General features: G+C 37.7%; 6 protein-coding genes across 12 annotated transcripts; 3 read left to right on the top strand and 3 right to left on the bottom strand.

Moving 5' to 3' along the window:
* The first annotated feature begins 3,638 nt into the window (after positions 1 to 3,638).
* On the top strand, positions 3,639 to 14,072 carry LOC100888664 (zinc finger protein 585A). Its single transcript, XM_030977493.1, has 5 exons — positions 3,639 to 3,732; positions 7,878 to 8,180; positions 9,663 to 10,159; positions 10,808 to 11,057; positions 11,848 to 14,072. The coding sequence occupies exons 2-5, from the start codon at positions 7,910 to 7,912 to the stop codon at positions 14,031 to 14,033; spliced, it is 3,204 nt and encodes a 1,067-aa protein (XP_030833353.1). The 5' UTR covers positions 3,639 to 3,732; positions 7,878 to 7,909; the 3' UTR covers positions 14,034 to 14,072.
* A 2,349-nt stretch (positions 14,073 to 16,421) lies between these two features.
* LOC100888724 (zinc finger protein 888) lies at positions 16,422 to 32,160 on the bottom strand. Its single transcript, XM_003728271.3, has 6 exons — positions 32,095 to 32,160; positions 28,782 to 28,968; positions 28,200 to 28,405; positions 26,390 to 27,021; positions 25,345 to 25,594; positions 16,422 to 20,801 (listed from the first exon to the last, which is right to left on the bottom strand). The coding sequence occupies exons 2-6, from the start codon at positions 28,931 to 28,933 to the stop codon at positions 19,336 to 19,338; spliced, it is 2,706 nt and encodes a 901-aa protein (XP_003728319.1). The 5' UTR covers positions 28,934 to 28,968; positions 32,095 to 32,160; the 3' UTR covers positions 16,422 to 19,335.
* A 7,374-nt stretch (positions 32,161 to 39,534) lies between these two features.
* LOC100888800 lies at positions 39,535 to 49,112 on the bottom strand. The gene is made up of 8 exons (XM_030977492.1): positions 49,093 to 49,112; positions 47,701 to 47,780; positions 46,682 to 46,796; positions 45,893 to 46,263; positions 44,686 to 44,964; positions 43,337 to 43,562; positions 42,168 to 42,276; positions 39,535 to 40,544 (listed from the first exon to the last, which is right to left on the bottom strand). Exons 2-8 carry the CDS (start codon positions 47,704 to 47,706, stop codon positions 40,499 to 40,501), a joined length of 1,152 nt encoding a protein of 383 aa, XP_030833352.1. The 5' UTR covers positions 47,707 to 47,780; positions 49,093 to 49,112; the 3' UTR covers positions 39,535 to 40,498.
* A 13,668-nt stretch (positions 49,113 to 62,780) lies between these two features.
* On the top strand, positions 62,781 to 147,603 carry LOC755739 (phospholipid transfer protein C2CD2L). Of its 7 annotated transcripts, none has more exons than XM_030977485.1 (21): positions 62,781 to 63,520; positions 83,376 to 83,471; positions 90,936 to 91,055; positions 104,946 to 105,056; positions 106,699 to 106,863; positions 107,846 to 107,963; positions 110,310 to 110,339; positions 113,883 to 114,030; positions 115,335 to 115,393; positions 116,194 to 116,321; positions 117,359 to 117,533; positions 118,544 to 118,696; positions 119,161 to 119,196; positions 122,450 to 122,601; positions 124,975 to 125,007; positions 127,486 to 127,546; positions 128,218 to 128,439; positions 129,262 to 129,444; positions 137,386 to 137,415; positions 140,878 to 141,045; positions 141,451 to 147,603. In XM_030977485.1, the coding sequence occupies exons 1-20, from the start codon at positions 63,017 to 63,019 to the stop codon at positions 140,994 to 140,996; spliced, it is 2,643 nt and encodes an 880-aa protein (XP_030833345.1). In that variant the 5' UTR covers positions 62,781 to 63,016; the 3' UTR covers positions 140,997 to 141,045; positions 141,451 to 147,603. The 7 variants fall into 7 exon arrangements, with proteins under 7 accessions (XP_030833345.1, XP_030833344.1, XP_030833347.1 ...); XM_030977484.1 differs by having other exon boundaries at positions 62,784 to 63,520; positions 106,696 to 106,863; XM_030977487.1 differs by lacking the exon at positions 137,386 to 137,415 and having other exon boundaries at positions 62,784 to 63,520; positions 106,696 to 106,863.
* Positions 147,604 to 150,913: 3,310 nt separating this feature from the next.
* LOC100891889 (nephrin) lies at positions 150,914 to 166,452 on the top strand. Its single transcript, XM_011678157.2, has 17 exons — positions 150,914 to 151,020; positions 152,635 to 152,724; positions 152,933 to 153,289; positions 153,955 to 154,130; positions 155,044 to 155,203; positions 156,602 to 156,949; positions 157,591 to 157,905; positions 159,042 to 159,353; positions 160,071 to 160,391; positions 160,764 to 161,072; positions 161,420 to 161,710; positions 162,325 to 162,345; positions 163,098 to 163,364; positions 164,400 to 164,534; positions 165,026 to 165,178; positions 165,556 to 165,593; positions 166,197 to 166,452. The coding sequence occupies exons 2-17, from the start codon at positions 152,661 to 152,663 to the stop codon at positions 166,392 to 166,394; spliced, it is 3,465 nt and encodes a 1,154-aa protein (XP_011676459.2). The 5' UTR covers positions 150,914 to 151,020; positions 152,635 to 152,660; the 3' UTR covers positions 166,395 to 166,452.
* A 1,887-nt stretch (positions 166,453 to 168,339) lies between these two features.
* Positions 168,340 to 169,967, bottom strand: LOC115920899 (apelin receptor-like). Its single transcript, XM_030977646.1, has 2 exons — positions 169,410 to 169,967; positions 168,340 to 168,423 (listed from the first exon to the last, which is right to left on the bottom strand). Exons 1-2 carry the CDS (start codon positions 169,965 to 169,967, stop codon positions 168,340 to 168,342), a joined length of 642 nt encoding a protein of 213 aa, XP_030833506.1.
* Positions 169,968 to 211,555: the final 41,588 nt, after the last annotated feature.

Here is a 211,555-nt window from a genome sequence, read left to right as displayed (position 1 = left end):
TGGGGGGGGGGGGGAACGTGCCCCCTGTGCCCACCCCCTGAATCCGCCACTGGTTTAATGGTTATTTTTCAGGAAATTATGGGTCAAAATCGACATCCATGTTGAAAATCTTAGTTTAATTTTCAAAGAAAACGCTCTCAATTAGAATCTCAGAGCTAATCATGGTACATGTACCACCATTATCAATACAGAATACACTTTATATATTGTGAGTCTTACTAACATGAAATAACGTCACAATTGTAGGAAAATGGACAACAACTGTAAACAATCGCAGGGTTTGGGTCAAGAAATTGTCTCCAGGCCAGTATTATAAAGAGCTCATTGAAACTGGCGACCATTTGGCGACCAATAAGGAGGAGGCTAGCCACCAATAATGCAAATTATAGTGTCTCCAAATCGTACAATCGAAAAGGGAAAAAAAAATCAGCACATCGCGGCCGACGGAGGTTTAAACAAAACAAATTGATAGCAAAAGAAGAATTGAGGGGCGAAAGAAAAATTAAGAGTCGGGAACGTACGAATAGTCTACACCAATTTAAAGCCGAGATCTTACTCTTTACTCTCATATTACATTACAGGAGCAGATCACATGCCGAAACTTTCGTCTGAGTCTTATCGTTTCAGATTGAATATAGACATAGGCGCCGGAAGTGGGGGTGGGGGGGGGGGGGGGAGCGCTCGCTTCCCCAACCAAAAAAAGTGGGGTGGGCAAAACGCATTTTCTCCCCCCCCCCAAAAAAAAAAACACCCCCCCCCCCCCTCAAAAAAAAAAAAACAGTAGGGCCTACAGGAGTAAAGACAGGTTGTACTTTTTAACCCAAAAGAACATAAAACATAAAACAACCTGAATTGAATCACATATATACTATATTCCATTCAAAGAAAGTAACAGGAATTTATTAACCTATACATTCCGCATGCCTTTATATTCATCAATGGAGGTTTATAGAATAGCGTTACGCGCATTTCGTGGAAATATTGTGAGAGGATGGGAAATCATTTTTTTTTAAATTTTTATTATAGGGGTGAGAAGACATGAGCCCCCTGAATACTGGTGTAGCCTACTGATTGGGGGGGGGGGGGTATTTCTAATTCGATATCAGTGATTTGCAAATGCTGCTAAGATGAGATGATTTTCCGGTATTTTTATAGCTTTAAATCATAGCTTTTTATGCGTTTGTTGGAAAATTACAAATTCCCGAATTTACAGTCGGGAGAAAAAATGTGCTTATTTAGAAGCCTTCATGTCAGGGCCTGCAGAACGTCGGGGCTTGGGGGCTTGAGCCCCCCTCACTTTTTTGAAAAAGTATGTTAAAGGGAAAAAGAATTAAGAGAGAGAGAGAGAAAAAAAAAATGAGTGACCTGCCAATTAAAGGGATCCGGTAACTTTGTCTCAGATTCTGAAAACATATTCTGGATTTAGCTCATGATGCAATGATAATTATAAACCTTTAGGTCAGTCAGGAACCCCGTGACTTTTACAAGCCGATCGCCTGTCTGATTATCAAGATATTTATGATTGGAATTACAAATTTTGAAAACCGTTCGCCTGACGGTTTTCATAACACTACAGTCTATTGGGGAAAACGAGTATGGTAAAACCGGTCACTCAAAGATTTTTACTTTTTTGAGGCACTTCTTGATCATTTTGAAGCGCAAGTTTTTTAGGGCTTCAATATTACATCATATCACAGACACTGATAACACGGTACGTAGGGCCGTTTATCTCAGATTTAACATTGTTAAACGATCCCTTTAATGAGGTAGCAAAATATGCTCATCTGATCGTAATTAATGCCTAAAACCCCTAAGCTTACGGGGGCTCCGCACCCTGGACCCCATCAACGGCCCTAAATTAGGCCCCTGGATGCTATTCTGACCGTAATTAAATACCTAAAACCTCTGGATCCCCGTTAAGAGCCCTCTTTCTGGATGCTCATCTCACCGTAATTAAATACCTAGAACCCCTGGGCGTCCGGGGGATCAGCCCCTTGGCCCCAGCCGGGGCAAAGCCCCTAGACCGGGCCCACGCCAACTTACGCTCCACTCGCTTCGCTCTCTACGCTCTATCTGATCGTTAATACTCCACTTTGAAGAAACGTTTTGAGGCCGGAGCCTGCATGTAACATGTGAGAGTGGTGGTGAAACAGATTTTTCTTCTGCCCCCCCCCCCTGCTCATTATGCCACTGCCCCTGGAAGATGAGCCCCCTGGAATGTTTGCCCCCCCCCCATCCACATCTGCTTCCGGTGCGAGGGCTCAAACTTGCAAACCAGAAGGCTTATCCGCACTATACAGAAAATAATTGCCAAAATGCGTTTTACCTTTGAAGGCTATTAAAACTCTATCGTATGACATTTTAAGTAAATCATGACCGACACGGATGTAAAGCTGAGATCTTACTCTATACCAGGGGCGGCGATTTCGTTTCATGACCGGGGGTGGGGGGGGGGGGGAATGCGAGGAACGAGAGAGGAGTGACGTAATGAGCAAAAACGTTTATAGGGGGGGGGGGAGAAAAAATCTGCATCATTACCTCTCTTACATGTCACATGGAGGCCCCGCGGAACGTTTTTCAAAGTGGGAGGGGCTAAAGTATTTGCGACCAGATTGAGCAAAGCAATTAAGTGGGGTGTAAATTTGGCGTGGGTCATATAAGGGCGGAGAGAGTTTTTAGGCATTTAATAAGGGTCAGATGAGCATATTTTGAAACCTTATTTGTGACACTTGCATGCAGGTCACTAATCGAGGTGGGGTCCAGGGGGCGAAGCCCCCAGAAGCTCAGCGGTTTTAGGCATTAAATTACGATCAGATGAGCACCCAGGGGCCGCCTTAGGGCCCTTGGTGGGGTCTAGCAGGCGGAGCCTCCGTAAGCTCAGGGTTTTATGCCTTTGGGGGAAGAGAATATGGTCAGATGAGCATCCATTGGCCCGCTTAGGTCCCAGGTCCGGAGCCCCCGGAAGCTCAGGGAAAATCATGCCATTTCAGTAACATTTGTAAATTAGTCACTGGTATAGAATTAGAAATAAACCACGTTTGAATTTTATCTGGTGGGGGGATGGGGGGGGGGGGGAACTACCCCAAGCACGAGTGAGTGAGCATAGTGAACGAGAGGGGTGAAGGTGACGAAAGTGACTATGCCCTCACAGGTTTTGAAGTTTTGTTGTATGACAAAATTATATTCCTTAATTAGCAAAACTATAGTATGAAAACAAACAATATACTTTTCTCACTTCTCTTTTTTTACAATATTTACTTGTACATTTTGAAGGATATTATGCGAGGGAGCATATAGCTCCCGAGCCAGAAGATTTTTTTTGCATTTTTATTTGTCTAAACGCTGCACTCTTGGGCCCTCCAAAGCCTAATAGTGTGTTGCAGTCAGTATTTGCTGTACATTTTTTTTTTGCAACTCAGCATGTGACCTATGATAGAGAAAAGAGTAAGATCTCAGCTTTAAATTGATGTAGGCCATTATTTGATTAAATGTTATCAATTTGTGTTGTTAAAAAATCCAAATATATTATTTTACTCAAGTTGTGGCCGTTACCGTCAGCTGCGATGTGCAATTTTTTTTCTTCCTTTCCGATTGTACGATTTGGAGACACTATAGCCTCCTCATTATTGGTCGCCAGTTTCAATGAGCGCCACTAATCTGGAGATTCCTTGACCTGGAGATAATTTCTTGACCAAAACCCTGCGATTGTTTACATTTGTGACGCTACTTCATGTGAGTAAGACTCAAAATATATAAAGTGTATTCTGTATTGATTATGTTACATGTCGCTATGATTAGCTTTGAGATTCTGTTTGAGCGTTTTCTTTGAAAACGAAACCCACTTTGTCCGTACAATAATCAGCATGATCAGCGCTGTGCCCTGTACTTAGCCACACATCATGACATAGACTCTACATGTACAGTGTAGCTGCTATCCTAGCCTGGCTAGCTGTGTATAAATAAAATTGAAACTGTTGAGACGACCTAGACCCAGGGGCGTCTCCAAAGGAGGGGGGGGGGGGCGGTGGGGAGGGGGATGCGACACCCCACCCCCCCCCCTCCTGTTAGGAGATCGTCAGTAAAATTATGCTGCCGTCGGGGAAAAAGAGAAAAGGGGAGAGGGGAAAAAAGAAAAGAGGGATATTATGGGAAGAAAAGAAAAGAGAAAAGGAAGAGGAAAAAGAGAAGAGAAGAAAGAAAGAAATAAAAAGAAAAGGAAGGAGGAGAGGAAAGAAAGGAAAAGAAAGAAAATGAGAAAAGAGAAAAGGGAAAACACAAAAACGGGGGATGAAAGAGAAGAGCCTGAGAGAGGAAGGTGGGAATAAAAGAGAGAGGAGGGTTGTTGGGTGGAGTCGTCTCGTCGAGGGAGCAAGAAAGACACGCATATATGTTGCTGTGTCGGTATTCTTGCTCAATCCTCGTGTACTAGATCTAGAGTAGAGTCTCCGGTTTGCGGCATAGCCCGGTTTGCGGCCAGGGGTATCGGTCTTCAAAATAAAATAAATAGAGTAAAGGAGCCCGTTTTCGGCCACTTAAGACAAAATCCTATTTTTAGGACTCTTTACTTCCTATTTATTATCATTTCTTGTTCAAATCATGAAGCAAATATTATTATTATTTAAACAAAAAAAGAATCCCAGAAAAAAATCACGAATTGCCATGACAATATTCATTTCAATTTTCACTGTTTTGGAGCCAGTTATCGGCCGAGCGTTTCAGTTTACGGCCGCATGTACAAAGTCAATAGGAAGCGCTCGCGCGCGCCGTGCGTTTCCGCGCTGATGTACAGCACAAGCGTGCGGAGCAGGTATCCCACGCCAGAGCTACCTGGTGCTCGCCTGGTCGAAGACAGGCACAGCGGTGATCGGAAGTTGGAATCTGAATTAGACAGAGATATCGTGTGTGCGTCGCGGTGTGCGGCTGCATTGATTTAATACATGCGATGAGATACTTTTGAGCTTGCGACTAGCACAAAATCGGGCTCTAAATCTGAAAAATACTTGAAATAAAGCTCATTTTATGGTACCCATATTTCTTACAGACACGCGTAAGATACTCGATTTTTCAGATTTGGGTAGCGGGACCGGCGATTACATCGCTAAAATGTGATATTTTAGGATATATTTTCCATTGCAAATGTGGTTCTTCAGTGACACTGGCATGGTATGGTATGTGTGGGATATGTGTTATGGTATTATGCGATGTATTTTAGAGTGATTTTACCTTGCATCCAACCAATCGGCCGAAAACTGGAGCTGGCCGATTACCGGCTCCTTTACTCTATGACTCAATAATAATTGAAACCTACGTACTGTGGGTTCTGCTTTGCCAAAAACGTCTGTAGCAGATGCTCCTGTTGGTAGAGTATCCGTCGGCGATGTCGGAAATCTACGGCACTAGTCGCCGATGAAAATTCCAGCAGGTGCTAACTTTTAAGTTAAGAGATCGAGGCATGACTAGATCAATATTGTAGCTCTATTTGTCCGATATTTGTCCGATATTTGTCCGATTGGAGGTGAAATTTGATGTTTTTGTGGAAGTATGATGGCTGTGGTCTGTCTCCTATCGCAGATATTTTGATTGTGCCACCGCATGGCCAGTTGCATGGGGTGGCCAGAAACCGGCATGTAATTGCGTGTTTTTCTGGTTTGCGGCCAGGGGTGTCCATACACACATAACATGCGGGATCGTGTATGATGGTATGTGTGCTGATGTGTGTACCCGCTATGACCCGATAGTTTCTAGTAGTACGTACCCCCGTATGGGATGATCCATTCGAGGAAAAGGTGAAATTGTTTAAAACTTGACAAATTTACTGTAGCAACAGATAAACATGAGAATTTGGGTTACCTGTAGTAATTTGGTATATGCTTTGATCGTGACGTAGCGCATAAAGCTTTGTGACGTACGCGTGCCGCAAACCGGGTAATGCGTGCCCGCAAACCGGGGAACACGAAGCATTTCGAAACGTGGTCAATGCAGACCACGCTGTGGGTCAGTTAGGTTATTTGTTACTTCTATTTAATAAGTAAGTATATGGACTCTATATTGAGGGTATTGAAGTATTCTGTGAGTATTTGCATAAAAATAGAATCGGCAGTTCCCGCCGATCGGCCGCACACCGGAGCCACTACCCTAGTTACTACTATATCAATGCAGAAGTTTGAAGTCAGTGAGATGTTAAATGTCGGTCGGCTGACAAGTATTTTTCCCCTATGAACTGTGCCTTTTATCCGCTGTGACGACTTCTAAGAGAGAGACTAATACTTGTATTTTCTCGAAGTTTCACTTTTCTATAATATCAGCTAAAGAAATCGGAGGTTAACATTTTTTCGGGTAACTACATGTAAATTCAAACAAGGATTAAAGATAAAGGTGAGTTCTGGTCCTCCGATTGCATTGTGAAAGAAAGGGTGTGGAATCGACCAGAAACGGTGGATTATACATGTAAGTATTGGTGTGTCAATGTACACAGAAAGATGGGACTACACGAACACGTGGCGTAAAAATCCGTCCTGATTTTTATGATGTTACATGACATATTTAGAATATGAAGGCATTTGAAGAGCCATGCTTTTCAGGGAACATGTTTTATCTGATGTTCTTCCACACTTGCATTTTAACAATGATAATGCTCACAAATTATTTTTCACCTCTTCCCAGAACTCAACCTTCTCTTTAAGAGTCAAGAACGGTACAACAAATCTTCTTCTTTCTATAATAATTCAATGAAGCGCCAAATTTTCTGATCAGCCACTTCGTTTTCATTGTGTGCATTTTTTTTTTGGCACCGCACACACGCTAAATCTCCATGTAAAATCAAAAACACATATTCAATCGTAACGAGACATGACGGAGGAAAATCAGCGGCGGTTTCTGTAGTTTTTCTCCCCCCCCCCCCCCCCCCCCCCCCGTCCACTCCGTGAATGGAGGGATACCATGCATGTTCCCAAAATGTCCGGTAAAGGGGTACTTTTCACCTATCAGAGTCCGGCCCATAGTACATGTACACAAAAATCCAGCCCGTGTTGACTTTACACAACAGAATTAGGGGGGTGTTTTCAAAAGGAGGGAACATGCATATATGCGTACCCTAAATAACACTGAGTGGGGGGCCTGGGTTTTTCTACATGATCAATAGAGGTCGTCTAGACTAAACAGTTTTTAATACACAAAAAGTATTAAACGGTGCGAACGAGCTTTGCGCACAGTCCCATTACGTGGCGTCATTTCCCTGACCTTTTTTCTGATAACTTATTTTGTATGTCCGCGGCATGGCAGGCACAAGAGAGATCAGACTCGACTCCACACCCCTCTCAGTCTCACATTGAGATGATCGTCTCACTGTCAAGTCAAGTGGTCATTGTTTTTGTTGATGTTGGTTTAATGGCCATTGATGATTGACATTGTCCATTGCCATGATCGCGACATCAGGGATTCTTCCACATCAGTCGTAAAAAACTAGTTTTTTAAAAATTTTAATCTGTTTCTATTTTGATTATTTGAATTTAAACAACTTAAATTTCTATTCCTTTAATTGTATTATAAATGACTGATGTGGAAGACTAGTCAACGCACCCTTTCGGCTTTTGACGGATGGTCGCGTTAAAGTTAACGTGACGCGACGCTACCCACCCTTTCGGCAAAACGGAGATATAATGTTGTACAAATAAATTACTTTAAAGAAATACTGTAAATGTAGATTTGTAGCTAACAGCTACTACTACTAGCTAGTTTTCAATGAAGCCAACACAAATAGTTTGCCTTATAAATACATTCATTTATTTAATAAGTGATTAAAAACTGTGGGAAAATGTTTTCAGTACAGAATTTTGTCATTCTCCTTCAACTGCTTTTCATTTCTTTTCTTACCTTAGCTATTGGGAGTTGATGTCATGCCAGGAGAGTCATGGACTACAACTACATGAACCAGCCAGGCAACCCAAGCCAGCACCAGCACCCAGTCACTGAGTACATGCACCCTACCACAGCACACTCACAGCATGGCGTATACCAGCAATCCATACCACTGCACCAGCCATCCCAGATACCCTACACCGCAGGTATGCTGCCCCCTGAGTTCAGGGTCGGGATTGGCAGTGGGCATGCACCCGTTGATTCGTCACAACTTGGGGAGGTGGCCAGGAATGAAAACGTTGTTACCATGGTGACTGTATCAGGTGAGTAGTCAACCGGCCATTGCCAAAGTGGAGGTGTTATGGTGACTTTTTATCAATGGGTTGAGGGTTCAAATCCCACCCCGGCACTCATGTTCTTTGTCAAGTCATTAATCCACATCTGCCACTCTCTACCTTGGTGTAAATGGGTACATATAGTACCTGATATGCTAGAACCCCAAATGTTTGGCAATAATGCAATTTGTTGTAAAAGTCCTGTGTATTCTGCTCTGGATTCAGCCTTTAAAAATGAATGGCAGCATAAACAATTTTTAATATACTGCATCCAAGTATTTTATCTGTTGATTTCTTTATGCAGTGCCTCCAAGTACAACAGCATTTTTCATGGTGAAGGAATTCCTTATAAACCCTCCTAAAACAAGATGAAATGAATAGATGAGTAAATATATGAACCTTGCCTATTAGTTTGCATCATATGTATAATAACGTTGAGCGAATGGCAGCCAGCGATAGCCAATCAGAAAGACCTTTTTTTTACTGCAGCGTAGGCAAATAAGGCTGAGACTGGGAGCGGATGTAAGCTTAAGTTTTATGTGCCAAATTCATGTTCAGGAGGATATCTAGATATTATAATTTGAGTAAGGAAATCCATTGAAATCTAAAAACTTTTAGGATGCTGCACGCCTCCAGCTGAAAAAATGCCACGTGTCATTCGTTATGACTGCAGATTGTTCTCAAGGCTTGGATTTTTTAAATAAGTTGTTTGAAATTTCTAAATGAAATATAAAAACTCAAAATAGTTCATGAAAGAGGATGGCAACGGATAACGGTACTTGTACTGTACAGTGAATGTACACACTTCAAATTGAAATTGAGGATAATAAAATTAGAGATACCTTCAGCATGTATAAAGAAATGGTTCCGCGGAAGAAAATTTCTGAACTATTTCTGTAATAGTGAGAGATTTCGTCTCTGTAACTTTTTCACCAATAACTGAATTAAGCAACAAGTACCGTTGCGTTTGCTGGTGCCTTCATCTATGTGAAAAGCGATTTAACTCTTAAGCTGCCACCCATACAATGCACCCAGTGCCACAGTGCTAATCCCTATTGTGCCAGCCAGAAATCTCCTGTGTGCCAAGTTAATATAAGGGTTGGTTCAAGTGCGTGTTATTTAAATCTTTTCAAAAAACAAATCGCTAAATTACTCGAGAAAATCCAATCTGACTGTTGTATACAAAGACGCGTAATCCAAAGCCGATAATCTGATGTACGCGATGGTACTTTCAATAGCGCTGCAAAAGCAATCAGCACGGTGCAATGGGCATGAAGAACAATGACTGTTATTACATATGCTTGCTAGCATGCACAAAGCAGAGTAGCGGTGGCTCGCTAGCATGAACGTGGCAGTCAATCGATAGCGCTTGCGTGCACAGAGCACTATAACAATAGCGCGCTAGCAGTCTCATGGCAGGATATGAGTTAATAAGATTAATTAATTTTGTTGTTTGATTTCCATGCTCAGATCAGGACGTTCATACAACACTTCTCCAGATGCAGAATGATTTAGCACGCAATCACCCTGTAAGGTACACAACACCAACCAATGCTGGGCATATTCAAACATCAGGGGCACGACCAGGCAGTCACCAAACACCACTAACAACGAGCATGGTGCATATCAGACCCAGGCAGGATACAACTGCGCCAAGCACCGTCACCCATCAACCACACATGGTACCAGCAGGAGAGCAATCAGGACCACTACAAACTAGCTCAGCACCTAGCCTTGCACCATCTGAACAAGCAGAGGCACCGGTAGAAGCTGCTGATACCACCAGTGAACCGGAGGAAGCCCCTCTGGGTGGCCCTCTACCAGAAGGGCTGGCATACAGGAAGCTCGGGCAGAAAACTGTCTGCGTGGTTGCAGATCGGACACTCCCTGCAGGGGTGCGCTTTGGTCCTTTCAAGGGAGCATTTGGCAAGGGCCCTATTCACTTCAATAACGTCTTGTCTTGGGAGGTAGGTCTTGGTTACCACAAGGGATCTGGGAAGTGCATGCACAGAAGATACTTCATGGTAGTAGTAGTGGTAGTGGTAGTTGTAGGGGTAGTAGTAGTAGTAGTGGTAGAAGTAGTGGTAATGGTAGTACACTGTAGTAGTAGTAGTAGTGGTATTAAAGATAAGGACCAGTTATGGTCATGCGATTGCATTGTGAAAGAAACGTTGTGGAATCGATCAGAAAAGGTTGATCATCTAGCATATAAGTATTGGTGTGTACTGCAAAGTTCTGGAATCATCAAAATGAAAAGAAATTTAGCCCAGTCTTCGTAAAGTTACAAGCACTGTACACAGAAAGATGTATATGGGACTACACACAAGTGCTCAACACGTGCGTTTATCTCTCATAGTCCAATAGATAAACTAATTTACCAAATATATCAATTAGTAGGCGGTTTCCCGGCAAATTTGTTATCATCATGTATTAGTCAAAACATATTTTCACATGATTGGTAATAAGAGCTTCCATTTCATTTTTTGAAATTGGGGCGTTTCCAATACTGGTCTTTACCTTTAATAAAATTGACAGTCATTACATGAAATATCTAACAATTTCTTTTGACCGTTGCCAGACCTCATCTTTCTCTTTATCTCTTGCCTTTCCTTCAGCTGACTCTAGAGGGCAGGGTAGTTGGTTTCCTGAGCCCCGTGAAGGGTGAGAAAGCCTGGACCACCATGGTAAGATCTGCACAGCATCTGAGTGAACTGACTGCCGAGGCTGACCAGTACAACGGCCGTATCTACTTCACTACCATCAAGGAGATTCAACCTGGTCAAGAGTTCAAAGTGTTCTACAGTGAGGAGTACAGGGAGGGCTGTGGCTTCAAGAGTGGTCTGGACAATCTCAAGTATAACCCAGGTAAAAGATAAATATTAACCATCTTTTTTGGGTTATCTAATCCTTTATTGCTGGATGGGTTAAACTGGGCATTGTGGCTCGCACCTGTAATCCAGCTAGCAAGGCAGTTACAAACTGATTCAGCCAAGGACGCAGGTTCGAAACTGAGTCACATCTTTTGGTTGGTGATGTTTAAAGGTCAACCCCAGACATAAATAATCATATCTGATTGATACACATCTGTAAAAACCCAATACACACACACACACACACACACGCCTGTCATGAACAAAAGGCTCTAATGTACAGTAAGTGAACATATACACCATGACAACAAACAAAATACCACTCAAAATTACAAGAAGTTTACTTTTCATGTGATGTCTATTGTCCACTACTTGAAACTGATAACCAATTCAGCAATTCACTAGATTCATTAATATGTAACTTCATAACATTGCATAAGTAGGGCATGATTTTCTCCTCAAACTTCAAGATGTATACATTTTTATAGGACTTGGAAGAATGAAATTGAAGTAGAATGATTTCTTTCTAGTGCCATTTCCATCCCCCAATTTGCCACAGAGTTTTATTTTCTTCTTAGTTTTTTTTGTTTTCTTGGTTCGCTTGCATCAGGCCTTAGCTTCTCTTGGAAACTGTTCAGTTTATCATGATGATGATGCTGATTTTCAGTTTGCTTTCTGTGTGTTACCTATGAAAAAGACAAGTTTTGCAAATGCTTTATTCTTTTCATACATATATATATATATATATATCTTTGTTTTTTGTCCTCTGCTTTTTCTGCATACAGAATCCAAAGGTTTTGAGTGCAGCTTCTGCCCATGCCATTGCAGCAACTCCAAGAGTCTCCTGCGTCACATCAAGCTATTCCACCACAAAGAGAAGCGATCCGACATTGATGTAGAGATACAACAGATCAGAGATGACAAAGAGCCTTCTCAAGAGAGAGATGAAAGAGTTACTTCAGTCTATGAGGGAGAGGGAGATGCCAGAGAAGTCTCTGAGGGTGGAAGATTCACCTGCGGCACTTGTGGAAAGCAGTTCCAGAGCCAAGGACCTCTGATCATGCATGAGAAGTTCCACCAGAATCTGGCCCTCGGAGAAGATGCAGGAGAAGAGGAGGACGATGACCAATCGGATTACTTCCCTTGCCAGAATTGCGGCTTCGTTTGCCCCAACAAGTCGTCCCTAGCGAATCACATACTGGGTCACAAGAAAGCACCCTTTGGATGTAATGAATGTGGGCAGGTCTGCAATTCGCGGAAGGCTTTGACCGGGCACAAGAAGGCGGAGCATGCAGTGGACTCGAAAGGTGCTGGTGGTGAAAAACGGTTGAAGATTAAGTTGCGGGTACGGAGGCACGCTTCTGGTAAGAATTTTTGCAAGACTTGTGGCTACTCCTGTGCAGGTCCGAAGGAGTTTCAGAGCCATATGAAAGGACACAAGCTGTATCCCTTTGGGTGCCCTGAGTGTGGATGTCTTTATGAACAAAAGAACGCTCTTTTGCTTCATCTTAAGGAACGGCACAGTACCTCCAATGGAAAAGGACAACCCGGTCAGACAAAAAGTGACAAACACAAGTGCACCAAGTGTGGGTTTAATTGCTCTGACGAAAACTCTCTCAAAACACATGTCAAGAATCACGATAAAGCTCCATATGGATGTGATGTGTGTGGGCTGATGTACACACAGAAACAATTTGTAATGCGACATAAACGTGTGAAACATGGTGCTGCCTCCCCCGACAAGCCAAGCGCCCTCAACTCTACGCTTTCCCCTTGGACGTGTACAGATTGTAACAAGACTTACGTCAATGAGAAGAGCTTGACGAGACACCAGAAGGAGAAACATGGGAAAGTGTTTGAAGCTCAGTACCAGCTCAGTGGTGCCAAAGGACAAGGGCCTGGTGATTTTGAATGTGATCTTTGTGTACAGAGTTTCACAACACCAACAGCCTTTAATGCACATCTTCAAGAAGTACATGGCATTGAACCACATCCCAGTGACTTGAAGAAGGGAGGAACCAAAAGAAAGGTTGCTGTTCTTCCAACAGGAACCAATGTGGCATCAAAGGATGCACAGAGCAACGTTCTAGGGTCGACTCGATGCTATATCTGCGGTAAGACATTCATCAGATACAGCTTCTTGCATGATCATCTGAGGCAGCATCATGGTATTGAGCCATTGACAAGAGGAGGTACCCAGATACAGGAGACATCGCAGGTAAGCCAGATTGAACAGAATGGAACCAACCCAGCAGAGGACCAGGACAAGGTCGAACAGATCGACATGCTCGGGAAACCCATGGACTATTACAATCGTCCCCGCCCTTTCAAGTGCAAGCTTTGTCCTCGAAGGTTCGTCTATCGCCACGTTCTCAAGCGCCACGAGTACAAGGTCCACCTCGGCGGCAGCAAATTCACCTGCAGCTTCTGTCAGAAAGGCTTTGACATGGAAAGCCAGCTGTTGGTTCATGTCCAGAAGCATACCAAGAACCGACCTTTCAAGTGCGCCCTTTGCACCCGATCCTTTGCCTCTGAAAGCGCACTTGATAACCACCAGAAGGAACACACCGGTGAGAAACCTCACAAGTGTGATGTCTGCGAGCGTGGGTTTGGCACACGTAAGCTCATGAACAAACACAAGTCACGTGTCCACAGCAACAGGGAGAAGAAGTTCATCTGCTCCTTCTGTGGCAAGAAGTTTCTGGCCGGTAAAGATCACAAGGTTCATGAGAGGCGGCACAAGGGTATCCGACCCTTTGTGTGTCTGTCCTGTGGGAAGGCTTTTAAGGACAAACACGCTAGAGATGTTCATATGCGTATCCATACTGGTGAGAAGCCGTACGTTTGTCGACAATGCGGCAAAGCATTTCCCCTACCTCACAGACTCACCGATCATATCGTCATGCACACGAAGGAGAATATGGAACAGGCAGCAGCAATCTCGGCCATTGCAACCAACACACAAACATGAAACAAAGCCATCTGCATGATTTAAGACTTGAACCACAAACCATGTGATCCACATTCCAAAGTCCAGTGATGAATCCACTAGACCACTTCACCTCTTGAAATATCTACAAATACAAAATTTGTTATTGTGGTTTATAATAATATATATTCAGTTCTTGTATAGCGCATAATACGTTATGAAATAACATATCTATGCGCTTCCAAAGGGCTTTGGAAATTATTACCCTAGCTTTAGCTCCGGCAGCCGTAATTGGCGCACAGTGCATTTTAAGGAATAATCCTACCAGGTCCCCATTTACCTCACCTGGGTTGAGTGTGGCAAATGTAGATCAATGTCTTGCCAATTAAAGACATTAGTATTTTTTCTTATGTATGTATTGCCAGTATACATGTAATGGAATTTTGTACATGCGTACATAAAAATACATAAGAACAGTAAGATCATGAGGCGTATAGGAAATACGAGTGGGGAAGATAAATGAGGCATTAAAATTGTTTTTTTTCTCCAGAAAAATATATTTAAATCATGGCAACGTAAAGCTGCCTTTGGAACCGAAGGGGTTTTTAGAAGAAGAAAAAAAAGGTGATAAAACAGTCTCTAAGTCTATTAAAGCCCCACTGTCCTACTTGTAGCTACGTGCTCCCTCTATATAGAAATCTTCCCAATCGGTACCTGTTGGTGCCCCATGATCCTCTTTTTCTTATGTTAGTTGAGAGCTGAGTTAATGAGATAACCACCTGTCAGTGACCTCGCTGTGTGGTCTAATCCCTTCTGGCACAGTAGTATTAAATTGATTTGTGTGTACATACATGTATAAACGTGAAAGTAATGGTTGTAATGCCAATGATTTTGTACATGTTAAATACTCAGTTTATACCAGCCTGTGAATCAATTATCATAATGATAACGATAATAGTGATAGTAGTAATAATAATAGGATAAGGAAAGGAGAAAAAGAAGCCAAAGTGAAAGAAGAAGAAGAAGAAGAAATAGAAAAAGAAAAAGAAGAAATATGAAGCAGGAGGAAGTGGGGGAGGAAGAGGAGAGGAAGGAGGGGGAGGAAAAGGAAGAAGTGGGAGGAGGACAATAAGAGGGAGGAGAAGAAGAGAGGAAGAAGAATTGGATTTACACATGTATAGCACCTTTTCTAGAGGATACCTTATACATTGTATTACATGTAGTTTTAAAAGGAGTAGTACTTGTTATAGTTACCGGTATACATCATTTGATGTGGCTTTTTTTTCTTCATTTCATTACTATACGGCTCGATACTGTTCTGCATTCTACTTTGCCAATACATGTATGTTTCCTACAAATATTTGTGGATATGATAATTATAATGATAGTGGGTTCTTGTATAGCGCTCATGTCTCTTAAACTTGGCGCTCCACCATTATTACTCTGGCTGTAGCATGGCTGACATTATGGCAATCTAGCATTTCGTGGGTCGAGTGTGGCAAATGTAGATTGCTGTCTCGCCATAATACATTGGTGCCGATGCGGGACTCGAAGTGCGAATCATTTGATCAACAGTCCGGTGATATATCCACTAGACTAAAACTTGTCCATGATGATACAAACCGTATGTCCAAACTAAGTAACAACTCATCTCCCGAATGGTTACGACTGTAATAGAAATATTCAATATTCAAAATACATGTATGTTGTCTGTGAGCAGAAATATGTGTTGCCAACACAATGTACAGTGGAAACTCATCATAACGAGGTCCTTAGGACACCGGCATTTACCTTGTTATATCAGGGTAAAACACAAAAGAATATAAAGAGCTTAGACCAGCAAAATCACCTTGTTATAACAGATACCTTGTTATATCGGAGCTCTTTATAATGAGGTTCCACTGTACTTGTACTCGGTCTTATAATTGAACTTCACACCTTTGTTAGCCTCTATCTGAATGAAGAATTTTGTTAATTTTCTAAAGACAGCTCATGATTTGTAGTTTGCTTCAAGTTACTTTGTTTTTCTTTTTATGCTTACATTGCACTGTACTAGAAATAAAAATACATGTATTGATGAAATTACATGTATAATAACAAGAAAGTTTGAACCATGTACGTTTGTTTTGTTTACCTTTCATTAGGACTTGATCAATAAATATAATTCTCGAGGACAAACATCTAAGTATAAATTCTGTAGAAGATTGTAGAACTTTTGTAACAAAGCCCTTGTGAGTAAATGGGGCTGTAGTAAAGATGGAAGAACTGCACACAGCAACTGTGTGGAGCTCAGATGGCAAAGAGTGTCTACATGTGGGTGTGTTGCATCAGTGCTCAGGGAACTAAATACCAGCATTAGTTTGCTTAAATAAGTTAAAATTTGAGAGGATCAAGACAGAAACAATCAAGACACTCTTCATACAGTTGTAATAATCTATACGATGGCTTCTTTATTACATGAATACAATCAACGTATGTAACTGTACATGTCCAAAAAAACTCATTTGGCATTTGGCCTACATGTAATGGGCTATTTAAAATTCCATTATAGCATTACATGTATTAAATATAAATGAAAGATACAAAGAACTAACACATTTTCACTAGTCTTTGTACAATATCAATGCAGTCGAGGGGGCATCTAATAATGTATCTAAGGATTGGTGTTATAAGAAAGAAATGTGAAACGTATTTAATACACTTTACATAGTCGTCAAAAAAACCTCTGCTGCTTTCACACATATCTGAACTAGCTTTTAGCCTGGGTTGCAATTAAATTTAAGGGTAAGTTTAGTGTTGGGGCTAAGGATAGAGATCAATCCAACCCTTTTAATAAGTTCATTTGTATGAAAGCAGATAAACAAGATGAACAGAATGGCAAAAGTTTGAAATAAATCGGACCAATAATATGAGAGTTATGAATGTTTCAAATAGGAGATCACCAAGTCTATGTAAATCTCGGGTTGGCAGTTTGGTCAGTGGATCGTGAGTACATATTTGCAGATAAATCCTGTTTGTTTTGTAAAATAATCTCATTGATATCTGTTTTTCTCCTCTGTTTTCTCCTTTGGGGCCCTACACATTATATTATTATGGATAGCATATTATTAAAGGGCCTCTAAAGAGAATAGATCATATTGATTCATAACTTTTTTGAAAAATTGAAATTTAGTCATTTTGTGCACATGAACAAATGGGAAAGTTGTCCGCCACTACATAACAGAGACATTAACTATTCAACTAATTCGAAGAGCCCATACCTATAGTGATTTCACCTTTTCAAAATGTATAACTTTCTCAATTTGTTTCTCTGATGTTTCTGCATTCCTCTTGACTAGTTTACTCATACATTTGGATTTCCCTTTACTATATATGCTGTTTGGTCCAGGGTGAACGTTGAGAATATGATTAGTGCAGTAGATATTGGAGCTTATGTCATGCGATCATTTACATAATAAAATGGCAGGAAGAAGGCAATGTATAGAGATGTATATGAGATACATTGTCATCAAGAGTTGGTATAAAGAAAACAAAATGTCCATGTTTACAATCCTAGCAAGCATTCAAATGGTTCTATCCAAACTGAATCGTGAATGGAGTAAAAAAACAAACGGGAGTTATTTAACTGAACATAATGCCAAGATTACAAAGTGAATTCAAAAGTCAAGTTCTGCTATATTGGAGAAACAAGTTTTATGATATGATACAAGTACCAGGAGGTGTTTCACAAAACTTGTCATCGGTGACAAATGACAATTTTTGTTATAAGCTAGTGAATCCTTGCTTCTGATTGGTTATCAGCAGATTTGTCACTGATTTTGTTGTCATTTGTCATTGAAAAAAGCTTTGTAAAACAACCCCCAGGAGATTCTAAATTCTATACATTTTCATAAAACAACAAATAGAATAAATGTAAATACAGAGGAAATGGGGCTTCTAGAGGCAGTCAATATAAGAAAACCTTTTATAAAGTCATTAAAAATCTAAACAAAAAATACAAATATTTCATGATTGGTCAATAAATAAATACATGTAGATGGCACAGAAGTTCATATAGAACTACATGCACTTCACTGTGGGGTGGATGTCGCCATCACACTTATTTATAATGTACACTGTAGTTTGTTGGCAAGGGAGAAAAGGTTATCAAGTTTTGAAAAATGCAGAAAATGGCATTTTGGGGTGTCACGGTCACCCCCAAAAGGTGGCCAAACATTTTGCTCTTGCACCGGTTGCTCTGGACTTTATTTTCATCAGAGATATAGGCCCGAATTCACAAAGGAGGTTTGTCGACAAACCTTGGTTTTTGTACGTCATATGACACGTTTTTTACAAACCTCATTTGTAAAGAACAAAAGGAGGTGAATTCGGGCCATAAGGTTAGGTTAAGGGTTAATAGAATACCTTCTATCATTTATCCTCTAATGAGCTAATCAAATAGTTAACAACTGGAGATGACATGGTAATTCTGACAATATCCATACTTATTGGGGACTTGATCCCCTATAATATATAATAGCAGTCACTGGGAAGTGTCGATTACAAGAATAACTCTTGAGATAATAATTAAAACAATTCCTTTTTTATCAAACAATGGCAAGAAGGGCAAATTGGCATGAAATGAAGAGATATGAACCAACAATACTGGAGAAAAGGATGGACTTTAAAAATACACACATTATATGCTTTGGTCATATGATTCGCTGGCAAGCTAAAAACATCTAAGGAGCTAGGTCAGATCGATGCTTGTATCTATGAGACGCTTGTTTTTATTATACATACTAAACTAATGTGGCATTAAGCAAAAAAAACTTGTTGGCAAATGATCAAAAGCTTTATTATTTCATATATGAACCATAGCTATTCAAAACCGACATATTTTTTTAAATAAGACACCAGTTATCGGTCCTCAACAGAAGGAAATGTTACACTTTAATTTGAATTTTCAAGCATATATTAATGATGATCTACTAGGTGGTTTCTGGGTGTACAGTAAATAGCATGCGACTGCTAATGGCCAAGGTTTACATAAAAAGACACAGGAAAACCAGACACATCCAACCTATTTGACAAAAATAAGCAACCGTCATCTTAAAATTAACAGTCATTTTTGAGAATACACTTTATATCAGGCAGAAATTTTGACAATAAGATATAATGAGGATTAACTCCATTGTTTACATGATATGAAGAAATCAATTCTTAACATTTCTGTGTGCTTTTAAGAGTAAGACATGAAATTGTTCACTTTGACAGTTGCTTACTTTTGCCACAGTAGGGGCAGGCTCACTTTGGCTTGCCCGGTAGACAGATGTTGTAGAAACCTTACTAATCTCAGGCATAATCATTTTTCATCGGTAACCGTAGCAGGTTCGATGCATGGCTCCACCTCCACCTGTTCTTCTTCTGAAGGGCCACCTGCTGCTGCCTTGGAGTTGCGTAAGTCATGACGTATCATATGGGTAGACAGATGGTGACTCAGGGCAAAGGTCTGCTTACACACTCTGCATTCAAACGGCCTCTCCCCAGTATGTACGTGCATGTGAGACTGCAGGGAGTACTTGGTCCCAAAGGCACGTCCGCAGGTCAGGCACACATGGGGCCGGATCCCCTTGTGGCACTTCTCGTGTCGCGACAGTGCCGTCTTGTGCTTAAACGTCTTGTCACAGAAGCTGCAGTTCAGGAATACAGTCGGTGCCATGTGCATGCGTCGTTTGTGGGTCGTCATGTACTTTCGTGTTCGGAATCCCTTGCCGCAGAAGTCGCACTGGTAGGGCCGTTCACCCCGGTGTTCTGGAAGGTGGTTCTTGAGCGCATTCTCCGAAGAGAAGGAGCGTGGGCACTCCTCGCACTTGAAGGGCCGTTCCAACGTGTGTTTCCGCCTGTGCACGATAAACCTGGTCTTTTCATTGAATGTCAGTGGACAGAACTCACATTTGTATCGACCACTATTCGTATGCACAGTCATTTCGTGCTTGTACACTTGGTTGTGAGCGGAGAACTTCTTTGGGCAGTACTTACATTTGAAGACCTTTGGTTTCTTGCTGGTGATAAGTATTCGCTTTCCAAGCATGTCCTTTGGTAATTCAGGATGGAAGGGTTCAGGTTTATCAGGTTCTGCTTCAGGTCCGACGTACCTCGTCATCTGATCCTCAATGCTACCTCTCATCCAACGTGTCCCAACAAAGATCTTATGATCGTGCCGTAGGTGGAACACGAAGCACCCCTTCCGCTTGAAGAACTTGCTGCACTTAGGGCACTGGAATGAAGAGGAATCGTGAGAGAGCATGTGTTGCTTGAGCGCCCTACGATGCTTACATTCTAAACCACAAACCTCACAGATGGGTTTGATGTCTTTGGTCTCTTGGTGGAATGCAGAATGTTCCCTGAGGCGTCCTTCTGAAGGGAACAGCTTCCTGCATTTCTTACAGGAAAATCTCTTCACAGTATCTCTCTTTTTACTCTGATTGGCCGGATTTTTACTAGCAATGGCTCGTTTCCCTGCTTTCTTCAATGGGACAAGTTTCACTTCCAAGAACTTCTTGCTCTTCTCTTCTTTAACCTTTTTCTTTTGTGTGTCCACCTCAGCAACAGGTTTCTCTTTCGGTACCTTCTGAGCTGTTGTCCTCTTCTTGCGGAATGAACTGATCTGCTCCAGCCTTGGCGAGGTGAAAATTTGTGATTGAACATCAAGCTTGGAGTCAGGATTGCGTTGGTTCTCCTTGTCATGTTCAAACTTGAGATGTCTTAAGAGGCTCTTGGCGTTGGTGTAACGGCACTTACAGTCCTGACACTCAAACCGCTGGGTATCTGTGGGCACAGAAGGTAGGAATGGTAGGGTAAGAAAATGCAGTCAAATGGAATGAGGACAGTAGCAAGAAATAATTAGATAGCTGAAGTAGGGAAATATAGTGGCTCATGAAGCTGAAGATATTCAGCAAAAGACTGCATGTGTCCTATTAACACTTCTCTTCCGCTATCTCAAACCTCTCTTTAATATCAGGAAAGGCATGTTTCTAGTTGGAATCATGACTCCTTGCAAGTGCCAGGGGTGATAGTGAGCACTAATAAAAAAGTTTTTCTTTTTCCCCCGACCACCGTCCCCTTGTGTAAAAAAAAAAAAAATGGCATCTAAGAACATTCCCCCCTTTTGAGTCAGAAAATTGGGAAAAAATTGGGAAAATAGGGGTAAACTCAGTGAGAAAAAAATTAATTGGGAAACCGATTTAAATTGGGTAATTATCAGGACTTAAGTGCCCACACTGGCCTGGTCAATCCTAGACAGATAAAAGATGATTGTAAATTGGCTAGATGTCAGCATTTTCAAGCAGCCTTGAGGTGTTCCTCTTCTTGTTTTTTGTTAATTGAATTAATTTTGCATATCAACATTAGATTTTTTAAATGAATGAATTGAATTGAATTGAATTGAATTTATTTATTCACCACCATTGAAAACATTGAAACAAAAGATAAATGTACAATGACAATGTCAATATAACATAAATGCATGACATGAATTATAAAAAAATACATGTTCTACAGCAATATACATGTACATTATGACAAAGATAAAGTAAACTTTGCTTCAAGAGTAAAACAATAAATGACTATTTACAATGAGTTTGTGATCGATGGTAAAATAGAGTCAAAAATAGCACATGTGCTAGTCGAGTCTGACTCTCGTTATCTAAAGCCTAAAATAAAGTTAATTAAAAAATATATGATGGGTTTCCAAATCTTATAAATAATTTTGTGTATAATATTAAAATGAGGTTACTATATACAACTATATAGTTACGAGGTTATTATTCGTGGTTTTCACTTAAGAGTAATTTTGTAAGTTTTTTACGAAAAGAGGTTCTTGATCTCTCAATTCTTAGATCAGTAGGAAGCATATTCCAAAAATTACTTCCAACAAACGAAACAGAAAACTTTCCTTGGTCTGTTTTGAATAAAGGAAGACGTAATTGTCGACCCGTTTTTTGTCTTGTGGAATATTCATGTTGTATCATACTGCAATAATGTTTTAAGGAATGAGGTAATCGTTCATTTATCAAATCAAACACAAAAGTACAAATAGATAATTTATGCAATTTAAAAACATTCAACAATTTGAGGTCATGAAAGAGTGCATTAGTATGAGAACGATGTGGCTTGAAAGTTATAGCACGTACAGCCATCTTTTGAGTATAAAATATACAATTCAAGTGTGATTTATAAGTACTACCCCAAACCTCGATGCCATATGTAATATGTGGCTGTATAAGAGCTTTATACAACAGTATCAATATATGTTTAGGGACAAAGTGCCGTAATTTAAAGAGGATGCCGACCTTTCTCCGTATACAGTCATTAACAGATTTTATATGTGAATTCCATGTAAAATGTCTGTCAATGGTAATGCCAACAAATGTCGCTTCCTCCACTTCTCTTAATTCTGCCCCAGATATTTTTAATCTCCCTTTAAGCACAGCCTTTCTTCTACGACTACTGAAGAACATGAAATTGGTTTTTGACGCATTGATAGTAAGCTTATTTGCAGTGCACCAATTCTGTATGGATTTTAAATTTTCATTTACTTCACACTCATCTATTTGATCTACACCTTTGGGAAAAGTATGAAAAATATTAGAATCATCTGCAAATAGTCTGAAATTGAAATAATTTGTCACAGTTGGCAAGTCATTTATATAGATTAAAAACAGAGTTGGTCCTAAGACAGAACCTTGTGGTACACCGCATTTGATATATCTACTTTCTGATGATGACTCTTTGTATTTCACAAACTGCATTCTGTCACTAAGATAGCTTTCGAGCCATTTCAGTGCATGTCCTCGGATGCCATAATGTGATAGCTTTTTAAATAATATGTTATGGTTTATTGTGTCAAAAGCCTTTTGAAAGTCAAGAAACACACCAAGCGTAAAACATCCTTCGTCTATACTTTTCAATACCGTATTCATAAGATTAATTAATGATAATTTAGTACTATACTTTTTCCTAAATCCGTACTGATGGTGATATAAAATGTCATGCGTTTCTAGAAAACTGGTCAATCGAGCATTAACTATTTTTTCTAATACTTTACCCAAAATTGGTAAGACAGAAATGGGTCTATAATTCCCCGTTTCATGTTTATTACCTTTCTTAAACAGTGGACTGACTTTAGCAATTTTCATTTGATCAGGGAAATTTCCTGTTTCCAATGAAAGATTGAAGATATGTCTTAATGGTTCAGCCAAAATAGATGCACCATCCTTAATCAGGCGTACTGGAATGTTGTCGTAACCACAAGCTTTCTTCTCGTCTAGAGCCAACATGTGGTCATGAACTTCCTTCATTGTGACCGGTTTCCAAAAAAGGGATTGCTCAACACTATTACTCAAATAATCTTCAAATAATGTGGGTACATTTGGTATTGCTGATGCTAGATTTGGACCGATGTTTACAAAGAAATCATTAAATTCATTGGCAATTTCAGATTCGGTTGTTAGAACTTTATCATTTCCATTAATACGCCTTATAAGTTTTTCTACCTTAGTACCTTTGTTACCTTTATTTCTCCCTGATATTAATTCATTTATGATGTTCCACGTTTTACTAGTGTTATTGCTGTTCTCAGCTAGCAAACTACTGTAATAATTTCTCTTGGCATTGCGAAGAACAGTCGTTAATACATTTCTGTAGTTCCGAAATTTTTGTACATCACTTACATCAAAATTAGATTTCCTTACTTTTAAAAACAATTTATATTTTTTTCGAACAGACTTCATTATTGATTTGGTTATCCAAGGTTTCTTATAAGCGCGTCCTTTGCAGCTTCTTTTCTCTTTGATTGGTGCATGTTTATTACAAACATTATTAAACAAATTAAGAAAAATGGAATATGCCATGTTAACATCTTCACAGCTATTGATATGTTGCCATTCTTGCCCAGCAAGGTCATCTTTAAAGTTTTGTACATCATAGTTTTTATAACATCTGTAAGTTACAGTTTGTGGATAATGCAGCTGCTTCAAATTACATGGATTTTCTAAAATCATGAACACAGGGTAGTGATCAGAAATATCACATTCTATAACACCCGAGTGATTATCATACTTGTTCATATTAGTGTATATATGGTCTAATAAGGTTACAGACTCACTGGTTACTCTTGTTGGATATTTTATTTTCTGCTCCATTCCTACGCATTTCATCGCTGTTGAAAACCCTTCTGTTGTTCCGTCTGAACTTAATGAATTTATATTAAAATCTCCTATTATAATGGTATTGCGTCTGTCGACTTTTATGTCTTCTAAAACTGTGAGAAGACTTTCTTGAAACTCTTTAACATCTGTATTTGGTTTCCTATATAAAACACCTACCATCACCTTTTGAAATTCTCCATTGTTTATTTCAAACCAGATTGATTCTGTATGCTTCACTGTATAATCTTTCACGACATATTTCAAATTAGAACGAATATAAGCTCCTACCCCTCCTCCTCTTTCTCTACCATCCCGGCACTTTACCTCCAATAAATAACCTTCCATTTCCAAGGTCGATTTTTCTAAAACTCTCCATACTTCTGATAATGCAATTACATCGAATCTGAACTTAACGCAATCTTCATATAACAACTTTAAGGAATCAACATTTTTGTTTAGCGAACGTACATTTACATGGGAGATACTAATTGATTTTTTACCGTCAAGTGGCAATGTACTATCAAATGAATTTGGACATAACTTGTAAGAATGTGATACAGTGTTATCAAACATATTATTAGAATATTTGTATCATGAAAGAACCACTATATGGCACTTAGGTGTACCTCATTCAACAAAATACAAAAAACAAAGGGTACTTTCTGTATTTTTGTTTACTAAAAATCTTCAGGCAGTGCAGAATTATTTCGTTTTAGTTGTTATTGTTATGTACATTTGGGTATGTAGTCATTTCACGAAGACATCTTCAGAAATTATGATTGTCATTGATTATTAAAGCACAAATAATTGTTGCAATGTCCACACAACAGCTATTACCTTATACAGTATGCTTGCGGTTGCACCATGTAAGAGAGAGGGGAGGATTAGGGAGTCCTGAAAAGGACTCTCTGTAATCTTTCTTTCTTGAATGCGTGTAGTCCTGAAAAGGACTGTCGGTTATCTTTCTTAGCTTATAGTTTTAAGGAGAACTATAGCGCCGGTTGGAGAGGATGGGTGATAGGAGTGGCGCAACGTTTCGAACAGTTTGACTATCCGTCAGGACTCCCAAATCCTCCCCCTCTCTCAGATGGTGAAACCGCAAGCATACTGTATATCTACATCACCACGCAAGCCGATACTTATAAGCAGCATCTAGCTATTACCTTGATGCACATGGAGTTCATCCAGACTGGCTTTGAATCCAACCCTCATCCTGTACTCTTGACTGTAGAAGACTCTCAGCTCTGCTCCTGGCTTGACGGGTTTGGTGATGCGGAAGTAGATATCCCCATAGAACTGGAAAGCCTCCATGTTCTGTTCCTGGATGTTCCTGGCATACTGGACATGGTGCATCCAGTTATTAGGGTCCGTGGAACCATCAAGGTAGAACCATGTCCTGCCTCGAACACAGACCTGTAGGGTGGAGGAACAAAGGATAATCCTTCATTGAAGTACAGTGAACTTGCCTTTTGACATTCAATTCAAGTTCAATTTATTTTCCATCTTTAAAAAACAACAAATATAACTTAATATTAACACATTGCATTAAAAACATATTTATACATAAAAATGGAGGGTTATCCTTAATAAGCAAGCTGCCTGTAGGCAGGGCCCTGGTATACAATATAAAATGTACAACTTTGTTAGAGAAATTCCTTAACATTTGAGAGAATTATAAAACAAGGAAGGAACAACTCAGTCAGGATGATGTGTTTCATAATATGCTGCTTTTAATGTATTTGTTAAACACTAGAGACCAATCTTGCTGGATGTTTTTGTGATAGACATGGCACTTCCTTAAATATTATGATTCTAAAAAACTACATAACATTTTTTTAGTAAAGCCAGCAGTTTGCCCTTCAGAATTGTTGGTATAGAAGTCTTCATGTGGCCTGGTGAGATCTAAATCCATTATAAACCACAGAGTATGGCCGTCTTCACCAGCCCTATTCACTCCCCCCACCCCCTCCCTCCTGCATGCTTCGTCCCATTTCATATACAGTCAAACCTGCTTTAGTGACCACCTGTCTACAAAGACCACATTTTTTGTTTCCCTTGAAAATGGTTTCTAATTGAAACATGTACTAAAGAAACCTGTCTACAAAGACCACTTTTTGTGTTTCCCTTGGGCGGTCGCTGTAGACGGGTTTAACTGTAGTACTGCAACAAGTGGATGGAGCAGAAGATACTACTGAATCCAAGACTTACCTCCCATGTTGATGGGTTGTAACATCCCAATCCTTCTCTCACAAACTCTCCCGTGTATGGCCCAAACTCTCCTCCTTCTTCCAAGTCCTCTGTAGAGATCACGCCGCAGATCTTACTGTCCTCGTCCGACGTCTCGATAAACGCCAAACCCGAAGGAAGACTGGATGGCTCTGCCCTTGTGGAATCCGGCTTCCAGGTCTCGTCAAACAAAGGTTCCGTCTGGCAGCACTTGGTGAATGTTGGGGCGTATTCCTTTGGTCTTTGGTATTGGACCTGGGGTTCAACTATCTGAACCATTGGCTGTGGATGAGTGTCCCTCTTTACCCTGGTTCGAGGAGGACCCTTCTTCTTGCTGCTAACGCTCGTTAGTTGCACAGAGTTCATGTTGCTTGTGGCAGGGTTGCGGTGAGGCGGTGTTGCACGGATGGTGCTCTGGGTTGTAGCAATACTGTTGTGTGTTGAGTTGGAGAGGTCTTCAATGTGGTAGCTAGGGTCTGGTGTAGAGTTAAGAGTTGAGAGTTGTTGTAGAGGTGGTGGAGTTGCTATGGTGGTGGAGAGTGATGTTGGAACCTGTTGGAGTTGTACAGCGTTGTTGGATAATTCTGCTCTATAGTGAAGCGGTGTGGTGTTCACTGGAAGCGTAAACAAAAGAATGAATTACTACATGTACCTCTACATCCTACAATAAAAAAAATTAAAGAAACTGGTCGAAATCTTACAATTTGGATAAAAGTTGTATGCCTTTATCAGGTAAAATTGTAATACATCCAGAGTCAAGACTTTCATTGATAGAATGCCCGTTTCAAGGACAAAGCATTAGATGTATTAATGGCAACCCCCATCTGGAAACTGCATGTCAAAACAGAAAAAACATGAAATTCTTCATAAGCCTAATGTTAGGTGTGCTTCATGCATTGAGTAACACAGCCTCAAAGTAATCATATAACAGCGCAATATCAAAAGGAGAAACAAGTTATTCTCTTTAATAACCAAATATCACAATAGAACTTCTATTTAGATTACTTTTATTCCTTATGTTTATCAAACAAACACCAATTATATTGTATCTGTGCTGAGATATGTTGCTTGTTGAAAACATCTCTAGTACATGAATAAATACTAAGCTAAGACTGAATCCATGGCCATGTAATTAAGTAACTCTTTCACAGCTTTCTTCGACTAATAGAACGCAAACAGTGGGCTACCACAGTAGACTTTTGTCACACATACAGCGTACATGCCCCATATAATCCTATGGAAAAAAGTGATATCGGGTTTGACCCAATGCAAAAGACAGATGCCTGTATTTGTTGTTTGTTTGTTGTTGTTTGTTTGATTGTTTAACCTGTCTGCTAAGAAAGCATGGTACCGATGACTTTAAGTCCTTTCCGAGGGACTTGGTAGTGAAGATTTATGCCTTATCAAAGGGCGCTAGCGTATTGACATCGAGCTGGGACCTCCCGGGTATGAGACCACTGCTCTACCACTGAGCCATCAGGGGGGTGTTTCACAAAGACTAAGATCGACTTTAAGATGGACTTAACTATGGCAAGCCATTCATGCCACTGGTTGCTCTCACCATTGGTCTCTCAATCATGATCTTTAGATCTTTTTCCTTTAACAATGAACTGTCAAAAAAGGTAAATTCGTTTGTGACCACAATTTGTAAATCACTTGAGAAACCAATGCCAGGAATTGTTAGAGGAACTAATGGCATGAACGGCCTGCCATAGTTAAGTCTAACTTAAACTCAATCTTAGTCTTTATGAAACACCCCCCTGGCCTCCTTGCTATTTCCTAAAATAATTACCTTGCATAGCTGCTGTTGGGGCATGTTCAAACTCATACCCTCTCTGCCCAGGACTCTCCCTGCTCGTGATGCTCGGAGACCCTGAGGTGAGGGGTGGCCTGGCAGGGTGCAGCCCATCCGGACCTGGTCCCGGACCCGGTCCCTGACCTGGGATGGTGCCTGCTACAGAACCAGGAGCTTGCAGGGGGTTGAGGTATGGAGCAAACCTATACACAAAAGAGAGATGGAAAGAGAGAGAGAAATAAAATTAAATAATGTCATAATCTGGTATTCTGGAATGAATTTGGCATCACTGCAAATATCATAATTTCAGCTGTGTGACCAATGAGCAATTTGATGCTAGAATCCATTCAAAAGTTTCCAGGGGTACCTTGTTTGTGCTGAAGGGTACTACTCACTGGTGCTGGTGCAGTGAAACCTCAGTATAAAGAGCTCCAATATGACAAGGTATCTGTTGTAACAAGGTGATTTTGCTGACCCCAGCCCTTTATATTCTTTGTTTTTTTACCCTGATATAACAAGGTTATTTCCATGGTCCTAAGGACCTTGTTATAACAAGTTTCCACTGTAATGTATACTAACCTGAGTCCCGGGTACCCTGCCTGTATAGCATGGTGTGTTGGAGGGTACTGCTGGTGCTGATAATGTAAAGGATGTTGGTTCTGAGGGTGTCCTTGGCCAGGTTCTGGGTTTGAGCGTGTCTCTTGCCGGTCATGAAGATAATTGTACTCCATGGTCCCAATTCAGTTCCTCGATTTTCTGTACATTTCTGAAAAGAAAGAAGACAAAAATATCAATATCAATGATGATGATGATGATGATGATGATGATGATGCTAATAATAATAATGCTTATATGATATTGGGATGCCAAGGATGGTATTGCAGTATATATTTCATAATTAACATAGAGAGTAGTACAACATTTATAGGTCTTTTATCAAGATATAATTAGAAATGAGTAGCATTACAAATTACAAGCTATGGAAAGGAGTGAAAAATTGGAAAAGATTTTACCACAAATTGTTTCTATTCAAAGTATTTCTTTGGCATGTTGAATTTTTGAAGTTTGAAGTTTTATTTATTCCACATTTTACATAGAAAAACAGTTTATATTATTTTCTTTTTTATACAGGCGCATATTATTATAAGAATAGATTTCACACAAGAAAAAAAAATTAAAGATTTCAAATCAAATATAATGTACGGAAAATAAGTACTAAATTTTGAAATATGTATATATAACAGGCTCGGTAGAACAATGTAAAATGTGGGGAGCCTAAATACAAAGCATAGCTTGTATGTGAATAGGCTCCCGAAGTGAGCAACACAATATAGTAGGTCTGGATTTAAAAGGTATTATAGGAGGCAAAAACGGAGTAGTATAGTATGAGATTCTAGAGATGTACAAGGAGAGTGAATTTGAGAAGAAAAGAAAAATAGAAATAAAAAGAGAATAATATAATAGTTATAAGTAAGAAAAGGTGAAGAAGGGAAGAAAGAGGAAGAAGACGAAGACGAAAAAGAAGTGGAAGAAGAAGAGGCAGAACTTAAAAAGAGAAAGCAAATTGATGAATCTCGTCAGCATCTAAAATTCTAAAGGCCTTGTTCCAACATGAAACATGCTGTTAATGTTATTTATCCTAAAAGATCATTGCTGTGGCAAATGAAATAGCATAGTAGTAGTAGCATACATGCCAACATTTGAAAATCAGAAATCCGTACAAATTATGCTATTTAAAAAAAAAGAGGAACAATCCTAACTCTCCTATTCAATACTACAGACAAATTTGTACAGGAAGAGGAACACCTGCATTAAAATGATAATTACATGTATCTTCTCCCAAAAAGAGGAATGTTCCTCTTTAATCTGAACAGTTGGCATGTATGGTAGTAGTAGACTTTATTGGATAACTTGTTTAGCACAGGGCTAATCTGCCACAAGGTCTATAAACATAAACATAGTGCATCTCACATTACATGTACATGTGTAAGGGTTACACTCTGGTATTAGTTACAATTACTATTTGTTTCTCTGATCTCTTCTCTCTATACATATTCATTTCACATCATTTGCTTATATCACTTACATACATGTATATATTCATTTACTCAATTACTCAACTTAATGCCTTCCTCCATTCATCTCCTCTACATACCAAGTCTTCCATCTCACCTGGTATGTTTCTTTGTTCTCTTCTCATTCTTTATTCATGAATCTTGTGTGAATGCTTTAGGTTTTCCACTTCTTACTCATCATTACAGGTTACCTTCTCCTTTTCCGTTTTGAATATTCAGTCTAACTCCCAAATCCTATTTAGCTATTGGTGTATGATGTACACGTATTTCATTTGAATACGTTGCTTAAAACATACAGCATGAGGCTGCATAGGAGGCTATAATAAAAGACAGACAGACCTGCACTGGACATGATCTGAGTCAGTCGTATTGATTTAGGGCTCTCTACTTTTATGTTGGAGATTTTTAGGAGAAAGGGTAAAGTGAGTTTGGCAGTGGTTTTTGGATGATTGGTGTTAGAGATATATTGAGGAGAGGTTTATTTTATTAGTTTACTCATGCATTGATCATCAAATCTGATTATAAACATATAATTCAAAATTTTATTTGAACATGGTTGCCTCTTTAGTTAACAAACTGCCATCAATATCCCTGAGGGCCCTGCATGATAAAAAAGGTACAGTGTAGGTCTATAAAAAATAGCCCACTACTCGATTATCGCCAAGTAAAACATTTAACACATAAATAACATAAGATGATACATTTAAAGTGTTGGTAGTGAGTAGATCTACATGTAGATTCTTTTCTAATATAATGAGAGCATTTGGCTTTCTTATATATGAGCAGATGCTTAAACTTCCTCTGAAAATGCTGAATATGCACAAGGTTGTGAAGGGCCAAGGGACCTTCGAGTCATGCATATTCAGCATTTTCAAGCAATCGGTGCTCTATTGCATGAATATTCATATATTTGCTGCACCGCTACTGCGCGTGCATACTTTCTCTTCGCCATGTTGATGATACATACGGATGGCTTGGTTTAGGATGAGGAATCACCCCTTTTCCCATCGAAGACTTCTTCAAAATCAAATTATAATTTCAAGTGTGGTGCGACATGCCCAGAGGAGTCAAAAACACTTAAGCCAGCATTTGTAATTACTATCGTTACTTACACACTTCGGTAAAAATGTCGCCACAACCGCTGTTTGATTTTTGTTTCAGATGTCACACTGAAGCTCCGACGGCGACGCCTTTGCCTTTGGTGTTGGCGTCGCGTCGGAGCTTCCGGAGTTAGATCCGAGCTAACTCGGACCCGGGAACAACTCGGGCCACTGCAAAAACTGTCATGTTTTAGTAATTTGACCCTAACCCTTACCCTAAGGCAATAAACCTGCAAAAAATTACCATTTTGCAGCGGGGCCCCCGAGTTGTACCCGGGTCAGATCTTAGCCCGACTGCAGCACAGACAAGGCTGCGAAGGCAGGGACACTTCAGACCAGTAAACATGCAGAGTTGACACTGTCACCACAGGCGATGGGCATCATTTTAACAGGAGCTTAGGCTATCCCATGGGCTGAATATGCCAAAATGGTCTCGCCAGCGCCAAAACGAAATCGGGACAATGTCAATGACCGTCGATATATCGTGCTTACCTATGGGCTAGGCCTGGCTGGCTAGCTGCACTACCACGGCCACGACAACGACGTCAACAAGACAGTCATTGTCCCGATTTCGTTTTGGCGAGACCGACACGATTTGAGCCTTACAAAATAACAAACAATGACAAATAATAATACCTCAACCTATACTTGTTCTGAAAACATTTTAAATTTCATACGAATTCATATTGAACAGTTTAAAAACAGTTTATCACTCACATTCAGCTTCACTTCGCGGCTTAGCCCCCGGATTGTAACAGCGAAAATCGTCTGTGCTGTTGAAAATCATGCCAATTTTGCTTGTAGTGAAATTGCGTCCGGTTTCGAATCTGGCTCCGCGCTAAAAAAACTCTGGTGTAAAATGAATAGATGAAGGTCATTCTCTTGCTCATTATCTGTTCATGGAACTTGGCCTTTTCTTTCCTACAAATACTTGTTTTTAGGCGACTGCTGTGTTTGTCTTGCATAGTTACATACAGAAAAACAAATTTTTGTCATTGTTTAAATCGTTTTAAATATCTTGATTTAGCAGAGTTTGTCACTTGCAATTAAGACGTTGTCTGAATCACACCGACCAGGTATTAGATTTCCTTTCCATTCTCAAAACAAATTCTCACCCCTCCTCCTTCTACTTTTTGGGGCACCTACTTTTTGGCACCCTCCTTTTTCCAATTCATTGTTAATTTATTTTTATTTTGTTTCTCTTTATAGGGGGGGGGGGGGGGGGGGCTTCTAGCCTGTTTTGATTGCGTAATTTGTAGCCTACAGTGTATATACACAATTTTAATGAGAACCAATTATTTGGGCCTCAAGTGCACATTCTAATGAAATTAGATCAAGAAAGTTTGTAATGACACAATGACATCACATTTTATGTTGACAAGAAATGAAATGAAAGATAACAGGCTGCTTACATATATATATGTTTAATTTGTATGGGATCGAATTCCCCCTCCATCCCCCCCCCCCCCCCCACCTAATTATTCCACTCTCTCCCTTTCTCTTCTTCCTCTCTCCTCTCTCCCTTCCTCTCTCAATCTGTCTTTCTCTAAGTAAGTCTCTCTGCCTCTCAATCTAAACTTTCCCTCTTAAATGGTACCAATCATTAAAACATGTTTTCAACTTTTGCTCTTGATGATGTGGCTGTACTGTGGTACTGTATTAACCATGAGCTTTAAATATTACCTCTCAAAGAGATATTGCAATTGAAAAAGTGATCAATCTTATAGTGAACAGTAACACATCTTATTGATAAGACAATTACCTCTACTCATATGCATGTATAAGGCTCACACAAAACTTAAGTCACACATTGGTACACTTAATAAACCTCACCCCAAAAATTCACAGCTCACCAAAATAATAAAATGATCGCATTATTTAAGTGAGCTGTGCCTTTTAGGGAGGGGGAGGGGGAGGGGGCGGGGGGCGGGGCTTGAATCAAGATAACTTTTTGAAAAATGACTAGACCAGCAAGACAAAGGGTTTCTTGTGACTGTTCCACAGACAAATGCTATTACATGATTTTATTTTGAACAAATAAATTGCAAAAAAAGAAGAAAGAATTACAAGACTTAACACAAAAGGGAACTAGGCAAGCTAAACTTATTCAGGCAAGGTCATTAGTCTTTGTCCAAGGTGACTATAAAAAATAATATTACAAATATTTTCTTTCAATAATTACACACAAAATCCTACAAAACATTAAATTGCATGATACATGGAAGCAACATAGAAAATGGAAGTCCTATCACTAACATACAATAATGTTTAGACATACATGTTTTTGTTTTGTTTGCTAATAAGGAAGAAAATGACGAAGGTTTTGGTGCCTTAATTGTGACAGTATATGTGTTTTACTGAACTCACATTAATCTGTCTGGACTTAAATATACACAAGCACAAGTTATTTACAAATATTAAAATAATACATTTATTTCCTGCTAATGGCTAGTTAAATGTTGACTCGTAACCTTGAAAGCAGAGACAGAGTTGGGCTTTTCTGGCTCTGACGGAGCAGCCAGGAATATCTAGGAGTAGGTATGAGCTTTCACAGTTTTAAACACCAATATTGAATACTATCTGTTATTTTATTATTTCCAAGACATGGCAATTACTTTGTCCAGTAAACATTGCACGTTGGAATGATTATGAAAATTTTGATAGAAAATATTCATTACAATAGCCCCTTTACACCCCCCCCCCCTCCCCTCTTTGTTTTAAAATCACCATAATAAACATTTTTAGGAGTATCTCATTACATATATGGCATCTTGTAAAATACAATTTTTTTAAACACAAAAACTGCATCAAATAAAATCATCTTCTTTTGTTGCAAGAAACTTACCATTGTTGGTAAACTTGCCATTAATGGTAACTTCCATGGAAACCTTGATTTGATTGGCTGTTGAGTGATGTTGCCATGGTAGTTAATATTGATGGTAAGGTTATTTACCATCAATGGTAAGTTTTATGAAACTGGGCCCTGAAAGATAGTTTTGCCTAAAAAAGTGCTGTACAGGTATATTGCTTCATCAAAGTTAATCATTACCGTAAAATAAAATCAGAAACGTTTTTTTTTTAACCAAGAAAATAAAATTCTCCAATGTACTGACACTGTCTCATCTGTTCACAATAAGGAATTACTTTACATATGAAGACTGAGATTAATGTCGTCTGGATTAAATGGAAGGTCAAGTTGTGGTCAATATTTTTAAGAGTATCGCCAAAGCAGAATCACCCCCTCAAAAAAATTACTCTCCAAATGCCCACATATTTGACCTATGGAAAATAGTTATGACCAAACGTGTGTGTATCCCCATATCGTCCCTATTTTCACGAAGTGACGGTAGTGAATGAAAATCGCATACACTTTGCGTTGCAATTTTCCTCACTACCGTCACTTCGTGAAAATAGGGACGATATGTGCCAATATCTGTCTGCAGTGCAGTGGACTTTCAGCAAGCTGGACTAAATTTCTTCTAATTTTGATGATTTAAAAAACCCTCACAATATACATAAATTCCTATGTAAACCAACATCTCTGATTTACTTCCAAATGGTTTCTTTCACAGAGTCATCACTTGCAAAGTACCCAACTTTATGTTTGAAAAACAGTTACCTACTGTTAGACTGAATGAAATAAATTTGGAATTGTGCTTACATCGAGTCTATAAAAATGTAACTTTACATCCTAAAAAACGTAACTTGACATCCTAAGAAACACAATCTCCTCCTTCAAACATTAAACTTTTTAAGACTAGACTGGGAGAGTAAGAAAGCATCTAGGTTTGCATAGAACTATGGGGGAACTGGGGGGTGTTTCACAAAGATTCTAAGTTGAACTTAACTCTAAGTTGAGACTTCAAAAATTATGGAGAGCCATTTGTAGCCTTAAAATAAAATATATTCAAAAGCGAAAAATTAAAGTATTTAAGACTTTTCATAAATTCTTATTCAAGAACATGAAATCTTTCATGATAATAGAACATATGAATGATTTGAATCAATATTTTATGCCTTTTAAAATAACTTTTCAAATATATTTTCAAGGATGCTAACGGCTTTCCATAATTGTTTAGTCCAATTTAGAGAAAAGTTCAACTTAGGATCTTTGTGAAACACCCCCCAGGACACCTCTTCGGGGAACTGGCCTGGTTAAAGTAATGAAAACACTTCCTATATGTACACAATATACAAACAATCAATTAAACATCAAATATACTACACATTATCACAAAATATGCATAAACAGGAACATTGCATTTCACATACGAAACATGAATTGTTTTTCGTGTTTCTAAACATCGCTTTTTTTATCCTACTTATTTCTAGCCTCCTTAACAAATCAATTCTACTTTTCAGCAATATAACGGTCAAAGCCCACCACACACTATACGATTCAACTGCGATCGGGTCTTGGAAACATTTGCAATAGCATTCGATGCGAAATTTCAACAGAAACGATCTTCCTGAATAGTCATCATTATATGAAAAACAAAACAAAAATTCCTGTTGGACCAAATAGACCAACGGTCCGCAAGACCGACAATATCGGTCCCACAAAAATTGTGACAAGGCTCATAAGACCAATTTGTTAGTCTTCATAAGACGGTCTTGTGGACCCAAGCCTTGGAATTTGGGAGATTGCAATCTTCTATGGAGAAAGAAAAGCAAAGTCAACTCTGTATTGATTTGAAGTGTAGGCAGACCAGTCATGTGACCAGTCATGTGACCAGTCATGTGACTTACGACTGTGTATGGAGGAAGTCATGTGACTTACGACTGTGTATGGAGGAAGCCTGGTTGGCCGTATTTCACTAGAAGGCTGCAATTTTTTTTTAGAAATCATATCCACACTCAGAATTTTAGTCAGGAAAATGTCTAATGTTTAAAGATAAAGTTGAGTTCTGGTCATGTGATTGCATTGTGGAAGAAACGTTATGGAATCGATCAGAAAGGTTTATCATCTAGCATATAAGTATTGGTGTATACTGCAAGGTTCTGGAATCATCAAAATGATAAGAAATTTGGCCGACTTTTGGTAAAGTTACAAGCACTGTACACAGAAAGATGTATATGGGACTACACAGACATACAAATCTGTCCCGATTTTTATGATGTTACATGCCATATTTAGATTATTAAGGCATTTGAAGAGCCATGCTTTTCAGAGAACATTTTTTATCTGATGTTCTTCCACCCTTGCATAATAACAATGACAATGCTCACAAATTATTTTTCACCTCTTCCCAGAACTCAACTTTCTCTTTAATACTGCCCTATCTATGAAGGACGGATCGGAATCGGATCGCAGTCAGATCGCATACAGTGCTGTGGGCTTGTAAACAGGAGAATGCATGAATGGTACACAAGCGGCACTAGGTATATCACTCACTATCTTTGGTTAATGCTATCAACAGGACAAGAATACTATATCCAGAGATATATTTCATAAAAACATGTTACAAAGTAAATATCTACCTTAACAAACAATCTGTAGACAATGGGCTAAATGGAATGGGAATGCTTGTACATTGTAAATTTCAATTTTATCAAACCTGTATAAGTCACACAGTCCCTCTTCAGGGATGGCTGAAAGGTTGATAAAGTCAAACCTGTCTACAGCGACTGCCCAAGGGAAACACAAAAAGTGGTCTTTGTAGACAGGTGGTAACTAAAGCAGGTTTGACTGTATAAAATTATGTTGTATCACAATCAAATGATTCCATCAACAAAACACATCATGGTATTAGAACTAGATGGGCAAAAAATATGTCCAAGCTTCTTATGATTGAGTTGTACAAGTAATTGGAAGGAATACAAAATTATTAAAAAAAACATTGTCTTACATAAGTGACAGATGCAAAAAATGTGTCTTTATAACATTCACTGGTTCTCTTAGGTTTCTATACTGTTTGGTTGGCATGCAGATGAGAGATTCAAACAAATCAACTCATCCTGAAATATAGTTCCAAACAAAAAGAAAAATGGCAGGCATACATTTGTTACTTCCTTTAAGAAAAATCTAACAAAACTTTGTTTTGAAATCTAATTCTTTGGGCAGTGAATAAATAAAACCACTTATTCAGTATAATTTAAACATCTTAATAAACAAAACTCTACAACATATTCTTAATTACGGAAACCAACCCTTTGGTTTCTTTTAAATTTGGCATATCAAATACATACACAATAGGAGTTGGCACATGTATACCAAAGCAAATAATATGGCAACATATCCTCACACCTTCTGCTAAATTTGCAAAACATTAGAATAATTCTACAACTTTACTAGATTTACATCATGAAACATGTTGTGTCAATGACAACTACGGTAGGCGTTGTGGCGTGCGCCTGTAATCCAGCTAACAATGGATGTTACAAACTGATTCAGCCGAGGACGCAGGTTCGAAACTGAGTCACGCCTTTCGGATGGTGACGTTAAAAGTCCGTCCCTAGACGTTAATAGTCATATCTGATTGATACACGTCTGTAAAAACCCAATTACACACACACACACAGAGGTTACAATAGCTGGTATACAGGGTAGCCCAAATAAAACGAACTAGCAGACTTTCAATAATATGAGTTGAATTTCCAAAGTACCAGAAGATGGGGAGTCTTTTTACAAGGATAACAATACCAAATTTGTAGAGTATTTTTTTATTCTGTACGCATTCTTGCAAGACAATGTTTTAGACATTCACTAGCTATCAGTGCTCCTATCCAAAAACTGTATCTTGCGTAGTTTCAAAAATGGTATTTAGCCCGAGCTTTGTGGAAGCTGCAAAAAAATGTAATGTATTAATTGACGTCAGATTGAACTCCTTGCATCACAAAATGCTCCCTAAAAATTAAAAAAACCCTCTGCCAAATTTGTCAATCTTGGTAACATTTTTAATGTGAAAACATTAACCCCACATTATTGGAAGTATGCTAGTCTGTTTATGTTGGGCCACCCTGTATAAGCTCCCGTAATTACTGCATTTGAATGCTGTGAGCCAAATCGTTAAAGAACTTGTGACAGGTTTCATGAAACAGGGCCTAGGTCTTTAATAATAGTCACATTTGTAAAGCATTTAATAAAATATTTTTAAGCGCTTTGAATTGTAATTACTATTACCTCATTAATTGGATTCAATTGCTCATCAGCGCATGATAGCGCACATGCTCCGCTCCCTGGGGAGTATGAATACATGATAGTAAAAAATAACACGATATATGTTTGTACCAAAATACAAAACATTAAAGAGATTATTGGTACTACAACATTTTTGTTGCTATTTTTCGAATAAACATTACAAACAAGATTAGCTAACTGTTTCTGTATGAATACACAAGATTTTTTTTTTTAAGAGAGTAGGCTAGGGTTTAGGGTCAAATTGACAAGCTCAAAATTCAATCAAATAAAACTGGTCAAGTTTGTTTACTACTCACTCCAAAAATATCTTATTGTTTTGATCTTCAATAATATTAACACTTTTGCAATATAAATATTTTATAAACGTACTAAATGTATAAAAACTGAAAAATTCAAAAGATATTGAATAATTAAGACAGATTTTTAAAATATACTTAAAATGTGAATAAAAATGGATACCATATAAAATGTGAATAAAACTGTTATTACTTGATGAGCGGCATAACGCGAAAATAAAACAAAATAAAAGAATTTACCGGTACCTGATTCTGTGAATTGTAAATAATAACAGATGCTGAGATGTTTTGTGACGTGTCATTTCAGTAAAGATAGATCTGAAGAGAGAGAGAAACAAATTTACACCCCCCCCCCCCCCCCCCCCCACTTTCTCCTCCCCTGACATTAACTCTTGGTGAAAGTATCAACAATAAATATATAAATAAATAAAATTTGGCTTTTAGAGTAAATTGCAAAAGATCCTACTGCAGCAAAGTTAAGTTAGTGTACATGCATTTGCATAATCATTAGGTTTCTAATACCCTCTAATCCCCTTAACAAAATATGACACAAGTTCCTAATTTCAGCTTTAATTTTTGATGGAAAATACAGTTACTAAGCATAAAGGCTTTCTAGACGTTGGAGCATTGACGCTAGTCCCATACATAACAAGACATGTTTATAACCATGAGAGACTTAATGGCCCAAGGTGTAACTATCACAGTCATATACAAAATAAAAAATGTTTTTAGTCTCGAAGGGCTTTGCAGGCCAAGGATTAAGGAGCCAAGTTATAAATGTACATAATAAAAAGGTTTAAAATGATTAAGGACCTTTGGGACTAGAAGTTTAGACCCATAGTCCTGATAAAAAACAGAAATATTGCAATTGATAAAGGGCAGTGGTGACTATGCAGAGTAGACCCTCATCCCATACATTAAAAAGAATGTTAAAATTATCAAAGGGCCTTCTAAAACATGGACTCTAGTCCCATACACAGCAAAAAATGTTTGCTTCTAGACTTTAAACCCAGCCCCATATGCAACAAAACATGTTTGTAATTTAGACAGGGCATCACCTTTTTCAAGGGCCTTCTAGAACATGGACTCAGGTCCCATACACAGCAAAAAATGTTTGCTTCTAGACTCTGGACCCAGTCCCATAGGTAACAAAACATGTTTGTAATTTAGACAGGGCATCACCTTTTTCAAGGGCCTTCTAGAACATGGACTCAGGTCCCATACACAGTAAAATATGTTTCCTTCTAGACTCAGAAACCCAGTCCCATAGGATACAAAATATGTTTGTAATTTAGACAGGGCATCACCTTATTCAAGGGCCTTCTAAAACATGGAGTCTGGTCCCATACACAGCAAAAAATGTTTGCTTCTAGATTCTGGACCCAGTCCCATACGTAACAAAACATGTTTGTAATTTAGACAGGGCATCACCTTATTCAAGGGCCTTCTAAAACATGGAGTCTGGTCCCATACACAGTAAAAAATGTTTCCTTCTAGACTCTGGACCCAGTCCCATACGTAACAGAAAATGTTTCCTTTAAGACTCTGGACCCAGTCCCATACCTAGCAAAAAATGTTTGCTTCTAAGCTCTGGACCCAGTCCCATATGTAACAAAACATGTTTGTGATTTAGACAGGGCTTCACCTCTTTCTCTCTCTCGGGGCAGGGCAGGGGGGATTGTCCTCATGTGGGGCCTCCTGGGGTGGTGCTGGATGGGTAATGTATTGATCTGATAGAAAGCCAACAAATAAATACAAAATAAAAACAAATGTGCATGAAACAAAAGCAGGTCTTTCATAAATAAACAAATTAAATAATAACAAATGTTTTTTGTTTGTTTTAAAGGTTAGTAATTTAAAATGAAAAGCTATTGTGATTTTCTTTTTTTCTCTCCAAGCAACTTAAAAACTATGAGAGAAATGAAATGTCTTATTGCCTGTGGAGACAAGGTTCAGTTTCCCTTATGTAGCCCCCCCCCCCCCCACCCCCAAAGTAGACACAGATACTAGAACTTTACCCCAGCCTCCCCCCCCCCCCCCCCCCCCCCCCCCGCCTATTATTGTCTAGTATGGTGTAAAAACGGATCCATGTCCAATGTCACGTTTGCAAAATGGTGCAAAAAGGATGCACCCTTTAAATCAAGAATCCTTATAAAAAATAAACATGTATCAAAGCATTATATTACGGTACCATATACATAACATGACGTATACGTTTATAAATTTATAACCGACTCTAAAGCGTGGGTAAGCTTTGTTACCATGGGTTATTTGGTACGTTTTGTTAATAGCCAAACATCAAACAGTTGACAAAAAAAACTCACATTATGACACATCTATACACAAGTTTGTCCACATTCTAAATACACACACTACGTTTTTCATCATACTCCCGGCAAGACATTTATGCATTTTAAAAATTTACAAAAATAAGGTGAGGATTTTCATGACGTAGGAAAGTGCTTATTTCCATGATATTTGAATCCCTTACAAAAAGAATACTGTTAGCAGAATCTACATATACACAGGTGATGATTTAATGGTAATCATCATTTCAAAACGAATATCTACATTTCTTTAAAGGAAAAGCTATTTCACAGAGATGGTCTATCATCAGTGAATCGATGATGTATGTACATGAATTGTATAAACTACTTTTAATTGTTTCAATGTATCTCTACATTATATCTATATACATTACTCTTAATTCCCATACGCAATCAAGAAATTAGAGGCAATTATAGGCAGCCCTGTTTCATAAAACTTTTGATCAATAACAAGTGCCACAGATTTATGACAAATCTGTTCATAGCCAATCAACTGCAAGGATTTCAGAAGCTTATATCATTATCGCATCTTGTTCCTGATAACAAGTTTCATGAAACAGAGTCCAGGATATAAAATATGTTGACTTCCCGGAGAACATAGAGGACTCCCAATATGAATTCCATTCACTTCATATACAATACATAATGCCTAGGTTTAATATACCAATTGACTGTATGTTTTAAACTCATGATTTGCTACGGATCAGAACACTATACTACCATGCGGTTTGGAGTATACTGAACATGTACACTGCATGTGTGACGATAGTCCACTGTGGCAATCCACTACTTGTTCTATTGGTTACCCAAAGTGGACAAAGAGTTAAGCCAGGGCTCTGCATGGACTCTTTTGGAAGGGAGTCCGGACTGAACGTTTTAGAGTCTGTATGCACAAGCTCTACCTAAGATTTTCGAATTTGGAGGGTCCAGACTTGGATTTTGGGCGGCCATGTCTCGCGGGCACCTGATGGCGTTGAGCCCCGGTCACCCATGAACCTCGAAAATGTTGAAGACATTACTTTCTACCTTTTGAATATGAGTTGTCTGTGCATTCTCTTAGCTTCATTGTTGAGTTTTGTCCTTATGGCATCTTTGACCGCTCTGGCCGGAACACCGGTAACTCGCTGGACGTAATCTGTGATAGAAATGGAATTGCATTTATTCACCACTTTTGAAAAAATCAAAACATGTTGAGTCAAAGAATACAATGAAAGATTTCTTAAAAATATGGATTAGATAATTAAATGGAAACACACTAAAGGAAATTAGGAAGTGAATGAGTCACCAAAAGTTACAGAAACTTAAAAGTTAATGATCCTACACTACATACAAAAAGTAACACAAAAAAGAGACAAAAAAATAATACAATGGTAATTACAAACATAAAAAGGGTAGTTGTCAGCTTCAAAGCTTCTGCATCAGCTGCAGTTTTAGATTATGCTTAAAACTGCTTTGATGATGAAAATCAAAGAGATAAATGTAAATAAAACAATCAAAATTTTGGAGGTGTTGTGGTGAAGAGATTCATTTAGTGGACCTTTTATCACAAGGTTTCAATCTTAGCCTGGCATTAAAAGGCAATCCAACCTTTCTACCTAAACAGAAATTAGAGACACAGGTCACTGAATGTTGAAACAAAACAAAAGAGGCAAATCCTAACAAGGTTATGATGTTTGAAGTCAGGATCACTATATAAACAGGGTCTCTAGCATTTCAGGATTTTTCCCTAAAGAAGATTCAAATTTCCAGGATCATTACTCTAACCTATTTCCAGTTTGAAATATCTTCAAAGGGTCTTTGAAACGTCTTCAAAATGTTTTCTTGTCACAGCTTAGAGACAAAATGAATATCGTACACTATTTTTTTTAGCAGATGCAATACCAAGAGGGTGAATAGTGATAACACCAGCAGTAATTTCTGGTATGTCTTTGGTTGTAGTTTGTATCATTATGTTTCTATACAAAAACCTCTACCATTTTGTACTCATGTTCAATTGTGTGTAGTATTTATTCCTGATTTTGTATATATTGATAGTACATGTATGTTAATTGATGTTATATAAATTGAAGAAACAGTGGGGAAACGATTTGTATGCCATGTTCTTTTGTGCACGATCAATAAATAAAAACTTGAACTTGAACTTGAACTTGAATTATGTTTTTATGAAACGCACCTGAAACCTGTCAAGGACTTACCAAGTATTGCTTCAACTTTTTCTGGGTCTAATCTGGTCTTGTTGGTTGGTAGCCCTGTGGTCCTGGAGATAGTGTTACTGGTCCCACCCAGAGTGGATCTACTCAGGATCTTCCGCGGGAAGAGACACATCAAGAGGTCAGAGGTCAGCTTGCGGAAGTTTGTATGGTTGCACCGGTCTAGGAGTCTCTTGTCAACCTTCACGTTGTTACTTAGGCTGATCTCAACCTGAGAGTCAAAGAAAAAAGACAGTCAGTCAGTGGGGTCTAGGAACCAATGATTCTACATTAGGTTGGAGGTGAGTTGGCTCAGTCGGTATTAAAAGCGTCCGCCTGTCGAACCAAAGATCCCGGGTTCGAGTCCCACCCGGGCGGATGACTGAAGCCTGCATTGTGTGTTAACGTGCCCTTCCCTTGTTCATAGATGCAGGTTAATGGTTATGTCAAGTGGAAAACATTCCGTCCCTCGGATAGGACGTTAAATGGAGGCCCCGTGTAGAAAAGAGTCACTATCTTTGCACGTTAAGAACCCACTGCACTATTCGTATAAGAGTAGAGGGAAACCCCGGTGTAGTGGTCCACCTGCACACCCCAGTGTAGTACGATAATACTCTGTAAAGAGGTCTGTACTCAAAAAGGAAGAAGAAGAAGAAGAAGAAGAAGAAGGAGTCTCTTGTCAACCTTTACCTTGTTACTTAGGCTGATCTCAACCTGAGAGTGTCAAAGAAACACAACAAGCCTATTAAAGATGCATAGTAGTGGGTTCATAGGCAGGGAATTTGACACTATTTGGGTGTTTACCCATAACAGGTGTTGTCAATCACCAGGATTGAGGTTTATGACAAACCAGCTTAATGTAATGCTCTTTTAATCTATCCCCCCATATCATACACCCTAAGAATCTCCAAGACACTAGGGGTATTTCTTGACTGGACTACGGTTTGCAGACTTGTACACATACATTCATGATATTTCCACAAAGTCTGGTGTCAGCGGATTATAACCTTCAGCACATGGAAACTGACGACCCGCTTCCTATAAATAAATACATCCCTGTATTTACAAGTTTGCCAGAAGCTTGTCCGACATTTACAGCTGATGCATGCAAGCTGAATTTTAATGCACATAAATGTGATCCCATATAGTAGGTTAAACTGATAGCTTGTCGTATATGTTTCTTGAAAACAACATACCTAAATGTTTAACATTTCCATCATTATGTTTATTGGCCTTTTCATTGAATACAGTCTCTGATTTCACAGGCAGGGATGCCAGTTAGAATTGATCAGAGGGCCTGAAAAGCACCTACAATGAGCTATTTTGTGCACAAAAAGCCTAAACTAAAGCCTTACCGAATCTTCTGTCTGCTTGCCCCCCGGTCGTACGATGAGCTTGCCCCTATCCCGTATCCTGACCGGTGCCACGCTACCACCCGTCATGTGGGAGACGTGCTGGAGCACCGTCTGAGCAGCGGACTGGGGCACCGGATTGGACAGACTCTGCTGCATCATGGCGAGCTGAGAGGGTGCACCGGGCGGTACCATCGGTGGGACCATCGGCGGCTGACCCATTAAACCCATTTGAATACCGGATGCCAGGACGGGAAGGACAGGTGCTCGTGGAATATGCACCTGTAAGGAGAATGACAACTTCCATTGAGAGGTGACCGACAAAGATTTCTAGGTTTAATGGCTGTCTGTATTAGTTTGGCCAGGAGGGATTAGACCACCCAGGGTGATCACTGACAGTGGGCTATCTCATCAACTAAGCTCTCAAATAACAAGTAAAAGAGGATCATGAGGGACCAATGGTCACCGATTAGGCATTGTTTTCTATATACCGTAGAGGGAGCAAGTAGCTACAAGTAGTACAGTGGGGCTTTAACTTTGAATCACAAATACCAGTATATTTCCTCAACTACAAGTAAAACTGTTTTTAAATCCATTTGCACAGTAGGGTATATTGTACAGTCAAACCTGTCTACAGTGACCGCCCAAGGGAACACAAAAAGTGGTCTTTGTAGACAGTTGGTCTTTGTAGACAGGTTCCTTGAGTACATGTTTCAATGAGAAACCATTTTCAAGGGAAACAAAAATTGTGCTTGTTGTAGACAGGTGGTCACTAAAGCAGGTTTGACTGTACTTATAATAATGGAGTTGGTGACCAACACATTTGCTTTGGCCACCATCACTCCAGGCTTTACATTCTTAAAGATATACACCAAGGGTTAGGGTTGCTATTCAGCTGAAATCTGAGTCGACGGTGTTAGTTAGCCCTAAGTATAGGGTTAGGGTTAGAAACAGTCAATCCTGCTTTAGTGACTACCTGTTTACAAAGAACACATTTTTCGTTTCCCTTGAAAATGGTTTCTCATTGAAACATGTACTAAAGGAACCTGTCTGCAAAGACCAGTTTTTATGTTTCCCTTGGGCGGTCGCTATAGACAGGTTTGACTGTATATTGTTTGGTCCAGGATTGAAGAAGGAAATTCTGTTAACTAAAGGAATTGCCTACAGACCACTTGTTGCTGCATCAAGCGTTGTAGAACCTGAGAGTTACCTGTTGTTGTAAGTGATGTGGCAGCATATCATGATCCATTGCTGCAGCAAGTTGTGGCAAGGAAACCTGCGAGAGTGGTATATGTGGTAGCGATACCGATTGAGATGACACGGTAGTCACCACCTGTCCTCCGACCACACCCATGCCCGATACCGGTATTACGGCATCATGAGTGGAAGTGGGTGGGCCGGATGAAAGGTCGTCGTTGGCAAGGCTTTGGCAGCGTGAGATGGTGATGGCCTGCGGGGAAGCGGAGGTGGACGGTACTGCATCCTCTTCTGGTGGGGTGTGGTCAGGGGAGGGGCTGAGATGTTGGGAGGCATCACTGCTGGCGGGTGCACCTCGTAGAGTTGCGAGTAAATTAGGAAGAGCTGCAGATAAGAATGTTTTAACACACCATTCAATAATGCTTAACCTTCTCTTAATATCCAATCAACAGCAGAAGAGTTCAAATGCAAGAACCGATATATGCCATTTTCAGGAAAATGAAACTAAACATAGTGTGATTATGCTTGCAGTTAGAGATATTTGATGCCAAAAACTTGCATGATTCAACACACTACCTCACTAGAGTAATTTAACACAAACAAAACGCCACTCAGGAGTTTCAGCATATACCAAAATATGGAAATGAACTAAGCAGCACATGAATTTGATATCAAATGATGTAACGGGGCGACACCTAAATTAATGACCGTCGCTTTACATTGCCCCATGCTTATGTTTTTGTGTAGTATACATGAAAATAGTTTGCCTCAGTTTATGAAATTATCTTTACTTTTTACTCACCGTCATTGAGTGCGATGGTTTCCACTAGTCTATCAACCTTCTTACGTAATTCACTGTTTTCTTTTCTAAGAGCGTCGTTCTCTTCTCTTAGCACTGTCAGCTCATCATCAGGAAACTACAATATCAAAGATACATAACACAGGAGAGTATTACTGTAGGTACAGTAGTAGGACACTTTCTCTGCTGGCCAACTCATCATCAAGAAAATACACTATCAAAGAGACGTTACAAGGAAGAGTACCAGTATTACTGTAGGTTCAGTAGTAAGACACTTTCTCTGGCCAACTCATCATCAGGAAAATACAATATCAAAGAAGCAATGTACAGGTGTCGTGGTCGAGTGGTTACGTCGCCGGACTGTCGATCACAAGGTCTGCGGTTCGAGTCCCGCAGTGGCAAGACATTGATCTACATTTGCCACACTCAACCCAGGTCCAGGGGATGTAAATAGGTACCTGGCAGGAATTAATTCCGCTAAATGCTAGAGCGCCGTAATGGCAGCACAGCTAAAGTCGGGGTAATAATCTCCAAGTTTGGAAGTGCTTAGAGACTTAATCGTAATTTGCGCTATATAAAAGCTGAGTATTATCATTATTAATGTAGATAAAAATGCTTTGCTCAAGGACATAAAAACCGAGGTAAAACCTTTACATTCCCAGTCATGTGATAAAACCACTCGACTTGTATCCGGACACCTACCCCCCGGACAAATACCCCCTAGGATAGTTGTCCCAGAGGATAGTTGTCGTAGAGGGTAGTTGTCCGGGGGGTAGTTGTCCTAGGGGGTAGTTGTCCTAGAGGGTAGTTGTCCGGGGGTAGTTGTCAGGTGGGGGTAGTTGTCCCAGGGGTAGTCGTCCTAGAGAGTGGTTGCCCTAGGGGGTAGTTGTCCTAGGGGTAGTTGACTTAGGGATGGCTATACGGGAGGTGGATGTCCAGGGGGTAGGTGTCCTAGAACCCCACTTGACTATGACACCTCTACACTCTACCCCTCACTCTAACGCTCTTGAAAGCAAGCTTACCTGCATGCTAGCATCTTTCTTGCCTGAACTGGAAGTCGTCCTACAAACAAAAGGTTCCACAGCTCTCTGCGTCTCCTCACCTACAAAAAGCACAGACAAAGAACACCATGGGCATGTTAATCACAAAGCATGCAGGCATAAACATGGGTAACTTTTACAGATTACACACTGCAAATTAGATATGATCACAAGGAGGGGGGGGGGGGGGGGGGGGGGGGGGGGGGGGGGGGGGGGGGGGGGGGGGGGGGGGGGGGGGGGGGGGGGGGGGGAGGGAGGTTACGACCACCATCTAACTCTTTGATTGCGTAATAACTCATTCTCTCATCGTCATTATTGGACGCACTGGTCATACATACTTGGTAGATGAAATTAATTCACAAGGCCATCTATACCAGTGAGGGTGTTGTATACATTTTCGTTTCATTCTTTTCTCCAGTACTAGTTTGGTAGGACGGATTAGACTACCCAGGGTGGTCACTAACAGGTGGCTATCTCATCAACTCAGCTCTCAATTAAAGGTACTATGTCCCTTTTGCAACCACCTCAAATTCTGTAGAACTTTGCAGGAATTATGAATATGTCATGTATGTCCTATCTGTGAAATTTAAACGTTAGCAGTGTCCTCATATTCAAATTATGCAAGGAAACCCGTTTACTTGCTAGACTTTACTGTCAGACACTATTGAGTGACTGACTGTTTTTTTTTCTTCTTTGGTTAACATACATGAAAGAGTTGTAAAGGGTACATGAGCATTTGTCTACATCAATAACCCACTTCTTGTGATGGCCAAGATTAAACTGATTGAATCTTTGCGCAGCATAAAACGTATTACCATTCAGTACAATTGTCTGAAAATCAAGACTATTACTTTTGGGCTCTATAGCCCTAAAGTCGATTTGACAACCAATAGTCGTTATTTTCCAACTTGAAGACATTTTCAAGCCCCAACTTTTTAGGAAAGTTCTAAATTAGTATTATCTTTCAAATGCAGTTGGAATTTAACTTTTTCATTTTTTTGGCCTGCAAATGGGACATAGTACCTTTAACATAAGAAAAAGACGATCATGGGGGACCAAAGGTCACTGATTAGGCATTGTTTCTATATAGAGGGAGCAAGAAGCTACAAGTAGTACAGTGGGGCTTTAAACCTTTCCTTTTCCCCTCCCCCCCCCCCCCCCCCCCCCCCCCCCACCGTCCTTTTGGTTCCTTGTCACAGATTCTTTCTACTTGAGCTCTCTCTGCCCCATCCACAGGTCGGGTATCTGCCCTGCATGGGCACTATCACTTCAGCACTTCTTTTCTTTTTTAATACCATTTAACCCCTCCCCCCCCCCCCCCCCCCCCCCCCCCCCCCCCCCCCGCGTTCTTGTAGCTACGCCACTACTACTTACCTGGCTATTATCAGTATCTGCATTGTAGGCCTGATCACCGTCATAACTTACACCCATGAACTGACGAGGTCTGTTGAAGCTACCCCCGATCTGCTTCCTTCGCTTGAGAGATCGGCTGCCGTGAAGGATGGAATGAGCTGCAATAGACAAAAAAGCATACAGTAAACATCTTTCATATCAGAGGGTACATGTATTCATGCAAATCATTGGCTACACTTGACTAAACATTATGGGTTGTATTCTCGAAAGCGGACTAACTTTAGTCCATGGTTTAATCCACCGAGTAAGTATGGAATGCCAGGTGTCCATATGATTATACTTTTGAATAATTTGATATGTCCCAAAATAACCATGATAACATAATTATATCATAGTTTTATTGTTGTGTATTAATTATGTTATTACATTTTATTTTAATTTAGTGACAGGTTAAATTATTCAAAAACAATCATATGGACACTTTCGAGAATACCACCCCATAAGTACAAGTTCACTGACATCCCATCGAAACACCTGTTAATGATATGTTGGTGAACTTATACTCATGACAGTTTTGTAGACATTATGAATAACATGCTTCTGTGCATTGAGATAAGCTGCCATGAAGGATGGAATGGGTTTAGGCATAAAAACCGAAAAACAGAACATCTACATGTACATGCCTGGAAGTAAAAAAAACTTGGTCACTGTCACGATTGACTCCTGTATGAATTGTATTGAATCAATTGGAATTAGGTTGAATTGCGTTGGATTGACTGTGGATGAGCTGAATTGAACTGAACTGAATTAAACTGAACTGAACTGAATTGAAATGAACTGAACTGAATTTAATTGAATGGAGTTGACTTGAATTTAACTGAACTAAAAACTGATAAGTGAATTGAACCGATCCAAACTGAAGTGAGCTGACCTAAACTGAGCTGAACTAAATTCAACTGAAGTGAAAAGAACTAAACTGAACTGAATTCAACTGAAGTGAAAAGAATCAAATTGAAGTGAATTAGAGAATTATAGAGGTGTTGTGGTCGAGTGGATACGTCGCCGGACTGTCGATCACAAGGTCCGCGGTTCGAGTCCCGCCGCCGCACTAATGTCCTTTGGCAAGACATTGATCTACATTTGCCACACTCCACCCAGGTGAAGTAAATGGGTACCTGGTAGGAATGTATTCCTTGAAATGCTAGAGCGCCGTATGGCAACCGTGCTAAAGCCAGGGTAATAATCGGGAGCGCCAGGAGGGTCAATTCTGACTGACATGAGCGCTATACAAGAACCCACTATTATTATTATTATTAATTAACTGAATTCAACTGAACTGAACTGGACTGAACTAAACTGAACTGAATTGAACTGAACTGAACTGGATTGGACTGGACTGAACTTAACTGGACTGAACTGGACTGAATTGATATTTCTTTACCTGCCCTTCTGCCTTGAATCTCATTCTCTAAGCTCTCCTCCATCGTCGTCCCTTGTAGCTCCATATCACTCGTCAAGACAACCACGTTGTCGTTCACTTCACCGGTACTGAACACAAAGCCCCTCCCACCATCCTCCGTCTCCTCCTCCCCCTCATCCCTGGCTCCGCCCCCTGGTTGCTCAGTCTGATACCATTCCTTTGAGTCTAAGACACCATCACCACCGTCATCGTCCGGGATGTCGATGATGTCGCTTTCTGCTCCGAAGAAAAAAGTGCACAAATGTAAACAATTATTGGGTATACTTTGTTGTAAAGACTGGAAGCTTAGCTTATCTGTCCCTCTTTACATCTTGTCTCAAGTATGGTTCAAACTTAATTGGATTGTTTCTCCAATACCTTTCTAGGGATGACTTGATTGAATTGGTTAATGGTGGCAGCCTTGACTACTTCCTTACAATGATTTAATTGATTTGACTCTCGGTTGATAATAGGAGAGTACATGAAGCCTAATATGATCCCTAATGTTCTAAAGTCCACCACTTAGTCATTGTACATGTTTCCATATGAATTTGTAATTTGTCATTGTACACTTGCTACTGTATATTACCTAATTGTGTATATTATTTTCTATTGTATATTGTTCATGTGCCTATGTAATGCCAACAAATGAATTTCCAAATGGACCAATAAAATTAATCTGAATCTGAATGAATCTGAATCTGAATCTCAAGATAATTTTACTCTGGGTCCATACAAGATAAAAACATGTTTTTACATAGTTCTTCAATAAACAAGTAATATGACGATAATAAAGACTTTAGAAAAATCAACTGCCTTGTCCATTACCTTTTGAAAGTGCAAAATTTACAAAATATATTACAAAGTCTGCACAATGTTTCTATATACTGAGGGTACTGAAATTGTCAATGAATTTTGTTTTTTTCTCAAATTTGTTGAATACCGTATTTAATGTTTTCCTTACAATCTCTTGTTGCTTCTGAAGAGGCTAGGAACCGATCTTCAGAATCTACAGCACGCTCACCACTATCATCACCTTTTCTGTATGTACCCTCCCTCCCTCCGAAAAAAAGAAAAAAGAAAGAGATCCTGATCCATTGGTTTATCATTTTAGTTGCTTTTTTTTGCCTCTTTGCTCGGTCGCTCATTTGCCACACATGAATTTTTGCCAAAAAACAATATTCACCAAATGAGGGAAGGAATGCTTTGTGCAACACAATGGCTTTGCAAAATTAACAATTTCAGGGACCCGTTTCACAAAGACTAGTTTTCAATGACAAATGACAAAAATCAGTGACATATCTGCTGATAACCAATCAGAAGCAAGGATTTCACTAGCTTATAACTAAAACTGTACTTTGTCACTGATGACAAGTTTTGTGAAATGGGGCCTTGATCTTCATTACATGAAGCTCCATACATTGTGTGCGGGCAAGCCAGAATCCGATGACCGGGGTAATAATGTAAAGCGCTTAGAAACTCGTACATTCCCGACGTATTAAGCGCTATATAAGCAATAGTATTATATTATTATCCCTCCATAATGGTATCGGAATAAATTAATATTTTACTTGAAATTATTAAATAATCTTGAAGCCTCTGTATATCCATCTCATAGCGTAAAAAGAGATAGGTGTGACAAGGGCATGTACAGGGGTATGCAAGCTCATTCATAGGTTACAACATTGAGCTCTAAATATTTCTCTCCCACATGCAATCTCTATGGGAGGGAACTATTCAAAGTTCCATAAAGCAACTGACCAATCAGAAGCGACCTCCATTGTCACCACTCTTTGCAAATAAGCTCTGATCTACCCAATTAGACACACAGTGTGTCACAGGGTATTTAGTATTTACCATTGAATTCTTGGTTGTGTTGGTCTTCCTCTCCTGTCTCTGTCGTCTGTAAGACACGGCTTGGGTTGTTACTCTTCCTTCTTGAAGAATCCTCCGCCATCATTCAACTGAAAAAGAGGAGAGAAGTAAAATTCAAAAATAATAAGTGTGCAGCCATCAAGGTCTAGACTAGTAAATCATGATTGATATTTCAGTCAAACCCTCTAGACCTATTTGTTATGATTTCACTTAAGTTTAAGTCTTACTCTTAGACAAGATCTAGGGTGTCTGGACGATTTTTCAATCTTCAATTTGGGATCATTTTTCACCATTTTTTATAATTATGTGAATAAAAAATGTATAATAATAATAATATATTTCAAATTTCAAGACTAAGCGATGTTTCTATCAAAACATACAGCCCCTCCAAAACTCTGCAATATTCATATCATTTTGGTCGGACTCGACGAAAAAGACGTAAACGCAGAGTTAATGTTGTTCATATGCTAAATTTAGCCAAACAGCTAGCAGATGCTCAATCGCGCAATGTGCATTCGTATGCATGGCGTACGATGTTGCTAAGCTAAATGCGCTAAACCCGATCACGTTGTCTCCGCGATATCGCCATTGACTTATAACGTGTACTCACTTCCGGGTTGGAAACGTACGCAGTCCGAATGCATATTTAAGTGCGCGATGTAACCATGGTTTGGACTGAGCGGAGCTTACGTCTCCCTAATTAGCCGATTCAAAAAATGTGGGAAGGGTATTTTCAAACTGTTGCGGCGAATGATCCCTTGGGGCTAGCGGGAAAAAAAGCACCTGGGTATTATCCTTACGTCTAGCCCTACTTAAGCCGCAGGGGCGCGGCTTAGGAAAATGAGTCGTCTCGGAGCTAGGATGCAAACAACATATCAATTGCTGATTTGACCAAGATATTTTTAGAATTCTGGGGGTGGCTTCCTATGGGGAATATGGAGAAAAACCTGCTCTTTCATATGACACCACATTTATTGAGTTTCACCTTCAGGATCACGAGTAATAAGCAAGAAAATTGACATGAAACAGGTAATAAACATAACAAATTTTAACTCATGATCTTTATTTGGACATTTAATGAAAATTTACTTCATTATGGGTATGTTATGTGTAGGGTGTGTCCACGCCGGAGTTACGGGTCAAATTTTGGATACGTTTCTGAACAAGCGCCCAGAGTTCTTTGTGCCTGGCTTGAGAGGCTTGACCATGTTGACTTGAGGTTGAGCCTGAGGCTTTGTTTACATGGGTGCCACTTAAGGCTAGGTGATATCTATATCAGGCCTATTACCTAGCCGTTCACTTGAGGCTAACCCCACAATCACTGACAATGACAATCATACCCTCGCTTGCCTTTTCCCCATTCCCCTAGCCTGTTCTCCTAGCCGAGCCGCTCCGCCATCTCCCGGCTCCCCTTCCCTGCCTGCTAGCTGCTTGACCTCGGCTCGCGCTCGGCGAGCCTCAAATGGATCAAAAATGCTGTAAATTTGACAAGATTTTCAGGCATAACTTTACAGAATCATGACATATTAAGTCTTTAAATTCATAAAAACAAATACATGCTCATGCAAAGTACTGGAATCGCAAAACCAAGGAAATAATTACCCGAGTTCTCAGCTGTGTAGTTAACGAATCATAATTTCCGAATTAGAGTCTACGGCCATTTCAGATTCAGTTTTCAACAATGATTGGAGAAGAGTCGAGAGGGCGCTCTATACAAAAACAGAATGATGATGAAGAGCGGCCAGGAGGAGGAGGTATAGTCCGAGTGATGATGATGGTGAAGATGATGGTCATGATGATGATGATGTTGATCGATGTGATGCCTCGATGGTGATGATAATGCTGATGGTGCATATACCGTGCATGATGATGCCGTGCTGATGAAGATTATGTTCGTAACTGAAAATGTTTGTGTGGGTAGTTTACACCTGTGGCGGATCCAGGATTACCACCAAAAAAAAAGGGGGGGGGGGGGAGGGTGCGTGCAGGCGCGGATCCAGGATTTCTTAGGGGGGGAGGGGGAGGCCCAAATCTGAAATCAATTTGAAATCTAGTTTGTTCTTCTATTTTGACCCCGGAATGTGAAAATCGCGCCACCCGATATTTCGCTCAGTGGGCGGGGGGGGGGGGGGGGGGGGTTATTTTCTCCTGCGGCACAGATTGGGGCTTTTATTTTTTTTAAAGAGGTCTTGATTTAACCCTTAACTTTCCCATAGGCTCAACACGCACCTAACCCCAATCTGTGCCGCCGAAAAAAAAAACGCGGGCGGGGGGGGGGGGGATGGCAAAGTGAGCGCTTTGTTTTTACTCCAAAAAAAGGGTAACATTTTTAAAAAAAACTTTTTTGGCCGGGATCCACCTGGATCCGCGCCTCGGTACGTGAAATGTACGAAATTGTAAACGTGAAGCCATTACGGTTAGGGGTCCGGAATATAATATCTGATCGAGGCATTGCTGAATGCGTAAACGTTATTTAGGTGAATTTTGCTTAGCTGTTTGTTTAGATGGAGAAAAAAGGGGGGCGTTTGCCCCAACACCCCCTTGTACCCAGTGGCGGATCTAGGGAAAACAAGGTTTTGGGGAGATCATGGGCACCCTCCCCTGGCGCTCGAGGGGGGGGGGGTGCGATTTTTCAAATTTTCTAGCCCCCCCCCCCCCCCCACACAAAAAAAATGGTACTCACTACCCCTGGTAATCAACGATGCCCTGTACATGTAATATTGTGTTGTTTATGTGAAATGAAAATAAATTCAATATAATTCAATTAAAGTTATGAGTGACCGTGAAGAGTTCGTATGTTGCTCCACGAGTAACTCCATGATTGCTCGTATTCCTAAACTTCCGTCCTAAATGTTGTGCTTTGGGCAGTAATAGCTATTTATCATGATCACAATGTGTTATGGTGGACTCCAAACAGATTCAGGTTTGCCGTCTAATAGATAATTAAATAGCCAATATACCATTGACATTGTTGCAAAGAATTATATTCAATACTTTCGAATCGATAGGCCAGAATGTAAATTATATACCAGTTGTAAGTAGCTAAAATAAATGATTATCTAGTTACGATCCGTGTCGCTCAAAATGCAAACACATGATCCAATTGTGTCGGAATTGACCAATATTATAAGTAGGGGCGGCGATCCGGGGGGGGGGGACACGTCCTCCTCAATTTTTTTAGGGGGGGGGATCGCCCCCCCCCCTTAAATTTGAAAAAGTGAAGAAGAAAAAAAATGTATAGCAAATACTGACTAAAGACTGCGACACATTTTTTGGCTCTGGAGAGCCCAAGAGTGCAGCGTTTAGAAAAATAAAAATGCAAAAATCTTCTCACTCGGAAGCTATGCTCCCTCGCATAATATCTTTCAAAATGTATAAGTAAATACCGAGAAAATTTAAGTGTGAAAGTATAATTATTGCTTGTTTTTATACAATGTAATTTTTTAATACTACAACACTTCAAAAACCTGTGAGGGGGTAGTCACTTCCGTCACCTTCATCCCTCGCAATCACTATAGTCCCTCGCACTTGAGTACTAATGGGGGGGGGGGGGGCTTTGGGGGCAGTTCCTCCTAATGAAATTCAAACATGGTTTATTTCTAATTCGATACCGAGGATTTACAGATGTTGTTGAAATAGCATGATTTTTCCCTGAGCTTCTTGGGGCTCTGCCCCCTGGACCCAACCAAAGGCCCTAAGGTGGGCCCCTGGTTGCTCATCTGACCGTAATTAAATGCCTAAAACACTTAAGCTTCCAGGGGCTCTGCCAAGTGACCTGCATACCAGTGTCACAAAATAATAAGGTATCAAAATTTGCTCTTCTGACCGTAACATTGAATTCCTAAAATCCCTGCTCACCCCTAAGCTTCATGAGGCTCCGCCCTTTGACACCCGTCTGGGCTTTGCTTGCTCATTTTTGCTTTGTTTTGCTCATTATATACGCCACTGCTCCCTCGTCCCTCGCATTTCGCCCCCCCCCCCCGGTCATGAAAAGAAATCGCCGCCCCTGATTAGAGTGAATATTTTTCAATCATATTTGTACTAGAATTACAAAAAGAAAATAACCTATATGAGTATATAGTCCCGCCTGGATAATTACCTCAGGACAATTATCCCCTGCATATGCAATGTTCCCCGAGGACACTGCCTGCAGGAGTGAGAGAGAGAGGGAGCGAGTGGAAGGACAATCATCCCCTGCATGCAATGTTCCTCGAGGACACTGCCTGCAGGAGTGAGAGAGGGGGCGAGTGGAAGGACAATCATCCCCTGCAATGTTCCCCGAGGACACTGCCTGCAGGAGTGAGAGAGGGAGCGAGTGGAAGGACAATCATCCCCTGCCATGTTCCCCGAGGACAGTGCTTGCAGGAGTGAGAGGGGGAGCGAGTGGAAGGATGTGGAGGGGGTATAGGGGTTTTTCCCATTCCAATGGCCTTTTAAAATATATTACTTTACAATGTTGAAATATGAATAAAATGTCATTGTTTTCAACGATTAGGCCGATTCAAACGGCGGGGTGACGGAAGGGGCATGCACTTACAAAAAAAAACCCACCAGGTTTTGGTAAAAAATATGGGAACCTGCAGAGGGTGAAAACATGGTAGTAATACCAATTTGAAACATCCGAAGCTAGCTACCCCTTTTACCATGTACTTCAATCTTTGCGGTCCACGATGTGATGCGGCCCGCCAAATTACCAAGTTAAAAAACATTAAGTCCTTTAATGAAAATGAATATCTAGCCGCCTACATCAATGATACTAAGTGAATACAAACCTATCAAAATATTATATGTTACTATATTTTTTCTGCTCCGCATAATTTTCCTGTCAAATGAACCATACCACAATAATTATGATTATAATTATATTTACTGAAGATACAGATCTCTTCTATCGGTATGATCTTACCCTATCTATAACGAGTTGATATTAATCGAAACTTAAAGCGGCGATTGATATAAATCTCAAAGTTATGTAGGCCTACACAAAAATTGGAGATTGCAAACTTGCGCCGATTGATTAGAGGACTTGCGATTGATTTGGATCAATCGCAAATCTTTGTAAGACTGGGCCCATATTAAATTATAATTACCCCACATGATTTAGTTTTAACTCTGATGCCGCGAGCTTTTCTTTTTAGAATTATTTGTCTCACTTTAAGCAGGCCTACATTTTTGTTCATGATTTGTAATTTTATTAAACTTTTGACCTGCGATTTTTTTAAATGTACTATTAAAGCCATGATTGCAACAATTCATTAATGTGAATTGTACATGCAAAATACTGCCATAAGTTTTGATGTTTTAATTTAAATATGACGGGATTGGCTTCTAACTTTATAGTCATTTTCAACTTTGCCAATCAACAGAAATTGAATAAAACTGAATTAAGACTGTTTATTATGTGATAGTCATTTATGACATGTAATTATAAACATGTATATATAAATAATTCATAAAATAAGTTGTGACAAAAATAGTGAACTGTGAATGTTATGCGGGCGGACTCAGTTGCTCGTAAATTGCAGGGTAAAAGTTATTATGAGTTTTGGAAAGAAATTAAATGTGTTAATAATAGTAAAGCGCCTCTTCCAACTAATATTGAAGGTATCTCTGGTGATGAAAAAATAAGTGAATTGTGGTGTAATCATTATAAGGATTTGTTTAATTGTGTACAGAGTACGGTGCAGGATGTTACTAATGTTGACTTTGATGTAAATATGGTTATCTCTCCAGAGGAGGTTAAAGAAGCTATCAGAAAATTAGACAGCAATAAGTCATGTGGTCTTGATACTATTACAGCTGAACATCTAAAGTTTGCAAGCCCGAAACTCATGCCGTTGCTTGCAATGTGCATTTCGGGCTTTTTGATTCATGGTATCTTACCAGATAGTATGATATCCGTTGTTTTGGTGCCAGTCATTAAAAATAAAGCTGGTCGCATTACTAGTAAGGACAACTATAGACCTATAGCATTGGCAAGTGTCCTGTCCAAAGTGCTGGAAAAGATATTGCTTGGTAGGTTAGAGATGTATATTCTTACCAAAGATAACCAGTTCGGTTTTAAAGCCAAACATGGCACTGACATGTGTATATTTGCTCTGAAGGAAATCATTGCGAGTTATCGTAGCAAAAATTCTTCCTTGTTTCTTTGTTTTCTTGATGCTTCAAAAGCTTTTGATCGGATAAATCATGAAAAGCTGTTACGAAAATGGCTGATAGAGGTATTCCTAAGTACCTGATTAGGATACTCGTGTTTTGGTATGCCCATCAAACAATGATGGCTAGATGGGGAAGTAGTGTCTCTGAACCATTCCATGTCAGTAATGGTGTTAGACAAGGTGGTATTCTTTCTCCCTTTCTCTTTAACCTGTACATGGATGGTCTATCTGACAATCTGAATGCTTGTAAAAAAGGCTGTGTAGTTGGTGGTATGGTAGTCAATCATTTAATGTATGCAGATGATCTCGTTATTATTAGCCCGTCAACTGCTGGGTTGCAGAGTCTGCTCAAGATTTGTTCTCATTATGGATATGATAATGATGTGAAATATAATGCAAAAAAGAGTCATGTTATGATAATTAGATGTAATTAAGGAACACCGTAGATTGGTATTCCCGGATTTTTATTTGTGTGGAGCTAAACTCAATGTCTGTACAGAGGCCATGTATCTTGGTCATTTCTTTACTGAGGATCTCAGTGATGATAAAGATATTAGTAGACAGTGTCGTAAATTATATGCTCAAGGTAATATGCTTGTTAGGAAATTTCATATGTGTTCTCCGGATGTGAAGGTGGCTTTATTTAGGGCATACTGTACACCTCTATACACTGCGCATCTGTGGTGTAATTTTAAGAAGAGCAGTTTGTACAGGCTTACTGTTGCCTATAATGATGCCATGAGAATGCTTCTTAGGGTACCTAGATACTTTAGTGCTAGTCAAATGTTTGCTGAGTTGAATGTTCCAGCCTGTTCGGCTGTATTACGAAATCTTATGTATAAGTTCATCCAGAGAGTGGATGTGTCTGAGAATGGTATTTTAAAGATGTTAGTGAACCCCTCGTATAGTTGTCTTAGGTACACATCGGGCCTCTGGAGATTTTGGCTGAATAGCCTGCTGACAGGCGCGGATCCAGGATTTCTTAGGGGGGGGGGGCCCAAATTTGAAATTATGCGAGCCAAATATTGGTACGTAATGGTGACCAACAGTGACGTAATGCGGGGGGGGGGGGGGTCGGTGCAGGGAGGGGCGAGTTTTCCCCACCCTCCTCCACGAAACGCGGAAGCTTTGACGTTTCATTAAATTATTAGAGAAAGAAGACGATTCGTTGTACCGTTCTCGACTCAAAATCTTCGTCTGAATTTAGTTTTGCCCCTCCCGCGCGAAGCGCGAAAATTTTTACGATTTATTAAATTATTAGAGAAAGAAGACGATTCGTTGTAGAGTTCTCGACTCTTAATCCTTGTCTAAATTCAGTCCCCCCCTCCCCCTCCTGCGCGAAGCGCGGAAGCTTTGACGTTTCATTAAACTATTAAAGAATGAAGACGATTCGTTGTACCGTTCTCGACTCTTAATCCTCGTCTGAATTTAGTTTTTCCCCTTCCGCGCGAATTTGACGTTTTATTAAATTATTAGAGAAAGAAGACGATTCATTAGAGAGTTCTCGACTCTTAATCCTTGTCTAAATTCAGCCCCCTTCCCCCTCCTGCGCGTGCGCGGAAGCTTTGTTGTTTCATTAAACTATTAAAAAAAGAAGACGATTCGTTGTACCGTTCTCGACTCTTAATCCTCGTCTGAATTTAGTTTTTACCCCTCCCGCGCGAAGCGCGGAAAATTTTACGTTTTATTAAATTATTAGAGAAAGAAGACGATTCGTTGTAGAGTTCTCGACTCTTAATCCTTGTCTAAATTCAGTCCCCCCCCTCCCCCTCCTGCGCGAAGCGCGGAAGCTTTGACGTTTCATTAAACTATTAAAGAAAGAAGACGATTCGTTGTACCGTTCTCGACTCTTAATCCTCACTGATTTTAGTTTTTCCCCTTCCGCGCGAATTTGACGTTTTATTAAATTATTAGAGAAAGAAGACGATTCATTAGAGAGTTATCGACTCTTAATCCTTGTCTAAATTCAGCCCCCTTCCCCCTCCTGCGCGAAGCGCGGAAGCTTTGTTGTTTCATTAAACTATTAAAGAAAGAAGACGATTCGTTGTACCGTTCTCGACTCTTAATCCTCGTCTAAATTCAGTCCCCCCTCCCCCTCCTGCGCGAAGCGCGGAAGCTTTGACGTTTCATTAAACTATTAAAGAAAGAATACGATTTGTTGTAGAGTTCTCGACTCTTAATCCTCGTATGAATTCAGGTCCCCCCCCCCCTCTCCCGCGCTAAGCGCGGAAGCTTTTCATTAAATCATTACAGAAAGAAGACGATTCGTTGTACCGTTCTCGACTCTTAATCCTCGCCTGAATTCAGGTCCCCCCCCCCCTACCGCGCGAAGCGCGGAAGCTTTACGTTTCATTAAATCATTAGAGAAAGAAGACGATTCGTTGTACCGTTCTCGATTCTTAATCCTTGTCTGAATTCAGCCCCCCCCCCCTCCCCTCCTGCGCGAAGCTTTGACGTTTCATTAAATTATTAGAGAAAGAAGACGATGCGTTGTACCGTTCTCTATACTCTTAATCCTTGTCTGAATTTCAAAGATGTTCTTTGTCTGCTCCTTTTACTTCCTACGTCCTCTTCCGATTTGGGGGGACCGCTCCACCCCCCCCCCTGGCTACGCGCCTGCGGTCAGATAAACACATTTTGATAACTTGTCCCGCCCCGGAAGCTCAGGGGTTTAGGCGTTTAATTAAGGTCAGATGATCATTTTTTTTTAATACCTATTATTTTGTGACACTGGCAGGTCACTTTTTTTTTTGGGGGGGGGGGGGCGGATCCCCCAAAAGAGGGGTTTTAGGCATTAAATTTCCGTCATATGAGCATCTAAGGGCCCGCCGTAGCACCCAAGGTGGAATCCAGGGGGCAGAGCCCCCGGAAGCTTAGGGGTTTTAGGCATTTAATCACGGTCAGATGAGCATATTTTGATGCCTCATTTTTTAACACTGGCAGTTAACTATTCTTTCTTTCTTGCTCTCATTCTATTTTTTTCTCTTTAATATACTTTTTCAAATAAAGTGGGGGGGGGGGGGGGGGGGAGCTCGAGGCTCCCGATCCCTGCCGTACCTCGGGCCCTGACATGTAGGAATCTCAAGAATCATATTTCGTGCCTGACTGTAAATTCAGGAATTTGTCATTTTCCAACAAACACATATACAAACGTATAATTTACTAAAAAATGAGGACAAATCTGGGAAATTATGTCATTTCAGCATTATTTGTAATCCACCGTTGTGGAATTAGAAATAAACCACTTTTGAATTTGATTTCTCCAAAGCCCCTCCCCCTATTAGTACGCCAGTATTTCCTTTTTTCCTTTATTCTTTCCCTTTCCTTCCTTCTCTCCTATTTTTTTAATTGGGGAGGGGGTCAACAGCCGGGGAGGCAAGGCCCTTTCGGCCCCCCCCCCCCCCGATTTCCTTCTTCCCCCTTTTCTTTTCTTCTTCTTCTTCTTCTTTCTTTCCCTTTCTCTCCTCTTTCCCTTTCCCTTCTTTTCCTTTCTTCTCTCTCTTTTTTTGTTTTTGTTTTTTGCGGGGGGGGGGCCAAGGCCCGCTCGGCCCCCCCCCCCCCCTGGATCCGCGCCTGCCTGCTGACACATGGCAATTGACTATTATGTTCCTGTTACCAAGGATTCCAGTATCCTTGTTTGTTTGTTTTTTATAATAGTTATTTATCATAAGTTTATTGTTCTGGTTAGTTGAACAGAGACAGATTGTTACAAGATACAACTTCAATAGATTGTTATTGATTGTTATACATGTACTTATTTTAATCTTACAGTTATAGGTACAGCTTAGAGTTAGTTTATTATGTTTTTTTTTATCAACCTTGCAGGTTACATGTTACTCTTAGAGTTTAGATTGTTTGTACGTATTGTAGACCTAGTATAGTTTAGTTATACTCTTTGTATAGTTTTGTTGTTATTATACTCATCATGTTTATACTCCCTATATATCTATGTAACATATGTTTTATGGACCTCTGCCTTGTGTAGTTGAGTCTGAAATAAAGTTCTGAATTGAATTGAATTGTGACTGATTGCCAAACAAAATCAAACCAAGAAAGAAAGAAAGCAGTGTTATTAATTTACAAGTCCTTTGTTGTCTGTTTGTCTCCCTCTACGACTGTTAATGCCATCGTTGAATGATGTCACTCAACATGATTCTATATTGCAAAGGCACTCAGCATGAAACTACACCCTGCATTGCCGATGTGTGTTACCAGTCTACCCATGGGGGACACGTGTATTATCTCATTTTGTATTGACCTATGTGTTATAGCTGTAAAGTGGGCTTGGTATGTGCGGATCGCAAGGCATCGTCTTTCGGCCGATCGCTTTGGAATGCACTTCAGCTCAGGCAACCCTGTCCCTCTCTGATACATTACAGGTTATCAAGTTGTCACGGACATCGGGGTTCATCCATTTTGATCGCAGCTGGGTGGTATATAACCAAAAAAGACTATGGGTAAAGAGGAAACATCTTTTACCGAGTCGCTGAGCGAAGACCAGTCGACAGCGAGCGCAACTAGTAACATCAACGGACGGGTCGTTGCTGCGTGCGATAGCGTGGTGATGGCGGTTTGGGATTTTAACGAGGCATTACGTACGGGGAAAATTGATATTTTGGATGTTCTGCTCCTTGCATGGCTTGTTTTGGCCACTTGTGTGTTCCTTGGATTTACAATCTACGAGAATACCAAGAGGAAAGAGGAGAAACTTGACAAGAAGGACAAGAAAGGACAAGGAATAAGTGATGGTGTCTATGGAGGTGCCTTCAATTCAGCTGGGAGCTCCTTGACACACAGCGGGCTACTGACGGGAGGGCGAGACAGCACCGATGGTGACCAGTATGGGTGGCTAAACTCAGTGGTTGCTTGGCTTTTCACACAGCATTCTCAGCAGTCTCCTGGTCAACTCGCTTCATCATGGCTCAAAGCTCTCAATGAGGAGTCCAGGAAACATGGAGTAAGTTTAACATCGTGATTAAAATTAAACGAATTGATTCAGCTCATCTCCGCTCCGGTCAAAACAAATTGAGGGACCCCCCCCCCCCCCCCTCCCCAGAATTACACATCATTTATTTTGAAATTTATTTTTGTGTCCAAATCTCCATCAAATGACATGATGACATATCCTTTTTTTTTGGGGGGGGGGGGGGGGGGGGGGGGTGTAGACTTAAGCTCCCTTACATGTAGCCTCATTTATCTCTGTATATAGAGTAAAGTACCCGGTAATCGGTCAGCTCCGGTTTTCGGCCAATTGGTTGGATACATGGTAAAATCACTTTAAAATACATCGCATAATAGCATAACACATATCCCACACATACCATACCATGCCAGTGTCACTGAAGAACCACATTTGCAATGAAAAATATATCCTAAAATATCACATTTTAGCGATGTAATCGGCGGTCCCGCTACCCAAATCTGAAAAATCGAGTTTCTTACGCGTGTATGTAAGAAATATGGGTACCATAAAATGAGCTTTATTTCAAGTATTTTTCAGATATAGAGTCCGATTTTGTGCTGGTCGCAAGCTCAAAAGTATCTCATCGCATGTATTAAATCAATGCAGCCGCACACCGCGACGCACACACGATATGTCCGTCTAATTCAGATTCCAACTTCCGATCACCGCTGTGCCTGTATTCGGTCAGGCGAGCACCCGGGAGCTCCGGCGTGGGATACCTGCTCCGCCCGCGTGTGCTATACATCAGCGCAGAAACGCACGGCGCGCGCGAGCGCTTCCGATTGACTTTGTACATGCGGCCGTAAACTGAAACGCTCGGCCGATAACCGGCTCCAAAACAGTGAAAATTGAAATGAATATTGTCATGGCAATTCGTGATTTTTTTTGGGGATTCTTTTTTTGTTTAAATAATAATAATATTTGCTTCATGATTTGAACAAGAAATGATAATAAATAGGAAGTAAAGAGTCCAATAAATAGGATTTTGTCTTAAGTGGCCGAAAACCGGGTACTTTACTCTAGTCTATCTTACATGTATTATGTAATGTAATTTCTCCTTTGTTCTCTTTCATTTCAATGAATCTGAAGAGGAAATCAATAGTTTGGTATTCTCTTGAAATATCAACAACATAAAACACACAACTTCTTCATTCTATAAAGACAGAAATAACCGTCTGGTATGGGTCATTCTTTAATAAAACTGACATTAGTTGACATTCCCCATACACGGACGGTATCCCAGACGTCTTGAACCGGGGGATAGATTGAGCCGAATCAGAACCTCTTTTGGCTTCGAAATTTTCCCCCAATTTTCTTTATCTAGATCTAATTTTCTGATTTACATGTACATGTATATAGCAGATAAAAAAAAACTATGTATCTTCTCCTATTTTGTATGCAACTTTTTATTACTTATTTCAAAATGCAAAATTTACAGACTAACTTACAGTAGATCTAGGCCTACATGTATATGAGTTATCCAATTTTTATCTCAGAACTGTGAAATGGTACGTTCATCCATTTAATACCCAGCCGATATATTTCCGGGTCAACCTACCTTCTTCTTCTTCTTCTTCTTCCTCCACTCTATCGGAGATCAGCAGCTACCAGGGTACTGCAGTTTGTCATAGCAGGCAGGATTGTCATGTCAGGTAGAAAGTGTATTATCGATTGCATTAGCACGAGCAGAGTGGATATTGTATAAAAATGACAGTGATGCATTAATAAGAAGGTTCTTTTGGTTAGGGCAGACAGTTAGAACATTCGGAAGTAGGACTGTCCGCGTGAAGGTCTCGGGGTCATCTGGATTGAATAGAGCGAGTGTCGACTGCTGTACGCCCCTGTGGTGGAGATTGTCGACCAGCTTCTGGCGATGATTCCTGAGTGGTTTGCACTTGGCTATGAAGTGTGTGATGTCCTCCTCTTCCGCTTTGCACACTTGGCAGAATCGGATTGTACCCTTCTTGATTTTACACAGCTGGGATTGAGTTAGGTACGTCTGAGAGAGAAGTTGTGAGCGTACAATGATGGCTTGACGTAGAAAACTTGGGGAGATGGACTTCGGGTAAAGGTCATGGGGGGAGCTAGTGTTATTCTTGAAGAAGAAACAGAACCAAAACATAGCGAATGGCCAATCAGAGCACTCGTCTAGTATTGGGTTTATGAATATTCATATATTACTGGGTCAAGCCGGGCTGACTCGTACGTTTAATGTAGCTATTGGACGTTCGAAAAGAAAAAAATGCATATTCATCAACTAAAACTAAGATGGCTGACAACGAATCCTTTGACTACGAGACTTTCTCGGATTAATCATCAATTTAGGATCTAAATGAGCAATCCATCGTAAATTAAAGTAGACATTTTTGTGTTATTTTTTATTCTTTAATATAATTATTGTAATATTGCAGCCAAAATGAATTTATGAGGATGTAAAGAGTGAAAATCTTGTTGCATATCTCATTCATTTTTGTGTTATTTTTTATTCTTTAATATAATTATTGTAATATTGCAGCCAAAGTGAATTTATGAGGATGTAAAGAGTGAAAATCTTGTTGCATATCTCATTCATCCTGCCGAACCGAACCATTTGTTCCACTCGGTGCCCATAGGCCGTTCTGTATAGAGGCGGTCAAAGGAGGTTGATATCAGAGACTGAAGCTTTCGGTCTACACTCAATACTGCTGCACTATGTACAATGTACATGTACACTCCACATGTATAGCATTTCATTCTTTTCAACGCAATGGCAGTTATTAAACCCTCAATATCCAATTATTCACTTTAGATTGTGAGGGATCAACTGAATAATCTGCAAGTTACAACTTTTTAAGCTGTCATCTCTAAAGATCAAAATATTTGCTGTTTCAAATCAGCAGGGAAAAAATTATTAAAAAATTGGGGGGGGGGGGGGGCTACTTTTCAAGCTTGCTTTCATGAAAATAACACTCTTTAATTTGTTTTGCATTGAACTCTATGCAAAATGTAGGGGCTCTTTAAAGACTTCCGGGGGCTCTTTTGGGCATTTTGGGGGCTAATTCGCCCTGAGCCCCCGTGTATTTTTTCCCTGTTCAAATGATGTGTTCAGTACTTTATGTGCTGTTTAACTAAAAGTGAAAAAGGTGACAAACTCCAAAAAATATGTACAGTATGGTGATTTTTACTCTACTTGTTGTACGTTATTAGCAATGTTTGATCGGGTTTCTTGTTTTTTTATTGTTTTTGTCGCTTTTTTTTTTTTAGTGTTTTAGTTTAGTTGTTTTGTTAGCTGTCAATGTAAGAAACAAAAACAAATCTTTTTATGCCTCCGTTACGAAGTAGCCGGAGGCATTATGTTTTCGGGTTGTCCGTCCGTCCGTCCGTACGTCCGTACGTCCCGTTCTCGTGATTGTGTTATCTGAAGAACCGATTGATGGATTCCTGCCAAACTTTGGTCATGTATGTATCTTGCAGAGCCTATGAACTGATTAGATTTTGGGGTCACGAGGTCAAAGGTCACAGGGGTCATTATGTAATGCAAAAACAGCTCGTGATCGCATTATCTCAAGAACCGATTGATGGATTCCTGCCAAACTTAGGTCATGTATGTTACTTGCAGAGCCAATGAACTGAGTAGATTTTGGGGTCATGAGGTCAAGGTCAAAGGTCATGCGGCTCATTATGTATGCAAAAATAGCTTGTGATCAGATTATCATTAGAACTGACAGATGGATTACTAATACTAGTTAACTCAGGACATCTGGCAGAGCCAATGAACTGAGTAGATTTTAGGGTCATGAGGTCAAAGATCAAAGGGTCATATGAGAAATTGCTTGTAATTACGATATTCTGAGAACCTGTTAATGGATTACAATGAAACTTGAATTTGAAAAATTTCTTCTATTTTGGTTTGTAAAATTGCTCTATGACGGAGGCATCATTTTCGACCGCGCGCAGTCGAAGTTCCATCTAGTTTGTTGTTAGTTTTTGTTTGTTATTCTTTTGGGTAAATATGCTTGTACAATCTAGTCATTCTGTAAATTTTCAATCTGTTCTTGTACTCGTACTCTCTTTTTATCCTAATTTCAATTTTTCATTTTTGTTTGTAGGTGGCAGCACCAATAAGGCATTTCCTTCCTTTCTAGCTGCCTCCTCATTCACATAAATACTCACTTTTGCTGTGTTTTTGTCTAGATCACCTTATTTTGTACTATTATCTAATATGTAATGTTTGTTTATTTTGACTATATATCTTGTCAAAAAACTGCAGCTTCCTTCAGGCAACACACTTTCTGAGTAACATGAACGTACATTGTACAATCTCATTTTGTGGATCTCTGCAAAATTCTGAACCCTGGTTTTGTGATTTTCAGCGCACGACTGTTTAAATCTCTCGTCTAAATCTAGTGTGGGCTTAGATTAATGAAGAAGAGTATACTGTACCGTACACACAATGTGCATGTACATGTAGCCCTGCACTAGTCATGTATGTTTTTAGCATACAATGGTGTGTTCTATTTTAATGTAATTTGACATGGGTTTGGCAACTTTGGCATAGACATTAGATTCATTATACAGTGCGTCCCAGAAAAAAACGAAACCGAGAAGTATCGATGTTCTATCATAACTTAATCACAACTATAATTAATGAATGATATATTTGGAAAGCTTAGAGTCTCCTCTTTCATGTGATGCTACTCAGATACATGTAATGCATATTTCACGCATGAGTGATTAAAAGCAATTTGAAGGAAGGAAACCAAAAAGTAATTTGGCGGGCGGTATCTGCATTTTTTCTGGGACGCTCTGTATATATTCTTCCAAGTACAAGTACATGTATTCCCCCTGAGGCTGATATCACATACATAATGTATTGTACATGTATGTAATACATCGTGTGTTGCCCTGCATTGAATTGAAATATCTGTCTCATGTCTGTGTACACTGTATGCATGAGCGCTATTTAAAGAGAAGGTTGAGTTCTGGGAAGAGGTGAAAAATAATTTGTGAGCATTACTCATTCTTATTATGCAAATGTGGAAAAACATCAGTTAAGACATGTTCCCTGAAAAGCATGGCTCTTCAAATGCCTTCATATTCTAAATACATGTACATGTATGCATGTAACATCGTAAAAATTGGGGGGGGGGGCGGCTTTTTACGCCACGTGTTCTTGTAGTCCCATATACATCTTTCTGTGCAAGTGTTTGTAACTTTACCAAGACTTGGCCACATTTCTTATCATTTTGATGATTCCAGAACCTTGCAATACACACAAATTCTTATATGCTAGATGATCAACCTTTTCTGGTCGATTCCACACCGTTTCTTTCACAATGCAATCGCATGACCAGAACTCAACTTCATCTTTAACAATTTTTATTTTTAATTTTTATTTGATTTAATTTTTTTTTGGGAGGGTTCTGGACCTACGTATACAAATATTAAGGCGTTTGGGGTGCCTCATATTGTTGAGCTCTGACTTATATACAGTGTACCATAAATCTCTGTGTACATGTATACAGTGTAAGACGCACTGGAAAAATTCAAAAATCGGGGATGATCTTATGCACAGGTACAGTACAGGATATTTTGAGTTCACACAATGCTACTTTTTAGTGGTTTTCCAAAAATCTCTGTGCCTCGACATAAATAACATAATGCGAATAAAGAATAGGATCTAGATTTGAAGTTACCCTATATGTACGTTCCTAATTTGAAGGGGAGAGGGTTTTTTTTTCTTCAAGTTTCAGTCTCAATAAATTCTGCCCCATTTGGCTTGTAATCTCTATTCTTATAATCTCATCCAATCTAATCCACAAAGTCATAGGATTATCAAGCTTTTTTCTTGCAGTTACTAATGCTTCTCAATTCCTCCACAATGTGCATGTACCTGGTTGTACATGTTGTAAAGTATAATGACCAATTAAACAATCATAATTTATGGAATCTAACCTTGGTAGAAAACTGCTCTAGATCGAGGAAAACAATCAGAGAAGCAGACTTTTCTCTTAGGAGGTCTTAATGAATTGGTATCCATTTTGAGTATTGCCCCAAGGGAGAAAGTGTTAACATGTAAGAAGCAGAAAACCGGACAATAGGGATATGTTTGTACACAGCACTCCAAGCTCCACAACTACATTTACAGTACATCACAATCCACTGACCAAACCGCCAATTTGAGAATCGCATCTTAGTGATAACTTTCTTATTGTTTGTCCAATTTATTTCAAACTTGCACCATTCTGTTTATCTGGTTCTCTGGTTTCACACAAATGAATGATTACAAGGGATAGATTGCCCTTAAAAAAAGACCAGATGAGCAAATATAAACAATCTATGCTCACTGAAGAATATATTCTTAAAAGCTGCATTGTACAGTACATGTACATTACATACATGTATCTTCTTATTTGTTCCCTTGCCTTCAATTCATGAATCTACCGGTAGTCTTTTTATTGTCGCTTCTACCATGTGTCTTTAATACATTGTGTAGAAACCAGAATGACTATATTTTTACCCATTTACTAATATGCTGCACTCAAGCTACTCTACATGTACTATACCAAGCTGTACCACTCTATTTATCTCCTCATCTCTATGGCAGCTAGTAGGAATACCATTTCTAAAGAGCCGGTTTCCATGACAACCGCATCTAACCTGTAGCTCTGATCGTGGTGGCTCCAAGCATCGTCGCCTGGCGTGCGTGCTGCGGCGGCGACGGCAGTGTGCATTCTTGAGAAAGTCTCCTGTCGGAGTTTATTGTTCTGTTTGTGCGTGTGTCAGAGGGAGAGGAGACCTTGTAATAGAGTTGAAGAATGGGTGAAGATGTCGACTGCTTTGGAAAATTATGCATGCATCACGTACACTGTAGACTGAGTATGGTATAAACATGGCCTGCAGTTTACAGATTGGATTGGAAAACTATTTCTGATCAGGTGTAATATTCAAACTGATTCATGTAACGTCAGATTTTTCTTCTTTGGATGAGTCAAAGAATAGGGTATATTTTATGATCTTCTTAAACAAAACAAAAAACTAAACCAAACATTACAACAACAACAAAAAAAAACGAAGAAAAAGAAGCAGAATAAAGAGGAGGAGGAGGAGGAGGAGGAGGAGGAGGAGGAAAGAACAATAAAAGAAAAGAAGATGGTAATGAAGGAGGAGAAGGAGAATAATAAAAAAGCCCTACTGAGTTCCCAAAAGAAAAGCAAATTTCATACTGGTTATACTTCAAACATTCTTCCTCAATCAAGTGTAGATATCAACATAGTGTGTGTAATTTGTGTGATAGCGTGAATACTATCTTTTAATAGAATTCTGTTTCATTTTCCGTCGGGGCTTCACAGAATCTAACAAATCAATTTTGAGAGAAATGGATGAAAAAATTTGTAAGGCAAAAATGATGACAAAGAATACCTGCACATTACCTTGCAATATTTTGCTCCCATCTACCGGTATAATAAAAAAAGTAATTTGTAACAAATTTCACATGATGTAAAAGGCGAGCAAAGTGAATGGACCATTTTTTGTAATGTAATCAAATTTTAATAATGCATGTTACAATTATTTCATTCAACCGTTATGAATAATTGTATTTCAATAGTCATGAAGCAAAATGCATCCATTCATTGTTGCTAAGAAGGACAAACGTTAATTGTTGCTCGGTATGACAAACAGTATGGCTTGTTGTACCTAACGACACGTAATTGAAATTGAAATTGCAATTGATGTAATTAGAAAAATGAATGCTTGTGCATTGTCTGTACCGTAATCTGCCCTACTCTATATATTGTACAATGTAGCTAGCATGGTATGGCTTGGTGTTCAACAGAGAGGCTGCTAGCCGATAGGTAATCCAAACCATCTTCTTGTTTACGGCGATCAGTTGTCACACATCATGCTATTATTCCACCCGTCATTAGGCCTGTTTTCATCAGCTCGAGATTGGCAAATATCCCACTATTTGAACTATTCCGATCGCAAATTATCCAGTGAATTTGCGTCTTCATCAGCCCGAAGTTGCAATTAGCGGGATATTTGGTCGAGATAATCATCCGAAGATTAGATATCTTGGGCTAGTTTGCAGAATATCCCGCTATTTGGCAAAATATCCCGCTTACTTGTCCGGTGCGTCTTCACCAGCCAGAAGACTTGCATTATGCACGAATGCTGAGCAAAATATCTTGAGCTTGAGTTTCAAGTTCCGAGGTCAAGTCTCGAACTGATGAAGACGTGATTTGTAACTTCAGGATTATTTCCCAAATCGGAAATAGCAGGCTATTTGGCAATCTCGAGCTGATGAAGACAGGCCTAAGGATAGCGTCATACGGCTGACCCTGTCAGCGATCTAGACGTGGTACCTACGGCTGGAGGGGGGCGGTGGAGGGGGGCGGTGTAGTACCCACGTACCAGGGGTTAACCGATAAAGAATGCCTGGCATCCAATGTGACCCAGTCTGAGTCAGGATACTCTACATGTAGGCTATGCTGTAGGCGCCAAGCTTCGACAGCTTGGTGAAGACAAAAATGAAAGTAATAAATTTACATAAGAAATAGCAGATCAAATGAAGTACATGTACATGTGTGTATTCAACTTCAAGAACAAATCTAAAAAAAGTAGCTGTTTACTTTGGCTGATATTTTTAAATTGTAAATGTTCTTTTTTTCTCTTCATTTTGTGTATCCTTTTGTGGTTCTTTTGTGGGAATTGCAGGCTGTCTATATTGGGAAAACCAAGAAAATCTAGACTAACACAAAGGCTTTCATGATCCGACCAGCTCCCCATCTCTCTCCTGGGTATGAAATGGCAAGTGTAGATTAATGCCTTGCCAGAGGACATTAGTGCCATGTCAGGGATTGAGGCCATGATCTTTGCATTTAAAGTCAATTGCTTAAACCACTCTCTTACGACACCTCATATATTTGAGCCCTTCTGTGGTACAGAGCTACTATATTCCTACAGTATGCACCGTATGATAATAATCAAAAATAAAAATGATAATCATCAAATGATTATTAGACCTTATGAATGGTAGAAAAAATGGGCATTAGACAAACTGGGAATAAGACTAACTGTTCATTAGACTAACTGTTCATTAGACTAACTGTTCATTAGACTAAATGAATAATAGAGCAAATTGGTAGTTACAGTAGTCAGAGATTTGACGATATGGGTATAAATGACAATTAGCTTAAATGGTCATTAGACCAAATGATAAATAGACAAATGATTATAGGACCAACCATGTGGATAGTATTCAATTCAATTCAATTTTATTTCATTCAGTTAAAAGAAAATATTTTATATTTAACAATCAAATATAAACATAAAATACACATTAAGAACATATTTGACGGGGACATAAAATAAACTGAATAGGTTGCCACCTGAAAGGAAATATAATCCTTATACACTGTATAAACGTTGGCCCTTTTTCAATAAAAAAAAAAAAAAAGCATAAATATATTTTTTGCTAAACATTATACAGTACAATACGCAAATCGAGACAACAAACATACAAATACAATAGGTCCTGAATTCAAATGATTATTGCAATTTTAATACCCAAAAGAATGTTCTTAGACAAACTGGTTGTAGACCAAACAGAAATTCACAGATGAGAAAAGCTGAAACCTGGCTTCATAGTATTGTCTGGTGAGAGCCAGGTTGGATTTATCTCTGCATTATTTATGCCCTTCTGGATCCCGACAGATGATTTATTGAAAGAGAATTGCAAATTTTCTTTTAGTATATTTCATACTTTGTTTACTGAGTGAGAAGGATGCTGTGTGAAAGTCAATTTCATTTGTTTGCAATCCCTTCTTGATGAATGGTCACTAATATGTCAAGGGCAATGTTACAGTGCAGTGGAAAATCAGAAAGAGAGAGGGAGAGGGGGAGAGAAAGAGGGAGAGGGGGAGAGAAAGAGAGAGAGAGGGAGGTAAAGAGAGAGAGAGAGAGAGAGGAGAGAGAGAGAGAGAGAGAGAGGGGGGGGGGGGAGAGGGGGGGAGAGGGAGGGAGGGAGGGAGAGAGAGAGAGAGGTAGAGGTAGAGAGAGTGAGGGGGAGAAAAAGAGAGGGAGAGAGAAAGAGAGGGAGAGAGAAAGAGAAAGAGAGAGAGAGAGAGAGAGGGAGAGGGAGGGAGAGAAAGAGGGGGTTAAAGAGAGAGAGAGAAAGAGAAATAGAGATGGAGAGAAGTAGAGAGAGGGAGAAAGAGAGGGGAGAGAGAGAAACATAAAGGAAGAGAGAGAGAGACAGATACAAAGTGAGAGAGAGAGAAAGGTAGAGAGAGAGAGAGAGAGAGAGAAATAGAGATAGTGAGAAGTAGGGAGAGAGGGAGAAAGAGAGAGATAGAGAAGAACAAAACATGGCCGCAACAAAAACATATACTTTTGTCAGTGTTATTATTTTCACAAATATCACCTTGGCCATCAGCGTTGACATAATAAATTATTAACGCCCCTCGAACACCAACACTTGACAGAACCCACAATCATGCTGCCAACACTCATCACACACACTCACGCTCAAAGGCACACCCACATCTATTTCCACACACACACACAACCACCCACATCCATAGACAGTGCATATAAAAAGCAACAGGTATTGATATGAACGAGAAGAAGAAGCTGTATTTGCATGAGCGAGTATACAGTCAATGTACACATGTAAGCTGGTGAATCGCCCATGCATACATACACTCTAATGCACTCTCAGTCCTAAATAGCTGTTGGATGAAATCAAGCTTTTGTTTTAGCATCCCTAGCTGGTGCCTGGCCGCCGCTGGCTGGCTGATGCTAATTAATTCCCATTAGCTCAGGGCTCTTTCAACAAGTGCATTGATGAACCCACGTAAAGAGCACTATGCTAGGCTGGCATTGCTTGCACTAATACTAATGTACATTGTGTACCATGTTCTAATGCCATAGGTAAATAGGAGGCATACATGTCCACTCGCTGAAAGCTTCAGATTTAAAAAGTCATAATAATTATAATAGAGGGTTCTTGTTGTTAGCACTCATGTCTGGCAGGCTTGACACTCCTGGCGCTCCACATTATGGTATAGAACATATCAAGCTAACTAAATTAACGTAGATGATGTACAAGTCCACTCGCTAAAAGCTTAAGATTTAAAAAGTCATTATAATAGTAATATTAATTATAGTGGGTTCTTGTATAGTGCTCATGTCTGTCAAACTTGACACTCCTGGCGCTCCACATTATGGTATAGAAGATATCAAGCTAACTATGTTAACGTAGATGTTGATATATGGTAGATCTAACATACAATATAGATGCTGGGTAAAATATTTCTCTCAGTCTCTATCTACTGAAGATACATGTATTTGTAATCTACACACTGAGTGACTGGGTGAATGAGAGAGTAATGATGTGTAAGACTTGGTGGTGGGGGAAGATACAGTAGGATATTATTATGACCACAAAGAGTGAGGGGGATGAGAGAGAGGGAGTGAAGGAGGGAGAGAGAGAGAGAGAGAGAGAGAAAAAGTGAAGAAAAGAGAAGAAAAGAGAGAGAGATAAAGAGAGAATGAGAATTAAAGAGTGAGGGGGAAGAATGGGAGAGAGAGAAAGAGAAGAGAAGAGAGATATAGAGAGAATGAGAATTAAAGAGTGAGATGGAAGAATGTGAGAGAAAGAAAGAGAAGAGAAGAGATGAGAATGAGAATTAAAGAGTGAGGTGAAGAATGGGAGAGAGAGAGAGAGAGAAAGAGAAGAGAAGAGAAGAGAAGAGAGATAAAGAGAGAATGAGAATTAAAGAGTGAGATGGAAGAATGGGAGAGAGAGAAAGAGAAGAGGAGAGGAGAGAATTAGAATTAAAGAGTTAGAGGAAGGAATGGGAGAGAGAGAGAGAGAGAAAGAGAAGAGAAAGAGAAGAGAAGAGAAGAGAGAGAGAGAGAGAGAGAGAGAGAGAGAGGGGGGGGGGGGGGGGGGGGGGGGGAGGATATTCAAGCTAAAGTTTAAAATTTCAGACAATCAAAGAGAAATTACAAAAATAAGTTCTCCAGAGACATTGATAATGTGACTGCTCAGAAAATTACAACATTTAGGGAGTCCTGAGGAAAAGAAATTGCAGGAGACATTCTTTCCTTTAAATACTACGTTTCGATCTACTTGAGACAGCAGGAAGATACAGTGAGAAATGTTACAGCCTGCGGACAGACAAAGTGTGAACACTTTACACCATGGCACCTGCTTGATACTATTAGAGTTGATCAGAGGATTGTTCACACTACGGCTTATAAAAGCTCTTTTTCAAATTTCAAAAAGACAAAAAACAGAAAATATTAGTCATATTAAAAGATGATATCCTATTTGAAGGAGGAGGGGGAGGAAGAAGGGGAAGGGGGAGGGGAAGGGAAAGGGGGAGTAGGAAGAGGGGTGGGAGGAGAAGAAGAATAAATTAAGGACAATGAGAAGAAGAAGATAAGAAGTTAAGACCATTATATTGACCTAAATGTATTTATTTTTTAATACAGTAGTATGGCAAATTCTTCATTTTATATTATGCTCTCAATAATTTTCTGAAATATGAAATCAAGCACATCTTTTCTTCCAATATTGCTTCACTGTGTCTGTCTGTGAGTCGGTTAGTTATTGGAATGTGCAGAGGGTGATTTACGGGCGTCGTGTTGCTAATTTAATGAGGATTAATGATCAAGTGTCATACCGTTTACGCACGATACACAGAAATGTGTGTTTGTGTCACTCGGATGTGTACATGAGTTTTGATGGAATGTATGTTCAGTATGTGTTCATCTACACTACTGTATGTTTAATTGAGGTGATTGTCTAACTTTAATTTAAAATTATCATAATAGAAATACTGTAGATATATTATGTACTATACTTAAATTATTAGCTTCTTTCAAGGGTTTATTTCAAATTAAAATGGAAATCATACATTCTACACATTTACATGTACATGTATTCAAATTATTGAAAATTAAATTTTTTCAAATCATAAATGTACATAGAAATGTACATTGTACATGTACATAGAAATGTACATTGTACATGTACATAGAAATGTACATTGTACATGTACATTTCCATGTACAGTGTATGTACAATGTAACTTGTTTCTAAAGTTTAAATTGCTCTTCAGGTACCTTTTATACCATTTAAACATTGCATACATGCCAACTGTTCAGATTAAAGAGGAACATTCCTCTTTTTGGAAGAAGATAATTATCATTTTAATGCAGGTGTTCCTCTTCCTGTACAAATTTGTCTGTAGTATTGAATAGGAGAGTTAGGATTGTTCCTCTTTTTTTGAAAATAGCATAATTTGTACAGATTCTTGATTTTCAAATGTTGGCATGTATGACATTGTACTGTGTGTTTGCATTCAGGGGAATGACACAGAGACTAACACCCTTCTGCCAGCCAATTTACATGGTGTTGTAAGGTCAGGCAAGCCATAGTTTTGCCTGACCTAGCAACAAATACTGTATGCAATTTGTATTCTGACTCCGGTATTGATATGTAATAGTAACAGGTGAAATAGCTCATCGCTAGTTAAACATGCATACCGGTACTTGAATGCATTTTGGAAATGGTCTAATAATAACAAGTTGTGTGTCCCTATACCGTCAGACAGACACCCAGTCAGCCATGCACCGCTTCACGCATTTATAGATTTATTGCTGTGTGTTTATCATGGCGTGTGGAATTCTCCATTCATTAGATAATGAACATAATAACCAGGGTCTGGGTGGGTGCTCCACTTAACTGGGATCTAAACTTAGAACTCTCAACGACCGACCGACCAGACCGACCATATAGCGTAGGCGGTAGAAATATAAAAGGGTTTTTGTCCAGGTCAGGTGATTAAAGAGAAGGTCCTGTTTTGGTATAAAAGGTGAACAGCCTCAGAGTTGTTCTCAGGGATAACTAGTTTTTTAATCTATTTTTTTAAAGAATTTATTTTGATACATACAGACTCAAAAAAGTTCAATTTGGTCCCCTTCAAAATAGGTACTGTGTAGCATGCAGGTGTTTCAGAAGGTGATTTTAAGGTAGATTCCATTTTTTTGTTGATTGATTTTTTAAAAATTTGATCTTTTAAACAGATTTACGTTGGATAATGTTTGAGAATTAATGTACAAGGTACTGTTTTTATTTTATGAGGGTCATTAAAGAAGAGAATCATGTGAAATTTTGAAAACAAATAATACTTTTGAATTTTAATGTGTTACAGATTAGATGTTCATGAACTAATATAACGAGCCTTGAATAGCAAAAGGAACACTTTTTGCCATTTCTCTTTTTTAATAAATTTCAGTACTCAAAATATTATTTGTATTTCCTAGGTGAGTTATACGTGTACGTGTGCATGTACACTCCCTGAAATTGATACAGATTCAGCACAGCCCTTTTTGAGCGACTCGTTCAGTTTTTTAGACGCTTGTTGAAATCTTGATAAGATCTCAGGATTATTGGCTAATCCGGAACAGATTTAGCACAACTTATTTTGTAGGCGTGTTGTAACTGAGCCGCTTAAGGGATCGTCTGTCATTCAAAAGTTATGAGATTTCTGCTTGAAATAGAGAGAAGAAATTGAGAAAGATGACATTTCTAGAATCTAGATTGAACATTCAAGAGCTTGGTTGACTTGTCTAAGCCATCCGTGAGAGTTGCCAATTAGAGTTTGTTCAATAAGGTTGTGCATCTGTTTCATAAGTTAATGATTATCTTATTTGTGATCACATTTTCCTAAGATTTTTACTGATCCCTTTCACTCATTTATTTGATGATTATTTTAATTTTGCATTTATTAAAATGATTTGTAAGCAGGGTGGAGATCGCCTTTAAATACAAATCAGAGAGAAAGATTAACCAGTTAATACTTGATAGATAGATATATACATGTAGACACTGAGAGAAAGATAGAAAGAGACAGAGAGAAAGATAGATAGAAAGACACTGAGAATAACATAAATAGAGAGACACCCCTCCTCCCCACCACCTCCCCCTCCTCCCCACCTCCCCACCTCCCCACCACCTCCCCCCTCCCCACAACCCCACCACCTCCCCCCTCCCCACAACCTTCCCCCTCCTCCCCACAACCTTCCCCCTCCTCCCCCCTCCTCCCCACCTCCTCCCTACCCATCCACGCATGTGCTGCAGAGAGCGCAAGAGAGCGATAGATAGATAAAGAGAGAGAGAGAAAGAGATACATGTAGATGGAGAGAGAGAGAGAGAGAGAGAGAGAAAGAGATAGATAGAGAGAGACTGAGACAGAGAGAGAGAGAGAGAGAGAGACTGAGACAGAGAGAGAGAGAGAGAGAGAGAGAGAGAAGGCATGATAACTTTCTTATTTCTTCTCCAGTCTTGTTCACAGTAGTTCACCCTTTCCTTCAGAATAGCTTAACATCAGACTTGAATTTTCCTGTAATACTGTTCCTTTTTTGTTTTAATAGTTGGGACCAAGCTCATGACCAATTCACTTTTCTTTTTCCTAGACTAATGTATAATGAACCAGCCCTGTTGCTTTCAGTAATCAGAACACTTGGCCTTTAAGCTTGTTCATGTTCACTGGTAACATGGCTGCTAATGACATCCGCTAGTCTACAATTAAGACCCTTCCTGGTGACCTATGCATGAGGCTGCGGCCCAGCATACTGAGGCTGCGTTCATATAAGAGTTTATTGAAATACATTTTCTTCAAGAAAATGTTGCATTTGAGTTAGTTTTCTCCGGTTATTCATAGTACAAGATCAGGTAAATCTGGAAACACAATTTGGCTAAAATGATGCTTTCTAAAACATCTGCTGGAGTGCAATGGAAATCTCAAACCTGTTTCAATAACATGAAAGTGCATGTAAAAACAAACCCTACAAAACCTGTACATTGTACATGTACATGTACATGTAAATGGAATATACATAAAGGTGCATTTTCTGAACCCTTACTATCGAAGGCTTACTAAAAAAGATGGCCCCTACATGTACTGTATAAATCATTTCATATTAACTACATGTATATTTATTGTTTATCACAAATTTTATGAACTGGTTACAGCTATTGTCGTGGGAACAAACAGAGCCTGACGAGAGTACATGTATTTTATTTTTAATTTTTAAACCCAATACGTTCAAAGAATGTTTCAAATTTGTGATTTGACCATTTTGTCAAGAACCTGATTCTAGCTAGAAAATGTTTTCTGAACGCAGCCGGAGGGAGCATGCATAGTGAGCTATTTACGTCATACTGATGTTTCAGCATTCTCCGGCAGGCAGTCGTATCATGATGACTGAGCTAGTCAGGCTCTAAAGCTAGCTTGGTCGGTAATCAAACCAAATACCATGTCTAGTCTGCAATTAAGGACAGACCTAGCTTGCGCTCATTGCAGGCTGCATGGCTCAGCTTTGAAAGGGAGCTGGAGAAGCGTTCTTCTTCTACATGTATGTGCCATATCCTGAGACGTTGGCAACCATGGATCGACTGCCACAACTCTCTATCCCATATATTCTATGAAGTAATTCATTCTCCCCGAGATCATTTCCACATTCAGAAATCCCACTCCTTAAGTGTTACGCTGTACATATCTAACATTGCATTCAGCATTTCGATTTAAGCTTTACGAGAATCGATAGCTACATACATACAATTTTACCTTGTTTCTAACCTGAACAATGTGTCATTGAATGTTGTTCAGCTGAACACATGTATCGTAGCTGACCGCATACATGTACATAGCTGAAGGCAGTTCTTTCTTATAGCTGAACGCAGGTAGCCGCATGTTTCCAAATGAAAACTCAATAAAGAATCAGTCTTGTTGTACATGTAGTCTGAACTTGGTATCATACAGATATTAAAAAACCTAAGTGAGGCTCATCATGAACACGCTCTGATGATTGTTCACCTATCATGTCAATTGTTTGCTTCAGAACTGTTTTCTTTTAATATAACGTTTCGATATGCTATATCTAGTCTGTATGCCCTTTTAGCTAAATGAGATTCTTTATATGTTTCTTTATTATAATTTCATATGAGTTTCTGTTAGTCTGAATAGACCAGCTATTTATGAAATGATGAGCAAAGTTTATGTAGAGAGACACCGAAACTGAAACAAGGAGAATGTTGGAAAACAACTGAACAGATAAATAAGCAAATAGGCAGAATACGAGAAAAATTAATTTGGCCTTGTTTTTTCTTACGTTCGCCATACTTGTAACTGCCCGGTACTAATACAATGGCAATTTTTCTTGCACACTTGCTATTGTGAATCTCATGAATGGTTCAGATTTGTGAAAGTTTCATGATCACTAATACTGTATGATACTAAACTACTGACTAGATTTGAGAATTTCTGAGTTAATGACCGTTTTTTTGCAATCTGAAATAAAAATAACCCAAGAGTTTCTACTCTTTGGAATATATTCCAGTCTCATGAGTGCAATTAATTTACAACCAGTAAATTATGGACCCAGTTGTATTTCATCATAATTACTTTTTTATTACCTCATGTGTGAGGCTCTTCCTTTGCTTAATTAAGACCTGTGTTTGCACTGTACATTGCGCTTGCATATACTGTACATGTAATGTTAGCACAAGGGAAATCTTTTTGGGGTGTCTATTAGTAATTCCAAAATGTTCAGGTGGGTGTAGTCTAGATGTTACTTAAGAAACAACATTAAATGGCCTAAGTCCAGACTCTGCAAATATTTGCTGGCTCGCTAGAAATAGATCTGGCTCCGTTTCATCGCAAAACCATGAGCGAACTTCAAGGACCTAAAATATACACCCTGTATCTGAGCTGCAGTATATTGCCCATGAATTTGGATTTATTTTTCCTTACCTCTTTTGATGAAATGATTGTGGGTTTAAGTCGGAATAGTTTTCTGTACCATTTTCAGAAAGTAATGTGAGAAGATGGTTTATTCTTGATAGATAAACTTTATTGGTCAATCTAAACAGTCACAGAGATTGATTAATAAAGTTCTGAGAAGATATATGTACTCTACTTTATCTACATGTATCAAGATCAAGAATAAACCATATTCACACAACACTTTGTGAAAAGTGCTAAAGCAAAGGAGTCCAATATCATGGTTGACAGTGTACATCAAAGCTGCATGCATTTTTTCCAATGATGTCAGTTTGGATAGAAAATACCTTTTCTCCCAAAGAAACACGGTGTTCTGTAAAATGTTTAGAATTCCTATAGCCTAGAGGCCAAAGACAGTGCCCACACTGTGTAAGGTTTAAGAGGCTTTTGAACATGCCCGTGTGAAACTTTAAAGCTATGACACATTTTGGGATTTATTATCAGGTTACAATCTAGATGGATGTAGTTCTATAAAAAGAAGGCTAAAATGAGTATTTCAGTAAAAAACCTTAAAGGCATCATTTAACACTGTTAAATCTGAGATGCACGACCCTAAGTGTTATCAGTGTCTGTAATATGGTGTAATATATTGAAGCCCTAAAAAAATTGCGCTTCAAAATGATCAAGAAGTACCTCAAAAAGTAAAAATCGTTGAGTGACCTCACTGACCTGTTTTACCATACTCTTTTCCCAGTAGACTGTAGTGTTACATGTATGAAAATCGTTTGGCAAACGTAAAATTTGGTTTTGATTTCCAATCATAAATATCTTGATAATCAGACAGGCGATCAGCTTGTAAAAGTAATTGGGTTCCTGACTGACCTAAAGGTTTATAATTATCATTGCAGCATGAGCTAAATCCAGGATTTTGTTTCAGAATCTGAAACAAAGTTACTGGATCCCTTTAACAAACACTAATACTAAAACTGGCCATCTCCTGTAATTACCATGCTGCTTCTCTGAATGATTTCAGGTTCAATCTGCAAACGCGCTGATTTCATTTAAAATTTGTTGTCTGTTTTCATTCATAAACCAAACCTTTTTTCATTAAAATTGTGTTGCAGTCCAAGTTAATTATAGATCTGAAAAGGCAAATCCTTTCAACCCCATGGAAAAGAAGAATGAATACAGCGTTACCATGGCAACGCTGCTCCAAGGACATTGTGGATACCGTCAAAATGAAAGTCAAAATGAAAGACTTTCCAGCATTAGCTTTGATTGAGTTGCAAGACAGAGAGAGAGAGAGTTGTAGAGGCAAAATTCAAGCCCCTTATTCTTTAATCATATTATCATTGGAAAAGATGCTCAAACCTCAGATTTTCATATACTGCATTTTGTTAAAATCATATTAAAACTAAAATGCTAATGGGAGAGGTGCACAAGAGATATATATCACTGATTTGCTAATCTGTGTTTACAATATTACAGAAATTTAAACTTGAATGCTGGATAAATTTCTTGTCTTGTACCAGATCTATCTCAAACTTCACTGATCTGTTTTATCTCCATTTTCTGCTTATATCAATACCAAGTTCAATTGATAATGCACCTCCCTTTTAAGTAGTATCCAGGGCTTAAATTCATCCAAGGCACCAAGGCCATGGCCGCGGATGCCCTTTTGATTGGCCTCAATGCCCCTCTCACTGGCCTTGGAGATTTGTTGTGCCCTTTCCAATTCTTCCTATTTGTTCTGTAATATAGGAATGTACCCTACAGAAAAACGGCCTTGCCCTAAAAATATTGAAATTTAAGGCCTGAGTATCTTTTGACTTGTTGAACATTTATGTAGTTGAGAGCCAGAAGGTCATCAGTAAGATACAATATTCTTTGTTCAGTAGCATCACCTTCCTGATTTGATTTTGTTTTTCTTGTACGAACAATGATTGACTTATTATTATTATTGTTTTAATCGTGGAAGCGTATTGATTTCTCATATGGCTTGACTGAATTGACATTTTGAAAATTTTGAATCTTTATTCTGTTTTTTTCTTTCTTTCTTTTTCTTCCAGAGCTCAGTACAAGTGACCTTTGATCGGATCAAGCCCGGAAGTGCACCCCCAAAGTTCCAGCATGTCCAGGCAGTTGCAGGTCCTAAAGATCACTTGGTACGTAGAAATACACCATTAAAATACTTCAAGCATCAATAATTCATGCAACATTATGGGCTCATATACAAAGTAAACGAACAGACCAATTTGTTTTATCAATAAAATATACATGTACATGTAGCTTGGGAGAAAAGTGAAATATTAGCGATTAATATGAATATATACAGTTGTATGCCAACTTTTCCTAAGGGTCTTTATACCACTACAGTCTATTGGAAAAAATGAGTATGGTAAAACCGGTTACTCAAAGTTTTTTTACTTTTTTGAGGCACTTCATGATCATTTTGAAGCGCAATTTTTTAAGGGCTTCAATATCCCACCATAACATAGACACTGATAACACGTAGGGCCATGCATCTCAAATTTAACATTGTTAAACGATGCCTTTTAATGTACATACATGTACATGTATGTACAGTATGTGTGATCACTGTCTCTCGCAGGCTGCTACAGTATAAATGCAGTGATGCTTCATGTTCCAAGAATGGCTTCATTCTATGAGTGATTATTGCTCACATTACGAGATCCTGACTGTAGACTCTGTTCCCCCAGCCCCTTCCTTCCCCATACCACAATGTTCTTACTTGTCTGCATGGTCCAGTCATATATTAAATTAATAACTTCCCTGCCACTGCCACAGCCACAGCCACAGCCCCAATGCCAAGGGCAACAGTTAGGGGAGGTCTCCCTAGTCAAGCTGACTAGTTTACCGGCATCTTCGTACAGAGAATATGCAACTCAATTGCTAATAAGATTGTTTCGTAGTTATGGCTATATTTATCCTTGGGGCTTTCAGGCTATGATAGTGCAATAGGTACCGTACTATTCTATCGCCTTCCTTCATATTTTTGATTGAAAAAAGAGAGAATATTGATAGAAAATAGACCCCGGGTATTTCACACGAGAGGAAGCGGGTATTCAGCTCAAAACCAAATGAAATTATCTTTTATTTTGTTTTTACTGCTAATACAGTGGGGACAGTTTTAATGAGATTTCCTCTTAATTCTGTTGCCTGCATTTGTAGCTTTGTGGTGGGTATAACATCGGGTTGATGGGGCTAGCCGTTCATAGCCCTTGTCTATTCTTTGCTGCACATAACAATGACCAAATCTTCACCCTTTTCATGTTGTCATTTATTTCAGGCTGTCTTTTGTATTTCAGTGGATACGTTTACTTTCTGTAAATTGTAAATTTAATTACTTTAAGCCATATTTGATACAAAAAAAAACATTTATGAATGTACCAAATTTAAACACAATTAAATAGGTTTGGGTTGGGCATGAAAAGTTTGGGTTTATGACTTTGAGAGTACATGGGTTTAAAGAGAAGGTTGAGTTCTGGGAAGAGGTGAAAAATAATTTGTGAGCATTACCATTGTATTATGCAATTGTGAAAGAACATCAGATAAAAACTGTTCCCTGAAAAGCACGGCTCTTCAAAGGCCTTATTATTCTAAATATGGCACGTTACATCATACAAATCTGAACAGATTTTGTTTATGTACCACATGTTTGTGTAGTCCCATATATACATCTTTCTGTGTACAGTGCTCGTAACTTTACCCGGACTGGGCCAAATGTCTTATAATTTTGATGATTCCAGAACCTTGCAGTACACACCAATACTTAATATGCTAGATGATCAACCTTTTCTGATTGATTTCACAACATTTCTTTCACAATACAATCGCATGACCAGAACTCAACTTTATCTTTAAACGCATATTCACGTTCATAGGTTTAATTTAGTCCAGGGTTGAAAATTCATAAATTCAATTCATTCATTGGGCTATTGTCACCGGAACATGAGCCCCACCCCTCATCACTTGTAGATTTACATGTGTACCTGTTTCGCTGTGTATGCTTCATCTGCTTTTAGAAACGAATGGCTTGTTTTCTTCGCGTTCACCGCCTAACATGTGTACATGCAGTTGGCGTCTAGTGGCAATTTTACCGAACTATAATTCCATTAGCATTGATTATGATTACCGCTGATGGATTATTTTACGAGTAAATGAATAGGTGTGCAAGTCACTGTCCATGACACGCTATATAATGCATGTATCGGTACAGTGGAACTTTGTACAGTAAGCTATCTCCATGAAATGAAAAATATTCCATTTACTTATGATAATGACAAATAATAATGAAAATGATGAAAATGATATGATAATAATAATAACAATAATAATAAAAGTAATAATAATGTGAATCATGGTAATAAAATGATAGTAATGATGATAAAATAAACGTGAATAATAATAATAATGTGAATAAGAAAAATAATAATGATAATAATAATAATAAGAGTAATAGTAATAATAATATTAATGGCAATAATAATAATGATGCTAGATTTACTACAACTAATAATGATAACTCAGGATGATGATGACAACATACATCATATTACACACAAAAATCTATTTGTTACCAATTTTTACGTTGATTAATCACACATACTGCACTTATAGAAGGTACGGGTACCTTGCTAACAGAATAGACTGATTGAACTATGCCATAAAAAGAGGCTTAATTAAGTCAATTTTAATCAATTTATCCTTGTGTTGGGGGTATACAGCTTACAAGTGGCAACCAATTAGTTAATGGAACGTTAAAGGTAAACATCAAGAACTGATTTTAAAAGTATTGTGAAAACATAATTAAAAGGTATTACAGTCAAACCTGCTTTAGTGACTTGTTGTCTACATACATGTACATGTAGACCACTTGTCTACAAGGACCACATTTGTTGTTTCCCTTGAAAATGGTTTCTCATTGAAACATGTACCAAAGGAACCTGTCTACAAAGTACAAAGGCCACTTTTTGTGTTTCCCTTGGGCGGTCGCTATAGACAGGTTTGACTGTATTTATACCAAGGACATCTAGAGAAGAAACTGATAATAACAACAACAACAAAATCTTTGTTTAGTGTCAATTTAGCTTGGGCTGATATCGTCTGTAGGACTTGAGAAAGGAATTCAGTTACAATGTATACTGAGAATATCACTTTAGAATATCACACAATGGCAATTCACAAGGCTCAACACTAACAGGCATCCGGAACACACGGTCACCCAGAATCTCAGTCCAGAACCCCTCCCCCCCCCCCCCCCAAAAAAAAGAAAAAGATTTGATCGTTTGGATTTGTAGGGAACCCCTCATGCTTTCCAAAATAGCAAAATGTCAATACTATGGGGCACATTTCTTTTAAAAATTGTAGACGGCGAGGATGAGCAAATAGAATCAATGTTACTACCGGAAGGCCTAATGACCTGAATGTGCCAGCAAAATACAGTAGATAAATAATGTGGGATCCCTCCTGCTCTTCTTAAAGGGATCCGGTAACATTGCCTCAGATTCTGAAACAAAATCCTGGATTTAGCTCATGCTGCAATCATAATAAACCATAAGGTCAGTCATGAACCCTGTGACTTTTACAATCCGATCGCCTGTCCGATTATTAAGATATTTATGATTGGAAATCGAAATTAAAAATTTGTTTTCCTAACGATTTGTTTAACACTACAGTCTATTGGGGAAATGAGAATGGTAAAACCTGTCACTCAAAGATGTTTACTTTTGGGGGCACCTCTTGATCATTTTGAAGCACAATTTTTTTTTAGGGCTTCAATATTACACCATATCACAGACACAGGTAGCACGTTCATTAAGGGCCATGCATCTCAGATTCAACATTGTTAAACAAATATATTGATCCATAAGAAACTAGAAATCGATCTTACTTGACCCACTGTCGTTGGATGTGCAGGAAACAGCAAGAACGCAAATCAGAGTTCCTCCTCTTCATTTAGAGGAATTTTGTGGTTGAGAAACAAGGAATCAATTTCAGTTGGCCAAATGACCTGTATAATGAGGCGTATGAGGTATCAGATACATGTATGACTAGGCCTAGATGCATGGTGATACATGCCTTGATACTTGGTTGAAAGCCGGGTATGTGACAAACAAGAGCTGCTTAAACCATCAACCTGCTGACCCAGATGCCTAGGCTGAGCAATGGACGTAACTAGTTACCAGTCTCTTACCAGTCTCGTATATTTGTTCAATAAAGGTATGTCTCCATCAGCTCGAGATTGCCAAATAGCCCGCTATTTCTGATTTGGGAAATAATCCCGAAGTTACAAATCGCGTCTTCATCAGCTCGAGACTCGACCTCTAAACTTGCAACTCGAGCTCGATATATTTTGCTCACTGTCACGCATAGTGCGAGTCTGAGGTCTGGTGAATCACCGGACAAATAGCGGGATATTTTGCAAACTAGCTCAAGATATCTTGGGATGATTATCTCCACCAAATATCACGCTAATTGCAACTTCGGGCTGATGAAGACGCGAATTAACTGGATAATTTGCTATTGGGATAGTTCAAATAGCGAGATATTTGGCAATCTCAAGCTGATGAGGACAGGTCTATATATTTGTTCAATAAGATGTCTGTGCAGTCATTCATACGGTCATTAAGGGATGGATTGGCCATCTGGAGAAAGTGTGCCCAGTCCAATGACCTTATATCATAGTTCTTGTTGGGACTAGTACATCTTCTGTTCAGAGTCAGAAGAGTGTTATCTCTGCATCAAACGGCGTGTCCACACACAAAACATTTTATCCCGAAACTCTATAACGAAACGTTGTATAAAGAATCATTGTATAAATTCCAGGGTGTCCACACACACAAGAAAGTAATCACGAAACTCTACAGCGAAAGTCGTATAGGTGCGCAATTTGCTACTGCGATCATGAAATGGAAGCGAAAATGAGAGGTCAGGTCTCCTTTCGCATGAGGTCACATTAAGCCCCGCCCAGTTATACCGCTCTAGTTCGACTAGTTATACTAGTTACGTCCGCACACAACACATTCCATGATTAGGCGTGATTAGGCATGATTAGGCGTGATTAGTTAGTTCGAAATGATGCCCAAACCCGCGTTTCGTTATACGACGTATCGTTAGTAAGCGTCCACACACACAATTTAATCATATATATGTAACTATCCCGAAACAGTATAACTAATCACACCTAATCACGGAAAATGTTGTGTGTGGACACGGGGAAAGTATAGTTAAAGCCCTTCTGGCTCCTAATGGCTTATATCCTCTAGAGTTGCGTGAGCCATGATCTTGGGACAATTGCTCTGTGATTCATTTGGTTACCAACTTCTGTCAAGATCAGTCAGATAAGAAGGCTGCTTGAGACCCAATTCGCTGTATTATCATATACCATTAAAATCATTGGAAGCCTGGTGGACATTGTAACTGGAAACCAAATAATTAATGGTTGATATATATCCTTTTACATTTTAAACCAGATGTAACTTTTACTCTGGACTATACATACTTTAATCTAACCCTCATCGTAAATAAACATCTTCAAAAGCCCAACTGGTACCCTACTCCTAACCCTATTTGACAAAATAAAGCCCACATCCATTGGTGCAGTATCATGTCGCACCATCAGTCATAAAAATGGCATAAACCGCTATTTATGGGACTTTCTGGATTTTACATCTCTAGTAGATCTACATGTACATGAGTGTATCAAACAAAACAGACACCATCTTCATCAGTACCATCTTGGATTTCTAGGTATCCAGAATGATCCTAAAGCACATTCCATCTGGTCTTTCTTAACCTCTGCTCTCTCCTGAAATGAGGATGAAGACATCACACTAACATCTCAAGGGATGGATGTTGACTGATTATGGTGTAAAGCTACATGTATGATGGGGATACTGCTTTCCATCTAGGATAGCATCTTGAAATGAACAACTTTCTAGAAGTCCTATTTTCTTATACATGTGTAGTATGTTGTTCATGATGGCACAATACATGAACTACATTAATATGTATGAAAACATGTTTTTTTAATTGTTTAGGGATTATGGTGACTTAACTAGTAGACTACCGTATTTGCCGGCGATAAGGCCGCACCGCCGCATAGGCCGCACCCCAAACTTTGACATTTCAAAGAGAGAATAAAACAAAACAAAAACAAATACAAAACAAAACAAAAAAAAAGCAAACAAACGGGCAAAACAAAATAATCATAATTTTCTTGAAAAACACAATTTTTTTTCTTCCAAACTGATACCAAATTCATCCATATTCTTATAATTTACCGGAAGTTTAGCTAAAAAAGTGATCGCAGGCAGATTTGGTGTCCGATATACCCCTACCACAATGTATAATGCAAAACTGCATGAAATGGAAAAACAAAATGGCGACTTCAGATGGATGTTCGCGGCAGCTCCGTTAGACTGTCCCTTCCTTTACCTTTGCAATGCATTGGCACGAACTTAGATCAAGATCTATCGGCAAATGTTGTGTAAGGACGTTTATTTTCGTCTTCATGTCAACAATGCAAGATAAAATTGTTGGTAAGATGTTTGGATATGTCCTGTACCATAGTGGTATTGTTATTTTACCGTTTCCAGTCCCATACGTGCAAGTTCGTGTTGGTTTTGACTTTCGTTTTTTTTTTTTTTACTCTTTCATCGTAAAGGCCGCACCCCGACTTTTTGATATTTTCTCTTCCAAAAATACTGCGGCCTTTACGCCGGCAAATACGGTACTGATTTTTGTCATTCTGGTATGATTAATACAGGAGCCACTGGGCTCCCAAAGGCATGGTTAATACTAACAATAATATTGGGCTACAGACAGTTTTCATTTCAATAGCTGGCATTACATCTCCATGTACTATCTTTAAAATTTCCAGCAACCAATCACAACCAGGGGTTTTGTGAGCGCTTTGTTCCCTATAGCTTGGGTTTATATTGTCCAATTTTAGCTTTTTGATTATTCTTGCAATTACTCTAATGAGTGCAAGGTGAAGGGCTTCAGTGTGTCTGTATTAGTTGCTATTCTTTGATGTTTGTATTACCTATCATGTCTATTATTTCTATCATCAAAGATCAACCGCCACTTGCTACCAGGATTGATGAGTACAAGCTACAATATTTTGGTCACGTTAGCGGAAGATGAGGAGACAACCTTGAAAAAAAAAAAATCATCATTCAAGGTACCTTTGAAGGAACGCGTAGCAAAGGAAGACCTAAGCTATGTGTGTGTGTGTGTGTGTGTGTGTGGTAGTGGTGGTTATTTTACCTGACTGCTAAGAAAGTATAAATGCTTGTTGGTGTGCAACCAGAGGACCGACGGCTTAGGTCCTCTCCGAGAGACATGGTAATGAGGATTATGCCTTTAATACCAAAAGGGCACTAGCGCATTGCCTAGGTTTCGAACCCGGGTCGCCTCCTAAGATGGAGTGACGCTCTTAGGGATGTCCCTGGCCACCCTCTCAATACACTCTACTGGATTGCAGGAGACAGATGCCAATGGAAAGGTCTCATCACACTGGTCACAACGGGTCAGCCATGACCTATTATAGACAACGCCGATCATTTCTTTAAACCATGTATTTTGCATTTGTTGTATCACAGATAGTGACTTGTCAGTTGGAGTCTGCAGGGTTTGGTTTCATCGTGTTTGCAACCCAGCAAACAGCTGCCAGTGTGAAGCTATCTACCTGTGATGTCAGTGTTAACAGGCTTTCTGGAAAGGTAATATACTCACCTTAACTTATTATATTCTAATTTTAATAGCCCATTACCACTATTTATCTAACCTCATTGGTCCTATTAATCACTAAATATTGTTTAAAGCCCCTCTAAAGTGTTGGGAGCCCAAATTTGGCATGGAAATGTGATAGTAAAATATCACTGAAATTGTATCATAATATGAAAGAAATTTTGTGATGTCAGTGTTAACAGGCTTTCTGGAAAGGTAATATGCTCACATTAATATATCATATTCTATTACAGTGAAACCTGTCTATAAAGACCACCCAAGGGAGACAACAAAAGTGGTCTTTATGTACTGGTTCCTATAGTACATGTCTCAATTAGAAACCATTTTTTAGGGAAGCAAACAGTTTGTAGACAGGTAGTCGCTGATTCAAATGATTTTTATTTCTCATTCAAAACATAATACAAGAATATTTATATCACAAAAAATATGCAATGGTACAACAAATATAATGGAAAAAGCACGAGAAATGAGGAACTAATTAAATCAGGTTTGACTGTATATTTATGAAAAAAGAAAAATTTAATTGCCCATTAACACTTAACATTAACACTAAAGGTCTATTTAGATAACCTCATTGATCATATTACTCACTAAATTTGTACTACCATACTTGTTCTTTTTTGATATCTCATTTAGATTATAGCCTTTATGTCATTTAAAAAAAACGATGTTAATAGCCCATTACCACTAAGTGTCTATTTATATAATTTTGTTGATCATATTAATAACTAAATGTATACCGGTACCTACATGTACATGTACACATTCTTGTTTACCATCTTATCTAGATTAGAACTTTGACTGTTTAAAAAAAATCCTGGTGCTCGGTCATCGTTGACAGAAAAAATTCGGAGAAGAGTATCATTAGACAGAAATTTACCATGAGAAATATTGCAAGGTCACATTCATTATGACTTTGTCATCATGTGCTGCCAAAGTTCAGTACACTTTTTTTGATAAGCACTGTATATTCAGAAGTCTCACCTTATACTTAGCTAATAATTTCTAACGATTCTACCTGGTGTACAGTGTATGTTAACATTTTCCTGCCAGTCTACATGTTCTTACCCCATACAGATTGTTTGGTTTTCCTTTCCCTTGTTTAAATTAATATTTTTTTATTCATTTGATAGGCCCTTCATGTACCCACTAAATGTAGACCTACCTGTACTACCTTAATATCTAATTTAGATAACCATATGCCCTCATTACTTAAAAATAATGTTTGCCTACTTAATGTATACTGATTTAACATCTTATTTAGATAAGGTTTTGTTTTGATGATTATTTTATTGCAGAGCAGGATATCAATACTCTGGAAGGGATGATCAAAGTTTGTTGTGTGCAAGTTATCAAACATACCTGTTCAATACTGGTAATTCAGGGAGAAATCCTGTTTCATGTCCATTTTTGAGTTAGTTTCCTGAAAATTTGGCCTGATTTTTACAATATATATCACACAAATAAAAATAGAAGATATATGCAACAAACTTTGCATCCTTCTCCAGGGCATAACCCATTTATTTATTATTATTATTTTACTGACACATATTTTTCTTTGACTTCTGTGTAGAATCCTTGATTTACACCCGAACTCCTTGATTAACACCCTAACTCCTTACTAATAATACCATCATTTTCCCTTTACTAATCACCCTGTAATGACAGCTTAACACTAAGGTAGGTGCTAACAACTTGGTGTCTGTCTTCTTCTTGTGAAATGTCTCAATCAGTATTCATTATAAACAAATCATTTTGGTCTTTATGAACTCTTTGAAAAAGAGTCCGTTGGGAACTTCACCATCAATCTGATTTTGTCAATGTCAAATGATTCTTTTTAATGCTTTAAAATTTGTCCTGCACAGCCACTTGTAATATTTGCACTATCACATAATTATTCATGTACTTTTAAACTCGGTATGATATGTACAATCCATCACTTCTCTTAGGCAAATAATTAAGGATCAAATAGAAATGCTCACATATATATTTCTACAAATGAAGAATAGTTGTATTGTTAAAGGTAAAGACCAGTATTGGAAACGCCCCAATTTCAAAAAATGAAATGGAAGCTCTCATTACCAATCATGTGAAAGAATATGTTTTGACTAATACATGATGATAAAAAATTTGCCGGGAAACTGCCTACTAATTCATATATTTGGTAAATTTGTTTCTCTCATGGTCTGTGAGAGATATAGGGTAGTCCCATATACATCTTTCTGTGTATAGTGCTTGTAACTTTACGAAGAATTGGCCAAATTTTTTATCATTTTGATGATTCCAGAACCTTGCAGATGCTATAGATGCTAGATGATCAACCTTTTCTGATCGATTCCACAACGTTTCTTTCACAATGCAATCGCATGACCATAACTGGTCTTTACCTTTAATAGAGAAAATCAAATCTTTCAAATCTATAGTACTTGTTGTTACATGTACATGTATGTGTGATTTTGCCTTGTTTTGTTTTGTTTTGTTTTACAAGTGATCTGTGTTTCAGTTATCCTTTTTTTTCTTCAAAGCAAAGCTTTATATGCAATCCTTCTTGTTTTTTTTTGTGTGGATGGGGGGACATTAAGACACATTAATTTAACAAGATGACAAGTAATCTTTTTATGTTCCCTCCTTCTGCAACTTTACTTCATCTCCTTGGACTGTGCCAGAGTTAGCAAGGCATGCAGAACAAACATTAAATGTTGTACTTGGGCTTAAATTGTGGTGTAAGATGTGCATTATGATTCTTTTGAGATGGTTGATGGGTGACACGACATTTGCTCCTGCGACAATTGCTCCGGGCTTTATTTCGTCTAAGATGTAGGGTTAGGGTTAGGGTTTCAATAGGGTTTTATGTTAGGTTTAGGGTTAGGTTTAGGGTAGGGTATAGTGTTGAATCCAGGGTTGAAGTTAGCCATTCGATTAGTGTATGAAATTTACAGCGGAGCAATTGTCGCCGGAGCAAATGTCATGGAATCGGTTGATGCCCACCACAGTACATGTAGTCCACAAGCAGAAATACAAACATCTGAAGTTGACTCTTGGAAGGAATTTGAAGTCTCTTGTCGGGGTTCATGCTTTTCAGGGAACATTTTTTATCTGATGTTCTTCCACACTTGCAAAATAGAATGATAATGCTCACAAATTATTTTTCACCTCTTCTCAGAACTCATCCTTCTCTTTAACGCCCACTCTATAATAAAGTTAATAACCAACATTGGGATATATCGCTAGAGTCTATTCCCTAGGTGTGAGAAGGTCCCTCTGCATCACTCCTGTGGATCAAAGTCAAGAGCTTGATTTTAGAAACAATAAATCAGGGAGTCTACTCAGGTAGAAGCCATAGAGCCAGCCGTGCAGGCAGCCAGAGAGGCAGCTAGGCAGGCAGGCAGGCTATATTAGACATGCTAATGGGCATAGCGTGATGTGACTAGCTTTCATCAGCTCAAGCAAGCTTTACCAACGCTGCCTAGAAGCTTTAAAGCGAGTAGTCAATGTTTGAAAAAAAGTTGATTAAGTTGATTTCTGGTCATGCCTGTGAAATGCAGAATAAATAAAATGTTTAGAACTAATTTCGATAAGTTCTGTTACAGTATTGCACATAAAATGTGTGTAATTGTGAGGCTGTTAATCATCAACTTTATAACATAAAAACTTAGTTGTGCTGAAAATCACTTACAGGCACAGGCACCGCACATGGAGATGCATAAATGGGACTACATGTACACTTACATGTAGTATGTCCAAATGATATGTGCACTTTACTAAGCTCTTGGGAAGTTCAAAGAGATGTACATGTACATGTGTATAGTATACCAGTCTTCTCAAAAGGTACTGTACTTAATTACCATTTTTATATTGCTTGATGGCACCCCATAGTTTTATTTTAGTCACACCAAAGTAATTTTTGCATATCGGAAGTATTCTTCAAAATATGGTACGGTTGACAATAGTCACAATGGCCTTCTCTGGGAGAATTTTCCCTTGGTATTTTTTTTCTCTGAAGACCTGCCCCCGTTCTTTGTATTTGCACAAATACACCGACATGCAGTCGCCATTAGCATGAGGTACTATGTAATGTTTGCTAAACAAGCATGGAATATTATGACGAAGGCTGATATATTTGTTGAATACCCCCTAAGAGACGGGAATACAAACCATAGGCGGGCTTCGCCTGTGACTTGTCACTCTATCTGTTTAATGATCAGATGAATACAAACCATGGCGAGCTTCGAGCCTGTGACTTGTCACTCTACCTGTTTAACGATCAGACGTAAACAAATGGTGCAGTGTTCGTCATAGTCCAGGCTTCAAGATGGCGACACCAAGCTGTCGCATTCCTGGTGACATTTAGAGACACATTGATTTATCATTCTCTGCTCTATGCAGAGTTCAAGAGCATGAAGCTCTGTTCAGGTATGACGCGATAAACCAAGACAGTAATTTATGATGGCTTAAGTGGGTTTCGCTTCACCTTTCTGTACCTGTACATGTATGTTATAACACAGAGCTCAGTGATTATAAAGGGTAGGACCTTCGTTGAACGCAGTTGCTATTTATTTACACATAGATTTGGCAGGAATTTTTTTTGGCACCCGTTTTATACACCATATCTGAACAAACCGTAGGAGTTTGATGGAGATGTACAATGTAAGATGGAAGGTGCTGACCTTCTATGGAAGTCAGGTTTTATTACTAGTATCAAGCTTAACAGCTTCTTTAAGGGGATGAGCACATTGTCTTTTCCATTCTTAAATGGTCCACAGTTTCACTTTAAAAGTTTGAAGGTTGTTGTGTTGAATAAACTGTGGCGTTTTTTTGGCAGCGGTTTTATACACCATATCTGAACAAACCGTAGGAGTTTGATGTAGGTGTACGATGGAAGACGCTGACCTACTGTGGATGTCAGGTTTTATTTCTGGTATCACGCTTAACAGCTTCTTTAAGGGGATGAGCGCATCACTTTTTCAATCCTTAAATGGTCCACAATTTCACTTCCAAAGTTCAAAGGTTATTGTGTTGAATAAACTGTGGCGGTCTTTTGGCAGCGGTTTATTGCGCCGTAACTGAACAAAGCTTCAGAGTTAGATGCAGGAGTTTTACGGAAGGTGCTGGTCTACTGTGGATATCAGATAGTATAAAGCTTAACAGCTTCTTTATTAAAATGAATGAGCACATTGCCTTTTCCATCCTTAAATGGTTCCACTTTAAAGGATGCTGAGTTACATAAGTTGCAGCGATTAAATGTGCCATAACTGAACATGCTTTAGGAGTTAATAGATGTGGATGTATAAAGGAAAGAGCTGACCTACTGTGCATGTCAGGTTTTATTACTGGTATGAAGCTTGAGAGCTTCTCTAAAGGGATGAGCACAACGCTTGCCCATTCTCAAATAGTTCCATTGTAAAGAATGATACCTGCAGTAAATCAAATCAATTTTTAATGGGCAAAACTTAATTTTGTGTTTGTTTGTAGGATCCCACTTCAAGGAATGTTGTGTTTAATCACTAAGAATAATACATTGAAACAGAAGTCTTTTTTTTTTGCTGTTTGTTAATATTTTATTTAGAAAGGCCATGAATTGGTCCTTAAATTCCTTGAACTTCAAGACTTAGCTCTATGGCATGTAGCCTAGATGATTTACAGTGAGGATTCCTATTTAAGGAATGTTGAGCCAAACAGCAATGGGAATAATGTTTTAAATGGCCAAACTTAGCTTTTCCTTATTTTGATTAAAAAGGCCATGAGTAGTCATGAAATATTTAAAATGAATGAACTTGAGGGTTTCAGCTATATGACAAGCTATGCTGACTCCTCACTAAAATAATCCATAGCATAACCTTCAAGCTTTAACAAAAAGGGTTCTTGGAGAATATTTTTCTTGACTGTGAGGTCAAAAGGCTGGTAAACAGGAGTCTATATCGAGGGTTCAGTGACACAAAGATGTAACTCCATATTTTGCCAAAATGAGTATTTGTTATCAAAATGTTTTAGAAAATGTGGGCTTTCCACAAAAACTTAACTCCACCCAATACCCCATTGAAGTCAATGGCTAGTAAAACATAGAATTTAAACTCCTCAAGGCCCTAGTGCTCAGCGACACATAAACTACTATTTCTCAAAATGGCCAAAATGAAGTTACGTCTTGGTGTCACTGACCCCTTGATATCACTCTGTTTGATTGACAGGTTTATTCAGGATCAGCATTTAATAAACCTTGACCTTTGACCTTGTGAATTATTTCTGACTGGTTGTAAAGCGAACCAGTCAGCATCAGTAGTAGATATGAACCTACTCACAGCCTGTTCACACTTTAGCAAATTATACAAAACTCGTTTACAGAAACGCTGTATAAGGAATCATTGTACAGTGAAAGAAGCGTACAAGCTATATAAGAACGTAAAGAAAAAACAAACCAAAACAATTATTGCTGGCTTTGCCACACTTTCCCTATAGGTATTTGTCTCCATCAGTGCTACGTCTTATGAAGAGTTGCGATTGATCCAAATCATACACAAGTTCTCTAATTAATCACAATTTTGCAGTCCCCTATCTCTTATATACATATTTGGGATTGATATCAAGATATCAATCACAAATAAGTTGTGATTAATCACAACTCTTTATTAGATGGGCCCTGATGGCATGGTCTAATACAAATATTTGATACAAGTAACTGTAAAAAGATGACTCTAAACTACTTAGATATCTTTTTTTGTTGTTTATTGATGTTTTCACAGTTAAAGTGAGATTCTCAACCCAAAATAGATATCAGTTAAAGGAGACGAGGGCATTAACTCTATGTAATGTTATCTCTGCCTACACCCATTTTACTCTCAGCTGATAGTGTAGATTATGCAGGTTAAAGCAAGGTTAAAGTAATTACCCCACCATACACAGATTGTATTTAATCCAAACAACATACCTATCATGTTTGTTTATCAACATGTTTGAATGAGTCGTGTAAGATGCTCCCTTAGACAAGACATTCATGTATAATAGGCCTGTCCTTATCAGCTTGAGATTGCCAAATATCCCGCTATTTCAATTATCCTGATCCCAAATTATCCAGTTAATTTGCGTCTTCATCAGCCCAAAGTTTCAAATAGCGGGATATTTGGGCGAGATAATCATCCCAATATATCTTGGGCTAGTTTGCAAGATATCCCGATATTTCTCTGGTGCGTCCTCAGACTCCTCACCAGCCCGAAGACTCGCACTATCCGCGAACGCTGAGCAAAATATCTTGAGCTAATATCTTGAGTTTTCATGCTCCAGTTTCAAGGTTAGAGGTCGAGTCTCAAGCTGATGAAGTTGCGATTCCCAAATCAGAAAAAGCGGGCTATTTAGCAATCTTGAGCTGATGAGGACAGGCCTTTATGTGTAGCCATTTGTGAGTAGATGAGAAGGTGATATTGAATTAAGTCACCAACTGTTTAAAGGCTGTTACCTATGACTTATATCTCAGCAGCAGCGGCATAGCATCGGTCCAACAAGTAAGGGGGTTCTGGTGTCATGGGAGGGGGGGGGGGGCTTAATTCTTAGTCAGTAAATGAAATGCAAGAGAATAATCCCGTCAAGTTGGGCGGGTGGGTGGAGAGGGGTATAAAGATAGAGAGGGGTGATGTGGAAGGGAGTCGTATCATCTGCCCCTTCATGTTGCCTTTCTCTTTCTCCCCTATGTATCTTGGTCCTGATTTTGCCATTTGAGGGGGTGGGGGGGGGGGGGGGGGGGGTAAATGCACCCATGCCCTGCAGCTATGCCACTGTAATGACCTAGTTGTGGGGGCAACCAAGTGTGCAGATGAAATAATTTGATATCAAAGAACGTGTGCTCTAGAGATGACTGCTGGTGAGCTGCAGGAGCTAAACAGGTATATGAAGAGTCAGGTGGGGAAGGGGTAGAAAGAGGGGGAGGAGTAGAGAGAGAGAGAGAAAGAGAGGAGGTGGAGAAAGAGTGAAGGGGAGAAGGAGCAGGGGGGGGGGGAGGGAGGGGAGAAATAGAGAGAGGAGGGGGGAGAGAGAAGGAGATAAAGGGATAACGTGCTGCAAGAAGGATGTGGAGGAGGGAGGGAGGAGAGAGAGAGAGAGGGGTTGGGGAGAGGGGGAGGAGTAGAGAGAGAGAGAGAGAGAGAAAGAGTGGAGGGGAGAAAGAGGGGGTAACTAGAGGGGGAGGGGTAGAGAAAGAGAGGGAGAGATAAAGGGATAGAGTGCTGCAACAGGGATGTGGGGGAGGAAGGGAGGAGAAAGAGAGAGAGAGAGAGAAAGAGAGAGAGAGAGAGAGAGAGAGAGAGAGAGGAGAGATGGGGGGGGGGGGGGGTTAGAAAGTCAGTAAGAAAGGTACAAGTTTAAGACATGGGGAGAGGTCAGAGAAGGGGAGGGGCAGAGAAGGGAGGTACGCTGATGCACAATTTTTATCATATTTACTTCATTATAGATTAAAAACTCAGAAAATAGTTTTAAGATGCTTACTTTTTATATTGAAGTTTTCATGAAAGTTACGCTGTGAGGATTTAATGTGCAGGTTGGTTAGTGAGTAATTGGAATACGTCATACTCATGTACAGTGCCTGAGCGTGGGGTGTGAAGTCATTTATCTAATGATTGCCTGTGGAATGTATTGCTCCTAATTGGAGGGAATGCTAGATTCCCAGTCCATGTGTAGTATGTGGTTGGAGGCTACTAAATTATCATGCACATACTATACTACCGACACATACTTAAAGATAAACTTGAGTTCTGGTAAAAAAAGAAAATGAATTCTCACAGAATCTAACGAAACTTACACTGAATGTTCAAGATTACAAATAAATGTCATGTGCCAAACAATACTTACATGCTATATGATCAACTTTTTCTGATCCATTCCACACCTTTTCTTTCACAGTGCAATCGCATTACCAGAACTCACCTTTATCTTTAATACTTAGGTACCTACATGTATATGCTGTTTGGTATACTAAGCTACTGAGCGAGGTTTAATTATACTCAAATATTACAAAAGACAAAACAGCGAGAGGAGGGTGCAGAAAGATAGGGCAAGATGAAGAGAGAGACAGAGAGACAGAGATTGAGAGACAGAAGGAGGAGTATGGTGGGAGCGAAAGAAAGAAAGAAGAGATGTAGAATCATATAGGATGGCCAATCACACAGTATGTTTCTGTGCCCAAGGCATGTTTACAGTGTGAATCATATTCAGTAATTTGATACTGACTCGGCCAGGCTAAGGAGGAATTGCAGGAACGCGAAGCCATCTAGCGCTTACCTGCAAACCTCAATGAGCAGTCTGTATGCCCGCCTGCCTGCCTTCCCCATGGTTTCGTTCTTCAAGCTGACAAAGAGATGATTAATAATGCACCTTCTTCAGAATATTAGTATTTAGAATGAAAACACCTCACTGAAATATTATTAAACCTCTCTCTCCCATTATCTCTCATTCTCTCTCTCTCACGCACACATAGACACACTGCCCAATCCACCTCCATCGCTCAAGATTTGTCACCCCTTTATTTAATCTCTCCCCTCTCTCTCTCTCTTTCTTTCTATCTCTTTCCCCCTCTCTCTTTCTCTCTCTCTCTTCCTCTCTCTCTAACACACACCCATCCACACACACACATCCACACCCAAATGCACAATCTTCAAGCTTAGGAATGGAAGAGATGATGAAAATTCATGGAAAAGCTTTTTGGAATATTTAAAGATAAAACACAGAATCTAAATAAATACAAGATCTCTTTCTTATCTCCTTTTTACTCTCATTCCTCTCCCTCTATTTCTCCTCCACACACCCACACACTCACCCACGGTACTGCCCAATTATACAAGGATGTGTGATAGCCTTTAAACTTGAAGTCCAACCTGACATGAAATTATAAAAAAAATAACATAAAAGAAAAGTCAATGATATGATAACTACTTATTGGTAACTCTTTGATTTCTTTTGGAAGCTGAAGAATCGATAAAAATGAATTGATTGTTAATTTTTGTTTCTATTATTTTTGGTCAGAATTCATTCATATTTTCATCAGTGTACCGGTACTTCTCTCATTTTTCTGCTTTCCTCTAGAGTTATTTGCTATCGAGATTGGTTTCCCTTTAAAAACACACCGTGTGGGTTAATGTGGTCGTTATAATCCAGCAGTATTATCGAACCTCTACATCAAGGGCTATCAAGTGTGGTTAGATGGATTTTCAATGCAAGGCGATTTCATCCCTCCTAATCCACAGATTCAGTGGTAAGGGGGAGGGGGGGGGGGGGTGGTAGTGGAGGTTGATGTACTAAAACACTTTGCATGCTATCACAGGCATATATGGCAGATGAGGGGGTGTAGACCTGAGGAATTTCTCTTTTTAATAGCGCAATTATCTGATTATGCAATCAGAATGGTAGTCTCCATGAAATGTTTGTATCTTTAAAGGTAATGCAAAGTTTCAGGAAATTTTGAAAATTGGATTGATAGTAGTTCTTTAAAATGTTGATATATTTGGATGCCCCAGTGGATGTATTATAAGCCCCTTAAACACTTCTGCTTTCGAAAAATTGAATGATAAAAAATTTACTGGTAATCCTGGTAAATTTCAAATATTTCAAATCGCGCCTACATGGTCGCTGCGATCATGAAATTCTCAGAATATGCAGTTCTGATATATAACACGAGTAGCAAATTGGTCGATTGTAGTTAAGAAACATTGTTTTAGACCTAAAGTAATATCAGTCTAAGGCCATTTCATGGTTGCTGCGATCACAAAATTCTCAGAATATGCAGTTCTGATATATATAACACGAGTAGCAAATTGGTCGATTGTAGTTAAGAAACATTGTTTTAGAGCTAAAGTAGTATCAGTCTTGAGAGATCAATATACAAAAAAAAAAATTATTATTTATAATTTCATTACTTTAGAATCGATTTCAACCGCGACAACGATCACTGAATATTGGAAAATCGCATAGGCTTCTAATAATTATGTTCATTTGAACCAAATTCATGATCCCTTACCAATTCTTTGTGATACCTTTAAAGGTACTACAAAGTGTTGGTATTGGGTCATGAATTTGGTCCAAATGAACATATTGGAAACATATGCGATCCTACAATATTCAGTGAACGTTGTCCCGGTTGAAATCGAGTCTAAAGTTATGAAATTGTAAATAATAAGCTCTTTATGATGTATAGCTCCCTCTCAAGTTCAAGGTATTAATTATGCTATAAAACAATGTTTCTTGACTAAAATCGACCGATTAGCTATTCCTGTTGGGAAATTTTATATCTCAACTACATATTCTGAGATTTTCATGGTCGCAGCTACCATTGAACGGCCGTACGCGATATTTGATTTTTTTGAAAATTTACCGGGAGCACCGGTAAATTGCTATATTCAATTTTTCTCGAAAGCAGACGTGTTTTAGAGGCTAAATTTCCCAGCGCTTGTAATACACTCACAGGGGCATCCAAATATATCACAATTGTAAAGAATCATTATCCACCCAATTTTCAAAATTTCCCAAAACTTTGTATTACCTTTAAGTATACCAGTACTTAGATGATGAACTTCCATTGACACTGATTCTATGCCATGGGGGTATGGGTGAGGGAAGAGGGGGGGGGGGGGAACTACATGTACAATGTTAACACTTTGCCTTCAGTACATGTTTTTGTTGTATACCCAACCCAAGATGATTTATACAGGCAGTAGGGTAGTCTACTTTTTGTTTGTATTTGCCGCTATAAGAAAGTGTCAAAGTTTGATATTTTGTTTATGATTAAATATTTAAAAACCCTAATTGATATTTAAGAAAAAATCCACACCTCCCCCCCCCCCCCCCTTAGTGAAATTGTGCCCTTATTGTTTACAATTCATGCTTTCAACGTTTGTTGTAGCCCTACAACTTAAAGGCAGCCCCATTTCTCTTTTAGCACGTACACAGTCAGATTAATTCTTTCCCTTTTGATTAAAAATTCTATTGTTGGCTTAATTAACTATGAGAATACCGATTAGTTTGTATTTTTACTGTTTATATGCTTATGTATTTATCTATTTCGTTTATTACTGCTGTTATTTGTTTTGTTCTCACTAAACAGGGCCTCATGGAAGACCACCTAATTGGTGATATGCACCCTGTATTTAAAATTTATTATTTAACAGCTCTGCACTTGATCTCTGTCATGTACATGTAGATGCAAGTGAAAACATATTCTGTAGTAACTATGTTTCTGAAGCTACAGTGCAACAGTGTGTGATCACAAGACTGTGTTACTTCTAATATATTCAGTGCATTCACTAGGCTAAGGTCACACGCTACGGTTACGTGCTCTAGGTGCAACTATATAGCCAGGGTATGAATTCCTAAGAGTTAAATTATGTCTTTATTTAGCCTCATCTATTCATGAATTCCAATTCTATTCATTTTCAAGTTCACTTCGAGGACAGGCATTTTATTCTACAGGGAAGTTAGATTTTTGATGGTATACAGTCTTTTCTCAAGGCACAATATGTTTTAGATGCTCTAAAAGTACCGTATTGCCAAGCGCTTCTACATAATAATTATACCACACTTTTGTAATTCACTGTTTTTATTCCCTTCTCTTTTCTCTCTCATTACATCCTTATTTCTCTTGCCTCTCTATATCACTGTACTCTTTCTTTTTAATTGTCATGAAAATGTACAGGTTTAGATGTATTTTGTTTGTCTTTGTATTATTAATATATTTTTGGTATTTTTGCAAGTGGTCTTCAAAGAACAGGAATGCCTGTTTTCGCTGTGTGTACTACAAGTCTTTTGTTCTTGTCGTATTTTCAACGTAATTGTTGTATATGTACTTGTGTCTTTGTTAAATGTGCTTTGCTAGTTTAAGAGCATAACATGAGGAACCATGCAAAGTCATTGTGGATTTGCGTACCGGTACTCGACATCAAATGATGTCATCAAGTTGATAGATAGTTTTTAGGCTGACAACTTCTAATTTTAAAAAACTTTAGATTTTGAGTTTTTCAGAGAGCTGTTATTCCTCTGTCTGACACTAACACACACACACACAAAGTGATATCATTGTAATCTACGACTTAAAAGCTTTCTGTTGATATATAATTCATCTACCGGTATTTAATTGTTCACGTTCAACAGGGTCTTAAAAATAACAAACACAGAATACTATTTGTGAGAAGGCCGTAGCCACCACTGAATGTCCATGTATATCTGTTGCATTTCCTCTGTAGATTATGTCTGTCTGGAGCCAAAAAGGCCTTACCTCTGTGTTTATGTGCATGATTTAATGCCCCTCTGCCTCTAAACACGCAACACATACACTGATCATGGTGTTTAATGAGCCTTGTGGTTGTGGTAATTTGCTCTCTGTGCAACCATAAATTCAACCACGAAAACCACAATACGCTGCAAGAAAACAAAAGCACAATTGTGAATTATTACCTTTATTTGTTTAATCAAAAGGTGAAATTTCTGAACTTCTACTCAATGTATAACTTATTTACTTTGTCTACTGAACCTTTAATTTGCGGTTGATTTATGCCCATTATGTATAACAGGTAAAGACGTGAAAGTGGTAAAATGCTATGGAAAAAAAAGGTGCTGCAATACATGTAGATAAAATAAAGTGTGGCAATACTCTCAAGTTCATATTCATGAATTTAAAGCATTGTCACTTTAAAAAGCTACCGGTTACTGAATTTTCAGAACCTCTGCTTACCGGTAACATATATTTAATTTTGCATTTGAAATGTCATCAACAAATTATAGATGCCAGAGTTTTACCTTCAATTTCAATTTATAAACCTACATGAAAAGCGACTCTGTGTTAAATATGTCATACAAGGAAGTCTTCAAGATTTTTTTATTTATTTTCCTTTTAGGTTCGTTGTCAGGTGCGAGGACTGGGAGAAGAATGGCACCTTGCGGCTAACTGGGAAAGAAGACCAGACCTTCAACTTAACATCAAACCACAGAAGAACTCCAACACAAGGGTATGTCAATAGGCCTGTCCTTATCAGCTTGAGATTGCTAAATAGCCCGCTATTTCTAATTTGGGAAATAAGTTACAAATCGCGTCTTCATCAGCTCGAGATTCGACCTTAAAACTTGAAACTTGAGCTCGAGATATTTTGCTCAGCGCTCGTGCATAGTGCAAGTCTTTTTGGGCTGGTGAAGACGGACCGGACAAATAGCGGGATATTTTGCAAACAAGCCCAATATATCTTGGGATGATTATCAGGACCACATATCCCGCTAATTGCAACTTCGTGCTGATGAAGACGCAAATTAACTGGATAATTTGCATTTAGGATAGTTCAAATAGCAGGATATTTGGCAATCTCGAGCTGATGGAGACAGGCCTAGTAAGATTTCAATGAAATGAAGAATTATGTACTGTAGCAAGGAAGAAAGTACTGTACTGTAGAAAGGAAGATTAGGCATTGAAATCTCAAAGAAATATTTCACGCAGAAAAAGAGGTAAATTGCATTGCCTTCAGAAGAGTTATATTTCAGCCTCCAGTTTATTGACAACATTTTGCAAAAAAAAGATTTTAAGAAAAGGGAATAAGGAGAGCAGGAGTCATACATTCTACTTGAAGTTTGAGTCTATTTACTCTTAAAATTGTATCTCTATTTATTATTATATACCTCACTTAAGAAATCCAGCCATCTGATTGGTCGAATTGCATTCATAAACTTCAACTGTTCCTGTAAAATTCTCGGTAACCATGCATAAAACATTTCAATATTTTTAATAACCATGGTTATTAAAAAAAGTTGGTCAGCCTCCATGGTTACCCCATAGGTTTACATGTTCAAAAAAGGTTTGAGCGATGGAGGATGCCGTATGTGTGCGAAGGATTGGTCGGTAATTTCAATACAATTGAATCTCGATCGATCTTACCGACAATTTTATCTTGCATTGTTGACATGAAGACGAAAATAAACTTCCAAAACAAAAAAACAACATCTGCCGATAGATCTTGATCTAAGTTCGTGCCAATATGCATTGCAAAAGTAAAAGAAGAGTCCGTATATGGAGCTTTTGCGAAGCATTCATCACACGCGAAGCCGGTTTCAATCCATTTTAATGTATATATTGGAGAAAACTACCAAGCATGTTAACGGCGGGCCATAGCCGCGTGGTCTAAGCGTTGGTTTTCGATACACCTCTTGTTGTACGCAAGGGTTCGAATCCCGTCTTCGACAAATTGATAAATATTTTTAATTTTTCATTTTTTAGTCTATTTTTTTTCGGCATATAAAAGTATTAATGACTGCTTTAATATTCGAGAAATAGTTGTTTTCATACGCTCTCGGGAAGGTTACAATTGGGCTATTCCCCTCGGCAAGCCTCGGGGAATAGCACAATTCTAACCTTCCCTTGAGCGTAATAAAACAACTATTTCTCTCAAAGCAGTCATTAATACTATACTATTAATAAAAAATAAAAAAAACAACATTATATGGTCATTTATATAGCGCTGGTACCCGTCAGGTTCTGACGCTTTGGCGCTTTACACATATTACATTTGTTCTTGTTATTGTTATGAATTTAATTATAATTATTATGGTTATTATTATTATCATTATTAATGTTAACAATTTTTTAATAATCTTCTTATGCAGCAGAATGATGGAGTTGACCTTGTCGTTGTGGAGGAGATTCTCCGCAATGCCATCATGGCTGCCACCTTTAACCTGTCGCTGCCCATGAGGTCCCTCCCCAGAGAGATCATAACTGCCACCAATGCCATCCATACGAACACAGCCAGACAGCCGACGTATCCTTCCATGGTATGAGCTTGATACAAGAGAAATGATGGTTTTCTCTTTGTTATAGGACTTAATGTCATTTCTTTTACCAGTAAATTTTTCTTTTGTTCCTAAGTATACAAAGTTCTGTTTTACCCCAAAATGTCAATTTTTCCCCTTTTTTTCTTCTATTATTAATTTATTAATTCTTCTATTATTAATTAATTAATTAATTAGTTATTATTATTATGTATTATTATAACAAAACAATTATTTACACCCCTTTGAAAATGGTGTTGTAAGGATTTTAAAAAAATAGTACAGGTCCAATAAAACATCCTTGTGGCACCCCATATCGATTATGAAGGTCTCAGATTCATTGCTGTACATGAGGGTGCTATCTAGAGAGATCATAATTGCTACCAGTCCTATCCATATGAACACAGCCAGACCAACATATCCTTTCATGGACCTATGAATCTATTTGATCTATTTTTTGAAGTGTCAATGATTCTGTGGCTTTATCAATGTCCCCCCCCCTCCCCTCACCCCCATTCTTGGTTGTTTTTTCATTGACCTTGGTTTTTAGGAAATCTTTAAATATGTACAATAGGTCCAACAAAAGATTCTTGTGGCCCCCCTATAAGGCGTGAGATTTCTTGCTGTTGTATTTAATTTCTTGCCGCCCATTTTGTTCTTTTTAATGGAATAGTACCTACAAAAAAATGCAAAAGTTTTGTAGTGACTTGACCTTAGATTCCCTAAAGTTTAATGTAAGGCTTGTGCCATTATTGGATTACTTACATGTATATAAGGTTTGAGTTTTTTAATTCACCACTCTAAAAAATGATCAGCATCCAGTACTGGTCATCCTTTCGATATGCAAATATTATAATTCATTACAGTTTACAGTTGTTTTCTTAAATCAAAAGGACATCTAGACAGTTGTGATACCAGTAATCATCTGTAATATTCTTTATTATTAATACTTCTGTTTCATTTTTCTTCTGTTTCGTTACCACAGAGTAACAACACCAATCGAATGCCTCAGCATGTACACCATGCCCCCATCGTACCCTCCAGTACCAACCACGTGTCATCTAAACCGCCTACCATGGCAGAAACGCGCCTCTTAGTCAAAGGTAAACAGGGCTCGCTATTACAATTACATTATAGGGTAACATCCAAAGCGCATTCACACTGACATTGGAGCTATGATTCACTTTCTCAAAGGTGAACAGGGCCTTGCTACAGTATGCAGCAGTGATATACTGTAAGATTTATACTAGACACTGCATTCACACTGCCATGAGCCTCTAATGCTTCAGTCAAACCTTTGCGTATTTAGCTTGCGTATTGCTGCATATTTATGGCAATAGAATTCTTGATATCAAGAAATAAAATTCTTGATATCAAGAATTACCATTGCTTTACAACAGAAAAAAAATCATTTCTTGATATCAAGAATTCATTTTCTGATACTAAGAAATAGGATTAAATGTTAAAATGGCTTGCCATAAATACGCAGCAATACGCAAGCCAAATAAGGCAAAGGTGTGACTGAAGCATTAGTCAAGTACATGTAGAATGGTTACATGTTCAAATTTATTTATGGCAGCGTTGTCAAACTTTACCTTGTATATTGCGTTCACACAATCATGTCACATTGTTCCTCTTAAAGGGATCCGGTAACTTTGTCTCATGCTGCAATGATAATTATAAACCTTGAGGTCAGTTAGGAACCCCATGACTTTTACAAGCCGATCGCCTGTCTGATTTTCAAGACATCTATGATTGGAATTACAAATTTTGAAGACCGTTTGCTAAACGGTTTTCATAACACTACAGTCTATTGGGGAAAACGAGTATGGTAAAACCAGTCACTCAAACAATTTTACTTTTTTGAGGCACTTCTTGATCATTTTTTTAGAACTTCAATATTCCACCATATCTCAGACAATGATAACAAGTAGGGCCGTGTATCTGATATTTAACATTGTTAAACGATCCCTTTAAATGAAAGTAAGCAGGGCTGTCTATGATAGCAGCGATATAGTGTCAAAATTAGACCTTGTTCATGCTGCTGTTGCAGAGAAACATGTCACTGGAACAGGGGCTGTCATTGGCAGCAGTGACATGGGCAGTAACATTGATGTCATATTCATGAGATCTGAGAAATGTTTTTAAATGTGGCTCCTTTTGTGCCAGACTTCAGAGTGAGCTTTAGATTGAGACCATGGGGGTGTTTCACAAGGATCCTAAGTTGAACTTATCTCTAAGTTGGACTTAACAATTATGGAAAGCCGTTAGCATCTGTGAAAATAAAATGTTGACTCAAATCTGTTATATTTTATATTATCAAAGAGATTTCATGTTCTTGATGTGGAATTTATAAAAAGTCTAAAATACTTGAATCTCACTTTTGAATATATTTTATTTTAAGGCTACAAATGGCTCTCCATAAATTTTAAGTCTAACCTAGAGTTAAGTTCGACTTTAGGATCTTTGTGAAACACCCCATATGTACCTGCCACATATTATAAACCTTGGATATAAAAAGAAGAACTAGTGACTCAAAAATTTGGTGTGTTTCTGTTGAAACCCATCTTGAATAATTATCATGCTGTTAATGAGAATAAAATATATCATTGTCCTTCAAAGTTAACCCTCCCTGTACCGTGCATGAGCTCAAAATCCATCCAAGAATTTCAGTGATGAACTCTGTGACTTTGAACAAATGTATTATACTGGTATGTTATCTTTAAAATTAGATACTTCTTGTGCCTTTATGATTTCGGTCATTGATGAATGCTCATTGAAGCAAATCATTATTCTTTTCAGTGACACCCGATACAATCCCTTGCATTGAAGTCCAAAATTGAAGGCCAATTAATTAATAGCATTTCAAAAGCATGCATTCCTTGTTATTCAGCTGTGAACTTGTGGGAACTATTAATTTGTTTTCTTCTCAAGTATGCCTGTATTTTATCAGTTAGAAGCTACACGTGTAGTCCCGTTTATTAACTTTCAAAGCATCCAAGATGTACATGTTTGTGTATGTATGCTCTTAAAGGCAATTTCATGCAATATATTTGGTTCAACATTTATTCATTTATTGAAACTAAAAGTGCAAACCTCTTGATATGAGCATTGACTAATACAGTCGAACCTGCTTTGACCACCTGTATACAAAGACCACCCTTTTTGGTTTCCTTTGAAAATGGGTTTCTCATTGAAACATGTACTAAAGGGACCTGCCTGCTTGTCTACAAAGACCACTTTTTGTGTTTCCCTTGGGCTGGTTTGTCCGTAGTAATTTCTTGTATCACTAATATACATGTAATTGAATTATCATATCAAGCTATTTTTCATTTTTTAAAGATAAAATTAATGGACTTACTTAATACTAATGCAGTATAGGACACATACATTGAATTATAATTATAAATCATAGATAATTTGTATAATTTGTTTCATGTTACTTAAAGCCCCCTCTAACATGTGCCTTGTGGTCAAAGGTGAGTCCATTAATCAATTAATTATTCTTATTATTTATTCATTCACTTATTAATTTATTTGTTAGTTTTTTTATTTGTTTGTTTTGTTTACTTGATTATTGATTAATTAATCATTTCATTTGATAATTTATTTATTTATTTTTTTTTTTTACTTATTTATTAATTAATTAACTAATTCAATTTAATTTATTTATATATATATATTTGTTTGTTTCTTTATATATTTACTTATTTTCTTATGATTCTAATTTTTTTGCAATGTCACTTTGATCTGCCCTCTTATTTCACTTTCTGTATTCTTCACCTCAGTTTTGTATGCTCACCTGCAGTAGCAGAACACCTGAGAGTAGCACTCCGATTAATATTCATTTATTTTCATGTTGGGATGAAGAAAAAAAAAGTATAATCTTCACTATTCAAGCATATATAATCAGATATCCATACCTGCCAACCACCCCGATTTAGGCGGAGTTCCTCCGCATTTTTCATACCAACTCCGAATTCCGAATGCATGCCTCAAAACTCCGATTTTTTTTTTTTAATTTAATTTTTTTTTTTTTTTTTATTTTTTTTTTTATTTTTTTTTAGAGTGTAATGCACTTGGAGAGTATATAACTATTATGTTTGTATTTCGAAATGTAAAGCGCCTTGAGCATGTTCATGTAAAGGTGCTCAATAAATACCAATATGTATGTATGTATGTATAAGACTAAAGCATAACACAACATCCGCGCTCGCGCTCATAGAAGATATACACAGCGCAGCTCGAACGTGATCGTTAGTTCCCCCCCCCCCAATCTACGGGCTACTACCCCAATCCTTTGGTGCTTTGCGACCTCGTAGTCCATCCAGAAAAATTTACTCCTAATTTCTCTTGTCTCAGGTTGGCAGGTATGGATATCTGAAGTGGTAGGATCATGAAAACGCAAAAGTGGCTTGTTAAAAATGATCCTCACAAAATATGAAAAAAATAAACCAAAGCGGACGTATGGATGCCCCCCTACAAATATGCCCCCCTTCACTAAATTCATAAGTAGATTTAAAAAAGGGGGAAAAGAAAGTGAAAGTAGAAAGTGAAATTTGAAAATATGAAATGAAGATGATAGGACTCACTCCCAATCCCTTTACTCACTCTGTGACCATTGCTCTTGAAATCCTTCCACCTAAAATTCCAATGCCCCCCTTTACCTTCACTCCCCTCCTACTCCCCCTCCTCCTCCCCCTCCCCTCCCCTCCCCTTCCCCTCATGACAAGCAATACTACCAAGTGAAAGCTTCACCACAGATAATTCTCATTTCATTTTGTTTATTTCCATTTCCAACAAAATACATAAAGTACATGGGATTGCATTGTACATAGTAAAACAATGAAACTTAACAATATATTTGTAATTGGTCCACAGTGTATACAACAGGCATATAAAACAGGTGCTCCATGCTAGGTTTAGTTCTTTGTAGTTTTACCCTATCAATCCCTTAATTAATTCCCTATGGGGACCGAATGGTTCCATTTGTTGATTGGCTGTTGATTGGCTCATTACAAAATCACAAAAATACATGTCAAATGGCTGTATACATTAAATCCATTCTAAAGTGTCGGGAGCCCCAAATTCATCCAAAAAAAATTGATGGCAAAATTTCAATTAAATTGTATCATAATGTGAAAGGGAATGCAATTTAAGACACACTACTGCAAAGATTCCACCCCCCCCCCCCAATAAAAAAAAAAGTTGTGTTCGAAGACAAATATTGACGAAAGAATTCATAATTTGGGGGTTTCTGTTGTATGCCGAAAACCTACATTTTGTATTCTTTCATCAAAATTCGACTTCAAACACATTTGTTTAAAAATTCATGTCACATTATGATACAATTTAAGTGAAATGTTGCAATCAAATATTTGGTGCTCCCAACACTTTAGAGGGGCTTTAATGTACACAATTCACCTAGAGGAACACCCCACTTACTATACCATGTAATGCACAATCCAAACATTGCATGGACACTGTTTACACTAGGTTGTGTAAATGTTAGGTGTTAGAGAGTAGAGGCTAAGAGGAGGTCCACCAACATTCTGGGGGGTGTTTCACAAAGATCCCAAGTTGAACTTATCTCTAAGTGGGACTTAAAAATTATGGAAAGCCGTTAGCATCTATGAAAATATTTTGTAAAAGTTATTTTAAAAGGCATAAAATGTTGATTCAAATCTTTCATATTTTCTATTATAAAGGAGATTTTATGTTCTTAGTGTGGAATTTATAAAAAGTCTAAAATACTTGAATTTTCACTTTTGAACATATTTTATTTTAAGGCTACAAATGGCTCTCCTTAATTTTTAAGTCCAAATTGGAGTTAAGTTTGACTTAGGATCTTTGTTAAACACCCCAAGGTGTTTCTTCTCTTCTTATTTTGTCGAACACATCACTAGAGCTGCATTTATACACGTAGCGCTACTCTGTAGTACTATCATAATTCTCTTGCTGTTTAGATCTTATTGCATTGAAACAAAAATTGTAGTTTTATACCTTTCCACGAAAAACAACACATTCATTTCTTCGCAAGCTAGAAGGATGCAATGAGTGAAACTATACATGTAGGTACTTATTTTGCAGACCAGCTTAGCCCAACATTATAAATTACTTGAGTAGAGCATAAAATGTGTTATATACATTTAGTAGAATGAACAACACAATGACTTTTAGGTGCAAGCAAGACACAAGCAATCTCAGTGATTTTATGCACCGTCAGATGGTTTTATTGTGCCATGAGGGAATTGTACAACATGCATATATTGCCATCTGTAAGCCTCTGTGACAAAAAGTCAACTGAATAATACTATCCATAGTGCCAGTATTCTCGCGAGGATGACTTTTAGATTTTATCAGGTATTGAAGTGGTTTTGTACAGTATAGGCTAGCTGAATCTTTTTCATATCCATATTCAGCTAGCAGCGTAGCCAGCCTAGCTCTTCTTTCATGATACTGTGCTCTTATTCTGCAATTTTTTACTCTGCTGATATCCTCTTTTTGTGCAATGTTGCATATATCGCATTTCATGTATTTTGTAATTCTTGTAGTACCGGTAGTAACAATATATTGAGAGACTTTAAATTACATTAAATTTCTTAATGCGCTGTTCATGTACATGTATGATAAAACTTTTTAAGTGCCAAAGGGGATTTACACCTCACAAATTCAATGAAGATTTAGCGTTGAGTCAGTTTGTGTTGGAAATTGATGACGTAGCATACCAAAGCATACAGTTAAACCTATCTTAGTGGCGCCATGTCTGTAGTGGCCATGTATATTGTCTTTCCTCAAGAGAAAAATATGTGTTGTAGAACCTGTCTACAGTGGTCAATATTCCTGTTTCCTTTTGTGGCCTGTATAGACAGGTTCCGCTGTATTTTTTAGAACCATTAGAAACGCCAAAGATATGGATGTATATTATTCTGTATGAACAGTGATCACATCAGACCATAAACATGGATCGCTGTTTATAATCATTCCCTGTTTTCTATTTTATTTTTCTGTCTGTTTTTTAGTGATCAAAGCCAACGGTCTTTTGGTTAGGAGCGGAGGAAGCAGCAGCGACCCATACTGCATCGCCATGCTTGATCACCCGCCACAGAGATACAAGACTAACACCATCGTCAACACCACCAATCCATTCTGGGATGAACACTTCTTGTTGTAAGTTACTATCGACGTGATGATGATAATAGGGATAGTGGTGATGTCAGTTGTGGTGATGATGGCCATGATTATGATGCTAGTAGGATGTTAGTACTTGTCATTCTTTTGTTGGTGGTGATGATGATGGTGGTAGTGGTTTAATATCAGTGATGATGATAGTGGGGATGATGGTGGTGATGATGATCACCCTCCTCAGAGATACAAGACCAACACCATCGTCAACACCACCAATCCATTCTGGGACGAACACTTCTTGTTTTAAGTTACTATGGTGATGATGATGATGATGGTGGTGGAGGTGGTGGTAGTGGTGGTTTAATATCAGTGATGATGATGATCAACCATCGCAGAGATACAAGGCCAACACCATTATCAATACCACCAATCCATTCTGGGATGAACACTTCTTGTTGTAAGTTACTATGGTGATGATGATGATGATGGGGATAGCAGTGATGTCAGTTGTGGGAATGACGGCAATGATTATAATGATAGTAAGATGTTAATGCTTGTTATTCATTTGTTGGTGATGATGATGATGATGGTGGAGGTGGTGGTGGTGGTAGTGATGGTTTAATATCACTGATGATGATGATGATGATGATGATGATGATGATGATGATGGTGATCAACCACCATAGAGATACAAGACCAGCACCATCGTCAACACCACCAATCCATTCTGGGATGAACACTTCTTGTTGTAAGTTACTATCAACATGATGATGATGATGATGATGATGATGATGATGATGATGATGATGATGGTGGTGGTGGTGGTGGTGGTGGTGGTGGTGGTGGGGGGGGGGGGTGGTGGTGGTGGTGGTGGTGGTGATGGTGATGGTGGTGGTGGTGGTGGTGGTGGTGGTAGTGATGGTTTAATATCAGTGATGATGATGATGATGATGATCAACCACTGCAGAGAACCAAGACCAGCACCATCGTCAACACCACCAATCCATTCTGGGACTAACACTTCTTGTTGTTAGTTTCTATGGTGATGATGATGATGATTATGATAAAGAAAAGGTATTAGTGGTAAGGTGTTGATACCTATCATTGTTTTGATGATGATGATGTTGATGATTATGATGGTGGTGGTAATATTGATGATGATGATGATAGTGGTAATAGTGATGGCCAATTTGCCATTGTTGATGGTTTATTGATCATAATGAGTATGATTAGGATGATGTTGCTGATTATAATGTTGGTGATAGTGTTAAAACTTATGTTATCAATGGAAATAGCAATGCTTCTAGTAAGTTTACAATGTCTTCTTATTTTTTTTCATTTTGCAGTCAACTAAATGGTAACTCAAGGGAACTACGCTTTGAAGTCTGGGACAAAGGAAGTAACGGTGAGATGTTATTCTCCTTTAATTGACTCATTATTGAACCAATAATTATCTCAGAATCAGTAGGCTACTGCCAAATCACATAAAACTATGACTTTGAATGTCAAACGAGGAAATGTTGAATAGTCTAAATTATGTAGGATGCTCAAGACTAAAAGAAGTGGAGGGAGGGAGTATCATCTTGGCACAAAAGTCAGGAACTCCTGGTAAAAGGGAAATGTTGATTTTAATAAATGATGATGATAATGATGCTGATATTTCCTGCATACATGTACATGTATGTGTATTTGTGCGGTATTCATATTATAATACTTTCTGCAATTCTACATGTGTATAGTTTAAGAATATTTGCACAATTTTTTGTCTGGGTTTCTCTATATCTGTCTGAAAAGCTGTGTTTTGTTTGGCCAACATGTATCTGCACCCTCTTTTGTATCCTCATCTACAAGCACATACTCAAATTTGACACTTTACCACCATTCCTAAAGCCTTGAGCAGAGCCTAGATCTACCACTTTCTGGCTGCATCAAACAGTTTGAGCACAGAACCTACTGTAGTCTCACATTGCAGACACTATTATGCGCAACAACCGATATTAAGGGTTTGTGCCTGCAGACTAGTCCTTCCCCTTTCTGTCTCTTCTCCGGCTCTCTGTTTCCTCTTCTGCCTTTACATGTATGCATAACAACCGGCAAGGGCTAGTTCTACCCCTCTCTGTCTACCGGTATTCTCCGGCTCTCTGTTTCATTTTCTGCCTTTACACGTACGTCTGACCATCTCTCTCTTATTATTTTTGTTGTTAGATTTGTTCTTTGGTGATGCTCAGGTGCCGGTTGATACTCTGGAGCACATGAGAGGCAGCAGACATATCCTGCCACTGAATGGAGTTACAGGGGATGGAGAGAGTGTCAAAGGCTCTCTCACTGTATGGGTAAGTGGGTTAACTCTTGAATTACCAGACAGGGATGCTATCCATTGTTGCGTGAAAGTCTGTGGTTGTCGTACCACTGAGTGGAGTTACGGGGATGGAGAGAGTGTCAAAGGGTCTCTCACTGTATGGGTAAGTGGGTTAACCCTTGAATTACCAGACAGGGAAGATGTCAAGTGTTGTGTGTAAGTCTGTGGATATTGTACACGAATGATAAAAACAATGTACATGAAAATACCCAGTAGTTCTCATCAAATATCACCACTGAGTTGAGTTACAGGGGATGGAGAGAGTGTCAAAGGGTCTCTCATTGAATGGGTAAGTGTATAAACTCAAATATGGACCCCTTCTAGTGATTAGTACAAGTCTATGGTTGTGTACATGAATGATAAACAATGTGCATATATCTCAGCACATCTTACCATTGAGCAGAGATACAGAGGATGGAGGGAAGTAAGTGGGTTAACTCTGGTCCCCATGGAAGACCAGCGGTATCATAACGATACCGCTGAATATGGGCTATCCAGCCGTTTATTTTATCTTGTAATTCATTATTCTATTTGTTATTATTTTACTGAATGCATGATGTCTTTTTATACCGAAATAAATCAAACAAACAAACAAACATACAAACTACCACACTCCGTCTAGTGTTGTGTGTATTGTCTGTGAGCAAGAAAAGGCAGAGCAGGAAGGCAAAACAAATAGATGTTACCTGTTTTCACAACCTCCCCTCCCTAGACAGCTATTAACAAAGTGTTTTGATGAAACAAAATCTATATTCAAGACTCATTCAGTGGTCTTGTTCCATCCAACAAATGGGACTGATTGCCCCCCCCCCCCCCACGAAACCAGGCCCCCTCAACAGCTGGACCCATGCTATCCCACTAGCTCTGTCATAACCATTGATATTACTGTTATGGAGTCTGCTGAAGCGGAACATGGAGATCAAGCGCAACACATCCCGTTTCCCCTACCAAGAGAGTCGAGGCATTTAGGAGTATCGCCATGGTAAACATATATTACTGTTCTCTCCTCAGTTCCTATTCATGGAGTCTGCTGAACAGAACACGGAGATCAAACCAAGACAACCCGTCTCCCCTACCAAGAGAGTCGAGACATCAAGGAGCATCGCTCCTGATGGAACCGTTATCACCATGGTAACGACCACAACAGCCAAGCCCAAGGCTGGAGAAAGAAGAACAGGATCTAATGGTAAGAGGGGGATGGCCCTGGCATGTAAATACTATTTTTTGAACCTGTTCTTACTAGGTTTTAATTACACTGTAAAGTGAAACCTGGATATAAAGCCAAAAAAGTGGCCTTTATAGGCCGTTGGTCTTAACGTATAGGTTCCTTCATTACATGTTTTAAAGGTAATACAAAGTTTTGGGAAATTTTGAAAATTGGGTGGTAGTGATTCTTTACAATTTTGATATATTTGGATGCCCCTGTGGATGTATTATAAGCACTGGGAAATTAAGCCCCTAAAAAACTTCTGCTTTCGAGAAAAATTGAATATAAACATTTACTGGTGCTCCCGGTAAATTTTGATGAATTTCAAATAGCGCCTAAGGCCGTACAATCGTAGCTGCGACCATGAAAATCTCAGAATATGTAGTTGTGATATATTCTTTCCAAACGGGAATAGCTATTGGTCGATTTTAGTCAAGAAACATTGTTTTGTAGCTTAATTAATATATTAACCTTGAGAGGGGGTTAAACAACCTAAAGAGTGTATTATTTACAATTTCATAACTTCAGACACGATTTTAACCGCGACAACGATCACAGATTATTGTAGGATCGCATATGCTTCCAATATGTTCATTTGAACCAAATAAATGACCCCATACCAAAACTTTGTACTACCTTTAACAACAAACAATTTTCATGGAAACAACAAATGTGGTTTTACAGTATATGTTTTATGTCATTACCAGAACTCCCTATCAAGAGTTCAAACATTATCTTGTCAAATTTTCTCTCCTCTATCGTAAGTCCTTAATATCCACCACCTTTGGAATCTGTCTTTTTTTAAACACCAATGAGGGTATTGACTACAGCAGCATTGCTTGTGATCCCCCCCCCCCCCCACCCCGAAAATGGGGGTGTGGCAGATCATCCTAAACATTTTTACAAAACTGCCCCATTACATATATTTATGTATTTGTTCATGAATATGTAAATAAGTAATGCCAATCTCTCCTGAATATCTCTTGTAGAAGCACCAATGAGGGTAGTAACGACAGCAGCATCCCTTCCTACACCCCAGAGACCCGGGATGTATCCCAATGGGGAGGGCGGGGTGGACCGGTCTCACCATTCTACCGGTACTCAGTCCTCCTTAGAGGCACCAAGGCAGAGGACTTCATCAGGTAATGAATTGACGTTGGGTCAGTTTTTATTGCAATGCAGTCGACAATTCTTTCCTGGACATATCAAAACTCACATGTATCAACCCCAAAATAGCTACATTTAGCGTATGGGAAGGTTCTTGAATTGAGACTCATCCTGAAAATTCATTGATTTGTTACTTTCACAAAACATTGTAGTTTTGCCCCTAAAAATTACAGTTTAATTACATTTATCATTTTATGTTCTTGCATTAAAATAATCCAGTATTCTTTTCTCATTAACCCTTACCGAACTGAAAGTTCTTTTAATGTTATCAATTCATTAAATCTGCTTCTGACTGATATAAACACAAACCTCTTCTTGGCTTTCATATATGCTTAAATGTCTATTAAATTGAATTCATAAGCTTTGCATCATCTCATAAATTCTCATTTAATCATTACCATAAACCTTTTCATTTGCATCATGGATTTTGGTTTAACAGCAACTCAGACCCCAGGTCCAAGCATTATAATCAGAGGTTTGTTTGGCTGTCCAGCACACTCAAATTATTCATTGTCTACATATACAGTAGGCTTGCGGGTGCACCATGTGAGAGAGAGAGGATTGAGGAGTCCTGAAAAGGACTCTAACTCAGTAATCTTTCTTGGGGGTGTGTAGTCCTGAAAAGGACTGTTTGTTATCTTTCTTAGCTTATAGTTCTAAGGAGAACTATAGCGCTCAGAGAGGATGAGTGGCTTGACGTTTCGAACAGGTTGACTATCCGTCGTCAGGAGTGGAGAATAGCTGGCGTGCGTGAGCTTAAGTCACCGGGGTGCGGTGACTTAAACGTCGAGCCACTCATCCTCTCCAAGCGCTATAGTTCTCCTTACAACTATAAGCTAAGAAAAATAACAAAGAGTCCTTTTCAGGACTACACCCCCCCCCCAAGAAAGATTACCGAGAGTCCTTTTCAGGACTCCTCAATCCTCTCTCTCTCTCTCACATGGTGCACCTGCAAGCCTACTGTATATCTACATCACCATGCAAGCCGATACTTATAAGCAGCATCTAAGTTTTTCATTGTCATAGTGCAGCACGGAGAGCTTTAAAGTGTACCAATTACCAACATTTGTTCACAAAGACTATTAGATTGACTTCGGTTGGACTTGAACTATGGCAGGCTATCATGCCACTGTTTGCTCACACCATTGGTCTCTTTCTCTAGGGACGTCACAAACCTACAGAATTCACATTTTTGATACTTTATTATTCAAGGAAATTTTTTTGAATCTAAAGATCATAATTTGTAAGGTTTTCCCCCTGTAATTTTACATCTGGTCAAGACTTTTTAAGGTCACAAATCGCCTGCCATAGTTCAAGTCCAACTCAAGTTGATCTGAATAGTCTTTGTGAAAAACCCCTTGAATCTATTCCTTCTGCAAAGAGATACTGCAGTTTAAATACACTCTTGGTAAACAAGACAAGCTAACGCATGCAGAATAGGGCTGTACGGAATCCAATTCAGACCTGGGTCCCATGTGCTGGGTTTCATGCTATGCTTTATTTCCCTCATACTTCTTTACCGTTAACCCCTTAAATGCAAGGCAAAGTCTTTGAGGTAATTTTTATACATTTCTTGCTATACACAAATCATTTGTTTTCAGTTTCGGTGATTGGTACACTTTAAGGCTTGAACTCACAAAGGAGGTCTGAAAGGAACATTGACCTAAACCAGGGACCCGTTTCACAAAGCCTTTTTTCAATGACAAATGACAAAAATCAGTGACAAATCTGCTGATATCCAATCAGAAGCAAGGATTTCACTAGCTTATAACAAGAACTGTACTTTGTCACTGATGACAAGTTATGTGAAACACCCCCAGGGGTTTAAGCTCCACTGTAAATATGCATGAATATACGTTGCCATAGCTGCCAACCATTCCTATTTTGGAAGGTTGATTTCTGTTTTTGGGCCTTGAAGCTATTGTTTTGAACTCTAGATTCTTCTCTTTTTCTGAAATATTCTGTGTGGAAAGTATACGAAATAGACTATTCCTAATTTTGCCTTGAGAGATTCCTTATTTTTGCTGTGAAAGGTTGGCAGGTATGCATTGTATGTGTATGTTGGTGCATTAAACATGCACATACTGCACTCCTGGAGGTCTAAACCACGAGTTAAAGGCATCGTTTAACAATGTTAAATCTGAGATGCACAGCCCTACGTGCTATCATTGTCTGTGATATGGTGTAATATTTAAGCCCTAAAAAAGATTGGGCTTCAAAATGCTCAAGAAGTGCCTCAAAAAAGTACAATTATTTGAGTGACCGGTTTTACCATATTCTTTTTCCCAATAGACTAGTGCTATGAAAACCGTAAAAAAACAAAAAATTTGGTTTTGATTTCCAAATTCCAATCATAAATATCAGACAGGCAATCGGCTTGTAAAAGTCATGGGGTTCCTGACTGACCTAAAGGTTTATAATTATCATTGCAGCATGAGCTAAATCCAGGATTTTGTTTCAGAATCTGAGACAAAGTTACCAGATCCCTTTACCTCTTTCATGAATGTTGGTCTCAGCGTTTGGTGCTAGAATTACACTTCTTTCACTTCTTCTGAGAATTCTTTTAGCAGCTCTTTGTATCTTAGCAAATATTGCTTTTAACCTATTGACTACTGGAACTGGGTTGGTCCTGTATTAAGCCTATGGAAATGAGAGAAGTCAGTAGTCAATGGGCTCAAAAGCGTTTGTGAAGTACGAAACTACACCTGTTGTTGTTGACTTACATGTATGTGTTTTTGCTAGAACTGCACCCATCTCTATCAAAATCTTTATCTGCACATTTTTAGTATCACATGAACTAAGTTTCTTAGATTGTTAATGAAGCACCAAACTACAATTACACCCACCTCTATCAAAATCTTTATCATGCACGTGCACTTATTTAGTATCACATGACGTCAGATTGTTCATGAAGCACTAAAGTACCATTGCAACTTTGGACCGTGATCATTAAAATTGTTAGAGCTAAGTTTACACTTATTCTCTTGTCTAGAATTCTCTCTTAAGCTGTGCACACACTTCCATGTACTTGTACTTTCTTTTTTCTTTCAGTGTTGCATATGATAGTCCAAACTTTCTAGAACTTCATAAATAAAGACTTACGGTAGAAACTGACTATCGTTGGTTCTTAATCTGCACTTCTTTGTAACTTTGAGCAGAGCTTACATTTGTACAAGTGTTGTAGCATCTTGAGCATTTTTTCTGCTAGTAATGCACTGAGTGTGTATCAATCAATGTAATGAGAGCAATGTATAGCTTCTTCTTTGTATTGCATCACTCTGTTTTTCACAATTTCCTGTCATCTTTCAAAATTGTTTTCTTCTTCTTCTTATTATTATTATTATTATTATCAGTATTATTATAATTATTATCACACTTTCCTTTATATCATTCAATGTTTTTCTTCATATTAGTAGAAACTGAAATTGAATTAAATTATTACTATTATTATTATTATTACTTTTATTTTATTATCGTTATTATTATTATCATTATTTTTAATGTAATACTGTACATGCAGCATTGATAATGGGCTCAATAAAAGAATAAAAAATCCAATATCAACCAATTAATTGATGAATGAAATATGTCACAATTTTGGAAAGAAAACCAAATACATATTAAGTCCACCATGATCAAGAAGTCAAAATAATCATCTGTGCCCCTCTCTATTGGGTCCTTGCACAAGGAAACAATAATAATTCAGCAATTAATCTTTTTCCTTCTAGAAACGAGGCATGACTTGAACACACCTTCAGCAGAAACTGGTTCTCGCTCGGTTTCCGACGCAGCGATCCGACATCTCTCAGAGTCTGCAGGGGATAATAGACAGAAAACACCCACAAAGAAGAGTACTCTCACCATTCATGGAGTCTCACAGGTAATTAGTTTAGGTTCTTTCTTATTTTTTGTTTGGTTTGTTTGTTGGGTTGTCAGTGGTTTATCCGACTTTTAAAAAAGCATGGTTTGGAAAATCTTGCACTGACTGGAAGAATCGAGGGGAGGAGGAGTAGGGGTAGGAGGATTCTGTGGATGATTAGCTTAAAGACCATCAATACTACTGGGTCAGAAGGGATTAGACCACACAGCGAGGTCACTGACAGGTGGCTATCTCATTAACTCAGCTCTCAACTAACATAAGAAAAAGAGGATCATGGGGGACCAACAGGCACCGATTGGGGAAGTTTTCTATATCTATGAGCAAGTAGCTACAAGTAGGACAGTGGGGCTTTAAGGAGTGGGATTTCTGAAAGTGGAATTGATCATGGGGAGAATAAATTACTTCATAGACTATGGGACAGAGAGTTGTGGCACTCCATGGTCGCCAACGTCTTAGGACATGGCACATAGAGAAAGAGAGTGTGTATGCCTGTAAGTAAGCAACCAGCAGACCGACGGCTTTTAGTCCTCTCTGAGGGACTTGGTAATGAGGATTAATACCGTAGCGCATTGACTTGGTTTCCAACACGCCGGGATCTCCCGATTAAGATACCACTTCTGAACCACTAACCCACTGAAAGGAAATATTTGGTTATAATAATTTGGTTTGGTTCTTAGTTTTACTGTGACTTTCTATGTGAAAGCCGTTTCAGTAAACAGTTGCTCATTTCTTCCTTCTCAAGATAACTACACACGTTACTAACCCATAACTCCTCCATGGGGGTGTTTCACAAAGACTAAGATCGGCTTTAAGTTGGACTTAACTATGGCAGGCCGTTCATGCCACTGTTATTGGTCTATCAAGGGACGTACAAACCATGGTCACAAATCTACGTAATTAACATTTTTTTGATAATTCATTGTTGAAGGAAAAATATCATCTAAAGATCATAATGGTGATTGCAACCAGTGGCATGAGTGGCCTGCCATCGTTAAGTCCAACTTAAAGGAAACCTAAACCCAAAGAATAAGTGTAGGTATTCTGAAAAATGAGATATGTTCCTGCCCTTTGATGTACAATATTCCTTACAAAAATGTACAAGATATATATAAATGAAGATATTCTTCGCATGATGTGATGCCTTTCAGCATAACATGGGCGCAGCCATTTTCTTGAAAATGTGACGTACCTGTTGAAGTTGTACATGTATTATGCACCAAGCTTTAGTTGGAAAGAATTTTTTTTCAATAACGAAACCTTTACTTTTCGATGAACAAAAATAATAACTGAGATGATAGAAATTATATTAGGTGAAAAATAAATAACAGGGGCACAATTGTAACAAAATTAATTTATAAATACTACACTATAGCAGTTGACAAATCCATTTCATTTATGAGAAATCTTCATCCTGGAAGAGCACTAACTTATTTATGCAATTTGCGTTCTGGCAATTGTAGTACAAAGGATAATAGCAGGTGAATGAAATGCTTCATCACTACACACGTCTGGGAAAGAAGCATCCATAAATTTGAATACATACTTGATAAACGACTTCGCATAGTATGTCACATTATCAAGAAAATGGCGATGCCCATGTCGTGCTGAAAAACTGTACTTTATTTTTGCTTTATACCTCTATCATACATTTTGGTGGGGAATCTCGTAGATTTATGGGCAATAATTTAATAAATCTCTCGGAATATAATAAGCAAAGTTATTACTTGGGGTTCGGTTTCCTTTAAAGTCCAACGATCTTAGTCTTTGTGAAACACCCCCCTGCTCAACTACTCCTGTCAAGAAACTACTTGGGGTCAGTTTCTCAAAACCGTTATATGTCTATGCTCGTGGACATCACATTAAAACGCTTGTAAATACTATATCTCAAGTTTCTATGGGATGTCCATGATCTTAGACTACTGACAGTCTTGGGAAGACTTGCCCCAGACAACTATTCCTCAAACAACCAGTCCTGGTATTAAGATAATTAATCTAATTGTCAAAGAATTAATATTATTTGTCAAACCATTAGTGCCCATGCATGCAGGTTTTTGCTTTATGAAATATAGTTATAATAGCATTCCACAGTAATATCATACTAACTTATCTAATTATTCTTTACCATTTTTTTCATATTTCCTTTGTTTTATAAAGACATTTATTCAATGACTATTTTTTACAGCACTTTTACAAAGATGTATTGGTTTACTTCCTGTTATCAAAAAGCAAGGATCGAACATGTTTTGCTGTAAAGAGATGAAAATATTTCTAAAAGAAAGTGATGCAATTATTTGTTTATTTTTCTTAATATCAATTAATGATATAAGGGACATCATCTTTCTTACTTCATGATTAAATTCTCTCTAACTGTAGGAGAAATCGCAACCAACATTTCTTGTTTCTGAGGTAAATGTATTGCAGTTTCTTAAAAACAAAGCCCCAAAAAGAGAAAATGTCTCGCTTATGATTATATAAAAGTGACTCTTTGCTCATTGCTATTTAGTAATTTTCATCAGCATTTATTTGTACCGGAACTTTCTTCTTTCATTTTGAAAGTTACATTCTGGTAACCATGCATACATTGCTCATGCATTTAAAATGCTGATATTTAGAATTTAAATGAAAACATAACTTATTTACTACATGCATATATTGTTATACTCTATCTTCATGCATCAATGGAGTGCTACATGATGATGATGATGATGATGATGATGATGATGATGGTGATGATGATGATGATGATGATGATGATGATGGTGATGGTGATGATGGTGGTGATGGTGATGATGATGATGGTGATGGTGATGATGGTGATGGTGATGGTGATGGTGATGATGGTGGTGATGATGATGATGATGATGGTGATGATGATGATGGTGATGATGGTGATGATGGTGATGGTGATGGTGATGGTGATGGCGATGATGGTGATGATGGTGAATATGGTGATGATGATGGTGGTGATGATGGTGATGGTGATTATGGTGATGATGGTGATGGTGATGGTGACGCTGACAGTCATGGTGGTGATGATGATGGTGGTGATGATGATAGTGTTGATGATGATGATGATGATGACGATAATTCACAACATTCATATGCACCATATTTTTGTTTAAAGATATCTCACATGTATTCCTCACAGGCAAACATTACACATTATATGTATATATACATGTACATCTGCAGTAAGTAATTAAAAAAACACACTTTAAAGCAATATTTCATCGTACATTTACTTGCATTTCTTAGTCATACCATCAAATTTTATGTACTACATGCATGTAGTAAGTCCATGGGGTGTTAAGGTTTTAAGATTAATTCGCTGTCAGTATGGATGCTGACGTCATACTCTCATTCTTCACATGTTATCATCTACGAACACATCTCCCACTTTCAATTTTTAACATGTTAAAGGTAAGTGTTTGCAAAATGTCAACCAGAGACATTCATATTGTCACATATTATGTAATACCTGTAGCACATGATTTTGTTCATCTCATAGTTACATACCACTTTGTACCAAATTACCTCTCTTTCAATTAAGAATCTCTGTTCCATGAAAAATAACATTGCTCTGCTGTTTAGTATAGCATGCATCATGTTAAGCTAGAAATTGAAAAAGAAATGTTTAACATATCGTACATGAACTAAATTGAAAGTTCTTCTTTGACAAGCAAGCCCTTAGATCTACTTTCAATTTTTAACTTTTAAAGGTAAGTGTTTGCAAAATGCCAACCAGAGACATTCATATTGTCACATATATTATATAATATATGTAGCACATGAATTTGTTCATCTTGTCAAATATGGTGTATGTATTACGGAATTAAATTGAAAGTTCTTCTTGGACAAGCAACTCTTTAGGCTGCAGTATTGTCAGTTAGATAGCAAAAGCAAATTGATTTTAGGAGATGTGGTCAGTTCTAAAGTTAAACACTGCCACAACTACTCTGCCTATTGCACCTGCTAGGGGGATAGCCCCATGAGACCATTCACGTCTTCCTAGTTATAAGGCCTGTCGTCATCAGCTCGAGATTGCCAAATATCCCACTATTTGAACTATTTGTTAACTGGATAATTTGCGTCTTTATGAGCCCAAAGTTGCAATTAGCAGGATATTTGGTCAAGATAATCATCTCAAGATATCTTGAGCTAGTTTGCAAAATATCCCGCTATTTGTCCGGTGCGTCTGTACCAGCCTGAAGACTCTCACTATGCGCAATTGCTGAGCAAAATATATCGAGCTAATTTCTTGAGCTCAAGCTGATGAAGACGCGATTTGTAACTTCAGGATTATTTCCCAAATCAGGAAGCAGGCTATTTGGCAATCTGGAGCTGATGAAGACAAGCCTTATATACTCATCTCTGTTTTCTGAAGAGACTTTCAATTGTAATCACATTAGTTTGAGTAATTTTAAGGAAATTTCATCATAAGAAAATGTGATCATCTCACTCTATAAAGCTCTTTTTTTTTCTTCAATTTAATTAATTTCAGTAATGGTCTTTATTAAGTACAGTGCATGAAAGCCAAAGGCTGAATTGAGCATGTTTACATTGTCATGAATACATATGTTACATGATCATACAAAACATGAAATATGTTGAAATTAATATTGCATTTACAAAAAGCTGTAGTAATAACAATTTCAGAGAAATGTATGTATACATGTATATTGATGACATTTGAAATGCATATACATGTAAAGTGAAATTCATTAAAAAGGTACAACTGATAAATTTTTTTATGAAGAATTGCTTGTTTTGCTGCTGTTTCAAGTAGAGTAAATATTACATCTTATCTCATGCTATTGTTATTTCCATTTTACAATATGAAGCTGTGGCTATCTTTAATTCTGCTGTGTTTTCTTTTATCTGTAGACACCAAATGTGGATCTCTCTACCCTTAGTGATGAGCCAGCAGATAGCAGTTTTAAGAGAGGTAAGAGTTGTCTCAGTTACGATCCTTTACTAAAATGTTTATGCTTTCTGATACTTCTAAAGCAGAAGCAGTTATTACAGAACCAAAAAAATACTAGAAAATCTTGAATCTTCAGCAAGTTGCATGCTGTAAAAATGATTGAATTACAAAAGAAAAACACATGAATTTCTGCACCTCACAAAATGTTCATGCAAACAAAATTGCTGTTGCCAACAATTCCAGCAAAAACTTCAGCTAGAAAATATTTCTGGTTATAGTAAATGTTAAAGCCCCTCTAAAGTGTTGGGAGCGCCAAATTCGCCAAAAAATTGGATGGCAAAATTTACTTGAATTGTGTAATGATGTGAAAGAGGATGTCATCTAACACTTAATGTTTGCCATCAAATTTGTTGGGCTCCAAACATTTTAGAGAGGCTTTAAAGTGAACAAGGACCCAGCAAAGAGCACATACTCTCTTTAATCTTTTGAATCAGCACCCGCTTTTCTTGAGCTCGATGCAACACCTCTTCATTCAAAACTCTGTCCCTCCAAGACACTCCTAGTAATTTGCGCCAGCACCACACTTTGAGCGCCTTCAATCGCTCAATGTCCTTTTTGGCGAGTGTCCACGTCTCTGCCCCATACAACAGTACACTTATTATCTTTATACCTTATTCATTTTCGGTTGATAGATGCATCGCCCAATCGCAGCAAGCGTGGTTTCAAGCTGTTCAGACGTCGGAGTAAGAAGGAGAAAGCAAGTAGAAGCGTCAGCCTGGATGAATCAGACCTTGATCGGGCTCGTCAGCAGGCCGTACGGAACTCAGAGGGAACGTCCACCTTACCCCTACCAGACCATAGATCTAATACCCTGGAGGTACCTACAGGAGAAACCCATGAACCCATCAGTGCTGGTATGCCCTTTGATTTTATTTATATATTTCTGTTTGATTTTCTTTTTCTTTAGCACTTTTACAAATATATAACAACCTAACATTGCAAATTTTACCCATGACAAGAGAATATACGTAGAATAAAGTTAGGCTGGCTGTAACTAATCGAAAACATCAAACAGGAGGGTTGACAAAGTAAGCAAAGCTTGATAGCATGTCTACCCTCAATGGATACATAATAATACAAATATGGAGGAAAAAAGAAGAAAAAAAGAATGTCATAGTGTGCACCAATCATCTAAAAATGAATGTTTCTTAAGAATGTGTAAATTTAAGGATGAACTGAAGAGATTTTGGGTGTAAGAGGTCAAAGGTGAAAGATTACAGACCCATGAGAATGTTTGAAATCTTGGAAATGATCTTATTACTGTGATAACTTGCTATAACTTGAAGCAATGTTGACCAAACTGGATTCAAGTAGGTTGGTGCATGAAAAGATTAAAATGAAAAGAGCTTGGGTTGGTGTGGTCAGACGTAAAGGTCATCATTCATCGATGGACATACATATAGGCCGAGGCATATTACAGACGCAGTTGCATTCATCTTGTGTTCATTGATAAATTTGTCATGAAATGTCTACCAAGGATCTAATGTTCACAGTGAACGTAAACATTTCCATTTCTTGAACAACAAAAAATAAACTTTGTTGTCCAAAAATACTGTTCAAATGTCTCACTGTTACATTGAAAGGGCTAAACTTGTTGGTACAAGATAATTTAGTAATCAATGGTTAGAATTTGTTACTAATTAATTCTCATTGTCTCTCAACACCTTCCCATGCAGAGTCGTCTCCAAGGAGAAGCAAGCGGAAACTGTTTGGTTTCTTGAAGCGTCAGAAGAGTAAAGAGAGACAGTACAGCTCACAGGGCAGCCTACAGGCCAAAGCAGCCAAGGGCAAGGCCCAGCCTGTAGTACCCAGACAGAACCTAACAGTACCTGCAGGACAGCCAAGATCAGCCAGTACAGGTGAGTTCTGATGTGCCCTCCCTTTTGCGGCCACCCTTGTTTTACCACTTGCTTGTGTGTCCTGGGGGTGTTTCACAAGTCAAACTTAACTCCAATTTGGACTTAAAAATTATGGAGAGCTATTTGTAGCCTTAAAATAAAATGTATTCAAAAGCAAAAATTCAAGTATTTTAGACTTTTCATAAATTCTTCATCAAGAACATGAAATCTCCTTGATAATAGAAAATATGAATGATTGGAATCAACATTTTATGCCTTTTAAAATAAATTTTACAAAATATTTTTAAAGATGCTAACAGCTTTCCATAATTGATAAGTCCAACTTAGAGATAGATTCAACTTAGGATCTTTGTGAAACACTCTCATGCACTTGACAATATGGTTGGTTTGATTCCTTGTTAGGTTAGTTCTCGTTACTACTATTATTACTATTGTTTTGGATCTCCAACAGCCTCCGTCCCATCCCAACAATGAGCCATCTGAATAAATCTTAATAAGGACAAGATCATGATGACCAGACCTTTGCTTAGGTGACGTTGGGATGGGATATTATCATTTCATCAAAGATATAGGATGAGGATTAGGGAGTCGAGTTGGTTTAGATTATGTTTCGGGTTAGGGCTGGGTTGAATGTTCGGTCCACTTTAAGGGCAGCCTAGGTCTGCCAGCACAGGTTACATCCGATGTTTCCTCGTGTGGCGTTCCGTTCGCATGGCCACCCTTGGTTGTGTTGCCTGCATGTGAAAATAAGAAAGAAGTTTTGATTGGCTTTAACGTAATTAGGGTAGTTTTTGTTAACATAATTTTGGATCTCTAGAAACCCTCAGTATGAATGTGAGCCAAGATTGTTGATAGTCTAGATAGTTTCTCACAGCAGGTTACAGTGAGAATAAATTTGCAGTGATTATAACCCTATAGCTAGTATAGTCATACAGTAGTAAATCATAGATTAAAGCCAGACGCATTGTTACATCCTGGACTTCAGGTAGTTTTTGAAGAGTTTGGCTTTTGCTATTGTGCTCATTCTCCGAAAGAAGTGCATATGACCCCTCAATGTCAATTTACTACTTAATCATTAGGGTCTTGCGTGTTTTACATGTGGCATGTTTACATTTTTCATAACGAATGCTGTAGCAATTTTTCCTCCAAGTTGATCTCAGTTGGATTATACAAGTTTGCCGTTGGCTTAGGATAAATGTGAAGTCACTCTGTATAATGAAGAAGGTCTAAGTAGCTTTTAGTTGCCTTCTCGTTTTCACTCTGTTTTAGTATTATGTTAAATCATAGGAAGAGGGTTTTACTCCTCATAGTTCTATGATGTATTTCTCTGTGATAGCTTTGTTGTAAGCCTGGGCCCTGTCTTATAAAGAGTTGCGATTGATCCAAATTAATCGCTAGTCCTCTGATCAATTTCAAGTTTGCAGTCTCCTATCTCTTTTGTACATCATTGCGATTGATATCACATGCAAATAAGTTGTGATTAAAATCAACTCTTTATAAGATGGGACCCTGTACTTACAAAAAAGAATGATATAATATGTACATTGTGATTTGTTTGATTGAAATTATTACCATACGTGTGATTTTGCACCGATCCGCATGTTGTTGATGTTTTCCATGAAGTTATCCCCTCATTATTCTTACATGTTTTGTGATTTTTTTTATTCTCCTCTTTCCTCCTACCTCCTTCTCAATCTTTCCATTTCTTTGTACCCATCATCTTCCCATGTTTATATCATCCATACTCCATTCATTGATCATTCTAAAAATATGTCATACTAATTGTAAAAACAAACAATCCATGATTCGTATATATATGAAATCCATTCTATCAACTGTCATGTTGTTTTCTCCTGATTTAATTTGGTGATGATAATGACTAATAATGTCTTTGTTCATTTATGTTTTAATTGTTTCCTGTTTCATTCTAATATTCCTTGCCACTGTTCTTTCCTTCTTTTGTTATATATCTTTCATTGTTCATTTGTATCTTTCCCTTTTTCTTGCAATTGATTTCCCCAAATTTCTACAATACACTATTTTGCAATTAAACATCCATATACCTATAAAATCAATCATCAATACTGCATTTTCATTTTATTCTCTTTTGCTTATACTCTTTTTACTAACTTTCATTCTGTGCAAATGATATTTGAATACTTACTCTCATTTTACTTTCATCTTACAATGGAATTCCCTTGCCATATCTTATCATGTGAACTACAAAATGCCTCCCCCGATGTATAATGTGATTAATACCATCCACCCACACACACCAACAAATAAATGAATAAACAAAATTTAAAAAACCTTGTGCATATATTCACATTAATTGAACATCGCCCAAACCACTAACATGTACTTTCAAATACATGTACAACCAATGCATTTTTGCCACCTGTATTTCATATAAAAGAGGACATAGAGGTGCACCGTCGCCCCCATGAAGATATAGAAACCAGACCACGCCCTTTGTCCATGTGACTACGCCACCCCTCCTTGAAACGCCTCCCCCTCCCGATGTCTACCCCTTATAAGAAAATCACCTTCAACCTACGGATGAACCTCTCATGACCCTCCCAATCCTTTCCCTCGCCTCCCTTAGAAGCCTTGTTCCTTTCTCACTTTGTCCTTGATTAAAGCCCAAAGCTGGACTTTTCATACTGTACTAAAAAGGAAAACAATATTGTTTTTGTAAAAGAAATTGAAATTTTTGAAATTTGTTTGATAGAACTGTTTTTTAATATTACAGTATAAATTTGATCGATTTGTATTCATTTATGTGTTGTAGTGTTGGGGTAGTGTAGAGGTATGGAACGGGTGACAGGGAACAGTTATATTAGATACCGCTTTTGTGAAAGGCATATTGTATACATACATGTAATAGGGTTTACATGACGAGGGATATTTCATAAAATGAAATGAAACTACTAATAGTTATGAACATTTTTACTTGTATCGTTGATGCCATGATATAGTGTTCAGATTCATGTAAGAATTAAAGTATAAAGGGGCAGTGGGTGAATCGTTCTTTGCTACTATATGTTTGTATTATGTTTGTGCTATTTATTCTCTTCAGAAAAATCCTGAGAGTTAAGATATTTTATAATTATTGTGTTTGGAAGAAGGAATGACATTGGTATAATGCTAGGAAAGTGCCAACAGGAAATTTATTAGAATCAGAATGTTAGGATATCAGAGATGCTAACCTGTACAATTTTATCGTATTAAGTATGATAAAAATATTGAAAAACAATAATACGATATCGCCTCTTAAAAATACGACTTTTCATCTTAAAAAAAAAATTGTGCACCTGGTAGGGCTATTTCTTGAGGGGTCTATAGATGTGGTGGAAAATCAGTGTTGACTTTGCTTCATATTGTTTGCTCTTTACTAGATGTAGGTAGATATTTTTACCTTTATATATATGTAAATGTTAAGTATAGAGAAATTAACCATATTTATTACATTTTGTTAGCGCAAGTTACATGAGCTGGTCTCGATATTGTTTGTCTTTTTTTCTTCTAGTTATTATCATAATTTTGTTGAGGTGGGGGATGTGGTTTGCTACAGCATAATACACAGACATTAATAATAATAATCATAATAGTGGGTTCTTGTAAAGCGCTAATGTCTGTTAAACTTGACACTCCTGGCGCTCAACAGCTATTACCCTGGCTTTATCATGGCTGCCTTTTTGGCGCTCTAGCATTTCAAGGAATTAATTCTTGCCAGCTGCCCATTTACATCACCTGGCTCGAGTGAGGCAAATGTAGATTAATGTCTTGCCAAATAATCATATACTCAGATGATAATCAAGTGATAATCTGCATGTTAGATATCACCAAAGATTAAAACATGTTTTCAATGAAACCTACAAATTTTAACTAAAAGGGACGAAATCGACTGATAAACTTTTGTTAGAGGGGATTGATCTCTTGATTTATTTGCATAGTAACATGAAACATCATTGTTGTAATCAAGATATTTGGAAATGCACATTACATTTGTCATAATTAAATGCATTTTATACAATGTACTATAATTGAAATTAATGAAATTTAAAGCCTTGATTACAGCGTTATGTGGAATGATTGATAATGATCTTTCAATGATGAATGCCAGAAAGTTTTTTTTCTGATTTTATGAAACATCTTTCAGAACTGTCTTTCATAATATGCCTAGTTCAGGCCTTCAGTCAGGGCTGCATCAAAACATTTATTGAATGGAATGATAAGCATTATATAATGATGTGGCTCCTATAGAACATTGTATTCATCAAGCTACCTGTAGATTTAAAGGTACCGGTATAGACAAGTTTTGGAAATGCCCCCTCTCAAAAAATGAAATGGAAGCTCTTATTACGAATCATGTGAAAGAATATGTTTTGACTAATACGTGTTGATACAAATTTTGCTGGGAAACCGCCTACTAATTGATATATTCGGTAAATTATTCTATCCGGACTGGATATATATATACCGTAGTCCCATATACATCTTTCTGTGTACAGGGCTTGTAACTTTACCAAGACTAGGCCAAATTTCTTATCATTTTGATGATTCCAGAACCTTGCAGTACACACAAATACTTATATGCTAGATGATCAACCTTTTCTGATCAATTCCACAACGTTTCTTTCACAATGCAATCGCATGACCAAAACTGGTCTATACCTTTAAGGGTGTGGCATTTAATTCATTTAAGATATTGGGAATATGAAGGGGGAAGTAAATCCACATGATGAATACTATTAATGTACAAGCCTCAAAAAATGAATTTTGGTTCTTAAGAGCTATGAAAATAATAAAAGGCATCAGAATGTTTCCATTTAAAGCTAATAATTTCTTTGTTGTGTATATTGCATTTGCTTATAAATGTATGAAACGTGTAAATTCATGTTGACATGTACATTTAGGTTTAGCACTAATATTTTCATAGATTAATTTATATTTTATGGATGTTCTTTACTTAGACTTGATACAGAAAACTTTCATAAGTTGGGGATAATGATAACATGTAGTTTTTAAGACTTGTTTTGTCATAGAAACATGCCTACAACTAGCCTACCTACAACTGACTCATCTGCAACAAAAATTATTAATCTATTTTTTTGTACATCCATATAACTCACATGTCATCTAGAATTGTTGGGCTATTTACCACTCACAACAAATATATAAAAACACACAAACAACCACCCCACCCCAATTTAAGAAGCATCTCTCTAGATGTATTCATCACTGAATGGGACTTTTAAATAACATCTAAAACTCAAATACATAACCCATAACTTCCAATTCAATTAAATTCATTTATTTTCCATTAAATTTCAAATTAAACAATACACAATAATTGAACAGCAAAATCGGAAGGACTCCAAGATAAGCAAAGCTTGTGGGAATGGGGCTCTGTACAAAAATAACTTAACAACCAAATTATAATAACAAATATTGTTAAACTAATCAAAACTAACATACACCCACCCTCATTCATTCACATGCACACGGACACACCAACACACACGGCAGGCAGAGCATTACACTTTAGAGGACCATACATATCTAACCACATGTATATGTCCTCTTCCTTCAGTTTTCTTATCACTCTGTATCTCTAATTTAATATCAAAGTTGGTCAACTATTATTGTACCATCATTAACATTTCTCAGTTTTTGTTGCTATGTTTCAAAATCCTTTCACTCAATTAAAAACCTTCATAGATTCATTACTTTCTACCCCAGTTACACCAATAAGACCTACACCAAATTGGCAACGGTCAAAATAAAGAGAAATTTAACCAGGATGACAAATTTGTCAGTCGGTTTGGAGTCAGGGGTCGCTGTTTGAGTTGACTATTCCCTAGCTCTTGCCTGTTATAAATCTATCAAAACTTACCATTCATATGGTGAAATTAATTCTCTAGGTCAATAACTAGACTAACCGTAACGCTGTTGATTAACTGAATCCCCCCTTTCATCTTGTTTTCCCTTCTATTCTACTTCAAAAGTCATCACATTATCAACCTAAATCTTATTCACCAACCTAACCCCATTCCTGGCCCCTCCCCTCTCCCCCCTCTCAAATGATACCATTGTTCACCCTTCCCATACTCTCCTTTAGATTCATTCGAAGAACTACCCGAAGCTCTGGCTTCTAACATTCTTTCAACCTTTCAACATTCTAATAGCCCGGGGTTACATGTGTAGCTAATGTTCTCTCTAAACCCTAGCCATGCTATATCTCCCATTGCCCAGCCTATCACCATACACCCCTTCCCCTACCCATGCCTATCTTTCCCCCTACCCATGCCTCACCCACTCACACCCATACAGTGTATATACCCACCCCACTTACCACCATATTGGTACACCCCTTCCTCTACCCATGCCTCCCTGCTCCACCTATAACCCCTCACCTCCTTGCACCCTCTCACCTATCCCGACAATATACCTACTCACCTGCCCTATCCATCCACCACACCCACTCATTGAACCCCACCCACCTCAAAAGCTTCCCACACCCACTCATCTACCCACACCCTCTAACTATCAACCCATCCCTCTAACCCCTCCCTTAAACCTCTCATATACCCAGGACATAATTACCTACCCTATCCATCCCCCACACCCACTCATTGAACCCCACCCACCTCAAAAACTTCCCACACCCACTCATCTACCCACACCCTCTAACTATCAACCCATCCCTCTAACCCCTCCCTTAAACCTCTCATATACCCAGGACCTAATTACCTACCCTATCCATCCCCCACACCCACTCATTGACCCTCACCCACCTCAAAAACTTCCCACGCCCACCCATTCATCCACCCAAACACTCTTAACCACTAACCCACCCCTCTAACCCCTCCCCAAAACCTCTCATATACCTAGAACCTACTCACTTACCCTATCCACCCCACACCCACTTATTAACCCCCATCCACCTCAAAAGCTTCCCACACCCATTCATCCACCCACACCCTCTAACCATCAACCCACCCCTCTAACCCCTCCCTAAAACCTCTCATGTACCTAGAACCTACTCACCTACCCTATACATCCCCCACACCCACCCATTGACCCCCACCCACCTCAAAAGCTTCCCACACCAATTCATCCACCCCACTCTCTCTAACCACCAACCCACCCCTCCAACCCCTTCCTAAAACCTCTCATATACCTAGAACCTACTCACTTACCCTATCCACCCCACACCCACTCATTGACCCCCACCCACCTCAAAAACTTCCCACACCCACCCATTCATCAACACCATCTAACCACCAACCCACCCCTCTAACACCTCCCTAAAACCACTCTAAAACCTAGAACCTACTCACTTACCCTATCCACCCCACACCCACGCATTGCCCCCCACCCACCTCAAAAACTTCCCACACCCACCCATTCATCAACACCATCTAACCACCAACCCACCCCTCTAACCCCTCCCTAAAACCTCTCATATACCTAGAACCTACTCACCTGCCCTATCCACCCCCCACACCCACTTATTAATCCCCACCCACTTCAAAAGCTTCCCACACCCATTCATCCACCCACACCCTCTAACCATGAACCCACCCCTCCAACCCCTTCCTAAAACCTCTCATATACCTAGAACCTACTCACTTACCCTATCCACCCCACACCCACTCATTGACCCCCACCCACCTCAAAAGCTTCCCACACCCACTCATTCACCCACACACTCTAACCCCTCCCTAAAACCTCTCAGAGGTCTGCTTCAGCTGTCTGTCCACACCTGTGGAAAGTGCGTTCACCTCTCCAGCAGTAGTCTCTCATCCAGCCCTAGCTCTGTCTCTGTTCTATGACTGTCTAGATTACGCCCTACTAGCCTTGTTCTTGCAACTCATGTTTTTTGTGTGGTGTTCCATCCCTTCTCAAACCCTCCTGACTGTTTCCTGCATGAAGACTGTATCAACGATGGAAGAACACATTCAGGTAAACATGTTAACAAGTCTCTCTTTGAAAGCAAGGTTAAGTTGCAAGTTGAACTGAAATTTCTGATCAATTTTGGCACAGATGGGTGCCAATTTGCAATCTGCAAGTAGAATGATTAGTGAAGATTACAGTATATATATACTTGGTAGGTGTACAAGGAAAAAGTTTCAGGGAGTTAAAAGGGGATTATTGTGTTATGTAGAAATGGCCTCATTTGCGATGTACCATACTAACGTTGCGATTTATATGGTGGTGGTTATTATAGTTTTAGTCTTAGAATAATCCTTGCTTTCTTTGGTCTTAAGCACAGATTGAGAGTGAAAGTGACCTTTGTTGTCATACTGCCCTCTATGTTATGTTTAGTACCTTAAAGGCAGTGTAGTCTGGTATTGGAATTGTCCTTGTGTTGGTTTATTGAAAGTTAATGCAGATGTGTTATAGATGTAGTCAGAATGCATTGCTTTCCTTGTGTTGTATGCATGATTTCATATTTACATCGTACATTAGAACCTCTGTATAAAGAAAACCTCTGATGTACAGTCAAACCTGGCTATAGCGACCGCCCAAGGGAAACTCAAAAAGTGGTCTTTGTAGACAGGTTCCTTTAGTACATGTTTCAATGAGAAACCATTTTTTAAGGGAAACAAAAATGTGGTATTTTTAGACAGGTGGTCACTAAAGCAGGTTTGACTGTAACAAGGTATCTGTTATAACAAGGTGATTTTGCTGGTCCCAGCTCTTTATATATTTTGTTTTTTTTACCTGATATAACAAGGTTATTTCCTTGGTCCCAAGGACCTCGTTATAAAGAGTTTCTACTGTACATGACCTATGGAGTGTGTTGTCATTGTTTAGTGTTTTATGGGAGAATTGAGTGTGTTGAGCAGTATTATATTCAGTGATTAAAAGCTCTTTAATTGCTCTCACTTTCTGCTTGCAATTTCTTTCTTTCTATCTGCAAATTATATGGTTATATGGCAAAATGATTGGCAGGAAGGTATATAAAGGTGATGATTTGGCATTACAGTTATGTGGCTATTTCCTCTTAAAATCATTGATATTTTGTATTGTTTCCTATTATTCTCGGCAACAGTGTGACAATAGTTAAAAAGTATAAAAATATCTTCGTTTATATTTATACATATACATGTAGGTCAGAAATCTTCTTTAGATTTAATGGGAGATTTAAGATAGAAGAGGCAATCAACTTACTTTGAATGATACACTGATTTAACCCCTAATACTTTAACCAGTTCTGTGAAAGAACAAAAAGTGAACAGTTGTAAAGTATGAATGCACATACAAATGTATTTTGCCATATTGTGTTATTCAGTTACTGATATCAGAGAAATATGTATACAGGTCTAGGAAGGTGTAGGTGGGCTACTTATGTATACATGTATTTTTTGTTTACATCTCTACAATCCTTCACAAGTTCAAATGAAAATACTGTTTCCTAGTTTGTGTACATTTATATCCTCTTTTCTGCTTCTTTGCTCATCATATTTCAAAAATCAAAGTGTCATCGCAGGTTTGAAAAGTGTAAAATCTGGTTGTCTGTCTAGAAATCAAATAAAAAGAGCATTTATGTTTTTTCTGAAATCTTTGTAAACAAATAGTGCCTGCTTTTTATACTTTGCAATTTAAGGATTTTTGTGGGCTTTGCTTTTTTATCTTCAACTTTGTTCAACTTTGTCATCATTAGTCTGTTCAAAGCAGTTCTATTTTATTTTTAAAGTATCAGAAGCTTAGATTTAAAGAAAATCAAATCAAATGAATGAATTCCCCTATCAGGTATTTGCAAGCCCTCAAAATGTATCTAGAGCAGCAACACATATTTATGAAAGTATGTGCAAAATATCAAATCAAAAGACTCTGTGGTTTACTGTCGATGAGTGAAAATTGAAACCCTCATTGTGTAGAGGTGTCGTGGTCGAGTGGATACGTCGCCGGACTGTCGATCACACGGTCCGCGGTTTGAGTCCCGCCGCGTCACTAATGTCCTTTGGCAAGACATTGATCTACATTTGCCACACTCAACCCAGGTGATGAAAATGGATACCTGGCAGGAATTAATCCCTTGAAATGCTGGAGCACAGTATAATCAGCTGCTAGGCTAAAGCTGGGGTAATAATAAATGCGCCTCGGAATAGAATTATCTAGATAGACAGCGCTATTACTATTATTATTATTACACAACAAATGGGGTGAATAAACAATGCTATTTGCAAAATTCATATATGAATAGAAAAATTCCTGTAACATTGTTAATAATGAAAATGTTGCCACCATGTTTTGGGGAAAGTTTTTGAAATGTGATATTTATTTAAAACAACAATTTTGCCCTCGTACAAGTTTTGAGATTTTCACCATGCAAATCCCTGTTATGCTTCTAACATTCAAACCCTTGCAATGTAAAATTTTATATTTCTTTGATATTGGAAAACTTGATAACAAATTAACAACTTCTTCAGTCTTATTACTGAGATTTTCTCATGTTTTTTTTTTATTCTTTCTGTTTTGGGGATATTTTGATATTTATGAATGTTAATCTCACTTTAAATTATTTTCTTTGTTACAATAATTGCAGTTGTAGGTTTATACATATTTCTAAAAAATTCTTCATTCAAAATATAACACATCATGAAAAAAGTCTTTAGAGATCTGATATCTTTATCACTCCTTTTCACTGCTTAGCTATGGGATTTTTATCTGGATCATATCATTTATCTGTGGTTTATTAAAAAGTAATAGCTTTTTTGTATATTTTTAGAGTTCTTTTAGAATTATGACACCTCAGGAGTACCTTCTAATGTTAAATTTCTAAGCAAACTGTCATTGCACGAAAGATGCTTCTGGAACACAACAAAGACACCCTTCGAAAATATATATTGTTTACATTATATTTTATCACCTGACAAAGCGTTGCAGCGGCGCAGGAAACGTTGTGATCTTTTAGATCCCTTGTTGACCATACATTGCGAGACAAACAAATATCACTAGCGATATTATTTTTTTGATACTACATCCGCAATGAGTAATATATTTAGCAAAGACACACTTGTTTGTGATATTGGTGAAATATTGTTGTAATGGATGACAATTTTTGATATCATTTAGCCTAATCAATCCGTCAAAGCATTTTGCAAGATACACGCCTAATGATATAATTCTGTCACGATCCAAGAAAGTTATGATACTTGCACAGTAATGTTCTTTTGTTTTCCTGGATGCATCACTGTCTGCCACTGCATCTCAATTAGTTATTTAAATTGTTACCTTACCTTGTTATCTTATGTTTACTAATTTCACTTTAATTTTGTTCTCTTGTCATTACTCTGTTTAGTTTTACTTGTATCAATATTGTAAAGCGCTTTAATATAAATATCTTATGAAAAGCGTTATATAAGTAAAAGTTATTATTATTAATAGAAAACTGTTGTCTTTCCATTCTGTTTACAGGGGACATAGGAATCTATGGAGAGTTTGAACTTCGTAGACCCTCTGTGGACGATACAGAGAGTAATGTCTCAGGTTCTAGCAGCAGAGCCGACAGACAACAGCCCATGTCCACCGTGTGACACACAGACAGACAGACAGACAGACAGACATACTCATCTACAGAGTAAGGTTAGTCATACTGGATATAAACTAGGCCTAAAAAAAAAAGATGTTGTATTACCCTTTGCGACCGACCCAAAATCCTGAAATCTACGGTCGGCTTTAACAAAAAAAGAAAAGAAATATCAGCCCAAAGAGGGAGTAAAAAATAGTATTTCCGACCAACCGACCCATGCCATCTTTCTTTTTAGGCCCTATGCATTAAAAAAAAAGAAGATAAAGCCTAAAGGAATACGATAATTCAGTATTCAACATGATTATTAGGTAACACAGATTTTAACACGTATCTCAACACACACAAACACACACTCATTTAAACAAAAGTTGTATTCCTCTTTCATCTCTGGTAAGCACACATTATTTTCCTTTAAAAAAAGTTTATCATCATGTTTTTTTTCCCCTGTCTGTTCGTAGTCAAACAAAGAAGTGATGACCTGAACAAATGCTTCGCGGGGTTACTTGGATTAGAGGAGTCTTGTGCACCATTAAGAGTATGTGATCAGCACCATGTCTTAGACTAGAATGTTATAGGAGAGAGATGGGAGTATCAAGCAAGACTAACACCAAACTGAATGGATCGGACTGCCGTAGTAGAGACCAAGGAATTGTGTGTATATAGGAAGTCAAGAGCAGTAATTTTGATGTTTCAGCTCATATCGGAGTAGTGCTTATGTTTGTAGAAACAAAATTACCTTTATTTATTCATATTGCCAAATATCTGCATATCATGGAATATTGACAACCTCATTTTGACAACCTCATTTTGACCAATAGAGGACTTTTTAAAAGTTAGATGATGAATTTTGTTCATTCAATTTAGTTCATTTTTGTTTGGCTAATAGTGTTGTGTTTCGTGGCATTTTGAAAAGTTAAAATTGACCAATAACGTGCTAAATGTAAGGTAAACAAGAATTACCCTGGAAGAGACGAAGCTTCTAACCCCATCAGTAATACATCTTAGGGAGATTCAGATTAAATAAACTTGTTTAAGTTCAATTCTTGGGGGGTATTTGAAGCAAGATATTTCTTCAATTTTTGTAGAAATATCATGGATGAGTGGAAGGAAATGTGCAGATCGCAGGATCAATCCCCAGCACGTCACTAATGTCCTTTGACAAGACAATAATCCTCATTTGCCACTCTCCATCCAGGTGCAGTAGATGGTTTCTACCTCTCTGGTATGAAGACCTCAAATGCCTTGAAAGGAACTTGGGCACCATTTTGGGGTAGATATGAGGGCCGTTCAAGCATCCAATGTCATTATTATTTCATTATTTGCTCCTATGCTTGACAAATGTTGAATGTTATGCCATATTAGATGTTTATGCTAATTATTTTGCAATAGAATTGAAACTGCTTGGCATATCTTGGTGCTTCAAGGAATATATCACCTTCTGAGAGCTTGAAGAGTATCAACTTTTATCATGTTAATTACTTTTAATAGAAAAAATATAGTAGCAGGGAAGGCATGGAGCGCACAAGGGTAGTAGTAATCGATATGGATCAATTAAATGCTCTTATTGGACACATTTGAAAGAGAAATAAGGTGATGTTAAGCCTAATAAAGATGGTTGAAGTACATGTGTTCACCAACTCCATATCCCAACATTGTGGCTCTACCTCTATGTAAAGAAGTATGATCATCAACAAGTATGCATTTAGAATCTGGCAGTATGATCATTGAAAGTACATGTATATGACTTGATACCCTTCGGGCTCCAAACAGATGATAAGAAGAGCATATTTGTACAATGAAACCTGTCTATAAAGACCACCCAAGGGAGACAAGAAAAGTGGTCTTTATAGGCAGGTGGTCTTTATGTACAGGTTCCTTTAGTACATGTTTCATTGAGAAACCGTTTTCAAGAGAAACTAAAAATGTGATCTTTGTAGACAGGTGGTCACTAAAGCAGGTCTGACTGTATATTTGTACCATCTAGAAAGAAAACTCTGAAGCTAACAGTGGCAAGTGTGGACTTGAGATCAAGCTGGTGTTTTATCTGGTATCTTAGGGGTTGTCGTGCATGAACAGGAAGTGAAACCTTATGAACAGATGCATTATGGGTCCTGCTGTTGATCTAGGTCACTTGTTTTGCTATGTATGTTTATTGTAACTCTATGTACATGTAGATGTGCTTTGGCTTAGCAATATAATGGTTAACTGAAGTGATAGATACTCCAGAAAATGGATGTACACTGTACAATATTTTTGTAATCTGACATATTGAAACTAAGTAAACAATAAAGGAAAGTTATTGATTACAAAAAATATTATGATTAGCTGCTTTGAGCAAAATGCAGTTGATCAAGTATTGCCAATCAAGAAGGGTTTCACTTTCATTATCTCAAGTTTTCATTTGTTCTCAGATTTCGTAACACAAATGATTCAATTTGTCAGATTAACTATATAGAACTCAGTGAAGAGTTTAACATGTTGTATTTCAGGGCTTTACTTTGACAATGCCTGCACTACAAAGGTCAGAGAGCAGATTATTTCATACATTAAAAGGGAAAATTTTGCAAGAAGGCTTGTGTTCTCGTAAAAGTACACAAAAACAACAAAACAACATACATGTATACTTCTGCAGTGTACAGCATATACTAAACTTACCTCTCTCATAGTAGGCTTGTTAATTAATTTTTTTAAATCCTGTACTATGCGTTGAGACCCATTTTTATATATTTATCAAACTCATTTACGTTGCAGTGCCAAATAAGATAAACAATAGAAGCAGGTTGTGTATATTTGTATTTTTTTTCTTGCCATGCAATTAATTTCACCCTTTACCAAAAAAAAATGTTTAGTTTTGTTGTTAGTTTGGTGTACTACTTTGTTCTTTATTCCTAGTGATTAAAATGAAGAATCAAAGTACATGTAATTAAAGTACTATAAAAGAAAAGAATAACATTGTACATCTGTTCAGAGCCAGAAGGGCAATATCTTTGTTTTTAATGCATATGGGTTAATAACAAGCTTCTGGCTCCAATTCTGATTTGCTTATAAATATTTAGTATTTTGCCGAGAATTGTCTGTAGCTTTTGACATATTTGAAGTTTGTACAAATTGTCTTTTCTCACCTATTTATTTCCTTTTGTGTATTTGTATGTGTGTGTGTGTTTGTTTATGTGTGTGTGTTTGTTTATGTGTGTAAGCACTCTATGTTCTTATTCAATAATTATTGACCATTTTAAATGGTCTGAGCTTAACATATTATTGTAGAATTGGTATCGTTGATTTTGAAATATTTGAAATATTTGACCAAATTGGACTAATTAGTCATTGAAGAATGACTAAAGGTTAGTGAAAGCATTTAGAGTCATTTTGTAGACAGTGTAACAATTGAGTATAATTGTTAGTATTTGCGGTCAAGACTTTGAAAGGAAGTAAATCCAAAACAAATGGTACCTGGTGTGTGAAGGTCGAGTCCCCCTAAATCTGTCGGTGATTAACAAATGATTTGGCGTAGATTCAGATTTGTTATGAAAATTAGATTGAATACACCTGTTATCAGAGTACCACCCCATTTTTTTCCTTCCAATTCAAGAGAGTGCATAAGATGTGTGTACCTACTTTCTTTTAGCAGTGCTTCATCCGCTTGTGTTGGGATAGATGTATACACTGAAGATTTAGAGGATAATTTAACCTTTGGAATGGAGAGTTAAGAAAACAAACAAAAACATTAGTCATAGTACATGTAGATGTTTGTCGATGTTAAATAATGTTTTCCTTGTTTAAAAAGTGATTGTTAACTTGTACATAAGTATTTTTTCACCATGCCTTAGCTGTTTATACTTTCAAACTGCACACTAGATTTTTAGAAGGTGCACCAATGAAATTTATTCATAATTTATGTGGTTTATTTATTTGATGTGTAACTTATAACAAGAGAGATTTTGATGATGTATGTTTACAATTTAAGGGACTACTTACTTGGACCGACATATATATAACTTCATACATGGAGAAAAGTGTATCCTAGTTCTGGTTAGTCAGAGACAGAAAGATATTTATTAACAAAGAAATATGCAGACCATTGAAAAGTCTGGCTTGCAGAGAAAAAATGTTCTTAGAATAAATAAAACTGCCAATATATTTGTGAAATCAGCCATTTGAAGTAGTCCTACACATTTGAATGTGGGGGTGACTTCATACCATGGATCTACTTTGCATTGTTAGTGAAATCAGTGTATTTGTTTGGACACCCAATCTCTATTTACTGCAGTAAAAGGTTGATAAACTTTAGTTTTATTCTGTGTAGACAACAGAATAACCACAGTGTACATAATACACCGGTGCTAAAAGTCAAAAGCGAAAAATTATACGAACCTTGGGTTTGCTTGCCAGAAATCTGTTGTGATTATGAATGCTAAATTTGAGTACTGGTCTTTTGGGAACTTTGTGTGATATCAAAATCAGAAATTTCCCCCTGCTTGAGATTAAATGGGATGCTGAAGGTATTAAAGCTTCTAGCTGCAAGGTGGGTTATGCATACTTGTACTTTAGGGATGTCACCTTTGCTTGGTAAAAAATAAAGTTTAAAATGCCGAGAAATTTAATAGGAAGCCAAATGTCTGACATGGCTCACCCTCCTGTTCCTTTCCCTTGAAGAAGACATCAACTGTTATTCTAATGACAGAAAAATTTCTGACTTGCAAACACAGGGTTAAAGAAATTAATATTAAATACCAATTATAGACTAGTAGGAAATAGGAGCTTACATGGATCACTTGTTAGCTTTGCTTTGCCATATCAAAATAATATGAAACGGTATTGTGTTTCTTTTGACGATGACATGAGCTTGTACAAAGGACGCTGAAGGTTTTTTACATCCTATTGTAAGGACACCAGTGCCTTGTTGATGTTCGTAAGTTATTTTCTTGAGATTTCTCATAGTATGACAGTAATATATATATGAAGGAGAGAAATATTCACCTATTCTCTGTGAATAATTGATAACTAGTACTTGTTAAGCAGAGATGATTCGATGCAGTTTTGTGCAATTATTTTCTTTTAATATAGAGAAGAGGTGTGTCCACACAGTAGGGCTAGTAGTGCATTATGTGTATGAACTATAGTTTTCAAAATACTTGTCTTTGTAACTGTATGTACATTAACAAATGGTTGTATTTAATTCTATTCTCTCAAATTTGGAAAGAAACAAAAAACATAATCCTGTATGTAATTTCCTATTTTTGAATTACTTGAACCCTACTTAATGTATTCACCTCTGGAGAGCAGAAAAAATAATGATTTAAATCTCTGGATTGTATAAGGCCACAGAATGCAACTTGTTAAGTCTGCATCGTCGCTCAGTTTGTGAAATTAATTATTAGAATTTTGATATATCATGCTCTTAGGAATTATAAGATGCTAATAAGATTCTTGTTCTCCTAAAGTGTCCCTCCTCGGGCCTTGGAATTTAAATTTGTTAAAGGGAAAACCCCCCATGAAAATTTACCTTAAGCCATAAGTGTGGATGGAAATACATTGGCAGAAAAAATAAATTTAAACAAAATTATCTTCTTAACATAAGTGAAAAAGACAATGATATGATTGTTATTCAGCACAGCTTTTCATAATGTTTTGGAAATCTATCAATTCGATCATTGTCATACCTTTAAATCTCAGACCCTTGGATTTTTACATGGAAATAAAATGCAGATCAAGAAAAGCTATAAGAAATGTAAGAACTATCGGAACAACTGGTCTAACTGGTGTAGGAAGAGCAAATCTATACCATAATTGTTATGATGATAAATTCAATAAATGTCCTTGAATGTTTGAACGTATCCAGGAGGATTGTAATAAAGTAATCTTGTAGTAAATGTTACAAAACTGTTGAATGTTGTTCGCTTTATTTTCTGTCAAATTGTCACAATTTATTTGATGAAGTTTTGATAATTATGAGAGTTGTTTTCTAAATCAAAAAGTGTATGATTAGTGTGTCCCCTTTCATTGCATAGGCAATTTAGAAAATCAGCCCCTTGAAGAATACCCCAAATGTTGTGCCTACAAACTTTATAAGAAAAATGGGGTTCTAATTTGATTTATTGAACATGCCAGCAAATTTGAAAGGACAAACGGGATTTTAATTTGATTCATTAAACATGGGTAAGGATAGAGTCCGTTATTTGTGACAACTTGAGCGTCAAACATCCAATACCGAGGAAAGGTGCCCCTTTATGTTTACACGTGATAAATAATAATATTATTCCAAATTACTCTTGTAACTATGCCAATGATAATTTTTAATCTGATATTTTGTTTAAATGTTGAAAAGATGAAGATGTTGAATATTGGAAAATGAGAAAAAGGGTGTATTGCAGATTTAAGGCCATCCACTCATAGACTGACTTTTTAAAAATTTATCTGTGGCCCAAACATGTAAAAGTTATCAGCTCTTTAGACATGACATCTAATGAACCCCAAAAACAAATCCTACGCTGGAAATCGCTCATGTTTTTTTCTTATTTAGTCAGTCGATAGTAATGTATACTTTGTTCATGTGAGATTAGTCCTGTGATCATGGTTCATTGATTTGAATAAAACAACCAGTTTCTTCGTATTCATTTACCTTTTTACCATTCTTTGTTGACGTCGGCCAAGAGAATTCAATGCTTGGGTGTGTGTGTGTGTGTGTGTGTGTGTGTGTGTGCGTGCACGCTTGGGTGTACGAGGGTGTGTGTGCGTACGTGTGCTTGGTTGTGCGTGTGTGTGCGTTTGTTTGGGCGAGCGGTGGGTATGTGGGAATATTTGGGAAGCTATTTTGAGAAGCGGAAAAAAGGATAGCTGGAGTTTAGTGGATGTAAAAGAATATGATATTTTAATGCAGTTTAACAGTGCAGTGAAGCTCCTCAGAGATTTATTATCGAGAAGGTTTATGAATATTTCATAGTTAAGTTACACAATTTATTTGTTTTGAAGATGCATGAGTGACGGTGATTTTCAGATTTTTCAAATGAGGTATGTAGGGAGATATTTAGTAGGCCTAGGGAAGTTTCTCTTGTTAACAGACTAATAGAAATTCAGTATAAACTTCTTCATGGAGCAATACATACTAGAGAACACTTATTCAGATTCGGTTTTGTTGAAGATAACTTGTGTTCATTGCAAAAGATTGAAACATATGTTCTGGGAGTGTGTACATGTTCAAAGATTATGGCAGAATGTAATGGCTAAGTTTGAGCTAAGGGAATTAAGGTCTGTTGACTGGGTAGATATTCATTTAGGGTTGTCCGGTAATTCCCCACCAATAAAGCTATTTAATGCAATTATGTTTGCAATGAATTGAAATATTGGATTTATAGATGCAGGGGAAAGTCCGTAATATTATCTTTGGGTGACTTTCAAAAACAATTTGGCATTTAGGGAAGAATAAAACAATATTGCAGGGAGGGCAGGTAAATTAGCCTTACATTTACGGAAGTGGGAACAAGTGAAGTTTTCATGAACTTTTAACACTGGGCTATTGTAGCCTCGTTTAAATTATTTTTTTAATATAAATAGATCATTTCAATTTTTCTGTCGCTCAAATTTGGGTATTCTGAAGGAAAAGTGATATCAGGGAAAGCATTATGTTAACTAAAGAGGCAACCCTGTTTCAATAAAAGTGTAAAAAAAATAATCAATGAATGAGTAAAACAATGAATAAAAGCCTACCCTACATATTACAGTATTGATAACGCAACTACTTTTAGCGCAAACTCAAGTATATGTATGTTAACTTTGTAGTCACGATTGCAAATACTCGAATTCGAATTGATTTTTATTTATATCACATGCTTGAATGTTTACAAAAAAAAAAACAATATAACAACATGGAGGATATTACATCTGGGAACAATATCATAAAGATTGCAATCGTTTCGTTACATTATTGGTAATTACACAAATAAGACCCTCTTAAAACTGAAGTACGTCTTGTTATAAGTTGGCTGAGTAGTCATTCATAATCATCAATAAAGTATGAAGCTGGGTGGTTTTTTAAGTGTTTAACAAGATACATGTCAAGACAGGGCACAAGAGACATATTAGTATTGAAAATAAATAAATGTATGTAAAAACACAGTGAACAAAACTGATAGATTTATGTGTAGCGTAAGAAAAAGGTTAACACTAATTTGAGAGTCACAATATCATGGAGTAGAGACTTTGATTTATGTACTGCGAAAGAAAGTTTGAAATCATTTTTGAGATTAGGTACAAGCAGTGGCGGATCCAGGGGTACAATTTTCAACATTTAGGGGGCATAACATAACAAACACCATCTGGCTGTTTCGCCGCTGAATATTTTCTCACGAATTGGGCCCCCTCCCTTGCCGCCGGCTAGATCCGCCCCTTAGTACGTAAATTATGATCGCCAGTTGCGTAGCTACGGGGGGGGGGGGGGGGAGGGGTGGGGGGGGGGGCTCATCCTTCCCCTAATCAATTAGCAAAAACGGGGGGGGGAGGCGAGAGTGAGGGTAGAGATGAACAAAAAGGAAAAAGAACGTCAGCAATTATATGGAGATAGATTGGTCTAAAACGCATTTCAAAGATTATAACATTATGTGAATCAATAACATTGGGTCAACATGATAAGTTTTGAAAAAAAATCTGTTGTAAAATGTGCGTTAAACGATTATCGACAATTGCTGTGGGATTTCCGATCAGTGTCCTTCGTGTAGCATACACCAGATAAGAAAAAGGAGACAAAAGAAGTGGTGAAGGAGTGAAAGATGGAAGACATACGAAAAAAAAAAAGATATTAATTTATATTCATTTATTACCTTCTCCATAAAAAAAACATTAAACATACAAACATAACAAACATAACGTATAGATAATTTTTTGCTCGCTCGCAATATTTCAGATCCGGATAGTATATTTTCGGGAAAGAGGCCTATACGTCACTCTTTGAATATGAGGGATAGATAATAAATCCTCTTCTATGAATTTTGGATTGGGATGATTCCAAACTCGTTGAATTTTAAAAGGGTGCCGTGACAATAAAAGGTTGAAAAACGCTGATGTAGTAAACCGCTAAATGATAAACGCTAAACGCTAAACGCGACGCCACTGTTGATGGTATTGCCTGACTCGGTCTCATAATTCTGTAGGTACTAACATCTCTGTATTAGACGCAGAAGAGTATATTCATATGGTAGGTGCGCTACATAAATTGACATGTTATCCTTATCATAAAATCAAAAGCAAACATGGATTTTTAATTGAGCCTATACCCAATAAATTACGATAACCCAATTATGTGACCCAGAAAATTTCAAAGAAATTTGTCTTTCCCTCCGCATTTTCCCTATTTTTAAAAATATTTATCAAACAAACGATAATCTAACAAACAAATCAGTATTCAAAAGGAAGTGGATGGGAACCAACACAAAATTATATTTTCTACGCGGACTAGTGTCATAGACACGTACCAAAGCTCTCGAATCTGACCTTTCTATCAGGCGTTGTTTGTCTCACTTTCGATAGAGGGAAAATCCACTCGCTTAAGTACCAATTCTTTCTGTATCGATTCGATTATTTTTGGAAAACAATCGATCTGTTATAAATCATAAACATCAATTATGAATTATGAATATGTCGGAAGTAAAGACTTGTACTATACGACCATTGGAGTACGAGACTTGGGGCAATCTCCCCCCCCCCCCCCTCCTCCCACCGAACCCGTTGACATAAATTACCGATTGGGGGAACCTTTATCTCATTTTGGGGCAACATACACTCATATTCGGGCAGCTTTGCTCGCATCTCTCAATCTGACAAAAAGAGAGCTATTCAGATAACTTTACAGTCGTGAATCGTTACAACCCCGCCCCTCCCTCACAATTTCGCTCTGACGCCCATGTAAACGATAACTTATCGCCTGTCAGGGTTATTTATTTTGCGAAGATTATATGCGTAGCTTCCCTTGATCAACAGTAGTCATGTTTTGAGCAGGGATCATCATACCTTCGGTGATAAACAGATTGGTCAAACAGGTGAGTTTAAATCATAGTACAGATCATGATTTTAGACAAATTTCTTCTATTCGTCTCAATCACGAATTGTAGATCATAATTGTTTTCCATAAGAGAAAGTAATGTTTGTCAACAATAGTACAAAAATAAAAACTTTCCATGAAGTAAATATTTATCCCTTTTACATTAAATATACCCAATTTCATTCATTTCTACGTAAATCTAGTCCTATTAGGTAATAATAAACAATAATTTCACAAAATGCAAACTATAGAAGGGTGCGACCCTCTTTGGAAGGGTTCAGTTTCACAAAGATGATTAGAATATACTCCGTTATTTGAAATTGGAAATTGAAGAGGAAATTCCATTTGAAGAAAGTCTTTCACTATAAAGAGGAATCCAACCCTTTTTATAACTTCTTTTGTAGGAATCGAAGCAGAAAGATAATACAAATAAAATGGCGAAAGTTTGAAAAAAATCGGACCAATAACAAGGGAGTTTTGAGATATGAGATCCTTAATCAAAAGGAGTCTCAAATTGGCAAAATGATCTGTGGATTGTGACGTAGTCGTTGACAACTCTCCAGTCTTTTCGTGTACAGCAATGAAATAAGTTTCATTTTATATGTTGAAACAATGGACAAATTACCCGGCACTACGTCACAGTGACATTACCGATTCAGCCAATATCAAGTGCTCATACGTAATGATTACAATTTTCATAAAGTCACAACTTTCATATTTTTGTGTCCGATTTCATTCAAACTTCTCCATCATACCTTTTGGAGTTGTTGTCTATTAAATTTCGAATCGGAGAATAAAAACAAACATACACACATCAATCTGATGGTATACCTCTTTCAGAACTGTTATTTTTGTTTATTTACCCATAGATAGAAAATTGAGTAGGCCTACCTTCGATTATTCCCTATCTTATATGTATTGATGATTAAAATAAAATAAATTTGATGATGAAGATGATAATTATGCTGCTACTACTACAGTACTACAACTACTGCTACTACTACTAATACTAATACTACTACTACTACCCACTACTAATACTACTACCCATTTACTAATTCTACAACTACTACTACTACTAATAATAATAAAACTTATACTAATAACAACATCAACAACGGCAACAAACACGATCGCAATTGCTTTCGAAAAAACAAATCAAATTAAGGCAATTTAAAAAGCCATCACAGTTTGAAGCATGTGAACAAATGGACATGATTCCATAGGGTATACAGTTGGGTACGACTATAATTGCCTTGAGTTGATCTTTCGAATGTAGTTGCGATCATGTTAATAATAATAATATTACTACTACAACTACTAATAGTAATAATGATAATAATAATGGTGATGGTGGTTATTTTACCTGATAAGCATAAATGAAAGCATAAATGCTTGTAAGCAACCAGAAGACCGACGGCTTAAGGTCCTCTTTGAGGGGCCTGGTAATAATAATTAATGCCTTACCAAATTAAGGGCACTAACGCATCGTCTTGGTTTCGAACCCGGTTCACCGGATTACGAGACCACTGCTCTACCGACTGAGCTATTGCGCCCTCTAATAGTGTTACCAATGAAACTACTAATAATACGAATCCTGTCTGTTTTCTAGCCAATGTTGTTACCAGGAAAAGTAAAATGGCACCATCTATTTGGATTGGCTTACCTAATACAACGGGTGCTGTCGTCATAATTATATATGGTGAGCAAAGTTTCTATTTTCATTCAGTTAATATTTTCATTGCTGACTCTCCATAATCCTAAACATAATACTAGTTAGGAAAATGTAACATTGGATTTGTATACCTCCCCTCCAAAATAAAAAGACTGCAAACATCGTCCAGCTGTTAGCACGACTAAAGTTATAACAAATAGCCGATCACGTTATATGTTTTTTGACTGCTTTCAAGGTATAATATCAGTGGTAACTGGACTGGATAGCCTTGGTATAGTGGTACATCAGACAGGCCTAGCCATCGCTGGAAGGAGTGCCATTTTACGATGCGACTACCGACCGCCTCCTTCCACGCCAGCCGGTCTAGTATACTGGGACTCCGATACCCGGGGCAACTTCATCAGTGGTAAATCGAACTCAAGTATTACGAACATAATCCAACCTCAAAAATACCGAATGTGGTTTGTTGGAGCATCGAACGCCGTCTTGGAGATCTTGAACGTTGACTTCGATGACGAGATGTCGTATACCTGTTTAGTCATCACACAAGGGGGAAGTGGCGGGTCAGACGAGTTCAACCTAGTTGTCCTAGGTGAGATGCGGGTTATTAAATATCAATACATGAACAAAAGATGATGACGGTGATGATGATTGTTATATAAAAACCGGAATTTGTTTAGATATTGCCGTATATCTGTTACATCATCGCGTAAAAAAGGGGAGTTGAATCTTCCTAGGTGACATGAAATGAATAAAATATGATGATGATGACAATATTTGAAGCGCCATTATTCAGATCTTTAACTTTGGCCTTTTTTACGAGATGACTTCTAGCTGTTACGTCGTCATAGAAAGGGGAGTGGCGGCTTACAAGTTTGGCCTTACTGTTCTAAGTCAACAAATCAAAACTACGTGGGAATAATTAAACCAAAACGAGATTTAAAAAAAGAAAGAAAGTTATATGGGCATTTCATTTTCAAGATTCACACTCTAAACTGAGTATAAGAAAATCCTGGAAAAATAATGTTCGACATGCATTTCGTTATTAATGGTCCGGCCAAATATGTGTCTTTTATGAATAAGTTTGCCTGGTTTGATATAAATTTTGATTGCCCACAAGTTAATTGGACACACAATTACCCCACATTTGTTGAAAAGGTGGGGCTTAATAGATTTCGGCAAGACTGTCCCTGAAGTTTATAATAGTATTTCTAAATCTATTCTCAGTTGAGCCTTTTCTGAAATGTATTTGTTCAGTTCCGCCATCTGGGATCACCGTCGTCGGTATCTCGCCTGTCAACAGAGAAGTGGTCGTTATTAGTGGACAACCTTACACGTTGACCTGTACTTCCGGGTCAAGTAAACCGAGTGCGAGTATCACGTGGTCTAAGGTAGATATGAACTTTGACCTGCAGCTTCGTCAATCTGATCAGGTAAATAACTAAATAGTATTTCACTCGTTCGAGACATATTTATTTCCATGCGGCCATTCACTTCGGCAATATATAACGTTAATTTATGGGATAATTGATTAGAAGAATGAATGAATGCACGAGTGAATAATAAAATTTCCTCCCAGACAACTTCGTTGGTTGTGGTAATGATATCAAAACACGATAGCAAGTGTTTTTGAAAATCAACCTAAGGCAATATGACAAGCCTTGAGTGTCATCCTATGAAATTTGCAAACCGTACATGATTTCTCTCAGACATACAATAGGTATATTGCCCATGAGCTGATTTTTGAATAGTTGAGTGTGTGTGTGTGTGTGTGTGTGTATTGGGTTTTTACAGACGTGTTTCAATCAATCAGATATGATTATTTACGTCTGGGGACCGGCCTTTTAACGTCACCTTCCGAAAGACGTGACTCAGTTTCGAACCTGCGTCCTCGGCTGAATCAGTTTGTACCTCCCACTGTTAGCTGGATTACAGGCGCACGCCACAATGCCTAGTTGCGATCGTGTTTAATACGTGTAGTTTAGGATTCTAAAGCAGTGAATGAAAAATCGTCATATTTATTTTAAGGTCATTTGAATCTTAAACTCCATGTTTATTTTATGACCATTTATGCAGCAACATATACAGAATGTTCATAAGCTACTAAAAAGTATAAGGTAATGGGAGACCACGGAATAGCCATAACGGTTTTTGAGAGACATACAGACTTCTCAAAATACAATTAAAAATACTGTTAATTTGATGTTGGCTATTAATACCTCAGGCATGCCGCCAGACCCCACAACTGGGATCATTTGGGGTCATGTTCTTTGAAGCATTATTGTAAAGAGCCATGTATACACCGGATATTTATATATTTGTCATTTCTAAATATTGTTCATCTAGTTTAATAACGCTTCAGCAATGGATGCTCGCACGGTTATCACATGGCGAAACGCGACATTTACACCCAACCTAGCTCATGATAGGAAGAGGCTGCAGTGTTCTGCTTCACATCAGGCACTTTCTTCTCAAATTACAACTAGAGTGATATTACGAGTAATGGGTAAGTTTCTAAGCAGTTTATACTTTCACCAACATTGTTAAAGGCATCATTTAACAATGTTAAATCTGAGATACGCGGCCCTGCGTGTTTGTGATATGAAGTAATATTGAAGCCCTAAACAAAAATTGCGTTTGAAAATGATCAAGAAATGCCTCAAAAAAGTAAAAACCTTTGATTGACCGGTTTTTACCATACTCGTTTCCCCTAATAGACTGTAGTGTTATGAAAACCGTTTGGCAAACGCAAAATTTGGTTTCGATTGCCAATCATAAATATCTTGATAATCAGACAGGCGATAGGCTTATAAAAGTCATGGAGTTCCTGACTGACGTAAAGGTTTGTAATTATCTTTGCAGCATGAGCTAAATCCAGGATTTCGTTTAAGAATCTGAGACAAAGTTACCGGATCCCTTTAAGTAGTAAAGTTGTTAAGTGGTAATGACAAGAAATAATGTTTGTGAACATGATTTGCTCTTTACAAAAATGGGTATTAAGTGATTGAGACAATTATTGTCAACTCTACAACTTTGCCGGTTTCTCGTTTTCCAAGCTCTTAGCAAGCGCAGGAAATGATTCGTATACTTCTTATTTATCATCAACCTATCTCTGTAACATCAATGGATTCTTTGAAATGGCAATTTCGTGCCATGTAGAAATATGTTATTGATCTAGTTCAGTTTCAAGTGATCAGGGCCCCGTCTTACAAAGAGTTGCGACTAATCCAAATCAATCGCAGGTCCTCCAATCAATCGCAAGTTTGCAGTCTCCTGTCTCTTATGTACATAGTTGCGCTTGATATCAATCGCAAATAAGTTGCGATTGGTCTCAACTATTTGTAAGACGGGGCCCTGCTTTTCAAACCAAATATAAAATAAAGTATTCATTAATATACGGCTGTTTCAAGTTGACTTCATTATGGACTTGATCTGTACTTCCTAATGTAGATGCATATGTAAATCCACGTGGTCACTTCAGTCATTACCTAATGTCGAAGATGAACCCTTCATTACAGATTACCTATTTTACCATACAATACTTTGGTAAAATTTAATCTTACGTTCAACTACCTAAAGAGGATCTCAAGTAGAGGTGCCGTGGTCGAGTGGTTAAGTCACCGGACTGTCGATCACAAGGTCCGCGGTTCGAGACACTAATGTCTTTTGGCAAGACATTGATCTACATTTGCCACACTGAACCAGGTGATGTAAATGGGTACCTGGCAGGAATTAATTCTTTGAAATGCTAGAGCGCCGTAATGGCAGCACAGCTACAGCCGGGGTAATAATCTCCAAGTTTGGAAGCGCTTAGTGAGTGGAATATTGCGCTATATAAAAACTGAGTATAATTATTGTTATTTATTAATACAAAAAAACGCCCAATTTCTTCCTCTGTTCTTAGCCCTCCCGCGTGAGATGTCACTGAAGGATGCCGACTCAGATAATACATTGACAGGTAACCTCGAGGTAGACGATGGGGATACCATGAACTTTGAATGCTCCGTGCTTGAAGCCTCGCCTGCTGCTACTCTAGCATGGACCATCGGACAACCTCCAGGACTGGGTGAAACCGTGGACGCAGTATCCATGGTGACGATCAGAGGTGAACGCCTGATGGACACCATTTCACGAATCCAGCTAAACATCTCAAGTGAACTTCACCATAATCAACTCTTGACATGTGAAGCTACTATTCGTATAGGTTCAGCAGTGCGCAAAGTGTCAAGATCTGTTACTCTGCAAGTTCATGGTACATATATCATTTCATTTCTAACTGCTCCTAGAAAAAAGGAAAATGGTCCGTACTACCACATTTAAATTCATCATTTTAAACTAATTCAGTGATGGGAAGGTAATGATTTAAGCATTGATTGTTTCGTTGGTAATATGCCATTCTCATTTTTTATTATTATATTTGTGTTGGTCTGATTTCAAGTTGAGATTGGTTTGTTTGTTTAATTGTTTTGGTTGTTTGTGATTATGTTTTGGAGGAGGATATGAATGAATTTACAAATCATTGTAATTGTACCTTAGAAAGTGAACATAGTACTTTGTATACTTCTTCAAGGGTATTTGATGCTTATGTTTCCATCAGTCCAATGGAACAATGTTTTCATCTATTGATTAATGTTGATTATAATAATGGAAGGAATGAGGGTATTGTTTTAAGCTTCATGAAAACTTTCTACTTAATCTATTATATGAATAAGAATCACTGAGATGTGCTCGTTTATACTACAATTGTATTGTATAATTTTTTATCTTATATGTATGTCTATATTTTCTGTAAAATGTGGAACAATAGCAACTTGAAAAACTTGAAAAATTGAAATATGATATTTATTCGAATATATTCCGTTGCATTTGTAATCGTTGCTGTCATTCGTGCAGGCCCTCCAAATGAGGTAACCATAGCAGGAGCAAACGACCTCATGGAAGGCACATCGAGTCGGATAACATGTACAGTGGCGGATGCTTTCCCGGAGCCGAAGGTGATTTGGGACATCGATGGTCAAGATGTGACCGGCATGACTAACAAAGAGGCCAGTGAGACTACTAGAGGGCGCTTCACCGTAGTGAGCACCCTTCGCCTTGATGCCGTGAGAGCTGACAACAGGAAGGTTGCGATGTGCAGCGCCATACATATTGGTTTCAAGAGTGGGGTCAGTCACGTGACGAATGCCACTATCACACTCAACGTTCGTTGTAAGTAGACGGTTATCATGTACCTAAACATCAGAATCATTAATTTATTTCTTAACGTGTCAAAACGAAACGAGTTTAGAGAGAGAGAGAGAAACTCATCATAAAACATAGTAATATAATTAGGCTTGCGACCTTTAGTATATATTACACGACACATATTCCAGCTACAATTGCTCCACGGTAGATTTCCTACACTTGCGATTCTTAACTTCAACACTGGACCAAACATAAACATAGACCTAATCCTAAGCCTATCCGTAAACCTATTCTAAACCTAATGACAGCCATAATCCTATATTTTTGACGCAATGATTGTCGCCGAGGCAGACATATTGCTCCGGTTGTCTCATTTTCCCTCGCTGGACGTTTATAGCAGACGACAATCGGCGGATTAGTGAATTTGTATGTAAGATTGCTTTGCTAAATATAAAATACAAGAACATTTTCCATATCTTTAAACTATCATAGATATTTGACAATTAAACAATTATTAAAATAAACCTACCAAACTACATAATACAATGAAATACTTGACTTAAAGTAGGGGAGTTTGATGTGGTGCACGGGTTGGTGCACAATTGCACCCCTCTGTAAATAATCGAATAGGGCATGGCGATCATGAATATTCATGTTTTTGCTTACCTCGGCAAAATATTTGCTTATCTTCAATGGACAAATTACGGTGGGGGTTTAGATGAAATGGACATAATGAACCGATCAGAACTGATCTATTATAATTCATGCTTCTTATCCTTCGTGTGCTTGACCTAAAACCTTGCAATCGCTTGGTAAACTGAGTCCAAAGTTCGACTTGTTTCACATGTGTTATGTAGGCAATGGCGAGCTTGCAACCTATTTTGATCAAATTACGGTGGGTGAACTTTCAAAAGTCAATAGGACATGAGGGTTCCAATGAAAGAGCTAGTAATAACTTATGTCGGGGTGGATGTGCTTTTCGTTTTAACAAAAAATGAATTTTTAACGATTTGGGGGGTAAAATTCCATAGGCTAACATGTTAGGCTGCTGACTCTGACGATAGGGGTCGTTGTCAAATGAGACTAAACGGTGCTATATGATTTAGTAGCACTTTCGTATGATATCCAGTCAGCAAGTATTATATCGTTACCATTGATAGATTGCCCGTTGAACATCTCAGCAACATGCCCAGTCGTACGAGATGGGGGCTCAGCTATTGTTACATGTGGCCAAGTAACCAGCAACCCAGCCACTGTCGTGAGCATCATCGAAGAAGGGATGACTGTCCTTCGAACAAGAACCATGGTGGATTACAGAGATGTGACGTCACTAATCCATGGGGTCACGACAGAGGTCATTTATGACAGGTATTTCACCAAAGACCAAGGTCCAAGAGATTTTCAATGCTGTACAGTGCCCTCTACGCTATGTCCGGACGAAATATGTCAATCCTGCATTGTGGATATTCAATGTAAGTGTATTCATGATCACCTGATACCAATATAATCGATGTCAAGATATGTGTGTAACGATCTGTGATGATTGTCTGTTGTAATGCGAATTTGCGAATCAACGTCAAGTATCAATATCAATAAACATGATTAGACAAGTATGGGTCTCTATTTAGACCTTCCCAACGTTGCATGGTCGTGTTTCCTACTTCGGCCAATGTGACGGAGAACGGAATGATGTAGCCTCTAGCGTTGCTTCACTAATTGCTTGGTCATACGCCCTTGTGGGTTCAGTCAGTTTTCACCTGATCAATTCATGTTAGCAACAATAAGAAGTACATGTATATACATGTACTGCGAAAAGGTAAAGGGAAGAAATGCCAAATGATATATTAAGCTTGTCATAGAGGACGGTATTGTATCGATTTTTTCCACACACCCGTTTATAATTTCAAAGGGCTTACTCTGGCCTATCATAGTGTATTTTATGATTTGAATGCTTGGACACACCGGAAGAAATCAAGGAACGAAGCGCAAAATATATGCATTTTTCAATGAACGTTTAACTCTTTTCTGGAAACTCATCGCATAGGAAGGATCGCGAATCTATTCGGAAAGCCAGCAAAACAAGTAGTCTATCTGAGAAGATTCTTTTAGATCGTTTAGGAGCAATACGTGTAAATGAAAAACTTATAGAGTGCAGAAAACCTATTGGATCCATTTTATTTCCCGCATAGATCCTCCAGAAGTGTTTCCGGTTCCGGAAGGTCTCTTAAGAGAGGTCAAAGAAGGGGAGAGTATCAACTTGACCTGCTGCGCAGACGCAAACCCAACTCCAAAAGGAATGATCACGTGGCACTCTGAAGGTCTTCGTAACGTCACCTGTTCACCTGAGGGTCATTCTCAAAGCGCTTACATGATGAGGCAGTCAACGGGTCATGTATGCAGTGTGTTGACCTTTGCACCCGTGACCGCAGGGGATGCTGGTATACATAAATGCGTCGCTAACAATGGATTTGATACCTCATTCTCTGCTAGCTTTGAGCTTCAAGTAGCATGTAAGATTTAGTGTCACCAACAGAAATAGATTGCAATCGTAACATTATCTACTTGTTCTTATTATAGAATACTAATAAATAATTAGGACAATTCTTACAAATAACATCCATTATTGCATTTTGATCTTTTGAAGTAAAACATATTGAAACTAAGAGTCATATAGCCCTAACATGTATATCAAATAACATGGAACTCACGTGTTGGTAATTTTGTATTTCAATTTTTGTTCTTCTTTCTTGAGATATTTTTGCGCGTTCTTTGTACCGCTCAAATTATTTTAGATGATTTAATCAGGTATGTCTAATCCGTTACAAAGTTAAACATACCCTATAGCTAATACTCAGTGTCTAATGTCTCCTCGGTCTGAACAGTTCCCCCTTGCACTTCAACGGACGAGGGCTCCATCCTCGAAAATGAAGGGAATGAAGCCACTCTGTATTGTGACGTCATTTCGAACCCACCATCTGAGGTCACGTGGTACTTTAATGACGAGCCTATCGACATGAGCAGCTCTCGGTATAGAGGGTCGGAGAGTGGCAGCGGTGGGATTGATAGCCGACAGATCAGCGTTGAGATGGAAATCAAAGCTATATCAGCCTCACTGGATGCAGGGAACTACACCTGTGTGGCGAACAACTTGTTGGGTATTGATGCGAGCGTCGTCGAGTTAATAATCGCAAGTGAGTTTGTCTAATCATTTGTTAGTATTACTTATTCAATAACCTAGCTGCACTTGTTATGCATCTTTTACAATAAGGTAATAGGAATAACTGAAAAAGCCCCCAAATATTGCAAAAAGAGTGTACTCGAGCTTTCCCCTTTTCAAAAAATTGAAAAGGGAGTGCTTTTTCTGGGACTTTTTCCATCTCATGAGGAGTGTATGTAGGCCCTATAAACCTAATTTCAAAAATGTTTCCAGAAATACGGCAGCAGATCGTTGATGTTTTAAATGTTCCATGCCAACCTATTACCCTTTGTCCACATCAATTATCATTGAATCCCATCCATTTCTTGATTGCCATCGCAGCTATTCCAGACCGCCCGACTGAGTTACAAGCCCCCCGAAACTCAATCAGAGAAACATCGTTATTGGTCACATGGAAACCTGGTTACAATGGAGGCAGGAGACAGACGTTTCGATTGGCTTACTGTTTGGTTGATTCAGTGACGTCATGTCCCGAATTATCCAACCTTCAGAATTCATCATTCACATTTGTAGTAGACACTCTAAAGCCTTTCACCTTGTATACAATACGTGTATGGAGTGAGAATGAAGTCGGGCAGAGTGAACATATTTCTATGACTAACTCCACAAAACGTAAGATAAAACGAGTATATATTTTCCAAGGTGCATCTTCTCGCAACCCATTAGAAATGTATGCATTCAATCATTCACAAAAGCAATTCTTCGCTCCTAAAAAGCATTTCGTTTAAACATTTAGAATTGGGCACATACGTCTTTGTTAATTGTATGTTCACGAAGACATTTGAAATATATTTTGTTTCTCATTGGTGCGCTGATTTATAATGGCAGTCACAAAGAGAATAAATTGAGACAATTGAAACGATCTTCATTACTGACATCGCAAGGAGGCCTTTGAGTATAATTCAGTAGGTTATCTATTCTGTGTACTTTATTAAGGGTAGTCTCTTCAGAACATAGAAAACTGCTTTTCAACAGAACCCTGTATAAAATACATAATAAACACATTTATGTATAGTTGAATATCGAAATATATACAAAAAGGAACAAGAAAGCATAATATTCGAACTTAACTGAATGGTTTTCAAGTTTAGTTGGAATATGGTTCATGTTTGATTATTAACTCTTTTCAATGTTGTGATTAAGGATGTTGAGAAAATCTCAAATGATGTGCTTTTTTGTTACCTATGCGGTACTAATACCACTGTCTTCTCCTATTTGCTTTGTAGCACTATCACCGTCAGATCTAGGTGAGTTAAACCAGGATTTAAGTATTAACTTTAATATATGCCATGAAAACAATCTCCCTGTTCAACATTGTATTTGCCAAGAGATAAATATACCAAGGTTTCAATACAATGTGACTGTTTCCAGTGGCACATTCATCTATACCGGTGTTAAAAAGGTTGTCATGGAGCAAAATAAATCAAGACTGGAGGTTGGTAATTTTGCTCTGCCATTACGTTGTAAATTGATGCATGGTTGTTTTTTGAGTAAATAACATGAGTGGCAAACTGGTGACATTGCAGATGGGCGAAGAAAGCAAACAAAGAGAGATACTAATAATGGTTCTTAGTAGTTAGTACGGTAATATCAGAAATGAAGATCCTCACCTTCTCAGAAGGCCCAGTGGACATACCGCCATGACAGTTATGTCTGACAAAAAAACGGTACGAATAACATAGAGAATTATATATAAGGACTGTCTTGCAGTTTTTAAGAGTCATATGTCCAATAGTTGGGCATCAAAGGTTCGCATGTTCGATAGTGGAAAACAATTTTAAAAGTTGTCCGCGTGTAATGCATCAAATTTCCCTCGCATATTACTGATTGAATGATGTGATCAATTTTTTTTTAGAAACACGTGTCTAATATTGCAGAACTATTTTTCAGTTTCTATAATAGTTCTCAGTGTCTGTTTGTAAAGCAATCCACTAGATTTATCGCTCTATTTTAAACCACTCTTGGTGGTATTTATATACGTCTTTGCCTTGGTTCGAAGGTTTTGAAATATCATACAGCCCAAGCCAGGGAGTAGTCATCATGCAGTTTGTAGGCGGGTCAACGATGGAGGGCGCCATTCCCAATGACCTTTGCATCCAGGTCGAGGTCAACCTGGGTCAAGACTGGGTCACAAGAGAAGGATGCCTCAATGTGGGCGTGGTCAAGACTGTTCAGCGCGATCTATTAGCGGGTCAACTACGAGGGATTAGCTGTGGTCGAGGATTGTGCAGCGTACCTAGTATGGTGGTAGTCCAGAACAACCAAGGTACACACTGTTCAGTTACGCAATGTATGAATTTAACTCGATTTTTTACAAAACATCGTACATCAACTCGTATTCTGGAAATAGTGTTATCCGTCATTTTAGTTTAACGATATTAATTGCCCTAACAAATCAAACTTGCGAAAAGTCATTGGTTATTGTTGGCGCAAACCGTACCGTGTATTCGTAAAGTTAAATACTTAAATCTGCTTAAACACTAATGGTAAGTTTCACGCAATTTCAATTTGTTATGTCTATTAACGTCGTTATCCCCTAACATAAAATAGAGGATTGTTTTCAGAACACGGCCCCAGATCTGACTATATCGAGTTTTAAAATGCAATTCCATCCTCGTAATTTTTCTTATTTTGAAAGCAGAAAGATAAGATAAACAGAAAGGTGAAAATTTCAAATAAATAGTAACGATAATGAGAAAGTTGTGATTTTAAAAAAATATGAGATCACTAAGTCAAAGCGAATTTCACATTCTCTTCAGTTTGTGACGTAGTTGTGGATAACTCTCCCGACTGGGGCAGTACTATATCATATGGATAGCATATTATCATAGATCCTGTAAAATAAAACAAAAAGACCTCCCGAGGTATATATCTTTGAAAATTTCGGAAATATAGTCACTTTGTTCGTTCAAACAAATGGGAAGGTTGTCCGTCACTACATCACCGAGTCATTCCGATTCTGCCAATTTGAAGAGCCTATACCTATTGCAATTACAACTTTCGACATTAATAATTTTCTGCTTATTAGTCGGATTTCTTCTCCCTTCAATCCGTCATACTAGATTGCTTAGTAGCCTGTAACCTTTGGATCCTGTAAGTGCTGAAAGACTATATCTTCAATGCATGTGTCCAAATGAATATCGCAAGAAATGCTTACATTAACTGCTAATCATGTTCACCTAACGTGTTCTAAAGTTTTACCGATTTCTTTATTTTTATAGCAACTCATGTCTGTAATTAAAGTTGTTATTGATCACACTACCAAACTACTTCTCGTATTATACTTTCACATTACTTGCAGAGATTCCTTGGATTATCATCATCATCATCGCTTCAGCTATCGGGGGTGTCATATTATTAGTAATAATAATACTCTTGTGTCGATGTATGTGCAGGAAGAGAAAGAGAAGCAAGGAGACAATAAGAACACTAAGCAGTAAGTTACATGCATTTTTCTCCTTGTTTAATCTTGATATTACCAGGTGGAATACTCATCAAATAAAAACGTATTGCGTTAAACCTATGTTAATCAGTTACATGTATATTTTGCAACAATGAATTAAACGGATGTTTCCTGATTAACAATCTGCAGTTCTATTTTAGAAAAATCTTAGAATAATCGTATGTTAGTCGCTATACTATTTTTCTAAAGAACACGCATATATTAATTCTGAGGAATTAATATGGCAATCCTGTTTAAATTCGTTATTGTATACCGTGCAGTGCATTTCAATGAATGATCTTATCATTTATCCATTTAGCTCACCTAAGTGATGTGTAGCGAATGTAGACCAATTTCTTTCCAATGAACGTTAGCATTGTGATAGGGAGCTGAATCCCCAACTTTTATCCACTACACCACAACTTCTCTTCATCTATTAACAATTTACTATTTATAAACTCCCATTTTATCTCTCTCACTTTTAGAAATCGTAACATCTGATACAGTCCCGCAATCCCCGAGCAGTTGCTATCAACCCCTTGCATTCTCAATGCCGCCGAAACCAACATCACCACCACCGACACTACCCCCTGATAGACTGAATGCCCAAGGAAACACAGATGATGATGATTATGAAGGTAAGAATCGAACCGTCAATATAGAGAACGAAGATAAGTCCATTGTAGGTTGAGCGGGTAGCGAATTAATGAGGGGGAGGGGCTGTCACATTCCGCCCATTTTAATTTTTTCGTGTCGCTTTGGTTTCTGTATTTCCATTTAGTGGGAGGGGCTAATGGAATGGGGAGGGGAGAGACACTTGCCAACGTGTTAACATTCTATGGCCATCGGGTGACATCTTTTACCCCATTTTACCCGCATTCAAATGTTACAGTTTCTGTTTATTGCATACGAGCATAACATACAAAACATGATTTCTAATTGTCTTCGATACAATTTAAAACTGTCCTGATATTTTTTTTTTTTTAATGTAATGTATTTTCATATCACATTGTAGATTTCACATATGCGATACCGGATCAACCTCGTGATCGAGTGAGTATCGGGGCTGCTTAAATGGGCTGATGTTTAAAACAATAGAATTACACAAAATGAATATACACTTGATCCTTAATGTTTAGCTATGAATTATAAATGTTACACTTTGTAGCTAAAGTGCTATTTAATCATGTCAATGTAGCGTAATAATTTGTGTTGTTTTAGTTTACTTTATTTTAGTTAAGAAAGTTATATTTTTGTGATAGTAATACATGTATGCATGTACAGCGCCATGAGCGTCAGAGCCTGGCGGATACCGGCGCTATATAAATATCCATATTATTATTAAAAGATAACTTTGTGTCAGATTATAAAATTGCTTGCACCCTGTTATCACATTCGTTTGACAAAAAAAAAAGTATGAGAATGTGAAAAAATAATATTTCAACCGTCTTGGACTTGCATGAATTTTGTTTTCATTGGTATATTGTCTTATGAAAAGTTGTTATTACATTATAAACATAATACTAATTGCGCTTATATTTCGTAAGGACAAAGGAATTTATTTCTTTAATATCTTGCACTTTTGATTGTGGACAGACCTCCGTTACGTAGTTGATATAATCATCTGTCATAATTATTGTTTATTCCTTACGGCAGGCATTCATGCATAACGACTCTTCCATGAACGTCCCATTCGCGGAGACAGAAGACGCGGATGTATTCGACGATGGTTACATTCCTATGGCGACCTTTAAGAAGCCCTCTATGCAAGGCCGACCTCCTAAACCACTACCAAAACCAACAGAGACCTACGATACTATCAAAGGGCAAATCTATGAGAATCTGAGAATTTGAGAATAGAGTATCCAGAATTTGATAAAGAGGGGTGGGTGGAATCGTCCCCTGATGAAGATAGCGGGCGGAGGGGGGGGGGGGGGGGGGGGGGTAAGGGTCATGTATGCGAGTTGCCGGAGTCGTTTTGTATGATCATGAAGATTAAGCGAATTCAGACGGTTAGGGTGTGTCTTTCGGATGTTCGATACGCCAGTCAATGTTTCGGAAGACATACGAATTTATAAGGAATAATGTGCTTGTAAATATTGATGACTATGTTTATGATGATTATAATCATTCATAACATGTACATGATGCCCCCATTCTGTTGAAAATGCACAAATTTGTACTTTAAAGACATTCAGTTAACTATATATGTTTACGATGGTTATAATCATTCGTAGCATTTACATGATCCCCCATTCTATTGAGAATGCACGAGCTTGTACTGTATACACATACAGTTAACATCTGAATTATTCACACCCTTTTCACCCGTTGGCTACTGAATTATCTAATTCCCATAGGCTTAACACAGGGACCACCAGGTTCCAGTAAGCAATGGGTTAAATTTGATGTTTGTGTTTTCTTGACTCAAGAATGAAAGGTGCACTGGTTAAATTAGGGCCTTCATTGAATACTATTAGATGTAAGCATTAGGAAATCACATTCTCAGGAATATTGGGACAAATATACCTCAGAAAATGACAAAACTTGCTAAGGATATAAATAATTTAGTTGTTAGGTGTATTGAAAGTTGTAATCCGGAAAGTCAAATCTACGAATCCACTATCGAGGAGTAATGGATTAGAGGTACAGTCTTCATTTCCCTATATTCATTCAGATATGTTGTGGAACCTGTAGAGTAAGATGACCGCAAATTTGGTTGACGAAAGTTTTTATTTTGACAGAACTGTAATACAAATAATTACAAGCACGACTAGTTTTATAAGTTGCACTTTTCTTTTCTAAATATACGTCTAATGGCAGTAATATCCGTTCATACCTTTTCAAGACGAAGGAGTATTGAATGTCTTACGAGCACTCATATGTGACTTTTCCCTGTTGTGGCTGCTAACAAAGTTTATTCCCTTTCATATTTTGCAAATCATGATTTGATTAACCGTTTGAGTAACGACACAGACATGATTGTTACATCTTCTTGGTGATGGGCAATGCCAATGAAGCGAACTAGTGGTCAATCTATCGTCTTTCCAGTTATGACATTTGATATCAAATAACGGTAGACTTAACATAAGCATCACACTAAAATGCACAAAATGTTCCGTTGGTAATAACTAAAACATTAGATGTGATTTCAATTCAATTAAAAAACAAAAACAAAATTTTATGTTAAAATTTAATTATTTTGTATATATTTATATATATATTTACGTGGATGCACCTTCAAATGTCCAAAAACAAAATGTATGTATTTTTACATGACAATAAATTATCTTGAATCTTGAATTTTTATACACATGTTTACACAGAGGAAGCTATAAATTTCGTTTGTCAAACTTAATTAAAATACTTCTTTTCATAAATAGATAAATAACTTCTTTACATTTATGTTGCCTTCTTTGGTGTCAGCGTCCGAAATTCATTGTGATGAAATATGTGAATCGTCTCATTTAGAATCAGAAAATTCTTAATTTTGAGACAAGTATAATGAATCAAACAGCATGCCTACTTACATTTATGTGATAATCAACGAACGATTGAACGTTACGCGATCCAGAAGAAGTATATACAACCATACAATTTGATTTAAGAAATAAATTACACCAATAAGAATCAGATCTCCCATGGCGTGTTAAAGACCATGCCAGTTGGTGACGCAGTCCTGCTTCATCACAAAGGGACTTTTTGATTGAGTGGACGAGAACGGCGTGAATGTCCACTGATCAGGTGTGTCAACGTAGTCGACTGCCCCTGTTGACTACAGATAGAGATCTTGTAGCTTTCACTCGACGATATACATCGACAGGAAGGTGTGAAGAAGAAGCTCATGCATACTGCCACTAGCACTGCCATCCTTATACGGATGCTATAACACACCAATCAAACTTTCGCAGTTCAGGACAAAAGAGTTTTAATGAGAATAAAGAGAAGGGTACCACCAAAATTACTTCAGTTTTGTGAAAACTGTTGTTTCTCTAAGACAAAATTATATCTCTGACTGTTTGGTCATTCATCTTGCGGCTTGAGATGACGTCACATATGTGAAAACAAGTGCAAGGCGGTCTATATTTAGGACAACGGGAAAATTAAGGTGGACGCGTTCTCATTTCTGATAGTCGACGACGGAGACGACATGATGCATGCACGGTGCCTTATGACGTCTCGCGTAGCAGTCCACTATGTCGACGTGCAAATCTAAAAGTCCCTATTAACGTCTCGATTCAATTAGCATTACGCTTTTCGATCATTCTTTCCCGGTGCGCTATTTGTCAAATAAATTGTACCAATTGACGATCTCTTCTGTAGCTGTCCATTGAAATCTTGACCAAACAAAGGTGCCCGGTTGGTCAGTGTCGACTCTTGGGTGAAAATTTCAAGCAAAGCTTTCCTGAACTCGGGACAGTGGATGCTATAGATTATAGGGTTGACGCATGAGTTAAAGAACGCAAGAGCGACCAGCCCTTCGTATGGCGGGCTGTAGACAAAGCTTGCACCCACCCAGTGGATACTAACGGCTAGGTAAGCGAATGTATTTGGGGCCCAACAAATGACGTACATGGCTACAATGATGAATAGAAGTTTAACGGCGCGCTTTTTTGCAAGAAGGGTCTTGCACGCAGGACTCGCGTGATGATTTCGTAGACCTTGGGGAAAGCGGAGGACCTGCTTATGAAGAGTTGCTACGATCAAAATATAAACGATGAGCATTACAAATGATGGTATGAGGAAAAATACAGAGATTACAAAAATGCCATAGATTTCCTGTGCAACGGTAGACTGGTATTGAAATATGCAATTGTGAGATCGCGGTTCTACAATATGAAAAACAAATTCGGGGCCAACGAACATTACAGAGCACAACCAAATTACAACGATACTTATCACAACCCGACGGCGTGTTAATAATCGTTTTGCTCTGAGCGGATACACAACGGCTATGCAACGTTCAATCGATATCGCGGTCAGTGTGAATATCGATGCAGAGCAGGATACCCATAGAAGAGCAGACGACTTAAATAGTTTACAGACGAAATTCCCGAAGACCGTTCCAGGTACTTTTCGTGGCGTCGAGTGTGGAAACATAAATAGTGACGTCAGAAGATCAGCCGCTGCGAGGGCGCCAATAAGTGTGTCCGCGGGCCTTCTCGATGCCCTCCTCTGAAACAGAACCACCATGACGAGCAGGTTCCCGATCACGCCCAACAAAGCAAACACGGTCTGAAGTATCTCCCACCATGACCACGTGACAGGGTCCCACAACCAATCAGCGGGCGGAAATGTAGAAATACTTGGAGAGGTTTCAAAGGCACTTTCATCGGTCTGTACATGTAAGTCTTCATAGAGCTCTGTCCAAATTTGAGTAACAGTGGTTAGTTCTACTTTGGTTACTGGCTCGCTATAGGTACGCATGGTGATCAATTCTATCGCGCCTCTTGTTGAATCCTGGATAGGTCCTTGTGTAATTTCACTGCAAATGTAATAACGAAAGTAAATCCATCAATGTGCTTCCATTATAGATTTCTCTAATAAGCAAAGGCAAGCGAGCGGGGAAAACAGAAACAAAAACACTAACATCATCTACACACAATATAAGAACGCGCAACATTCTAAAGGTTAAACTTATAAATGAAACATGATTGTACGACACACGTTCTTGCGACGGTTGCTCCGCGGTTTCTACTACACGAACCAAATACCTTACTTCGACCCGGACCCAACGCAATCATGGCTATCCTAACCTAATCCATACCTAACCTAAACGGTAAACAGTAACCCCACAATGAACCCAACCCATTTGCCGCATTCAGATACGATGCGTCAAAATCGTCACAATTTCACTTGTTACTCTTGAATAATTCTGACATGACATGGAAAGCTGGACAAGTTGTCAATTTTTACCTGACATCTCTACTTCAAACTCTTATATCACCAAATTGAAATAATTTACCACAAAACAGTTATTGACACGTTACTGAGTTGAAAATAATCATGTTAATGATAATGATATGAATACCAACAACATTCACAACAATAACAATAATGGTAATGATAAATATCGTTATCATCATCATAATTCTAACAATTTTGATGAAGGGAATAATGATCAAAAGAAGAAGGAGAAAAGTAGCATAGGGAATGAAAGAACAAGGGGGAAAACAGAAAAGAGGTACATGTTTTAACAGATCATTACCTTTCTCCAGTCGGGCTAATCTCCAACGACGAGGAAGATATTTACCGAAATGAGAGTCATCATCGGATCCTCTAATGCAACGTGAATAGGTTCGTCAAGCACAAGCACCAATTCCGTTAACAAAGTACATGTAGGTTCGGTCGGCTTTTGTACCACTGTGCGTCGAGAAGAAGCCGAAGTTGTTGAAAAAGCGTATGGGTTTTATGGAGGTTCTTCAAATTATATTCATGGTAACCGGCATCATAAACAAACGCGCTTTCTAGACAGGGGCTCGCTTTAGAATATTTAATCGCCGTCCTCCACACTATAAATGTTTTACGTCGGATCGACCATTTTACGGTTATGTTAAAAGAAATATAAATAATGCCATATTTTGGAATTTTTAGAGAGGTTTTCACTGCATTTACGACAATTTTGTTCGACACCACCCCCCTCTCAGCATTCATAAAAGTCTAGTGACACCACTTTTTGAAGCACAAACATGGGGGGGGGGGGTGCGTCCGTTGAGAATGTCGTTACTTTGTTTAATCAATTTGGAATGAAACATCACCACGATAGCCATAGGGCATATTTCGGTTTTTTTTCTATTTCCTTTTGTGCCTCTCCTTACATGTTTTTAAAATATCACATTTCCTTTGAATCAAGATTGAACATAATAATAGACATTGGACTAAAGGCATTTACCTCATGCCTAGCGATTCATTGCGAGATGATTGATGATTGAATAAAATTTTCGAGTTAAAGGCCATTTCAGATCTTCTTTCAATTACAGACATAGAAATGGGGAAGCAAAGCCAATTAGAAACGATTTAAAGATTTTTAAGGTTTTAAGAAAATATTTCAATGCTTTTATGAACACATTCATGGGCATTGTATATTGTCCACATTGAGTGGGTTTGCGCTGGTTTTTTAAACCCTCCTCTTTTAATAGTTTTCAGTATCTCATTTGACTCTTGTAGTTACTAGTTTCTTTCTCGATACAACCGTAGGAATGCACAACTAGGGCATGTCAGTCAATGCTTAAATGCATTAAACTTGTTATGGTTATAGAAGCATTGAATAAGAGAAAAGTCCTTCCCCTTGGGGACACTAAAACATGCTTTTACTAAACGTGTCAATCTTATATTTTTGAAAGGAGAAATTAATTATCCCGCTGTGTCTGCCAAATATAGCATAAATGCGAATGATGGCTATAAACGAACCTGTCACGATTTTCTTTTAAGTTTTCTAGAAAAATAAAAAGAGAGACGTTGGTATAACTATGCTTGGCATCAAGCGAATTACTCTCCTCTAATGGTATATTCAATAATATCCTTTCAGAGTTTTATTTCAAAAGCACCCAAATCCATTAGGGTATTCGAGTAAATATGGACTGATATAAGTAACCATTCTCCCTTGACAGAAAGCATTTCCATTTTGTGTATGGTAAAGAGATATTGCCTTACATCTTTTTGTTCGTATATTAAATCTAGCAATAAAAAGCAATCAAGAAAAGTTAATAGTCAAACCTCAACTTCATCCACTGATATATATATAGCTCTCTATTTTTTCATTCGGCCTGTGGGAATAAAGAACAGGACAAAAGAAAGTTTTTCTGTATATGTTATGATATCGCAGTCATGTGCCCTAAACAAGAGATTGAAGCGAATGATCAATTTTCGTTTCTCTTCTATGTTATTGTTGTTGTTAATGGATCGATTAATCAACAAGTTTAGCGATTTAATCATTAAACAAAGATGTATATGTAATTTCCGAACAAATCAAAACGAAAAATAAACTTTAAAAAATGTATTAACCAAGCGCACGTTTACATCTACGTTGTCGTGTGCAATTGCTTAAACATGGGTATACTTCAACATTTCTAGTAAAGGGCAATTTAACCCTAGCGTCATTGGTATGGAGGCCGACAAATGAAAGAAAAAGCACGGCGAAAGTTTTAACAAAATCAGGTCAATGTTAAGAATTTGTGAATGTTTGAGATATGAGATCACTAAATTAATGTGAATCTCAAGTTAGCAATGCAGTCAGTGGATATTTTAAACTGAAATTATTTCGAACAAACCTTTTTACTGGCGATTTTATGACAGTCGAAGTCCATCATCGTTCAGATAAAAATCTGTCTAAATTTGTAATGACTTTTGCACGGAATCGGGCATTAAAGCCATGTTTTAAAGTCGTATGTTCGGTTCCCATGATATATGTATACATATATTTTTCAAAAAGAGATAGAGAGAGGCAGACAAAGAATGAGGGAGAGAGAGAGAGAATATTAAGGGGGGGGGGGGTAAATATGCCTGGATTGGCAGTTAAAGAAAGGCATTTTGAAATATGAAATATGTGTCGCCGATTAAAATAAAATCTACGCTATCCATTTTTCAGCACATTTGATACTCCAAGCATCCATAAATATTTAACGTCCCTACTCATTATTCCTAAAGAATAATGGGGAAAATGAACAAAGTCATGTGGAGCTCATTCATTCCAGGTAGCAGCTGTTGAATTATGGAACAGAATGTCTCATGCTGTTAGGGATGCAGTCGCAGTTGACCAATTGAAAAAGAGACTGAAAACTCAGTCTCTTCTGAATTCCTTTCTTGATTTTTGCCTAATTCTATCTCTTGACCTAATCTAGGGACCGAAACGTTTTATTTGTATTATCATTATTATCATTTAGGTAAATATATGTAAAAAAAACCCTTTCACTGTAATTTCGACAGATCTACGGAACATTATTTAATGATTCTGATGAATTGACGTTGATAGAATACTCATTTTAGAGACGAATCTATATTTAAAAAAAATTAAAATGCAGTTTAAAGGTTTTTTTTTTTTTTTAATTTTTTTTTTTTATCATGTATCGTTTTTCTTGGAGTACATTCTAAACCGGGTATCTTCATTAAAGAACAATTTAACCAATAATATGAAAATTCTTCTTTTTAGATGCTTAAAATAATATAACTACTCTTTTGATTAGTCGTTAGTCTCCACAATTTGTTGAAATATACATTTCTATGAAGGTGCATTTAATTCACTCGCTCACAAAATTTAGAAAAACAGTGAGAGCTTCAAAATTAGGATATTGCAGGGGTGGATAATGTTGAATGGTAGTAAAATTAGCATTTGGTCAATCAATTGACCCTCTTTGGAATTGATCGTGAGCCCCAACGCTTTGCAATTGATCAATCAATTGCTCGTACGATCAATTACTTACCTTTGTGATACGGGCCCCAGTTCTATTCTCTATGATCGATTACAAACTATACATTTTTTGTATTAAATTGTATTTTATTTCCTTCCTCATACAATTCACATTAAAAAAAAAAATCACAGTAAGTAATACAAAACAAGATGTTCAATATGAAACACTACATAAATTACATCAATCAATAAATAATTAACATAGAAAAATCTGGAATTATAAACTATTACATACAGGAAAAAAATTTACAATCAAAATAACCTTAGAGGAAGGTATACATTGTACAGTCCCACCCAATCACACACTCGCACCACACATACCCATGACACCCCCCCCCCCCCCTCTAGCCCACCCACATCACACCAACACACACACTGCATGCACCCTGTTCCGGTTTGTCCACCTGTACAAGAGAGAATTATAAAAACAAAATACCCACATCCATCAAAGCAAAAATGCATCGATTTGTTCCTTTTTCTGTAAGTGCATCCCCAGTTTTCCCTTTTTGAAAGCTATTTTGTATTCCTCGTCTCTGTAATCTTTCAGCATATGTACTACTTTCTGTACAGATGGCAGGGTTTCTTGTTTTCTAGAAATAAAAATGATATACTTTACGAGAAATATGATACAATTTATTACAATAATACAGTATTGCCGGATATTCCCATAAAAATGGGTTTCCAATCATCACTGTGAACTCCGATTAAATGTAACTTTTTAATTAACTCCTGCCATAATCGTTGGGTTGTAATTACTTACAATGGCGCCCACTACGGGAAACTTTGTTTGACTAGTGTGTTCAAAGATAAAATCCCTCGAAATATTACTTTTTACTAAATATCAATATCTGATTTTGCAAATTTGGAGTTATTACCTTATTTATAAGTTTTAAAGCTTGAAAGTTTTATAAGGTTACAATGATGCAAAACTAGATAACGTACTTTCGGCAAGTGTTGCATAGCCAAACTCATTTTTCATCTTGCGGGGATTCCCACAGGAAATAATGTTTCTCAAAGCATTATGGGTACTGCCAGATTCTTTTCATAGTTTTGCTACATTGGGAGTTCCTCTTCTGACGTGAAATCATTTTAACCTTCATTTGCAACCACGATTGTGTGACTACTAAGTTGTCCGAGAGAAAGTAAGACTTGCAAAAAAAACTTACGATTGAGGAATCTCCGGCAGATACTTTAGTAGACTACACATTACAAAAACATTTGGGGCGTCCGATTAAACGGGTTCTGTTCAGTGTTTGAGCCAAACGTATGCTTCTAAATTATTGCACCCTTCTTACACTGACGAACGTGAGCATCTGGATCCAGTAAGATGGATGAAAGTGCAGTGAAGAAATTAGTCCTTGGGATACTCGCATTATCGTTTTTAGCATCCATCGTGACACGTAAGTATTTTTTGTTAGATATAACCACAAACAATCGAGATTTAAAACTATTCAGGTTCAAGCGTGACCTTCAATCACAAAGCCGATCTATAACAAAAACAGATAAAGGTAAAATACATTGCGTTTATGTGTTTGGGTGTGTGTGAGTGTGTGTAAAAGAGAGAGAAATAAGGGAGGGTGTGTCTTGTGTGTGTGTAAAATAAAAGAGATACATTTAGTTTAATGAAAATGAGAGAGGTAGGCTAGAAGGCGAAAGACAGAGAGAGGTGACACTGAGATTGAAGGAGATGGGAAAATAGCTAGTGAGAGACCAGTGCCAGTATAGTTGGGGCATCGAGGAGAGGAGGTGCTAATGTCAACCCATTTTCCCGCACCCTTTAGACCGCGTGAATTTACGGCGGTCAGTAAAGCAAAATATTTTCTGATATTTAACAAAGAAACAAAAATAGTTAAAGGGATAGTTGAGTTCTGTTGCAAAGGGCGCTAAACAAACTAATTTTGTTGTGAGAAAATGAAAAACTGAATGTCAAATTTGAAAGAACATACAATTCAAATGACGAAATCATCTTTGTTGACCGAAATCGGTTCAGAGATGGCTGAAATAATCATAAATATAACGATTTTTAATATTTGTGTACCACCACAAATAATTAATTAAATAGATAATTTGAAAAAGCTGTTGAAAAAAACGAAATAGGGCCTTTTACGTCGTATTTCAGCAAATGCCGATATGGGCTTTTTTGTTGGCATTTTCGTGTTGGTTATATTAAACAGCCAGCTCATGTATTGTTATTTATAATGAAATAATTAATTAACGGTCACCGTATTTTTTTAAAACTAGAGCTGAAGTGGTATGATTGTATTGGCTAAATTGAACACATTTTGGGGTTTAAATTTACCTTCTAGCAATTTTAGGTTCTAAGAGGGAACTAGAAATATCATAGATACGTATAAGAGCAATAACCATGCACTTCGAACGCATTTGCGGTCTGAAAACAGAACTCAACTATCCATTTAAATGAATACGTTTCGCTTTTACGCAGTGTTCTGCACCATTTGGAACTTGTTTTAGAGACCACATCAATAACCCACTACACTCCTCACCAAAACGTGGTTAAAAACGACCACGACGTGGTCATTTTTTGACCGCGTAATTTTAAGAGTGTACACTTGCTATAATTGCTGGGTTTTTTTTAGTTACAACGTCGCCTGTCATTTAATTGTGAATATTTAGGACCATCAAAAAAAAATTAACTGAATTATTTTGTTGCGATTCTCGAAAGGCTGATAGCATAACTTATTGACCGTCTTTTCACATGTTCGCTTTTGTTAACCTTAAATCAGGCTTCCCAACTTTATAAAGCCGAAATATAAAAGTGGCCAGTGTCTTTTTATACGATTAAACAACAATTATTTCCCTGTGTTTGCAGTGTATTTTTGTAAAATGAATCTTTCTATCAAATAAAATGTGTATATTTTGGCCCCAGATTCACGCAACATACTTGTGCCTTTATATTCCATTTCTATACACATACGTCAATGCTATCTTTATGACCGAAGGAAAATCCTGAAAATGACATTTCATGCAATTATAATGGGTAAATGAAGGGCAAAAATAAAGCTCTACTTAGACAGTTATTTGACGGCTTTTAAGATTGTTGAAAGAAAATGAGACTATTACTTTGCAATTTGTAAATAATTGCAATATATTTATTATTTATTATTATGTCCATTTGTTGCAGAAAATGGAGTTATCTTTACAAGTGCACTCATTTTTTTGATTATCATCACACCGTTTGGAGTCGCATGGTCCATAGACAAAGGACGTAAGTGTAAATGCTTTACTCCATGTCAGTAGTTAAAGTTTTGTTTTTAAGTACAGTATGCATACAACTCTATTTTGATTTGGGAACTATCCCGAACAACCGCAATGTTATCAAAATCGTAATTGACTTTTGTAATTTCAAACTAAAATTGTTCTGTACCCAATATTTCCCTACTATAACATTTTTTTATTCTTCAGTTAATCCTAGGTTATCGCACAGAAATTGTACCCAATTGAATTTAGTGTCATTCTTTTGATACCGTTTTGTCTATTTCCCTTGTACCTTCATCATGTCAAAAATTGCAAATATACATGTATTTCATCTAATTGTTTGAGTACTGTTTTAGTAAGCTTAATTTGTCTATTAAATCACAACAGTGAAGACTAAAATAATTTTAGTGAAATGTTTTTATTTTTTGATGCATTGACCTAAAGTTGCATATTATGTAGTTGAATTATCTCTTGTAATATATATGTCAACATCGCCATGAGCGTCATGCTTGACGAACATCAGTGCTTTGTAAGAAATCCCCAATACTGCAGAGATACACAAATCTTTACAAAAAGGCACTTGACAACCAGTTTCCGATTCCTGACACCTTAATTGTTAGGTGAAGGGAAATTATATAATGATAATTATCTGGTATATGGCCATTTCTATCAAACCTGTTATAAATATTGATCGCCACATTCATAATGTCTTGGTGGTGGAGCAGCAGCACAAATTGAAACGTTATATCATCCGCTCAATCTGAATTGTGTGCATAGAACAAATGAGCATTCGGGCATGAAAGAGTGAAGTTTCCCAAAAATGCGTTTCTTACCAGCATTGGGATGCCCTGCAGTCACTGGGATAACCTTTCAAAAAGTATAATATAAACAATAATATGGCACTTTCTCTTTACTTTTGTCGGAAAAAACATAGTAATCCAGCACAATATCGTTAAAGAGAAGAGCAAAATAGTGAACTTTTCAATTACACTTCGGCCGCTCTCGCAGGTTCTCACTCGTTCCATTGTGGTCAGGTGGCTTTGGGGTGAGCGGCCAATGAATATACCAAAACGTTAGCTTTCTGGTATATTAAACTTGTTTTGATCGGTTGTATATTGTTGTCGGAATTTACCCCATTCACATAATGTAACTACCTGCCCGATGAAGTCAGTGGCCCGTGACCCCTGCACTCCGCACTGTGTGGTAGTTAGTTTGTGGTCAACTTCTTTTATGAGACGAATCCAAGCAAACGTTTCCATATACAATGTGTTCTTGAAAGTACATATAATATAGTCCGTATACGTATACGCGACTATTTTGCTTTCGAAGGCACATATGTAATATTTGGATAACTGAGACAGGACAGACATGACATGTCGAACGGACGAATACCAAATACGGGTCACGTCTCACCCTGCCTCACTAAGCCTACTATGGGCTTGATAATACAACAATGGCGACGAGAATGGGATGTATACGAACGAGTGCTACAGCAAAGGTCGTATGGATACTCCCCGGCTTAGTTTTATTACCACTGCTTTATTTTATTGTTATTAAAAGCTGAGATTCGTCGGCTGCAGGAGAAGATCAGGAAGTACAAGCCTGGTGGATGGACTATAAAGGATGCCGGGAATGATTTTGTTGGTCCTCGGAAGATAAGATTGGGTGTATACGGAATACAGGGATCAGGGAAAAGTGCACTGCTCAATTCACTTCACTTCGCGTTTAAAGGTAAATACTACTACCACTTCAACTATAACTACTATTACTAGTATAATCCTACTACTACTACTACTACTACTACTACTACTACTACAACTACCACCACTACAACTACTACTACTTATACTCCCACTTCTAGTAGTCTTTGACATCAGAAGTAACATACTAAAAATCTAAGAAAATAGGACCCCTAGAAAGTGGATTTGTTAAAAGGCGTCAAAGATAGCCGTGTCTACAATGCAAACAAAGAAAATGTCCGCCGGAAACTGAAATTAAATCGTAATATGTCTATCTTAGAGCTATAATTGAGTATGTCTTCCTATGTTTATGAGGTCTAAAATGTTTTAATATCACTTACAATAGGTAATGGCCACTAGAAATTCTGAAAATGCCCGAGAATTCGGAGAATGGCGGTCCAACATGGTTCTAAATGTTTATCCCTTTCTATGCCATCCTATTCAGGAATCGGCCTTATGCCATCTACTGCCATTGTGCTAAACGTCAAAGGGGTTATTGTTATGTCCGATATGGTCTCACATAATATATATGTCCATCCTCTTTTGAAAGAACAAATAGTTTGGTTAGGGTGATGTTGACGATGATGAAAACATGTCCTTCACAATTACACATATGTCTAGCATTCATGCCAGTGCCCGCTGTAAAGTTGAAGGACACAGAAGCAACGATAGTATTTATCGGTTATTTTGGACACCTCATACCAAATTTTAAGCAGTCTACATGGATTTTCGACCCCCAGAACCTTGGTATAGACACCAAAATTACAGCTATTAGATAGATATATCACGACGTATTGCTAATTTTAGCCTCCGTCGGCCATCTTTTGTATTTGTTATGAGTATGCTCTAAACATTTATGATAATCTAAGGCCTACCTGTATATACACTGACCTTTAAAACACACTTTAATCTTGCTAATTAGAGCTTTACTGTAAATATTTAGGAGGCGGCCATATTGGACGCCATCTTTGATTTCTGATTTATGGTCATTTTAAGATATTGGCGGCTATCTTGTGCGCCATTGTGGAAATAACCACTTTCCGGGATCCTATTTTCCTAGAAATTTAGTATGTTGTTCCTGATGTCAAATACTACTGGAAACCGTTAAAAAAACCTTTAATTGCAAATTTGATTGGGTCAGACCCTATTTTGCCCCGACAAGCAACTATTTTTGATAAAAATAATGGTAATAAAAAAAATGAGATTTGTAAGATTAAAATCAAATGATCAAGGCACACATGTCCAATATGAAATCGCAATAAAACACAATAACAAAGGGAGTTGTACTGTTAGCAATAAAATTGTATTACAAGAAGGTAAGGAGAAAACGTAATAAATCCTTTTAGAATTAAAACTACCACTGATACGTACAGAATGTGTATCATAAATTGCTCAAAAAAAATCATAAGCAACAGGCAATATAAACCTAAACTGCAGTTAATTACAACATTTATTATTCTTCAGTTAAACCTAGGTAATTGCACAGAATTTGTAACCAACTTAATTTAGTGTCATTATTTTAATACCATTTTGTCTATTTTCCCTTGTACCTTAATCATGTCAAAATCCGCAAATCTACATGTATTTCATTTAATTGTCTGAGGACTGTTTTAGTAAGATGATTTTGTCTACAATAGTGTATGGAGACTAAACAAAATTAATGTGAAATAAATATATCATCAAAAATATTGTGATCATTCGTATGATTTAATATTATTTATATTATTATTAATATCATTATTATTATCATTATTTTTTATTCTTATCATTATTCTTATCATTATTTTTATTCTTATCATTATTATGTTATTCTCTAAGTATTACTAGGCCTATTAATATATTTTTCTATTTATTCTCTTTCGAGGGACTTTATTTGTTCATATCATTAAATAACAGCTATTTACAACAGTGTTTAAATGCAGAATTCATGCAATTGTAACATATCATACATAGTACAAAACATTAAACTAATGTGACATAATCACTAACTAAAATAATGAAAACATTTTTGTAACTTCGTTTGTATCAAATTTATTTTGATTACATTTCATATCGAGATAGGTGCGAATTTCTACCTTTAATTCTTTTATCAAATATACAGCATGTATCCTGTGCTTTTCACTTCCAAAACATTCTCTAATATAGTTTATATAGATAAATAAGTGAGCAAAGCTTAAAATAAGATTGACAAGATTCATTTCTCTTCTCTCTATTGCAGGACCTTTAAAAAAAAAATTGGTTCAAAAAGATTTTAAAATTAAACAAAGTATCGATTAATTTATATACAATCTCCAAAAAAAAGCGAAACCTTCTTGCAAGCCAGGAGAAGGTGGTTAGTTGTATCTGGGATCTTACATATATCACATAGATTATTATTTGTAATCTTCCATTTACATAAATTGTCTTTACTGGGCAATATTCTATGAATATATTTAAAACTAAACTGCTCAATTCTGTTGTCATTTATAAAGTAAAATGTATAATAAAGCACCGTCTTCCAGTTAAACTCATTAGGTAAACCAAAATAAGCGTTCCAAAAATAAATGCACGGCAGATCCTGTCTATTTTTTCCTAACATCAAATTATATTATGTTTGGCTCTCATGACTTCTACATCAATGGGGTCATCTGTTACTAATTGTACTGGATTCCACTGCAGACGGTGGACTATTTACATATTGTTACCTATTACGTAACTTTTGCAAACAAAATTTCGGAAATGCACTTTTTAACTTTGCCAATTAAAAGGCGGAAAGTAATTCCATTTTCTTGACAATTAATACAAATGGAATCAACTTCTTTCCAGATACTGTTTACTATTAAAGACATATTTCACTTTAAGAATATTGTTTTTCATCCAGTTGGGAAAAACAATGAGTCATTCATATTTGTAATATTGTTATTATACCAAATCATTTCATTTTCAATATCTTTTACTTTAAACATATCAATATATTTCAATTCAGCCCGAGAACAAAACATGTCAACATAGAAGTTAGGCAGCTTTAAAAAAAAATACAAATACGATACATATCGCTCTTTTTGAAATTGAAATGCAAACAAAGAGGCAAATTCCCAATTTTCTTGATCCTATATTTAAACAAAATTTTCCAAGCACTTTGTTCACCTCTTAAATACTTATAAATCCATGAAAGACTGAGTGGCCGGCCTTTCGACTCTAAGTCAATCATTCCCAATCCCCCTTCTACTTCAGGATTGTGACAGATGTTTCGTTTCTCCTTTTCTTTTTTAGAATTCCATAAAAATGTGTAAGTCAGTTTATTTATACGTTTAATTATTTTAGAAGGGTTCGGAACTGCCGTGGCAGTATGTATTATCTGAGACATAACTAAATGTTTAATCACAACAACTTTTCCGTACAATGTAAGTTTTCTAATTTTCCATAAATCCAAGGTATTCTTTATTTTCTCTACTTTACTTTCCCAGTTTAAATTTTGAACGTCAAAATAATTTTTACCTACATATATACCAAGACATTTTTATGGGGGTCTTCGGTCAAATATAAATTTTCAACTCCATCGTCATTTATAGTAAGCTTCATAAGATTTGATTTTGTCCAGTTAATTTTTGGTCCCGCACGTTCTCCTAACATTTCTACTTCTTTCAATATTTCCTTAACAAATTGAAGAGATCTAGTAATAATCCTCGTATCGTCTGCATATTGAACGATACGTATATCTTTAAAATCACATTGGTCTTCATTGAAGTGTGGGACTTGGATTCCCTCTATTTTGGCGTTTTGTTTAAGTTTCATTGCTAAAACCTATTGATATAATTATTGTTATTATCATTATAATAGTTATGATAAAGATAAAAATCATTATTATTAATATTACTATAATCATCAATATGACCATTGAAACTCTCAGACGAATGGCAGGAAATCTTCGCCGAGGGAGATCTGCATATTGCTCTAGGCGGTGAGACTTTGTATCGTGATCTCGCGAAGCTTACCGATTACATCACAACTGTTGACACACGTGGTCTGATCGATTTTTCCAATTCGAGAGTAGACGATCTGATGGCCGAGATCTGTAAGTGCATTTATAATGGGGCAAAATCATGCACTAATTTCCAAAAGATTGCAAGATCCTAGAATAAAGCGATCCAGTCGTTATTATTTACTAGATTTCCTATATCACATTAAACCTCATTCATTTTCCTTGATCTTCGTTATAGGCGGCAGAGCCCTTTATATATAAATAGACCAAGAAAAGAATAGAGTAGAAGATGAAGAAGAAAAGGAAGAAGAAGAAGGTTAAGATGGGGGAAATGCTTTATTTTACCCCATGTGGAATACCAACCTTGGATCGTTAGCGAATGAAGATTAATTTCTCTTGAAATGACAACAAAGGACTTTATGTGTTGAACAAATTCTGATGCTTCATGTGTGCGTAGTCCCTTATACCTACATCTGTGATGCAGTACTATTTTTGAAGTTATTTCACTTTTTTTTCATCAGCGGGTAAAAGGGGGATGGATATCCGTTCTAAGCAGGAAGGCGAGGAGATAGATTGTCCGATATTTGTCTATGAAAACAGGTATGTCAAACCAGTCTCTAAATATTGTGTAATGTATGTCTTGTAAGAGATATAAGTTCATTACTATTTACGTCGCAATTACATTACAGTAGTTTCAATTCTCGCTATCGTCAAAACCTAAAAAAACCCCGGATGTTCATTTCATGCTCCAATTTCAAATCCACTCTGGGATAGCTTGGTGACGTAGTCGCTTCCTGTCTATTTTGTGCGGCTGTATTGTGCCATCCAGTCTAGGCCGGCCCGGCGCTGCGAGGCAACCGCTAGTCACCGAGCTAGGTGTATATATGCATTGCCATAGGGCCTACCAAAAAAAAAAAGGATGTTGTATTGCCCTTTAGGACCCCAAAAATGGGTCGGTGGGTTGGAAATATTAAACAATTTTTTCCCTCCCTCTTTAGGCTGATATTTCTCAGTTTTTAATAATAATAATAATAATAGTTAATAATAGTTCGTCCTTATATAGCGCATTTCAGGACCGCAGGCCCTCTCAATGCGCTTTACAGATAAGTATTATAACCCCAGTTATCGGATTCATGCTTACCCGAACACAAGGTATGCACATTCTCCACTCCCTGGGGAGTTTTCCAGCCAGTCGCCATTTTACAAGCGCCATTGCTAATCAAACCACATTAGCTTTCGCATTCTACCGGGTATCCATTTAACACCTGGGTGGAGAGTGGCAAATGTAGATCTATGTTTTGCCATAAGACATTAGTGCCGCGGTGGGACTTGAACCGCAGACCTTGTGATCCTCAGTCCGGTGACATATCCACTCGTCCACGACACCTCTGCATGCATATATTTTATTTTTTATTTTTTATTACAACTACAAAATGATGTAAATGCACTGGGATTCCCTAATTATTACTTATCAAACAATTATGGACAAGAGAGGAATCTAGAAAAAGCTTCGGTTACGTAATTTGCATGCACCGTAAACGGCTCTAATACAGGACCCTTCCTTTCCCATTGCCCATGAGTTAATTTAAACCTTTCACGTATTCATAACCATGCCCCTTGAATTAAAGTATTTGGCCATTTAGTTAATACATTGTCCTCTTTTATATTTGAATTTTCTATTTTCGGGGTATAATGCAAATGCTTTTATGTGATTTCATCTTCTGCAAAAGTGCGCCATGAGCATTTGATTCTAACTTGATTTGGCGCTTTGCAAATATCATATAATTATTGCTATTTATTCAACTTTCCGTGAAGATTCAAAGGATTTATCGATAAAGTACACCTGTATAAACAAATCTCTCCGTTTTTGATGGGGAAAGATGAATTTACAATTCCAAATTTCGGTCATAATAGCTCATAGATTGAATTCCCCCCTCATACTTTTCTTTCAGCCCTATCGTAGGAATGGACCAATCTAGTGAATTTCTTATGTCGGTCTCTTCTAAGATCAGGGAATCACATGGTAAATAATTTGGTAATATTTTCTTGAAATGTAATAGTATTTGTTTATATCACCTCAGACTGATAATCAAGAGGGTCGGCCTTGCACACTCGTCAGGTCACTAGTATCTTTTTTTAATAATTCAATAACAAAACAAAAAAATTTACACATATTTTCCTCTTATTTAAAAGGCGTTTAAATGACTTGTTAAACACAAACACGAAATTATATAACATTGGTTATGACACACTTCTGTTGATTTAGGACGCATTTGAAATCATCTCTTGCTTTAAATATTTAAAAAACCTGTACGAAATTTCCCATTCTTGATATTATTTTGTATGTGAAAAGGTTCTCTTTCTTCTGGTGTCGGTGAATTTGACCCCATTTTTCTTTGCTTGATTTTGTTTGTTTGAATTAGGTGCCTATCCTATTATGGTGATTTCATTCGCGGACCGTATAGCTGACAGAAATCCGATCCATGATGTTATCACAGCTTCATGCATAAATGAGAGGAGTTGGTACTTCATTGAGAACTACACCGCAGGAAACCACGAGATGAACCAAAAGAAACACCTTGCCCTGTTGAAGATACTAGAAGCCTGCATCTTGCGAGCTGATGATAACATCACATATCAGTGGCGCAAAGAGAGAGACCGCAGGAATAAGCCGTCGTTGTGGTCCAGGTTTCTCCTCAAGATAAGATCCAAATAAGCACAGGAGAATTTAACCCGTTATTGCTCTTCTACACGATTACAGAATAAGAAGAAAGAGGAGGAGGAGAAGAATACGGGAGGGGGGTAGGAAGAAAATAAGAAGGGAACGGCGCAAAGGTCAAATTCTAATCTGATCGTTTCGTTGTTATTTTCCACGTTTTTATAATATATTTTAAAAAAACATCCCGAACATTCTTTTCATTCTGATTCTGATGAGTTATAATGGGTTGGGAACATCTGATTCTGATGACTGATAATTGGTTGGGAACATCTGATTCTGATGACTGATAATGGGTTTGGAACATCTGATTCTGATGAATTATAGTGAGATTGGAATATCTGATTCTGTTGACCTATAGTGAGATTGGAACATTTGATTCTGATGACTTATAATGGGTTTGACACATCTGATTCTGATGACTGATAATAGGTTGGGAACATCTGATTCTGATGACTGATAATGGGTTGGGAAAATCTGATTCTGATGACTTATAATGGGGTTGACACATCTGATTCTGATGACTGATAATGGGCTGGGAACATCTGCTTCTGATGACTGATAATGGATTGGGAACATCTGCTTCTAAAGACCTAAAATGGGTTAGGAAAATCAGATTCTGATGGCTTATAATGGGTTTGACACATCTGATTCTGATGACTAATAATGGGATGGGAACATCTGATTCTGATGACTAATAATGGGGTTGACACATCTGATTCTGATGACTGATAACGGGATGGGAACATCTGATTCTGATGACTGATAATGGGTTGGGAACATCTGATTCTGATGACTTATAATGGGATGGGAACATCTGATTCTGAGGAGTTATAGTGGAATGGGAACATCTGATTCTGATGACTTTTAGTGGAATGGGAGCATCTGATTCTGATGACTTATAATGGGATGGGAACATCTGGTTCTGATGACTCATAATTGGCTGGGAGAACCTATTCTGATGACTTATAATGGGTTTGACCCATCTGATTCTGATGACTTTTTCATTTCAACTTTCAATTCCTTTCTTTTTGAGGGAAGTTCTAAGTCTTTTAAATGCCGTTGGAATGTAACCTCTTCATTTGTTGGGCCTGCAAATGGGACATATTACTTTTAAGGCGGTAGAGAGGTTTATGAGTGTGTTCTATAATTTAATGTCACAGTAAAAGAGTTAAAAGTTTATTCAAATGTGGTTTATAAAAAACTTCCCATTTCTCGTTACAATTAATGCAAGAGTATTTGATTTTTTAATGTGATTCTATTCTCTTAAAATGTACTTAGATATTTACTTGGTTGAATAAAGTATAACTTAATCATACTCATTACAAAGTTAGTCTGAATTACCATTTGCAGTAATACTTTGTACTACTATCAATAACTAGATTCTACTTTTCTTCATCATTTTGGACATTAAATATTGTATCCAGCCTATGTTTATAATTTTTCTATATTTGTTATGTGATGCCAGCTGTACTATTCCATGATTCCATTATTCTTTTCTATACAAGATGTCGTCAACTGTTTTAAGATTGTAGAGTGGGTAGAAGGGTAGTGAACGCGTATTAACCAAGATATTGAGTTCTTTTTAATTGTGTAATCCTACATTACTGAGTCCATCTGATAGGACGTAAAGCTGCTGGTCAAGTGATTATCTATCTTTACATTCGTTACTTTGTAAATAAAGGGAATAGGTCTTTTAAGTAGAGTAGTACAATTTTTAAGATTATGCTATCAATTTACCATGAAAACATATTTGAAGGAGTTTTAACGCGCGTTTGACAGCGCATCATGCTGAAACAGAAAAAAGCCATACCTATTTAACACATGTATGGATCTTTTTATCAGAGCAATGCCTTAACGTTAATGAAGGTGGTCTACCTATTTCATGCCGTAGGCCTACTCATGCCCTATCTACAATTAACAACTAAATTAGTCATACCCTTAGCAAGTTTCGTACCTTTTGAAGTATGTGAAAAATGAATTTTTCCCAACTAATATTTCATGATGATATGACATATCAACCTTTACATCTAAAGGTATTCAACAAAAGTGCTTATTCAACCCCTCATCATATCACTCTTGAGTTACAAAATAACATAAAAAACAACGCATTTATATGGAGTATTAATAATTCTGTTGTTAACCGTATAAACATACGTTTGTACATATTTTGTTGATGTTTCTAGGGGATACGACAATGTTATTGTTTAAGTAGATTAAAAGAGAATTACGGTTCATAGTATCAATTAGTTATGAGAACATTATATATCATTAACAATGTTTAAAGGAGTTGTATATAGTAGCTGACAGTGTGTCATATAAGAAAAAGCGATACATTTATCTTTTATATCAGAATGATGTCTTATAACGGCTATAACAGAATATCAACACGCATCTGATATACCTACTTAAAGCATTTACAATTTTGACCCCCTCCATCACTACCTATATAGAAATGACTTTGACAATATTTTAGAAGGTGGCGATATTTTTTTTTTCTTGAGTCGATTCGGAGGTGGGGGGGGGGGTGTTAAGTGGCTGTGCTGAAATATTTAAATTTGTTTTATCATTTATTTCTTTTACATGTCGACTGCTAACAATCGTGGTCCTCCCCATCTTTGTATTACCCTTCACTGAAACAAGTTTTGTTTCTCTCTCTCTTTCTCACAAAAAAAAGAAGAGATACACACACATATATATATATATGTAGCCCCAAGAAATAGATCTTGAAAGAAAATTTACATTATACAGAGCCCTTTTTATGATAAGATTTATTGAGATGAAAATGTCTTTTTCTCTATTTTTCTATCTATATCAACAGAAATTTATTATAAGGGTAAACCTTCCCTTTAAAAATTATAAAGCCATGGGTAAGGCTGAGCATTAATTCGATAGACACTCTGTGCACCCGAAAAAGCCAAAGATTATTGAATGTACCATCAAATCTAGCACCCATATTCACTGTTATCCATGACTATTGTCTGAGTTTCATTTTTTCTCCTGTTGAAATGGATTCTGCTACATGATTGAAAACATGGTTTGAAGTGTTCGTCATGCGTTAAACATTGTACACATCAAGATACAATAAACTCCTGCATACAAATGATTTAGATCTAAAGTCCAAGTAATTGTTAAGCTCTGTTATTTTATTTTACACAAATGCGAGGAAAATGAAGCAAGAGGGAAGAACATTAAATGAATGTTCCGTCGACTTAAAGAGGTACGTGGTTTGTAAAATAGGGCATCTACATACATTGCCAACTATCAATGATGTTGATAGTACTAATAACATGACGAGGATGACGACTCATACAACGACGACTTTACTATTGCTACAACTGGTCCCGCTACTCCTGCTGCTACTGCTACTGATGATACCACTAACTACTACTACTTATATTATTTACCATCATTATTATCATTATCATCATCATCTATCATCAGTCAGATGGTAACGATGGTAGTACTCAGTTAGAATAGAAAGTATTGTATATTTCCTATAATGTCTTGCTTTAAGATAGGACATTTGTAATTTGTAATCGGATCTAATTGAAAAAAGTTTGTAAAAAGAAAAGAGAAACATAATTAGAAAACACACGCATACATCCACTGACATATTTCAATATCCTAAACTTTTTGTTAACGTGAATCGTTTTATCTACTTTTGTCTTTTACATTTTAAAGGTGTAGACCAGTTTTGGAAACGCCTCCCTCTCAAAAAATGAAATGGAAGCTATTATTGCCAATTATGTGAAAGAATATGTTTCACAACTACATATTCTGAGATTTCCATGGTCGCAGCTACCATTGTACGGCCGTAGGCGCTATTTGAAATTTATCAAAATTTACCGGGAGCACCGGTAAATTGTTATACTCAATTTTTCTCGAAAGCAGAAGTGTTTTAGGGGCTAAATTTTCGTGTGTTTACAATACATCCACAGGGGCATCCAAATATATCAAAATTGTAAAGAAACACTATCCACCCAATTTTCAAAATTTCCCAAAACTTTGTATTACCTTTAAGCTTCATTTGATCCACTTATTTCATTACTATATATGTTAAATATAACCTTGAAAAGCTAGAACAGCTGAGGTAAGAAGCTACAAGTTTATTGTATTCAAAACCACACAAAACATGATATAACCTTTTACATAAAAAAGAGACTAGATAAGAAAACCAATCGTCGGTTTTTCGTTGGGGAAGGGGGAACGGACGGCTTCCACCCCCTCCTTCTCATGGCAAACTCGGTAGCACTCCTGTAGTATCCCTGATTAACTAAATGTGCAGAGAAACTACTATGATGCCAGATAGTTGACGCATAACAATATGCATTCATGTAAGTGTCTTTAGAAAATTTCACTTCCTCTTCCTCCAACCGTTATACAAACATCTACATCGTCGTTTAATGTCAATTGATAAATCCCGTACTCCGGACACCTACCCCCTGGACATCAACCCCCCGGATAACCACCCCCAGTCAACTACCCCCTAGGACAACTACCACCGGACACCTCCTCGCTGGACATCTACCCCCGGATAACCACCCCCAGTCAACTATCCCCTAGGACAACTACCCCCTAGAACAACTACCCCTCGGCCAACTAACCCCCGGACAACTACCCCCTATGATAGTTGTCCGGGGGGTAGTTGTCCTAGAGACTGTTTGTCATTGGGGGACACTTTTTTTTTTTTGGTCTCGAAATTTGAAAATTTGACATTTTTCTTCGTTGGGGGGGGGGGGGAGTAAGGTCAACTTTTTTAGGTTAGCCGTGGGCATAATTTTTTTTAATTTTTTATTTTTTATTAATAATTAAAAAAAATAAAGGGGGGGGGGGGTTAAGTTTTTTAGGGGGGTTTACACACATAAAAATACCAAGGGGGGGGGGGGGTTTAACCCCAAACCTCCCCCTGCGTACGCCCCTGCTTGGTTTTATATAGTTCATAAAAACATAAAAATACATGATACATATCCTCGTTACATAGGCATATTGTCAAGGCTTTATAACATGAAAAAGTCTTTAAAAAATAATTTACAACGAATACAGAAGCCTTTCATGAAGAAAAAAATATTTCTTTTAAAAAACCACTGATAAGATTCAGTTTCATAAAGTCTGGTTTCTCTTATTGTACCCATGGGAACTTTTTGCACTTGCCTTATTTAAGATTTTTTTTTTTATTTCAATCGAAAGACACTTTGTATACCCGGGAACGTCACAAGATATTAAATGTACCATACTATCTACCTTCCCTATCCACTTTTATCTATGAATATTGTCTGAGTTTAGTTTTTGTAACCTGTTGAAACGGAGCTACTACATGATTGAAAACATGGTTTGAAGTGTTCGTCATGCTACGGTACTAAACCGTTGTGTTATTTGTTGTGCTCATCAAAAATACAATAATTGCCTGCATTAAAATGATTTGGATCTAAAGTCCAACAAATTGTGAAGCATTTAGATTTTCTTTAGAAAAATGACGGGAAAATAGAATAAAAGTAATAGGTGAACATTCCGTCGATTATAAGAGGTACGTGCTTTGTAAAATAGGGTATCTACATACATGTACGCGCTGAATTACTTATTGCAGAGTATCAATGAAGTTGATAGGACTAATACAATGACGACGACGACTACTACTACTTCTACAACTAGTCCCGTTACTACTGCTACCCCTACTACTACTACTACTACTACTACTACTACTACTACTTCTACTACTACTTCTACTACCGATACTACTACTTCTACTGATACCACTACCACAACCACCACCACAAACCCACCACGACGACTACTACTTAAGTTAATTACAATTTTCATCATCACCATCATCTATCATCAGTCAGATGGTAACAGTGGTAGTAATCAGTGAGAATAGAAAATTACCTATTATGCCTTGATTTAAGATGAGATATTTGTAACATATAATCGTATATGATTGAAACAATACAATTCAATCAGATACGGTTATATATTCGTATCTGAATAAAACGAGTATGTTTATTAAAAAAAAACACACAACCACAACTAGTGACATATTTTAATATTCTAATTGCTTTTTTTTCCGCGAGTCGTATTAAATGCTTTTGTTTCTCCATTTATAAAATGAAATGATAAATTAAGCTTCATTTCATTGACTTATTTCGTTTACATGGCTTTATTGTCTTTCTACTATACATGCTGAATATAACCGTGAATAGATGGAAAAGCTGAGGTAAGAAGCTACAAGACTAGGTCTGAAAGCTAATAATCGGAGGGGGGGGGGGGTGTGCGGTTTCCACCCCCTCCCCCTCATGGCAATCCTGGTTGCACTGCTGTAGTATCACTGAAACCTAAATATGCAGAGAGGAAATTCGTAACTATTATGCCAGATAGTACACTCATAATGTAAGGCAGTCATGTTAAAATACGTGTTTTTTAATTTCACTTCCTCTTCCTCCAAACGTTATAACAAAATCTACATTGCCGGGCAATGTCAATTGATATGTGCGTTTTCCCGTCTACCGATCCTTTCCATTGCATAATGAATTGACAGTATTATGATTTGAACTTATATAGTTCAGTTCAGTTTATTTCAGTTACATTGGCATATTGACAAGGCTTTATACATGAAGTCTTTAAAAAAGAATTTAAAACGAATGTAGAACTCTTTTTATGAAGAAGAAAAAGATCCATCATAAACAACCAATATAATGAGAATCCATAAATTCTATCAGATTTAACCTCCCTTTAAAATAGCTTCGTCGATAGTCCTGGGAACTTTTTGCCCTTGCTAAATTGAGAATGTTTCGTTTTTGTCAATCGAAAGACACTTTGTTTAGCTGGGAACATCGCGTGACATTACATTTTCCATAATATCTATTCCCCCCTCCACTTTTATCCATGATTATTGTCTGAGTTTTGTTGTTGTTTCCTTTCACCTCTTGAAACGGATTCTACTCCATGATTGATTTCATGTTTTGAATTCTTCATCATGACTCATAACATAACCATTATGTTAAGGATTTGTGCACAATAAATGACTATATGAACTGGGTCTGAAGTACCTAAAATGGTGAGGCTTGTTGACTTGTGTTTTCAATCGTGTAATCCTACATTACTGAGTCCATCTGGTAGGACGTAAAGCGTCAAGTGTTTATTTATCTTTACATTCGTTACTTTGTAAATAAAGGGAATTGGTAAAATGCTTTTAAGTAGAGTAGTACACTTTAAGGTTATGCTATCAATTTACCATGAAAACATATTTGAAGGAGTTTTAACGGGCGTTTGACAGCGTATCATGCTGAGACTGAAAAAAAGGCATACCTATTTTACACATGTATGGATCTTTTTATCAGAGCAATGCCTTAACGTTAATGAAGGTGGTTTACCTATTTCATGCCGTAGGCCTACTCATGCCCTATCTACAATTAACAACTAAATTAGTCATACCCTTAGCAAGTTTCGTACCTTTTGAAGTATGTGAAAAATGGATTTTCCCAACTAATATTTCATGATAATATGACATATCAAAGTTTACATCAAAAGGTATTCAACAAAAGCCCTTATTCACCCACTCGTCATTTCACTCTTGAGTTACAACATAACATTAAAAAACAACGAATTGTTATGGAGTATGAATAATTCTGTTGTTAACCGTATATACATACGTTTGTACGTATTTTGTTGATATTTCAAGGGGGATACGTCAATGTTATTGTTTAAGTAGATTAAAAGAGAATTACGGTTTATAGTATCAATTAGTTATGAGAACATTACATATCATTAACAATGTTTAAAGGAGTTGTACATAGCAGCTGACAGTGTGTCATAAAAGAAAAAGCGATACATTTATCTTTTATATCAGAATAATGTCTTATAACGGCTATAATAGAATATCAACACACATCTGATATACCTACTTAAAGCATTTACAATGTTGACCCCCTCCAGTAAACCGTCTATTTACAAATTCTAGACACTCTGTACACCCCAAAAAAGCCAAAGATTATTGAATGTACCATCAAATCTAGCACCCATATTCACCGTTATCCATGACTATTGTCTGAGTTTCATTTTTTCTCCTGTTGAAATGGATTCTGCTACATGATTGAAAACATGGTTTGAAGTGTTCGTCATGCGTTAAACATTGTACACATCAAGATACAATAAACTCCTGCATTCAAATGACTTGGATCTAAAGTCCAAGTAATTGTTAAGCTTTGTTATTTTATTTTACACAAATGCGAGGAAATTAAAGCAAATGGGAAGAACATTAAATGAATGTTTCGTCGACTGTAAAAGGTACCTGGTTTGTAAAATAGGGCATCTACATAAATTGCCAAGTATCAATGGTGTTGATAGTACTAGTACAATGACGAGGATGACGACTCATACAACGACGACATTACTATTGGTACAACTGGTCCCGCTACTACTACTACTACTACTACTACTACTACTACTACTACTACTACTACTACTGATGATACCACTATCACAACCACCACCCTACCACTACTACTACTACTTATCCTATTTACCATCATTATTATCATCATAATCATCATCTATTATCAGTATGATGGTAACGGTGGTAGTACTCAGTGAGAATAGAAAGTATTGTATATTACCTAGTATGCCTTGATTTAAGATGAGATATGTGTAACATATAATCGTATCTGATTGTAACAATACAATTCAGTCGGATACGATTATATATTCGTATCTGAATGAAACGAGTATGTTAACAACGAAAACCACACACACACAACCACAACTAATGACATATTTAAATATTCGAATTGCTATTTTGTCCGCCAATCGTCTTAATGACTTTTGTTTGTCCATTCAAAAAATTATATGATAAATTAAGCTTCATTTCATTCACTTATTTCGTGTAAATGGCTTTATTGTCTTTCTACTATGTTGAATATAACCTTAAATAGATGGAAAAGCCGAGGTAAGAAGCTACAAAACTAGGTCTGAAAACTAATAATCGGAGGGGGGATGGGCGGTTTCCATCCCCCTCCCCCCATGGCAATCCTGGTTGCACTGATGTTGTATCACTGAAACCTAAATATGCAGAGAGGAAATTCGTAACTATTATGCCAGATAGTACACTCATAATGATAGGCAGTCATGTTAAAATACGTGTTTTTTTAATTTCACTTCCTCTTCCTCCAAACGTTATAAAAAAAATCTACATTGCCGGGCAATGTCAATTGATATGTGCGTTTTCCCGTCTACCGATCCTTTCCATTGCAAAATGAATTGACAGTATTATGATTTGAACTTATATAGTTCAGTTAAGTTCAGTTCAGTTTATTCCACTCAAAAGCAAACATAAGAGTACATGAAACATATCTTCGTTTCATTGGCATATTGACAAGGCTTTATACATGAGTAAGTCTTTAAAATAGAATTTAAAACGAATGTAGAACTCTTTTTATGAAGAAGAAAAAGATCCATCACAAACAACCAATATAATGAGAATCCATAGATTCTAACAGATTTAACCTCCCTTTAAAATAGCTTCGTCGATAGTCCTGGGAACTTTTTGCCCTTGCTAAATTGAGAATGTTTCGGTTTTGTCAATCGAAAGACACTTTGTTTAGCTGGGAACATCGCGTGGCATTACATTTGCCATTATATGTACCCCCCCCCCCCTCCACGGTTATACAACCGACTATTGTCTGAGTTTTGTCTGTTCCCTTTCTCCTATTGAAACATATTCTACTACATGATTCATGTATGTTTTGAAATGGTCGTCATGACTCATAACATAAATGTTATCTTCAACATTTGTGCACAATCGATGAATACATTCAAAGGGTCTATGGTCCCCCAAAAAGTAATTCTGGTTGACTTGTGGCGTCTATATACAAGAACGAGTCTTAACAATACATGAATAAATGTACAACGAAATGGAAACTCTGCAAGTGGAAGGACCATCGCCTGTGAGCAAAGGCCCTGCTGGTAGAAAGAAAAATCATTATGTGGGAAACAGAAGGAGACACAGTCAAATGCAAAGGATCAGCTATGAAGAAAAAAGAGAAAGAAATAGAATGGTAGGCTGGGAAAGATGAAAAGGCACAGGAAGAAAAGGGGAACAAGAAAAATCTAGTGAAGTATGGGAGACAATGATTACATAGTTACAGAAACCAGTACACACTGTTACATAGAGACCATTAATGATTACTCGCTTCAAAGGGTTACTCGCTTCAAAGTGACATTAAACAGCTATATGCTAGATGAACCAGTATTATATAATTATACAGTCTAAAATTGATAGAGAAAAGGTTATTAAAATGAAAATTATTTTGCCTTTGAACCCGTTAGAAGTGTATGCACAAATATAAAAATCAAAACAATACTGCATACTAGTTTGTAGTTATAGATCGGCGTTCAAAAGGTCGCACACTAATGCCATGTTCTGCTTCTTCATCTTCTTCTTTTTCTTCTACCCTTCTTTTTCTTCCTCTTTTTACCTTGTTATTCTTGTTCTTTTCATTTTATCATCATCACCATCATCAACGCCATCATTATCATTAAACTCATGAATTAGATACTCTCTCTCTCTCTCTTACGTGTTCATGCCTTTTTCCACTCTTTTTTTCTTATTCCCCTCTCCACTCTCTACTTTTGTTCTTCACAACTTTCATTCCTCTTCCCTTATTTTATATTGTTCTGGCTTTCTCTTTTATTCACTCTTTTTTTTAAAAATATGCTTCCCTACGTTTACTCCTTTCCCCCCTTTTTTTTCCTATTTTTTCTCTTTCTTTACGATTTTCTTTCTCTAAATTTCAGTTCCCCTTTCTTTTTCAATTATTCTCTCAATCTCTCAACATTTTCCCCTTATCTCTACCACCCCCTCTTTCTTCCCTCTGATCTGGATTCTCTGCTTAGTTGATATTCATACATGTTGAAAAGTACTGTTTTTTATTATTCACTGAAGAAAAAAAATGGGCGCAGTAATCCGGTGCACAAATATAACAGTAGACATAAACGAAAATAGATGAATACAACCAGAAGTAAGAATCGAGAGAATATGAATGAAAAGTTTTTATTTATGTTGCATCACATCTAACGGCATAGAATCTTTCCCCATATGATTATGTTTATATAATAAAAATAATAATAAAGTAATTAGAAAATAAGACTGGATACCGCTATTTATTTTAAATGAGGAAGAAACATTAAAACAATTTTTTTTTAGTTCGCGGCGCTCACTTGCAGAATTTAGAAAGAATATAATTTCAGGTAGTGGAGTGCACGAAAATCCTCCCATTTTTACACAATGAGGTTCCACAATATCTATTTGACAGCGAATTGCCTTAATATTGTCACTTTATAGCTGCAAGATGACCAAATATATTTTATACTTTTTTATCGAAATAACATTGTCTATGATGCTCGTTTGCTTCAGTTTTGGGATCACTTAGATCAGAATGATTCTTGGCAGCAAGATTCCCGAATATCCTCATATTCGTGTATCGAGGTGATCGTACATAATTTGTTTGTATTCATATTTTCGGCATGGAGGTGCTAGCATACATATAAATAATTTAAAATCATATTATCACACACAATATATATATATATATATTTTACCATACTACAAATTTCATTTTTTGGCCTCGCTCGCTTCGCTCGGCCGCGTTTTTTTCTTCTCAATATGTTGTTTATACACGAATGTGTCCGTATGAGTTTACATGGTACTTCACGAGTACCAGGATGATGTTAAATGAATCTTCTGTAATGAATTCGGGGTTAGGATGATGCGGAACTGTGTATTTCTTTAAAAGATAAAAAAAAAACAATGAGCTTAATTCATATTTATTCTACCCAATAGAGAGCAAGGATAACAACCCCCAAATTACGACGTTACATAATACTTAGTATAGAATACTGATATAATATGAACTAACAAATAAAGCATAGATATAACAATGTTACTTGTTTACAAAATATATATTTGATATAGACTCGACTAGTTACACATTAAGTATATATTTGAGTAAAGCACAAATGTAATTATTAATACATAACTACCATCTTACTTTCTATGATTTATCAGATATTGCATAACAGCAATATATCATTTTTTTTAATATGTTAATCAAATTAAATAGAAAATTGAGACCAGGTACAGGTGACGAATAATCTTGATATTTTTTGTTTAATTTTCTCTCAATATGGATTAGTATCACGCATGTTATACTAAACAATTTCTCTTAAAAAGACCGCTCTGTGCATTCTTATATTGAAACATTGCAAGGAAGATATTTGAAATTTAGACCAAACTGTCATGACACATTGGGTGTATTCCTATATATAACCATTTCACTGTACTTTGTTATTCTGTGCTTGTGATTTTTTTCCAGAAATATTTGATCAACTTCTTCTCATTTTGTTGATTTCAGAACCTAAAAATACAAAACTACTTTTGTATACCCTTCTCAAATGTTTCTTTCACATGGCATTCACATGACCAGAACCCAACATTTTCTTAAAGCAACTCGGCTTTGACAACTGATTTCTCATAATATTGCAGAAAAAACCTTCCGGCTCCAGTATGCATCTGGTAACATACGTATTACCGCATTCAAAATCAGATACCAAATGTGACCAACATGTTAAATACATGCTTTGTATTTTGAAGCGTTTCATATGTACATAGCATTTATTGTTGTTAATACATTTACACGATTCACACGATGTTTTATACAGATTTTGTAACCCACATTCCTCTGTGCCAGCAGTAAGACTACCGAAGTAGTACATTCCTGATTATATGAAACTGAGAGTAGAAAAGGAAACTTAGAATAAACCCTCTGTTCAGAGCCACAGACACTAGCCCTGTGTTAAACAATATGAATTAACGCCTTTCTCTCTCCGAACAGAAGAAGTATCAATATTTCCTTTTCTCATGATTATAACATTCTATATACTTTTCTTATGTAGTTTATGGTATTGGTAAGATTATCTCCCGTCAAAAGACTATTTATCACAGAACACAAAGACAAATATCAACAACAAAAAATATGAATGGAACGAAAATAGGTGAGTACAAACTCATTTTTTTTTATGAACATGTATATCCTTTATAAATTGATACTAAAGACTTAATTACATGTTTTACATGCATTAAAGAAGATAAACTTTGAAGTGGGATATTACTTACTTGCTTAACATGCCTTTTGAATATTTAGACTTTTGTCAAAATTAATACTAGTAGATAGTCAACCTGTTTGAAACGTCGAGCCACTCCTATCACCCATTCTCTCCGACCGGCGCTGCCGCGCTATATTTCTCCTGCCCCGACCCCAACATAAAACAATCTGCTATGTGAGAATGCCTTGAACCATAATGCACGGCCCTACAGAGGAATTTTTTCCTATTGGGGACTGGGGCAAAATGGAATGCATTATTGAAAATTTATTGCATTTTCTTTGTTTTTTGTTCTTGTGGGGGCGTCGACGTACCCTAGCGCCCGCTGCGTACAGTCATGATTCATTGGCTAAGCAATGGCCTCGTTACTGTAAGCCCTCAGGATCAAAACCGTGTCGATGTGCTATATTAGTGCCCTTTTATGAGGTACTAATCCCCATTACTGTCAGTTATGACTTAAGGACGTACGTCCCCTAGTCTATTAGCATTGTAGCACACAGCAGTCACGCAAAACAAACACTCCCCAATTGTCATTCAATAAAATCTAAGAATGTATACTATTATCTAGATCTATTAGGAATAAATCATTATCAAAGTCATTCAATAAATTAGGGTAAAAATAATTATTCCACCATTATGACCAACAGTGTAGTGCCCTTTTAGGACCTAAAATTGCTATGAAGATAATTTTAGACCCCAAAATGTGTGAAATTAGCCAATATGATCATACCAACTCAGCTCCACTTTCAAAAAATACCGTGGCCGTTAATTAATTAATTAATTAATAATAAGAATACATGGGCTGGCTGGTTGTGTGTAATAATAACCAACACGAAAAAGCCAACAAAAAAGCCAACATCGGCATTGGCTTAAATACAACGTGAAAGGCGCTATTTTCAACGTTTTTCAATGGCTTTTTTCAAATTATCGAATATATGTGGTGGTACACAAATACTGATAGAAATCGTTATATTTATGGATATTTCAGCCGTCTCTGAACCGATTTCGATCAAACAAAGATGATTTTGTCATTTAAATTGTATGTTCTTTCAAATTCGACACTCACATTTTCACACATAGCTCCGTTTAGTCTCATTTGACAACGCCCCCTATCGTCAGAGTCCAGCAGCCTATAAACATGTTAGCCTTTGGACCTTTACCCCCTAAAAAAAAAAAAATCGTTAAAAATTCATTTTTTGTTTAAACGAAAAGCACATCCACCCAGACGTACGTTATCACTAGCTCTTTCATTGGAATCCTCATGTTCCATTAACTTTTGAAAGTTTACCCACCGTAATATGGTCAAAATAGATCGCCAGCTCGCCATTGCCTATATAACACATGTGCAAACAACTGAGTCCAACTTTGGACGCAATATGCCACTCGATTGTAAGTTTATAAGTCAAGCACACAAAGGATAACAAGCATGAATTATCATAGATCAGTTCTGATTTGTTCATTATGTCCATTTCAGCCAACCCCACCGTAATTTTTCCATTTAGTATAGGCAAGCATTTTGCCGAGGTAAGCAAACACATGAATATTCATGTACACCATGGACTATTCGATTATTAACAGAGGGGTGCAATTGTGCACCACATCAAACTCCCCCTACTTTCAGTCAAGTATTTCGTTGTATTATGTAGTTTGGTAGGTTTATTTTACTAACTGTTTAATTATCAGATATCGATGATAGTTTAAAGATATGGAAAAGGTTCTTGTATTTTATATTTAGCAAAGCAATCGTTTGATCCGCCGATTGCCGTCTGCTGTATACGTTGAAGGCACATTTATCTATGGACTGTGATGTACACAATTTACTCGTCATTGTAGATTTATGATTAGCCATATGTCATGTATTAGTCTTTAACTGTTGACACACATACAATTACCACACACATGAACACTTCCATTTCCCCTCCCCAACACACCATTTCCGCACACCCGGTTTACACATCATACCCAATGGCATATACGCCCTGCAACATAATGGAACATTCTAGTTGTGCTGGCGAAAATGAGACAACCAGAGCAATATGATTATCTCACAACAAAAATATTTTGTGTAGCGCCCTCTGCAACAGAATTCAACTATCCCTTCAAGCACATGGTGTCGGGGCTACTTACCCGGATTTCCTTATCTGTCTATGTTCAATACCCAGCCACTATACATTTTCTACCATAATTATTTGGCACATGTCATTTATTTGCAATTTTTAACATTTAGTGAAAGTTTCGTGAGATTCTGTGATAATTTATTTTCTAGATTTTCTACATTAAATTTTAAATGATAGATGAAAGGAACATTAATGAATATCCCAAACAAATTTCCCCAAAATATAACATTCTTAATTATGATTCGCGAGCCTCCAATTTTCCCACCAAGGCATTTCCTTTTGTTTGGTCCATAGGAAGGCGATATTGTCATCAGCTCGTAGAATACAGGCTTCCAGTATCTTCAGCAGTGCTACGTCTCTCTCTTTGATCATCTCGTGGTTATCCTTCGTGTAGTTCTCAATGAAGAAGACACTGCTTTTAGGTATACCTGTCAAGACGATTTCATCCCGGATCTTATCTTTATTGGAGACGCTGTCTCCGAAGGTTAAAACCATGATAGGATACGCGCCTGTAAAATAATAAAAAAGAACATGATCGCAACAATATTCCAATAGTCAATTCAATACAAGGGGTAATTCAAATACCTTACAATCATTCCCATATAAATTACGTTATACGTCTTTGTAATTTTTGTAAATTTGAAGGGGTAACGTAAAAGCCCATTGAAATTGCTTTAGGTTGAATTCTCGAAAGCTGTGGCGATCGCGGTAAATAAGAAATATGTTATCTTTGAAATCCGAAACTAGTAGCGGTTCAAGATAGGAGCTGGGGAGGGGGGGGGGGGGGGTCACTCCCCACCCCCTGTAAGTGAAAATCTAAAATCACATTTCGATTTAGAAAAAAATATCCAAGTACATGTTGAAAATGTATGCAAGAACCTTTAAGCCTCTTACCCCCCCCCCCCTCAAAAAAAAAATTCTCGAAGAAATCCTTGTTGAAACCCGGGTGCGGTTTTCAAAACCGATGCCAACTATGTATTCGAGTGAAAATGGGCTCTTTTTCAGGATCCAATTTCAACTGGTTGGGCGGGGTGGGGCGAACTTTAGTTTAGGCCTTAACTTATCTTTTTTTTCAAATAGTTGAGATATAAATGTGATATCATTCAACATTTATGTACATTCTAAACCGAGTACCTTCATTAAAGAACAATTTAACCAATAATATGAAAATTCTTATTTTTAGATGCTTAAAATAATGTAACTACTCTTTTGATTAGTCGTTAGTCTCCACAATTTGTTGAAATATACATTTCTATGAAGGTGCATTTACTTCACTCGCTCACAAAATTTAGAAAAACAATGAGAGCTTCAAAATTAGGATAGCGCAGGAGTGGATAATGTCAAATGGTATTAAAATTAGCATTTGGTCAATCAATTGACCCTCTTTGGAATTGATCGTGAGCCCCAACGCTTTGCAATTGATCAATCAATTGCTCGTACGATCAATTACTTACCTTTGTGATACGGGCCCCAGTTCTATTCCTCTATGATCGATTACAAACTATACATTTTTTGTTTTAAATTATATTTTATTTCCTTCCTCATACAATTCACATTAAAAAAAATACTCACAGTAAGTAATACAAAACAAGATGTTCAATATAAAACACTACATAAATTACATCAATCAATAAATAATTAACATAGAAAAATCTGGAATTATAAACTATTACATACAGGAAAAAAATGTACAATCAAAATAACCTTAGAGGAAGGTATAAATTGTACAGTCCTACCCAATCACACACTCGCACCACACATACCCATGACACCCCCCCCCCCTCTAGCTCACCCACATCACACCAACACACACACTGCATGCACCCTGTTCCGGTTTGTCCACCTGTACAAGAGAGAATTATAAAAAAAAATACCCACATCCATCAAAGCAAAAATGCATCGATTTGTTCCCTTTTCTGTAAGTGCATCCCCAGTTTTCCCTTTTTGAAAGCTATTTTGTATTCCTCGTCTCTGTAATCTTTCAGCATATGTACTACTTTCTGTACAGATGGCAGAGTTTCTTGTTTTCTAGAAATAAAAAAGATATACTTTACAAGAAATATGATACAATTTATTACAATAATACAGTATTGCCGGATATTCCCATAAAAATGGGTTTCCAATCATCACTGTGAACTTCGATTAAATGTAACTTTTTAAATACCTCTTGCCATAATCGTTGGGTTGTAGTTATTTACAATGGCGCCCACTACGGGAAACTTTGTTTGACTATATTCAGGAAATGAACATTGATCAAAGTGTGTGCAAAGATAAAATCCCTCGAAATATTACTTCTACTCAGGCGCGGATCCAGGATTTTTTAGGGGGGGGGGGGGGCCCATTTTTTTTTTTTGGTCCGAAAAAAAATCGTAACGACTCAGCCAGCCGATAAATAAGCGGGGGGGGGGGGGGGGGGGGGGAAGAGGACACTTTTTTTTTTTGGTCTCGAATTTTGAAAAATTGACATTTTGTTCCGTTGGGGGAGGAGAGGTCACCTTTTTTAGGTCAGCCATTGGCATATTTTTTTTGTTTTTTTTAATTAAAAAAAAAAAAAAAAAAATCACAGAAAAGGGGGGGGGGGGAGGGCTTGCTCCAAAATACACACATAAAAAAACCGAAGGGGGGAGGGTCAACCCCCTAACCCCCTCCCCCTTCCGTACGTGCCTAATCGTCTGAAAATAGTTTTTCCCCTCCCGCGCGAAGCGCGGAAGCTTTTACGTTTCATTAAATCATTAGAAAAAGAAGACGATTCGTTGTACAGTTTTTTACTCTTAATCCTCGTCTTAATTCATCCCCCTCTCCCGCGCAAAGCTCGGAAGCTTTTACGTTTCATTAAATCATTAGAGAAAGAAGACGATTCGTTGTACCATTCTCGACTCTTAATCCTCATCTGAATTCAGTTTTCCCCTCCTCCCTCCCGCGCAAAGCGCGGAAGCTTGTACGTTCCATTAAATCATTAGAGAAAGAAGACAATTCGTTGTACCGTTCTCGAAAATAATCCTCGTCTGAATACAGCTTTTACGTTTCATTAAATCATTAGCGAAATAAGACGATTCGTTGTACCGTTATGACTTTTAATCCTTGTCTAAATTCAGTTTTCCCCCTCCCACGCGAAGCGTGGAAGCTTTTACGTTTCATTAAATCATTAGAGAAAGAAGACGATTCGTTGTACCGTTCTCGACTCTTAATCCTTGTCTGAATTTCAATGTTCTTTGTCTATTCCCTTTTCTTCCTACATCCTCTTCCTTTACACTCCTTTTTTGGCCGGCGTTTATTGGGGGACCACCCCACTGCCCCCCTAGCTACGCGCCTGCTGTCAGATGAACATATGTTGATACCTTGTCCGCCCCGGAAGCTCAGGGGTTTAAGGTTTTAATTTACGGTCAGATTAGCATTCAGGGGTCCGCCTTAGCGCCCTAGACGGGGTCCAGGGGGCAGAGCCCCGGAAGTTCAGGAGTTTAGGCATTTAATTACGGTCAGATGAGCATTATTTTGATACCTAATTGTTACAATGGCAGGTCACTAATTGGCTTAGGGTTCAGGGGGCGGAGCCCCGGAATCTCAAGGGTTTTAGGCACTCAATTACGGTCAGATGAGTATCGAGGGGCCCGCCTAAGGGCTCTTGGTTGGGTCCAGGGGGCAGAGCCCCCAGAAGCTCAGGGTTTTAGGCGTTTAATTACGGTCAGATGAGCATTTTTTATACCTTATTATTTGTGACACTAGCAGGACACTATTTTGCGTAGGGTCCAGGGGGCAGAGCCCCCAGAAATCAGAGGTTTTAGGAATTAAATGACCGTCATATGAGCATTTTAGGGCCCGCCTTAGGGCCTTAGGTGGAATCCAGGGGGCAGAGCCCTTAGGATTTTAGGCATTAATTTTAATCATGGTCAGATGAGCATATTGATACCCCATTATAATGTGACACTGGCAGTTAACTATTTTTTCTTTCTCGCTCTCTTTCTTTCTATTTCTTTTTAATATACTTTTTCAAAGAAAGTGTGGGGGGGAGGGGCTCGAGGATCCCGATCCCCGCCGTTCCGCGGGCCCTGATATGTAGGCATCTCAAGAAGCATTTTCTTGCCTGGCTGTAAATTTAGGAATTTGTCATTTTCCAACAAACGCATAAAGTGAGGAAAATTATCTTATTTCAGCATTATTTGTTAACCACCGTTATGGAATTATAAATAAACCACGTTTGCACGTTTTATATTTCTCCACCCCCCCTCCCCTATCAGTATGCCAGTGCCCCCCCCCTCCGATCTACACCTTGTTGGCGGGAAAATTGCAACTGATATCCCTTACCTTTCTTCATTCTCTTTTTTTTTCCTTTCCCTTTCTCTCCTCTTTCACTTCCCTTCCCTTCCTTATCTCTCTTTTAGGTTTGCTGGGGGGGGGGGGGCACGGTCATTTTGGTCCCCAACCCGCTCCACACATTGTTGGCGGGATTAACCACAACTGATCTCCGCTTCTTTTCTCCCTTTTCTTTTTTTCTTCCTTTTTTTGTTCCCTTTTAGCTCTCCTCTTTTCCTTCCTTCTCTCTTTTTTTTAGCGGGGACGTGGGGGGGGGGGGGGGGGAGAGGGGAAGGCTAGGGTCTTTCCCCCCCCCCTCGATCCACAACTTGTTGGCGGGAAAATTGCAACTGATATCCCCCTTCTTTTCTTTGTTTCTTTCTATTTTGTCCTTCCCTTTATCTCCTCTTTATCTTTTTTCTTTCCCTTTCCTTCCTTCTCTTTTATTTTTTTATTGGGGGGGGGGGGGGGGGAGGAACGTCCTTCCCCCCCGATCTCCTTCTTTCCTCTTTTCTTTTCTTTTCTTCTTCCTCTTTTTTCCCTTTCTCTCCTCTTTCCCTTCTTTTCCTTCTCTCTCTCTCCTTTTTTTTTTTTTTTTTTTGCGGGGGGGGGGGGGGGCAAGGCACGCTCGGCCCCCCCCCCTGGATCCGCGCCTGCTTCTACTAAATATCAATCTCTGATTTGGCAAATTTGGAGATATTTCCTTATTTATAAGTTTTAAAGCTTGAAAGTTTTATAAGGTTACAATAATGCAAAACTAGATAACGTAATTTCGGCAAGTGTTGCATAGCCAAACTCATTTTTCATCTTGCGGGGATTCCCACGGTCAGACAGGAAATGATGTTTCTCAAAGCATTATGGGTACTGCCAGATTCTTTTCATAGTTTTGCTACATTGGGAGTTACTCTTCTGACGTGAAATCATTTAACCGTCATCTACAACCACGATTGAGTTGACTACTAAGTTGTGCGAGAGAACGTAAGACTTGCAAAAAAACTTACGGTTGGGGAATCTCCGGCAGCTACTTTAGTAGAATATACATTACAAAACCATTTGGGGCGTCCGATTAAACGGGTTCTGTTCAGTGTTTAGAAGAGGTCGAGCCAAACGTGTGCTTCAAGTTATTGCACCCTTCTAAAGCCTTCTTACACCGACGAACAGGAGCATCAGGATCTTGTAAGATGGATAAAAGTGCAGTGCAGAAAGTAGTCATTGGGATACTCGCATTATCGTTTCTGGTTTCCATCGTGACACGTAAGTATGTCTAGATATAACACAAACAATCGAGATATAAAATTATTCAGGTTCAAACGCGACTTTGAATGAGTTCGGGCCGTGATGGTCCGACCTTCAATCATATACCATATCTTTAACAGAAATAGAAAAGGGTGAACAACAATTGCGTGTGCGTGTGTGTGTGAGTGTATGTACAATGAAAGAGGTATATTAGTTTAATGAAAGTGAGAGAGAGGTAGGTTAAAAGGCGAAAGACAGAGTTTGATGTTGGGGGGGGGGGGGGGGTGCACATACATGTAATCGATCGAGGTAAAAAAAAAAAAGGGGGTGTAAAAAGTTCAACCGATCTTGGAATTGGGGGGGGGGGGGGAGCATGTGCCCCCCCCCCCACCTCCGTGGTTACGTGCCTGGTGCTAATGGCAACCCATTTGTTCACACCATTTGAAGTAGTGATTTAAAGTCAGTCATTAATTTTTTTTTTGGTTTGATATTCAAAAAAGCAAAATGATTAATAATATAATTAATATTTGTGTACCATCTGTACCATTTGATACTTGTGATAGAGACCACAATAATAACACATTGCGCTAGTTGTTGTCTTAGTAACATTGGTGCGTGTCATTCAATTATGAATATTCAGGCCCATTATATAAAAAAAGAAAGAAACTAAGTTGTAGTATTCCGTTGAGTTTCTTGAAAAGCTCAAAACATAAATCGTTGACCGTTTTTTCATATTTTCACTCTTCTTATTCTTAGATCAGGCTTCTAAATATTTAAAGCCTGATTATAAAAGAGGTCAGTGTCTTTATAAACGAATATATAACAATAAGTCCCGTTTCTTTGCAGTGCATTGTGAAATGAATGTTTATATCAAATAAAATGTGGATACTTTGGCTCCAGATTCACCAACAAACTTTTGCGTCAACTTTTTGTGACAACTTTACTTGTAACATAGTTGATTAATGTACTTTTATCTTCCATTTGTATACACGTACGTCTATGCTATCTTTAATACCTGGCGGAAAACCCTTAAAATGGCATTCATGCAATTATCATCGGTAAATGAAAAGAACATATAGAGCTCAGTTTAAAAAATTATTCATAGACTTTTAGGATTGCAAATAGACAAATCGGACTATTTCTTTGAAATTTGTGAATTATTAAAATACATGTATCCCGCCCGTCTTACTTTTTAAACAAATAAAGGTAAACATTCTGTATATTTATATCCATTCGTTGCAGAAAATGGCGTTATCTTTAAAGGTTCACTTACGTGCCTCGTCATCATCTTGCCGTTTGCAGTGGCATGGTACTTAGAGAAAGACTGTAAGTGTATATGCGTTACTTTTACTTTATCATTTTGAAAGTACAGTAGTACAGTATACGTACAACTCTATTTTGATTTGGAAACTATCCCGAACAACCGTAAGTTTATAATTGAATTTGAAACAAAAGTTGTTCTGCGCCCAATATTTAATATAGATTATTCTTTAGTTTATCCTAGGTAATCGCATACAAATTTTAACCAATGCAATTTAGTAATATTTTTGTAATACCCACTGTCTATTTTCCCTAGTACCTTGTCAAACAATCTTTGAAATGCATGTATTGTATCAAATTATTTAAGGACTATTTTAGTTACAGTATTTTGTTTATTAGATTACAACAGTGGAGACTAAAACAAATTTACTAAAATTATTCATGTTGCAATAAGCTAAAGTTGCATATTATGTTGTTTCACTTTCTCTTGTAATATGAATATGTTTATCACTATGAGCGTCATGCTTGACGAACATAAGTAAGAAATCACTAATATTGCAGAGATACAACAATCTTTTCAATAATGCATTTAACAACCCGTTTACGATTCATGACTCCTTAATTGTTAGGTGAAGGGAAACTTGATTGTGATTATTATCTTCATCTTATATCAAACACAGCTGTATTTTAGCATATATTATCGGTCATTTAGGAAGTTTGTTTCATGATCTGAACATTTCTTTAATAATAATAATTAAGGATTTATAGAGCGGTTGATACGAAATACCGTATATCATTATCCCGGTCATGGGATTAACTCACGCACAAGATGCATCATCTCCCCTCCTTGTAGAGTATTCCCACTATATGGTCACCAAGATGGTATATTGCAGTTATTATCACACCTGTAATATACACTGATCACCACATTTATATTTCTTGGTGGTGGAGCAGCAGCAGCAATGGTTTCTTGATAGTACATATTTGCCCCATATACATGTACGTGACCATTGTGTATTCGAAGGCACATTGCAGTAGGATAAGACATCGAAAACGTGACATGTTGAGTGCACGAAGACCAAAAACAAGTCTCGTCTTCCCTGTCTCACTTAGCCTACTATGTCCTTGATAATACAGCAATGACGATTAGGATGGGATCCGAAACCAACTTAAACGAGTGCTACGGCAAAGGTCGTTTGGATACTCACCGTCTTAGTTTTATTATCACGACTTTACTTCATTGTTATTAAAAGCTGAGATTCGTCGACTGCAAGAGAAGATCAGGAACTACAAGCCTGGTGGATGGACTGTCAAAGATGCCGGGAATGACTTTGTCGGTCCTTCGAAGATACACTTGGGTGTATATGGAATACAAAATTCAGGGAAAAGTGCACTGCTCAATTCACTTCACTTCGCGTTGAAAGGTAAATACTACTACTACTGCTACTACTACAATAATACTACTACTATAATACGGCTACTAATATTACTATTACTAATATTATTACTACTACTTCTAGTAGTAATACTGGTAGTTCTATTGCTACCACTTCTACTACTACCACTTCTACTATGCTATACTACTTCTACTACTACGTCGGGTCAAAATTCGGAAAAAGTACCCCAACCCCCAACAAAATTTCAACGAAAGGTTTTTTGAACAGTTTCCAGTAGTGTTTGACGTAAAAAAAAAAAAATTAAAAAAAATCGGACCCCAGGAAAGCCGGGCCATAAATCATGATATATCCATCTAAGAGATATGATTGTTGAGCCTATACCTAGATTAATATTATTATTATTTATTTATGTATTTATTTTTTATTTTTTTTATTTTTTATTTTTTTAATTATTATTATTATTATTATTATTATTATTATTATTATTATTATTTATTTATTTATTTATTTATTTATTTATTTATTTTTTTTTTTTTGGGGGGGGGGGGGTCTAAAAGTACATTCGTACCACTTACAATGGGCTATGGCAACTGGCACAACTGGAAATCAAAGATGGCGTTCAAAAATGGCTGTCCGTCTCCTAATTTGAAGGAACGATGTCCCATTTGCAGGTCAAACAAATGAAAAGGTTAAATTCCAACGGCATTTGAAAGATAATACTAATTTAGAACTTCCCTAAAAAAGAAGGGGGGGGGGTTGCAAAAGTCTTTAATATGGAAAATAACGACTATTACTTGTCGAATCGAATTTAGTGCTACGTGCTAATAGCTACGTTTATACGGGCAAAAGTTACCCCAGGGTAGCTATCGGGGTAAGCGCTAGTCGGGGTAAATATGGCGGCGTATATGGCGGGCTTAGCATGCCAATATCCGTACAATTATTGGACTATATGTCTATCCAGCCGGCCAAGCAGAACGTAGAAAACTGTACATCTATAGGCCTACAACTATACCAGTTTTGGCGGATTCAGGGTGGCACAGAGGGCACGTTCCCCCTCCCCCTTCCCCGGTAAAAAAAGGGGGAAGGGGGGGGGGAAGGGGAAAAGAAAAAGGGAGAAAAGGAGAAAAAGGAGGGGGAAAAATGAGGGGGAAAAGAAAGAAAAGGAAAGAGTGAACGAAGAAGAAAAACGTGAGGAGAGAAAAGGGAAGAGGAGAAATTAAGAGAGGTGGAAAGGAAGAAAGGGGCAAAGACGGAGGTGAGAAAAGGGGGAAAAGGAGAATAATGAGAAGGGAAAAGAAAGAAAGGGGGATGATATTATAAGAAGGTTTTTTTTACCGGGAAAAGGGGGGGGGACGCAATTTTGCAGTGTGCATAATGTGGAGTCCCTCCCCCCCCCCCTCCACCTGACAGGATATTGTCGGTTAAATTGCGCGGGAAAAATGGGAAAAGGGGAGGGGGAAATGAGAGGGAAAGGGGAAGAAAAGAAAACAAGAGAAGAAAAAGAAAATGAAAAGAAAGGAAAGAAAGGAAAGAGAAAAAAAGAGAAGAGAAGAAAGAAAGAGGAAGGAGAGAAAAGAAGGGAAAAGAACGAAAAGAAAAAAAAGGAGAAAATGAAAAACAGAAGATAAAGGAAAAAAACGGGAAACGAAAGAGAGGAGAGAGAGGGGGTAAGAGCCTTTGAGAAGATCGAGGGGTGGGAGTAAGAGAGAGAGGGGGATATTGGGGGGAGTCACCACATCGAGGGGGCAAGAAAGATACGCATAGATAATTATGTTGCTGTGTCGGTATTCTTGCTCGATCCTCATGTACTACTACTAGTATATCAATGCACAAGGATTGTGTGACCTAACATTTCAAACTTCCGGGGTCGCACCCCACACATCTCCCAAATTTATCGACGCCCCTGGTTTTTATCCCATTATTCTTTTAAAAGAAATGCAATTCCTCATGCTCTCGCACATCTCTTCTATCGCAGTTTAATTCTCTTTCATTTTTTCCTGTATCCTTTAACTCACAAATAATCTCTCTTTCCCCCTATGTTTCATCTCTTCTTTTTTTTGGTTCTTGTTGTGATTATGCACCATGCAAAATTGCATCCCCCCTTCCCTCCTCATGCTCCTTTTCCCCTTTTTCTTCTCCGTCTTTCCCCCTTTCTTCCTTTTCCGCCTTTTCTCTCCTCTCTCTCTCTTTCTTCCCCTTTCTTCCTTCCCCCTCCCTTTTCCCCTCTTCCCTTTTGATTCCCTTCGTCTTTCTTCTTCTTTCTCTCTTTCCTTTTCTTTCTTTTCCCCCTCCTTTTTCTTTCCCCTTCTTTTTCTCCTTATCTCCCTTTTTTTTCTTCACCCTTCCCCCTTTTCCCCCTTTTAACCGGCGGGAGGGGGGACGTGCTCCCTGTGCCCCCCTGAATCCGCCTACACTGGTATAGTTGTAAATATGTACAGTTTCCTGCGTTCTGATTGGCCGGCTGGATAGACGTATAGTCCCATAGTGGTATAGTTGTAGGGATATTGGCATGCTTGGCCAGCCAT

The sequence above is a fragment of the Strongylocentrotus purpuratus genome, unplaced genomic scaffold (assembly GCF_000002235.5).
Source record: "Strongylocentrotus purpuratus isolate Spur 01 unplaced genomic scaffold, Spur_5.0 spur5_scaffold_1, whole genome shotgun sequence".
Lineage (NCBI taxonomy): Eukaryota > Metazoa > Echinodermata > Echinoidea > Camarodonta > Strongylocentrotidae > Strongylocentrotus > Strongylocentrotus purpuratus.
Note: the sequence above shows the minus strand (reverse complement) of the source record. Positions and strands in the feature narration are given on the sequence as shown.

Bases quoted from the DNA above. Each gene is read 5' to 3' on its own strand.
- LOC100891889 (XM_011678157.2), top strand. From the start codon at position 152,661: ATGGCACCATCTATTTGGATTGGCTTACCTAATACAACGGGTGCTGTC. The intron at 155,204-156,601 runs GTAAGTTTCTAA...CTCTGTTCTTAG, and splicing joins AGTGATATTACGAGTAATGG to CCCTCCCGCGTGAGATGTCA. The intron at 163,365-164,399 runs GTACACACTGTT...CATTACTTGCAG, and splicing joins GGTAGTCCAGAACAACCAAG to AGATTCCTTGGATTATCATC.
- LOC115920899 (XM_030977646.1), bottom strand. From the start codon at position 169,967: ATGCGTACCTATAGCGAGCCAGTAACCAAAGTAGAACTAACCACTGTT. The intron at 168,424-169,409 runs GTAATGTTCGTT...GGTGTGTTATAG, and splicing joins TTGTAATTTGGTTGTGCTCT to CATCCGTATAAGGATGGCAG.
- LOC100888800 (XM_030977492.1), bottom strand. The intron at 42,277-43,336 runs GTAAGTCCTTGA...TTTCTATCACAG, and splicing joins AAAAGTTGAAGCAATACTTG to ATTACGTCCAGCGAGTTACC. The intron at 40,545-42,167 runs GTAGAAAGTAAT...GCTTTCTATCAG, and splicing joins AGACAACTCATATTCAAAAG to ATCAATACATTACCCATCCA.
- LOC100888724 (XM_003728271.3), bottom strand. From the start codon at position 28,933: ATGGAGTACAATTATCTTCATGACCGGCAAGAGACACGCTCAAACCCA. The intron at 27,022-28,199 runs GTAATTATTTTA...TTACGCTTCCAG, and splicing joins CCCAACAGCAGCTATGCAAG to TGAACACCACACCGCTTCAC. The intron at 25,595-26,389 runs GTAAGTCTTGGA...TCCACCCTACAG, and splicing joins ACAACCCATCAACATGGGAG to GTCTGTGTTCGAGGCAGGAC.
- LOC755739 (XM_030977484.1), top strand. From the start codon at position 63,017: ATGGGTAAAGAGGAAACATCTTTTACCGAGTCGCTGAGCGAAGACCAG. The intron at 105,057-106,695 runs GTATGTCAATAG...CTTCTTATGCAG, and splicing joins AGAAGAACTCCAACACAAGG to CAGAATGATGGAGTTGACCT. The intron at 127,547-128,217 runs GTAAGAGTTGTC...TTCGGTTGATAG, and splicing joins AGATAGCAGTTTTAAGAGAG to ATGCATCGCCCAATCGCAGC.
- LOC100888664 (XM_030977493.1), top strand. From the start codon at position 7,910: ATGGACTACAACTACATGAACCAGCCAGGCAACCCAAGCCAGCACCAG. The intron at 8,181-9,662 runs GTGAGTAGTCAA...TTCCATGCTCAG, and splicing joins TACCATGGTGACTGTATCAG to ATCAGGACGTTCATACAACA. The intron at 11,058-11,847 runs GTAAAAGATAAA...TTCTGCATACAG, and splicing joins CAATCTCAAGTATAACCCAG to AATCCAAAGGTTTTGAGTGC.